At 52.4% G+C, this 278,645-nt stretch overlaps 6 protein-coding genes across 35 annotated transcripts; 3 read left to right on the plus strand and 3 right to left on the minus strand.

The window, feature by feature from the left end:
- Positions 1-11,104: 11,104 nt before the first annotated feature.
- Positions 11,105-38,992, minus strand: TMCC2 (transmembrane and coiled-coil domain family 2). Of its 2 annotated transcripts, XM_087762269.1 has the most exons (5): positions 38,634-38,992; positions 29,758-30,264; positions 13,510-14,444; positions 13,055-13,190; positions 11,105-12,476 (listed from the first exon to the last, which is right to left on the minus strand). In XM_087762269.1, the coding sequence occupies exons 1-5, from the start codon at positions 38,796-38,798 to the stop codon at positions 12,165-12,167; spliced, it is 2,055 nt and encodes a 684-aa protein (XP_087618395.1). In that variant the 5' UTR covers positions 38,799-38,992; the 3' UTR covers positions 11,105-12,164. The 2 variants fall into 2 exon arrangements, with proteins under 2 accessions (XP_087618395.1, XP_087618396.1); XM_087762270.1 differs by lacking the exons at positions 29,758-30,264; positions 38,634-38,992 and adding an exon at positions 18,090-18,462.
- Positions 38,993-39,812: 820 nt separating this feature from the next.
- On the plus strand, positions 39,813-66,496 carry DSTYK (dual serine/threonine and tyrosine protein kinase). Its single transcript, XM_087762268.1, has 13 exons — positions 39,813-40,198; positions 47,768-48,153; positions 54,318-54,981; positions 57,476-57,750; positions 58,129-58,212; positions 59,388-59,564; positions 59,849-59,978; positions 60,233-60,389; positions 61,130-61,262; positions 61,451-61,564; positions 62,053-62,167; positions 63,072-63,206; positions 64,242-66,496. Exons 1-13 carry the CDS (start codon positions 39,958-39,960, stop codon positions 64,427-64,429), a joined length of 2,799 nt encoding a protein of 932 aa, XP_087618394.1. The 5' UTR covers positions 39,813-39,957; the 3' UTR covers positions 64,430-66,496.
- A 1,819-nt stretch (positions 66,497-68,315) lies between these two features.
- On the plus strand, positions 68,316-110,664 carry RBBP5 (RB binding protein 5, histone lysine methyltransferase complex subunit). 6 transcript variants are annotated; one of them, XM_087762277.1, is made up of 14 exons: positions 68,316-68,424; positions 68,550-68,575; positions 68,701-68,873; positions 69,682-69,822; positions 70,310-70,472; positions 71,519-71,628; positions 71,804-71,923; positions 72,214-72,367; positions 72,478-72,549; positions 73,119-73,236; positions 74,039-74,108; positions 74,227-74,456; positions 74,727-74,804; positions 108,868-110,664. In XM_087762277.1, the coding sequence occupies exons 1-14, from the start codon at positions 68,406-68,408 to the stop codon at positions 108,873-108,875; spliced, it is 1,482 nt and encodes a 493-aa protein (XP_087618403.1). In that variant the 5' UTR covers positions 68,316-68,405; the 3' UTR covers positions 108,876-110,664. The 6 variants fall into 6 exon arrangements, with proteins under 6 accessions (XP_087618403.1, XP_087618399.1, XP_087618397.1 ...); XM_087762273.1 differs by having other exon boundaries at positions 74,727-74,921; positions 108,868-110,663; XM_087762271.1 differs by lacking the exon at positions 108,868-110,664 and adding an exon at positions 78,106-79,959 and having other exon boundaries at positions 74,727-74,921.
- TMEM81 (transmembrane protein 81) lies at positions 80,100-82,387 on the plus strand. The gene has a single exon (XM_009465686.2). It carries the CDS (start codon positions 81,580-81,582, stop codon positions 82,384-82,386), a length of 807 nt encoding a protein of 268 aa, XP_009463961.2. The 5' UTR covers positions 80,100-81,579; the 3' UTR covers position 82,387.
- Positions 91,922-126,107, minus strand: CNTN2 (contactin 2). Its single transcript, XM_009465597.2, has 23 exons — positions 125,981-126,107; positions 113,298-113,418; positions 108,661-108,805; positions 108,204-108,379; positions 107,783-107,878; positions 107,247-107,456; positions 106,545-106,644; positions 106,097-106,272; positions 105,256-105,392; positions 104,616-104,745; positions 103,583-103,733; positions 103,173-103,300; positions 102,625-102,800; positions 102,366-102,486; positions 101,920-102,078; positions 101,628-101,777; positions 100,811-100,881; positions 100,384-100,618; positions 99,830-99,945; positions 99,280-99,466; positions 98,810-98,922; positions 98,553-98,721; positions 91,922-97,839 (listed from the first exon to the last, which is right to left on the minus strand). The coding sequence occupies exons 2-23, from the start codon at positions 113,350-113,352 to the stop codon at positions 97,730-97,732; spliced, it is 3,111 nt and encodes a 1,036-aa protein (XP_009463872.1). The 5' UTR covers positions 113,353-113,418; positions 125,981-126,107; the 3' UTR covers positions 91,922-97,729.
- A 4,258-nt stretch (positions 126,108-130,365) lies between these two features.
- NFASC (neurofascin) lies at positions 130,366-227,247 on the minus strand. 24 transcript variants are annotated; one of them, XM_087761655.1, is made up of 32 exons: positions 227,148-227,247; positions 189,171-189,346; positions 186,164-186,181; positions 185,039-185,144; positions 184,644-184,840; positions 184,159-184,281; positions 183,792-183,962; positions 180,844-180,894; positions 175,717-175,828; positions 174,859-175,043; positions 174,307-174,438; positions 173,850-173,993; positions 173,336-173,447; positions 173,071-173,237; positions 172,373-172,520; positions 171,615-171,739; positions 170,655-170,690; positions 169,752-169,853; positions 169,441-169,638; positions 168,400-168,470; positions 167,553-167,775; positions 165,349-165,464; positions 163,932-164,136; positions 161,883-162,005; positions 161,062-161,235; positions 159,030-159,044; positions 152,033-152,260; positions 149,620-149,736; positions 147,476-147,631; positions 142,473-142,604; positions 141,849-141,918; positions 130,366-135,995 (listed from the first exon to the last, which is right to left on the minus strand). In XM_087761655.1, the coding sequence occupies exons 2-32, from the start codon at positions 189,262-189,264 to the stop codon at positions 135,764-135,766; spliced, it is 4,083 nt and encodes a 1,360-aa protein (XP_087617781.1). In that variant the 5' UTR covers positions 189,265-189,346; positions 227,148-227,247; the 3' UTR covers positions 130,366-135,763. The 24 variants fall into 24 exon arrangements, 23 of the variants coding, with proteins under 23 accessions (XP_087617781.1, XP_087617782.1, XP_087617784.1 ...); XM_087761656.1 differs by lacking the exon at positions 227,148-227,247 and adding an exon at positions 226,569-226,828; XM_087761658.1 differs by lacking the exon at positions 227,148-227,247 and adding an exon at positions 226,327-226,380.
- Positions 227,248-278,645: the final 51,398 nt, after the last annotated feature.

The raw sequence follows: 278,645 nt of genomic DNA on the forward strand, positions 1-278,645 counted from the left end.
CCCGTGCTGTGTCTCAACCCAGAGGGGAACGAACAAGCAGAGCCCAAAGGTTGGGGGAAGCTGCGCTGGAGGCGGGTGGCTGCTGAGGATGATGCCCCCCGGCTTGCCCCCTCCCCACCGCGGGCAGCCCTGCTGTCCCAGCTCTGCTCCCAAACCGCTTTCACAACGCTAGTGGTGTGTGGGTTTAGATTTGTGAAATACCTGCGGGTCTTGGTGGCAGGCACTCCCTCCTGGGGGGAGCCGCCGTCTCCTCTCGCAGTGCCTGCAGGTGCCTCCGCCGGAGGAAGGACCAAGGGAGGCTGAGCCCCAGCAGCCAGCGCTCGGCCGTGGCACGTACCATGGGGCTGTGTCCTCTCCGGCCCTTTCCCCGGCTTCCTTTATCTTCTCCTGCTGTGGCATTGAAACCAGTTTTATTGCTCTATAAAGCACTGTAATGATTTCCCGTTTCCAGTTGGGTTAATAGGAGACATTTCGGGTCTCCTCCGCCCGCTGCAGAGAGGCTGAGCTGCAGGGGCAGGACACAGGGCTGCCTGCCAGGAATGCTGCCCCTCGTCCACGCAGCCGAAGCCTCAGCCCTGGGGGGCCGCTCACGCTCTGCCCCCCGCCGTGCATTCCCCGCATGCTTCCCGCGCCATTAAGAAACGCTGGAACGCTTAAAGCCGCTCCAAGGGCATCCAGCTTAGCCAGGGCAAAGTCCCGGTGCCCTGTGGGCCGCCGAGGTGGGATGGGGCGAGCTGGGGGCTACAGCACCCATGGGTCCGGGGCATGGCGCGTCCCAAGGCGGAGATCAGGTCGGGCTGAGCTTTTAGCAGCCGCTGAGGGACAGAGCCTCCTTTTTGGAAAGCGTCTGTGGGTTTGGTTCCGGAGCATCCTGGGGTGCTGCGGTCCTGTTTCATTAATGATTTGCAAGAAAATGTTTTTGCGTGCTGGCTTCAGCGCTGGGCTGAGCTGCGGCAGCTCCAGGCGGGCACCACATGGGTGCGAGGCACACGCTGACCACCCCATCCCGCGTGCCCCAGCCGGCAGCAGCTGCTGTTTGCACTGGTTTAGGAGCGGTGTCTTTATCGGCTCAGCCCAGCCCTGGCTTGTGGCAGCTCCCTGGGGCTGTGGCGGCGAGTGGAGCCCCTGCCCACCCTGTCCTGGGCCGCAGCAATGTGCAAGGGTGAGAAACACCGTCGGAGACTCCCAGGGCTGGATGAGCAGGTGAAAGAGGCAGTCCCAGCCCGAAGGCACCTCGGAGGCAGTGGGAGGGGGTCGCAGGGACTGTCCCCATCCCTGCTGGTGCCCCCTCCCCACGCTGTGCCTGTGCTCCTGGCATTCCCCCGCCAGCCCTTGGAAACAGCCTTTTCATCCCAGCCCTGTTTTCCGCTGCCTCTGCCCCCTGGATGGCGGCTGCCCCCCACAGCCAGGGGCTGAGCCCCCCTTTCAGGCCACGACTATTATTAACGGCTCTCTTTTATTCAGCCCTTTCATCCCGAGGATTTGCAAACCCTCTGCTTCCCTCCTGCCTCCCCAGCTCCCGGGACCCGCTTGGCGCAGCCCCAGCCCCCCCGTGGGTGTTTGAAGTGGGTGAAAATGACCTCAGCATCATTTTGCTGAGAAAATGCCATTTTTGGGGGGTGACTTCAGCCGACCTGCTGTGTCTGCTGCCAGCGCAGGCAGCGCTGCCTCGGCATGTGGGAGCAGAGCTGTGTTCCTGCCAGGCTGGCTTGGGGGAGAGGGAAACGGGGAGATACACCCAAAGATAAATTGTCCCAGATGATGAGGTGATGCTGGAGCGCTTGGAGTGCAGCACATTGCCCTGCAGATTTATACCAACCCCGTGCAAGCTTCCTTTGTCACTGTCCCGAGGGGTTATCCGGGTGAAGCCGGCTCGCAGCAAGCATCGTGCCTGCTGGGGGCCAGCCTGGCCCCTGGCCTGCTGGTCCTCAGGGTGCTGGCTTCTTACTGGGGACAGCTGGTATGTCCCCATGGGCTGCACCTCAGGGACTGGTGCTGTGGACATTGCCAGAGGGCAGGTGTAGGGACTTTCAGGTATGAAAATTGGGCATTTCCAGGGATTTTTCAGGTGGGGGGCGTTGGGGTGGATGGTGTGGCTGTGGCTTGGTGGGTCACTTGCACCCCAGGCATGCTGCAACATGCACCAGCCCAGACCTATAACCCCTGCTCATCTGGGGGCTCTTTTGGGAGCCACGTCCCCATGCAACATCCATGAGCAGCCCCAGGGCCCGTGTGCCCTGAAAAAGGGGAGAAAAGGGTATTTTGGGGCCGGGGCGGCTGGCTGGAAGAGGGGAAGTGAGCAGCTCCGCCGCCACTCCCAGCAGCTCCTGCCCGGGCCGGGCTGGGTTTCCCGGCGGAGGGGAGCAGCCGGCGCTCCCCTGGCCCCAGGGAGCTGCCGGGGCCCTGAGTCACCCCGCGGTGCCGTGCTCCTGTCCGGGCTTGTGCCGGGGAGCCCGGATGCACTGAGCCCATATTTGGGGCTCGGAGCGGGGCAGGTGGAGCAGGCTCGGGGGGATGCGGCGTGGGAAGGGAGACATGTGCCCTCCCGGGGGACGGATGCCTGTCACCCCCAGGGACAGCCTGCAGCAAAAGCCACCTGCACATAACTGTTGTGAAAGCGGCTGCAAGCAGCACAGGAGTGCAGCTGGCATCTCCACTGGCGCTTGCAAGAACCATTCTTGTATCGGTGGAAAGGAGATGGTGGCAGGGCCACAGGCTGCTCTCGTTAGCAGCCGGCTCCTAACGATGCCCAGGGCACAGAACGGCTCAAGGAAACGTGGGTGGATGCCCCAGGTGCTCTGGGGTTTTCCTATCAGCTGCCCGCCGGCTGCCCTCTCCCCGCCGGCCGTGACTGAGCCGTGCCGCTGTTCCTTCCTGTAGAAAGCTCCTGTTGTTGGTTTGCTTTTCCTCAGGTTTTCTGCTTGAGCATTTTTTTGTCTGTTTGACACATCGCGGGCCCAGAGCCAAAAATATTGCTAAGACATTTTGTCGTAACTTTGAGTGCCAGAACAATTAAGACAACAAAGTTTAGATGTTTCTTTTGCATGTGATGCTTTCAAAGTAGGGCTTTTTTGTCAAGGTGCCTCCACAACTACCTGTTTGATTGCTGGATTTCTTTGAAGATCTGAAGAAGAGAAATCCCCACATGAAAGTCCTCCCATCTTCAATGGCACTTTGCTGCAGCCTGGAGCAGCTGAAAAAGGGGAGAAAGCGGCACCCAGAAACTTTGATCCCATTTCCCTGGAGCATGAGGAATGGCTGCATCACATCTGAGCCTGAGACCTAAAAATGTAATCCCGGATCCTGCTGAGGACCCAGATAACCAGGCGCTGGTAACCACCCTGAAGACCCGGTGCCCTCGCGAAGCCATGGCGGTGCTGCTCGGGCTGCTGGGTCTCTGCCGGAGGAGGCAGCCCGCGGGATTTCTCCGAGCAGGACGACTCTGCCCAGCTACCCAGACCAGCAGCTCCGCAGCCCTGGGGTGTGCAGCGCTGGGGCTGTGGTCCTCTCTGCAGCAGGATGGGGCAGAGGGGATCGGGGAGAGGGTGCTGTTCTCTGTCAGCACTGCTGGAGCGCGGTTTGCAGTGGAGGGACCGTCCGGCCATCTCCTGTCCTGCCCTGCCCGTCATTTGCAGGGCCATCCACCCCACCGGGCCTGCCATGAGCTGATGGGACGTGAAAGCCGCGCTTGCATCGCGGGACCCACAAATGCTCCCTGGACAACCGTCTGCCCGAGCAGCCTGCCCAGCACAGCCCATCCCTTGCCGAGCTCCTGCGGGGGCCGGGCACGGCTGCATGGACAGCTGCCATATGGCAATAAAACCCCATATGCTTCTCAAGTACTTCATATATGTGCAAAGCAGGCATGGGAGGCACAAAGCTGGCGGGGCTCCCGCGGAGACACGGCGAACCAGCCACGCTGGCTCGACCGCCCAGCCAGGCGCGCCGTCACCGGCTGCCTGCGCCGGGGGCTGCCGGCTGCTATCGCCCAGGGAGAGCAGGGCTGCGATCGGGCGCTGCAGGGACGTGGCACACCCAGATGCTGTCTCCTTGCCAGGCTGCCAGCTCGGCCCTCCCTGCTGGAGCCGGATGAACTGCTTTCTCTGGGTGCAGGCTTGGCTTCTTACAAAAGCAGGTGAGGCAAGAAAGGACCACATTTTTCCAGAGGCAGCGGCTGGGGGGGTCGGGGCTCAGCACCGCTCGCATGCAGGGCAGTGCCGCTGCAGGAAGTTCCCAGCCGGGATGCAAACCTGCTCCTGACATGGCCATGGTGTCCCAATCTATGCAAACATGGTGAGCAAGAAGCAGGCCTCCTGGCAACTCTGCGGTAGGTCTTGTGGGTAGATGGGTATTGGCGTTCCCATTTTACACCTGAAGAAACTGGAGCCACACAGTTACTTGGGTGCCTAAAGATGCAAAGTGTTGCCTCACTGGATCGTCAGAACTGCCTTGGTTGGCTGGGTACCAGCCTCCCAAAATCGGGACCCGCCAGCTTCAGCCCTCCGAAAAAACCCGTCTGGGTGCTTCTTTGCATTCACAGGCAACCAGATACGCTGGGAAAATCACCCTCCCCTGCACCTCCCAGCGGTCCTGCGCTCCCTTCCCATGTGAGACACAGGACAAGCTCCCTCGTGGTGCCAGGCTGGGGATGGAGGCTTCGCGAGGGCACCGGGTCTTCAGGGTGGTTACCAGCGCCTGGTTATCTGGGTCCTCAGCAGGATCCGGGATTACATTTTTAGGTCTCAGTTGTCTCAGTTGTCTCTCATCCTGTCCCCGAGGGACAACTGCCAGTGGCTTGTGCAAACCCACAGTGCTCCACAGGCAGCCCAAGGGCCGGGATGAGGGTGCCTGTAGCCAGGGAGCTGCCCACAGTGCAGCCCCGCACCTCTGTGCCCTGCCTGCTTCTGCCCACAACACCCTGCCCTCAGCAGCCAGGAGGGCACCAACCCATGTGCACAGGGCACGGGGACGGCAGAGCCATCTCAGAGCCTCCAGGAGGCCTGGGAGGGTAGCAGGACCCTGAGCCTTTGGCCAGTGCCTTTGGCCATTTGGTGCCTGGCATGGGGTGCCGAACATTTAATTTGATTTACGCTGGGACCTGTGCATCGCTCCTTGCTCAGCCCCGCGAGGGTGACTGGGGATCAGCACAACCAAGCCATGGTCTCAGCTGAGGGGTGCCCAGCTGGTGCTCGGCTGGGTCGGTACCGTGAGATACGGCAGTCCGAAAGGGAGGGATGGTGCTGCCCCTTCCCTCTGCTCCTGCCCGGTGGCTCTTGCCAGGCAGGAGGCAGCCGGGGGCGGTGGGCAGCCAGGGAGACAGCGCAGACCCCCCCAGCCTCCACCGTGCTCTGCTCTGATCGACCCGCGAGTCCGGGCAGCCCTCGGGGAGCTACGCGATCAATTATTTTTCTAATCTCATCTAGCTGTCTTTCTCCTGCTTTCTCTTGTGTGCCTTTCTCTCCCTGCCTTCCCCTCCCTCCCCTGCGCTTTGTAGCCGCCCGACAGCCCCGCTTCCCCCCTCCACCCCTTCGCTTTGATCCTAGGAAGAAGCAATTGATCCTCCTTATCTTTATTGTGGTAGAGACATTCCCAGCACTGCCCTTAATTAAATTCCTCTTCATTTTCTTCCATAAGCCCTTCTTTCCCCCAACCCCAGACAAGTATTTATTTTTAAACGTGCAATTAAATTATTAGATTGGCCATGAGTATAACAGCAGCCAGACCGACTGGGGCTCTGCTCCGCACAGTTTAGGGGGTAACCCTAAACTGCTGCAGGGCCTGGGACCAGCCTGTGGCAGAGGGACAGCATGTTTCTAGCAGCCAGCACACACAGGCGTTGGCCTTTCCAAAGCCCAGTGTCACCAGGAGCTGCTCCACAGCGTGGCCTATGTGCCTCTGATGGCTGCAGACGATGTGCCTGTGTGCCCCGGACCCCCGCCTCACCGGCAGCAGACCCAGAGAGGGAGAAAGTTGCAGCCCACGGGGTGATGGTGTTCACCGCTGGGCGCCGAGCTTGCCGAGAGCAACTCCTGGGAGGGCTCCGCACGCCCCCGGGGGCAGCTGAAGCGCCTGTGTTGGCCAAGAGCGTGAGGGCATACGGCAGCAGAAAGCAGGTGGTTCCTAAACCACGTCACCGGTACGGTGCAGGCAGGCGGCATCTGAGACCGCCCGTGCCGACCTACCTGTCCCTGTCTCTGTCTCCAGCCAGGACTTGCCCTCCCGGAGCGGCTGCAGGAGCTCACGGCAGGAGGCTGGGCTCACGAGCCGTGGTTTTAACTGCGGTGGCTCGGAGGAAAGGGGCTGCGCGGGGCGTTTTCGGCTCCCAGCACTGGCTCCCTCCCCGCCTTTCCCTGGCCGCAGGAAAGAAAAGTGAAGCTGCCCACGGGGGCAGGCAGACACCCCCGGCCCCGATGGGGATGAGGGAGGCAGGACGGGCTCACAGGATGGCAGCAGCAGCCTCCTGCACCCTGCCGTGCCCTGGCGAGGGCCACGGTGCCATTGGCACCAGTCACAGTGGCACAGGCACTGCCCGCGGTAGCACAGGCACTGGCCATGGTGGTATTGGCACCAGCCATGGTGGCACAGGCACTGGCCGCTGCTGCTCGCGCCAGGTGAGACCCAAGCACCCCGGAGCCAGCCGCTGGCTGTGGCTCTGCACTGCTTTAAGCTTTTCCGCTCGGAAATTTTTCTTCCAGACACTTTGACCTCGGGGGCAGCGAGTATTTTTCATGTAGATCAGTCGAAATTCCCCCAGAGACAGCACAGGAATGTGAAGCATGTTATCCTTGGTACCAGCTCTTTCTTTTTACGGCCTAAGCTTGGCCACGACGGCGGGGGGGAGGGGACGTCTGGGGTCCCGCCGTCTTTCCCATTGATGATTGCCAACATCCCCCCCCAAACCCCCTTCCTCCTCCTCCTCCTCCTCCTCCTCCTCCTTGGGAAAACTCCCCCTCTGTGTTGCACCCCCACGGTGTGCGTGGGTCAGCCGTCCCAGCGGGTGCTTGGGTGAGGGTCTCTGTGCCGGGGTTTGCAGCGGGGTGAGCAGGGGTGAACCAGGGTGAGGCAATGCCAGCAGCACCCCAAAAAGGAGGGGTCCCTGCATGAGGGAGCAGCCTCCAGCTCTTGGGGCTCCTCTCTTTGGGCACGCATGGAGGTCCCTGGAGCAATGGGGATGCTGCGGGGATATTTGGGAGATCCACCAGCAGAGCGGAGGGCAGCAAATACATTATTTTATCATCCGAGGCTCGTGCAGCTGGAAACCTGACAGCGTAATGCTAGCGAGATAAATCACTGCCTCGTTCGTCTCCATTAAGTGCAATTACCCCTTAGATACCAAAACAATTTATTATTATTACTTCTTCCAAGCTCACTGCAGTGACAGGGGATCACGCACACGAGGCAGGGGAAGGGGGCCAGTGCTGCCTGGCCACCCCTCGCCCCACGCCATGGGGCCTGGGCACCCTGGGGTGCCTTTGGGTAGCACCGGTGGTGTGGTTGCAATGCTGCAAACCAGCCCCAAACAGGGAGCGAAGGGAAACGCTCCCCCAGCTGTGCCGGCCGGCGAGGTCCCACCTGCGTTGGTGCCCCTTGCCCCTGCAGAAACCCCCCAGCCCATCTCCAGCTTTCCCCACTGGGCTCCCAGTGCCGGCCCTCCCTGCCTGCCGCGGGCACCAGCCTCTGCATGCACCCATGCCAGCCCCACGCGATGCCTCTGGCAGTGGGTGCGAGCGGCTCCCCACGCTGGGGAAGGGGTGGCTGAGCCCCGGGACCCCAGGGTGCGGGCCCATGAGGGGCCCATGCCCGGTGGCACCAGCTTGGCATGCCTTGCAGCCACTGGCGCTGCCCGGGCCCCCACCGCCCCTGTCACTCTGTCTTATCCCACTCTCAATAGCGGACTGGGAGCCCAGCTGCAGCTATTACATAAAATGCAATTAGCAACGCGGGCGAGGGAGGCCTGAATGGCATTAAGGAATTCCTCCCGGGCTGACGTCAAAGCTTCACCTCTCCTCCCGCCACCCACACAAAGGGGGCCGTTATGAGCCCCCCTGGCCCCGCTGTGCCGGTGCCCACTGGGAGAATGCGAGTCCTCAGGGAGCCCCGGGCTGCACATGCCATGCGGGAATTGTCCCTGCGACCAGCACGAATGTCACCAGCAGCTCCCTGGCTCCCTGCGCGGGATTTTCTGGCTCCTGCCTCCCTCATGCTGGGCATGGGAAGATGCCGGCAGGCCCCGTCTGCCAGCTGCTTGCCCACGAGAGGGGGGCTCGGCCGGGTGCCCAGGCCCGGGGAGCGGGAGGATGCTGGATGCTGGAGGGGCAGCAGGGATGGCACTCCTGGCTGGCTGGCACAAGCCAGCCCACGGGCTCTGCTCTCCCCGGGGCACAATGGAGTGGAAGTGGGGACCAGCCCGGGCAGCTGGGCGGGGGGACAGGCAGGTCCGGGAACAGGAGGTATCAGAGGTCCTGAAATTCCTGCTGAGATGGCAGTCACCCAGCAGGCTGGAGGAGCTCTGCTCACTGCCCCAGCACCGGGGCCTCCTCCGGCCGCTGCCAAGGCGGCCGTGGGCGCTGGCCGGTGCCAGGACATGAGCATTTTGATGTGAATGCCCCAAAGTGTCACAGGCTGCTCCTCCGCCTTCAGCCAGCTGCCGCCCTGCCTCTGCTGCCAGGGGCTGCCCAGCTTTGCAGCGCTCTCTGGAGCCAGGGGAGGGAGCAGGGCTCACGCACGGTGCTCCTACCCCAAAACCTCCTCTGCTTTGCAGAGGACACAGCGATTGCTGGTGCTGAGCTGTGGCACACAGCCTCTCCATGCTTGGACACCCTATTGCACCCATGTCCTGCTGCAATGGGGGCCTGCAGCCTCCTGAGACAAGGTGCTTGCTGTCTCCAGCAGAAGTCCGCTCCTTTCCAGCGAGCTCAGGGACCCCAGCCCTCCCCCTCCACACCCTGGGCATCCCCTCCAGCCCCTCCGTGCCCTGGATATCCCCTCCAGCCCCTCCATGTGCTGGGCATCCCCTCCAGCCCCTCTGTGCCCTGGGCATCCCCTCCTCGCCCTGGGCATCCCCTCCAGCCCCTCCTCGCCCTGGGCATCCCCTCCAGCCCCTCCGCACCCTGGGCATCCCCTCCATGCCCTGGGCATCCCTTCCATGCCCTAGGCATCCCCTCCAGCCTCTCCGCACCCTGGGCAGCCCCTCCAGCCCCTCCATGCCCTGGGCAGCCCCTCCAGCCCCTCCTCGCTGCTCCAGACCCTCAGGGCAGGGAAGATGGGGCCGTGCCGCGGTGCAGGCAGGAAGGGGTTAAAGCGCTCACTGGGGTGAGGGCCCCCACCCTGCCCCTGACGGCATTTAGGGAGGATGCTCCGGGGCGGCTCCCGGGCCGCCGCCCACCGCCGCGCTCCCTGTGGCGGAGGACCGGGGGTCCGGCCCCTGCCCCTGCCCCTGCCCCTGCCCCTGCCCCTGCCCCTGCCCCTGCCCCTGCCCCTGCCCCTGCCCCTGCCCCTGCCCCTGCCCCTGCCCCTGCCTGGTGGGACGCTGAGACGGGCAGGAAAGAGGCTTTTTCCCGTCCTCCTCCTCCTCCTCCTCCTCCTCCTCTTCCTCCTGCCTGCGGGCACGGGGCTCGCAGCGTTGGGCAGCTGCCCCCCCCTGCCCCGGGCTCTCAGGGTCTGGGGTCGGGCAGGGCCAAGCAGCAAAGGGAGCTGGGTTTAGGGAGCTCAGACTTTGAAAATTAATTCCTCACTGTTTTGTTCTTACAGGTATTTAATGGCATAAAAGCTGAGCGGGTGCTGGCGCAGCCTGTGCGGCACGCCGCTCGGCGGGGTGCAGCAGGGCGGGTAGCTCTGCTGAACCTGAGGATGTGGCAGGTTCCCCAGCCCTGCGCCCGAAAATCGGTGCAGCTCCGGGCAAGCCCACCTTGCTCAAATGAAGTTCACGACCATTCGCTCCGGAGAGGATCTGCCCTGGGTGTCACCTGCAGCAACGGGCCAGGCTTCAGGGAGCCCCCACGAAGGTCTGTACTGTCCCTGCCTGCCGGTCTGGGCACGGCCACTGCTCCTGCCGTGTCCTGTGCACTGGGGCTCGGCTGCCTTGTCTCGATATTAAACCTCTGTCACCTCCTGGATGCCCTTTCCAGTAAGTACAGGGGATGCCTGGGAGCGGGGTCCATCCTTGTGCCCCCAGTCCATCACCAGCCAGAGGTACTGCTAGGCCTTCAAGCCCCACCACCGCTGCCTTCTCCCCACTCGTATCTGCTCAGCAGCCAGTTCAGATCTATTTGCCACCTTCCCAGGTCAAAGCAGCAGAAACCCAGCCTGCTGCTGTGCTTCAGAAACAGTGCAGTCTTATCTCCCGGCTGTCCCCCTGCTCCCCTGTGCTGAGCTTGCTTGCAGCACGCGTGGTGTAACGTCGGTGCAAACCCACGGGCTGGGATGCAGCTGGTACCTGCTGGCCCTGCTGCCAGGTCTCCGCACGGACAGTGGGGCCACCTCTTGCTGTGGTCCCCCTCCACAAGCCATGGCTCTTCTCCATCCTCGGTCTCCTCCACCACTTCTCTCCTTGCTGATGCATCAGACCCAGCACCCTGGCGTCAGGGCTCTCAGCTGCGGGCCCAGGGTACAAGCTGGGGTCTCCAGCCCAGTGCCCCCCAGCCCTCCTCTGTGCAGCCCCCCACCCTTGTGTTGCTGGTTCCTTTGGCAGAGTGCAGGGCTCCTGCAGGCACCCACTGCCCCGTGCAGAGCTCCTGCACCGAGCCCCAGCTGCTGGGATGCACTGGGAGCTGTGCCAGCGTGAGAGGTGATGCTCAAGTGCCAAGGGGATGCAGAGAGCCCAATGCGGGGCCACAGGTGGGCTTGGCTTGGCCCCTGGAGCACGGAGAAGGTGGGAGAGGACACGCACCTTCCCCTCCACATGCTGGAACTGCCTCTGCCCCTTCTGCAGGCCCCCCCGCCCCTCCCCAGCACCCCGTGCCCTGCACCGGCCCTGCGCATCGGGCTGGGAAGGGACACAGAAAATGTTAAGGGCCAAATTCTCAGCTGAAGCAAACTGGTTCAGGGCCTCCAAAGGTGGTGGAGTGGCACCCATTTGCACCAGAGGAGGATCTGACTGTGCATATACTTTTATATATATTTATATATATGTGTGTGTGTGTATAGATATATTACATAAATATATATGTATGAAATAATTTAAGAAACATCCGAGACAGCATGCTGTGCTCTTGTGTAGGGCCAGGGAGGCTGGGAAGGCAGCTGCTTGCCTCCCCCCGCTCTACCAGCTTTGATTCACAAATGGAAACAGAGTCTTGAATTAAATTAAAAACCGCACACACGCGCACACACACACACACACACGACACAGTGCAGAGGCTGTAAAACTCAGAGGCGTGATGCTGGAACGTCCAGGTGTCCCTGAAGAGATCAGATCAACTAAAGCCGGAGGAGGGGGAAATAAATAAATGAAGGGAACCCAGCGGAGGGGATCTTGCTTGTGCCAGTGCTGTCTCCGGCATCGGGTCCCCTGTGTCTTGCCAGGCCCCTGTGGGGACACAGGGACAATGTCACAGCCCCGCTCTGCCCTGGCCAGGCTGTGGTGGGGTTGGGAGAGGCTGGTGGGGTGTGCATGTCCTGCTGCATTTGCCTTGGACCCGCTTTCTCCTTCGCCACGTGCTTCGCTTTCGCTCCATCCCGGGACTGAGCTTTTTGCCATCTTGGTCTTCAAGGATGAAAGGGAAAACCCAGCCCCAGCTTAACCACTCTCCTCTCTCTGCAGGAAGTTCTCCGGGAGCTGGGTTTGGTCCAGCTCAATCCTTCCCACCGACAGAAGAGCTCTGCAGAAGACCTCCTTCCCATGGACTTTCAGAACAGACTGACATTTAAAAAATAACCCCAAAACCCTAGAAAACCCAGCGCCCCATAAATTACCAGTTTCTTCCAAAAACAACTCCTCATTCCCCATCCCGCCCTCCCCAAACATCCCAGAGGACTGACGGATCCTGTCTCCGACATGCCACGCTCCGAGCAATCGCCGCTGGCTGCAGCGAGGATGGAGGGCCAGGAAAGCAACCAAACCGAGCGTGTGAAGAAACAACCCGAAGGCTTTGGACCACCGTCCCCCGGCCCTCTCCTCTGCGGGAAATGGAAAGCCCCCGGGGCCACAGCAGCTGGACTGCGGATCAGCTGGGGAGCAGGACGTGCTCCAGAAAGTAGGTGATGGAGTCCCAGTGCTTCCAGAGGAAGAAGAGGAAGAGGACGAGCAGGGCGGTGCTGAGGATGCGCATGCGGGTCTTCATGAGCGGGGTGATGAAGTTGGCGATGGTGGAGACGAAGACAAGCAGCACGGCCATCAGGGCCAGGATGACGTTGATGAACTTGCCCAGCAATGCCCGGGCATTGGCGTTCTCCACCCCTTCCAGCTGCACCACTTGCTGCTGCTGCTGCTGCAGCTCCAGCTTGGTCACCCGTGTCAGGCAGGACTCCACCGCCTCCTGCGAGGGACAGCAAGTCAGGGCCGGCCAGCATCTCTGGGGATGCCCCACGAGGGCTTTCGGTACTTGCCCCATGCTCTGAGACCTTGCTGCTGGAAGGTTTTGCTTGCACGGCTCCAATGGGTGCACGACCTTGTGACACCCCAGCTGGAAAGGGGTTTCCCCCTGCAAACCCTTGGCCCATGCGATGTGCAGTGCATGCCCATCCCGCTCTGCCTGTGCTGGGGAAGGTCTCGGTGCCAGCAGTACCTACTGCAGCAGGGGAGACGACCCAAACTGGGACAGCAGGGACTATGTGTTGGCCCACATGTGGCTCGTAACAGCCCAGCACTGCAGCCATCCATCCGGAGCCTTGCCCTGCCTTGAGCACCCGGGGACTCGCTGGGGCACAGACAGGGATTTTGGGGACATGGCTTAGTTACCTGCTTCTTGTTGTGACAGCATCACAGTGAGGACCTCGTCTGGAGGGTGCTAGAAAAAGGGATCCCCCTTGCCCACCCTCTTTCCCAGCCCAGGGTCCCTCCCTTGCCTTGTGGATGGAGGGCGCAGCGGGGGGCTGAGCCCTCACGCTCCCCTACCTGGATGTCCCGTGCCCTCTCGTAGGACTGGTAGGCCACCTTCTCCTCCATGCTGGCCAGCTCCTGCTTCAGGTTGGTCATTTCGTTCTGGTGCAGCTCCGTGAGGTCGTTCAGCTGCTCCTCTAGACGCTCGTACCTGTGCACAGGAGGTGGAGGGGCGCTGGGACGGGCAGGTCCCCCCACGGACCTTCCTGCCCTCCTGACGCTGGGGAAACCGCCCGGCCCCTCCGACCCGCCCCGCTCCTGGCTGTAGCTGGTTACGGCTGCCGAAGGGAAAGCATTGCATGATCCTCCATGGGAGTGGTGCTGCCAGGGGTCTGGCAGTGGGGACTGCAGCTCCCCATGTCTCTGGCATGCAGGGCTTAGCTGGACAAGCCCAGGATGGTGGCCTCGTGGTCCCCAAAGAGCCCCCCTGGGTGACACGTGCTGCCACCCTGGCACCCACCCATCCCTACCTGTACCGCTCCTCTTGCAAGCACTGTGTCATGTAGGTGTAATCCCGCTGCAGCTGGGCCTTGAGGTCCTCCATGGAGTCCTCCAGGTGCGACTGGCTGTCCTTGATCTCCCGGAGCTCCTCCAGGATGGTGTCGAAGTTATTGTGGTGGCTGTCCAGCGTGTTGGACTTGGGGCTTCCCAAGCCGCCGGGTCCTGCCCCCGAGTTGCTGCCGCCAGCTGAGCCAGAGGTGGCACTGGAGCACTCGTCATCACTGCCGTACTTGGGGCTGGAGACCAGGGTGGCACTGCCGCTGAGAGCCCGCGAAGCCTCCTCCGGGTGCCCGTCGTCCAGTGTGTCCTTCAGGTGGGCGATGTTGTCCGCGCTGCCAAACTTGTTCCGGATGAGGCTGGCGAACTCCCGGGGCTTGGAGACCACAGCGGTGTGGGTGGCCTGGGACAGACCCGACAGCCCTCCCTTGACGCCCTCCACCACGCCGCCGCCGAAGCCGCTGATGCTGGAGCGAACGTTGGCGCCCACGTCCTTGAGACCCTGGTGCATGTCCCGGAAGACATCCTTGGGCTGCCGGGAAGGGCCGTTCTGCTCGATCTCCTTCAGCTTCTTGTGGTAGTGCTCCAGCTTCTTGTGCAGCTGCGCGATGGTCTGCGCCGACTTCTGGTTCTTCTTCTCGAAAACCTGCTTGATGCGGGAGGCTTGCTGCTTGTCCGCGTTGTTGGCCAGCTTCAGGTACTCGGCCACGTTGTCATCCCGAGCCTCCTGCTCGATCTTGATCTGCTCGGTGATCTTGAGGATCTTCTGGTGCAGGTGCTCGATGGCGGCTTTTGTCCTGTGAGGGTCAGGGGTGCCATCGGGAACGTCCAGGCAGACGGTGCCATCGGCGTCACCGTGCCCAGCGGTGGAGGGCAGGCTGAGCGCGCTCACGTCCCCCTTGTCCAGCTGCAAGCAAAGAGAGAGGAGGGTGATGCTCAATGGAGGGAGCGAAGGCCCAGGCAGCCCCCGGGGAGGGGGCAGGAGAAGAACGGGGTGCAGGGCAGAGGAGGGAGAGGGAGGCAAGAGAAGAGTTAACCAGAGCAATAGCGAGAAGTTGTTTCTTTTTCTGGCTGGTTAAGCACTTCCCAGCCATACCACTACTGCTGGCATCCTGGGAATAAGCCACTTAGAGGCTGCAGCAACAAAATCATTAGGGTTTTGGGGCTGGTTTTGGCCAATTGCTTTCAGCAAGGGGCATCCGCTGCTGGGAGCTCGACTCTGACTTTCCGCCCTCGCTTTGTGCAGAGACGGGCACCCATGTTTCTGGGCTGCTGGACACCCAGCGCCAGCCAGGGAAAAAGGAGCTATAACTGGAACCCATCAGCAAATCTCCCACCAAACCAGCAGTGAGAGCAGGGATTAAGCAAGCTGGAGGTATTTTAGTCTCATTTTCAGACTTGGGCTTTTATCCTAGATACACACAGGAGTTGTTCAGCTGAGGAGAAACTCTGCCGTAACCCCCGTTTGCAGGTTACTCAGGAGCAGCTCCTGCTCCCCAGAGAGCTGCTGGCTGCAGGTGCAGGGGCTCCTTTGCTTTCTTTTGCAAGGTTTCTCACCTGGCAATGCCAGACCCCTCTGCAAACACAAGCTGCCACCTAGAAAGTTTGGCCATGTGCTGATTTCCATTTTACAGATGGAAAAATTGGAGCATTGGGAGAGGAAATCACTTGCCTGAGGCCACACTTAAAATCACTGGCAGAGCCTGGACTGCAACCCAGGGTCCTGCCTCACGCTCTCCGACCCAGGCACGCCACTTTGCCACTTGAAAAAAAAAATCACTAAATCTTTCCAGTTGCTGGGTTTTACATGCAGATTCTTATGCAAATATCAGTGGTTGTATAAATGGCTCCTGGCTTCTAATTAAGAGCTGCTTGAAAGTTAAATACTGTTGGCAGACCTGAATAATTTCTAATTTCCATCACACTTTCCCCGAATGACCCTTTAATAGGGATAACGCTGCGAGATCATTACTTAGGAGTGTGTGATCACCAGGAAATGCCTTGCGCGGGAGGGAGGAATGTCCTCAAGATGCTGCTTATAAACACTCCCGCCTGCAGCAGGTCCCGCGTGGGGCTTGGAAAAGCAGGGCCAAAGGCTGCCCTCCTGCTGCCTACTTGCATCTCCTCTTTCCCCAGCGCTGCTGTCCTGCTGGGAGCCCGGGGTGTCGGTGCCTCATGCTGGGGTCTCCTTGCAGGGGTGTCAGCCTCCTCGGGAGGCAGAAGCAGACAACCACGAGCTCGGTGGGAGCGTCCCCAGCCCCCTCCCCGAGGTTTCCCTTCTCTCTCCGTTGCAGCAGCGCTACTGTGATATGGGGCAGGGGCTGGAGGATGAGAGCAAAGGGGCAACCCAGCAGCCCTCAGCCCGCAGGCGGACACGGGGCAGAGCTGGGAGCTGGATCAGCATTTAAAAAAAAAAAATAATAATGCCCAATGATCCTGTGGAGTTTTCAGACCCCGCTGCCAGGCTATTCTTAGCTGCTTGGGCAGGCTGGGCCCTCCAGCCGCCCTGCAAAGGGTTTTGCTTTGGTTCCTTATCGAGGGGCAGAAATTAGAAGCAGCAGGAAACAGACTTTTTGCCCTGATGCCCAATTCTCTGCACAGTAAGGGACAAACCGGCCGTGGAGAAGGAAATGGCAGCCCCAGAGATGCCGAAATGGGAAATTCCAACTGGGTCAGTAAAGGGAAAAAGTTGCCCAAACTTTGTTTCCAAACAGGGAAAGGTTTGGGAATCACCCAAACCTTTGCCCCTGCAAAGCCAGTCTTTTGGATTTATTTGTGGGAGTATATTTGGGAGCACGGGGGGGAGGGAGGGCAGGATGGGTGGTGAACGGCGTGGATCCAATGCTGCCCATCTGTGCTGACGTGGCTGGGGTGAAATCCTTTCCCCAAGCACCACTGAAAGCTCTGCTCTCTCTCAGACACAGGGCACATCATATGAAAGCCACATCAGGTTATTGCTTTGAAAACAACCAAAAGACAATACCGATCTCTGCAGTATTAACAGTGTGTGCTAAATCCCAGCAAGCCTAAATGACTGCGCAGAGGATTTAACAGGGGGATTAGTAAAAGCCACACTTTCCCTACATGCAGAAGACCTTCTGGCAGGCACATCAAAATGAAAACGCTGTTTTCCAGCACTTGTTTTCTAGGCGGGCTCGGAGGGGAGAGCAGGGGCTGATGTGGGATGCGGGAGGAATGCTGGACGCAGGAAGAAAAATTATTCTTATCAACAGAGTTCAACCCAGGAGAGCTGAGATACGCAAAAGGCTCAAGCTAATAAGCTGAGCGAACAGTACTTAGAGGGCCTTGGCCAGGCACAATTATGCAATGCTGGTTTATTTGCTGCTGCAGGGGTGATGGAAGAAAGCCCGGGTGGCAGGTGAGGAGCTCGGGGCCCAGCAGCTCGCTCGTGGCCGTGTCCCCAGCGCAGGGCTGTGGGTCTCCCGGCACACCCACCACTGGAAGGGATTTAAACCCATTCTTAAGAAATTGCACAATTATTGCAAAGTTCAGAACAAAACTCTGAAGACACTTACTCATGCCCTGAACTATTCTGTTTTCCATGCCCTATAGCCTACTAGGAAGCGCAGTGGATGAGCTAACACCGTGGCTTCTGCTGCATTGACCCCGAGCGAGGACTTTCACTACAGAGGGCGACCATGGTTCTCAGCTGAAATACAACCTGGGGATGAAACAGCCATGGGAAGGACCATATGCACCTTCGAGCATGGAAAAAATAAGTGCCACCGAGCTGTCGAGGTATGCTGGCAGGCAGGGCGGACACTGATCCGGCAGCTCTGCAGTGCGCGTGTCACCATGCCCTGGGCCCTTGGTGTCCGTGGAAAGCCACAGGGGAGAGGCCACGGCCAGCAGAGAAATGCAGGTGGGCACTGGATGTGGGGAGGTTGATTTTGGGGCAGTCATTAAATGTGGGTGCTTCCATGGCCCCTCTTCCCCAGAGCACTTTATCAGCATAATTTAGGACAGCATCTGTCCTGTGAGTTGGTGATTGCAATTAGCCCAGCATTACAGGGGACGCTCTGGGTGTCCCCAGTCCCATCCCCGTCCCCACGTGCGTTTGCAGCCCCATGCCTCCCAGAGCGGAGCTGCTATTCCCACCGGACTGCATTACCCACCCCAGGCATTGAAAATAGAAGCAGGAGCCCTGACTCACACTTCCCACCCTCCTTTCAAGCCTGCAGCAGAGAGCGAAGCAGGCAGCCCTGTGTGTCCCTCCGCGCCCTGCCTGCCCTGCCTGCCCTGCCTGCTCCCGTGCCGCCCCTGGACAGACACAACGGGCCGGCAGCAGCTGCCTCCGCTAATTTATCAGCCTGAGAATAATTTTTCTTATATAATGTAGGGAGGCACGTTAAGGGTTTCAGCTCGCAGCGGAGCTTCCCACCCCATCTTTGCTGCACGGGCACGGATCATGCCAGTGGGTTTCATTCACAGAGCGCCAGAAACAGAGGTACCGAAAGCCCCTGTGGGTCTCTCTGCCCATCGCCATCCTCCCCGCGGTCTTATTCCAACCCCAACGGCTGCCGGCACCTACCTCCATCGCGGGCAGGGCTCAGGTCCCCCAGGGCTAGTCGGCGTGGGCTGCTCGGCCGCGTCCCCACGGCGGCACGGAGCCCGGCAGCGATGCGCGGGCAGCGCTGGCTGCCATGGCAGGGTGCCTGGCCCGGGGAAAGTGGCAGCTGACGGCAGCAAAGTTTCGGGGGAGCAGCAGGGAGGGAGGGAGGAGGAAAGCCCCCCTGCAGACCCCCGTCAGAGCTGGCCTCGCGTCGCCGGGCGCTTCCCGAACGCGCAGGGACTGAGCCGATGGCTGCAGCGGGATTGCCGACTCAGGAAATCTGCTGGAGCTGTTTACAGCGCTCAGCGACTGGAGCTTTCAGGGCTGTAATGCAACCCCCCCTCGTCCCTGTGGCGGGATGTTCACACGCCTCCAGCCCCATACACTGCCTGTGCCCTGACGCAGGGGGTCGGGACGGGCCGTTGCCATCTGCTCTGTCACATACCAGGACCTAAAGCCCGGGAGAGGCAGGGGGAGGCGCGCATAAAGCAAAACACCGGGTGGGACCGACATGCGGGAAAAACACAGTCGCCAGCAAGGAGCTGGGCAGCCTGAGGGAGCTAAAAGCACCAGGACCAGGCGGTGTCTTGGCTCACGCCGTGCTCTGGGATAGACCCCGATCCGGCCCGCTCACGCCACGGAGAGCGATGGGGAAGGTTGCACCGACCCAATTCTGCCACAGGAGAACACGCAATGCAAAGAAACCACATCCAGCCGACTGACCAGATACAAGTGTTTGAGACTTCATGTGCAATTAAAAAGATACTAAATGGGATGTCTGAAAAGCAAGCAGGGACGACAGCAGGCTCTGGTTCTGCAGAAGCCAGTGGCAGTCTGGAGTCACCCCCCAGGCGCTGCATTTATGCCAGGACCAGTGGAGATGGTGAGGGGCCAAAGCAAAAGTCCTGGCCGAGAAAGGAGACCCTGAGCTTGTGCATTTGACTCAGCCCAAACCCATGGGGTTGCACAGAGCAGGGTTTATGCAGCCAGCACTGCAGGATCAGGCCTGGATAAAAGCGATTGAGGGAAGCAGAATTCAAGCCCGCAGCCTTACTCTGTGCCAGACCAAAGCTCTGAACGTGCCCTGCTGATGCTGAAACCTCAAACCAACTGTGGCTGCAGACCAGAGCATCTGTGCAGCCGCAGACAACGGGCTAAATAAGAAAGGTTCATTTGCAGCTCTCTGGTTTGGTTATTTCTCAAAAAAGGCAACAAGACAACAACAGCTTAGGAAGTATCTTCAGCCACACATTGAATTGTACAGGCCGGACCGATGAGCTGATCGTGACCTAGATGCATGTTTAATGGGGAAGACCGTGCTGCTCCCACAGCTGAGACAAGCCGAGCACTGCTCAGCCTCGCGCTTCCCAGCGTCTCTCAGGCTGTCCCTATGTCCGGCCGTGCCCTGGAAGCGTAACCTGCCGTCTCGGAGAGGCTCTGGGTGCAACACTGCGCCTCTGAGCTACCCTGCGGTGCACAGCCAGCACAGCACAGCCAGTGCTGCCCGCGCTGGAGCTGGCTCTGCCCAGGTTTAGCAGCTGGGGTGGGCAGCACAAAAATCAACCTGACCTGGCATGGATGGATTTGAAAGGTTCGGTTCGACAGCTCCATAAAAGCACCATCTCCAGGTCTCAGTCTCTCCATATCCTCCAAATGTGAACTCCCTTAAACCTCACCACAGGCACCGCAACAGTGGCAAAGCCTCCCTGCGGGAGCTCTTTCCTTCCAGGAGACTTCAGGTCTGACAGGTCTGGGGCAGGGGCTGCCACGGGCTGCCTGCACTGCCGGCCACGGGCTGCCTGCACTGCCGGCCACGGGCACACGCAGCTGCAGATGAGCTGACCAGTGTGATGGGAGGAAAGGGGCACAGAAGCAACAGCCTCTGCTTGGGCTGCTCTGAGCTGGGAATGGATTTCCTTGAATCACCCCATCCTTTAGCCCAGCGCTGCCGGACCCTCCTGGACCAATTCTGGTGCTGGTGCCCATGCTCGCAGCTCTCCATGCCCCACTGGGTGCCGGGAGCGGGGAGGAGGCAGAGCCGGAGCAGCCCATCATGGACCGATCTGTGAGGCAAAGCTGCCAAAGCACAGTTAAACACCAATAACTAAAATCCTTGGCCCCTTCTAGCCCAAACTCCCGCTGCTGCAGCACCGGCACTGTGCATGGCACCCTGCCCGGGGCATCCCCAGCCGTGCCGCCGTGCCTGGCAGGTGTTCATAGGAGAGCAAGGGACAGGCCGAATTGACCGCGTGGCAGCACAGCTCGCCAGTGCCGTCTTCCCAAACCGGGCTTGGCTGCAGGCCCTGTGCTGGGGAAGCAGCGCTGGAGGGACCCGGCTGGTCCCTGCACCCCAGCCTGGGGACAGCACAGCCCCGTGCTGACCTGAGCATCCCTGCAGGCCACGTAACCCTGACAGGAGTTGCTTCTACACATGGAGCTGTCGGCAGCTCCCGTGTTTCTCTGTCTGTCCTCTTGGGAGGACAGGATCTCGTAAGCAAAAGCCTCCTGTCCCCATTGGGCTGCAAGTTTGCATGAGCAACCTTTGTGCATGCCAGCGCTGAGGCCTTTCCTCACCCACCGTTTGCAGGCACTGGCAGCGGGCTGTGGTACCATCTGTACCGAAAGGCACAGAGAAGAGCAGATTCCCCAGTAAGTTAAACCCGCCAGGAGCAGCAACCAGCTGTGCCTACCGTACAGGGCTCAGCCGCGCCGGGGAAGGGCGAGGAAGGAGCAGAGTTTCCTCCCGGTGCCGCACCAACACTGCAGAGACGTGGGGTACGGCCAGACCCTGCGGGCAACGCTGCAATGCTGCCCACGGGGACCGGTGCTGGCAGCAGACGCGGCTCCTTGCCGGCGTGGGTAGGAGCAGTGTGTCTCCCATGGGCAGGCGCCGCTTCTCGTCCGTCCCTCCGATCCCACCGAGCAGCCCCAGCGAGGGTGGATTTTGCAGCCTGGCCAAGCCCCAGGCTGTGGATGCCTCCGGGCATGACGCAGGGCAGATTACCGAGGGACATTCATCTTTGGTTTAACATCTCTCATAGCATCACTTCTCGTTTTAGCATGGGAGCCAGAGGTCACTTCCCATCACTCTTCCGTCGCCTCAGCAGGGCACGAAAAATCCCCAGCTGCACGTGGCGCTCTGGAAAACACCCTCCCTGCTCCGAGCTCTGCTTTCCATTTCCCTCGTTTAAAGCGCTGGGGCCGGCCCCGAAGCCCATCTGGTCCCCAGCAGCCGCTTGCAGCCATGCTGCAGGCAGGGAAGCGCTTTTCGGGGCTGCCAGGCACAGCCCCGCTTCTGTGCTGCGACTCGGTCCTCCCAGCCTGGGGTTAACTGTAATGGCCCCCCACCCCTCCTGCCAGCTCCTAGCCCCCTGCAAACCCTGCCTGACCTGCCCGGCTGGCCCTGGCCTCGGGGAAGGATGGAGGAGCACAAATTTCCCCAGAGGAGGCTGAAGAAGTGACGATTTGATAAATGCCAGGATGCTCGGGATGAGACTTTGCAGGCAGCCTGTTGCAACGAGACCTGGAGAGCATTTTTTTACTTATTGGGGACCTCAGATAGCTTGATTCATAGGAAACAACCTGTTCTCAGCTCCCCAGCGCAAGGGGAAGGTTAGGGTTAGCAAACAATTGCAGAAGCAAGAATTAAAGCACCTATTAATGCTCTTGCAAAGCAAGGTGGAGAAGTGGTGCAGCATCTCCCCTCCCAAGGGCACAGCCTCCCTTCCACACGATGCAAAAACCCCGCCGGCATGGGAACGGTGGGGGTTTTGCAAGGAAATTACCCAAGAGGTTGGTGGCGGACTCCCCTTCATCCTTAGCCCCAGCTCTGCTTTAGATTTAGTCCACTGCTTATAAAGCGGCAGGTATGTTTTTCAGGCCTGCCTGTAAGAGGCAAATTTAAAAATAAGTAAACCCCAGCTCCCATGCAAAGAAAATCCCTGGGTGGCCACAAAATCACAGCACATTCAGTGTGTGCCAGTGCTGAGTCGTGCAGAATCCAGCCCTGACCGCCTACAATGTCCTGGTCCGAGCATCTCAACCAAGAGACAGGTCACCTAGCGATGCAACACAAACATGCGGCAAATTTTGGGCTTGGGCTCTGCCTTTGCTGGCCAGCACAGGCGGCAGCTGGGGCTGGGCTTAGCAGGAACGTGCAGGGCCTGAGCTTAGCACAGAGAAGCAGGTTCTAAAAGAAGGAGGAAGACTGGCCGAGCTGCACTAGAGTGTCCTCGACCGGGCTGGGAAAGCTGCGTACAGATTATCAGGAGCCAGGACGCTGATACAGGTGCAAATCTGCAAAGTCCACTGCTCCTTAGCCTCGCGTTCCCAAGGGAATTTGGTGTCTAAAGCAAGTGGCTTCTTGGCTAAGACCTCAACCCTTGCAAGCAGCAGCCACACAGAGCCCAGCAGCAGCCTGACCTTCGCCTGCAGGTACCACCTTGCTCCTCACCCCTTATTCTGGGACATCTCGAGTCCTTGCCTTGCTGGTGCCTAGGAGCAGAAGGAGAGCGGAGCAGGGTACTTACAAAGACACCCAGCAGAGAATTTAAGAGCAATATCCTTTTCCCGGGACAGGATTCAGGAGGATGCTGTTCCGGCATCAGGATGCCCTGGTCACTCCTGCAAAGCGCCAGGCCGGTGCTCCGCAAGACGGCCGGATCCTCTCCCTCTGTCATGGCTGCAGTTAAGGAGTCCAAGGGGCAGAGGATCGTAGGACGTGCATTTGCAGAGAGGCACTACGAGGCTCTGAGGCAGTCAAGAACAAGCAGCACAGGCTGGCGAGCTTGGAGGGAGCCCGGGGGAGCGGGAACAGGCTGGGTGCCGCAGGGGCTGGTCCTGTTCCTCCAACTGTGCTGGGAGAACAAACAGCACCGCCAAGAGCTGCCTGGCCAGGCTGCCTTCCGAATGATGCAGAGAATAAACAAACGAGCTGCCGCGACGCAGCGGTTCCCCGGTCCCCAGTCTGAGCTGGGATGATGCCACCATCCCACGGGGCTCTCAGTGGCAGCAGGCGGGGAGCCTGCTCCTGCACAGCACCCGGCGCAGAGCCCCGTGGGGAAGGCGGCTGCGTGGGTACAGACAGGCAGATCCCCGGGGTGGCAGGGATGTGTCTCTGCTGCCTGCCCCGGGCTCAGGGAGTCCCTGTGCCTCTGTGCCCAGCCACACCATGCGGACCCCAGCGTTTCCTAATTTGACACCACGTCCTCTGGGTTGGGGACTGTCCTTCGTGCCCTGGGCTCACAGGTCACCGGGAGGAACACTTCTGCAGAGATGATTCAATGACCATCCCTCACGGGTGAAGCTATTCAGGGCCCTGCCTACGCTTGGAGAATCTTTGGAAAAATTCCCATTGTTGTTTTTATGGGAGGGAGTAACCCTGGGTGCTCCAGCAATGGTGCTGCTATTTCGCTTGCTGGGTGAGGCAGCATTAAAACCACCAGCAGCACCCCCAGCCCATGCTGCAGCTGGGTTTCGCGCCTCTAACAGGGTGCTTGTGCAGCTGGGGGGGATTTTTGGCAGCTGATGTAGGAAGGGTTTGAGGGGGAAGGCAGGCAGAGGCAGAGCTGCAGCCGCAGCGGGGCGAGGAGTCATAAGGCAGGACCCTGCTTTGCTCATCCTGACTCAGGAGCCAAATCCTGCTCAGCTACAACCCAGCCGCCTGCCCGCGGCAGCAGGGGATGGGCAGGACAGACTGCAGGATGGACACAAACCCTTGCTCCCCCAGTCCTGCCCTGTCCGCTCTGGCCATCCACCCCGCACACCAGCCCGACCCGAATCGCCCGGGGGCAGGCGGCAAGGCGCGTTTGGTGCCTGCCTGTCGGAGCGGGAGCTGCTGGTGGGCTGGAAACAACAGCCATATGTCAGCGAAGGCTGAGGAACACGATGTCTTTTGCTAGGGGGTGAATCAGTACCACAGTCTGATATTCTTCTTCTGAATTAATTAAGCAGCAATCTCGGGTATCTTTGTCTTCACAGCTATTATCTGCTTTTCCCAAACTGCTCCTTGAAGTACCATCCCGATGGGAGTGAGGGAACGAGTTCCCACCACCACCCCGCACTCACAGACTCTCGTTCCCCTGTGACACGCGAGGAAACAGAGGCAGAGAAGTGGAAGCCAACCTGGACACGAGTACCCTCGCACCTCCAGTTTCGTGATGCCCGGTCTGCAGCAGAGGTCAGCAGTTCCCCCCCCAGACCGTGGGCACTTGTAGGGTCTCCGCACATGGGTGCTCCCCAGCTCACCCCCTTGGGACCCCTCCCGGGCACCACGGGGTGCCCGGCCGTGGGGCTGCAGGGAGGGCAGCTTTACCCCACCGGTCCATCTATTCACTTTTGCAGTCACAGCTGGCCTATTTCAGCTCCTTCCTCTGGGATTTTAACACCAGAACTTGCCCGGAGTTTGGCTGGGAGGGGAGGATGTGCTTTCCTTTTGTCAGCAAATCCTCCTAAAGAGATGCAAGAGACTTCACACAACGCAGGGAAATGTTGGCCCTGGTTCCCAGCTGGGGAAACTGAGGCAGGGAGTGAGGGGAAACCCCTGCCTGGGTTAGACATGTGGGGACAGCAATCAAAGCAGTGAGACCTGAAGGTCCTGCATCCCTTTAGCTCCTGCCAGCTCCTCAGGGATCCTTAGGTGCTCAGCACCTCCAGGAAGCAGGCTACCTGCTCAGGAGCTCAGCTTCAAGCTCCTGGTTTTAGGATTGCTGGCTCCAGCGCCACGAAATTTCCACTGAACGTGAGTTTTAGGGACAGCAAAGCGCTCACCAGCATCCCACCACCCGAGCCACCCCAGCGCGCCCGGCCGACCTCCCTTGCCACCACCACGTCCTCACCCACCGCAGGGAGAAAGGATACTCAAGAAGCACCGTGGAGCAAACCCGGCTTGCTCCCAGCACGTCCCCGGCCCTGGGGCATCTCCCCTCCGAGCTGGAGCCAGGCTGGGGCTGCTCAGCCCCCTGACGGGCCACGCTGGCCCCGGGGGTCACAGCTGGGTTGTGCAGAGTCCCTGTCGTTGTCCCCGTCCCAGTTGTCGACTGAGACCAGTTCTGGGTAACCGGAGCCGTAGGAGGCAAGAAACCACGTCCCCGCCCTGAAACCGAAGGCGGTCGGATGCCGGTGGAGCCAGAGGGAGCCAGGGCTGAGCTGGACACGCTGCAGCCAGAAAGCAGATGCCCGAGCAGGGGAGATGAACTTTGCCTGATGGCCCCAAGCTGCTGGGGCGAAGGCTGAGCCGTCCCGGGGCGAGGGCTGAGCCGTCCCGCAGCCTCCCAGCCACCGCTCGCCCAAACCCCTCCATGCCCGTGGGCCACAGCCACCCCGGGGGCGGATGCTCAGAAGCTGTGGGTTTCTCCCTGCTGACTGTAATCCGTCTCGCCCTGATATAGCCACTGACCCAGCGGCATCTAAATTTAGTGGGATGAATCCTGCCCTGTGTTCGCAGCGCTGGTGCCCTTGAGGCAGCAGGACAGCGGGGATAGGGCCGTAAGGACAGGTCCCCCCGGCAAGGCAGAGCCCCGGGACCGCAGACCACCCATCTCCTGCAGAGACTGGGCAGGCAGCAGGGGAGCGGAGGGAGGAGACCGGAGCAGGGAGCTGGCACACTCAGGCTATGAGCCCATAAATAAGCACGGCTCGTAGCCGCTCAGCAGCCGGCCTGGCCCACAAGCCCAAAGCTGAGACGTGGCACGAAGCCCCCCCTGCTCCCCCTGTCCCTCCCCCGTGTCTCATGGGAGAAGCATCCGCATTGGGGGGCCAAGGCGGCCGCGGGAGGGACACGGGGGGGCCGCGGGCAGCGGTGGCAGCTGGTGCTGTCACTTGCCGAGGGAGGCCGAGGGCAGGCGAGCAGGGAGCCGGGCCAGGGTCCGGCCCTCGCCTCCCTCGGGCGATGCTCCGAGCCCTGCTGCCGGCCCGGGCTGAGCACTTGCACTCGTGACACTTGTGAACGGATTCCTCTGGGATGCCGGGCAGAAGCCGGCTGGGGTTGCGCACAGACGGACGGACGGAGAGCCACCCGTGCACGCCGGTGCGGTAACGCTGCCCTCTAACGGCCACCGGCCCCGCATCCAGCCCGCTCGCCCCGGCTCCCTCCCGCTCGCCCCCCGCCGCTGCTCGGTGTGGCTTGCAGGGGCTCGGAGGGACCCCGAGGCCTCGGCGCACGGCGGGGGCTCACCTGGACGTGGACCATGCCGCAGTCCCCGCAGGCGTCCGCGCAGCCCCCTGGCAGCACCAGGCACAAAACGCCGCGGCCGCCCCCGTCCGGCTCCGGCCGCCCCAAGGGGGACGGGGACAAGGGTCCCCCCGGGGTGCTCTGCCCCGCCAGCACCGACGCTCGGTGACCCCACTGCCGCGGGAGAGCGGGGTCTGCGGGGAGACCCCACAGCCGCTGCTGCCGGTGCCAGGGCCTCGGCGGCCGTCCCAGCCGGTCTGCCCGCCTCTCCGACAAGGCGCTGGCGGGTCACCAGGAGGAGATTAGTGAGATAAGGAGAAAGCTCTCCAGAACACTCCCATCGCCACGCGTGGTCCCTCTCTGCAGACTCCCCCTGCTCCAACCAGGCCACTGCCACCACTGCTGTCACACGTGCCACCATGTCTGCAAGCCGGCACGTCCTTGTGTGAAACACCAACACCGGCCACGTGCTCCCCCGGACACACCGGCACCAACGTACGCCCCAAATACACCACCTCGCTTTGGCTAAGCAGGCGAGCCACGCACGATGGGATGCGTGGGAGAGCAGCTGCTTGCAATCCGGCGGTGCTCCTGGCCGTGGGCACCCGCAGCCCCGGAGAAGCGGCTCCCCCAGCCCACCCGACGGGCTCACCGGCGAGCGGAGATCCATGCTAGGGCAAAGCAGGGAGCACGCACTCTACGGGCACACATCGATCGGCTGTGGTTCTCAGAGCAGAGTGGATGTACAAAACCTTGGTCCCAAACTGCGTTCAATTGCCAGCGGGAGGCAGGGGACGTCCGGGCCATCGCGCTGTCATCCCACCCTCCTCAGGAGCTGCTCTTTGCACGCACAAGGTGAGCAGAGCACGGCGGGGAAGGCCGGCGGGGGGGGGAAGCCACGAACATGTGTGCTGGAGCATGGGCATCACCTGGGGATCACGAGGGCATCACCCCGTAAAGCAAAGCCTTGTCCCCAGCTCGGTCCCCGACGTGCAGTGCTGGTGACAGACCCCCAGCCCCAGTTGGGGGTTACGGCTCGGGGACGGTCCCCACGACAGGCAGCTGTGCCAGGGCATGGGGCAGCTGCAGGTGCAGGCAGCGTGCAGGCAGCACAGGGGCATGCGAGGCATCTCTCTGATTACACCGCGAGCCCCAGGCAGAACTGGCGCTCGGCGCTGAATGCCCAGACTGTGCCGTAGTCCCGCTCACCGCCTCCAGCCGCCCCGTCTGCTCCCCAGGGCCGCAGCACCCCGGCAGCTGCCTCCTGGGGGGACTTAGGGGTGCAGGGGGAGGAACTGTGTGTGCCCGGCCCCAGCAGGGCTGAGGGTGGCCCTGTGCCGGCGGGGACCACAGGGCGAGGAACCGGTCCAGGTGAAGGTAGGGAAGGGAAAATTGCGGGAACCTAATTAAGAAAAAAAAAAGGAAAACAAAATGTCAATAGCTGTTCAGAAAGCACTTGCTGAGGCTGAGCGATCCCATGAGGGATTAATCCAGCGTGCGCTCAGGCCCTTACGCAACAGATGGAAAATTCAGCATGAAATTTCTGGGGGAAAAAATGGCTCTTTCACAGGGGCCCTGTGCATCCCCGGGGCAGCGGCTTCCAAACTGCGGGGGAAGCGGGGAGGAGGCAGAGGCGGCTGACCCCAGCGGGACAGGGCAGAGGCGATGTAAAGCGCTTGCTGGCCCAAAGCCTGGGTGCAAACCCGCCTGCCGGGCTCCGGCGGAGCTGTGCCGGGTGTACTCGTGCCCAGGGCACGGCAGCACCCTCCGTCCCTGCGGGAGAGGAGCCGGTTTGCTGCCGGCAGGAGGCTGGGTTTCCTGAGGGCTATGGAAAAATAATACGGCATGAGAATATCACATAGCTCTTGTTTCTCTAAATAGGTTATTTTTCCACTGCCCCACAAAGGCCCCAGTATCATCTCTCTTCTTATTACTCTTTGTGTCATATGCAGTTAATTATTCATCTCCTTTTCATGCTCTTTGTGCTGCTCCGCGAGCGGACGCAGACCTGCTCTGCTCTCGCCTTCCTCCGGGTGCTTCTGTCCTGAGCCGCTTCGGCTCGAAGCTTCGGCCGTAACCCCAGAGGGCTCAGCAGGACCGGGCTCCTTGCAAGGCCGATGCCACGGGCCAGATGGATGAAATTTTGGCTGCAGGTGCTCAAGTTAACAACCTGAACGGCCCCTGGCCCTGCTCGGGCACTTGGTCCGGGTGCGGCGCAGAGATTGCCAGGGAAGGGTTGGGGTGCCCCGATTTGCACACAGTAAAGAGGGGAGAGGACCTGGGCAGCTGTTTCTTGCAAATACAATGATGTGTTTATCCTCTGGGACCAGATTCCCACGTCCCGGTGGTGGCCCCGTCCCTGCACGGCTGTGGCAGGGGAGCCGCGCTGGCACCTGCTGCAAGCCGTGAGCGTCAGCTGCAGCTTGGCACTGAAACAGGCGAGTGAAAACAGAAAGAAAAAGTATCTGGTTGATCCTCTTTCCATTAGCTCAGAGGGCAACAGAAGTCTCCAGGTCAGATTTCCCTCTGAGAGAGTCGGTGCCAAGGAGAGAGGAGCGGCTGGGGGGGCGTGTGGGACACATCGCCCCCAGCCCCTGCGCCCGCTGGGTCCCACTGCTCAGGAGGAGCGCATGGACCCGACCCCCTGCCGCTGTCCCACCCCGCAGCTCTGCCCAGCCACTGCCACCCCATTACACAGCTATTCCTGCAAAAGCCACCCACCCACGAGCCCCCACGGGGTGCCGGAGCCTGCCTGGCCAGCTCCCCACCCCAAGCCCTACTGCTTTGCGAACTCACTGCTGGCGTTTTCAGGTAAATTAAGAAAAAAGAGGATGCATCTAGGGCTGCAGAGAGTGGTTTTAGAGTGTGACACCCCCCTGAGCTCCACAGGCCAAGCAGAGGAGCCAACATGGAGAATCCTACTGGCACCTGGAGCACCTCTCACCACTCTCACCATGTCCTCAGCGTGCCGTGCTGCTGCGCTAATCTCAGCTGTTTCATAATTAACAGGGCTAAACGCTAGATGGAAATACCATCCTCTCTATGAGCTCTGCACAGAGTGGTTTAAAAATCACTTCAGGTGGGACCACTTTGCAGCCGCCTGGCCAAGCCCCTGGGCTGGGCTGCCCAGGATCTCCTCCGAGCCCGCGCCGGGGGTCCCACCCCACTGGCACAGAGCTCTGGTCAGGTCCCTTTCTCTCTCCCTCAAATCGCGCTCTGGGAACCAGACCAGTGCACGTCCCTGCTTTCGCCTCCCCGCGAGAGGAGCATCAACCCAGGCAGCCTCTGGACCCAATTCGCTCCTAGGCAGGGGCTGCCGTCCACCATCCTGCACACCCAGTGCCACCAGCGCTGCCTGGAGGGACAGTCTCCTCCTGACAGCATTTTGGGGTGCTCTGCACCCAGTCCTGCCCTGGCCCCCCGGCGTGGGCTCGTGCCCCCCAGCTGCCCAAGGATGCCCCCACGGCGCAGCCCTACCTTATCGGCCAGGCACTCGGTGTCCTCGGTGAGCAGGTAGACGGTCCCGCTCTCAGCCAGGAGGATGGCAGTGTCGGTGGTGGAGGAGGACCTGGGGCGGCCCTGGTGCTGATGCAGGATGGCGGTGAGGCTGCTGTCCTGGGGGGCCTTGCGGACGAGGTGGGGGCTCCCTTTCTGGGGCTCCAGCGAGCTGCTCTTGGCCCGCCGGCTACCGCTGTGCAGGCTGGTGCCGCGCTTGATGGAGGGGCGAGAGCGGATCTGCTGCAGCACCCGGTTGAAGGCGGTGGGACGCGCTGGGAGGTCGTGCAGGGACATGGCATAGGAGACACGGTGCATCTCCGGGGACCGCTCCTTCTCGTCGGGGGAGTCGTGGTCGGACATGCCGTAGTGCGGCGGCAGCGAGTCCTGCGAGTTCTGGTGCTCCCGCTCCCTCGACCGCCGGCGGCTGTGGAAAAGGTGCTTCAGGCCATGGCCAAACATGGACCCTTCGGACAGCTGCTGGATTTTCTGCAGGAGAGGAGAGAAAACAACCCCTGTTACTGTCAGGAAGGGACAGCATCACCCCACTTTGGCACACACAGCTCTGACGGACAGTGCCCACTCTAACGCCGAACCAAAATGTGAAGCTCAAGGGATGAAAGAGCTTCTGGCGGGCTCTGGGGACCCCAGATCAGCCCAAAGGAATCTGTGAAAGGGAACAAGCCTTGTTGCTTGTTCCTGGCACTGCACTTGTTGCTGGCACTGCACTTTACACCCATGAAAAAGTATTAAACATTAGTGGCCACTTGAGGGCTGAGCAGGGTGGCTCAGGACAGCTCAGGTATGCAGCTCCAACAGCATTACCCACGCCAGGGGAAGGTCTCCGATGACCGCTGGCTACCCCTCAAAGTAGCAAGAGGAGCACAAAGACCCTTCAGAGCAATGGAGGGAGGAGGGTGCCTGCTGCAGCCAACGCCACGTGCTGCGCAGAGACCCCGACTCTGCAGGCGGCAGGGACCGAGAAGCCTTGTCCTTAGCTCGAAAAGCCCTGGTTACTCCAAGCCTTGGAGCCTCGGCCACCGACACGCTGCCGGGAGCCACCTGCTCTCCGAAACGTGCTCCAGGATGGATCGGGGAGGGCTTTTTCCCAGGGGATTTTCCATGGCCTCTGAGCACAGCACGGACCAGGCTGGCCTTGCTTACAGGGGTGAAATTGCAGCTTGTGGCCCAGTGCCCCCAAATCCAGTCCCCACTGGGCAGCAACTGGTTTCCAGCAGGAGATGGGGGCACACTGCTCCCCTGGGTACCCCCAGGTCTTCCTCTCCCAGGGGGTTGAGACCTGAGACTCACGTTCCCACAGAGCACACGGCGTTTCTCATGCCGGCTCCTGGGAATTGGGGTGGAACCACGGCAAAGTCATGCAATATGGATGGTGGAACAGGTCATGCTCTTGATTACAGCCAGGTCAGCCTGGAGCGGTTTCCCTGCAGACACTGGAACACCCAGATTTGCATCCACAGGAGATTTTGGCTGGGTGCCCTCCGCAATCCCCTGCGTGTGGTCAACCGGGAGGCAGCGGCGTGGGCAGCAACTTCCAGCATCTGCAAAGGGCTCAGCAGATCCCAGATCCCAGATCCCTGGTCCATCCCAGCTCCCAGACAGCAAGTAAATGATCTTGGGATGTTGAAAGCTCCTCTCGACTCCCAGAGCAGCCTCAGCTACCAGGAACCCAGCCGATCACAAGGCACAAGTCTGCCCTGTTGCTCTCTGTCTCGATTTTGGAGTTGAGCCGAGCACCCTACCTTTGCGGACGCCAGTCCTGACCCTGCTGACGTTCAGGGGCATTTCACCACTGATTCACTGCGGCTGGGACTCTCCCCAGGGATGCTGGTTCCCCTAACTGCGGCGCTGCCATTTACTAATGCTTGAAAACCAGCGTGAAGCGGGCTCCAAACTGGGAGCTACTTATAGCCCCAGAGGACTCTTGGCAAAAGCCCCGGCTTCTGGAAAAGCAGTGATGTTTGAGACACGACCTCCAGGAGCTGCAGACTGTGGAGGATTTCATGGGCATACGGAAAGGACTCCTTCTCCTAAAAATCCCAGGCATTAAAGCCACAAGGTCCAAATCCACAAGGACCTAATTCTCATCACACCAGTAATATTGACAAGGAATCAGCAATTAGATCCTGTGTCACTAAACACTACAGGCAAACCCTTTAATCCTTCTGTTATCCATTCATAATGAAAATTTCTATCCTTTTGCTTTTTCCTAGGAAATATATAATAAATCTACGGTGCTGAATTGCTACTTCAGGAAATAGTGATTTAAATTTTATTCTATTTATAGAGTCTCTATGGAAACAGAGAGAGCATTAGATAGGTAATAACTATAAACCCACTGATTTCTACCATCAAGGGTACGGCATACCCGCGGATGCACAGTTAGCCCTTTAGAAGGTCCAAGTGAAAAGAAACAACCAACTCCCTTCCTTGAGGGTAATGAAAACAAAATAAAAGCAAAGCCGGCAATAAAGGAGAGGACTGTTTTCCAGCACCAGCGTGGAGCTGGAAGCCAGTCTCCCCCCAGGTGTTCTTGGCCCAACAGCTCAATCTGACAGAAATTCACCTTTTAAAATAAACTTTCCTCAGGCCCTTTCCAAGTTTTCCTGAAAGAACCTTTCCCGGCCTCTGCAGGTAGGGCTCCCGGCGGGACGGTAAGAGATTGCATGGGAAAAAGGGGTAGGAAAGCAAAAAGTGGAATCCCAGCCCTGCTGTCCTGGGCTTGAACCCCCACCAGATCGACGGCTTGTCAAGCTAAAGGCTTGTCTGCATTACAGAGTGGTCGGGAGCGGTCACCACAAATAAGCCGTTCTGCAATGGTTATTTCAGAGAATTTGCTGATGTAAAAACTCTGTTTTCATTTGTTACTCCGGGATATGACTGCACTTCCAATGCAGAGGCATTTTTCTGGCACGAAACTGCTCGTGGCTCAGAACAGAGCGTCTGCACGGGCTATTTTGGAACAGCCGTTGCTTAATAACTGATGCAATGGATACAGAGATTAATTTCTCAGTGTAGACAGCTGTGAAACACTACGATAAATACAAAAATATCTTTGTTTCTTCCGTCTTTTTCATTAATGCAGCCAGGGTCTCCTGCTCGGTGGCGGGGACTTGTTGCCGTGGACTTCAAAGGAGCGGCTCCTGCTTCACGGCCCGGGTAAGTGGATCGGTTCTTGCTGGCTGCGGCAGGGTCAAGCCCCGGGCACACGGCTTGGCTGAGCATGGCTCTGGGCTGACCACAGTCACACTCTCTGCCTCCTTCTTACGTGTTTATCCACTGACGGAAACTAATTGCTAAAATGTGAGATGCTAGGAGGCAGCTGCACAAGCCTCCCCTTGTACCCATCCCACCGCCCTGCCTGCACCGAGAGCAGAGTCCCGGCCCTGCAGGGACACCGTGGGGACAAGGCACACCTGGCCAAGAGCTGAAAAAAAACCTATTTTAACCCAAACCAACATATACTGCAGGAAGGCAGTGACTTGGATGACTCTTTTGCCTGGGATGCTGCTCTTTGGCAATGTCCTGTGGGAGAGCCGGGTGCTGCCCTTGCTCGCCATGGCGGGGACGTGCGTCCCTCCCTGCCTCTCGGGCCGTGCCGGGCTCTCCGGGGCCAGTGTTCCTCCCGCTGCCAAACGGCCACACAGCCTGAAGCCTCCCAGCTTCTCGATAAATGGTTTTCCAGCTCTGCCCTGACATCCAAACCTCTTATTGGGCTTTCAGACGCACAAGGAGGGGATCTTGTTGCCATGACCTTATAGCACAGCCACATGCTGCAAAGTCCCACTCTGTTGTTGTTGTTGTTATTATTATTATTATTTTATTTATTTATTTGTATCCCTGGCCCACCCAGAGGCTCCAGCCAAGACTCTGCAGCCCTTTGGAGGCATTGCACATACACGGTGGAAGACCATCCCATCCCATCCCATCCCATCCCATCCCATCCCATCCCATCCCATCCCATCCCATCCCATCCCCTCCCATCCCCTCCCATTCTGTTCAGTCCCATTCCATTCCCTCCCATTCTGTTCCGTCCTGTCCCATCCCGTTTGGTTCCGTCCCATCCCATCCCGTCCCATCCCACAGCACTCCATATTTTAAGGTGTGGGGGGAGCCATTCCCCCCAGCAGGCAGAGACAGGGAATGAGGCACTGAGCAGCTCGCAGCCCTGCAAACAGCAGCAGGACCCCGGGAGGTCCTGCTCGCCCCGGCACAGGGTTTCTAGTCCTCCTGCCGCTTCTCCAGCTGATCCTCCTACGGGTCCCCAGCAAGGGGGTCCTGCCACCATCCTGCACCCCACTGCCAGCAGCCAGGCTGGGGGCTGGGGGCAGAGTTGTCCCAGCGGGGTGGCAGCCAGCCCAGCTGCCCCTTGCATCCCTATCGCACACCAGCATCTCGAGCCCCCATTCTGCCGCTCTTCCCGCTGTCACAAATGCCAAGGAAAACGTATAGATGTTCTAAAATGGAAAATAAAGCACTCCCCCACACACGCTTCTCCTCCCGGGGACAGGATGAGAGAACAAACATGTGACAAACGTTAGTCATGTTGTTTAATGCACTACCAAAACGCTATAGTGACACGCAGCTCCTTGAATGCTCTCCAGAATAACATCTGCGGGGCCGGCACCGACTGCCCAGGTGTGGCTCCAGCTGCGGGGGCTGCGGACCCCCGCGAGCTCCCAGCCTCGGGGGGCGTTTGCAGGGTGAGATCTCTGCTGCTGGTGCTGAGAGCAGCCAGATGTGCTCCCAGGCGAATAACACAGCGAGCGGCATCCCACGACCACTTCTCCCACGGCTGTCACCTCTGCATCTCCTGAATTGACTGCGGGGATGCTGAGCACTGAAATTCGGTGGGAAGCAAGGATGGGGACCCTGGGGGGTCAGATCTGGGGGGGGCTGGGCCCGTAGGCAGCTGGGCACAGGGTGCTTGGCCTCAGCCGAGCACCCCATACCAACGTGAGCGTGTGTCTGCTGGGACGCACCGTGCAGCTCCCGGGAGGGCAGCGCGCCCTGGCCTCGGCTCTCGCCCTCCACCGCGCCTGGCACAAACCCCAGGGAAACACGCTGTCCTTCTGGCTGCACCCTGCCCAGAGGATGCTCTCCTCTCCCTGTGGGGCAGGGGGTCCCGGCGTGCAGCTCTGCAGCGGTGAGAGCGGGGACCCATCAGGGTCCCTGCCAGCAGCCCGAGAGCTTTTGACGAGCGATGCCCCAGGGAGATGATGGATGCGGCCGCTCCAGGGACCGCGCTGCTCCTGCTCGAGCTGCTTGACAACAGCTCCATCCCGCTAACCGCAGGGGAGCCGGCTCACCTTGGCGGTGTCCTTTCAAGACCAAAATATGCCTGGAAAATTGTTCGTGCGAGGGATTAAATATAAATGTACCTGAGGGTTTAGAATAGGGGCTGGTGACCTTTACGGAGAGGAGTCGTCCTCCGCATCCTCCCTGCAGCGAGCAGCCTGCACAGGCACCACCATGGGGGGGCCTCTGAACCACGTCAGGGGGTCTCCACCCCCAGACCCATCCCCTAGTAGCGAGGGACCTTCGAAAAAAATAAACTAGCTGAGGGGTTTGACCTGCTATGAGGAGGTTAACACTTCACCCTGTCCCCTCCAGCCACCCCTGTCCCAACCCCATTGCTCAGGGCAGGACCCATGCTGGGGACTGCACGTCCTGTGGTGGGACCTCTCCTTGTCCTTCATCTCCCTCCTCCCCAGGAGAGGCTCCCCACCTCCAGGAAGCCCAGGGGAAGATTTTGCCCATGGATGTGGGGTTTCAATCAGGCCCTGGGAAGAGGGAACAGCTTAGGCCAGTGCCTCTGGACTCCTCCTGATCTTGGCTTTCAGGTTCAAAGGAGGGAAAGGCAGGAGCCACGAAGACCAAGATCGTGAAACTGCAGATGGAAATGATGTCAGGCTTCAATTTTCTGCCCTTGGCCAGATCAGCCCATTTGGGAAACCAGAGAGAGACCTAGGGAAAACACTCAGCTCAGAGATGCTCGGGGAAAGTGGGAGCAGGACCAAGCAGTGAACTCCTTGGTGATGGGACGCCCTGGACACCCTGGCAGCTGGAAGAGGCTGAATGTCTCCTTCTGCAGCGTTTTGTATGGATCCAGTCACTCTGCTGCAGAGCGCAGAAATCCCTGCCACCCAACGTATTTTTGAGCAGAACTATGTGTCATGCATCTGCTTTGCTCCTTGCCAGAACTTTTTTTTTTTCACTCTTTTCCCCTAATGGAGCCCTTGCTCTCGGCAAAGGAGCCGGAGTCGGGACTGGGGAATGGAGAGCTGCCGCGGATCCGCCGGGGTTAGGGGATGGAGATGACACGAGGCAGCCTGTTGTTTCCAGGTTGCCAGCTCAAATTCATCTTTGGCTGGCAGCAAACAAAAGTTTACATCTGATGCTTGTTCAGTGTCCCCGGGGAGATGAATCTGTGGGTCTTGGTGTGTGGCACCATGCCAGCCTGGGGACAGCAGAGGGGCCACGGACCAGCTTGTCCCAACCCGCTCCCCCATGGCGAATGCAGTGCAGCTCCAGAGGGGGTTTGAGGCAGGAAAACTTTAAGATTATATTAACGATGGCACTATTCGTAGCAACAGGAGGCAGAGTGGCTGAATCGGTGGTGTCTGTGGCGGGGCCAGGCAGAGCGCCCAGCTCTGCCGTGGAAGTTGTGGGCAGCACCGAGATGCAATTTTTCATGCGTTCTGCCTGGCGAAGCAAATTTGAGGATTCACTCCATGTGGGCAATTAATTGCTGAGCTACAAATGCGTTAAAGGTGAGCATCGCAAAGCAAACCTGCATTAGGGTATCATACTCACATCGATAAAATCAATGGGCATTTGGCCACTGCTGCTGTTGCGAATTGGACTGGGCTGCAGACCAGGCTGAGCTCCAGCTCAGAGCTGGACGCGCCGACCAAGGAACGCTTGGTCTGGTGGCCATTCCCATCGTCAGCCACAGCTCATTCTGCCCCACGCTCCCACCCCTTTCTGGAAAGGGATGAAAAGGACCCCAGGTGGGATGGAGAGAGGCTGGGGGATGATGCGGATGAGAAGCATCACCTTGGCCAAGCCAAGTCGAGCCTCCTGAAGATAAGGGTGTCCCACCCCACCAAGCCTTGGGTGGCCCTGAGCACCACATCCCCATGGATGTGCCTTCCCCTGGCACGGGGTTCTCCCCTCCAGCTCTTTTTAGGGCAGCAGCAGCAGCTGGACATCACATCAGCAAAGCCAAAACAGCCTCAGGAGCCAGAGCTGCTGCTCGGACATCAAGGAAAAGGCACCACGTGTTGCAGCAAGCAGCGCCCTGCAACCACAGGGCTTCTTGTGCTTAAAGCAGCTGAGTTCTCCTACAAGAATGGGAGTTTTTATTTCTTGGCTGCCTTTCTGGAAGGGAGGCATGCAGGCATGGCAGCAGCCTGGCAGTCCTGGCTGTGCTTCCCTGCTCCCACGTGACCTTGACCGTGCTGGTAAGACCTTCTAGGCCGAGCGGCAGGCTGGGGTGCTCCACAAGGGTCTCTGTCCTGGATGCCAGGCTGCCCCTGGGTGACCAGGGACATTTTCCACTTTTGTCTAGGTCTTTTTGAAACCAAAGAGTGGAAGCGGCACCTCCGCACCACCGCAGCGCGACTGCCACATCACCTTTGACAGCGCTGCCACGAGTGCGCTCTGCCCGCGGCCACAACGTGCTGCAGCGCCTGAAAACACCAAAGTTACAAGCATGGAATTCATCTCTGCAACAAAAAACCCCACCGCATCCACGCCAGCAGGACCCTGTTGAACGGCCGGGGGTGAGAGCTGCTCCGCTTTCAAACCCACAGGAAATTTCTGCCCAATTCCACCCGGGACCGCCCCGTCCTGCCTGCCCACAGCTCTGCCCGCACCCTGCCGCCGGGGACCGGCTCCCTTCCCTCCCGCAGCGCTGCAGTGCCGCGTAACTTGTTTTCCTCATTAACTGGACACAGCCCGAAGGCACAGGAGGAGCAGCCTCAGGGCCATTTATACACCATTTATACACCGGTGCTTCCCGGCTGCCGCAGCACTAATCCCATCAGCGCAGCTGGCGGTCCCCCGAGCATCTCCCCCACGCTCAGCGCTGGGCTGACTCGGGCAGTTATTTACCGGGGTCTGCTCAGCCCCTCTGCAGGGGGACAGCTCTGTTACCCCAAAAAAGCCTGCTCGGGTGATGGCAGCCCACTCCAGACCTGCCCTGGGGTGCGACCCTCGTGCCCGCAGCCCCCTTGCCGAGTGGTGTCACCAGGGTCCTCCTGCCTCTCCCACCGCCGCCCTATTGTTGTCGCTGCTCTTGGTGGCCAGGCTGCAGCAGGGCCACGGCCTCGGCGGTGCCCAGCCCCGTGCGTGCCTGTGCAAGCCCACCATGAGGCATCTTGGCCCTGGGAGGTGGCCCACTGCAGGGGCACCCACACCCCAGGGCCATACCCTCCCCTGGGAGCATCCCCGTGCAGGAGCATCCCCAGTCTGGGAGCATCCCAACCTGGGACCTCTTCATCCCAGGAGTGTCCTCATCACAGGAGCATCCCTATCCCAGGACCATCCTCATCCCGGGACCATCCCCATCCCAGGAGCATCCCCATGCCGGGGCCATCCCACATCCTCCAAGGTCACACCTGTAGCAGAGCGGGGACCAGGGTGTGGGGACGGTGGTACCCACCAAGGCGTACATCCCACCGGTAACCCCAGCGGTAACGCCATAGGGTGCTTGCCCGATTGGTAACCCCGCTGGCGACCCTAAGGGGTCCTCACGCCTCCGCTGACCCCACCGGCTTCTCGCCCCATTGCCAGCCCCCCGGTGCCCGCCGGCCGGTGCCGCCGCCGCTCACCTTCAGGTCGGGGGGCTTGGTGCGCGGCGGCGGGACAGCGCCCGCCTCCGGGGCCGCCGCCGCCTCCCCGGGCTTGGCCTCCATGGCGGCGGGTCCGGGCGGCTCCCCCGCGGCGCCGGGGTCCTCCTCGGGCTGCCGCAGCTCGTCCGACCGGCACCGCTTCATACCGGTGCGCCGTGCCCCCGGGAGGCGGGGGCGCCTACGGCCGCGGCGGCAGCGGCGGGCGGCGTCCGGGCGGCCGCTGCGGGGCCCGCGGGCTGCGCGCCCCCGCCCCGCCCGCCCCTGCCCCGCCGTGCCCGGGCCGGGCGGCGGCTCCGCGCCGCGGCGGCTCCGCGCCCGCCGGCATCGGCATCGGCATCGCCGCCGCCGCCGCCGCCGCCGCCGGCGGGGCCTGAGTGGCGGCGGGGCTGGCCAATGGCGAGGGGCGGTGGGCGGGGCCGGCGGCGGCGATTGGCGGCGGCGGCGCGGAGCTGTCGCGGCGCTCGGTGCTGTCGCGGCGCTCGGTGCTGCCGGGCCCGCCGCCCCCGGCCGAGCCGGTCCGCGCAGCGCGGAGACGGAGCGAGAGCCCGGCGGGCCGCTGCCCTGCCGCCGGGGCGCTGCCTTGCCTCTTGCTTCCCCTTTTTAAATATGTCTTTTTTTTTGTAATTAATTTTTTTATTATTATTTTTTCCTCGCCCGCCGCAGCTCCGCGGGCCCGGTGGTGCTGACCGGGCAGCGGGGCCGTCCCGCCGCGGCCGAGTCTCCGCCGCCGCTCTGCCTCGGTGCGGGCGTGGCTCCGGGCGAGGGCTGCGCCGGCCGCTGGCATCCGCCTGCTGCTCCCCATCTCCACCCGCCGCGCCTCCCTGCCGGCCCCCGCCTGCCCCCCAGGCTGCCCGGGGGTGGCGGAGGCCCCGGGGAGGGGCCGGCAGCGGCGGGAGGGCGGACCGAGGCGCTGGCCCCCCCCGGAGCACCGGCGGCCTCACGGGACTACAGCTCCCGGCGCCCCCCGCGCGGCGCGCAGGCTCCCTGCGCGGATGAACTACAGTTCCCGGCATGCCGCGCGTCGGGGGTCCGCCCGGCCTCCTCCCCCTTTGCCCCGCGGCGCACCGATAAAGGTTCCGCGCCGCACGCAGCGCGGCTTTGCTGAGGCGCTGCCCGTGAGAAGGAAGGCGGCGGCGGCGGCGGGGGTAGGGGAGGCGGGAGGGGTGGGGGGGGAGGCGAGGAAAGCCCGGCCGCGGGGACGCGCCGTTCCCTCCGGGAGGGCGGAGAGAGCGGGAGCGGCAGCCTGGCAGGGGCCGAGTGTCCCCCGGGGTGGGGAGAGGATAGCGGAACGGACCCGGAGGACATGGAGGGAGAAGGGGCCCCTTCGTGGCGGGGTCCCGGCGGGCTGATCCGCGAACTGTGCCGCTCCTTCGGCCACTACAACCGGCACCTGGCTCGGCTGCAGCACAACCTTCGAGAGACCAAGAAGTTCTTCCGCGACGTCAAGTACTCCCAGGGGCACCCCTTCGCTTCGGCGGCGGCTGGCGAGGGCCTCCCCACCGGGGCTGGGGATGGGGCCCCCCGGGACGGCCCCGCACCCGGCGGTGAGAGAGGGACGGGGGAGGTCGGGCAGGGCCTGCGGCGGGCGGGGAGGCCTGTGTTTAGGGGGTGTGGGGGGGAAATAGGAGCGGGCTGTGGGGATAAACGGGGGTGCGGGGGGCTGTGGGGTGAGCTGTGGGCAGCGAGGGGTGGGCCGGGGGCTTGGGAGGCGGGGGGGGCTGTGGGGAGGGAAGGGGGGCTGCTGGGGGGCTGGAGGGTCTGTAATGGGGGGCTGAGGGTGCATATGGAGAGCTGGGGCGCCTTGGGGGCTTTTTGTGAAGTGAAGGGAGCAGGCCAGGGGGTGATGGGGGCTGTTGGGGAGATGGACTCCTCTACCTGTTTTCTCCAGGTGGGCTGGGAGCTGCAGGGTGGGGATTAGGAAGATGCAGCACCTGGGGAGTGGGTGTTTTTTGGGGTTGGTGTGCCTCGTGTGTGTCGTGGGAATAGTGCCGGGCTTCATTCATCACTTTTATCCTCATACGTCACTGTTGACAAACATCGCTGCTGGTGGGAGCTCTCCTGCCACGTGCAGAACTTCGTCTTTCCATGACTGTCTTGTGAGAAGAGTTTAGCATGACATTAAATATATATAAAGACCTTCTTTATTCATGTCCAAATGGCTCATGAGTCATCTGTTGGATACTTGTCCGAGATGCTTGTCCGCGCTTGTCTTATGGTTATGATTCCGATTTGAAAATTGAAGTGTTGTTGAGGTCTTCTGTTGGTCTATGTAAAAAAAGTAGTGTTCCATGTAAACTGTCAGAATAGAAGTGAATAGTTTTGTAAAAATGTGGTGTCTCTGTTTGTTTACATCTTTCTGTGACTTCCAAGAAGTAGGAAGTGGTTGGTTTCTCTTATTTTCTGTGGATCTGAATGCTGTTTGAATGGTAGCACTCCACTGGAGTTGCTCTTCTGTTTGGTTACTTCTTGTAAAACATTGCTAGCATTTAATTGCATCTCTGAAAGTCTCCTTATAGGGCTTTGTAGATGTGGATACATCGTTAGTTAAATATTACCGACACAGGGTACAGATTTCACCAAATACCCTGCCTGTTGTTTCTAATACAGAGCGCTTAGAACCTCCTTTTGTTTTTGTTTTTTTTTTTTTAAATACCTACCTTGACCCAGTTTGACTTTACTGCCAAATGTGTTACCAACTGGCCCTTAAGTATCAGGGCTTCAAGGAGAGGCTGACTGCTTTAGAGCTTGTTCATGCGAACAGTAATGACAGTGTGGGCTCTTGGTTCAGGATTTCAGGCTGCAGAGGTTGTATAACATTTACTGTTCTTAAAAATAAAACTTACATCATTAGTTTTCAAACTGGTGAAGTGGTGACATGTCTCAGGTGGGGCACAGATCGGGTTAATAAACCTGCTCCATGTTAGAGGGTGGGAAGTCTTGAGGGGAGTGTGGAAAGAGGAAGGGGAGAGGATGAAGAGCAGGACTTAGTAAAATAATGGAGGCTGGCAGTTTTCTTAAATGAGTCAACTGCAAAATAACTGTGAACCAATGATGATTATTTTTTTAAGCAATGGGAAGATACAAGGCTTTGCCCGAAACCCAGACCTTGGTGTTGCTTATTACCTTTGTGCCTGAATAATCACCTTTGGACAGAGCTTCTTGTTTCTGTAAAATTTTAGTTGTATTGTACATTTCCAGTGCTCTCTGAAACTTAGTGGCTGGTAATGAAGCTTTTCCCCTGTCTAATGTGGGGAGATTATTTTAAGTGTCACAGGGTTTAAGGAGCACAGTTCTTGCTGACTTCAGAACCACTTTTTCCTGGAATCTGCCTTACGGATGGTGTCAAAGTGAGAGGAATTTTAACCAAAGTGTTCTGCAGACTTTTTGCAGTGCTCTGCAGTGTGCTGAGGCGTGAATGCGAAGGTGTTGTGAAATACAAAGGAACTAGGAAGCGAAATGGACAGAATGCTTACTGCCTGTGGTTGAAGTGGAAAAATAAACCCTGAAAGTAAATTTAGATGTCTTGGAAACAAAACAAATGTGAAGGGGTTTGCTTTTGAGACACTTGTGAAGCTAGTGTAACAACACAGAAAGGTAACTGCCCTTCGAATCGACACAACTCAAGCAACCTAAAGCACAGCCTGGGTTACCCTGTCCAAAACCAGACCTAAGGATCTGCTAAGCTGAGTAGTAGCCACTGACCTTTCAGGTAAGCTGGGTCAGTCAGGGCTGGGTACTTGAAGGGGCAAATGTGTACTGACTTTTACATTCCACGCTCCTCTGCTTAGGAGGATGACAGGCAATATTCATCAATAAAGGATTGTCATTGTCCAAATGTTCCCTCTGTGGCCTTAGTACCAGGGCTGACTTGCTCCTCATAGTAAGAGAAGTAAAATAAATTCAAGGGAAAAAATAATTGCCTTCCAGCTACTGTTTATGAGGGGAGGGAGAAAGTCTGGTTTGCACTGTCTGCATTTCTGAAGCATTCAACAAAATATTGTCTGTTCTCTGGGTCTGCTTTGTCATGAATAGGCTTTTAAGAATGATCTGTTAAAGTGCTATGTGTGCTGCTGTTGGCTGGGATAGGTCATTTTCTTCACAGTAGCCAGCATGGGGCTCTGATTTGGCTTTGTGCTGGAAAGGGTGCTGAGGACACGGGGATGCTGCAGTTCCTGCTGAGCAGGGCTGACACAGAGCCAAGGCCTTTTCTGCTCCTCACCCACCCCAGCAGCGAGCAGGCTGGGGGCCGCAAGAGGCTGGGACAGCCGAGCCCGTCTGGCCACAGGGCTATCCCATGCCGTATGGCGTCACGCTCAGCATAGAAAGCCGGGGGAAGGAGAAGGAAGGGGGGGGACGTTCAGAGCGATGGCGTTGGTCTTCCCAAGTCCCCGTTACACGCAATGGAGCCCTGCTTTCCTGGCGATGGCTGAGCACCTGCCTGCCCATGGGAAGCAGTGAATGAATTCCTTGGTTTGCTTTGCTGGCGTGCATGGCTTTTGCGTTCCCTATTAACCTGTCTTTCTCTCAACCCACAAGTTTTCTCACTTTTACCCTTCTGATTCTCTCCCCCATCCCAGCAAGCGGCTGGTGGGGCTGTTGCTGGCTGGAGTTAAACCAGACACTGTGACAATCCTGTAGCTTTAGCCTGCACAGGTCTGACAGCTTTTTATTCTTGGTGCTGTTAGCTAGTGTGTTTTGTACTGACTTTCTGTAAAAAGAAAATCTTAATTAGGGACTCAGTAGCAGATTTTACTAAAATATGTAAAGGTACTAAGAAAAAAAACCAGCAACCCTGCTTTCTATTAATTGTAGTTTTCTTCATTCTGTGCTTGAAATAACTTGAGCCCTTTGACCTCGGAACTTAATTTTTTTCTGCTATTTCTTTTGCCTTATTTCAGAAATTTCTGTAAACTGAGCTGTTCTTGTGCAAGAAGACACAAGCTGCTCTTGTGCAGACATCCACAGCATCTCCAGAGTTGGGTCAGCAGCTGTGGTGTTATCTTAATGAGTGTGTGCTGGGGGAAAGCCCTGGGCTTGGTAGCCTAATGACTCCGTATGTAAGTGGATTTCGTAGGGGGTGAATGTATTAACCAGGGAGTTTGGAAGAGCTTTTGTCTCAATGCTATATTGACCAAGGGTGTGTATCCTGGTTAAAATGTGACTGCTCTGCCTGTGTTGCTGTGATCCTCAAAAGGCTAGGACTCCTCTTGTGCTGTTAGGTATGTCAACATAAGATGGGGTTTAAGACTAGATAATGTGTGGAGAGGTGGTTGGGGAGGGTACTTGTGAAATAACTCCTCAAATAGATGGGAGGAGGCACTTGCTAACAAGCTTCAAGTTAAGCAGAAGACGAAGCTTGGCTCTGCAGACCATGGGGGCTGCTGATGTTATAACAGCTGCGCCGGTAGGAACTGCTTATGTTGGTATATAGTTGCATGTGTTCTCCTGGAATTAACACCACCGTGCTGACAGATGTGTGGTGGGGTGGAACTAAAACTTGGTTTGTATAACTGAGTGTGTTAATCGTAAGTCTTATAGTAGTCAAAGCACGCTGCAAGTCCTCGCCAGCACCACAGAAATGTAAGGATTTCTATGAAAGGCATCAGTATTTGCAAGAAGTATGAGGGTCTGGCCTTATTTAGGCACTGTTGTCTGCATGTATTATTGAAAATGGAAGAGAAAGACAAGTGAGACTGGCAGTCTAGTTGGCCTTCCTTGAAAAGGGGATGAGTAAATGCTCAGGGCTTCTATAGATATCATAAATTCATCCTAAGATTCTTGTGCCAAGTGTTTGACTGAATTTTGAGATGAGTCTTGGTGAGAGACGTCCTTGTTCTTGGACAGGCCTCCTTTCATCAAAAGGAGCTTAATAGGATGCACGCACTTAAGGACTCCCCCTGCAGCCATTTTTTTTTTTAAGTATTTATCACATGTCTCCCAATGATACGGTATATGGATACAGTATGTAGCACCCCCTAAAATCTTTGGCAAAAGTACTTTCACGAACAGGAGCTGCTCACATAGAATATTGCTACATCCCTTCAGTAAGCAAGTTCTAAATCTGCTTTTTGTTAGGTACCACAGGAGGTCATATTCTTCCCGACTTGAATTCATGTTCAGATTAGTGGCATCACCTATGAAGTGCTGTATGAGTGTTCTTACCCAGGGTCTTATTCTGATGTGCAGAAATAGTAATACTTTTTCTGCAATGCAGAATACGAGCAATAGCTCCATCGCTGTGCAATTTGCTTCAGGTTTGAGACCTCGAGGTCACCGTAAGATACCCCGTGACAGATATGCGCAGGGTTGAAACCACTGCCACGACTTGGGCGCCTTGATGGTGCGCTGGGTTAGTTGTGATATGGCTGAATCTTGCTTTTGGTGCTGGTTCCGGGTTTGTACTTGACATATGTAGAATATCACCGTGTGACATAATGTTAAATGTAATGGCTTCGTTACTGATACCGCTTGTAGTAAACTTGTTGAATAAGTGCTGATCACAGGGAGGTTGTGTGCATGAAAAGAGGAAAGGTGTTTTAAAGATGTAGTATTTATATAGCTGTTCCATGCTTCAATAATTTCAGCTAAGTTGCTGTATTTCAATCATTTGTGCTGGCATTAAGTACTCGTAAATACAGAGGCCGCCCAGAATGAGGAGAGGATGCAATCTGCCCCTTCTTTTCTTTCCAAAAGCCTGTGCAGAGAAGGCTTCACGGCCTGTACAATGCCTTCTGAATTGCTTTTTTCATGCTTGGTAGCTGAAGAGTGAGCCTGAATTTCAGTTGAAGTTTCAATAGGTGTAACCAGATCAAAGAAATTCTTTATTTTGTAGATGAAGGCTTAAATGTGCTGTTTCTGGGGTTTTGCTGATTTTTATCTTTTGTGAGCTGCTAGCCAGATTCTGCCCTTCAGTCGCTTGATGTGGCCACTCGCTATGGTTGTGGAGCTTGAAAGGCTTGTTTAAGAAACAGTTACGAAGAGTCATACTTCAAGAAGTGATATCTCCCATAACGTTTTCCAGACTGTTGGTTTCTGGGGGTCAGTGTCTGGGGCCGCGTGGGCCAGAGGTGCAGGAGAGGGGCTTGCTGAGGCATGGGGAGGGCTCCCCCGTAGTGTTGTGGGGGATGGAAGGCCGCCTCCGATGGTGAGAACTCCTCCAGCAGTCCTATTTCCAGACTGTGGATTTGAAGGAAAGGTAAATCTTAGGCAGGATATTAAAGAAGCCTTAAACTGGGTCTAAGACACAACCAACTACATGTGGTGTTGCTCCCCATTTGAATGATTTTAATTAAAATAGAGTAATGGAATGCTATCGGAATGAGGACTAGAATAGCTGTTGTATGTTATGTTTAATTTGGTTAGTAGTGTTGAGGAATATCTTGGTATAGGAGAGTATCTTGTTTTCTTGGGACTTGAGATGCTGAAACAATTTTGGATGCCAGAACATGACTCATTAAAAGAATTTTAATAGCCCTGGTGAAACAGGACCTTCCCCTACAAAATCCCTGCTGGTTCTTCTCTGCTGTATTGTGTTTGAGTCTATCTTTAAATGGTTGTTCTTGTCAGTTTGCCTGATATCGGGGCAATCATACTGGCTTATAGCTTTCAGGTTTGGCAGTTCTTTTGGGGACCGGTGTCTCCATTTGCTATTTCATTCTTGGGTGCCATCTGCCTTCAGCGCTGGGAACACGGGCTAGCTCCCTGGCTGCGGTGGAACACTAGCTGTTTTGTACTCGCGGGGCTTGTGCTGAAGTGCAGCAGATGGGGAATTTGTTTGTATCTAGTTTTTGTACTACCAGAATTCTTCTGTTGCTATGCATAAGGTAACGCAAAGCTTCTTAGACTTCAGCTTAGATGACTGAGCGTGGGAAAAGCTGTATTTAGGACTTGTAAAAGAATACAGAAGCTAAATTCAGTACTGAGACTGAGAATTAATGTAGTAAGGCAAATGCAAGGAGTTGCAGCATCGTGGACTAAGAATTCAAACCAGGGTTAGTGGGATGGTACAACTGATGCTTCAGGTGGAAGATGGGTAAGGAGAGTAATTACAGGGAGTCCTGCTACTCTGAAGAAGATACAGATGTTGAGTAATTTCCTTTTGCAGCTTAAATGTTGTTCTTAAAATTGATAAGGATATCTGGCAAACTGTGCCTATTTAGCTCAACTGTATAGGTTAGGAAAGATGTGTACTGTTAGCACGGTCAAAGGAGTGAAGCTGTTTCTTATTGTCTCTTAGACTGCACTAGGAATCGTCTGGCTGCTCGCAAAGAGTGCCTTCCCTTGGGCTCATCTCTACCCAGGCTGGTGAAAGCGTGACAGTTTCTTTAGATGCTGTGATTGTATTTCTGTCATAGGGACTTGCTGGCAGAGGCTCTTAGTTCTGCTACCATGTCTCAAGCAAACTTGGTCTTGTCATCTGCTTCGTGTAGAGAAGCAATTTTGCAAGAATGCCTTTCCCTGAGGCTAGAAAGGAGGTTTTGCTGCTTTAACGTCAATGATCCTAGGCTTTGGTCAACAAGCTTGTGCAATAATACTCTTGGGATTTGGTAGATGCAAAGTATTTGACATTTTTAAGTGTGTGGGTGGAACTGTCACCGATTCATAGTTGATTGAATTTATTTCTGATATGCGACAGGAATGTTCTGTACCGCCAAGCCATCAAAACTTGGGAATAGTTAGCCTTAGTGACCCATTGGGCCTCCTTGAACTCTGGAGCAAGGCAAAACACTGTTCCAACCCAAGGCAAAATTAGCCCTTGGGCTGTTTCAACCTTGACAACTATTTCCTCTTGACTTTCAGGGCCTACCATTAGTCTTCCACTAACCTGCTGAAGAGAGCTCTGTGTAAACACTTTCCAGTGAAATAGGTGGGGAGAGCAGTAACAAATTGTCTTAATGGCTTTGGGAGGATCAACCTGCTGTGGACCTCTGTTGGTGCAGTAGAAATGCTGAATTGCTGACACTAGTTTCAAGATACATAAGCAAATTCTTGGTGCTGTGTGGGTTTCTTGGCAGGCTGTGGGGCAGCGGTCTGAACTTTTGTGTTCCGCTGACTTAAATACAAGACTTATTGTTCAGCCAACCTGTTCTAACGCAGTCTTTCCTCAATTTTAGGGCAGAACTTCATTTCCTTCCCTCGCCATGAGGAAGAGCATCTCCAGCGGACTGTGAGCTGGCACCCTTGCCTTCTGATTCTTGGCCAGAACTGTAATGCCAAATGCCAGTTACTCAACATACTGCTGGGTGAGAAGCTGCTCCCTACCACCAAAATCAGCAACGAGGAGAATTGTAAGAGGCGACGGATCCGTTTCACACATGGGACGCAAACACGGATTAGCCTAGCGCTGCCTGAGCAGTATGAACTGGTCCATATGATGGCAGCCCACCGAGGGCACTGGGACACGATACCAGAGGAGGACTTAGAAATTCATGGGGACAGCGAAGATCCTGCTCACCGGATAGCGGAGCTGGAGGTCATGCTGCCATACTCACTACTAAAGGTAACTAGGCGTCCATGTATCATTGTTATAGTGATATAGTTATATATTGTTATATATTGGCTAATAAAGCTAATGGTGTAAACTCTCAAGCATAGGATTTTTTTTTTATTAAACAGAAGCTGGAAGTCTGGTGTTAGGATTTTAATTGAACATCGCTGTCTATGCTTGTGTGCTTTTGTTTCAATGTTGACTCTTAGCGTTATGATTCCTCTGTAATGTTTCCGTTCACCTCAGAAGCCAACCTGACTCAGACGTAACTCCAAGTGTCTTCTAAAATTTGACTCCAGTTTCAAGGTCATTCAGTCTTAGCTTTGCTGTCTGATAGTAGCTAGAAGCTATCGTACAAGGATATGTACTGTTTTATCTCTTTCCTGAAGAGCTCGTTGTCAGGAAAGAAGCTTCTTAATTCCAACATCTGATAAAGTGACCTGACTTCATTTGAGAGGGTGGCTTTTTACATTTCTGTGGTGCCAATGGAAATCGAAGGTGTTAAGAACAAGAAGGTGGGAGTCTGTTCTCAGTGCCGTTTCTAACGTTGTCAGTATCTTCCTTTGACTTCCTTTTTACTTTTCCATAAAACGCGTTCCTGTCCTGTGACTGTTGCAGTTTGGTGTTTAGCATATATCTGTAAAGGTGAGGGTTGTATTTCATAGCTTTTTATAGCTTCCCTAAGCTTTCATTGCATTTTCATATCTTACATCGAGCCTTTGTTATTGCACTATAATGCTTCTGAAGCATTGTGTTTGGCAGTTGAATATCTGGAATAGATAGTTAATTCTTAAATATAAATTGCTTAAGTGCAAAGAACATGACCTGTTGTCGCTTGAGTAAGAGTGAACTTCATAGTTGAACAATAAAATAGCAAGGTAATTTTTTTCTGGACATATGAATCAAGACATGATTGTAAATAGGCAGAAAATGAAGGCCTAGTCTATCTTCATCAGTTGGAAATAATGTTTTACAAACCTGGTCTGTAGCTATATTTAAGCCTATCTTAACGAGATCAGCCGAGGCAATGCTATGTTGTAGTGCGGTCGTGGCATCCAGTATCTGCTGAAAGAGAACAGAAGTGTCATGTTTGTATAAACTGTATGTGAGGCATCCAGTCCTTTCCCAAAGAGCACCAGATCAGCTGCTGGCGCTGCAAAGTAAATGCCTGTTGTGCATCTTCTGCCTGTGAAATCCTGCCTTGCTATGCATAAAAGAGTATTTAGCTTTACATTTATTTTACTTGGTTACGTTTTTATATGGGCCAGTTTAGACACACTGCAGTTTACAGCCCTCTTTCAGATTTCTCGTGTGAGCGACAAAGCTCTCTCTGTCTGGCTTTGGTTATATTTAGGACACTTAGATGAAAACAGCTACTCAGATTAATTTGAAAAGGGTTGGTGCAATAAAAAGCTCTTCCAATAGAAGGAGAGGGAGGGTGAATCACAGCTAGCTTCAGATTGAGTCGAAGGACTCCTTACATGAATTCAAGGGGCTAAAGGAAGAACAAAATTTTTTTTTAACGCTGACAGGAGAACATAATGTATTTTAGCAGGTAATTGGGCTGGGGATAGCGCTCTGTTAAATGACAGGAGCCTGACCTCCTGGTGAGAGACCTGTGTTTTTTTCCATCCTCCTAGCTAATGTCTGTTCTCCAGCTCTGCTCAGCATACAGCAAGACAATAAAGTTTCTTAAGTAAATAGCTGCTAGTCATGGACGCTACTTCTCTAACTAGGGGAATATGTATCTGGAGCAATAATGGATGAGGTTTTTTGGACACTATCCAGAGTTGCATGTCTGCAGAACTACTCTGAAGGAACTTCTGCTTTTTCTTAACTTGTGAAGCAAAACTAGGAGTGTAATAATTGCGTGCTTGATGATGACATGATATTCAGTACGGATCTTAAGGATTTAGATTTGCCTGGGAACCAAATAATTTGGAAGAGCTCAGCACCTTTTGGGCAGAGGGGGAGGGAAATCAATCTGAATTTCACCCTGTCTGTTACCTAGAATCCCTGAATTTTCATCTGTTTGTTTTTCTCCCAATAGCAGAGTGCTTTTAAGTAGTACTGTGTTCCATGATAACCTTACATTCTAGATATTCAAACACCTTAACTAACGTTTGAAGAAACATTCGCGGGTCCTTATCGCGAACTTGAACTGTTACAGGAGCTGAGACTTTGGTTTGTGGATTTCTGTTTGAAATCCTTCGTTCCCCTCGGCGAGGACACTTCCCTGCCGTCAAAGGAGCTGTCAGCCACTTCAGGGCCTGGGCAACGCTGTGCAGCTTTTCAGGGCTAAGCACCTCTTGCCAAGAGACTTAATTGCACAGGCTGGCTTGGGCACCTAGATTACATGCTGCTGTTTTGTGCAGGCACTTAATGCTGAATCATGCTTCTTGGTGCAGATACTTGTTTGCTAAATCCAAACTCATTAGCCATTACTCCAGTAAAGAAAGGCTAAGTTATTTGTAAGTTAACAGTATCCAGATATTAACTAAACTGCTTTTTTTACTTGGAGATAAATTCACCACAAGTGTAGAACATACCACTTTTTAATGTCGAACGGCCAGTGGAGCACCCTGAGGTTTTTTTTCTTTAGCCTGATATCCAGGATGGGACCCTGCTTGCTTTTCTGTGGTACTTCAGGCGGTCTTAATCAAAACTTGTTTCACAGAAAAGGGGGTGAGGAGGAGGGAGCCAAAAACTTCATTTGCATGGGTCGGCTGCGGTGAGAACACTACCTTGTGCTAATAGGTATGTGAACTTAGTTATTTTTAAACGTAAAATGTCGGGGAAGGAAAAACTTCGGCAAAGCTGCTCTATTCCTTGGGGATCGCTGTGCACAGGAATGCATCTAGGTCATGGGGAATAATCCATCTAGCCAGACAGATTATTAGATTTATAGTGGGAGTAAACAGTTGGCTCTTTCCCTAAATCTTATCAGTTATGCCTGGAAGCTGAAATGGACTTCTCTGAAGTATTGGTTTTCGTCTGGGCGGTACAGCTGACTGGGAGGAGGGTAACAGGGCTGAAAGCTTCCTTTTTCATGCCGTTGTCTCGCTGTGTGCTTCATGCGACTTTGAGTCTCGGGCTGAAAAGTTTTAGCTAGGGCTTGTAGGGAAAGAAAAACTTTCAGCTGCTCTGACAAAGCTGGAAAATGAATGAAGAAATACAAGATGGTTCTATGAGCTCTAACAGAAGAATTTAATTAGTTTGGGTCTATTGTTGCAGTTCTTCAGGTACTATAGCAGTGATTCAGGTCGTATGAATTAGTAGTTGTTACAAGTAGTACAGAATGTAGTTAAGTAACTATTGGGTGGTTATTTTTGTGTACATCCTGCTTAAAACTTGGAAGAGCGTGCCCTGTTCTCCTTCTTGAGAGTATTTGTAATGTGTTTGGTTGTGGTGTCCATACAGAAAACTGAAAAGCTTTCACGTTGGCTGAGCCGCTCTTCCTTCCACGTAGCATCAGTTTACTTTGGGCTGTGCTGAGGTGTTCCTGCTGTGTACCAGCACCAAATACCCAAAGTCTTCTTCCTCTCTCCCTTTACGCTGGCATAACTGAGGGTAGAAGATACTGAAAATGCCAGCACCATGAAATTATTCTTCCACCCATGTGAAACCTGTTCTCTATTTCTAGTTTTGCTGGCTTAGGGATATATCTTCTACAGGGAGGAAGAGTTCATGATCAGAAAAAGAGCATTGCTTCTCAGACTGTTTCGTGAGTGTGTACACCTCGCGGGCTTTCTTGGGCTGGCCCGTCCAGCAAAAGTAAAACGAAATTCCTTGATGAAGTGGGGTTCAGAGTCATTGCACAAACCCAAAGCAATTATGGTCTGTAAAGGACAGCAGTGTTTGCTGGAGACCAGAGGTATAGTTCAGTTTTCTTACCTGGGATTCTCTCTAGATTAGAGTTACTGAACTTCTGACTCAGATCCCCATGGAAACAGAATAAACTGGCAAGATTTCAGAAAAATTGGGAGGAAATGTGTGTAAAAAAAAAAAAAGTTCTAAGTAGAATCTAGGGGTATATATGTGCCTCAGATTAATAGGGAGGCAATGAAAGTAGATCACATATGTAATAAACGGAGTAACTGTCAGACTTCAGTGATTCACAGACTATTCTTGGAAGGCAGAGTATTCAAATTGGCTTAGAAAAAGACTGAGCTGGGCCTTCAAGCATAATCTGCTTGGTAGGAGTTTGGGTAAAAATCTGACTAAATTGGGTTAGCTTCTCAGCATCTCAGTTAACTAAACAAACAGTGATTAAACTGCCCGAAGCTTAGCAAAATAGGACAAGGCCCTCTTGGGATGTAGCAAATGAACGCTTAACTGATTGGGAAATGAAGAATTACCTGTGGACTTAGTAAAATGGCACACTTCAGTGGTCCCTGAATGCATTTAGTGAGACTTCACTTGTCTTATTGTAGGTCAAGACCTACTTGATCCTTGATTTTAATTTTTGTTCTGGGATATGGGATGCAGTGGTCATCCTGGCCTTGCAGGTCTGAATCCATAGATGGGTACGTAGTGTGTCTGCATGGTATTCTCTTTAAACTGTATTTTTTGTATTACTGTTGACAGTACCTGTGCATCATATTTTGAGTGGAAGAGCTGTAACTCTGATACTTGCGTACCTGATGTTCAGATTGCTAAGTGGGAAGCTTTGATATTTTAAAAAGGGCTGTTTAGTTACGGAAAACATGAATGAAGTTACTTGACAGCAATTTCATGCTTACAGCTCTGTCGGAAGTCTTCGAGTGTGTTCATAGCGGTGTGGCCTTGTGAGAACCAGCTTAAACATTTCAGGAATCCAGTGTGAGTCATAGGCATTCCCCATATAGGAAGAATTGATCCCTAATAGTATGAAGCTGCATAGACAGTGCTTAAACTTCTGTAGGACATCTGAAGAAAAAAAAAGGAGGGGGATCAAGAAATGTTGGTAATGCTCCTTGGAAAAACCTGAGAGGCCTCTCTGGAAACAGAAGGAGCAGTTGCTCATGCTGTATTGGGTTGTCTGTGCTGGTTTTCTCCCTGTCTCCTAGAGACAGCACTGGCTTCCTCCTTTGTTTACAGTCGCTGGCGTGAGTCACCCGTCCTGGTGAGTATTGCGGCACTGCGCATCCCATTCTGCTCAGCCTCCTGTGCATCAGGCAGGTCCGAGTTCAGCGCCGGGGAGCCCCGTGGCAGTAATGACTTCCTCTTAGCTCCAAGAGCAGCTGGGAGAGGTGGTCAAGTCTTTAATTTTTCTGGCGGAGAAAAATGAAGAATTCTTAATTATCACCCCCTGTTACGAGTTGGGAAGATGGCACTTAAATTATGTCTTCAGTTCAAAGCCTTTGACATTTTCTTTCCTTATTTTAGTAGAACGATATATGCAATTCTAACGCTGTTCCCTCATATCCAAAGTCAGCCTTGTCTTCCTTGGAAGGGAAGGAAGCAGGTTTCAGAACTGGCCCTTTTTAGTAGGGTTAGTAAGAAGTGGTGTCAGCAGGAGCGTATGACCAAAGCAGTGAAACTCTGTGCAGTAAGAAAATAAGTAAATAAAATACATCTCTTGGGTTTTGGTTGGATTTGAAGAAAGTCATAACTAAGCTTGCCACAGCCATCTGTTCCTCCTTGCCTGTTTTTTGGCTGTGAACTCTTTGGAATTGGTTATCGTGCTGCCTTTGTCTTGGCAGTCGTGGCTGGTGTAGTGCTTTCTGCTGTTGGAAGCTACGCTGAAAACTGACAGCATGAACATCTCAAATTGCTGCAGATCTGGTAAACATCAATGGGAGGTTGAGAGTGTCTCTACTGGGAGAGGTTGTTGCAAAATGGGGCAGCTATAAGCTAAAGAATAACAGCTATTCTGCGATAGCACTTACGTTCTAAGTTTTGTTTTGAACTAGGCTAAAACTCAAAGGCACTTGGTACAAAATAAGAGTTTTGGAGTCAGTGGGCACTAATCCGTGTCTGGCTGCATCCCTGCGAGAGGGCTGTCATCAGCCCTGCCGGTAGGCTGTGTACTAAAGCATGATGCGCTATGGGAGGCTCCAAAACTCTTCTAAAGGGTTTGAATGTTTCTGGCTTTGCACTGTGTGAATGAATTACAGTGCGTTTTTGCATGTGTCGGTTCTTAAAAGGATCTGTACAAACCTATATATTTTTTTTTTTACTTCCTCACTTGCTAGGAAGTGGATGTTGTGGTAGCACCATGTCGTGGATTCCAGTCTGCTGAAGCCACCTTGGGAGAGTATGTGAACCAAGTCTTGCCTGTTGTCATCTTTGCCATCAGCGAGGCTGAACTGTCTTCATCAGATGAGAATGAACTGCGTGAAATCAAAGAGAAATTCTCTTTGCCCATTTTCTTCTTCAAAGTGCCAGAGTCGGGGGTTGAGCTGATCTCTCCCAAAAAAACTGATCATGAAAAGTCCTCCCTTTACTGCCAGCTGATGGACTTGGAGTACCTGAGTACCAACCACTGCAGCTGCGGGGCGCCCGGTCCTGACGCTGATGCCCAAAGCATGCTGGTGGAGCAGTTTGAGAAGCTCCGTCTCCTAAGCACTTTTTCCAGGCAGGTGCTTCAGAAGCATCTTGTGGAAGCAGCTACCAGTTTAAATGAGGTGCACTGTCGCTGCCTGAACATCTTCATCAATCAGGCTTTCGACATGCAGCGGGACCTGCAAATCACTCCCAAGAGGCTGGAGTATACCCGCAAGAAGGAGAATGAGCTGTATGAGTCTCTGATGAACATTGCCAACCGCAAACAAGAGGAGATGAAGGACATGATCATAGAGACTCTTAGCAATATGAAAGAGGAGCTCTTGGAGGATGCTGCTAATATGGAATTCAAAGGTAACTACTGGTGGGAGAGTAATGGGAACGAAGAGGTTCGGGGCTTTAAAGGAGAGTGGCAGAGTAATATTTGCCATCTGCTAAGGGACGGTTGAATGGCAGTTCTATACAGGTGACTTTGCAAGAAAATTCAGAACTAATACACAAAGGATTTTTCTGTAGTCTCTCCTGGGTGAAAAGCACCGTCCTTAAATGAGAAGCCTGAACATATTAAGTCTTGATTTCTTCAGAATAAGACATTTTCCTCCAGAGCTTGGTGGACAGTTCAGGGTTAGGGTATTTTACTTCTCTGCTGTAATTCCTGATTCTGCCAAAGAAGAAAAGAACTCTCTCAACTTTGCCTCAGTGGTTGTGTTGAGACTTGGGAATAAATCTGTCCTACGAAAAAAAAGCTGTTTGAGTTTTAGCAGTGAAGGCTTGATTTGTACTTTCTGCTTGGTTTCTTTGAGAGAGGTTTGCATAAGACTTCTGGGTATAGAACCTCCTAAAATGAAATCCTTCTGGGTAGGTAAGGTTTTCATTTAAAAAAAAAATCAACACAACATATTGTGCTCCTGAGGCCTACGCTTGGCATTTAGTGTGTGTTTTGGGGAAATGTGAGACTTCTATATCTTCTAGTACCAGGACTTCCAGGAACACACAAGCTGGAAGCATACAGCATGATGTGTAAACTGCGAAGGGTGAGCGGCTGTCCAGATTTCGTCTGCAGAAATATGTGGTCTGTCATAAACATGAAAGTGAAATTTGCAGGCTGATACTCCACAGCTCTCTTCTCCTCTGCTTGCGAAGCAGAGGTTTACCATAATAATCATTTCTGTTCTAAGGAAATGCAGTTCACTGAGCTGATGGGGAAAGATTTTTCTATTTAAAATAAAATCAGAAATAACTCTATAGGTTTAGAAGAAAGTATTTTTTGTGAATTGAGTGCTCTTCTGAGGCATGAGAGAGGCAAAAACTCTTGATGTTTTGTTTGTCTTGACTTCCTCCCCAGTTTCAAATGGGAGTGTTATCTCCTGGGACAAAGAGGAGAAATGATGGATTATGTTTAATCCTGCAGGTTAGGATCTGGATCTTTTTGCTTCTGCAGGTGGGAAATGGATAAGATCTTTTCTGTTTCTTGAAATGTTTGCTTTGGTGTGCCCATGCAAAATGTTGTCCTCATAAAGAGCTTGTTATAATTGCAACATTCACCTATTTGCATGCTGCAAAAAAACCCAACAAACTAGCATATGCTAAGGGTATAGTGAGTGTGTTAATTCCACCCGTTTAGGGCTGCTATTGCTCCATTATCAGGACGGGTAATAATTCCTGTGCTCTGTCTGTCCCACTCTTTACAGAGTTGGAGCACTGTAGTGCCCGAGTTCAGGATTCTGTATGTGCAGGAGTACAGTTTAGGGGCAGCACAAGCTAAAACATCTGCAGTAAATGTGCGTATATGTTTATATAATTTACAAATATCACTTATGAGTACTTAAAGTGTAGAATCTTGTTGGCTATCATTATTTGAAGTAATATCCTAAAAGGAGGAAGATGTTATTTTGAGGAGCTAATGCCATCTGCCGATCACTGGATTTGTTTTAAGTAGGCTAGATTGTTGTTGGCCAAACTCCAGAGACAAGGTCTTCAGCTCCTGGTAGTAATGTAGAACTGCTCAGAGTGGTTACAGTGCGTGAGCAGTGATTGCTCACTGTTTGTTTAAAAATACCATGTGGTAATCAACCTCTTCAAGGTACCAGGAAAAAAATTTCACATAACCAGCGTGTCTGTTAAATCACTTTCCTCATAACATTCAACATCCAGCAGTGCTTACGGATTGCAGCGTGGCCTGGAAGAATTTCCTGATCTGTACTACTTCAGATAGAAAGACAGCTTTGTGCTTCTGCCCTGTAATTTTTGAGATGATAGTTGACTTGTCATCACTGTACGACTGTAAACCTGTAGTAGCTGCAGAATGCTTGTACAGAGTCTATCAGGTGTTAGAATTGAGTATCCTGTGAATTCAAGCGCCAGTGAATGGAAGAGAATATTTTCCACCTTGGTCAGATGTGATTTTTAGCTTCCCTGAAACTGGAGTACCAGATGCACATTCCTGGAGCTGCTCTAATGCTTTAGTACTTCCTATCACAGAATGCCAAATTACTCAACATCTGTGGGATTGGTTTGGGGACCTCTGTAAAAACTGGCGTTGTAGCATTAGACACAGACTGGCAAAAATCTAATCCTTTGCACTAGCCAGTATATGTGTTCTTCTGTTGCTCATGGGTTTCTTTGTATGACTTAGAAACACTGTTGGCCTCAGATTATGTCATCCGGGTCTAAAGTAATGAAGCTCGGAAGGAGCAAAATAGCAAAAGAGCGTTTGGAGCAGAAGCTGGCCGGACTGGGGCTGCGCTGTGGCTCCTTTGCAAGACACGACACTCAAAGCAGCTCGCAGTAGCGCTTGGTGCAGCAGTGATATGTTGAGTACAAAAGATGTCTCTCTTCTTTCCTGCAGATATCATCATTCCTGAGAATGGGGAACCTGTTAGTTCCAAGGACATAAAATGTTGCATTAAGCAAATTCAGGAACTGATTATTTCTCGTTTAAACCAAGCAGTTGCCAACAAGTTAATTAGTTCAGTGGACTATCTGCGAGAGAGCTTTGTAGGGACTCTGGAGAGATGTCTGAAGAGCCTGGAGGAGTCTTGGGAGGTTTCAGTACATCCTGCACGGAGTTTGGAGAAGTCAAAGGATGTTTCTGTACACATCACAAGCAATTATCTCAAACAGGTATGGTGGCTTAAATGGCTGTCTAGAATATTCTTAATTGTCTTTATCCTGATCCAGCCAGGGTGGCAGGAGACTGAGGTGCTCGGTGAAATTAGAGGAGCACAGCTCTGGAGTATGTGGGTCTGGTGTCACTAAGGGAGCTGCTAAAACTGGGGAACAGTTCACTTAAAGGCCTAGTACCTTTCCTAAATCTGTATATAGCGGTCAGATTAGAGCCTAGAAACACCTGTGAGCTTAATACAATAAATGAATTGAACCAAGTGAATCATGGAGTATCCCATATAGTGTCCATTTCCTCATTTTCAGAGGGTCTAGCAAATTTTATAGTGACTATAGCTTCCACAGTTCCCATACTTCCATCTTTCCCCTGCTTTCCAGATACTAAATGCAGCCTATCATGTTGAAGTCACTTTCCACTCTGGCTCAACAGTAACCAGGATGCTGTGGGAACAGATCAAACAGGTATGAGCGTCTTTGTCATTTATTTCTAGTACGTGTCACTGGATAGCGAAATGTTTTTGGAGCAAAGAATAGTGTGAATACTCACAGCTGCTCTCTAAATTTTGACTCTGGGCACATGCATTGGAAAGCTCATGCTTCCCCACTTAGTACTAAGGCTCTGTGTGTAGTTTATTCCTGGGAATGCTAATATTTAATTTAAAGCAAATACCTCTTTAGTGTTTTCTTTCTCTTCTGAAACAGCAAAGGAAACGATGATCAGCATTTTGAAACTCTCGGTGTTTATGTTTTGGGTAACTGGTTGTTTATTTGGGTTTGGGGGTTTCTTGTGGTTTTTTTTTTATTTGCTTGTTTTGCAATGTATCTTGATTCAGGTCAATTCACTCTGCTCCCTCCAGAGCAGACCAGATTTCCTCAGGTCTTTGTTTTAAATGTCTGTCTGTTAAGGCATCCGTCTTTCTGAAGTTCCTGCTCTGAGCTGTTGATGACCTTTACTGCCTTCTCCCTCTTGAGATTCCTTGTATAGATGGGTGAGAGGAATATGAGTTTTTCCCAAATAGGTGTAGTGCAGACTGCGTGGTAACAAACCTTCAGATTCTTCCTTCAGCCTGGGTGAAGGAGCCAGACTGGGTGTGCAGCCGCTGGATTTCTGTGGCTTCTAATAAAGGGTAGGGCAGGGCATCTTAATCACCCAGCAATTTAAGGGAAGTGGTGCGTACCGACACCCAGATTTCCGCACCTTGACAGCCTGTCCGTCCAGCAAAAGCTGCTTCACTGCAGCTTTCACCAGTTTAGGAAGATCTCTCTTCCTGAGTCCCTGGGTTACTGCTTACGCTGCCCGTTCGTTCAGCCTACAAGCTGCACCACAACTGTGTGGTTTGCCAAGTGGTGGCTGTCCAGCTACGTATGCTCTTGGTCAGACACGAAAGGATGGTTGGCTCGTAGGAATGAGCTGAGCAGATATTCAGAAAAATCAAATCTCTTATTTAGTGTGCGTGTACAACAATATTGTGATCGATACCTCTAAATCATTAGTAGTTACTGTAAGGTAATTATTTCGCCCAGTTCTACGTGCAGATGACTGTGCATTATTACAAGATATTGAAGCAGTCCGAGTAAATTGACTGACCCTTTGCTTTTTTGTGCTAGTGCCTTAATTCTGTTTCCTGTTTCACTAGATAATCCAGCGGATTACATGGGTTAGCCCCCCTGCCATCACCAGTGACTGGAAGAGGAAAGTTGCTCAGGATGCTATCGAGAGCCTCAGTGCGTCCAAGTTAGCCAAGAGCATTTGCAGCCAGTTCCGGACCAGGCTAAACAGTTCCCATGAGGCTTTTGCAGCTTCTCTGCGGCAGGTGAGTGTGCAGAGCTGTTAAGAAGGGGGTCTTGTTTTGTACGTTGCCACTTATGGAAAGAGGATTTTTAATTGCAGAGATAGCTAAAAGAGCAGCTCGTGCAGTTCATGCTGCCGTTCTGTAGGTAGAGGGGGCAGAGCTGATGCGAGTGCCCTAATACAAGGTCCTGTTTTTAAACTAGGCTTGCTTTAAGTAAGACTACTCAGTTGTGCGAGGACCCTCAACCTCATGACACTAGGGCTTCAAACCAGGCAGGATCACAGCGTATATGTGATCTCTTGTAGTTAGAAGATGGCCATTCTGGCAGGCTGGAGAAAACAGAAGACCTGTGGCTGAAGGTGCGGAAGGATCATGCTCCTCGGCTAGCACGACTCTCGCTGGAGAGCAGGTCCCTCCAGGATGTGCTATTACATGGTGAGCACTGCGCTTGATGTTCTCTGTATTATCTTCTGCTCCCTCCTTCCGAAGCAGTCAGTGGGTGTAAAGGAGTAGGAGGCGTGTTTTGCTTTTCACTCAACCACTTCAGCGAGCCTCCATCTGACACATACAGAGTACCTTGAATTGTGCAGCTGTTGGCCCATGAAAAGCTCTGGGCTGCCAGCCTGATAGCGTATGGGAAGAAATAAACATGTTTTAATGTCTAACTAAGTGGCTGTTGTGCCTTACAGGCAAACCAAAGTTGGGCCGTGAGCTGGGCCGAGGACAGTATGGCGTGGTCTATCTGTGTGACAGCTGGGGAGGGCATTTCCCATGTGCACTGAAATCTGTTGTTCCTCCAGATGAGAAGCACTGGAATGACCTTGCACTTGAGTTTCACTATATGAGGTGCGTATCGTAAGCCCTTCTCTCATTCCACATGGATCTCCTTGACTTCACTGCTGCAAACAAACGCTATTTGCATTTGCATAGGCAGAACCTTGCTTGCTCTAGTTCTGCTCTGCGATCAGTGACTTGACCTCCTGAAATGCTAAGCTGCCATTTCTAGCAAAGGCAAGACAGCGTGCCAGTGCCACTGCAAAAATGTAACGGGCACAGAACGGTAGGCAGACATGCTCCTTCTTGTCTTAATCTGATTCTCTGGTGTCTGTGCTGTTCAAATGCTTGCTATTTTGCAGAGTAAATTAGAATTAATAGATTATGATAGCAAACAGTTCTCCCCTGATTTGTGGTGTTGAATCATCCCTCCTTTCCCAATCTGTCTTTGTCCTGTCTGAATTCACACAAGAAAATGATGGGTCTGCACTGCAGAAAACAGCTTGTTTTCAGTAAACAGCTGCAGGCAGGTGCTGCAGTACAGACAGCTGAAATAATACAGTGTTTCTTTGGTACTATAACCTTTTATAAGCTTTCTTGAGTTTAATTGGATCAGACAGCTGTATATTGCTATGGTCCTTAGAACTGTGGGGTGCTGTGAATTTTTACTGTGCGGCACGTGGTATAGGTGTATCGTACTGTTGTGCTCAAGCTGCAGCCTTTGGGCATTTTTTCTTTACAAGGTGAGGCTTGGCCTGGGGTGGAGGGAAGGATCTAAAAATAACCAGCTTTCTCTGCTGAACTTTCTCTAGGTCTCTGCAGACACACGAGCGGCTTGTCCATCTCCATGGTTCTGTGATAGATTATGGCTACGGAGGAGGCTCCAGCATTGCCGTCTTGCTGATAATGGAACGGTTGCACAGAGACCTCTATACAGGACTAAAGGTAACAACCATCTGTGTGTATGTATGTACATTTTTTTTATATACACATTAAAAAATCCATACCTAAATATCTATTAATAATGTAAAACAAAGCTAGAATTGCTTAATTTTCAGTGTCTTTGGCAAATAAGAGTAAGAAAAAGTAACTTCCACTTGTAGAAATTAAATCTGTGTTTGTTTATTCTTCAGGCTGGGCTGGAATTAGAAACACGATTACAGATTGCCTTGGATGTAGTTGAAGGAATCCGTTATCTTCACAGTCAGGGACTTGTGCACCGGGATATCAAACTTAAAAATGTCTTGGTAAGGAAAACTTTTATATCTGGCTAATCCTGAAGTTTCATGAGGCCCTTTTAGTGGGAGGGAGAAGCATAATGTAAGTGAAGTAATAGCTTTCTTCATACAGGATCTTTTAACTTGTGGTGGTGTTAGCCACAACAAGCCTTGCAGTGAGGTTTCCCTAACTCATTTTCAGGCAGAAAGCCTAGGGAAAAGGGAGCAGTAGAGCGACTTCTCTTGAAGGCAGAGAGCTTGAGCTACAAGTAGGACTTCCAGTTCCCAGTTCCATGAAACCCCAGCCACACCCTCTATGTAGAAGACCAGTGAAGGCGTGTCTTGTTACTGAGCTTAACTAGGTAAATGTCCAGGAGCAGCCAAGTAATCAGAGAAGCTTACTTAAGAACAAATGCCCAACCCTTCAAACATAAACAGAGTTTAAAACCTTAATATTAATGCAATACTAACACTGAGAAGTATGGTTATCAGCTGCCTATGTATGAATTCTCCCACAGCTTGACAAAAAGAATCGAGCCAAAATCACTGACTTGGGGTTCTGCAAACCAGAAGCCATGATGTCTGGCAGTATTGTAGGCACACCCATTCATATGGCTCCTGAGCTCTTTACAGGTATGCTTCTTGATCGAATCCACTGCTGTCTCTGGCTTGAATTTTGAAGGCCATTACTTTGAATTAATATCTCAACTTGATTATGAGGGAAAAATAATTAAAATAGATCAAAGACTACCTGCTTACAATGCATGGTATGTATTTTTTTCCTTTATTTTAAGTCTCAGTCTTAAATCTTTGTTTACATGAAAGAGAACTGTGGGATTCATAAGCTTTGAAGAGATTAATACTCTTGCAACTGGGAAGTTTAAAATATTAGTTATTAGGAAGCTGGAAATATTTGGCTTTCATAGGCAAATACTTCAGAAAGGATCCCCTGGTTTTGGTATAGATAGCAAGTAAGGAATTTCCAAGCTGTTACATGTGGAGTGTGTTCAAATTCACGATGCGTTGTGCTTCTGGCAGGTGCGCTCTCAACTTTTTTCCCTGTGCAAGCATCTTACAGTAGCACTTAGAGGCCCATACCACACTTAGCAGAATCCTTTTGGTCTGAGACGCTGTCCCTGCTTTGACAAAATCACAATCAAATTGAAGCACCCTATCTGAGTCCATCAGACTCCTGGGCTAGCAGCAGAGCCAAACGGAGCTGACAGTCTTACAGATGTGGTGGTGAAGTCTGAAATACACCTGAGCACCTGTATCTGCAGTGGTCCATGAGCCTCAGCTTGGGAACTGCTGGTACAGGTTAGGTGTATAAATCCTCTGAGAATGGAAGGTCTTAACTTCTGTCCCTCCACCTTTGGCAATGACTCCTGATGTTCTCCCAGGCTTCATACAAGTCTTGCCTTCTGGCAATGACGTTGTGATTTTAATTGGAGGAAGTGGAACACTGGCATTAGTTCTCAGACTGCTCGGTTTCCAGTGAAGATGTTTGCCCTGCTGATCAAATGTATTTTTGTCACAGGAAAGTACGATAACTCAGTGGATGTTTACGCATTTGGCATTCTGTTTTGGTACATTTGTTCGGGACATGTGAAGTTACCAGAGGCTTTCGAGAGATGTGCAAGCAAAGATCACCTTTGGAACAATGTTAGAAGAGGTATGAACGGCTTATTTTGAACTCTGTTGGCTGATAACTTATGCTTGAGTAAAATTTGAGAGGAGATTAGGAAATGCGTTTTTATCCTCTTGGAACTGAAAGGTAAAAATACAAGTTGTCTTGCTTCATCGACAGTCTTATACTTACAGAGAGTAACACTTATCTAGTTAAACTTGGACGTATTCTACTGAAAGCCTAAAATAGCAGGGAGTGAAAAAAAAGGCTTTTGGTTAACTGCCTCCTTGCCATAGTGTCATAGGAGCTGTGCTAGCACACAGCTTAAACCATGCAAAGTTGTACAACAGTTAGGACGTAAACCAGATCGCAGAACCAGCCAAGCATGATCCCCTAAAGAATGTTTAATCCCTTGCAATTTCTGGAGGCTGTGGGGATCTGTACATTCAAGTGCTTAATATGCAGCATGCTGGGGAAGCTGTCACTGGATGTTGAGTAAAACACACTGATAGTTTTTCCCCCAAATATAAACTTATTCTTATGCCTGTGTAGGTTTAGTGCAGTTCTGTGTTTAGTGGTAGCTTAATCCTTCATGCTGCGTCATGGTATCAGAATGCTTTACTACTTTGCGTCCTTAGTTCCTCTCCACATAATCTCTCCCCTTCTCATGTGAAAAAGATTAACTCAGATGAGTGAGTCTTGTATTTGGTCAGAAGGCTGCACTCGCTGCTTGTTCTCATGTTGAACTTGCTCCCAAAGGCACTGTTGTGAGTGGATGGGGGGGGACTTGTTTTCTTACAGAAGAGGGTACTCATTTTGCTCCCAAATAGTTGTAAAGAGGAGGCTCTTTCACTTTAGTGGTGAAACTAAAGGTGTTGGCCATCCTCTGGAAGTGTGCACGATCTCCTGAGCGACTTCAGCAATGTTCCCAAGGATGTCTCAGCGGCGTTGCTGAAATGTGAGCTTTCATCAAGAGCGTTAGACCCCAGACAGTCCACTCTGGTCACTTCAGCCTGCACCAAAGTAACGAGCATCAGACAAAGTGTACTGATGGTAACCGGGTCCCTCTCCATTTTCCAGGAGTTCGGCCGGAGCGTCTGCCGGTGTTTGATGAGGAATGCTGGCAGCTGATGGAAGCCTGCTGGGACGGAGACTCCTCCCAGCGCCCTCTCTTGGGGATTGTTCAACCTATGCTGCAGGGGATCATGGACAGGCTCTGCAAGTCAAGCTCTGAGCACCCAAATAAAGGGTTGGATGACTCTACTTGAAAAGGAAACACAGAAGAATTTTTAATTGTGAGAGAATTCTGAACCCCTAACTCTGCAGATGGCTTCTTCAGATGTAGCTCTTTGTGGCTAACATGAGTGAGACAGGTAATAGCAACCAGAAGATTGCTCATAGAGGTGAGACCTTGGGGATGTTCCATCTTGAATACCGGCCAGAGAAATCTCCCCGGTACACCCCATTGATGCTAGTTACCCCGCTGCAGCTTTTATTATGGAGTTGTGCAAATAAGATAGAAAATCCACGCCCTTGAACTGAAAGGGATTTTTGCCAATCCCACACAAATACCAATCAAAGAAAGGCATCTTGTGTGTTCCAGGTAGCGTCTGTGTTGCTAGGAGTTGGTCATGACAGTCTTTACTCAGTAAAGTAAAAACGCTTCCCATTAACTGATGGTCCTAGGTGGCCTTCGGTCCACACGTAACTATCCCAATCACTTATCGATTGGCACCAACTACAGTGCAGTCGGAGAGGAAAGAGAAAGCAGAGGCTCTAGGCTAGAAAGTGTTTAGAAGCTGAGAGCATCTCTCTGTATTAGGTTCTTGCAACACTCAAAATGTTTACATTGACAGGAGCGAAGCTTCCATGTTTTACCTAAGGGGGTTTATCTACTGTTCCACTGCAGTGCAAATACCCCAAGTTATAAGCTATTTCTCTCTCTTACGTACCCTTCACCTCTTACTTATGTAAACAAGCTCTTTTCTGGTAATTTTGCTTCATAATAGTTATTTGAATGTCTGAAGAAACCTGACCTTTCTTTTACAGTCTTCTGGTAAAATGGAAGACTGCTCAGAGATTACTTATTGCAATACCGAAACAAAGTCATTACAACTAATGACTGTCCATGGGGAAGATGCCAATTAATTTTAATTAAATTTGGTTTTTGAATTGGTTGTAAAGGCAATGACAGTTTTAAATTGTGCTAACTGTGACAGACATTTTTTTAAAAATAAGGTTTCTTCAGCTTTTTTAAAGTCACATGCTTGGTGAGAGCATACTTGAGGGAAAACAGGTCATTCTTCTTCAGTAGCTGTGTGTTGTGGCTGTGTCCGTTCATCTGATCGTTTCACTCTGGGCTATCTAATTTGGCTCTGTTGGAAAGAATAAAAAACGGGGGGGAGGGGAATCCTTCGCAAGGAAGGTGTGGGCTGGGCTGGTCCTGCTGCCCTTCCCAAGAGGGCTGCTGTTGAAAATCACAGCCTTGCCCTTTGCCTTTTGCATTTCTTGGGCAAGACTGGTTCATCTTAATGTAACATACCTGCGGGGTGGAGGCTTGACTAGAAAATGCGCCTCGTTGGCCACATGAGGAAATACTGAGTTGAGTTGGCAAGTTCTCCCTGGGCTTACTGTTCCTCCCAGCTGCAGGGGATGAGCACGCAATGGCTTTGTTTCCCAGGAAAGCTAGCATGCTGCATCCCAAGTAGTGTAGGCATGTGGAATTACTGCATCTTGTTGCTGGAATTTATCGGCTAGTATACAGCAAAATTACAACCGGTAGTCTGCCTGTTAAACAGCTTGAACAAAGGAAAGGGATACATAACCCTGCAGTATTAGTTTAGTTTAAATCTTCCCTTCTTTGTGCAATAAACAGAATTAATGCTTTTTTATATATATAAAAAAAGACTTTTTTTTACTTACCTGCACATGTGGGCATTTTCCTGGTCTGCGATGGCATTGACAGCATGGTTCTGCACAGATACGGCCTCGCCAGCTGCGCCAGCTGGGAGCGCAGCAGCCAAGAACCCCATGCGCAGAAGAACAAATACTTTTTCCGAAGTAGAATTGTTAGGCGTTTCACTGCCTTGGTGCACACTCATGCCACCGATGACACTAACAGTATTAACTCTGTTCTACTGTGCGTGGTGGTTATAACCTTATTTAAAACTAGGAGAGTCAAGGTCAGTCTCTGGCAATTAATAGAGGTAGCTTGTGTAAATAATAAATGTATGAATAAAATTTAAACCACTGTATATGCAATTCCAGAAATGTCTTGTATAGCTTCTCCTGTGTAGCCATCTCCAGACACTTATCTGATGCCTTTTTATTGTTGTTTGTAGCTGCCTTGACGTCGTTTCCATTTGGTTTGTCTTTTTGCATGTGCGGCATTGTAGATCTGCAGGTTTTCCCAAACTCGGTACAGCTGCTTCTCTGCATTTTTTTCTTTCCGTTGGGTATAAAGTCTGCCTGACTGAACTTGTTTGGAGAGATTTCACACACCCTGTTTATCTTTAAAACTAGTGTTCTCCTCCCCCGCCCCATTAGAGAAAGGAAAACAAGGTGAATAATTACTTTATTTATTACTTTATTTAAATTGAAAGTGGTACCGAACTCAAACACCTCTGAGCCTGGTGCAGCGAGGCTAAGCTGAGCGCGTACTCGTCTCCCAGATAAGGCTACCTTTATCACCTCCATCTCCTGAAGGCATTTGTTACAGTATGTTTTAATGTTGTGGTCTAAAAGGGTACTTGGAACTTGTGCGTTGTACAATGTGCCACATGTAACCAGGTGGTGGACTGGCTTCTGCTGCGTACGGACACACACCAGCACCGGTCCAGTAACGGGATCATTGCCGCTTAAAACCAGTTAAATCCCTGAGGCTGACTTCTGCGAATGGCGAGGGGTAAACCTCCCCTCTCCCTTCCCCTAGCTCTGGAGATCAGGCCTCAAATGATTTTTGGACAAAAGCTTTGTTTACAAAGGCGTGAGGTTTACACACTGCTGTGGCCAAGGTGGCTCTGCGAGAGGAGTCCCTAGGTCATTGCGAGGTTCAAGTACAGCCCCAGAGGTGCCAGGAGCTCGCTCTGCCCAGTTATAAGCCTTTCCTTCACACTACACTTAATGGGATGAACTGGGAGAAACTGCACTTGCACTATGCGGGCTGAGGAACGGTCCGGAGCGATGCTGCTGTCGCTGGATCTCGCTGGCGGAGCAGAGGGCTGCAGGGCATCCACTGCGTGTCTTGAAGCACCAGATATTCTGCTTCATTCGGAGGGTTCTTACACCAAAAGCCTTGTTTGGGGACTGAAAAGCAGATGTGCTCACCTGGCCGGGGCTGGCTGGGCTCTGGTGTGGGACCTGGGGAAGGGGAGAGCAGCCCCCACCCTCCCTGGCCCTGCTCATTTGAGCTTAAATAAGTTACACAAGGAATTCCCCTTTTCCCCTTTTCCCCTTTTCCCCTTTTCCCCTTTTCCCCTTTTCCCCTTTTCCCCTTTTCCCCTTTTCCCCTTTTCCCCTTTTCCCCTTTTCCCCTTTTCCCCTTTTCCCCTTCCCCCCCCCCCTTTTTTTTTTTTCCTAAAGCAGAACTGACCTTTTCAGGAGAAAGCGGCCCTTTATCTGCTTCAAACTCCCTCGGGGCTTAGAAATAAAATAGCACTAAATGTTCTTGCAGCGGCCACGGCCTTATAGGACCATGATAGGAGCTTTACCGAGCGCGTACGAGACAGTGCAATAACCGGAACGACCGAGCTCTGCCGTTGTATTTTATTATTGTTGTTGTTTGTATCCGCCCGCGCGGTACGAACCCCCCGCGCTCCGCGTGTTGTACAGCCGCGATCGTCAGCCCGGCGCCGCACAATAAAGCTGCTCTGAACGGCCGCTCCCCGCCGCTCGCCCTGCTTCTTCCGCCGCCCCCGGAACCCCGGGCCCGCGGCCGCGGGGCCCGCCCGGATCCCTCCGTGCGCAGGCGCCGGGGCTGCCCGCCACGCTGCCTGCGCCCCGCCGCGCTGCCTGCGCCCCGCCGCCGCCCGGGGAGGGGGGCGGGCAGCGCCGGGCGCGGCCACCGCGGGTCGAGGCGAAGCGGGCCGTGAGGCGCCGGTGGGCCGCGGGGCCGGAGGAAGGAGCGGGGCGGGGGGGGGGGGGGGGAAGCGGGGATTCGTCAGGCGAACGGCGGGAGCGGCGCGGCGCAGGCCCCCGGCGGGGTCCTTCGGCGACGGGGACGGAGGGAGCGGGACGGCGGCCGCGATGAACCTGGAGCTGCTCGGTGGGTCCGGGGCGCGGCGGGGCGGGCCGGGGGCCGCGCGGGGGCGGGCATCCAGCCGCCGCCCCGCCGGCGGGGAGGGCGCCGGCCGCGCCCGACTCAAGCGCTGTCTTTGCCTTTCGTTGCAGAGTCCTTCGGCCAGAACTACCCCGAGGTAAACGCCCTCCCCGCCCCGCGGGGCTGCCCCCGGCCCGCCGGCTGTGCCAGCGGCTCGGCGGCCGGGCGGGGCGGCGGCGGCGGCCGCCTGACCCCCCCCGCTCGGCTGCCCTCTCCCCGCAGGAGGCCGACGGGACGCTGGACTGCATCAGCATGGCCCTGACCTGCACCTTCAACCGCTGGGGCACGCTGCTCGCCGTGGGCTGCAACGACGGGCGCATCGTCATCTGGGACTTCCTCACCAGGGGCATCGCCAAAATCATCAGCGCTCACATCCACCCCGTCTGCTCCCTGTGGTGAGAAAAGCCTCGTGGGTTTTTTTCTCCCAACAGCTGAACTCAATGTTCAGTTGTATTCAGTTCGGATGTATTCAGCTGAATTCAACGTTCACTTGTAATTGAGCTCGCAGCCTACACGCTCGGTGCGAAAGGCTGTTCTCGTTTTTCTTAGAATTTATTCGTGCCTGTGTTGGCTGAGCATCAGGTGCTCCGATACCCTGGCAGCTCTCAACACCTGGGCGTGTTGGTGACTGAAATGCCAGCCCGTCGTGGGACACTCGGTTATGTTCATAGAGTGTCCTGAGCTGGGAGGGACCCACAGGGATCACCGAGTCCAACTCCTGTCCCTGCACAGGACAACCCCAAAATTCCACCATGTGTCTGAGGGCGTCGTCCAAATGCTTCTTAAATATTGGCAGGCTCTGCGCCGTGACTGCCTGCCGGGGGAGCCTGTTCCAGTGCTCTACCACCCTCTGGGTGAAGAACCTTTTCCTAATGGCCAGCCTAACCATCCCCTGGCAGATCTTCCTGCCGTTCCCTCGGTCCTGTCCTTGGTCGTCAGGGAGAAGAGATCAGCGCCTGCCCCTCCTCCTTCCCTTGTGAGGAGCTGTAGGCCGCGATGAGGTCTCCCCTCAGCCTCCTCCTGTGTTTTAGGGTCGTTTCCTTTAAGAGAGTTTGGAAATGTGTTACGCTGACGTTAGGTTATTTTTCAGGCTCACAGGTTTATATCTGAGCCTGATAAGTTGGTCTGATAAGTTTAAACTATAGGGTGTGTTTTATACATCTAAGGAGTAACTTTTACTTGAACTGCCTCTCGTTACTGTAGCTGGAGTCGAGACGGTCACAAACTGGTGAGTGCTTCGACCGATAACATTGTGTCGCAGTGGGATGTGCTCTCGGGAGACTGCGACCAGAGATTTCGATTTCCTTCGCCTATCTTGAAAGTTCAGTACCACCCTCGAGACCAGTAAGTCCTGTGAAAAAAGAGTCAAGTGCTCTCATTTTGGTAGAACTGCTCTCACTTCGGTAGAACAAATGGTTATTAAAATGTTTGTGTTGCAGTTTGCAAAGTGATTTTTTCCAAACCTAGTAGATGCCGTCAGTGTGTCTTCTTTTTGTGATTAGAACCCTAACTGGATTTGTTGTGGCTCTTTTTATTATGAAAATATCAGGAAGGGAGGAGAGTAAACAAAAGAATAATTCTTAGAAATGTCTTGTTGAGTTTACAAGTTACCGCATAAACTTGTAGAAGCGTCCAGAGCAAGAAAGGAAATGAAAGCAGACACCAGCTGAATGTCATGTTGCAACTGAAGTAACAAAAATGAAATAAGATAATAAAAATATAGAGGTATTCTGTATTTCTTGCTACAGGTTGAGATTTTTTTCTTACTTCTAAATGTGGAAGCTTCTTTTCCAGAGAAGAAACTATTAACTCTTCTTTTTCTGCTTTCTAGAAACAGAGTTTTGGTTTGTCCCATGAAGTCGGCGCCGGTGATGCTAACGCTGTCAGACTCCAAACACGTTGTCCTGCCCGTGGATGATGATTCTGATCTCAATGTTGTGGCCTCCTTTGACAGGCGAGGGGAATACATTTACACGGGCAACGCCAAGGGGAAGGTGAGACTTTAGCAGGCGGCACTGGACGCAATAGCTTAGATTCCTTCCTGTCTTTATCAAGACGCTTAACGTTTCTGGGTTGCGTTCTTTGTTTTAATACACAAGGAAGGCTTCCTGAATGTCTCTTGAATAATTGATATTGCACTGATGTGATTTTCTGAATGAAGCGTCACACTTTATCTTTGAAGGTCTCTAGACTATAAGACTTTGTCTGAGTCAGGTCTTTGTGTTGCTGTTGTCTTTGACCCTATTTGTTGGATCCTTTTCCAGTGTAAATAAACCAATGTTTATGTCACAGAAACTGTAGTAGAGGAGAATCCCAGCTCTTCCTGTGTAGATTGCTGAGGCTTCTGGTGCCGGGGTTAGTAGCTGATGTGAAAGGTATCTGCCCTGGTTTTGGCTGGGATAGAGTTAATTTTCTTCCTAGTGGCTGGTGTAGTGCTGTGTTTTGGATTTACTATGAGAGTAATGTTGATAACACGCTGATGTTTTGGTTGTCGCTAAGTAGTGTTTACACTGGTCAAGGACTTTCCAGCTTCCCCTGCTCTGCCAGGTGCACAAGAGGCTGGGAGGGGGCACAGCCAGGACAGCTGGCCCAGACTGGCCCAAGGGCTATTCCATACCATATGACATCATGCCCAGTATAGAAACTGGGGGAGTTGGCTGGGGGGCAGCGATTGCTGCTCAGGGATGGGCTGGGTGTTGGTCAGTGCATGGTGAGCAGTTGCATCACTTGTTTTTCCAGGGTTTTGGTCCTCTCTTTTTTTTTTTGTTCTTGTTGTTGTTTTCCTTTTCACTACATTTTTGTTGTTGTTATTATCATCATCATCATTATTATTTTTCAATTACTAAGCTGTTCTTATCTCAACCCACAAATTTTCTTACTTTTGCCCTTCCGATTCTGTCCCCCATCCCGCTGGGGGGGGGGAGTGAGCGAGCGGCTGGGTGGGGGCCCAGCTGCTGGCTGGGGTTGAACCACGGCAGCACCGAAAGGGGAATGAGTTACCCTGAAGACACTGATTGCCTTCTGTCTCCTTAATCTTCAGATCCTGGTCTTAAAAACAGACACTCAGGATCTTGTTGCTTCCTTCAGAGTGACAACTGGAACCAGCAATACCACAGCTATTAAATCAATTGAATTTGCTCGGAAAGGAAGGTGAGGTACTTCCTCTATCGGGTGGCATCTTTAAAGATGAATTGAAAGCTATAGAGTAGATTGACAGAGCATACAAGGTCTTAAACCCCCCCACAGTTCTTTCACGGAACATACTCTAATTTTTGTTTTCTTAGTCTTCTAATGCAATGCATGTTCTGTGCCCTCCTTCCTACAGCTGTTTTTTAATAAACACAGCTGACCGGATAATCAGGGTGTACGATGGCCGTGAAATTCTAACTTGTGGACGAGATGGGGAGCCTGAACCGATGCAGAAGCTGCAGGATTTAGTGAACAGGTAAGAGGCAGCAGAATGGCTGGGCAGCCGGACTTGTAAAGGTGAGGTTTGTGTGCGCTGCACTAATGGGAGTCTCGGGATGAAGTGTAGCTCGGTATCTTATTCAGTGTAACGGACAGATGCTTTCATATGAAACCTGTCTGTCACGACTTGATTAGAAATTTAAATATTATTTGTGGATGGGAGTATGTGAGATCTCAGTCTGCAGAGCAAGCCCACTCCGCAGTCCTCCATCCTCCGTGTTGTGCTGTTGTTTAACTGTTAACTTGCGATGTTGTTTTTCCACACAGGACACCGTGGAAGAAGTGCTGTTTCTCTGGCGATGGTGAATATATAGTGGCAGGGTCAGCACGACAGCACGCCCTCTACATCTGGGAGAAGAGTATTGGAAACCTAGTGAAAATCCTCCATGGGACCAGAGGAGAGCTGCTCTTGGATGTAGCAGTAAGAAAACTGTCTGCTATTCCGATGTTTCTTGTTATTTTGAAAACTCGGCTTTCTTAATTCCATTTACCAATTAAGTTCCTCTTCTTTTCTCTTTCAAATAAATCTAGTGGCATCCTGTCCGACCGATCATAGCTTCTATTTCAAGCGGTGTTGTGTCAATATGGGCTCAGAATCAAGTGGTAAGCGTTTTTGATCATTTCCTTAAGGGGGTTCCCACTGCTCTCCATACTCGTAGACTGAATTATTGCATGTAGAAACCCTTTATTAAATCCCAATTCAACAAGCTCGGTAGGTTCACCTGTCTAACTTGAAATATGTTTGCCATCCTGTTGAATGTGAGGAGGGTGCTCGCACTTCAGTTGCTGAACTAGTCAAGCTTTGTGTTAATGACTTAAACATCATCACGGGGACGCTTTATGTGGAAATGGTGTCCTGAATGTGTCGTGTAAGTGCAGGCAATCTCTGCAAGCGAGCCAAAACTTAAGTGGCTAAACGTGAACATACAGCTTTGCTTTTAGGGGTAATTATTACATACATTGCAATATTTAAGGAATATTACAATGTCATATTTTCAGTAGGAGCTAACTTGCGCAGTTTCTAATTTGCCATGTGACTGTGAACCTGAATGAGGCTTGATTTTTGTGATCTTGCATGAGGGATTTTAATGCAGAATGAGATTGTAATTGCATGAGTCCTCAACTGCTGTTCCTTTGGATAAGGTAAAAATTGTTTTGAATTTGTGGTTTAGGAAAACTGGAGCGCCTTTGCGCCTGACTTCAAAGAGCTGGATGAAAATGTAGAATATGAAGAGAGAGAGTCAGAGTTTGACATTGAAGATGAAGATAAGAGTGAACCAGAACAGACAGGTACTGCATAAACTGTGTTTCTGTGTAGCAAATAGTTTGTAGTCTGAATACATGAGCGTGGTTAAAATTAAAACTAGTGGTCACAGTAGTATACATGGGCGTTAAGGGACAAAACAGGAGCGGAATAAATGAAGATGCATGAACTAGCACTGTTGATATGCTTCCTGCCAATTGACATGCAGCATTTTTTTTAGAAATGCTTCCCCTCTCCAATATATGTTTAAGCAAAAAGCGATAGCAAATAGACATATATCACACGGGCTTGCTCTCGACAGAAGCAGTGCTGAATTGGAATCATGAGCAGCACAGCCTGGCCACTTGGTGGTGCCAAAAAATTGTGTGCTGTGGAAGACTGTAGTTCAACTATGGAAAGAAATAAGGGTTGTTCCCAGCACACCACAGAGCTCTCCGCATGACCAGGCTTTGCAGCACTTCTCATAGTTAGATTAATTGTTGTTTAGCAGTTTTTAATACTCAGGTGTAACGTTGGCTTGTGCGAATTAAGCTTTGAAACAAACTTTATCTGATTAAGAACTATTTTAGTGAAAACAACAAAACATTTAGAAGATTTAAAATCTTCTATCTGGCTTTACTACTAGTGCTTTATAACAATAGATCTGTATTAGAACATAGGAAAAAAAAATAAAAACCTGACGGATTTAAGAGGGAATTCTTTAGGTTTGTTTTCTGCTTTAATTCTCATTTCTGCATGCTGAGACATTTAAGCACAGTCTCATTCTTTCCAAGTCATTTGGACTTTTCCTTACTGTCTTTAATTCTTCTGTTTTTCCCTGATTCTCAGGTGCTGATGCTGCAGAAGATGAAGAAGTGGATGTAACGAGTGTGGATCCCATTGCTGCCTTCTGTAGCAGGTGAACGAGTAATTGTTTTGTTTAAAGTATGAATACAAAATGTATCACTAAGATTCTCTGTATAATGTTATAATAACCGCTAATTTTAAACGAAAGCAATTTTTTTTTTCCTTCACAGCGATGAAGAACTGGAGGACTCCAAGGCTCTGCTTTACTTACCCATTGCTCCTGAAGTTGAAGATCCAGAAGAAAACCCCTACGGACCTCCACCAGACGCGGTTCAGAGCTCTTTAACTGATGAGGGAATAGGTTCTGAGAAGAAGAGGCAGTCCTCCTCTGATGGACCTCAGGCACCAAAGAAGAAGCCCAAAACCACCAACATTGAACTACAAGGAGTACCTAATGATGGTGCGTAGAAGCTGCCGTTGTTTTATTGCCTAGTCTGTATCTGAGCTGGTCTGAAGACCAGAAGTCCAGAAGATCACTCCTTAATTTTCTCCTTCCTGTGAAGTCACTTCTTACAGCAGCTATGAGTGGTCACCAACTGCAAATTTTGCTGGCATTTTGCAAACTGGGAATGAGTAAAGGCATGCTGAAACTGTAATTTTTAGCGTTGTGTGTGCTGATAGAAGCATCCCAAGAGAGAACTCCCTTTGGTAACCCATTGTCTCTCCACAGAAGTCCATCCGCTGCTGGGTGTGAAGGGAGATGGTAAATCCAAGAAGAAGCAAGCAGGCAGGCCTAAAGGATCAAAAGGTAAAGACAAAGATTCTCCATTTAAACCGAAACTCTACAAAGGGGACAGAGGTGCTTTACCTCTGGAAGGAGCAGCGAAGGGTAAAGTGCAGGCGGAGCTGGGACAGCCTTTGACAGGTAAGGAGAACCCAGCGTGAGCGTCGTTGGCTTGCTTGGTGGCCTTGCTTTGTACAGACCCTGACTTAATATAGCCGTAGCATTTTATCTTCCCGATGGCACTTGCTCACTAAACGTTTAGCTGCTGTCAAGGATAGGTAAAATTCTACATTTTTTTAAGTGGAAGTGCTTTCAGTATTTTTAATAAAACTGATATGCGTGCCTGTGTTGTTGCATGTAAAGAGCATGTAGGGTTTTTAATAGAGACTGAGCGCTATTTCAAAAGCAAAATTTCTTTCAACGACTTTAATCTTTTCAATAACTTCTATCAACTCTTACATAAACAGTAATAACGTTTGGTTTTGCTGGGTTGATTTTGAGGGGGGAAAAATGTAAATAGTGAAGGATTCTGAAGCTTAAGTTGGCATTTTGTGCCATCAATACAAGACAGAGTGATGAAGAAAAGTTCTGTAAGCAGAACTAGGAAATGGAGCCGTTTGATAAACGAACCCTGAGATAAAATTCAGGAGCTGAATTTTCTATTCCGAGCTATACAGCAGCCTCAGTTAAATTCCAGAAAGTACCGTTGCTGTAAATGAGGATAGATTTTGGTGGACTGTTCTCTTTTTTTCTTTTTGGTCATATTTTGTTGGTTGTGTCCTAAAACAGGACTGTGGCAGTCACTTTTGTTGGGACCCAGACTTAGTCTCACAGAGAGACTAAGTGTTTCCCATCTGTCTCATTGGCTACTTCAGCTTCTGATTTGGGAGAAGTTCATTCAAGTGTAGTAAAGAAAGCACACGTTTGGATTCAGTGATGTAGACTCCATTATTTTTACAGCTTGTAATGAAGGAACTCAGGGTTGATACATAAACGGTTCCAAAGACACAGTGTAATTGATGTATCAAATTTTGCGTTTCCTTGAACTCAGCAGCTGCTGCTGTGGATTTTAGGCTGTACAGAAGTGATTTGATTTTCCCCCCCCTTCCTTCCCTCACTGCTGGTCCTGTGCTACCCACCTTGCTCCTTGTCCTTCCTGCTCAGCTCCTGGTATGTTGCTTGTACTCGTACTGATAACCGCTGTTTGCAGAAAAAGGGAATGTGATAAAAGAAACTTAGTCTATACATGGAAAAACGTGGTGGATGTTTTCTGGGCTTCCAGTTAATCCTTTCACATTGCACCTTGCAAAATCCAGAGATTAAACAGAGAGCCAAGAATATCCTTAGCCCTTGTTTATACCCTGGGAGGTATTAAGTAGCTTCTAGTGTCAGATTTACCGGACAGGGTGATTCTCTTTTGACTCCTCAAGTCATTAGGAGGCATCCAGTATGTTTTAAAGTGTGATAGTAAGGAATTGTCTGGATTGTGTGGATCCTCGGATGTTTTTGCTGGCATCTGTTACGCATCCTGATGGCTCTGTTGTGCCGTGCTGGATGGACAAGATCGGTTTGAAGACCAAATGAGTATAACCGTTCGTTTCATCAGCAGGCCTGTTGATTGCTTTCTTTTATCACGCTGCTAATTAACATGACTGTATGCAAAAGGATATAAATGAGAGAGAGTCGTGCACTGGAATGATCTACACGTGTAGACAGACCTCAGGGTACTTTTCTTCCTGCAGCTTGCGATCGCCATTGCATCAGTCTGTTCTGAGAGCTGGAAAAATACTACTCCCGTTTCCTCTAACACATTTCAAATGAAGCAACGTTCTAGGCAGGCTCCTTCCTTGTTTTTTTTACACATCCTTGCAAAGCAGTATTTGGGAGGATTTTTGTGTGGTTTTGCTTGTAATGCTCCCGTGCAGTTGTTATAATCTGATCTGCTATTAAAGACAACAGTGGAGTTTTACAGGCTACTGCTGCTGAGCTTGGGATGTGCATACCTGCGCCAGTACAGTTAGCTTTGGGTCTTGGACACTGTAAAACGGAAATTTTCTTTTCTTACGAACAAATGGGTTTAGACCCAAGTTCCCTACTTACTTGACCATCTATTGGAGATGGTAGAGCTTTCTAAAATTTACTTTTAGTCTTTATTGCCTGTAAGCACTTTAAGGTATTTTTCCATGGTGGTGTTCTTTAGCTTGATTGAGCTATAGGCAAATAAATAATATCGCTATAATGGACTTCTGTCCATTAGGACCTGTTATTACGCTCCCTTCTACGGTCCTGTTGACTTAAGAGGATCTAATAGATCCGTGCAGTAGATCTCGGGACGCGGTGTTGGAAGTGTCTATATGAGTCATGTTAGGAGAAGAACAGATTGTCCACTGAAAGAAACTGTCACTTGGATCTTTCCAAACTCACAGTAGTCTTTTAGTCCGTGAAGTTCATGTCTGTCTTCCTTTGTCCTCTTTACGGCTTGCACTTACAATTCCTATTTTGGGCAGCCAGTTTTTTCTTGGGGTTGTCGGTGTTCCACTATGTGCAAATAAACGCTTCCAAATTCAAATGGCCACCTGCTTGGGATCCTGACGCCAGACTGCCTTTTCTGTCTCTCGTGCATGAAGCTGTTAATTCTGCTAGTTCCTTGTGCTGGTGCTTTCTGAAGTAACTAATCAGTGGCTAAAACAGTCACAACAAGCCTTTCTCTGGAAACTGTTTGCTGATATGCCATAATACAGTGTCTTTCCGCAAGCTGCGTGGCCGGGACTCGGAGCTGCTGCAAGTGGGTCTGTGTCGCTGTGCTGCGCAGTCTGGCACTAAATGTCTTATTCTTAAAACTGCTATGTCAAACTCAGGTTGCAGTATAAACAAACTGAGAAGCTTGATCCATTTTATAGCCGTAGAATAAAATCTTACGGCAATCTGATTTAACCCAAACTTAGGTGGAACTTGTTGTTTTCAGTTGTGCTTTTGCTCTGAGATTTTGGGATTGATGAATCAAAAAAATTTTACACCAGGTAAGTTTGCTTGCAACTTTGTGGAGTTAAAAGCTCAGAGTTCCTTAGCCACCTTGCCCATGCCTGTGCACGTGATCTCAAATACAAATGCAGAAAAATACTCGAGATCTTAATTTGTCATAGGCAGTGTCTTGTTGATTATATTTCATTCTGAAAAGAATGGCTTTATCTAGAAAATCGTTCTCTCTCTTTTTTTTTTTTTTTTTTTTTTCCTGGAAATGCTACCATGTTTGGTGGTCTCTGGTTTCTGGTAACGTCTGTTTGAGTCTGATTACTTAATTTTCGCCTGTCTTTGATCTCTTTAGCAGGTGGTGCAATCTCAGAATTGTTATGAAGACACTCTTCTTTATCTTCCTGTATTCTTTCCTCTATTGGCACCATAATGTGGAAAATAAATTAAATGCTCGGTCAGAGTGGACTGACTAATACAGTAGACTGATTGATCATGGATTCAGGGAGTGACTTTTGTAAGAAGTGAATATGGAAGAGGAAACGGCCTTCATTCCTCCTTAACTGCCTCTTCATCGAACAGTGTAAGATGCTGACTCTCAGGTCATGCGATTTGCAAAGAGAATAACTGGACTGCCTTTGTGGTGACATCTATCGCTATTTCTAACGTGAGCTGGTACCCAACGCTCTGCCACTCCACAGCTTATCAGCCATTGTCTTTTAAATATTTTTTTTTTTGTTCCTGGATTGAAGAACACCCAAAGTGTGTATTTTTATTCCCGATGCCATATGACTGTGTATCCCGGAAACTTCCCTTTCTTTGCTGTTAATTTTCATTTCAGTGAGTTGTAAGTCCTTCTATGCCAGCTGCATTACCTTGCCAGCTTTTCTGTTAGCTCAGCGCGATGTCTTCTGTGCTGACGTGCTTAGCGAAACACTATTGCTGATGATGTGCCAGGTTTGATTTCATCTCGAGTGGCTAGCGATCTAACGTGAAGAATCAAGACGCCCTCTGAAGTCTGCAAAGAATGAATCTTCATATTGTGAAGTTTTTAGACATGAAGGATGACTCTGCTTATGGGAAAAGGAACAAGTGAAAGTAGCTCTAGATAAAATACTCGGTTTATGTGCTTTCTTCTAGCCTGTGATATGAAAAGCTGTGTTGGCAGTTTCTTTCTGTCCGTGCAAGTATTTTCATTCCGTCTCTTTCCTCTGAGGTGCCCTACCAGGGACCATTGGTTTCCTTCTTTGCTGGTAGGTACTGGCAGTTACAGAAAAAACAACCAATATTTCTCCAAACTGAAACGGTAGTTTTTCAGTTTGTTTTTTTTTTTCCCCCACTTCTGGATCGAGAATGGAAGAAAGATGAATGCTAACAGCTCATTCCCAGCCATGCTTTAACTTTTCATTTCTTAGAGACGGTTGTAATGTTTTCCTTGTGGGAATGGGAAGAGACACTTTCTCTATCCAACGCCTACAGCCTGACACCTCTCTGTACTAGACCAACCACCTGTTAAAAGAAAGTTTTCATTCCTAATACCCCTTGTTTTATAGACTTTTATAGTTCCTATGCAATTACTTTCAGTTTTTCCCCAGATGTAATAATTGAGATTATCACTACATATTTAAATTTTCAAAGTATCCTGCAGACATTAAAAACCAAGAAGAGGAGTCATAAAGAGATTTATTAATTTGCAGTCGGAAGTGTGCGGTAGTTGCATGAGATACAAGCATGGGAAGAGAGGAGACATTTTAAATCAGAAGGTTTTTTAAAACTGGTATTTTCATTTCCGGCTTTGGTACAGTGGCCTGCTTCATTTAATGAAATTCATTCCCATGCGTACAGTATTAGTTTTCTTTGTTCTTTTTGCTCGTAGGATGACTCGCATCTTTCCTGGAACACTGTTACGTCAAATCCACCCGTGTGTGGTGTCGCTGACCCCCCCAAGCTTTAAAGGATGCAGAGGCAATGGTTCTCTAGATGGTTTTAAAGCATATAATTTGCCACAGACTCCAGCCTTCATTTCTGTTAAAACTTGTCTGTACAGTGTATATGTCCTTGGTTTATTTTCTTCCATCTTCTATTTTATTTTTTGGTATCTGTAGTTTTGTACAATATTTGTCAGATACTGGCTTGATGGTAGTATACAGCAGTGATGTTAGTTTTTGTGTTTGTAAATAAAGAGGTATGTTTTATTTCCTAAAGTCAATGGGTAAGTTTTGGCTTTTCCATATTTCCGTGATTGTTTATATTGTGACGATGTTTAGGAATCCTACAATACAGCTCCCCTGCAAACACAAACATATTGCGCCTTCACCACAGCTGGTGCGGTGTTGGTTGGTTGGTTGGTTTTTTAGCGTGGCATTTAGTTGCTGGCCTCTTTTCAAGAGGCAGGAGTAAATCTGTAGTCTAATAAAACCCTGTACAGCTGAGCGCAGCCTAGGCGCTCTGAGACAGACGTGCGAGAGGGGAGCTGAACACAGAGCGTGCTGGGTGTGGAGTGCACCTCCGGGGAAACCGAATGTGGAACATATCTATACTAGATCTTCAGAAGTCTTCGTTTTAATAAATTAAGGATTGTTAGGAAGAGAAATATGGATATTCATGTAGCAGAAGACCTGTTGAAGAACACAGCAATCCAAATCCTTTCTGCAATCCATAATTCAGTTGCTGGTAAGGAGACACTGATTATTGAACTGGCTTGACCCCAGTTCGATTACACCATCAACAATAAGTAACTTTGATTTTTTTCCATGAAGAACTTTTTTAGTAGTGCGTTATTCTTTTGGGACGCTCGAGCACTAAATGACTTATTCTGGGTGTACGAGTGGCTTCTGTTTTTCAGACGCATCAGTTGAACGCGGAGATTTTGGCTCAGATCGCTCTTCGGAGTCGGTGGCTGTATGTGACGCAGAGCACGGAGCTCGGACTCGTAGCTCCTCTGAGTGATGCCGTGAGGCCAGGGCTGTTGAATCCCTTCTGATAGTGGGTGTCAGGAGCCTAATACGATGCTTTTATGCTGAGTACTCAGAGGACTCGCTTTGGCTTCAGACTTAGGGGAGTTCTGTGCTCTCCCTCGGAAGGTTTGGGGCCGCGTTCTGACCCGGGCGGCCGGACTGTGACATTGGCACCGCTCCCCGGGAACGCGGGCTCGCGGAGATGTGAGTGACTGTGCTGAGCCCCGAGTAGAGATGGATATCACCAGTGATAAAATACTGTTCAGCCTCCCTTCGATGTCAGTGCCAGCAGACTATCTAGAGGTTGAAATCATGTTTTTGTGATCTTGGCAGCTTGCAGAGTACTTTAGATTTTGGGATACGCATGCATAAGACAGAACTGTACAGGCGCTGCATAAGGAATTAGGATTTCCTTATGCTCAACAGCATTATTTTAAGGGTTCCAGTAATGATTACTTATATTGCTTTATAGTTTGGTGGGAAAATTCAACTGGAACAGTACTTCTTTACAGTGGAAATTCATCTAAAATAGTATGTAAAATCTTACAGAGAAGGGAGGACTTCATCTTTTTTAAAATTGTAAAATATATCCCAATCGCTGGAATATAGTGGATTAAAACATTCTGCTGCCATGTTACAAGAACTGGAATTCACGATTCACACTGACTGACGTAGTAACGTGTTGCATCTTCTTTAGCAGTGTTGTACAAGCCTGTTTGTTGGAGGATTTTTCCTAACGGAACGATTGTGTCTTGAAGATGATGCTGGTGGGATTTCAGAAGTGCTTAGTCTGAAGGCTTACAAAGAATGATTTGTGGGTTTGGGTTTTTTTGACTACTGAATTTGCACAGCTTTAGAGAGCAGTATGTCTGATGGATAACCCTGATATGAAGACCTTGGGGAACAGCCACGTCCTTGGGATATTACTTTGTGTTTTCTATCTACCCTTGGTAGTTGCCTTTGAAAAAGTCACCATCCCAGCAGAGCTGAAGTCGGCTGTAGCGAGAGTCGCAGTCAACGCCACATCCTGCAGCGTCACCTGTGGGCCGGGCTTCAAAGTGGAGGAGATGTGCGAGATCACGCCCGCCGGGGAGAGGAGGAACTGTACCGTGCGCCGGTCCGACTGCCTGACCAGCTGGGCTTGTGGCTTAATCCACTTCACCGTCCCTGTGGGCAAGCCCTTCCAGTTCAGCTGCCTGAACTCGGACGCAGTTGGCTTTGCTAACCGAACCTATAGCTATATGTGGAGGCTTGCCCAAGGCCTTATCACCACAAACGATGCACTGTTCAAACCGTTCCAAAACCCCGATTCTGTCATCAGATTTTCCCCTACCAGGGAGTCTGATGCAGGGACTTACCGATGTGACGTGCAGATGTTGAAGACATTCCGAGTCATCAAGAGGGCCTACTTTGGGGTCAGAGTGATCCAAAATGACTTAGTGGATCTGGACTTCCAAAAATTCTTGACGTGGGAACAGAAGCTAGCAGCAAACGAGGAGGAAGGAAACACAGAAGACAGCACCCATGAAGAAGTGCAAGAGCAGCAGCACTTTTGGCAAGGAGAATTGTTTTATGAATGCTTGATAGGAGTTGGAAGTGGAGTGGTAGGGGGTGTCTTGGTGAGCATGGCTCTCTACTTCTTGCAGAAGATTATGGGAAGGAGAGCTGCGGAGAAATGAACGGAGATTTAATACAATTGCTCGTCTCTGTCTCTTTATTAGTATTGATCCAGTATTTCAGGGCGATGTTTGTCACTTTTTTTTTTCTGGCTGACAGTTTATTACCAAATATTTTCTTAAGCTTCAGAGTCCAGAAAGTTAGTACAGGACTGTAGCACCAGGGCGTGAGTCTTAATGGAGCAGTGCAGACAGTAGCTCCAGATGGGGCACGGCAGTTTGCCTCCACTTTGTGTGAAAGGATGGGCTGGAATGGTCCAGGCAGGACTTAGAGGACACTGAGCCACAGAAACTGCCCACTGCTAACTACCTGGCCATGCTCCTCTAGCTGGCCTTTATTTTACCTCTAGGTGTTTGGGGTTTTTTTTATTTAGCTAATAACTTGCAATCCTGATTCCTGTCTTATTTCCTCGAATTTCTTCTGCTTTGCACAGAACTCTGTGGTGATGTGAGCTGACAGATCACAGTTTGGTAGATGGTGTTTCTCTAGCAAGAGGTTCAAAGAAGTAAGGATGCTTTTGAGGTGGGCATACAAACCAGGTTTCCTGGCTGTCTGGTGTCCTCTCCATCAGATCCAGGTGGGCCAGCCTCAGCAGCTGTGGGGCAGTGTGGGCAGGAGGGGTGGACCACCACTGCCTGCTTCTTCCAGGGAGATTTATCTCCCTCTGCTAGAGCCCAGAAAACCATAAAGTGTCTTCAGGCGGTAGCTTGGAGCTTGCACTATTTCCTTTGTAGTGTAGAATAGTGAAGCAGGGAGCATTGGGTAGCAGAAGCAAATCTTCAATTTGAGCACTGCTGCTTAGGAGCATAACTGGGTGTTTTTAATCATGAGTCAGAGCTGAGCTCATTCCTAAAATCTTTAAAGGGGGGGGGAAGGGAAGAGTTCAGTGGGCTTGTGGATCTTTCATTTTTCTTGGCGATTAATAAGTATAAAACATGCAGCAACTCAGTAGGGAGTATTGTTTCCCCCTTGGTAGCAGAATCCACAGAGGGACCTATTAAGTGCCTTCTCTTTCTACTTTGTCTCTTATTTTACAGTAAACAACTATATTTACTAAGTCTGGTTCCTTTTTCCATCTGTGAACTAAAGTACAGGAATGCATAGCACACCCAGTTCTGGGGAAAAGAATGATACGACTCTAATATTAAAGATTGAAGCATACTATTATTTTTTTTCTTTTCACCAGAACAACAACAAAAAAGCTTTAATATAGAAAGAGATAGATCTAGAAGTAAGTACCTTATTTGCAGAGTATCCTATATAAAAAAATCGGGCTGATATGTAGTGAGCCAAATCTTTGTGTACAGTGAAGTGGGTAATCAGTATACCAGGGCAGTGATCTGTGGACCCTGGGGCTGCCTAGCTGGATTTGAGTGGAGAAGCAAGCTTGTCGTCAGGCTTGAATTCTCAGTTTGTAGTTCTACCGAGTTCCCTGTTTCTGCGGGGAGACTTTAATGGGCACAATAACCAGCAGAAGTTTGGAAACGTTGGGGGAAACCATTCTGCAGTGAGAGAAGATGCCTTCGGGAACATGCACAGTTCCTTCCTGGTGCCTGGGGTGACCGTGCCTCTCTGGGAAGGGACAGGAGGGTTGCTGCACAGTTGTGACAGCAAGGGACTGTATGTCCTTCTTCCGTCTGGCGACCTGGTCCCGTGGGTCAGAAGCTCCTGGATGGTGATCCAGTTGTCCAAGATTTTCTTGCTTCTGTTCTTCATCAGTTTCCTCCGACTCAGCTCCACAATACCGAAGTTTCCGCTGTGCTCAGTGCTGGCTTTGTCTTCGCTCGGCTGTTCCCTCTGGCTCTGCAATGCTCTTCTCTGTTTCTGTTCCTTGGCTAGGAGCATGTGCTGCTTTCTCTGAGCCTTATTCCAGTATTTCCCAGTCTTTAGCTCGCTGAGGGCATCCTCGTCTGTGGTCAGTCTGCTTCATTCTGTGATTCTCAAGGCCCTGTCCTTTAGCGGCCAGTTCTTGTGTTGCTTCTCCAAGGACCACTTTCTCCTTTCGCATGCCAGCCTCCATCTGTTCCCGTTATCCCCTGCTCTGCCCTCTGGGCTTTCATTGCATTGCCTTGGTTTTGCTGACACTCTAGCTGGGTCGCTTAGACACCCTGCAGCAGCCTTTTCCTGCAGCAAGCTCACGTAGCTCCTGGAATGACCTGCGTGGTGAGGAATCGTACGCTCTTTTGAGCCGGCAGCGATGTGTGGTGGTGGGCATACGCCTATGGCCTGTGCTGATGGTTTGTCCTCGCTGACTTTATTTCCGTCCCAGCTCGCAGCACTCTGCAGGCAGAGTTCACCCCAGTGCTGCAGCCCTTTCTCTCTAGGGGTGCTGTTTGCATGGATCTGAAGGCACTTAGGGAGCCACTGGTCCTGTTCGCATTGCTTGCAGCCCCCCTCCTGACCCGTGAGGGGTTTCTTGTTCCCTGGAAATTGGGCTGTACTGGCTGCATCTGCTTTCCAGTTCTTGAAATCTGCGCTCCTCTGCGCTTACGCCACAGAAACTGGAATTGCTTAACTCATCATAGGTAGGGAAGTCGTCCCTAAGTAGTCCTCTCCGTGCAGGTGTGCTGGTAGAGAGATCTGCGCTGGGACCCTCCTGGCCGTGGGCTGGTTCTGCTCCTGCGTCAGGCCCTGAATTCTCACCTGGCTGAGTGCTGGTGTCGGTAAAGCCCAGGCTGCTGTCCCACTCGGGATGGAGAAACGCCTGCTTTTCTTCTTTGCCTTTACTGCCTTCTTTCTGCCTAAAACCAAACACCCACAAGCTGTTAGATATCTTTGGGGCTATTCTCCCTGGCTGAGCGTGAGTCATCTCTCTAAGCATCCTCCAGCCATATGCAACGGCAGGATTTCTCTCTTGCCTTAAGCTCTCCCTGCTACTGCTGTAAACAACCGGATACGTGGCCTTACCAAGCTCCCAGAGACGCGGGGGAGAGCCACAGGGATGGAGTGACAGCTGCTGAAACTCAACTCATCTTGATGAACAAGGGCTAATGCCTGAAAGAGCAGTATAGTGAGAGCAGGGAACGTTAAATCTGGTTTAGCAAACCTGATGATGTAAGGCTGAGGTGACCGCAAAAGATTTTCAGAAGGTATGGAGGCAAAATGGGATGGGATACCTTATAGTTCAACTCTCCTTCTGTGGCACAGGGTGCAAGAAGTGGGTAATTAGATTCATTATCGCTGTTGCAATCCTGTGGCAGCAAGTAATCAAAGAAAGCCCTGCAGAGAAACCAAACAGAAACACAGGTCCCTCCCCAGCCCCGCGAGAGGGGCTGGCTCTGTGCTTTGGCATGCTGAGGGCCGTATTTTTGTTACTGTCTGAAGGGCCAAACCAAAGAACCAGGGCTGGGCAGGAGCTCAATCAGCCTGTTTTAAGGTTAGCAGATGCCACTGATTAGAAATTCAGCTTCGAGACATGTTGGCTCACCTTGTGCTTCGCGTGCTCTGCTGTTGCTGCTTTCTAGGAGACATTTCTTTACCTTGAGCAACGCGTTGTACATACCCATCTAGGCAGGGATTTAAACCCAGTTTACTGCAGGGCTCTTCCTTGTGGCATTGCTCGTTCCCTGCTCCGAAGTCCATCTGGGTTGCAGCATCAGATGTTTGGGGAGGCTCGTGGGCAGACTTCTGTCTGTGCAGTTCCAGTGTAATCTGTTCCCCTGTGCTCTGGAGTATTTCTAGGACCTCCCGTAAGCTGGCTCTGGGGATCTCTTCTCCATTGACCTGGTTAGAAGGGGAGTGGATTGCAAAATAGTCCATTCATACTAATCTTATGTTTTCTTAATGCAGAATTCCTTCGCCTTCCGAAGAGCTCCCCTGTCCCTGAAGCCAGTAGCACTGCTACAGAATTAACTGCTCAGAGGCTCAGCAGTATCTCTCCAAGTTGGGGAGAGATCCATGTAGGTAGGGCTCTTAATCACGTCCTCATTCTGCTGCAGAGATGGGAGCTTAAATCCTATTTTTGTATCTCAAGTGTGCTTATAAGATTAGTATGAAAAAAAGTTACAGTAAACTCCATGTTTTGCATTGGTTTACTGTTAATCTGCCCTGTTGATACCTGCATTAGGTTAGCTGGCTTCTTTTATCTTAAAACTTATTTCTAATCAACTTGACTAAACCCACAGTGAGCCTCTTCTAAGCCGGGTGAAGCACTTTGACTCAGCCTTTTGCCCAGATTTAAGACCACAGTGAGCGAATTCTGCGTACAACGAGCCCCAGATTTCTGTCCTGCTCTTCTCACCCGGAGGAATTTCACCTCTTTCCACAGCCTGTAAAAAGCAGCAGCAGCAGCACCGTGCAGCGTGCGCCCGTGGTTCAGCCTCCTCGGGAGCCTGCTGCCGCCTGCCTGCATTCAGCTGGGCCAGATCTCTCCTCTCCACGGGTGTCTTTGTGGCAGGTGCCTGTAGCATACATTCCAGCGTGTGCAAAGAGCAGCCACCCTTTTTAATACATACAAACAAAAATACAATAGCTAATGAAAACCGAAGTAGGCACTTTCCACACACCTGATTTACAGAGCTCTTTTTTTGCCTACTGAACACGTAGAAATGGGCAATTGAACTTTGCAAATGAGAGATACCCATCACAGGAGAGAGGAGGCTGCGTGCTGCTGCGTGCTCTCCTGTCCGTTTTGCTGCATGGGACCAGGCCTCCTCCGGTCGCCTTTGGGGCAGGCTGTGGGGTCCCCTCTGTGCTGAAGGACTCTCTGAATAGCGGGAGCAGACCTACGCTGGGTTTGGGAGCTAATGGTTAAAATCAACAAAGAGAAGCTGTCCCATCTGGAAGAGCCTCTCTGCACTTTGTAATGTAAATGCAGGGGCTTGCATCCTGTGGGCAGCTGTGTTTTAGAAATGCAGAAAGATTACATGAAAGGTCCAGGACAATCCATTTTCTCACTGCTTAGCTGAGGTCAGAGTGGGAGCCGAAAGGGTCCTTCATCTTTTTATTGTGTCCTCCCTTTTTTTTTTCCCCGAGGGGAGCCAGATGCCTGGAGCAGGAAAGATTAATACTTTTTTTTTTTTAATTCTTAATTTAAGATGGAGGGCTGTGATGGACAGTGCGGCTCCAGCTCTCAGAAAGGATGGGACTGGGGCTCTCATTGGCATAGTTGCTGTTTGAAATGGCACTTTCCTTCTATGCTTTTTGAGTTTTGCAGCAACCTAAAGTGTGTTGGTTGGTGTTTGCAGTAGCAGGTCTGCTGGGGGACGGAGGAGAAGGAAGGGAGAGCAGTCTGAGCTGAGGGAAAGGAAGGTCACCAAAAGGGAATAGGGGAGGTCAGGGGTACGGGCAGGTCAGTGGAAGCAGCTGAAGCAAGGACCCTTCGAAACAGCATACTCTCCTCATCCCTGCATTTCTTTCTTTCTCCTCCTGTAATATGCATGCTTTCTTAGTCACTGTCCCTGTTCTTCTCAGGCTAAACTGCAGAAAAAAAGTGTCTTTCTGCTCTGAATTGGTAATATGGTGCCTAAACTTCTTTTTTCCCGCACTTGGCCAGTTTGTCTGCCTCGCCTGGAGGAGAGGATGGCAGGGACTGCATGCAAACCCTGCCTGCTACCTGTTCCCAGCTGGAGGGGAGTTTTGTGGTACAAACTTCTGCCTGCTGATGGTGCTAAGTATTAGGAAGCAATTAGTGTTGTACTTACTAAAGCCAGACAGATTGTGTGAGGGAGGAAGTCAATTTGCTAATGGCATTAGCACTTGGAAAGAAGGAGGTAATAACAGAATGGTGAGGCATAGGCAGCTGTTTAAATTGCTGTTAGCTACTGAAGCTTATCTAAATTGAATAACTAGATTGCCTGAACTGCTGGAACTTGAATGGCAGCAAAGAGGAAAACAAACCCCATCTGCTGTTTTTGCATGGAGATGGGGCTGTCTGACTCTTCCATCCTCTGCACCTTGGTCTGTGTTAATTCTTTTACTTGTTCCTGCAGTTGCTTGCAGCAGTTCAGTGATCTGCAGGGATACGCTGAACAGCGCAGCTCTCGGGCTGTTGGGTTCTTGTTCCCCCCTTTCCCACTCACTGCTGCTTTTCCTCTCCCTTTGGCTCATTTATTATCTCGTTCACTGCAGGCATTCCCTAAGCCTCACACAGGATAAAGGAATTAACTGGAAATGCGGTAATTTTCTTTAATGACCGCTGGTTTTGTAAAACATCTTTCCTAGGCAGCTATTTCAGAGCATTTTGCAGAATAGCGGCTCTGGTGCTGTGGAAGCAGCAGCTGGCGAACGCAGCAGCAATGCAGTGCCCACGGGCAGCGCTCGGGCTGCTTTGGGGGCTGGTTGCAGCACAGGCATTTGCATTCCTCCCACAGAGGTTTTTAGGAGGTAAAGAGTGAAATACTTTGATTATGGCTAAGAAGCGCATGTGAGTGCGTAACTACTGGCTGCGTAATGCACCTCCCTTCCCCAGGCCAGCGCCAGATCTCTTCTGCGCTGTGCTGGGAACCGCTTTGCCAATGAACATTTTCCAAGTCCCCGGAACGATCCTTTTGAAAACCAGGGAAATTCAGAGCTCGCTCTCCCCTTTCCTTCTGCTGGCTTTCTCCCAGCACACATTGCGTAGCTATCAATGTTTTGCCTATGTTCTTCCCTGCATTTTTTCTAGGAAACTGCAGCTTTTTGGCAGTCATTTCTGCCACAGAATACTGCATAAATATCTTCATTTATTGCCTACCTCTAGCGATGCTGGGTTAGACCTGTGGAACTCGGGTACAAAGCAGGGTGTTCAGCTAAAGCATGCTGAGTCCTGTGGGCTTAATTCATGCGTCATCTTAGGCTGAGCATAGAAAAGCAAATTCACTGTTGCAGCACTAATCCTAAGCAGGAGTGTTTTAGTTAACTCTAAATTAGTGTATGCTGAGTCAGATGTAGACCATAATGAGGTTTTTTTGTGCTTAGTTCTGATGATTGTTAGTTTGATGCCATGATTTCATTTAATCGGAACCTTTAGATCAGAGTTATTTAGCAGCATAGGAAATAACTCTTCCCTTTGCTTTGACTGTTTTGAATTTTTTTCTTCTTTAGCAAAACTTTTGTCTTTGGCTTTGGTGGGGATCAATAAATCAATATTATTGAAGAGCAACTGAGTGTCAGTAAAGGACAAATTCTTTTTAGGCAATAAAATACGGTTTTATGAGTTTTCAAATATTACATGCTGAGTTCTTTTGAAATTCTGGCTTTCGTGTTAGGTAGTAACTCCCCAAAATGATAAGACAGAAGCAAATAATAGCAGGATATGATTAAACAAAACCAACTGTAGCATGGATTTGCACAAAGCTTTTAAGGTTCTGTCCCTCCGTTGTCCCTGGCAGTGTAAGCATTGCTTTATTTTTCCTCCTGTCGTCCCCAGAAGTAAAAAGATTAACTGCTTACTTTCTGAGTAGGAATTTTATGAAGACGCTGGCTATGAAGCATCTTCAGAGTGGTAAGAACCTGTTGGCTTTAAAGATTACTCATAGAGGTAATTTACTTGTACCTTGATTTGGTCCCAAAAGGAGAGAGGAAAGATCATTTTCCAAGCAGTTCCTCTTTCCTGGAGCTTTCCTTATCGGTTTCCCGGGAAGGACGCAGGCCGGGCTGATGTTACAAGCCTAGGCGGACTCCTCTCTGCCCGTCTGCCCCAGGCTTCCGAGTTCATTCCGTCCCCTGCTCTTCTCTGTCCCTTACATTTCAAAAAGCTGCTCCTGTTTCTCTTTCCGGGGCAGAGGGGTCTTCCCTTAACCCATCACCAATCCCAGGCTGGTTTGCCTTAACTTGGGTGCTCTTTGTGGAAACTGCCTGTTTCTTCCTGAAGCTTTTTCATTTCCAAGGAAGGTCTGCTTTTATTTTGTCTCTACATCTCTTTTGTGAGAGGAGGGCTGGACGGGTGTAAAGCCTTTTCTTGCCCATTCTGTATTTCAAGTGAAGTGACAGTTGTTTGGAAAGCGATGAAGGAAGCCTCCCGGGAGTGTCCAGGCTGGGGACTCGGCGAGCGGCGCCGTGTAGGCAGCGAACGTGAGACCCAGCAATGTAAGACCCAGAAACAAGAAATCCTTTAAAATGCCCGTGGGGAGATAATGAGGAGGATGTTTTCTCAGGTGGGATGCAAACCATTAGCTCTGGGGTAGATTCCTTTTAATTCTTAAAGTGTTTTGATACCAATTTTAAGGGATTTGCTTGAACTGTCTTTTTCTGTGACTTTAAACAAAGGAGCAGTAAAGCAATTCAGCCACCCTCCCCCACCAGGAAAAACCCCCAACAACTCATACGAATTTCAACCTCATGTGGAAATGCTTTAGGTTTCACGGAAAGGTATCTATTTCCCCTTGATATTTATGTGTAGAAAATCACCGCTGTTGGGACCAGGCCTGGCAAAATATCACAGCAAGGGCTGTACTCACAGTGGCTGCAGCCTTAACGCCTGAAACCTGTGCAGGAGCCTTTGCTGGGAACACACTGACGCTCCTGGATAAACCATTTTTAGTTCTTAAATGCAGCTGAGCTCTCGTGGGGTTGGCGTGATGAGCTGGTGCTGGCTGGCTGGGACTGACGGGCAGCAGTGATGCCTCACAGCATCCTTCCCCCAGTGTCCGTGCGGTGCGGCTGGCCGTGCTCTCTCCACAGGGCTGTGCTTGCGTTTCCAGTAGGACCCGCCTGTTTGCCAGCGACGATACATTTGTCTCCTTGATTTATATCATGTGCAGCGGCATTTAATGACGGCTCTTGAGAAAGCAGGAGTGCCCTTGTGGGGGATGAACTGGGGAGGGATTCATCTCAGTCTTGGCCGCTCCCTGCTGGTTTCTTTAATGATGCTGCCCTCAGCTTTACAAAGCCCCATGGCGGTGTAAATCCCTGAGCTAATTATGGCCTTGGTGATGAGCGGCCTTGCCTGCAGCTCTGCAGAGCATGGGGCAGAGGGGCAGGAGCCTGGCTGTGGTCTGAGCACAGCTCAGCCCGGCCTCCTGGGGCCCTTTGCCATCGGCACCCGGAGGCCAGGAGCTGGGCGGTGTTATATGGCAACCAAATACACTTGTCCCCTCAACCTGTGGGTGGCTGTAGCTCCTGGGAAGGGAAGGAGCCGCTGCCCTGCTGCTGCCAGGGCAGTGCTGCCCTCCATCCTTCCCTCTGTCCTTAGGGGCTCGGAGGGGGCCTTGGGAGCACATCGTGCTGCAGCCCGTGCCTGCGTCCCCCTGTGCACCCCATGTCAAGCGTGGTGTTTCTATTAGGGGCTACATAAAAGCACACGCATCCAGGATGGGCTGAGGGAAAGAGTTTGGGTGAGATTCCCCACAACCTGGTACTGCTGAGCCCAGTTTCTCGTCTGTCTGCTCTCCAGCCTGACTGCGTCTGGCTTCAGCTTAACTCCAGTGGGGACCCTCAGGCCTGTACCACATGCAGTTGCTCTAGCTGATCTCTTGACACCCTTCCCAAAGGTAGAAGGAAGCCAGTACATTTTTTTTTTTTAAGGCCAGAAGGAATGACTGTGATGAATTGATCTGACATCACATAGATGAGGTGATTTCATGCAGCGCTTCCTGCAGTGAAGGAAATTATTTTCTGTAATGTAAGTGAACCTTTGCAAGACTGCTGGCTTGTGGCTGATCTAGTGGATATCTTTCCTGGAAGACTTCCAGTCTTGGCTTAAAGGCTGTGATTGATGAAGAAGCTTTTTGGCAAGCTATTCCAACAATCAGTTACCCTTTCTGCTAATAAGGTGCATGAATTTTTTGACTTTGAGTTTTCTAGCGTTACTTCCTAGCCATGGGAATACCAGCCAGAGGGAGCACATTAGGTGAACATCTCTAACCAGACCCTCAACACCTGCAGCTCCTTGCTCCATGGACAGTTTCTCCTCTTTTGGTTAGTTATCACTGTCATGGGATAGGATTTGAGTTTACTATATCTTAATTGACCACACTTTTGCTGAGGGGCCCAGCTCCCCGCGGATGGGGTCTCACTGGGCTCCTTGGTTGTATTAGTACACGCAATTGGCAATCAGGAAAAATGCAGTCCTGGGCCGGGGGACCCCTGAGCAAGCGAGGTGCTAATTGCGTTTAAAGCTGGACAGAAGCACTTCAGGCTCCAGTAGTTGTCTAAAGTCTCTGAAGATCTTTATTTATGAACTGCGTGCTACTGTAGCCAACAAATAACCATAATTACAGTAAGTACAGTATCCTTACAATGTTTCCCATTTGGTTTTCTTAAAAAAATAGCGTACAACAAAGTTACCGAGAAGAAAACTGCCCGGTTTATGTGTAGTGAAGCTGGATTAAAATATTCACAGCGGAGGGTTTCTATGGATGGGGGATAGCTTTGCAGGTTTAGAGCAGGTGGGATTTAGACCCCCCAGGCATTAGCTGAACGCGATGCCTGCGTTATCCAGCTGATTCCTTGTGCAAAGATAGGAGTGTCTCCCATTCAGGGCACAGCGCTTAATCTGTCCCGCTGCAAATACGAGCTGTTCCTGATTTAAACTCACATAGCTGAGTGCTGACAGACAACCTGAAACCAGAAGCGCCATCTCCAGTTTGCAAGTTCAATAGTATCAGGTAGAAGATTATTTTATGTTAAATATGAATACATCAGAACTGTAAAGCTCCTCTCATTTGGGAGTCTCAAAACATTTCACCCTTGTTGCATACTCCTTACAGCACCCTTGTCAGGTCGGTTTTTACTACTGACAAGTAAGATGGACCCTGTGAAATCAGATTACTTTCCTTAACGAGCCATTACAGTGCTGAGAACAAAACCCAGGGCACTTAACTCATTCCCTGGAAGTTAATCTCTAAAGCAAATGCTCAGAGCAATTAAATGTCGGGGATTCTTAAGGGGACAGGAAATTGATTTGCGACTTCACGCAATAGTGCAAAGCCAGTAAACTCTGCTAAGGTGTTGCAATCTGAGTTTTCTCCCCGGGATGTGGACACCTTTCCTTTCAACCTCTCTGCTGTATTTTAGGAAGCTCTAACTGGCTTTACAGTAGGCTTCTTCCACATCTTTTTCTCCTGTTGGTGGCTCTGGCTAGGCTTTATATGTGATTTTTTTATAGCCTGGATAAAGTTTAACTAGGTACAAATGCTGCATTTGCACGTGCAAATCCTTTTCTGTGGGTCCCCTAACCCCCGATAAATAAAATGGCAGAACGGGCTGCCTAAGACAAGGCAGTCTTTGTCTTAACGTGGCTTGTGTCTGTGTACAAAAACTGAGCTGTCTTGCCTGGAGCAGGGTTTAGCCTGTAACCGCCTGGGCCTGACCTTGGCCTTTCTCACCTACCAGTCTTGCAAGTGGAAAATCTTTTCTGTCCCACTCCCTCCCCAGCGTGCCCTGTCCTTCACCCGAGGGGCCTCCCTGTGCTTACCTTTGGGGTTTCCTAACCTGCCACTCTCTTCTGCTCTGCAGTTTTGCAGTATCAACAAATTCCCCCAAAATTAAAAAAAAAATTCTGTGGGGGAGACGCTGCCTGTTGACCATGTGCGTTTTTCAGAGTTTCTTTATGCTAATGCTCAGGAAACACCGATGTCGGCTGAGCTGGGGCTGGCCGAGCGAGGTAAGGACTAGTTGGCAGAGAGCGCACAGGGACAAGGCCAGGTTTGCCACCAAGGACTCGGGCAGTGACGGATCAGCCCGGCTGGAGCCCGTGCTGCCGCGGGTACGCCGCTCTCGATGCCCGAGCTGGGCAGGTTGAGTCAGGTCCGATACCCTACGGGAGCTGCCGTCACGCCTTTGACAGCAGTGCCGGTGCACGGATACTTTCAAGCTGCAAAGAACTTGCAAATACACAATGACCTGCTTGTGCCTCGCTTTTCGGGAAGGGAAACTGAGGCAGCGAGTGGTGAAATAATTGCTTGGAGCCATAGATGGAGTCAGTGTCAGAACTGGGATTAGAGCAAGTGCTTGTAAGGCCGCTGTGGTTGTCACTAGCTCATACCTCTTTGCTTCTATGTTTAATCCTTAAAACGTTGCAAAAGCTCAGCAGTGTTTTGATTTAAAATGCATACTGATGAAACTGTATGTAGTGATGATTTACCTTTTCAAAAAAAGAGGCACAGCTTGAATGCAAATTGAAGACATTTAACTTTCAAGGGGATCTACTTGTCACTCGAAGGCTTTAGAAAATACTGTCCCATCAGTTTTAAAAATTAGAATATATTCAGCCCATTTGCAATGCAGAGCAGTGCTAACTGGAGCATTTGAAATCCAACTCATGTAGTTTTTTACTTCTTATATAAAATGTGCCTGTGATCTAGTTTAACAAAGTAATGTACGGAAAATGTATTAACCTTCCAGGGAAATGTTGCAGGTGGCTGCTATTTAAAACCCAGTGTCATTGCAGCATCTAGATACTGTTTTAACCATGCAATAAAGCATCTCGCTTTCCAACACTGTGAAGTTCAATAAAACAGAGAGAGCCCCTAGTGTTGCCAGACACATTTGGAAGCATCTGTTGAGACCAAGTTTCTGCAAGAGACGTTGCATAGCCTGCGTGGTCACACCCAGCCCTTGAATTTCGCCGGAGTGCCTTGCTTTGCTTTGCTCACTTTGTGAGAGCTCATCCAATATGTGGTCCATCAAAGCACGTTCTTCTGCCCTGGAGGTGTCTAATGTGCACCTCTTGAAGGGAATTAGCTGTGTCCATGGGCACGCAGGCAGAGCGGCCCCTTCGGAGAGCCGCTGTTTTGGCTGCCCGGGATGGGACTGGTGATGCACGATGGGGCGAACGCCGCTGGCCTCGCGCAGAGCCCGTGCCCGAAACCAGTCTGAACCCCGTGGCTGCAGCTGGGCTGTGCACCGAAGCAGCGCTCTCCTGCTCAGCAGTTCCTCCTCAGGAGTGCAGCAGGCTTCTTCAGTACGAGGGCTTTCTGTTCTGGTCCCCCCTGCAGAGCGCTGCCTGCTCCGCAGGATTGGACCCGGGGTGCCTCCAGCGTCCGCGTCTCCGTTTTGTGGAGGCTCTGGGCACGTCCTTTAACCTTGCTGCTTTTGTTTGGGCCTCTCCTGAGTCGGGCCATGCTTCTGCAGGACGGCGGTGGGCATCGTCCAGCAGTGCTCTGAAGCTCCATAGCTCCAGTTAGTTTATGCCTCCTAAATATTGTCATTATGGCTACAGCTAGTTCTGCGTAGCGATCAGATGATTGTTGCCCAAGCCCTAATTTGCTTTGGTTTTGAGCTAACACTGAATTCGTAATTTTCCTTTCATCCCATCTTTTGTGGGAGAAAGGTTGAAGGCCCAGCACGATGGAGGTGATAACAAAAATGCTGAATTAACAACATAAAATATTTTGCCAAAGAAAGCTTCCAAACATCAATAAAAATATTTTCAAATCTTCAAGAACATAAATCATACAAAAATATAATTTATAGTTAGCTGTTGTCCTTCTGACCGAAGCGGTTGGACCTGCTAGAGGGACCGGGGGTGATTCCTGGAGAGCTGCGGAGGGACGCGGGCGGCTCAGGACGGGCTCCGGGGGCGGCGGTTCCCTGCCTCCGTCTGCCGCGTGCCAGTGGGCGCTCATCTTCTTTTTACCGCTTTATCCCAGGGGTTATTTGTAATGGAAACAGTGAGGTACCCTTTGGTTTTGCTGCAGCTGTGCTCTAAGTGTTTAGACTCTTTCATTAAGTTTATTTTTCTTTGCCTGTTTCTTAGATCGTTTCTCTTGTTTGCTAAACACGTAGGAGCCCTTCTTCCTCAGCCCGGAGCCTTGCTGTTTGCGTTGCACGGTGTGAACCTACTGGTGCATTTACCTGCTTGCTTCCAAGGGTAGGCCTGATGCTAAAAAAATTCTGATGGGATACTATGGATATATACCATAGGCATAACTCTGGGAGGCCAGGGGTTTATGCGTGTGATCTCTCAAATGCTCACTAAGGCCTAGGACACAGTAGTTTTAAAATTATTAGCAAGGGCAAGGAATCGGCATCTAGTGTAGAAACTGCATGTCAGTGCCTTGCTATTGCGCGGTCCTGCAAGCGTAGCCCTTCGTCAGGTAATTCGGGAACTGAGGTTGCTCAGGCCAGCGGTATGGTCCGCTGGGAAGGAGAAAGGTACAGGCAGGTAGAGGGCCCTAAAAGCGTGCTTGGGATCTAACCAGCAAGCAGTGTTGTGCTGGTTTTGGCTGGGATGGAGTCAATCAGCTTCTCGCTAGCTTTGGTTAATTGCTTTACCAGGAGACAGAGATTTTAATATGCAACATCTATTCCCAACCATTTTAGTTAATGGCGCACCTCAACATCCCTGTACTTCTTTGGGTTATCCACCCTCCCGTTTGCATGAGCTGTATGAGCCTTGGACCTGAAAACCAGGCTGACTTACTGGTTGGATCTCAATCTTGCAGTCCCAAGTTGCGACTGGCATTTTGGCTGGAGGGAACCGTTTGTGTTGGGTGATGAATCTGAGTCCAGATTTTCCTTGTTGCCCCAGTGATGGCTTCCTTGAGTCTCCAGTTCTTGGTTAAATTCTGTAGAATTCCTTTTTCTTCCTCCTTTAAGGCCCTCTCTCTATTGAAATTGGATACGTTGACGTCTCCATTATTAGGCAGAACTGCCTCTCCAGATTAGTGGATGCTAGAAAAGTATCTCCTTTTCGCTTACCCCTTCTCCTCCCCAAAGAAAAAGGAAAGAAGCAAACGCTGTAACAAAAACACCCCAAAAGCATGTGGGATATGGATAACATTGAATGTTGCGCCTCACAGCATAACAGTTGATACAAACAATAGGCTGGGGTTGCAAGTTAACACCAGTGTCGTAAAAAAGCTTTTCACAATCTAAACTCTGTGTTCACCCATCTTCAGGGTGGGGCAGAGATCAATCTCTGTGGCTTTATCTCCTTGGGCTGGTAGCTGCAGGATTTGGCTCATATTATGGGGGGAAACCAAAAATTCCTGTCCCATAATTTGTTAGAGATGGCTGTGACTGGGATTGGTATGGAACATACTGATCGCTGTGAAATCCTCAGTCCCCGTCCTCCCCTTACCCCCCCCCCAAAATTCACTGTACATATTTAAAAAAAAAAAAAGTCAAGTTTAGCAGTCTGGTTATTTTAGTACATGGCTTCATAAGGCAGAAAACCTACTGGGTACAGTGTGTGGGGCAGTTGGCTGTCAGAATTCATGTAGAATTCTTCTTTGTTTTACTCATTTCTTTAAAAAATTTTTAATCGGTTAAAGACCCATGTCTTGTATGAAAGCTTATATTCTTCCAAAACAAACAAACAAAAAAAAGCTGTTCCTTCCTTCCTTAAAACAATGTTGTCAAATCCTTTCTCTGTAATGCTGCTGTCGTACAAACTTGAAGTTGCAGCAGCCAAGCGTTCAGTAGTTCCCCACTGGCTTGGGAGGAAGCGTGTGCGGGAGTCCTCTGCTGCGCTGGCCATCGTCAGAGCTCCAGGTAGCTGATCAGGGCCACCATTACTAGAGAGTTAGTTGTGATAATGACAGCGTGTGGCACTGGCCTCGTCACAGAGTCTTCCACCATCATACTTGTCCCTGAAAGAAAGGGAACAGGGAAGGAGCAACCGTCTCGTTGCACAGACATGACCCCATGTCTTGTGCAAAGTGTCAGGAAGGTTGGTAAAATGTTAATTCTGGGGTTCTGCGTGCTCGTTGCATTTATCTCTGATGAACCTCCTAGGATTTGAAACAAGAATTTGGAGGTGGGCCCTGAGTACTTACACCCTGAATCAAGGGAACCTGCTGGAGTTGGTGTTGAGGCCCCACAAACAGTGTCAGGATTTCACTCTTAGTGAATGTAAGTTGGGCTTGCGAGGGGCCTCAAGAGCTTTAGCTTCAAATAAAATAAAGCTGGGTTCAGACTAGACTGAAAGGTTGCTCGGAGTCTGGGGAAAGGCTGGCTGGGGAGGGCTGGAGAGGAATACGTCAGAAGATCCTTTGAGTGAAGGGCACAAGGGAGCCAAAGACCAATTCCAGAGATTCAGCCTAAAACACTGGGGTAGGATGTTCCCCCACGTTCCTGGAAGGGAGAGTGGGATTTTAAAACATAATAGCATTTATTGCTAATATGCCATGCTACGGCCAGGTAGGGGAGGAGGTATGACGAAGTCATTTACTCATCAAAGAACAGTGGTAGCAAACGACAGGCAAGTAGTCCTGCAAATTAACTCCTCTCTCTGAGTTTCCCAGTGGTCTGTGAAGCACCCTGTAAATGAGCCTTTGTGGATGTAGTCAGGGAGCGCACGTACCACTGTTTCGGAGGATGTGAACTTCTGCTGGGATTCCATCTCCCCCAGGGCCCGTCACCCTGATCTGTACAAAGGCATGAGTGAAGTCCTCGGGGACGGGGATGTCGATCCGGCTCTTGCTGGCCAGGTACAGTGTGGGAGCAGAGTGGGAATCCTGCCTGTAAAGCATCTGTTGGAAGAGGCAAGTTTGAGTTTACGTTCGCTGTGATTTCCTTAGGGTCACTTGTAAGAGAAGGCCAGCTACGTGCTGCCCGTACCTTGTACCCCGTAACTGCAGACTCATCTGCCTTCGCCACCACTGGGTCCCATTTGATGCTGACTGTAGACCCAGAAAAAGTCCAGGAGATGTTGCCAGGTGGCCTCTTCGGTGCTAAGAGAGAGAAAACAAGACAGAGATTCAGTTAGTCAGGGACTGATGAGAAGGCTGTGCTGGTTACAACCGTCTCCTGAGGCTCGACGACGGGGCTGATGGCACCACTGTGGGTGGTTTAAAGGGAAGTAGCCCAGCAAACATTACTCTGAGCACGGATATTCTAGGTAAGTGACACGCAGACCACAAGACTGATGTGAGGAAATTCAGGGATCTGTGTTATGGACTACTTAAAATGGCATTAGAGCACCAAGATAAAAAAGCTCATCAGTTAGCTGCTCACTGGGGATCCTCTGGGGGAAGCAGCAGCCCCGGGGTGTACACTGTGCAAAACGGAGGCGGTCAGGGCTCACTCACGTGGCTTTGTCGTCGTGACGTTGGTAGAGGGACTCGGGGGGCCAGTTCCAGCCCGGTTGTAAGCTCTGACTGACACATGGTATTTCGTGTTGGGGTTTAGGCCTGTTACATGCGCCGACGTGACCAGCCCCGCTGTTCTCACTCTGTCGGCTGCCTCCTCTTTATCACCGTCCTTCCAGTACCGGATCTGAACAGAAAAGGGTATGATGGGTTTAGTAAGGATAGAGGCATCTGCAAATACCAGGCTTAGTCCATCCACAGCCAGCGCTGGAGACCCTTTGGTATTTGTTTCTATGCATTTTGCTTAGTACGTGCCCAGGAATAAGGTTGCAGCCTGTGTGAAAAGGCAAGCAGAAAAAAAAAGGATGTTTCTTCCTTACTAATCTCTCTTGCGAGCAGTAGTACTGGCCCCGTTAGAGCCTCGTGCTGTCCATTAATCATCCTCCATCTTTGGAAACAAAATGCTCTTTCCTTTCAGCTGACTTAGCCTGGGGGAATTTTCTTTGCTGAGCTCTCTGATCTCAGTGTCTCTCATTCCCATGGCTCGTACCTCGTAGCCCAAAAGCACTCCAGTCATGTCTCCCTGCTCAACCGGCTCCCAGGACACTTCCATTTCTGAGGACAGAACTGCCTTGGCCATAACTCTGAAAGGAGCCACTTTTGGTTCTGAAAAAGAGAACAAAAGGGAATAAAATCCTTTTCCTTGCTCTGGGCAGCATAATTGCCACACTGAAACGAAGGGCTCTCCTGCAGCACCGTTACCGTGCAGGCAGACAGCTGGTATTATGTGTGCAGAGCAAAGCAAGGGGAAGGGATTTAGGGACTTGGTAGGACAAGCAGGGCCACAGCTGTGTGCTGCGAGGATCTGTGTCTGCTCTGAAGCTCTGGGTGTACAGTCACGGCTGGGCTTAGGGAAATGTCTATCTGTGTGTTTGAAGTAGAAGATAAATGTTATGCTGAAATCACTGTCAGCTGCTCTTTGACTAAAAGAAACCTCTCCTATCGTTGAGCTCCCAGGCAGACACAGCTCTGCAGGGAGCTGGCTGAGGATGCATTGGTTGGTTGGACCATGGTGAATTCAGAGCCGCCGCAGTCCCCCTTTACCTTCTTCGGCAGAGTACACGATGGCAGTGAGGCTCTCCGGTCCCTCTCCCTTCCTGTTGTAGGCTTTGATCTTCACTTCGAAGGGGGTGTAGGGACCGATGCTCTCGTTGCGGTAGACGTAGTGCAGCGATTCTGCGTGCGGCACCCTTGCTGTCAGCCACCCCTGGGTGCCTTTCTTGCGAAACGACAAGATGTAGCCAAAGCCATCCCCATTCTGATAGTCCCGCAGCGTTGGCTGTGAGGCGGGCAGAAAGAGAGAGGAGCTTTGGCCAGTTCAAACGAGCAAGACTTTGGACTAAGCACAGTGTTTGGCTCAACCACATAGGAAAATTGTAATCGTAGCACTCATTTCCCAAAAGAAATGGCATGTGCTCCTCCCCCTGGCCCTCTCCCAGCATCCACAGCTGGTGCCGTGCTGCTGACTTACCGTCCAGTTGATGATCAGCTCGTTGGGAGCCCCTCCGCCTCCGCTGAGCCCAGATGGTGCCACAGTAGGTGCTGTCGGGTCCCCGAACAAAAGCATACAGTGCAGGTTGGGTTAAGGAAGCAATAGTGATGAAGATGAGCACAGACACCGCATGGCCTGGGAGCAGCCAGGCTTTGACAGCTCATATGAAAGTGATTGTCTCTATATTTTCAGCCGTGAATATTTCAGATGCTTGTGAAAATCAGGCCTAGAATACTGGCTAGCGCCTGATGAGCTTATTTGGAGGCAGCATGTCTCCGACATGCACAAGAATCAAGCTCAAAAGCAGGGATATGGGGGAGAACTTTTATTAGAAAGGAGTTAATATGCATTTGGTATGTTGAGAGCAGCTCTGCTGTTCTTGCATCCCTTCTGCTTGCACATTCAAGCAGCAGAAGGTAGAAAGAACATTCACAGCCATTTGCTGGGAAATTTACCTTGTCTTTGCAGAGTTGTGCTCTGTGATATAATAGGGCTCCTTCCCCTTTCTAAGCATTGCTGCCAGAAGGTACAGGATTTGAAGCTCGGATTTATGATGGTTTAATATATTGTATCTAATGCTGGTGATGTTAGCTGCCGGCTCTAGTACTGCTTTGTCTTTGACGTGTAAACGGGCAAAAAGTCAGAAAATTTTGTGATGGCATCACCTCTAGGAGCACTCAAGGAGAGGACTAATTGTTTGGCACCAAGGCATGCTGCAAGCCAGCCTTCCCCCTCCAGCATGTAGGGACAGGTACCTCTGATTCCCCTTTCTACCTCTGAGTGTATCTGCACGTACCTGCTTCTTTGGTACGGATTTTGCTGGAGGGTAAACTTGGCTCCCCAACTCCAAGAATGTTACTCGCTAAGACCCGAAACTCATAATCCATCCAAGGAATGAGGTTCACCACCTGGGCTGTCTCTGCGTTGCCTTCAATATTTACAGGATCTATATAATCCAATAACACGAGAGGAGAACAAATAGAGCAAGTGGCAGCCAGCGTACGAGCACAGAGCAAGAACTTGTCAGCGAGCTGGTGCCCCGCAGCCAGCACAGGCCATGCCACCGCTGCTGCCATCAAGCCACTTACTGGTACGCATTTGCTTCCATTTATTGGAGAGGAGGGTCCGCGCCTCGATGCTGTACCTGGCAATAGGGCTGTGGTTATCAAAGCCGCGGCTCCAGCTCAGCTGGACGGTGCTGTCACTGATGTCTCTCACCACCACACCCCCGGGGGGGCCTGGAGGTCCTGGGATGATGTCAGACAGACGGACATGTTACTGAGATGAAAGATTTGGAGGCTTGTTGCTCTTTATATTGTGCAAGTCATAAATTATAATCAAGCCTTTCTTTTCTGGAGGCTAGGAAGCCTCACCTCCAGTTCCAGCCTCCAGAAAAGCTCATAAGCCTATCCCATCCCGTTCAAGTGTTAGATGGTGAGGTGGTCGCAAGGGAGGAGCGAGCTGATCCCTTGCATGGACTATGCCGTTACTTCGGGCTTGTGAGGAGCAGGGGACGTTACGACAGAGAAATTACCTCTGACAGTCAGCGTGGCTGACTCTGAAGCGCTGTCCACAACTGTCTGGGCTGTACACGTGTACCGCCCCGAGTGCTTCAGCTGGGTGTTGAAGATGCTGAGGTCGCCAATAGCTTCCTTCTGCATGGGGAAGAGAAGAGACAGTGGGGAGAGCATTTGAACACGCCTGATCACAACCCAGCATTCAAGATGTAAACAAAGAGGCTGTTATTAGTTTTCTGTCCTTTTTGACGGTACATAATTGCCCTTTCTACTCACCACACTGGCTCGCCGGTAGTGCCCCTCAGACTTGTCAAAGTCAATGGGGAAATCATCTAGTGACCAGGTGAAGGTTAGGTCCATGGTTGGATCGTGGGACGCGTGACATTGGAGAGTAAGGTTTTCACCTACATTGATATCAGCACTAGATGGTGCCAATGTGATTTTGGTGGCATCTGCAGAGAAAGAGCAAGGAGGGCTGTTAGCTGCAAATGTCAGTGTACCAGATGTATATTAATGCTGCAGAGCATCCAAACCAACTAACGCTTTCCAACTTGTCGTCCCTCTCTAACAGCTGTAGTTTTACAGGAGGAAGATGAGGGATTACAGTGGTTAGAAAACGGAAAGGCTTTTCTCAAGGACCAGTTGTTGGTAGGTATGATTTGGTGGGTCAGGCAGAAGATTTGCTGCTCCACAGGCTGAAAAATCTTTGATTCCCTGAGTATTGCATTGATTTTGGGGAGTATAAGGAGAGGAGAAATATCACATCAAGGCATTCTTAGACGTTTGTTGCTCGATTGACCCCAAACCAAGGCAAACATCTCTACCTCGAACAGAGAGGATTCCAGTACTGTTGGCTTTGCCCATGAAATTCTCAGCAAAGCAGGTATACTTTCCCTCATCAGATTTGCTGATATTCTGGAGGATCAAGGTGCCATCTGTGGTAATAGTCACCCTGGAAAGGAAGAAGAACCATACAAGAGGAAGGTTAAAATGTCTGTTCACTCTGTACACCTGACAATTTCCAGCACTTGCTGATTTTAGAGAAATTGGTGATAAAGACAGGACTGCAAAATATTACGTAGGAGTTTTCTACAGAAGAAACCAGAGGAATAACAAAGTGCTTATGTTCAGGGATGTAGCAGCACACTTGGGTCATCAAGTCCAGTCTTCTGGCAAGAAAAAAAATGTCATTTTAGCTATGGTTTCTAGGTAGAAGCTGACTCTGTGCTGCTACCTGCTACTGTTGATCAGAAGTTCAGTCCCTTTGGTCCAGAGCACAGTGGCTTTTGGTGCTGCCCTTGGTTGGCATGGGATGATGACCTTCCCACTTCGGGCTGCAGGTATCAGTCGCTTCACTGGGTTTAGTCTAAAATCTGGTGCTAAGGCTACAGGGGAAAAAAAGAGGATTAAGGAATGATTAGAAAACCCTGCTATGTGAGCATTTTAACTGCCACCTAACTAGGTATTGATTTGTTGTTAGATGACTTGCTAAGAGAAGCATGGCAATATCTGGTGAGCAAGATGGAGTGATTCCTCTGCTGCCGGGTGGTTTCTAACGCCTGCCAAGGCAGGTGTTATGTGACACGCGTGTCGTACGTAGCGATGGGATATGACCCTAACAAGTGCAAGGTCTTTGAGAGACACAAGAACAGCTGCTTTTAAAAAGGTAGAGGATATTCTCTTCGATATCCTGATCAAGTCACCAATGCAGACATCCAGCTTGCCTAAAACTCCTCCTGGAACTGCAGCGAGAGAATTGGGTTTTATCTGTTGCCCTCGTGCATTGCAGTGTGCTGATGTTGAGCAGTTGATGCTTAGGGCCTTTAATTTATCTCTGGCATCTACTGCCCATGAGGAGATAAGCTTTTAGACTAATGTGGAACAAGTTTGGTATCGGTCCAGTTCCAGTCACCATCCATCAAAGCTGGCTGAATGGATACTGAACTCTTTTTTGACCTCTCTCCTCCAAAAAAAAGGAAGGCTGTGTAGTGGAAGAGAGCTTGTGGTGCTGCTGTCTGTCCTGTACACTTTCTGTAGCTAAACAGATGTCCTTGTTCTCTTTCAGCATTACTGAATTTACACAAAATTTAAATTTTAAAGGGTTGTAGAGTGTCTTGTTGAACCAGTAGCTATATTTCAATGGTGAGTGAAGCAGTTTTTGTCTGCTCTTATCTTACTCTCAGATCACAAGCATAGGATATTAGGAAGAGATCTAAAATGCTTCAGTGTCCCATTGAAACCCAGAGCACTGGGAAATGAGAAATTACCTTGCACTGTTAATTCAGCACTTGCATATACTGTGCCATGCTTGTTCTCAGCCACACACTGATACATGCCAGAGTCCTCCAGGACTAGCTTGGAAAATCTCAGCTCTCCACCGCTCACTTCGATGCGGTTCTGTGCAAACAAGAGGATGAACCCATTAGATGAGAAAAACAAAAATGGAACTCAAGCCTCGTGTGTTCAGGGTTGAGTTTCATTACAGACTCTTTGCCAGTTTGAAGCCAGCCTGGTTTTCCATGGGAGAAAACGCAGGCCATTTTTATTGTGCGTCCGGTCACTGCCCCACATCACTGTGCTCTGTTTGCTGAGACTTTGGAGTGCCTGAGCAGCAACGTGCAGGTCATACAGAGACAGGTACGAGGTGCTATTTATCCGCCCTGATAACTGGCTGTGAGTTCCTGTAGTTGCATGAAGCAATGGCTGGGATGGCAGAGACGGGAGAAGGAACTTGCTGTCGGTAAGGACTGTGGCATTGCTTTGCAGCCTCATGGGGGCACATGGAATAGGGATGCGGGGTGATCAAACGGGGTTGAGATGCACTTGCAGCGAGGCAGTAGGGGGTCTAAGTCTGGAGTAGCAGGTTCAGTGCTGCAGGTTCTGGCTGCCAGACCTGCACGGCGGTACCTGGGAGGTCAGCGGCTGCCCGTCCCGAAGCCATCGGACTGCCGGCCTGGGTTTGCCGGCAGCCGCGCAGCTCCAGCGCAGGTCGGACCCGATGTCGGCTTCCGTGTCTGTGATCACCTTCAGCCACTCTGGCTGAGCTGCAAAGGAGCAAGAGAGGTGGCAGAGCCAAGAAGATCAGATGAGAGGTTTGTCGTGCCAGGCAGGCAGAAGGATACTCATTGTGTCATCTCTGCTGGCAGATTTATTTATCACAGTGTGTTTCACCATAGTAACAGCCTTCGCCTTTTGTGCAGCGATGCAAGACTGAGTCCTCTATGGTCTGGCTGCAGCTGTGCATGTGAACTGCACAAAATTATGGTAGAATCCAAATCTGAGGGAAGAACATTATGGTTTCTCTTAAGAATAAATGCAGTCATTCCCGAGCTTCAGGAAAGACTGGATTCAGATTAAGAGAACCAGGTTAAGTTTTGTAACGTGCCTAAATCTGATTAATAGCTCCAAGTATTAACCCTTGTGGAAGCACCCCAGGCTTGGAGAGGATCTTGGTTGACAACTAAATCTGATTGTTACCACTATGCTTCCATCCCTGGTTACCTCATTTTTGCTAGATATGTTTTAGAGCGAGTTAGGAGGTCTCTCTCTCTCTCCTTGCCGTAACCTAAATGTATCCACTGAGGAAAGATACCAGTGATCTCTGCAAGTCTTTCCTAGGGCTTTGCGATAGGTTTAATTAGGGCTGATATGAGGCAGGATTAGAGGCGATGGTTTCACTCCCAAAGGCTCGGTCCGTTGCCTGGGGCACCTTGCCGTGCTCTGGAACGGCACATGTTTAGATGCTTACCTTGAATGATGATGCGGCCCTGGTAGGTGTCTCTCCCTTTGATGTTTTCAGCCTCGCACTCGTAAGTGCCTTCATCCTCAAAGCCAACATCCTGGATCTGCAGGAGGGGCTCACTGCCGATCCACTTGGAGGACTGCGAGCCGTCCAGCTTCCTCCACTTTATTCGAGGAACAGGGCTATGTAAAAGTAAATCTGGTGAAGGCCAGCTCCCAGGTACCCCGTGCTGCGTTACAGCACAGTGTAACTCAATCCCCATTTAGCCAGACAGGTCCCATCCCATCTGGGCCGTGGCCAGCAGGACAGACGGCTTTAGCCAGTTCCTCCCTCCTCCTGTTCTCCCCCCATCTCTGGTCTACAGTGGACCCGTTGAAGAGAGGGGCTGTGGAAGCTGCAGGTTCTGCGATGCCCTCCCCATCCCGAGCCTGAGCGACACAGACGCTGCACTCACTTTCCAAAGGCAAAACACTCCAAAGTCACCATCTGCCCAGCCAGAGCGTAGGTGTCTGCAGGAAACCTGGCTTTTATGCTGGGTGCGTACTGCCTGGCATCTGTTAAAAGGAAAGCACTGTTGAGGAGTTCTGGATGACTTTAAAATGGCACATGTGAGGTCTTAAAGGGCAGAGGTACCCGCAAGGTTACACTACTTTCCAAACCTTTGTGCGTTTGGATAAGGCAACAGAGGCTAAGTTTCATTTTCTTTTTAAAACAGTTCTTACTAAAGTCTCTAAAAATCTCTTTACATCATCTCGGGACTATTTCTCCTTAATTTCCTACCTGCTTAACTCCCTTTTCCCTGCCCAAGAAGTATCTTTAGCTGCACCTCTGCGAGGTCACCAAAGGCAGAGGAGAGTGGTTTCAGGGATGTGAGCCCGCACAGGCTGCACCGTGTGCCACGTCTCTTTCACGAACAGAGGAACCCCGTGGATGGGGTTTCTAGCTGCACAAGCGGCGAAGCCTGGAGAGAGGGCTGCTTCCCCCAGGTTCCAGCCAATTAATATTTTTGTAAGCTCTTAAGCTGCCCTGAGAGGGCTGGTGGGTGATTTGTGCACTGCTGGAGCCCTGTGGAGCCCTATGGAGCCCGAGTGCTTTGCAGTGGCTTGTTAATTTTGCATTTTGCCCAGTCCCCTTCTGGTAATCCAAGAGCACTGACCCTCTGCAGCGAGGCTGAGCCGGGAGAACTTGCTGAAAACACTCTTGGTGATGAAGTCGATGTGGCTGGTGGCAAAGCATGAATAGTTCCCCAGGTCGGCAGCCTCTGTCTTGGCAATGTAAAGGTTTCCCGTGGTCTGAGAGACGAAACGCCTTCCATCCGCTGGGATGAAATTGGGAAACTCATTCAGGAGCCATCGATAGGATAAGCCTGTGGGGAAAAGTAAAAGGAACAAACTGCACAAGTTGCCTGTGTCCTCCCAGGTGGGACCAAACCCAGCAGGCTGTCTTCTAGACCAGTCTAAGCTGAAGCTGGTCCTTGGATGGTACTTGTTTTCTCCACGTGCTAAGTCCCACCTCTGTTTTGTTACTTTACAGAGTCTGAATTAAAATGAAATTTGCTTCCCTAAAACTCCCAAAGAAAAGCAAGGAGCGATTCACATGTCTGGGAATCCCTTGCTCTGTTGCATCTCTCCCCCTGGCACCAGCAGTGCTGCCAGTCCCTGCTAGAGGCGATGCTGAAACGCGAACCCTTACCTGGGTAATGGGGAGGAGGGCTGCAGGCGAACATCACTCCCCAGCCTTCTGTAATCTTCACAGGGTCTCGCTCTTCTGCAGAGAATTCCTGCAAAACTAAACATGCAAAGCGAAACCTGTCCGTGGACGAAGAAAACAGCTGGAGCAATCACTGTGTTTTATCTCCCCCTCCACAGGCTGGTCTTTGCAGTGGTTGTACAGGGGGAGATCCAAAAATATTACTGACTTTCTCCATAGTGCATCAGATTTCTGCTGCACCTCCATGTTAATGGAAAGCACCGGGGGATTTCTCCAAGTGATAACGCTGGGTACCATGCACTGGAGAGCTTCTCTCCAACCTTTATTAATGCAAGCAGGGGGGCTCAGTTTACCCCAGCATAACTGTGGCCGTGTTTCGTTTACCTTGTGGAGACAAACTTACAGCCAAAGCGGAGGGAGGCTTCCCTGCTGACGACCGTGCCCCTGGAATTAGATGCCACGCATTGGTAGGAGCCAGCATCCTTGGCTTTCACTGGGTTGCTTATCACTAGGTCGCCTGCAACCAGCCTGTAACGGGAATCTGGCTCCATCTTTATCTCTGTGCCATTCATCTTCCACCTGCCAAGAGCAAGTGTGAAGAAGTGAGAGGGGTAAATGCTCATTGCGAGTGCGTGCTTGCGTGGTGCCTTGTAGGAGGCCGTGCCTGGCTTTTTTCTAGCTGTGGTGTGTCGGGATTTGAGTTAGATTATGTCTGGTTGTGCCCTGGGTGGGATTGTACGTCACGTGTAGACGAGGAGGCTGATTCTCATGTTAGTGATTTTCTTTATATAAAAGTGGAGAACAGAAAGCAAAATTCTCAATTGTGTCCCAGTCCTGGTACAGAGAGAGCAGGAGCTCACCTGTAGGTCGCAGGAGGGCTGGCTCTTGCTCGGCAAGCCAGCGTGACCTTCTCTTCTGCTGAGCCTTCAGGGAAGAGGGTGTGGACGGGCTGCTCTTCAAACACGGGCCCGTAGTTCCTTGTGCTACTCTGTGCTTGGCACCAAACTGCAAGGGAGGGAAAACCTGCTCAGTTCAATTTAGCCTTTTCTAAAATTTCTCGTTTTTAGTTTTGTAGGGTGTCCCTGGCAGCGCCAGAACTGCATCTAGAATAAAAGAAGGAGCAATGTGAAAATCGCAACCCATCTGTCACCACAGCCCAGCCCGAGCCATGGCTTAGGGCAGACGATAGCGTGTGCTTCCCACTGAGCATCTCGCACCATCTCTGCCATACCAGCGGGACCAGACATGTTTAAAGACATGCAGATGAAGGACTACTGACACAAGCCTCTTGGAAAGCCATGCATAGACAAGACGGGAGCTGGGAACCCATGGATGCCCTCCTTGTCCCTGGCAGTGAGGATGTGCTGGTTCCTCCTCTGTCTGTACAAACTTTGGCTGGTTGGTTCCTCCTAAGTCCTCTCCAGGACAAGGGAGGAGAGAGGAGAACCTGGATCTTCGCAGTAAGTTCTCAGCTCTGCCACTGCCTCCCGCACACGCCTGGCAGATCCCCTCCATCCCTGCTTCTGCAACATCATCGGCTCTTGACAGCTCAAACCTGCTGCTTGCTGGCGTGCAAACCAACGCTGCAGGTATCAGTTCTGCTTTTGAACTAACAGGATGAGCTTGAAGCTTCCTCTGTAGTGTTCAGACACGGGTTTGATTCTGATCTTGCTGTCATGAGTATGGCTCAGGCACAGGCACAAGAGGAACATGAGAACCTGCCTGCCTTCTCCTCCGCTGTGCCTGGGCCACCCTTTGGCGTGGTGATGATGTTTCACTGGAAAGTGCCAGCTGTCCGCAGTGAGTGACTCTGTGTCTCAGGTAAATGGCAAATGCTAGCAGACCCCCTTCCACGCAGGCTTTATGGAAATGGCAGTGCAAATAGGCAAGAACAAAGCTGAAGCTGCCTGGAAATCTCTTAACTGCAGAAGCGGCTAGTGGGATAACGATCGCCAGCAAGTCTGTTCCCTCCCTGGCACCCTGAGAAATGGCTGTCCCTTAGCAGGGATGGAGCCACCTCAAGGCAGCGTGCTCCCGGCACAGTCCCCTCTGCCTCTGCAGTGATACGCTCAGAGATGCTTAGCTAGCCCCAGGATCCTTCCATGCTTTGTAATTGAATTAATAACTGTCTTAAAACTGCCATGCCAACCAGCAATCTGTTTCCTTCCCTACAGTACCCAGCATGGTCACTAGTTAAATTAAGTGACTCCAGTAAGTGTGATGTTTTATGCAAGAGTAACTTCCAGCAGGGAACGGGCAGCTCGGCTCTCCTGGGCTCGGGGGAAGCAGCCCTTTACCTGTAGCTCCTGGGGTTCCTCTCATGTTCCGGCTGCTCTCGCATGCGGAGATGAGGGGGAGACGGGAGAGGGGCTCCGCTAATTGGCTCGGGGGGGTTCAAAGCAGCTGTCGGCTGCTCCTTGTGTCCAAGCATCAGCCAATTACCCGGGCCCTCGGCTCCGGCAGCGGGGATGTGCTGCTGCGAGGGAGCCGCACGCAGGCAGGAGCCTGATGGTCCCTGGTATCACCCAGGGGAGAGGGACTGAAGCCTGTGTCTAATACTTTGGAATAAGAGAAAAGCAGCATTTTGAGGGTTGTATTCCCTCCAAATCAGCGTAGGTGCCATTTTCCTTCTAGAATAGAAGCTTGTGTAAGCTGGAAGTCATCTCTCAGTTGGGTCAGCAGCGGCCGTGCTGAGCAAGTCGCGGCTGGAAATAACTCGGGTGACCAGCAGGTAGAATAATCATGAGTTAATGAGTATTAATAAGAAAGTAGTAGATTAATTGTGTTCTGATAGATGGTAATGAATGGATTAAGGTTTAACAGCTTTACATTTTGAGATTAGTAGGTAGCATATGGCAAATAATTTCTATTTATTTAACAAATAAAATATATATTATTAACACTCACATGCATGCCTTTTCTCATGGGATGCTCCTTCCCAATCAAGCCAAATTACACTAATCATCCCTTCTGATTCCACCCAGAGTCTGCACCCCGTTGCTATCCGCTGCTGTCCCTTTTTCTCTGCCAAGGTTATGGACTACAACTGTCAGGCATTGATTTTCTCAGATGTAATCAATGCCAGAAGTTTGGATGAGTTTTTATCTACTGTTCCAAGGTGTCTGGTTGGTGTTGGGGGTGAAATGCCTGGATCTCACTCATGAAGCAAAACAACACTTAGGTTAAAGCAATAATGAAACAGTTACGAGATGGGGATAGGGTTAGAACTAAGAATTGAGAGCAAAGCGGAGTGGTAAACGTCAGCACCTCTGAGGCTGATCGTCTGGGCTACTTCGGTCACCCCAGAACTCTCATGTTTAATGTTGCCAGAACAGGTACCTGCCTTGGGCTCTAACGTTTGGATAGTGGGGGGAAGACAAACACAAAATAAAGGTCTGCAAGCCTGCAAGCCAAATTCGCAAGAAGCAGAGTGACCTGCTCAGAGTTGAGCATGCCTTATGCAGCCCTACTTTCTGTGTTAAAATCCAGTTAGGAGAGGAGAAATTATGGTAAATATGCTGCTACGCCTCTCTAGAACAACACTCGTTATTAGGAAAAATAAATACTAACACAGGAATAAATAGGAATAGGTGAAAGTGGAACATCTGAAAATTAAGGTTTGGAAAAACAGCTGCAGAAATGCTTGAAGATTTTACAAGAGTGACTTGTGCTACTGTTTGGAAGGGAAAAATACCGTATCGTGAAATACACCCCCAAGGACATAGCAGTCTTTGTGCATATAAAAAAATCCCAAACTTTATACCAGACATTGCTGGAACAGACAAAACTCAAACCTTATCTCCTTTGCCACTGGGGTGAGCAGGGAGGTGACTGTCAGTGCCCGCCTCGTGCAGCGGCGCTGGCCCGTTTCTGGCAGGGTGGGTTTGCGTTATTATTAGCGTTTGGAATATGCTGGAAGTCAGACCTGGAAAGCCCGGGTGTCCGGGAGTGTCCACAACGCTCTCCCTTTGTGCTGAGCCCCGCACTAGCTTTGGAGACCGGGAAATGATGTATATCTCAGTTGAACGTTTTCCAAGACGCGTTCCAGTTTATGAGGACATCAGCAGCAATCCTTTTATTGAGCACAGGCAGCATAGCCATAGCTGCGGAGCACTGACCGCAGCCCGAAGCCTTGGCACATGAGGGAGCTGGGCAATTAATTGGTTTTATAGGAAATCTGAACACACACATGTGCACAAAATCAAAGTGGTTATTTTTAAAGAGCAGCTCTCTGAGGAACAGAGAGTTATTTTTAACGAGATGCTTTCTGAGGAACAAAGGGACAGCACTTTGGCTAGCCTTAGACTTCAAGATTTTCCATGGCTTTTACTGAATGAAGAAAGGCCAGAGAGATTTTTAGACTTTCCTGTCAGCCTTGTTCATTAGAGTCTCCTCTGTGCGCTTCATAAGCTTTAAACCTTCGCATACTGCTGGGAAGTCATCCTTTTGGCGGTACGGCCGAGGGAGGGGTGACGTTGCCAACCCAGCTTCCCAGGGCTGGAGCCGACAGCCCAGAGCTGGAGGCTTTGGGTCTTCACCCACCCCGGAGTGTTTCCTTGAGCCTCATCTACAGCTGGCATCGTTTTCTCCCTGGTCCCTCGCTCATGTTCCCGGTGAGGATTTGTCTCTGTCCCAGCTGGTTCCTGAGATCCATTGCATCATCAGCCAAAGGTCAAGAGGAAATAACCCTCCCAGGCTTCACAGTGAGTCATTTTTTGTGGGCTCAGCTTGGACGGGGAGCAAGTTGCACGAACTCAGCTGGTTAATGGGAGAGCCCAACTCCATCTTGCTGCCTCTATCAGATTTGGGTCAGACCAATTTCCAAACAGGCTAATTGCCTCCCAATCTAGGGCAGCCACCCTCCCTCTGCCTCCTCGGGGATCCAGAGAACATTAAAAGGTAATTAGATATTTATAAGGACAGGCGAGCAGTGTCTGCCTGGGATGATGAATTAGCTTGAAGACATTATCGAATTCTCAGTTGTCTGAAATGAAATGTCTCCCTGCTGAAAAGGGACCTTCAGAGTGCAGCCTGAGACTCCCCGAGATCCAGAAACGGTCCCCAATGAACGGGGGAATGTTTGCAGTCAGGGTATGGCCAAAAAGGCATCCCTAGAAAAACCGGGAGGCGAAGTGGCTTTGCCATGAGCGAGTCCTGCTGGCAGGAGGAAATTCCTCCTTGTGCCGAGGCCAGGATAAGCCTGGGCAGCACGGGCTGCAGAGGGGCACGGGTCCCGCCAAGGATCTGCATCTCCCACATTTCACCCAAATTTCAATTTAGAAAGGGGGAGACTTGTGTGTCAACCATTCCTGTCCTCTTTCTTGAGCGGTACAAAGGGAAGTTGGGCATAGCCCAGTTGGACACATCCCCCGGCTGCATAAACCACCCGGGAGAAGCGGGCTTCAGCATCGCTGCAGCCACAAAAGCCCTGTGCAGAGCACGGAGGGGTGCGTCCCACCGAAACCTCCGGGCCGGAGGGGCGAGGGGCTGCTCTTACCCAGAAAGGTGACGACAGCTAGGGATGTGCGGACAAATCCAGCGGCGCCTGCCATCCTGCGCCTCCGGCCGGGTTATGGCCTCCGCGGCTGAGCCTCTGTGGGCGAGTGGGGACAGCAGCCCTGCGACAGACAGAGAACGGAGTTATCTGCAGCGCTTCTGTGGCTCTGCCCGGGGGCTCAGCGTCCAGCTGGGTGTCCCCGCTGGCCGCGGGCCGAGGTGAGAGTCACTCAGGAGCAAACATCCAGCTGCCCGCAGAGGAGCACACAGGGGTTTGAAGGAGCTCTTTTTCTTTCCGAGATGACAGATCTCTTTGGGAAATTGTTATTCCTCCGCCCTTACTATCTGCTATTCTTCCTCCCTCCTCCGAAAATAATGCTTCGTTCCTAGCATTTTTAATTAAAAAACCACAAAGCCAGAAGCACACAGGATATTGGTGGGGGGAAGGAGGAAGAAATAATTTGTTCTTGTTATTTCGTGAAAAAGGCATCTTTAACTCTTCAGGCAGGCAGTGACGTCTCTGGGTGTCGTGCCAGCCCCGAGCCTCTTGTTCTGGCGAGGCTGGGGGGGCCCAGCCCATCACCGTGCGCTGCACCCCAGCTGCGGAGCATCTGCACGGCGCGCTCGCGCTCGCGGGGCGGCGCGGAGGGCGAGCGGCACAAAGCGGCTGCTCGGGGGGTCTCCGGGGGGCTGCGCTGCAGCCTGCTGGGTCATCTCCTGCTTTTCTTCCAGGTTTAATGCATTTGAACGGTTTATCAAGAGGTAACGGAGTGCCGAGGCATCTCCTGATGCTGTGAGACACATTAGTAGGTGGATCCGTGTTTTCCAGTCCCCTCCACAGACTCCTGTCTCCCAAGATCTCTCAAAAAGAAAAAAACGCAAACAAAACAGGGAGCTGTTTGTGCAGGCGCTGGTCCCTGCGCTCTCCTGGCTGCACCCACCGCAGGAGCAGCTTCAGCACGGGCACCGCTTTCCTTGTAACTCGGAGGGGGATGTTGGGCTCCGTTTTTTTTCCCCTCTTTGTTTACAAACGCTTTTGAAATAATGCATTGAGGAGCCCCACAGCCCGGCGGAGCCTCGCGTTCCCCAGTGCCCTCCCAAACGCGCACCCCGGTGAGCTGCTGCTGAAGGCGCTGCCAAGAGCCAGGCTGCTCGTGGGCTGCGAGTGCTGCTTATCCCTCTGCTCCAGCTGGTGCCGCTTCCACTCCTCTCCCTGCCCATCTGTCTGCCCGAGCAGGCAGTGCTGCTCCTAAGCTCCTCCGAGCAGGGATTAGCTTTCTATCCCATGGGATGCAGCCCCCGGTGCATCGCTGCTTTAAAAAATCCGCTGCCCCGTTCATTAACAGCAGCCCTTGAAACGCACCTGAGCAAACAGCGATAGTCCCGTGTTTGCTTCGCGTCCTGCCTGCGGCTGGGTGGAAAAGCCACCTGGCCTCTGTGTCCTCGCCCAGAAAATAAGATTTTGCTACCCACACTTGAAAGGGAGGGGACTCCATCCCAAGCCCTCCTCGATTTTTATCTTGCTTGGGTCCGAAGGCTGCATCCCAGCCTCCCACTCCAGCGCCAAGAGAGCTTGCTTGTACCCTGGTTAAATATTTTTTTATGTGACAGGCCCCTACATAAGGGTGGTGCGTAATTGTACTGCGCGGCCGGGGAAGGAGGACCCCGCCACAACGAAACGGCAGCGCCCGGCGGGAGAGGGCCGAGCTGGTTACCGACGGGCGATTCGGGGACAGCGGGGAAGGCGTCAGCCGCATTTACATGAGCGCTGCTCCCCGCAGTTTGTTCCAGCAGCCCTGAAGTGAGTCAGTCACATGAAATCACTTGATGTCAACGAGAATCATGCCCCAAATGGTGTCCTGAACCCACGGCCTTTCAGCTAACACTGCCTCATTGTTCCCCTGCCTTCACCCTCTGCCTGCTTCTCTCTCATGTGTCTTGTGCTCACGTCGTAAGCACTTCGGGACAAGGACCAGCTTTTTGCTCGATCTGTTTTGCAGGCAGCGCTGCGATGTGGGCTTGCAGGCGATGCCAGCGCTGCACTAATTAATAAGTTGACTTTTCCAAGTTTGGTTTCTTCACCGCTGTGTTACAATGCCCAGGGTGTGTGAAAGGCAGCGAGCATCGAAGCTTTCCCTACACCCAGCGGCAGCAAATTAAAGTACGAGCGCTGTGCTCCGTTGCTGCCAGCCCCCTTTTCTGAGGCCGAGTCCTCTGCCTGCGCCCTGGGAGCTGCCCGCGAAGGCGCTGCCTGGGTGCAGCTTTGCTCCCTTCTATTCATTTTTCCTCTCACTTTTAAAACAAATAGGAAAGAGTTGGGGAAAGCTGGATTTCGTCATTTTAACAAGGAGCAGGTGGCGTGAGGAGGTCGGGGAGCGCGGCGTTGGCCGCCTGCTCTCCTTCGGGGCTGGAGGCTCCTCTGGGCTGCCCCTGTCCCTCTGCCGCCTTTCTGGTTTTATCAGCACTTTGCACTTTCTGCTGTCTGAAATGGAGATGCTTCGTTTGAGCAAGAGCAAATTGCATCCTGCCTCTCCTGGGTGCTTTCGCGGAAGCAAGCAGTGGTCCCAGGGGCCGAGCTGAGACCTGGTCAGGAGGGAGAGGAGGGTGAGCTGCGATGCCCTTCTGCGGGAATACTCTGCCAGCATCCCCCTTCGGCTTCCTTCCCTGCGGCCGAGCAAAGCTGGTATCTCGTAAAAATTAAGCTGGTTTGAATTATTTAATTAGTGATCGATTCATTATTTATGGTGTAAACTACAGGTTTGATCCCTAGTTCCGCTGCTGGCTCCGGCTCTGCAGCTTCCCCCTTTCCACCCCAATCTCCACATCTGCTCTGATCCTTAATGTTCGCAGCATTTTATCATCTCAATTCCTTGTGTCCATCCCTCCATTGCTCCAAAATCCCCCTCACGCACACAGACACGTATTTGCTCCCAAAACACCTGGGGCCCTTTCCACGGACGAGACGCGCGGTGCTGCTGCTCTGCGGGCCGAGGGGGGACACGGGGAGGCTCTTGCGGAGGGGGCACGGGGAGATGCTGCTGTTTTGCTCTTTTGGATCCAGCCTCAGCCCAGCCCATGCTTTAACTCCTTTGTAAAAAATTAGGAATGTGACAGCCAGGGAGAGCTCCAGGTAAAATCCGCAGGAAACGAACACGTAAGAGAGTAACAGAGTAATTTCTACAAGTGCTGATGCTGTATTTGTTCGCAATTAGAGCCTGGATGAAATAATCCTCTCAGATACTGTTTTGTGTGTTCCTGATTGTCTCATCACCTAAGTGCCATGATCAAATTGTGCCCCAGGGCTTGATGCTGCGCGATCGCACCTGGGGCTGCACTGGGACCCGGGGGGCGTCCTAAAGCCGCAGCCCTGAGCCGTGGACCCTGCATCTGACTCTGAACTTCTCCAAAGCGTGGGTGTGCGCTTTGCATCTGATGGTTAGGCCTGCTCTCCGTCCTTAATTAGAAGAGTGCCCACAGGGACCTGTTCTTTCCCCTCTTCATAGGGTATTTTGACAGTCACTCGAGAGCCTTCTGTTGTATGGAAAGGGGATCTGTCATCCCTGCTAATGGATGCTGTCATTAATACTTCCAGTAGCAAGGGAGGCATGGGCACACTTCAAACTATGTGCATTAGCCCTTTCTGCTGGAGCCCCTGGGACCTGGGAGCGATCCATTATCGTGGAGGCAGAGTTAGAGAGCTACAGGGAGATTTTGAGTCCTCCCGAGCCTCCGGGAGAAGCGGTGCTGCCCGGCCCGCTGCCCGCAGCGCCGCTTCTGACTGTGGAGCAGCATCGCTGGAGGAGGCGACTCCAGCAGGAGTCCGGGCGTGGGGGCCAGCAACGGCTTTTGGTAGGAGATGGGCTTCAACAAGAGATGACACGGCCAGCGCGGGCAAAGTGCTATCTGTTACCAGGATAAACGAGTGTAATTCAGTCTCCTGTGGTCGGGTGAGGAGATGAGCATTTGTGTGCGAGTGGGGCAGCTCCGCCTGCTGCAGCATTCCCTGGGGAAGGACTGCTCCTGAGGGCGGGTGATGCAGGAATTTGTCCTGTGCTGTGAGCGTCCCTTTTACTAAGGATCAGTGCTAAGGCTGGAAAGGGCATGCTTTTGATCTTTGCTGGATTTTGGCTTGCAAAACCTGTTCAAGGTTAGGTACATTTTGTCTGTCTCCAGAACAGCATGTTTCACTGAGTTGCAAGTGGTTTTATTGTAATGTATCTGTCCTCTTGTAAAACTGCCTGTGCTCAGGAGAGGTTGATTTAGATGCAAACTCTGGATTCAGCCTTTCCTGAGCTTCTTTGGTTTCAGATCTGTTGGTGGCCCCAGAACTTGCAGCAGAAATCCTGGGACCACCCAAAAGCCATCCTAAGCAGTGAGGTCTGCAAGGTCCAAGTGAGGACCAAAAGCACCCTCAGAGGGGTTCAGAGCCCTGCGGCGGCGTTCAGCCCTCCCTAGGCCCATCAGTCATCCCCTAACGGGCACCAAACCCTGTCTGCAGTTACTGGGGGATCCTTGCTCCCCCACCCAGGTCAGGACCTGATGTAGAGCAGTGCTGCAGGCACTGCTTGCTCGCTTTGATGCTTGTCCCCTGCTGCAGCAGAGATGTGTCCCAGAAACACTTCCAGCCACAGCTCAGGGTCCTGTGTGCCCTCTCTCCTGCCCAGGTGGGTTTGGATTGCTCTTGGCATGTTAGAAAAGTCCCAAAGGCTCTGCCCCCGCACAGCTTTTGAAGGCAGAGCCCTTCTCCTCTGCTGTGCAGGCTGAGAGAGGAGCAGCATCGGCTGTCCCTGTCCCACCCTGTCACCCTTGCCCGGGGCAGAGCCTGCACAACGGCTGCTGTCACCGCTGCAGGGACTGCGCAATGGGCGTATTCACCTGCCCTGGGCTTGGTGCTCCCCGTCTGCTCCCTGGCATCGCCCCAAGGAGCTGGGCAGCGGGGTCAGAGGAGGGGAGAGAGCGGGGACCTGCAGGAGGAGAGCTCTCCCCCCGGCTGTGCTTGCACAGGAGGAGCAGAGACTGGTTGCAGGAGGCTCAGAGCCTCCAGCCTGGGGCTGCAGGAGCAGATGGTGCTCACAGCCTGGCCTCCTTCCCTGCCGGCAGCTCCCTGCCGGGCCGCGGCGATGCCACCCGCAGCCGGGGCTGGAGCCGGGGCTCTGCTGTCTGGATGCATTTGTTATTGCCCGATGGGCCGAGGCGTTAGCACGAAGCGGGGGACGTGCTCTGCACACTGCAGTGCCCGGCACAGTGCATCCTGCCTGCGGGGGGGCTTTGCTGCGGTGAAGGGGGCACCTGGGGACCGGGAGCTCACCCCCAGGTGGGGTGGGTTAAAGCTGGTGTTCTCAGTCTGTCTGTCCGTCTGTCTGCCTGCCCTCGCTGCTGCTTTTGGACCCGGGCCAGGCAGGCGGCAGGCAGGGGAGGCGAGGTGCGATGCTGTGGCCCTGAAGTTCAATAGCCAACTCGGGGAGAAGGGAGACGGTCTGGGGTAGAGGGTCTGAGCCCCGGAACGGGAGCAGAGCCACCAAGCAGGGAGCAAGGGGCTTTCGCAGCCCAGGCTGACCCGGAGCCCAGCACCGCTGCCCTGGCCCCATGCCCCAGGTGTGAGCAATTACAATGAGCCTCGTTAATATAATTGCAGGCAGGGGTAGGCTCTGCCCTCCCAGCTCAGTGCAGAGACCAGCGAGCGTGATGGAGAGAGGTAAGGGGGGAAAGAAGAGGTAAATGTTTAATTTGGGGGCATTTGAGCACCCAGAGGAGGAGGGTGGGGAGCTGCAGCATGGCAGGGCTGTGTCAGGAGGGGATGGGTGCAGGGGTTTGCCCCTTAGCGTGGCTGGGAAGGGTGGCCTGAGCTCCGTCGGGGCTGGTATCGCTGGGTGCTGGCACTGTGTGTTTGCTCTGGTTCTCTGTGTGGTCTGTAGCCATGACTGGTTTCTGCTGCAGGGTGACTGCTGCCAGTTTGGGGTGCCCTGCCCTGCCTGTGCTGTGGTCGTAACCCCCAGCATGGCCTCTGTGTCCCTGGCCCTTCCCTAGCAAGAGCTGCCAGCATCGTGCCTGCCTCTGCGAGCTGTTGGCTGAAAGGAATTGTACTTTTAGACATGAAGTCAAGCAGCAAAATCCCCATTGAGGGGTAGTGCGCCATGCAAACCTGCTTTGCTTGCTGCTGGAAGAGAAGTTAGTTGTGTTTGCTGGACACCTCTGAAGTTGGGGTGGGAGTTTGTTTGGTTTGGATCTGGCTCTGGTCCTGTTGCTTTGAGTTGAAGGGGCTCGGTGCTGCCGTCCTGCCTTGCGGGGCTGGGCAGGAATGCTGCAGGCCTCCTCCCAGTGCGCTGCAAACCAATTTACATCTGCAACAATTCTGAATCACCATATCCATGGAAACTAACGTGCTTCTCTGACACGGAGCATCCAGAGCGATGCCACTCCTGCTCCCTGTGCAGAGCAGACCTTGTAGGGCCGGGCCCGAGGTGCGCGGGCCCTAGGGAAGTGTTTTGGAGAGCGCAGCAGGCTGTGGGATTTGGTGTGTGAAATGGGTGCAGGAGCAGAGCCTCCCGTGTGAAGGATGGTGCCTAAACCAGCCCCTGGCTGTGCCGTGAATCCGCCGGCTGGTACCTGTGTGTCTCAGTGCGCGGGGTACCCGTGCGTGGGCTCGTGCACAGACACGTGTGCGTGGGCTAACGTGGCACGGGGGCATGGTCAGCGGTGACTCCAGCGTGGCTGGGTTTATTTCGTGTCGCTGGTGCCTTGGTGTGCTGGGTGCTGCCTGCCCGCGGGAGGAAAGCCCTGGGCACCCCTTCCCAGGGCTGAGGGACCAGCTGGGGAGGGGACGTGCTGGGACGGGTGCTCACACCCTGCGCCTTGGCTGTGCTGCTGCATCTTATCAATCACTGATTAACTTAATTGTAATGGAACTGGCTTGATAGGATCAATATTGGATCAGTGGCGGGTGAAAGGAGGGCAGCAGCAGAGGGTGCAGTGAGGGGGGCAGCCCAGATTATCCAACATCTGGAAAAGATGGGAGAAAAATCTCTGTGAGGGGAGGGAAAGCCCTGCCCGTGGGACATGAGGAAGCTCTGCTTCAACAGATGGATCGCTGGCATGGCTGGGGAGGGCCCTGCGCTACTGGGAGGGGGCTGAGGCTGCCGCGCTCGTGCCTTTTGCGTCAATTTTTTTAATGTTAGATGGACCCGTGTTTGAGCAAAGCGGCGGGAGCTGGAGCCTCTCGCTGGAGAAGAGCTGCTGCTCCGAGTGGATGATATGGTGTGCTACGGGACGAGCGTGCAGCGTGCCACAGGCAGGGCGGTCCTGCTGCCCAAGAGCAACTCCTGCTAACGGCGGGGAGAGGTTGAGCTGCACCTGGGGACAAAGCAGGCCTGTCTGGTCCTTCCCATCCTGGCACAAGGAGCAGGCAGGGCTCCCTGGTGCGATCCCCGCAGCACAGCTGCGTTAAGGCACGGTCTTCAAGCACTTTCTGTTTTCTCTGTGTCTTTTAAGTGCTTTTTTCCTAATAATCGGTTGGTGCATTCATGTACATCGCAGGTCTCGGTGGGAGTTTTCTTTTGGTGTCCCAGCCCCAGGCAGGCAAACCCCCATCCCTGCGCACAGCTCGGCGCCTCTTTGTGCGGGAGACAAAGCCGGGATCTGCGTTCAGTCCGGAGACGCGGACTGGGAGCGTGCGGAGACACGGGCTGGGGGTGCGCAGCACGGGGGCCTGGTGGGTTTGGGACTGGAGTCGCTGTAGTGGTAAAACCTAATTGTAATAAAAGAGGTGATGTTATGAGTGGGCCTTTACTGCTCCTCTGTTGTGCCAGGCAGTTTGAATTTCAGATCTGAGCTTTGCCATTAGTGTTTTTGCACCCTTTTTTTTTTCTTTCCCTGAACTGGCCGGATCCCATCTCTGGCTGCAATCACCTTAGTGCCTCAGAGTGGTGGAGATCCAGCTGGAGCTGTGTGATCCTCAGCTCTGCTGCAATAAGCCCTTGGTAAATGCCCAGGGTTTTGGGACTGAAGCGCTCGGTGCGACCTGGAGGCTTCGCCGCAGCTGGACCAGGCTTGTGCCACCTCCGGGCGAGACCTTGGGGTCCACGGGCAGCGCTGCCGGGGCGGCTGCCGCAGCTCAGCCCCGAGGAAATGCCACGGGGACCAGCACAGCGCGTTGGAAAGCAAAGGAGACCAACAGAAACAGGCAGGAGACCTTCCCACGCGGGCCCCGGACCCCAGGGCGGGGGGGATGGAGGAAGCTTTGCTCGGGGGGGGTCCCCACCAGCTGCCTGCTGCCTCGTGGGCCGGGCACTGGCGTGGTGTTTGACCGAGGCTGCCAGCATGCAGCTCTTAAGCTCTCCCTGAAGACTTGTATTTCAATCGATAACCTGGGTCGATAGCACCTGGAAGGATGCTCAAAGTCTTTGAAAACAAGGCCACAAGTGAGTCCAGTTTAGCACATGGATGTTTGAGAGATGGTGTCTGCCTGAAATCCTTGTTAACGCCCTGATTACAGCTGTGAAAGTTGCAAATATTGGGCCCTTCTTACAGACACTCCTGCAAATTCACTGTATTGCAAACCACTCTCAGTATAGCCGAGCACAACCTTGCAACCTCCTTGCTAGGAAATGCAGGTTATTAAGCTGGGGTTGCACGGGAGGGGATGCTGACACAGGCTGAATGTCAGGCAGAATGCTGGCAGAAGGGACGGGAAGGGAGTCAAGGTCTGGCTGGACACGCTGCTATCGTCTCCCCAAAATAAAGCTTCCCATTGCAGGTTTTCCTTTCCTCTTGCAGCACAGCACCACACATCGAGCACGCACAGCTCGGCGCGGGGAGCTCTGCCTAAACCCTGGGATATCCACAGCGCTGCCAGCCTCGCAAACCCACCCACTTTCTGCTATTAGTGCTACCGTGGCGTCAGCAGCAGAAACTCTTTGATGTGGCACGGGTATAAATAGCTCCCTACCTGCGGCGGAGCCTGGCTCCGTCCCCTCCCCTCCGCCGCCTGGTAAATCGCTTGGCAGGAGCTGGTCCTGGGGAGAGGCTGCAGCGAGGAAAAACAAGTGCAGAACTTGGGAAACCTTCTGGCTAACGCAGCCCCGGGAAGGTGATGTGTTGTCTGGGGAAGCCCCAACGCCTCCCAGCCCGTCAGACCAGCACTGGCTGCCCTGTTTGTGTCGCTGGGTAAGGTCAGGCCAGCAGTAAGAGCCTTCCCAGCGCGGTGGGGGTCCATGCGTGGCACCAGGCGTCCTCCTCAGCCCTCGCCTTGGCCCTGCTGCCTACTGGGGGCTTGTGCTGGCCATGCTGGGGCGGCAATGGGCACTGGGATGCTGGGGGGTGCAGCATCCCCAGGCAGAGAGGACCTTGGTGAAGCAATGCTAAAATCCTCTCCCTCCTAGGAGGAGGGTAGGGTGTCCCCTGCAAGGGTGTCATATTTATTTTGCTCCTTGGCAGGCATCGTCCCAGTGTCCAACCTTCTCGACTGCCTTTGTTAAAGTGGTTTTAGTATTCAGTGTCCAAATACTGCTAAGCTGCTCTCTTCTTTATAAAAACAAGCAAGAACCAGCACAAAACATATATCCCTCTTCCTTGCTCCCTGTTTTATGGCTCTCTGGTGCAGGACTGACAGCTCTACAGGCTATACAATAAATAATATGTGTAATAATTTAGGACCTAGGCTGCTGGGGGGGCTGGGTTCAGTATTTCACAACCGGCTGTGGGTGGGAATACCTCTCATGCTGCCTGAGGTTTCGGGCCATCTCCCTTGCGGTGATGTTGAACATCCCCGCGGTGAGATCCTGGACCCTACAGCTGCGTTGTGGCAATGGGACCAAGGGGGTTTGTCACGGAGAAGAAAACATTTTGGGTTCAAGGGAAGAGCTTTTCCATTGCTGGGGAGTCTACTTTTCTCCTTGTCTGCTGAGACCTGTTCCTTCTCTGCAGCTCCACAAGCACCCAAAGACATGTTGTGTCAGGAAAGACAGTGAAAGAGCCTGATACAGCCTATCACAGCAGATTTTAATAATGTTTCTTCCCTTCCATCTATGTGTTTTGACTCTTAAAGGACTCTCTAAGGAAGCCTCTCTTGCCTTGTTCTGCGTGTCTGCGCTTTAACAGCATCCCTGAAGGCCCCTGGGCAGTGCCAGGGTTTCCCACGTGGCATTTTTGTTTATGTGGCAATGCTGCAAGCTGACCTGGCGCGAAGGGGGTGCGTGCAGCGATGTGGTCCCGTTGCTGCGGAGCCCGGGGCTCACAGGGTGGCCATCAGCCCATCCCAAAATCTTCCTGGCCATCTGTGGTTCCTCATCCCTGGAAAGCAGGGCTGATCGTGCACGACGCTGATGTAGGAAGGAGAGAAATGTGCCTCCAGCTGCTGAGAACTACAGGCAGTGCTGTGTTAAGCCAATCCCCATGAGACAGAGGAAAACCCATCCCTGTTTTGAGCAGAAGGGCAACGCTCGGGCTGGCCAGCATGGGCGAGCCCAGTGCTGGGAGCCAGCCCTGCGGCCACTGAGCCCGGGGCTCGCTGGCTCCCGCAGCTCTGCTCCGCTGAGCAGGGAGCCCTGCGCTTCTCGACTGGGGAGCTGTCGGGAGGCTCCCTCGGGATGGGGTGGGATGGGATGTGTTCCAGGTGACTGCGTGGGTTTGCTTCATGCCCAGCACCTTCAAGGAAAAGTCTCGAAGACTGGGGTGTGCTTGTGGCATGGTCATTGCAAACAGGCAACATGCTATGGGGGATCTCGGGGGTTGCTGAAGGGAGGAGGCACTGAGCAACATGGGGAGGCGTCTGCCTCTCTTTGAGGTCGATGACTCTTCATGGATAATTTGGACTGTGGACATACATAAAGCATGCAGGATGGCAAACAGCCGGGCCGTGCTTTAGTGCATGTGAGCTCAGGCTCCACGTGGGCTCCCAGCTCCATGGGCCAGATCCTCCGTGCACCGTGTTTAGGCACGTCTGGTGCGTGTGTGAGAAATACCTCCCTAATGACACGGTGGGGTTTTCTGCCTCCTTTGATTTGCTTGTGGTAAATCTGCAGAGAAAATAATAACACAGGCCATTAAATTCTCTGCAGATGTATTTTGAGTGACAAAAGTCAAGGTTGCTCTGTTTGCTTGTAATTGATCGGGTGATGGAGAAGAGCGTTAGCATCCCTTTGTCTTGGTCTACCCTAATCGTGCTCCAGGGAGAGCGCGCAGCTGGGCTTGACATGACCCTCTCGTTTTCTGTTTTCTTTAGTCTTGGGTAATTCTAATCTACCCCTGGAAAGTACAGCTATTTCTGGAAAGTCTGGGACCTGATGCTTTCCTCTATTAACAAAGCAAGCGGCTTTCAGGGTTGGTGTTGTTGCTGTCGGGTGCGCTCAGTACCAAATACACAGCCTTGAGAGGTTCATCCGCGGATGCAAACCTGCTCCTAAATCTCATGCAAGAGCCTGTGCTTCAGCTTTGTACCCTCGGAGCTTGTTGTGGACGTGCCTGGGGATGGCCTGGGAGGAGCAGGAGCCGTTCTGGGGGTCTGGCTAAAGCCTCGGGCCGGGGTTGCTGCTCGGGAGGGCTTGGGTTGTTCCCAGCTCTTGGATGTAGAGGCTGCTGCCTCCCATCCTCAAAGCAACTAGTGTTTCCGTAGAGAGATGACAATCTCCTGTGAATACTCCCCAGTCCAGCCAGAAAAGGAATGCTGCGGCTCGTGGGAGTGGTGCGAGCCTGGGGGAGTCGGTGGGTCGGCGTGGGAGAGGTGCAACGGGAGGAGGGAGCTCAGGAAGTTTGAGGCGTGGGACCGGAGCCCCGCGAAGCGCACCCCAGCCTGCCCGGCCACCGGCTGCTCCCCGTCCGAGCGTCTGTCCCGCTGCAAGCGGGAAAGAGCGCAGCAGTGCCCTGCCTGCCGGCGCCCACCGTGGCGCAGGCCTGGGACGGGCAAGTTCTAGTTCATGGCTTTGCACTGAGCCCCTCTGGCTCCCCGCTGCCCTGAGCTTCCCTGACACGCTGCAAAACCCCGACCAGCCTCGGACACAGAAATACCCCCGTGTGCCCGGCGCAGCCCAACCTCCCGCCGCTCACCCGGGATCTGCCCTCACTGGGGGTGCATAGGGACGGGACTTGGGACACTGTGGTCTCCCTTGTCCTCCCTCCCCGGAGAGGAAACTTGGGTCCCTTGGGCTGCTCTTGGCTCTGCCAGCCCATGCTGGAGATGCTTGAAGTAGTTTTGTGCAGTAAAAACTGTATGAGCCCCCCCTGCCCCTCCCAGGCACCGCGTCGAGATGCCTGGCCCCGCGAGCGGGCTCTAAGTGCCCCCAGCCAGAATGCACCAGGAAAAGCATAACAGTAATAATTATAAAAAAAAATATTCCCAGACTTATTCCGTAAGGAACGTTTCTGCTGACAGCCGTGTCGACCTCAGCTCAGCCCCTGCCACAAGTGACACAGCCGTGGCCCCCCCTTCCTCCCAACTCCACCCCCGGCTCCTCTCCAGCGCAGGCAGAGCCCGCATCGCCTGCAAAGCCATCGCCCGCCGAGAAATGCCCAAGCCGACCCTCTGCTCTTGCCTCCCTCTTCCCGCCGGAGGCGAGCGGGATCTGGCAGGCTTCCTCTCGCCAGAGCGAAGCCGAACGCGCCTGCAAGTTGGCTCTGACGGGGAATGGTGCCCTGAAACCCGGAGCCTCTTTCCTCCCTCTTGGATGGAGGAAGGAGGGAGAAGGCACTTACCTTGTGCCGGGTGGATGCTCGTGCGTGAGCCGGGGGCCCGCGGGGCCCCGCTGCTGCCGGAGGCTCGGCTGCGAGGCAGTGCTTGGCTGGTGCCTGCCCGAGTGTGGATGTGTGTGCCCAAAGCCACTGCAGCATCTCTGCATTAGGATGTGCTCCTCCCTCTCCTCCCTCCTTGCGTGCGCGCTCCCTCGCTCGCTGCCAACCACCACGCTGGTCCCTGGAGAGGGTATTTTTTTCCTCTGCCTTTACCTCACTTGCCACAGTCCAAGGACCAGTCAGGGAAGCAGAGCGACTTGCAGCATCATGCATAATTCATGCCTTTCCTCAGCCTCCCTGGCTGCTGCTCCCACCAGTCCCCAGCAGAAGCCCCTCGTCTGCCCCGATCGCCGCCAGCTCGCCCCGTCCCTGGGGCTGGAGCAGGTGTAGGCTGGGGGGGAACTGGGGGAATGGGGGGGGTCCGCGCCTGAGCCCATGTCTGTGGGGTGGAAGCAGGGAAGGGATTAGCCCCAGCTGGAGGGGTGTCTCGACAGGGACACCCACCACTGTGCAGTGTGTGCATGTTTCTGTATACATGCACACCCCCGTGCCTAAATATCTATATGTGTATCTGTATATATACACATATAACCAGGCTTATATGCACGCTGGGGAGACTGCTGTACAGCAAAATTTTGGGAAGCTTCATCGAGCTGAGTGCAGCCATCGTACGTGGTACCCGACCTGCGCCGCGCCGGGGAGGACGGCGTTTCCTCGCGGCAGGGTTAGCGGTGCGTGACCAAGCGGGTGGCTCTGCGTGCTGCTGGCGTTTGGCCTGGGGGGACGGGGTGGCAGCCGGGGTCAGCTTTGGATTTTTGGGTGTGCAGGAGCCGCCTCTGGCTGTTGCTGTGGTCCAAGGGGCTTAGGGCTGAGCTTGCCCATGTTGGGAGTGCTCTGCAAACAGTAGCTGTGCCCCCCACGAGGCTGCACCCGGAGCCCTTCCCGGTGAATATCTGCAGCCATGAGATCTTTGCTGTTTTCTGGCTGCTGGGGGAGGTCTGTCCGGGTGGAGCGATGCTATGAGATGTGACAGGGATGCTCCAGAACCTCCTCCATGATACCCCGCAGGCACTGAGGTTTGGGGGAAAGAGATGCTGCCGATCCTGTCGCTGCTGAGCGTGCTACTGTGCGAAGGACCCCCGCCGCGGGTTTTGCTGGTGCGCAGGTCACTGCCGGACTGTGCACAGCGAGGTGGGAAGCGGAGGATTCGGGAGTGTGGCAGGGACCACCCTGCACACTGCAGCCCTCCCAGCTCCAGCCCAGACCTGTTAATGATGTAAGGAGATCAATGGGCGCTGGGGCTGTCTGCAGGTTAATAGCCTGCAATTACAGAGGAGTAATTAAGGCATTAGTATCTCTATTGATTGGCAAAGCTCCAGTGGCCCTGACTCCTCCAGCAAATGGGTGCAGGCAGGAGAGTGCCTGTGATGGAGTGGAGCGTGTGGCTGGTCCCATCTCCCGTCCCCTTGCCCAGCTTGCCCCGTTCTCTGCTCCCCGCTGCCGTTTTGGGGTGAGACTGGGAGAAACTGGCCACAGCCCTTCCCACAGACCTCACCTGGGATAGCTGGTGCTTTTGCTGGACAGAAAGGAAGAACAGGGTTGGATCCTGACCCCCAGCAAAAGGACTAATGGAGGGAAACCTGAGAGGTGACGAGCCCTGTCCCCAGTGGAGGGAGGGGGACCTGCCCTCTGCCCCGTCTCCTCTGTGTCTCTGCTATCAGCAGCTCTCCCAGGGTCTCTGCAGGTGACAGGGGCATCGGTGACCTCTTGGGTGTGCGTCCTAGCGCAGATGTACCGAGACCGCAGCAACAGCAGCTGGGGGAGGAAGCAGCTCTGTAAGGGCTCCCTTGGATACTCCCAGTGCTGACAGTGGATGGCTCTTAGCTACGGTAATGGGCAAGAGGCTGGAGCTGCTGCTCCGAGGAGGAGGAGGAGGGTAATTGGAGGCAGTCTGTCGGCATCGATCCAGCCCCACTGCCCCACCGGGCGGGCAGAGGTCAGGGAAGAAGTGGGTGTCATTATCATGCCATACAAAGGGATGAGTGCTAATGCGTGCGTGTCTCCCCTTGTATCGATTGCGAGGATGAGGATGGGTCCATCGTTGCTTGCTCCTGGATGATAAAAATGCCGTGTGTCCTCTGGGAATGATGGAAGCAGCCGCCTGCACAGCCCTTTGCAAGGCTGAGACCTTGGGCCCCGCTGGTCCCCATGGCTGTGGGCAGTGGGAAGCAGCGGCTTTGAGGTATTGGGGGGTCCCTGGGTTCCAGTTAGCTTGGATATCGGCATCAAGAGCCAAGTGCAATTCCTTCTTCATCCTTCCTTGGGGCAGGGACCGCAGGTGGCTGGTGCCTCCATCGCCCCGGTCTGCACCGGGAGGTCTCCTACGCTGAGTAAAAGGTGCTTTTTTCCTCACCGCTGTTCAAGTGAGCGGTGGGGAGGGGGCGGATAAAGCCCCTGCAGTAGGAAGCACTAAGACTTTCATCCTATTAGCGAGGGCTGCAGCAATTACATCTTCATTAGCCAAATAGGCTCTGCTGTTTTTCCCCCTTCCTTCAGCCCATTCTCGTCAAGGCTTTGCACCTGGGAGCCTCGGTTAAGAGCACTTCAGGGCCTCAGGGCAGGAAAGGCTGGGGACGGCAGGATTGGCCCCGCGGGGAGGCATCGCTCAGGGCTCCTCCGCCAGGATGCAGGCGGGGGGAGCTGGGTTAAACCCTCACGCTCCCATATGTTTGCTGGGCCATGGGGGCTTCTTCCTCCAGCTTGTATCGTGTGCTTCCAAAGGGAGTTTGTGCTGCAGCCGCCACCGGCGAGGATGCAGAGCTGCTGTTTGCCAGCACACTGTCTCAAACATGCCAGGTATGCCCAGGTAACTGTCAGCTGTTGCTCCTTTGTGCCTCAGTTTCCCCACCTCGAAAGGAAGCCATTGCCTGCACCAAGGCCTCGTTGGCCTCCGAGACGGTCATTGAGGGCTTTACGAGGAGCGATGTGCTCCTGCCCAAGTCATTGGGAGCAGATACTGCTGCTCGTTGAGTGGTTCCCCTAATGCTGCTTCTGGGCTGGCAGCCACGTGCAATTATTTAAAACCCTGTTGACAGCTAGGAGAGAAGTTAAACTCTCCGGCTTTCACAACGCTCACCCAGCAGACAGACAGACATCAGACAGGGCATCGGTTGAAATCCCAGTAGCGTGCTCTGTCCTCTTGGAGGACGGGCTCTCCTGCCTGTGCCGGGTGCCCCGTGTGGTGCTGCCCGGCCCAGCCGCTGCCAGCCCACCCACCCACCCACCCGTGGGGCAGCGGCGTTGCACTGGCCGGGCTCCTCGCCTCGAAAGGCGACGTGCGGCGAGACGGGCCAGCACCGCACCTCCCCGCCTGTGCAGCCGCTCGCGTCCCATTCACCTGGGGTACTTCTGATGGGCTTGTCCCGGGGCTTTGGGCTGTTCCCGCCTTTCAGCCTCTACCAGGTTTTAATGAAGGAAGCATCTCCTGCTGGCTAATGTGGCTGAGCAGATCGGGCTGTGGGTGGGAGATGTCAGAGCACCCAGAGCAGGGGGGCTGTAAAAATACTAGTGGGGAGAGCTGCCCTGCCTGTGCCACCACCCCTGCAGCCTGCTTGGGTGCAACAGGAGTGAAGACCTGCCGCTCCCCAGGCCCTTTCTGCAACCTCGTGTGAGCCTCTCGTGCTGCGTTGCCGCAGCAGAAGCACAGGAGCTGCTGCACTGAGCTTGCACGGGCTCTGGGAACCGTCCCCTCTGCCCTGAGCCCGCAGAACGGCCACGCTGCGACAAGCTGGTGGGCGGAGGGCCGTGCTGGAGGGTTTTCTCCTATCCCGCCACCCTGGCTGCTGCTTTCACATCTCGGCACGGTCCTGTGCTGTGCTGAGCTCTGCGCCTGGCTGTTGGGAGATGCTGCCGAAAACAAAGTATCCACAGTGTCTTACTGCTGCCAGGCTTGGCCCAGGGCTTGTGCTGCTTTGCCTAGATAAACCAAGAACTACCAGAACGGTCTGGCAGGGTGCCAAAGGAGACGCTGAGGTTTTTAAACCACTTGGTCAAATTTTCTTCAGCAGAAGCAGGGACCTGCTGGAAGGACGCGCTGCGTCGCCGCAGCGGTGCTCAGGCTGGGCGATGCTTCCCCTTCGGGTGGTTGCAGGGGAGCGTCCTTTCGAGCAGCCTCCCCCTCCTGGGGAAGGGCTGGCGCAGGGGGAGGCGCTGGGGGCCGCTGGGGACCACGGGGTCCCGCAGGCTGCGAAGGGCCACGTGCCCGGTGGGCGCTCGCCGTGGGTGAGCGGCGGCAGCGGCGCCGGCTTTTGCCTTTTGAAAGCTGATGGAAATGGATTGCGGGCTTAGCATGAGTTTTGAACAATGTTTTATTATATGTTTAGTGTTTTCTATACAAAAAAATTCAGTCTTTTCTTTTTACAGTGATTCAAAAAAATGATATCTGAGTATTTTGGCCTTCTTTCATCTCTCATGCAGTCAGTTTATAAGTCCTTATAGTAAACTTTTTTCTGTAGTCCATAAATCTTCTCACTGTAAACTGTTAATTTTACAGTTTCAGCTATACATTTCTCATTGGAACAAGTGGGTTAACGCAAAGGTGTTGTTTTTTGCTTTTAAAAAAAGGCAAATAAATACATAGAATACTTTAGAACAACCAGGAGGTTTTACAGAGAGGATGGATGGATGGCAATATATTTACAAATTAAAGCAAAACAAAACAGTCCAATGCTTTCTTTCTGATGTGAGCGGGAGGAACGAACATTTAAAACTCGGTACTGCGAAGGAAGGAGTCTGTTCTGTGGGTCTGACGCGGGGTTTAGACTGCGCTCGACAACCAAAGCCCGGTGCCCGCTTGCGGAGGACGTGGAGAGACAGGCGCTGCTGGGAAGGGGGAGCTGCTGATGCGGCGGGTTATTTTGTTAGGACCAAAAAAGCATTGTTATTCTCGTTAATAAAACAGGTCTTAGTGCAAGAAATAGAACTTTGTTTCTTTTTAGGTTTGTTTATTGCTTAACTGAAATAATTTGCTGCTAGTACACAATTAAGCCTGGTACGACGGATGCTGTGTTGCAGGTTGAACTCGCAGCTTTGCTGGGACCTGCAGAGCGAGGAGAGGCGTTGGGGCTTGCCAGGGCAGCCGCTGGCACGGACGGAGCGAGCGCTGCGTGCCAGGTAAGGCACGGCGAGGGGCACGGCTCTGGTGACGGACGATGCTGCGCGGCTCTGCCCTCGCACCCAGCCCGCTCCCCCGGGCGCAATGGCGGCAGGAGCTGCGGCTCCTCGTCGACAGGTCGATCTCTCCTGTCGGAAGCGACCGTAATACATGGACTCGGGGTCTGTCATCTGCGAGAAGGCAATGCTGGCGGGGGGGGTGTCACGGGGATGTCGTGACCTGGTGTCCAGACAGGACAGACAGCTGGGGTTTCTGTGAGCAGGATTTTGGGGCTCGTACCAAAACTTGTTTTTTCCCCGCTGCTTTTCTGTCTCTTACTGCAACATCACTTCAGGGAGAATAGGAGCAGCCTCAAGATCACATAAACACAGCAAGTGCCCCCTCGTATCCCGCACTTGCGCTCCTGCGGTTCGTATTGGCAGCTGTACGCATGCAGGGCTCCAAACAGCAAAGGCTGCGTGCTGGGGAGCGGCGGCTGTGTCCCTGGGCTTGGGTGCAGCTGGCAGAGTCTGGATCCGTGTCCCGGACATGGATGAGGTTTTGGGTCAGACCGTTTTAGAACCAGGCTTAAGTTTGCAAGTTGGGAGTTGGACCCAAACTGCTTTTTCCCCAGCTTCTGAGAGCAATTGATTTTGGGTCTGGCTCTTCTTTCTCTTTTTATTTATTTATCTATCTATTAAGTGTTGCCCCCTAATTTAAACCCTTTATGAAGATGGATCTTCTGCAAAAGAAAAGATGAAAGTGTGCCCTGCTCCGGAGAGGCTGTGCAGATCCCAGAGAGGGACGGTGCCCCCTGCGATGGAGACTGACCCCTTCGGAGGGGTCCTGCCCTCCGAGCAGAGCGTGGCTGATGCAGGGCTCCCCCAAGCCCCGCTGCCTGTCCTGGGGGCTACGCTATGGGTAGTGGGAGCCGAGGCGACTGGCCCGTCCCCTCCGGAGAGGGACAGCCAGGGATGGAGAAGAGCAGCTCCCGCAGGGTGACACTAGGGACAGGCAGACACAACCACCGGCACGGCGCACACCCGAACAGGCAGAGACGGGTGGGCAAGACCCGTCAGCACCGCTGGGCCGCGTGTGGGGTCTCCGTCCATCTCCTAGTGCTCAAGGGACACTTGCTCAGCAGAAGCGTGGCCGCGGTGCTGGTGTGGGCGCAGCCTGGTCCCCGCTGTTTCTGGGGAGCAAATGCATTTTGGGGCGGCGTCACCCTGTCAGAGCTGCGGTGGTTTTGGTGGTTGGAGCGTGGGCTCTGTTCCCCGCCACGCAGTAACTGCACGTGCAAACATCTACTGAATCTTTATTAAAGGGAGTAAAAAATGTTAAGCTCACGATGAGTTTTGAACTTAGTGAGAATTTTCTTTGGGCTCCAAAACTCTAGGGGAAGTTTCACAAAAAAGTTATAATTTTGACTTAACCTTAGAATATTTGCGTAATTTTTACACCAAGCCAATACAAGACTCCAAGTAACTTACACCGAGCCGTTTGTCCACCGGGCCCTCTGCGGACATCACCTTCCTTTTCTGGTTACTGAAAGTGATGTGGTGGTAGGACTCTAATTGCTTTTGCGAGACTTTTGGGGGTTAGGACAGGACTAGCTGGGCTGGGTCCAGCTCCTTCCCTGTCCGCTTGCTGCGGCATGCTGTAGGGCACAGACTGCAAAGCTACAGGGAGAAACACTTCTCCATTTCCAAATGGATGCTAAGAGGTTTTCTCAGTAAGATGGTGGTTAATGACAGGACAGAAATACAGGCTTTAATATAAACGGCATGTAATACAGATACGTGACACAGACCGCCCTGCTTCCAGTAATGCCTGACCAACTTTCTTGAGGTTTGGAGGTGTTGCATGGCAGCCAAGGGTCTCGTGGTCCCCGTTAGCGGTTGGTCCACAAAGCAGCGAGGATCTGGTGTGCTGGGTGTGAATGAAGATGCTCAGCTCTGGCAGCAGAGCCTTTTCAGCAGCAGAGGCTGTAGTTTCTTACTCTCCTCATTTCCACCAGTGCTTGGGCAAGAAGTTATGCAAACTCAACGTTGTAAGGACAGCTGTAGGCTTGGGAAGTGATTATCCCCGTGACCAAGGGCTGTGTTATGTTTGGCCTGGTGCGTTTGCTTAAAAACCGAATACAATTGCTGCGTGTCCTGGGAACGGGCTGGGAGATGCTCTCCTTAAACCGGAGCAGTGGCAGCACTAGAAATAGGTTTGTTGCATGAATGCATTTACACTGACAGTAAGAGAGCAAGGCGTACGGCTCCTGCTCCGTACGATGACACGGATGGAGGACCCTGGCAGATGGGTTCCTGCGCGGTGGCGAGGGGACGTCCCTGCGCTGCCCTGGGTCGCAGGAGCTCCCCCAGCTCTAGGAGGGGGCTCTGCCTGTTAACGCCGGCCTAAGCCCTCCTTGGCTTATACGGTGCGTGTAACTGCTTTGCTGTTCGGTTTGCATCCAGCGCTCTCCTGTTTTTGCTGTGTGATCCAGCAGTAGGTGCTGCGCGGGTGCTGACCGGGCCCGGGCTCTTCCCGAAGCGCAGGATAGTTGTGCCATTAGCAGCTTAAAGAATGTGGCAAAGTCCATCTCAACAATCCATATTAGTAGAAGTATTCTTGTTAGCAATATGTCTTCATAGCAAACCAGCTCGAAAGCTAAAAGAATAATTGCATTAATCCTATTGCATTTAATCCATTATGCTGAACAAAACCATCCTCCTTAGAAAAAGAAATGAAAGAAAAATCCATCCTAACATCGTTCGCCGTCTGTGAAACGGTCTGAAGAAGCCCGATCTCTTTCAGCGAAGGTACCTTTGGTTTCAAAAGTGCAGGGAGTGGGAGAATACAGATGGCATTGGCCGCTAAGGACTGTCTAGTATAAAACTCTACCTTCTACAGTGACCCATGCTGTCGCAGCTGGCAGAGCTGCCCAGGCATCCTACTCCTACTGGTCTGGCGGATCGAAGACCATCGCGTTAGGGGCGTGTAAGCGGTGGGGGAATAGTGTCAGTTTATTAAACTTCATGGGAAGTTCGAAGCTGTGTAAGGCATGTGAAGGAGCACTCCTATCCGAGACGCTTTGTTTACAGTGTGTTAACGGGTTAACTTAAATCGCGTGTTGTCTTGATATGTAAATAAGACAGCGGAGGGGAGTCCCACGGTGCAGGCGCTCGCTCGTGGAAGGGTCTCGCTCAGGCTGATTGATGGAGGGGAGAAGGCCACTCTCGGAAATGAGGAGGAGCGTTTAGTGGAAAACACGGTCGATCTGGCTCATCCCCGGTGCCCGGGGAGGACGTGGAGCTCGGGTCCTGCGCTGCTGCCATGTGCCTTCCTCCCCGTCTCCCGAGGGATGCGCGTCCCTGAACCGGTCAAGCTGCTGATGGGGGGCTGCGGTGCAGGTCAGCAGCAGGGGATCCTCCACCCCATCCTGGTGGGTGCTTCTCATCCTGACTGGGGGGCTTTGATTTTTAAAAATAAGTGATTTCTAGTCCCCTCATCCTGTGTTAATACTGGTCCGGCTTCCACTCCCTCTTTGCTACATAAGATTTATGGAGTTGCCTTTAAAAGAAAGCAGGCATGGTCTGGGGGCAGTTTCCCCCCAAATTCTTGCAAAGCAAAGACTGAACCAAAATGGTTTGCCTACAGTTACCCAGGCAAGCAATGCTGTTATCCTGGGCTGAGGGTGAGCAGCACCTGACTGTCCTTCCCCGAATCCCACAAGTTCTTCTGCAACCTCTTGTCCTCTGAGGATGCTCCGGAGCCCCGCAGGGGTGGCGGGTGACCTCCCCGTGGGCTTTGCAGGGGGGATGGACTGTGGAGCCTCAGCACCGATGGCAGTTACGGTGCCAAGGGAAGCTGTAGGGGACCCGCTCTGCCCTGTGTAGCTGCTGCTCGATCTTTCGGGAAGGAGGTTGTGGCGCTGGCTAGTTTGGGAAAGGCTATGGGCAAGATGCTGCCGTGAGGATGGACATCTTGGTAATACAGTGCCATGGTGTCGTTACCCAAAGATCCACCGCTTTGCTCCTTTCGTGCATTTATGTTGCGTTTGCTACTCTGCCCAGGCCCCGCTCACCCCTCTTCCCTTCCCACAACTATTTTTTTTTTTTTTTTTTTCCTTCCCCCTTCCTCTCTTATCTGGAACCTTCCTGTAAAGATTAAAAAGAAGAATTTTTAACTCCCTCCCAAAACAACAAAAAGGGCCTCGGGGAGCCTGGGCGGCTGAGCCCATCGTGGCCCCTGCCGGGCTGGCTCTGGGCGCTGGGGCCAGCCCCGAAGCTGGGGTGCAGCTCGAGCATCCCGCTCCTCCTCCAGCCCCTCTGGCTCAGCCCAGATTTCAGCTACAGCTACAACCCATCCGCGCCCCGGGAGTCCTTGCCGTTCGCTCGTTTGCTAAGGATAAGATGGCATCGGCAGCCACCCGGTCTGCCTGTTTGCTTGGATTTTTTCTTTTTTTTTTCTTTTTTTTTTTTTTTTTTGTCATTGTTGGTTGGTTTCATTCACACGTTTCTGTTGGAGGTAGTGGCGGCGGGGCTGTTGGTTAACCCCCATCCACTACAAACACCTCAGGCTGTTTGTGGTTTCAGTGCATTGCGCTATGCCAACGAGTAGATAGCATTGACTGGGGAGGTGGCTTCCGAGCTCTCGTTGCCTTCGGTCTCCTCTTTGTCCTTCTTCACCGTGTACTGGCCGATAAAGGAGCCGTCCTCGTTAAACTGCCCTTCGCCCCCCTCTCCATAGTCCACCAAGCTATCATCGCTCTCCTGCTGCTTTATCGTGCCGTCCAGGGAGGTCTGGCTGTTTGGCAGGGGTTTGTTGTCTTCATCGCTGGGTAGCAGAAGACAGACAGACACAGTAAGGGTTGAGAATGGGGCTTACAACCTTCACCCAAGGTCTGGATATTCAAAAATAAATCCAGTGTGCAAATATACTGACCAGAGACCACAAATGCGGGGTGCTCTGACTGCAGAGAGCAAGTCACGACGTGTCTGGCACGTACGTGAAGGTGGGGAGGCAGCCTCCGCGCAGGAGGCCCACAGCTGCCTGTGCAGTTGGTGCTGTGGTTGGTATTTCTGCGAGCCCAACCTTTGTGCTTTTTCTTTTTAGAAAGCAATTTTTTTAACCTATGTTGCATACGATGCTTAGATCAGTCCAACTGGATGTACGTTATAAATATCCTTTCCTTGTCAGTGCTTATATTCTTTCTTTCTCTCAGCATTTTAGCCAACCTTGGCGTAACCTGGTTTTGTGAGATTTGTTTCCAGATATCCTTGCAAAAACCACGCTCGGCTCTTTAGATAGCTACATGCAATGGGAAGCACTCTCAAAGCACTGCAAGGGGGCATGTATAGGATGCCAAGTTCTGTGCAGCTTCCAAAACTCATGGGAATTTACCTTTCCAAGCTTGTTTCTGAGGATCTAAGCTTGTTTGCTCAAGTCTTTATCCTTTTCTCTTTTTCACTAGAAAGATTAAGTCAGGTCACTGAAAAATAAATCGTCTGACACGCAGGAAAAAACAACCCTTCAAAGAAACCCTTTTAACCAAAAACCAGGGAAAAGCTGTTTTCTCTCTGGAGGGCAAGGGCTGGTATCTCATAAATACAGATAACATTGTGTGGAGGATGAGAGTGGATTGCTGTATATGAAAATTAATTTTCATATCAACTAGTCCTTAGTTCATGTTTGATCTTATGTCCAGCATGCAAATTCTGTAATATTACTAAAGGTATCACATATGTCCCTTAAACATTTGTCCTCCCACCTCCATTCCTGTCCCTTTATTGTTGTTGTTTTAGCTTGGGACTCATCAGGCTCGCTCCCCAGCACGGCACTCTACTCTGGTCCTTTATTTTTCTTAAAATCGGTAAAAGTGCTGGGCTTTGACTGCAGCCCTCGACAGTCTGTGTCCACACAAAGGTGTTTGCCTCCCGCAAAGGCACAAGAAACGCTTTGCTTGGGCCAGGGAGCAAAATGCTCTTCAGCTTGGGGAAGGCATTAAATCTCTCTCATGCCATTTAATTAATGGCATCAGCTCCCTACAGTGGGAGAGGAATTTGGTATCCCACAGTACGACACGAGCTTTCTAATGTATTTCCTCATATCAGCACTTTGTGAATTAAGCAATAATACAAAACCAATATTTGAGGCCTTGTGTTAACTTGGCATCACAATAAAAAATAACTTGTTAGCTTTGAAAGCAGCTGCTTTCTGAGGGGAGGAGGAAGAGAATTCAGCCTGCAAGCAGGACTGCCAGTTAGAAAGCCCAATAAATGCCAAGTAGAGAGTGGCAAAACCCAGATCCCTTTATTTGCAATATCCTTTCCCAAGGTTTAGGGTTCAGTTAAAGCTGAATCTAGAGCCAGATTTTCCCTAATGGGGGGGTTTGCAGCACCAAACACCCCGGCAATGCGTTTCCCGAACCTGCCCCCTGGTTTTACCTCTCTCCAGTACTATTTATCCTGTTAGTGCATTAGGAGGGCGAAGCAGATATTCATCAGCATCTTGATGCAATATAACCCTGTTAAAATGGATTTCTATGGGGTTTGCTGATGTGTGCATTAGAGAACCAGAGCACCCTGATGAAAACCATTTGGGAAACGCTGTCCTGAGTTGCATAAATCATTGAGAAGAAGGGGAGGCTTGAGCCGGAGGGAGGATTTTCAGGACTGAGACAAAGAGCGGGCAGATTGTTTAGGATCTAGCGTTTTTTTTTTGTTCGTATCCCTTGCCAGCATCCCCTGGGTGTCTGGCATCAGGGTGCTGAATGCACCGAGGGCATGGTCCCCAGGTCCAACCCGTGGCCAGGAGGGCTCAGCCGCTGGAGCGCAGGGCTGGGGGCCTGGCTGCGCTCAGGGGTGCCCCCAGCCCACAGGGCAGTGCCAGGCAAGATGCAGCTCGCTGGAGATGGGGGTACCCCTGATGCCAGCAGGAGTTAGAGGGATCTTGTTTAATGTGTTAGGTGGAGGCAGGTACATGGGAATAGGGAGGGGAAGGTATAGTTTCAGCTATAAAGAAATAAATAGCTAGAAGGAAGGAAAATATAAAAAAAAAAAAGCTAAATGTGCCGGACTTCTGGCAGCACGTGGTCCTACCTTTCAAGAGACCTTCATGGTCCATGTGGATAGACCAGGTGAAAAGGAGAAGAAAGAATGGGAATAAAACAGAGAGAAGCAGAAAGAGCCTGATCAGAGAGAGATATGATGAGGTCTGCATTTACAGGGGCAGTGCTAAAAACCAAAAAGAAACTCTGCATTCCTCATGGAGCTAATTGCCTCGTTATACCAAATGGAGCCAGTATAATTGTTCGGAGCTGGATGAGCCTCATCGGCTTCCCTGAGAAAGCGAATCCAGAGCAGCAGTGGGTGGTGCAGGTGGGAAGCGGGCTGTTTGCCATCAGGCTGTTCAAAAAGGGCTTGTGGTTGAAGTCCATCAGCGAGCGGCTGTAGGGAACAGCAGTCGCTGCTGGGGACTGACATGCAGCAGGACAAGGGCCAAGTGAATGGGTCGCTCCGTTTCCCCTCCAGCCTTCTGCTGGGTTTCCACGCTATAGTCATGCACCCGTATCACGTTATCTATTGACAAGCCTACACCTCCCCAGGCTGCTTCGCCAGACCTCTCCTCCCCTTGCTAGGCTCGGAGGATGGCTGTGTGTCCTCCTGTCTTGATGTCTGCCGAGATGGTCCCTTCGGGGCAAGCTGGCACTGCCTGCAGCGTGTAACCTGTGCCACAGGACGCTATCCTGAATCTGAACGGGAACCCAGAAGCTAAAACCACTCAACTTTCCCTTCCCAGCGGCCAGGGTTTCCAGCCAACTCCCCCACATGCAGCTTAAACATTTGGTATAATGAGGCACAGTCACTGGCACAGAACATTGTCCAAGGATAATGGTCTCCTGCTTTGAAAATAAGCTTCTCAGCTTAGCCTCTGCTCAGGAAAACCATTATTCTGTTAGTGGAACAGAAAGATGTGACAGTATCTCTTAATTATAGGCTGCAGAGATTTGAAAGTTGCATGCACAGGGCATTAAGGACGTGAGATATGATGAGAGCATATCAGACATGCTATGTGGAGGGAGGGGGGAACCAATGAAGAACTCACGTCAGCTCAATTCCTGTCCTTACTTGAAATACTAATTGCTACCCTCCTTGCGCCTAACATCGCAATCATTTTGAATCTTAATCAGCCAACAGCGTTTCATATCAATCCTTCAGGTTCACCTTCCTTTCTGCCTCCTTGAGGGAAGCCTCCTATTACTTCTCCCAGGAAACCTGTTGTTCCTGAGAAGGAGGGGGCAAAGTTTATGGGTTGCTGGTTTGTTGTTGTTCTTGTTTGATTGGGTTTTCTCCCCCATCTAGTCACGGGACAGTGTGATTGAAAACGTGGGAGCATCTTGGAGCTTGGTCATTGCCCTTCTACTGACCTCTGCCTTTAGCTTGCAAACTTTTGGGAACGGGGCTGTCAATAAAAGTTTGAGCTTCAGCTAAGCAGAAGCTGCTGTGTGATAGGATGAAGGGTTTACCCCGTTCCTTCCCATTGCCTGGAAGGCAATGCCCCTTGGATGGTGCTTGGGCAGTAAAAGCAACATTGCTGACTGTCGCAATGCTGCCAGCCATGCCAAGAGCTCGGTTTTCCTTCTGTGCAAGGCAAGCGGTCCCTGGTAATGCAGTTGCCTTGGGAGCGATGGGGGTGAGGAAGTCTTGACTGCAACCACCTCAGCGGACTCTTGAGAAGCAGATCTCTGAAATCAGTGCGTACTGCCAGAAGCTCGGCTGTGGAGACCTTGTCCGAGATCCAGGTGATGGAGCTGAGCCTGTAGGATTGTGTGTGGGTAGCTCCTGGGTGATGAGGTGTTTCAGGCTTGCTACGTGCTATTTACACCATCCCACAAATCTGGGAACCAAGAGGATCTCGGAGCATTAAGGGGACCTGTTTTGGTCAAAGCATGGATGCTACCTGTGCAGTATGCAGTTATGTTTGTGGATGTATCCTATCTGTACAAGGAACACCGCCTGCGCTCGTGAAATCCTGCTTGGGAAGAGATGCGTTTGATCTGGGGCAAGCCTGCAGCAGGACCAGGCTGCGCTAATTTCTTCTCTGCCGTTCTCTGTCCCGGCCAGGAATCTGAAGGGAACATCCCCAGACTGCAATTTGTATCTGCACTCAATGGAACTGCCCCGGTCTGGCTTGCCACCACTAGAAACGATAACACAAATCTCGCAGGGAGGCGAGGAAGGTGTTGCCCCCGGGTGGTGTTTTGGGCAATAAAGAATGGCGACCTTTTCCTACAACGTGCCGCTTCTGCTGGTTCCTGCTGGGGTGTGTTTGCGTTCTGTCTCGTGCTGTCAGAAGACTGGGGGGTTTTGGGCTTACAGCATCCTTTGGAGAAAGAGTCGCTACTGAAATAGAGCTACCATGCTACTAACAATATAGATGTGATCGTATTGAGGGCTGCAGTTGTTCTGCTTGCAGTTGTGTTGTGTGCAGGCAGATATATTCATTTTGCTTCTCTACAGTCTTTGGTGGAACACGTGTGTCTTGTTATATTCCTTATTGAATCGGAAATAAATTCTTCCTGTCTTTGCTACCTCAGTTTGTAATGCTAGGAGTATCAGTAATGACATGGGCTTTAATTAACCCCTTTTTTGAAGTCAGGAGAAAAATTCCTGCTAGCCTAATTGGGCTTTGGATCCAGCTCGGGTGGAAAGGTGCATTTTAATTCTTCTTTAAAGAAAAGCAAAGCCCACTGTAGGTGCTCAAAGGGCAAGGTGGGTGTGCTGTAATACATCCCTGTCACCAGTCAAGTGTGGGCAATCCAATGAGACCTGACATCGTTACCTGCTCCTGCTCCGTGGGGGCAACCATTAACGGCAGCGGAGCTGTGAATGCTGCGTTGCACGTGAGCAGGCTTGGGAGAGCGCCTGTCCCTTTGAGATATCCTGGGAGTTTTCCTGGAGTGAAAAGGGGTGCTGCTGCTCTTCAAAGGATGCCACTTTGCGTGGAAGCAGCTGAGCGGCGCTGGGGGGAACCAGAGCAGTTATAGCAGCACCGCTGCTAGGCTGTGCTGCAGCCCTCGAAGGGCGGCTCCGCGGGGTTTGCCTGGGGACCTTACAGAAACGCCTTGGTGGGAATGCAGGCAGGCCCCTCAGTCAGTACTTCTGCATGCTCTCAGGGCTGAGCCAAGCATAACTTTGGGCATTTCTCTCCTGGATACTCTCTTATGGATAAGAGAGAGGCTGAGCTACAGGGTGATGTACCTGAAATAGCCTCAGGCTGCTTCAGAGTTTAATTTTTTTTTTTTTTTTTTCTGTATGTGTTAGGAGTGTCATTAAAGTTGATCTGCACCTGATGAGAGCTGTGTCCTGGGTAGCTGATGCCAGAGTCCCAGCTCTCTGCCTGGACCGATCCTCCCAGGCTGGGACAGGGGAAGGAGGAGACCTTAGCAGCACCCTCGCAGCCTGGTTACTCTTCCAGGGTTTTAGGTGGGAAATGTTTCCTTTGGTAGAGGACTTGCGGAGGGAAGGAGGCAGGAGGAGGAAGGTGGGAGAAATAATTTCAGAGGCTGTGTGGCACCGCGGTGCTGCGGTTATGTGGAGGGGTAGCACGGTGAGGTCTGTGATGGCTGGGAGCGGGGCTGATGGGGAGACGTGGTCCGTGGGTACACACATGCCAATGGAAGCATACCTGTAGTCAAACGACCCGTCTTCTACGTTCTTGTCTTCGGGATTTAGATGCTCATCTTTATTGTCTCGTACTGTAAACAAGCACATCCCCAGCATTCACGTTAGAAAGCAGTACAGAAGATAAAAGCTTTACAAGACAGTAACAGCAGCTGGCGTTGAGGCTGTCTTTGTGAAATCCCTGCGGGGTGAAGTACAGCTTTTCATCGACTTGGTAAAAAAACTGCACCCGGGAGGGCTTGCAAAGGGCTTGCAAAGGGTGCCAAGAGAGGATGTATTAACTGGTGAATTTTCTTAAGCCTTATCTTTGCTTTGCAAAAATTTAATGAGATTTTTGCCTGGCAAGATTTTTTTCTAGATGAAGAAAAGGAAATTTGCAGAGTAGAGGTTGGGTCATGCCTAGCAGGAGTGTCCAGCTCCGCAGCCGAAAGCCTGCACAGCACAGAGCCCTTACCCGACCTTTAATTAACTGAAATGCTTCCCACTACTAATCGTGTTCCCACTACAGAGAAAGAAAAGCCCTTGTAATCACGAGCACCTATCTGAGAGCAATACAATTTGATTAGCCCCCAGAAGCCTGCAGATGTTTAAACCATGAGCACAAACGATTGCCGTGCAATGCTCTTACCTGGATACTTCCCGCCCCTGCTCCTCTTAATGAAGCAGACGATCAACAGAATCAGGACCAGGAGAGCTATGGCACACATCAGCCCGATGAACCAGCCCTGCGTGGCGATGTCCACGTGATTCTTGGTATAAGCTGGGGGGAAAAGTGAAAGGAAAAAAAGCTATGAGGGACAGACTAGAACCACAGAGGGAAACAGATGAATAGTAAGACATAGTCCACTGGTTTAGAAATTATCTTTAGCGCTGCATTTGTGTGTCTGTGTGTGTATTGACCGGGTTATCTGAGACTGTCGCACAGGAATCTGTGGCTTTTTGTTTTTTTCTTTTGCGGCGGTAGGTCAACTCAACATTTTAGCAGGAGCTACAAACAGCGAAGGGTCACAACATAAAGTAAAACCTAGCACAGACCAGTGAGAAAGGTGCATTGCAAATAATGGCAAAAGAAGCTGGGTAACAGATTTGATCTTTCATTTACTGTGTGTCTGAAAACCGCCCTGGAAGCGACAAGGTCTGAAAGAAAGGTGCTTAAGTGGATCCAGTCCCTGGTGTCCAGTGAGGCTGAGCGGCACCACTGGATCCGGAGGGTTGCTGAGCCCTGAAGGGCTCGTGAGCAGCCTCGAGCTGGGAGAAACCCGAATCCTGCGGGGCAGCCTTGCCCCAGCTGCAGAGGCGATGGGCAGTGGCTCTGCTGCCGCCAGCGCCGAGGTCCTGCTGCCTTTGGGTGGCCACGGGGGTCTCCGGGGCTGAGAGGGGACTTGTGGAAGGCCACCAAGTCTTGGCCAATGCACGAGAGGGGAGGCAGCAGTGGGAACAGCTCTTCAAGGAATGACTGCTGGGTCCCAGGTGGTTGAGAGGTGGTCTGATAGCACTGGAAAGTCTCTTCTTCTGGGGCAAACTCTTTTATACTACTGCTTCCAGCACCCTCACGAGGCTATTGAGTATTAATATGATTAATACCAGGCAAGGAGGTGTCTTGCTCCCCACACAACGCTCCAGCTCCTAACTGCCGTGTCCTCCCTCACATACTCTGACTTCTTGTTTGCAGCTCCCATACGCGGTCAGACAGACAAATCTGTGTCCTATAAATAGCAACAAGCTGCCATTTTCTGGCTCTCATTGACATGCACTTCATATTCAGCAAGACAGAGCAGAGGAGAAAATAACCTTCAGCGCAGCAGGGGGGCTAAATTTAACCAGACTGCAGTGCAAACAGAGATAGGTATTCCTGGCAGGAACACGGGAGATCTGAGCTGGATGGGATTGAACTGGGATTTAGCGGGGGTGTGCCTGAAGTGGGCAGGGCAGTGCAGCGAGCATCCTTTTGTGGTGCCTGTGTGACGAAAACCAAGGTGGTGCTTGCAAAGAAAGCATAAAAGATAGCCCTCTGTTAACGTATGCTGACTGAAAGGCTCGCGTAAAAGAGACGACTACTGTAAAAATGGGTTGAATTGGCAGACTTTCCTAAGCCACACCATTTTAGGGCTGTAAGTGAGTACTTATTCCATCAAAATTGAACCCAAGAGAAGAGGTGGTTTCCTTAGGATGAAGTCTAAGCCGCGTTGTCAGTAGATAAGCGCAGCCAAACTGTGCCAAGGAAATTCACAGATAAAAGAGGAGAACGATGAGGAAGACTACCGTTTGCTAAAGAAATCACGTTGGACCCTGAACGCCCTGGGTTTGTGAGCAGCACCGAGCTCCTGGGGAAGCCGGGTGGAAGTAGCTGCCAAATGGTGCCTTGGCTCTCGTTCGCTGCTTTTCCCTCTAATGCTGCCCACATTTAATATTTTCTTTTTGTATAACCTGAGCTTCGTAGTCCTTGAAGATGCACTTTTTGTAATGGAGAGAATAAGATTATAACAGAGTGGAGCTGAGAACTGGATTCAATTAGCTGAGTGCTTGGGGAGGAAAGGGGAAGAGAGCGCTTTGAAATGGAAAACTATTGCATTAGCAGTCCTGATGAGATGGGATTTCTACAGAAACCAACGCTAAGGGAGAAATAAGGGGGTCTTCAAAGTACGAAATGCCAAAGCAGCCCGAGAGGTGGGTTTGATGCCACCCGTGCGGTTGGGGGCTGAGGAAGGAGGATTTTGAGTACAAAGGCACCAGGGGATCTTGCAGTAGGATTGTGGCACTGCCTATCGCCAAGGTAGAGGTATAATTGCCATCCTTCCCAAAAAAGCAACACATGACGACAAAATTATAGCCACAGCAATCTTGCATTTAGAGTAAACGAGTGACTGTCATTGCAGCATTCAGAAAGAGAAGATTAAGTACATGGCTGTCAGAGAGGATGTTTTGATTTGCTTTAATGTAAGGCCAATGTCAAGGGGAAATAGTGGAAAGCAGCTGTGTAATCGAACAGGTATTGATTTGAAATGCAACTGCAGTGACTTTTTTTTTTTAAATTAATTACAATTTTGTGGCAGAAACGTGTTACCTAACAGTCATAGTTTATATGCCAATAGCAAAGCTGTTCCACCAACAGAAGAGCAGCAGGATTTTTGTCTGTCTTTGTAAAGCAGAGCGTTGGGTACGTAAAGTCTCACTAGCTCCAGCCTTGCATGATCTTCTTCCCAGTGTTTGTACAGGCTGGGGCATTTTTTTTTTTTTTTTTCCTTCTTCAAATTTAGCAGACCTCTTTGTATTAAGCTATGGTTGTGGTTTTGAGGTGTCCTTTACTACTAGAAGGAACTCTATTGGGTTATTGAGCTGGCAGTTAATCGGAAGCAAAGTCGGAAGGCAGTGTCCTGCAGCCACAGTGCAGGTGGACTACTTCTTATTTACCTACACTCAAACTGAAGAAACTTTTAGAATAGCTGTTTGCGAAACATTAAAAAAACATAATCCACAAAAAAAACTGAACAGTGCTTTTTTGTCAAAAGCATTCCTGATGGCATATGATTGTCAGCGGGGGCTGAACGCTCGTGTCAGCAGTATCCAGCCAGCGAAGAGATGGATCTGCAGCATTTATGCATGCGGGGACGGCAATAGCTCCGTGCATCCCGCAGCGGGAGGGCTCGGGTCACCAGTCAGCCTCTGTCAAGGGACAGAGGTGGCCCCATCCTTTAGTCTCAATGACGATATCAGTAGGAACCCCTCAATTACAGAAAATAGATATGCCGAGACTGCCAGCATCAATCAGCCAAGGATGTTGCTGGTTTTTTTCCCCCCCTTTCTCACGATTCCCTACCCCTCGGTGTCTGTTGGGCAGGGGGCTGCCCCCTCTCCCTCCGCATCCCAAAGTGGGTGAAAAGCAAGCGAGAAAAGAAAAGAGACGGGTCCAGACTGGGAAAGAGTTATCCAGAAAGACGTGTTGGGTGGTATGGGTGGGGGCTGCCGAGCTGGCGGTGATTTCTGAGTCAGGGGAGGGTCCAGAAGCAGAAAGAAAATTGGGGATGCAACATTGCAGCTGGAGCTGTTCTGGAGAGAGTCCGAGTTGAAAAATCGGCTCTTTTATTGCCTGGGGTCAGAATCAGCCTCTGCAACGGGAGCCCAGGGACTTGAAACCTGCAGACAGTTTGCGTGTCTGCGAGCCGAGCCCTGCCAAAGGAAAGCTGCGAGAGCTCCCGAGGTCGGGCAGCCGCGCCGCGCGGCATGCACAGCAGCGGAGCGATGGGGGAAAAAACCCTGGTGAAAATAAATCCTTTTTGAAAACACTGCTCTCTACAAAGCCGCGCGTGTTCCAGGGGCTGCTGTGCTGTGGATTTGACCATGTCACAGGGTGAGGGAGCAGTTTGAGGAGGCCCATCAGAGCTCAGTGCAGGACAGAGCCAAGGTCAGCGCTCGCTGGTTATTTCTCAGTGTTGGGCAGCATTAGACATGCAGAAATACCAGCAACTGCCATCTGTCCCTGTGTCATCTTAGCACATCAGAGAATTACTCGGCGGCATTATGGCTTGCCAAATTTTTGGACATCAAATAAGACGTGCACAGGGGTGTGGGGCGAGCTGCTGCTCCCCGCCTGCCCCTGCAGCACTCCCTTGCTGCGAATTCTATTTTCCTTTTGCACTTCTCAGCAAAGAGGCTGGAAAGTGCTTGAGCTTTCCATTACACGGCTGGATCTGAGCAAAATAATTTTAGTTCTTTAAAAATCACAGCCTCTGCCTACTACATCTGTCAGTGTGGGCTGCTCCAGTGTTGCTTGCTCCTTGGTTTTTTCAGCCAAGTGTTTAAACCCGCGCTTTGACAGGCGTTGTGCACAGATTCCTACGGCAAAACCCCCGGGTGAATACAAAGGAAGTTACGGCTGTTTTGATTTACTGAAACTCATCAAGTGTGAATGGTGAAGGTTTATAAATGCATAAAGCCCCATTCAGTGCCTGCGGAAGTCAATAAGGGTATTTCTCTGGCATTCAGTGGGCAGTGTAGGAAGCCCGTAATTAGAAAGTTTTAAAAGTCACTCAGGTGCAAAACCTGGAAAATTGCTCGTGCAATTAAATACAAAGTTCCCAGAAGAAACCTAGCTGGAGGATGAAAAGCCCTATGCGCTTCACGTGACTCTGAGGTCTTCTGCAAACACCACGTTCTGCCTCCTCCCAGTCCTGCCCGCAGCAGCATCCCATCACCAACATCCCTCCGCCTGCCCCTCTGCTTCCGTAACTGTGCCATAACCTGGAGCCAGACGCGTGCACGCTCTCTGGGACCAAAGCAACCGCCACGAGCAGCAACGCGCATGTGAAAGTGCAAACACGGTGGCAGGGCTTCAAGCAAGCCGCATGACGTCATGAGCATGTTCTCTACCCTCCTTAAAGACCCTTTCCTTCAAAGGGATCCCCGTCCCCTCCTGGGGGTCTCCTTCTCCGTGCAATGTGGAGCAACCTCCCGGCGATGCTGGGGGTGGCTCTTTAATAAGGGCAGAGATGGGGGGGCTGCCGGGGGTGGATGAGGGCTGTTCCATGCAGTCATGGTCAAACAACCTCCCGCCACCACGCGCATGACGTTGGTGGTGATGGATGTGACATGCCTGGGAAACGTACCCCGCGGCAGGGCTGACGCCCGTCTCACCTGAGCTGGTGGTAAAGGTTATGTACGAGTGTTCGCTGGGGCTAGACCATATGGGGAACACCCACAGCTTGTACATCATTCCCGGCGTCAGATTCGCCAGCTGCACAGAGGAAGGGGTCTGAGCTTTAACAGGGATAGATTTCTCTGTCTTGTTACCTGAGAAACAGAAACCGCACATCAAACCCAGCCGCAGGAGGCTCGGAGAGATTACCGTGTTGACACTGCAGGCAATGCCTTATGCTATCCCTAGCCGCTGAGCAGAAATAATACAGCTTGATGGTCAAGGAGCTATTAACGGCTTCGTGATTATTACTCACTGAGAGTAGAAGAAAAATCAGTGATGCAGGAATACGGTGTAGGTTTTGCTGCATCCCTGCTTGCCATACTGGAAAAAATACCGGTGCTGTTCAGATCTCTCCCTACTGTTAAGACCCGATAGGTCCTTTATCTGCCCAGCCTCAGGTCTGGATATTTGGGTATTTACCGCAAAATGTCTGGAATTTGCCTGGTCCCGCTCAGCTGGGTGAGGGTGCTACAGGACTCAGTAAAGGAGTCACTTCTTGTGCTTTTGGGAGTGTAATCTGTGTACTCGTTTTGCTGGTAGCTTAAGGAGGCTTTGAACGAAATGGATGTTGCATTAAACATGCCGCAAGACTGCTCGCCCCACCTGGCAGATTGCTGCTTTTGGGGGTGAGAGGGATCTGGCCCTTCAGCTCAGGGGATGCTTGTGGGCTGATTGCTCCCAGGGTCTATCCGAGGACGACCTGTTCTTTGTACTGTGCCGGGAATCGTTTGCTGATGAGCTTAATGCCGAGCATTAAACCGTTGAATTCTAAGAAAGCCTGCAGTGGGGCTTTGATTTGTGGCTCCGGAGGTGTGCACCTCCCGGTTCAGCAGTGCTGCAGGAAGGAGAAGTGTGGCGTTGAGGCCAAAAGCATGCTGCTTGCTTCAAACGCCACCAGAAAGGGAGGAGAGCCACGGCTGTTTGGGAAGGGCTGCAATCTCCAAGATTTCCTCCCTCTCGGCCGGGTCCCGGTGAGGGTCTCCCCAGGCATCGCTGCTGTGGCAGCCCGTCCCCGGCACGGACTCGGTGCGTGGGCTCGGGAAGGGCATCACCTGCTCCTTGTGCTTCCCGGCGATGGGGAAAAAACAGGGCTGGTGGCAGGTGGGTTGGGAGCTGGGATACTGGGCATTTAGGGCTTGGAAAGCTGATGCGTATCCTGAATTATGGAAATCATTTAAAAAAGGGGAAGGCTGAGCCGAGCCCAGCCCGTGCTGCCTAACGAAGCCCCGCAGGCTGCGGAGCGAGACCAGGCACTGGCTGCGCGTTAGAAATTGTTTCAAGGAGAAAGCAAGGTTATCTCTTAAACAATGTTGTAAATGACCAAAAGCGGTTTGCCGTTAATGATTACACCTAGCTGGTTTATTTTAAATGCCGATATAAGACCAGCGTACCAGATGATGTGAGGGCTGAAATGGCTGGGAAATAAAGTCAGAGATAAGCAGTAGTCATCACTGCCTATCTATAAAAAAAAAAAACAAACCACAAACCAACCAACCAACAACACGTAAACATCTTTTCTAAAAAAGTACTAAAACCAGAGATACTGGCTTTGAGTTTCCAGACTAAGTATGTAGCCTTACAATTTTAAGAGACAACAATATCCGATACGACAGGAGGTTTGGGATCATAGATGATTCTGCCAACTCCAGGTTCAAGAAGCCCACTTTCAAAGGCATTTAAAACTGCTCTCCAATTTACATACGTTTCACTCGTTTTCCCTTAAAGTCTTGCACCTGTTCATATATATATATTTTAAGGCTCTTTACGTTGTGACCACGTACAGCCCGGCTCAATGAACAGTTCACAAATGAACAGCCTTGCCCATCTGTTTCATAAACATCTCGTGACGGTCAGTGCAAGGAGGGGGAATCACTTGCGAATCACCAGGATTGGGCTCTGGTGGACTCTCAACAGCCGTGACCGTGACCTGCCTTCTCCTCTCCCGTCCTCCGCCTGGCCACAGAGCATCGTTCTGCACACACAGTAATTAAGACTGAGTAATAGCTTGCAACCGTGGGAGCTGGCAGGATCTCTAATGGCATCACCACCCTATAGAGTCCCCACGCGGTCTGATGCTTACTGGTGATATACTTAACCACAAAGTCAGTTCCTGCCGAGTAATTGTGGCTCCAGGTGATGTTTGCCCAGTTACTATTAGCCATAGCTCTTATGTCCCATATGGACGATCCATTGGTGGCTGGTGGACAGGTTAGAACAGGAGTTAGTATTTTGGATTATACACGAATGAGACCTCATCTAGCATCTGGTGTTGGTAAAACCTTACAAAATCATTCCTGAAGTTAACGCTTTGATCTTAACCTACGAGCGTGCCTAAGGACGTATTTGTTCCGGCCAAGATCCGTAACTTTAAACTTTTGGGGCAAGTCTGGTAGCAGAAGCTCATCGCCTATTGGTGTTTAAGTCCAGCTGCACTCAGCTTATCTCTGGAGTCTGAAGACTTCTGTGGCACATCCCTGAGGGTTTCGGTCAGCAGGGAAATCTCCTGGCTAAACTCGTGCCCAAATGGACGCGGGAGACGCGTGCATGAGCGCACATGGACTCACTGCCACAACCGAGAAGGAAAGACCGGGAGAGAACATTGTCACGTTACTGGGCCTAGAGACAGCCAGTGGGGCAATGAAGTCACTCGTTTCTGATTTTGAAGTTAAGGATTGTCGACGTTGCTTTGGAGAGCGGATGAACTTCATTTCTAGTGAAGCAGAGCTAGAGTTTAGTGTGTAAGTGATGTCAGATAAGTTACACCTTGATTTTATTATAATGGTTATTATTATTATTTACTTCAGGGTGCAGGTCGGGTTTTGGTTTGACAAAATGCAGATTACTAACTCTAGTCCCTGGGATGAGGCCAGCTGTGCGACTTTTAGGAAATTGCAAGGACCCGAGGCTGCGGGGTCGGGGACGTGACCTAGAATCCCTCTCACGAATACAACCTGGGCTGCCACAGCGCTGCCCTGTCTGCCCGCATTACAGCTCAGCCTCTCCCCTCGTGTCCCCAGGGTGGTTCGGGACACGCACGGGTCCTCTTGCAGCTCCTCCTTTCCTCCCGTCTCCTCTCCCTGCTCTGTGGCAGTGCGTGCCTCGCCGCTTAATTGCCTATTTTCAATTAGCAATGTTTCCCTACATAGTCACTTAATAGCGACTGGGTTGCGGTAGCGATCTCGCTTCATTACTAAGACCTCGTAGGTAGCGATGAAGCTGCATCTGCGCATCTTGCACCAGTTTTTCAGCAGGTTTTGGGTTGGCAGTGCGGCTCCCTGGGTGCTTTCCCTTGACTCGCAGTTAGCGGCTTTGCACAGCCTAAGGCTTCCCTGGCTGGGGAGGTGTGTGGTGCCAAAGGCTGGAACGCAAATTCACAGTTCTCAGTTCAGGTCTGCATCTTTAATAAGCAAATTAATGCAGAGCGGGAAATGTGCTGCTGGCTCGCACATCGATTTTACTGCGGCGTGTCGGGCGGAGGCTGGTCCTCTCAGCGTATGCTTTTGGTGGGTTTTTTTAAGCCATCCTGAGCTGATCTTATGCAAGAATATAAAGAAAGGGGTCTGAATTGCTTTAATCAAATGCCTTGAGTTAAATGGGTGTCGACTTTGATATTCATTGCTATCATCTCCTTTCCCTCTTTATGAAGAGTTCACAAGGATTTCTGTAGCTTTTGCACTTGCATTTTTGAGTGTATCCTATCCAGCTACGTAACTGAATTCTTTTCATTGCGTTCCCTTTTGCTACTAGTTTGAGTTATTTTTTAATAACCTGAATATAACTATCCATAATTATTTATTAACTGTAGATACTACTATAGCCGTGTTTTAAAAACAAGGCTCAGCGAGATTCATCTCTCTGTATCTAGCATTAAAACGCATATAGTAGAGAATATTCCTCCACCAAAAGAGACACTGATCATCCCCTTTCAGCTGGTCGCCTGAGTTTATCTTGACCTGATAAATACCTGGCACACGCCTGCGTGTTGTAACTGAAATGCTTCCCCAGCTCTCCGGTGGGCTATGGCGAGGTTACAGCGCAAAGAGCAGCAGCATAAACCAAAAGACTCATATAAATGATGACAGGTCTCTTAGCTAACAGTTGATGTGCTAAATTTGAAGCGACGTCTTCTAGAATAGTAACAGAACCCCTTTTTAATGGCAAGAAGATATGAGATAATGCTTTTGTAGGGTCTTCCACCTCCTTCCCAACCACTGAAGCTAACTCAGCATCATGACACCCCGGGGAGGGCTGGGTTATCCCCAAGACTGAGACCAGGAGGGTGGCACAGAGACCACCAGACCCCCAGGCTGCTGGGAGCCACTTGTGCTCCTCGATTCCTCAGCCCCTGCCGCCTCCGGCTCCTCGCCAAGCCGTTCCCAGGGCGTGGGATGCCTTAAATTTTGCCTCTGCCCATTATTAATCCTTGCTCTGAGCAAGACACGGGGAAGGTCCCAGTAGGGTTAGGGGGTTAGAGGAAAAGGAAAGTGCAGTACCCAACTCCTGCTTTGTGGTGGCTGCCGGAGCCCTCTCTGTAGCTGCTGTAGTGCTTGCGACGGTGGTGGCGGGTAGAGTGGTGGCGGCTGTGGTGGTGGTGGTGGTAGTTGTGTCGGTAGTTGTGGTAGTTGTGTCGGTAGTTGTGGTAGTTGTGTCGGTAGTTGTGGTAGTTGGGGTTGTTGTAGTACTGGTTAGACCGATTGTAGTTGGAGGCAACCCAGTTGCAGCTGGGAGAGGGAAACACTGGCTTTTTAGACGAGGTGACGTCCCCTCGGGGCTTGCGCTCGCCATCCCCAACGGCTGGCCGCGCAGGCACGCGAGAGCAAGCGGAGCAGCACAGCACAGAGGCAGGGGTGCTGGGGAGGGAGGCAGCAAACAGCACCAGCAAACACGAGGCTGAACCGCTCTTCCCATCCCCATCCTCGTGCAGGGACGGCCACGTGCCCGGCCGAGGGGCAGGGAGCGATGCTCGGGGCGAAGAGGGGCAGCAAGCGGGGGGCTGCCCCTGGCAAGCTGCTCCTGCGCACCCACCGCCTGCACCCACGCCTGGATCCCTTTCCCAGGGCCGAACGACCTGCTTCTCTTTTGCCTTTGCTCTACCACCGGTGCCCTCCACCACCCTGGGCTTAAATCGCATGGAGGGTGTGGACGGAGGAAGGTGAGGGGTGTTTGGGGGATGCACAGGGCTGCCCTTGCCCCGTCGTCCCCCCGCGCAGAACTGCGCCGAGAGCACTCGGGGCTCCCTGAAATAAGAAACAGGATTTATCTCTTAGGAAAACATAATGATCCCATTTGTCGTGGGCTAGGCAAGCCACAATTACATTAATTCAGCAGCCCTGGACTACACCTCCAGCATTTCTGAGCTGCCAAGTCAGCCTGCAGCTTCGCAGTTGTTTCCTTCCCGGCTCGGCTCCGTACTGATACTGCAGTCTGGTGACGGAGCGGCTTCAGCATTAACATGGATTTTAGCCTCGGTGAGTGATGGATGGTACTTTGCCATCACTGCCACTCACAATTTACATTTAAATTAGGACAAAGGGGTTGGCACACCCCAAGCTGTCCAGGGGGAAAGTCTGAGCAATTTGTTTTCTAAATAGTCCCCGTCCACCTCTCACCTGTGCTACGTTTCCAGAGCAAAGGGGTAAATGTGCACTTTATGCACACACCCCGCAGCGTGGTTGAGAGGGTCCTGAACACCACCAAAGGGGAGTGCATTGGCTTGGGCCTGAAAACCTGCCAGCAGAAAATGCAGCTGAAATGCTGCTTAAGCTACCTAAGGTAAATGAGCGGAGATTTACCCTGTGATGCTTGCATTAGATTATATTTACTTGTTCCTACTGTAGATCAAGGGATTACAAATCGCCCTGTTAGGCAAATGAAACCGGCTATTTTAAATATCACCCACAAACAAGAATAGCTCTAGGAAAGTACTTTAAAAGGTGTCCCAGAACCAAGCCAGGGCTTGCTTTTTCACCAAGCCCATCCCCAAGGAGGGCCAACCCCTAAACCCTCAGCCCTTCCAGAGATCCAAAAGCAGAGTAGAGCAGTAGGTCACTCAGTCCATCTCCCTACCGACCGCGGCTGCAATAAAACCACAGTTACCAGCACGTCCCGAAAACACCAGCCCGCCCCAACGCGTGCCCGGAGAGCGGCGCGTCCTCTCCGCGGTGGTACCAACACAGCATCGCAGCCAGCCTCATGCAGCAGTGCAGCCACCGAAATGAAGCACCCGCCTGGCGCAGCCCGCCGCTGCCCCGCGGCCGGGCGAGGGGCTGGGGGCAGCGGAGGCGGTGGCGATGGGGAGGGGACCCGGCCTGGGGGGGAAATGGCCCGGCTTTGTCCTCGGGTGGCTGTAGTGTAGCAAAGCCCTCTCCACCCTGACCCAGCCGCGGCGATGGGGGTGTTGGGGGTTTTGCTGTTCTGCATTCCTTTCACCCGGTTGCTGATGGAGGGCTTTGCTGTGTCCTGAGGCTGTAAGTTACAAAAGCCTTTCTTGGGTTGTGAAGTGTTAACATCCATCTTTGCTGATTCACAGCAGTTTTTTTGGAAGGTTAAGAGATTAGTGTCACTAGGTTAATATCACCATTAACCCGATTAAGCTGCAGCTCCTGAATAGGTTTGCGATGTACACAGCCAAACAGCACCGTAGACACTAGTTATTAGCTAATGCAGTCTCAGGGTTTCCCCTGTGAATCCCTGGCTCCTCTCTGAGGAAAACAGGACCCAAAGTACCTTGCTGAAAGGCAGGAGCTGGTGGGAAGCCTAGCACAACCCCCAGCTCCCAGGCCTGCCACACATCTCGGCATCATGCCTCTCCCACACAGCACCTTCGAGGACTGTCTGCATCGCCTAGCACTAACGGCTTTAGCAGGAGAGATCCAGCTTTAATGCTCCTCTGGACCCTAGATAGGCAGAGATTATCTGGGATAAGTCACAGCTTCGCTATCCCTCGTGTAGGGTATCATCTCTATGTAATGCATGCAGATACACCCTCCTGGATGCTGCACTGACCGAGGCGATTCAGCGTCGGTCGGAGCTGTGCTGCTCAGCTCTGGCTGACAGTGATGCCAGGCAGGATTTGCCCACACCGCTCCAGCACTCCAGTGGAAGCGATCCCCGGGAGCAGGGCTATTGCACTGCATCGGGATAACGCGGGCTCGCTCCCGAGCAGGTCCCTGCGTGAGATTGAGGAGGGGGTGTTGGCACCGGGGATAAAAATGACCCTGGCAGGACTAGGAACAGGTAAAAAGTGGGATCGGGTGAGTCCAGAAAGCAGTAGTTCAGAGAGGGGAGGATGGGGAGAGCATCCGTGGGCAGCACCGTGCTGCAGGATGGGACCGGGCGGTGGGAAGGCGGCCAGGGCTCCCGCAGCCATGGCGGGATTTAGTCCTAAGCTGCCCCGGGAGTCAAAGCTATAGCCTCATTTGTGTTTGAATATGAAACGTATGCAGGAGAAAAGCTCAGCTGGGAGATTTGGGGGACAGAAGATAAGGGGCATTTTCTAGGCTTTGAAATCCATCCCCTAATGAGAGCTGACTTCAGGCTGGGGGGATAAAGGCGGGCTGTGACTGAGATCAGAGCGCTCCGGCGTCCCCGAAGAAAAGGGCACCCCGCCATGGGGGAGCAGCCCTGCCCTGGGGTACGGGGGACCCCGCTCGCTGCCCGCCACGCCGAGGCTAACGAAGGAGTGACAGATCGCTGCTCCTGGCAGCAGAAGGGCCCGGACTGCTCATTTTGAAAAATCTAGAAGTCACACACATCCTTCTAAAAATGCGGTTGCAATACTTCATCAAGTATAACGTTTCTGAGCTTTGCAGAGTAGCTGAATTTATTTTTCTGCGTTCCCAACGTGAGGTTCGCTCAAGGGCCTTGACAACAGTTCCTCAAGTTCAGGTACAGGACCGAGCGTCTGGCATTTGTGGGATCGGGAAAAGATTCCCCCCCCCCCCCGCCCCCCAAGCCGGAGGCGGTGCAGGGCAGGGGCTGCCGCGTTCCCCACTGCAGCACCCTGACGACCGGTGTTTCGAGCAGGCTTGAAATTGCCCCAGTACCCCCGGGAAACCGAGTAAAAGCCAGCAACAGCAATTCCCATTCTCTCGCTCCCACCGTAGCCTAGCCCATCTTCCTGGAAACATCTAAACGACCTCAGCTCATTAACAGGCCCCATCTTTGCAAGGCAGAGATTGCTTTTGCTGTCTGCAAGATGCATTACCCTTTCAGGTAATGGAGACGGAGGGGCACGGTGGGGAGGAGATACGCTGTTATAATGGACGGGGGATGCAGCAGTCTGGCTGTAGCAATTAATAGGCTAAGTAATGAGAGCGGTGCTTGCAGCAGGGCGGCCGGGCCCTTTGCTGCAGCTTGGCTCCTACGGCCACGAATGGACAGGAAAAAGGAGCCCAAATCTTACACAAAAACTGTGTGAGGCTCAGATTAGGAAAAAACCAAGAGGAAGAATCATAAAAGCAAAAGGGGGATATTTAAAGAGGGAGCCTCTTAAGAGAGGGACTGAGTCCTGTTCCGAGTAGTGTAGCAGTTCAGGGAGTAGTTGCATGGTTTTTTGCAAAATACAGGAAACAATACCCATCCATACTGCTCTTCAATTATTTAAAGCTGCTTTTAATGTGTTGTTAGGCTGTAGTAACAGCTTTCCCTTGGGTGTGTCTACAAAATAATTGGGCTTGGAGAAATTTGATTAATTTTTCATGAATTTTGATGATTAGCCAAATACATTTTCAGAGATTTTTTTTTTTTCTTCTCGCCCTCTCCCAGTTTTTAGCAACAGAAGGAAATTGTAAAGTCTTTACCATAAAGATAAAGTGTTCCAAATCTGATGATAGCGATATGAAATTCAAGAATAGAAAGGAGCATTTGAGCAGCCTCGAAATGAGAGGGGTCAGCAGTTCTCTCTGTTTCTGCTGCGTCCGTTTCTAAAACGAACAATAGGATCTTTCTCCTCCAATTCCTAATTATGCAGAGAAAAGAAGGGAAGAGAGAAAAGTCACTTTTTTTTTCCTTAAAGTCTAAGACCAATATTCTTTGTGGTCCGTGATGAAGTTTTTCCATACACACGGGTGGTAGAGGATCCCGTTTTGATTTTCTCATTCATAGCATAAATGAGGGCCCTTTTTAGATGTCCTCTCTTTTCCCCTATCGCCTCTCCCTTTGTCCAGGTCTGGCTTAGGAAAGGTAAAGCCTTTCCTAAGGGAAAGTCCCTGCACTTCACTTTGATTTCATCAAGCTGGTCCAGTTTCTCATCACATACAAACCAGCTCTGGCCCTGTATATGTAAAGCTACCCCCGGAAAAAAAAGACCTTTTCATTCTTTTAGTGCCAGCCGCCCATGGCAAAGAGTGTTTACTGCAATTTAAGACAACTTTCACTGTGAATCCATAAAAATCTACAAAATCTAGGTCACTGAGCGGAGAGGAAAGGTCAAGCAGTATTCACTCGAACCCCGTACTTGGTAGGAAGAGAAACAGCCTCTCGGGACAAACGCGGCCCGCCTTGTGTAACGGCTCCTGCGCCCGCCCCGTGTCCTAACGAGAAATGACATCCAGCTCAAGAGCGAGGCGAAGATGTGTGCTGGACCTTGCTATGGCTTACGCTGCCTTGATTTCTCTTGCTGAAGTGTAGCACGGTGAGGGAGCCGTGGATGCGGCTGGCTTACCACGTAACGACCTACTACTCCAGTTACTAATTCTTAGATGTCTTTCAGCTCTGGCAGATCTCTTCACTTTACTGTTTCGCCTAGCAGAAGGTAAAAAACAGAGGGGTGGGGGACCAGTGGGCTCTGTTCTCGTAGAATTCTCCTTTAAAAGGCAATTCATTCATCTAGCTTCCAGTGGCATAAGAAATTATGCCTGAAATTATATGATGCTGGAAGGATAAAGAGATCGCATTGTGTTTTCAAAGTTCAGCAATATCCACTGCAAGTAGAAAAGTACTTTAAGAAGGTGATCCTGATCCACAAAGAAAATCCAGATTCTCATGGATAAGCTAAACCCTGGCCGAAGTACGAGCTATAGCAGCAGAACAGCCCTCCTGGACTTGGAGGGATGAGCTCCTCTAAGCTAAAAGGTTACGTCCATTTTCAGTTTCCCACCACCCGAAGCAGACCAATCTGTTACCTCCTTTTTCTTTTTTTTTTTTTTAGGAAGAGAAAACAGGTAAGAAAAAGATTGGCATCTATTCAGAAAGGAAAAAAAAACCCACAAAATAATATCAGCTAGAGAGACATCACTGCAACAAAATAAAAGGAGGAGAAACGTCTATGAGGTAGGAAAGCAAAACCTACAGGTGCAGAGAGCAGGTCCTGCGCTTGGATCACTTGGGAAGAGTCTTCCCTAAGAAGCTGTTCCTCCTTGGGAGGAGCGAAGGCAAAGCACGACCTCTTACAGAGCCCTGGGTGCAGGGCAGACGAGGGCTGTTGCTCCAGACCAAAAGCTTTCCTGCAGCATTCGGGGGCCGTTTTGGCCGGCCGCACTCCCCAGCGCTGCCGCTTGCCCCCTTCTGAGCTCGGTCGCAGGGCTGTCCCCGCCGCTGAAACAGTGGCTCAAAGGGGGCGAGGGGGAAAGTCACGTCTGCGGCTTTCGTAAGAGGCGGGTGTCCTTCTTTGGGCAACCAGAAGTTGTGCTTATGCTTTGGACTTTGCAGGGTTGACACTGGGTAACTGAGGATTTGGGTTTCCTCGAAAGCAGGTAGAGATGCTGCCCCCGCCCCGTTACAAGGAAAGGTTTCTCTCTGCTTCAACGCTGCTGTAGAAATTCGCAATCCAGGGCAAAGCCAGCAATAGCCTCGCATGCAGACATGCACAGCTGTGGCACAAACATTGTCCTTAACCCTTTCAATGGGCACGTGGAAACAAAAGGATTCTGCTGTACGAAAGCCCTGGCAGCCCTGAAAGAGCGGGGGGGTGCGTGGCTCGTGGTGCCCGTACGCTGCAACGCCGACCTGCGCGGCCGAGGGAGGCGGCCGCTCCAGCAGCAAGAGCGCAGGCTCCGGGGTGCAAAAATGCAGCTTCAATACTGCAGGGCAGAGCACAGGCAGGCACTGTGGAGTCGGGGAGGGCTGGTAAATGTTCTGTATTTCGCAGGGCAGGGATGTTGAGCCTTAATAAGGGAGAGGGCTTTGTGCAGACCTGGGATTAAAAACCTCTTTAATAGGGCGACTTGACTCTCATTTCTGCTTGTACAGTCTGCGGCAGCTGCAGTGTTTGCTGGGTTTGGCTATCATTAGGCATCTGGGAGACTGTTAAGCCCCACTCAGAGATATTTTAATCTTTGCAGACCCCCCCTACAGAGCCTGCCCTAGTCCCTGCTGCCTGTGGGGCTTCGTTTTTACCTGCTGCCGTTTCATATGTCCAATTTAGACTCCCGACACTTCACCTTCCCATTGAAAGGGTTAATGGAGTGCATGCTTAATTGCCAGCACACCCAAGCGAGCGTGGAGTGAGCCTTGCCCCATGCCTGTTACCTCCTCCGGCTGGTACGGTACCTGGGGTTGGCGTGGCTTCAGAGGGCAGCGCCAAGGATAGAGAGGGGAATACGAAGAGAGCATAGAAGAGAAGGGAAAAGAAAACAGAGGAATATATAAAACAGCCAGAACACACCAACAGGAGACTCGGGACCACTTGCACACGGTCAGCAGCGACTTGAGAGAGAGGGAATAAATGCATTAGCTGCAACCCGTCACCCTCCTGTGCATCAGAGCCACTTGCACAGGGCAGAGAGAGCAGGGACAGCCCTGGGAGATGGAGATCACCGGTTAAACACACCCCAGCTCCGCAGCAGAGATGCCAGTGGTATCGATTAAGCAAAGTCCTTAAGCAGGTGCTTATATCTAATCCCAGCAAGGACTGGTTTTGACACTCTGAATTTCTCCTTATTTTTTTTCTAGTGTAATTCTAACATCAGTGCTCGTCCTGCCTTGCGTGGGTTGGAGTCTGCGGTGCAGAACATCAGGGAGATGTATTTTAGTTAAACGTCTCAGGTGAATGAGTCTGGCAAGCAGAAAACAACCTCTGAATGCATTAATGGGTTTAATTTTCTTAATCTGCTTTTTTTCATTCCAAACTCATCTTTCGCATAGCTTTGCAGCAGGTACCTTCATATCAACGTGGGCGTTTAGAGCTGCTAATTGTACTTACGTGCCTGTCATTGGCAGAACCCGCCTATGTCGTGTTGTACCTCAGGGTCTCATGTTTTGAGATCAAACTTTGCCATATTTCTGTAACTTCAGACTGGGATTTGACTCTTTAATTTTTCTTGCTGCTTAACGGGCATCGCTTTGTCCTCTGGCTAAGCGGCAGCAGCTCGTCCCCTCGGCAGGGGCGGCCGGGGAGCGCTGGGTGCCACCGCCCGTCCGCATCCCCGGCCCAACGGCCGGGGAACCTTTCCTCGTCGCGCCGGCGTACGCCGTACCTGCTGTGCCCTGATGCAAAGCAGTGAAGCAGTAGACAACAGCCGTTGGTTATGGCTATTATTTACCTGTGCTCTCCTAACAGTCACTGTTCTCAGCATGTAGAAACAAACGTATATGAAACAACTAGAACTATTGACTGTCAGCACCGACAACTTCAATCCGATCCCTGTGCTCTGTTTGTTCAGCAAGGCTCCTTTTTAAAGCAATGACATGCCCCCTCTCCTCTTTGCCAGGGTGTAACTTAGCTGATTTTTTTGCCATAGCATATGCAGCCCCGTCTCCCACCCTGTCACGCCAATTAGAGATGCTGGAGCCCACCTAAGAGGTGTCAGGAGGCATTTCATTTCCACTGGATCATCGGTAGGAATTACTTTTCCTACTCAGAGCCATTAGTTGGGAAGGAGTAGATGGAGGAAAGGAGACAAAAACCCCATTAAACCAGAGCGCTAACCAAATCATAGGTCTTTTAGCAAATGCTAAAGAAAGGAAAGAGCCAGCTTTTGTCTCCCCGTGTTCCCTCAGGGCTCCTGAACTTTCACTTAGTTTGATGAATGGCCCACAATGGGCATTTTATCTTATTATGAATCTGGGAGCCGGGGCTTTGCTTTGAGGGTCAGGTCAGCTGCTGGTTATGGGGTGACTGGGAAGTGGCACCGTAGCCCCTGCCTGGGGTTCACTGCCCCAAGGATGCAGCTGCTGCACCCCCTTCGAGCCGCGTAAAAATCACCCCCATCTGCCCCTTATTTAGCTCATACGGAGACTGCGGAGGGGCGGGTTAGAGCTTCACCTTTGCAAGATGAGAGCAAGATGCTCTCCTGCTCCAGGGGCACGTGAGGAACGCGAACTACTAGGGGGTCAGCAAGACGGTTCCCGAGAGCACAGGACGGTCCCCCCCGTCACCTCTGTAGCATTTCTGCTGCAGTACTCGGTCCTGGTCAGGCACCTGTCTCTCTCTCTGCAGTAGATAGCAGCTGTACACCAGTTACTGTCTTGTACTGGTTGCTCTGGGGACCAACTGATTCTCTGACCTGCAGTTTTTGGCTGATACATGTACCGTCACCCCCAACCCCTCAGCAAAGCCAGAAGCTGTTGCTGCTACACATACCTTCGTTCAGCAGGGCTGGCGACTCCTCCACTATGGTTTCTCCTTCTCCCACCTGGGTCCGTGCGCGCAGGAAGAAGCGATAGCGCGAGATGGGGTCTGTCCTCTGCAGGGTGAACCTTGTCTGGTTGGGAGAGAAGTTCTCTACCAGGGTTCGGCCTGTTTTGGATCCGTTAACTGGGGAGGAAAGGCAGGTCGTGGTGGCTTCAGCCTTGTTTCAGAAACACACCATGCCATCTAGCTCATCACCTCGGCCCCGGGACCGGACCTGCAGTCCGCGTGGGGCCACATGTGCTCAGAGCTATAGCTGCTGTTAAATATACTTTATCTAGGGCAGCTGGTGACTTACTGGCTGGGGGACCTGCTAGCGGGGACATTCAGGGCTGGATAGGTGGTCAAGGAAGGGCATGGCACAAGTGCCAGGGTCTCAGAGAAGGCTGCGCTGCTCCAGGCATCGTGCTGCGCTCTGCAGGGTGTGCTGCGCTCCAGGCAGCAGGTCTTACGCAGCCGGGAGCTTGCATTTGAGTGAGCACATAAACTACTCAGACTGTGCTTAAAGGTCTTTTAGAATCAGCGATCAAACTTCTTTCCCTTCAATGGTCGAGTCTGGAGAACTGCTGAGCATCCACAACCCTGCCTGGTTAACTGCAGCTGCCCAGCCCTGCTCCAGGACTCCTCTCTGACACCAGCATGTCTCATCTTGTGATTAAAGCCTCCAGCTCCTTACGGAGAGCTTTCTGTGCTAGGTGAGGAGGTAATTAGCAGCAAGGAAAATATCTAATGACATAATTATTGTCACTAAGAAGATAAGATGTAGAACGTACAGGCTTGATATCTAAGGTTGTATCCTGTGAGGACTCCATTGGGATGCTCTGGGTGATCCCACTCCAGATTGATGCTTTCCAGATTTGGCTGTCGGATTCTTAAATACCTGGGGGAGCTGGGCACTTGGGAGGAGGACGGGACCAGGAAGGAGAGGGAAAGAAGAGAAAACATACAAGATAACATACCTTACAACACTGTATACATCACAGGCTGATACACTCAAGGCACTCATAAATGCACACGCACGCAGATACCACACACACGCTAAAGGTCAGAAACCAATTGAACAAGAATCTGTGCCAGAAACCATGCGCCAGCCCAGGGTTTTCAGCAGCGTGTATGCAGGGAGCAGAAACCAGAGCAGCTCTGCATGCAAGCCCAGCCCCGGCAGCCCCGTGCATGCTGCGCTCGTGGGCACCGCTGCTCTCCAGCGCAGCGCTTGCTGCGGCCCCCGCAGAAGATGCTACGGCCGTGAAGCGGAGCTGTCACACAGCTCAAGTCCCACGTCTCTATGTTGTACACATACTTTACTGGTCTTGTTTACAGCCCCCATCCAGCCCAACATTTACATCTCATCTATTTGTCTGTTGGAACGGTGAAAAACAGTAGAGCAGCTTCTCTTACTGCAAAGCGTCTTTGCGTTATTAATGCCTAGAGACCTGTAACAGGGAGCTGGTGCACGTATACAGTGGTCCTTACCCCGAGGAATGGCTGCTTTTGTGACTGCTTATTCAAAGCTAGTAAAGGAAGGAAAGCATTCTTGAATTAAATCATTCTCCTGGTTTACTCATAATTGCGGTGTCTTGTCTGGGGAAAGAACTTGGCTCTCTGATCTGAGAGATCAGCGATTTTTTTTCTTTTTAAACAGTTTTTCAGAATATCATTCAATCTCCTAAACATCACTGTATAGTCAATAAAATTGCTTAGTGGTACAGGAAAATACAAACCAGCAGTTTGCTTACGACAAGAGTCTAACCTGCTATAATTGTGCCAGTCAGTGCCACCGGCGTACGCGCAGAGCCACCCCGAGAGCTCCGTGCCTCCGGCGCCCAGGTAAGCACCCCCACCAGAATGCGCTGGCTGCAACACCGCCCTACCGGAACCCAGTCCCTCCGTCGTAAACAAGCTTACTTATGGCTGGTCAACGGAAAATCCTTAGAAAATGGTGACAGCATCCAAGAAAATGTTAAGGAAGAGACAGGACCGAGAGATGCTCTTCCTGTACAGCAGGAATAGGATGAACAGAGCGAGGAAGACCCCATCCTATTTTGTGTTAGTGGAGACAGGATTTGCTTCCAGCCTCTGTTTTCTCCTCTTGTATTTTTGTAACATGCTGTGCCAAAAACATCTGTGCTATAGGAAGATTCATTGCCAGCCACTGAAAGTGCAGCTCCAACAAAAAGTTACTGGTGTGTCTATAAATAGCTCCTGTGACAGCAAGAAAATTAAAATCTCAAGTTCATCCTTGACACAAGCTCTTTAAACAGAAGAATGAGGCACTCTCGCCTTAAAAGCCTGACAGGGGTGTTGGTGACATCCTTTTAGAACAGAAGTACTTAGGTCTTACAGAGATTTTACTGCCTTTTACCGAGCAAGATGAATATATTGACTCCCGTTTCACCGACCCGCGGCACGGTGACATTTGCAGGTCAGGCAGCAAATCAAGGGCGCGGTGCTGTGCCTCTGAAGAGGCTTTGCAAACGTTTCCCTTGTTCAGCCTAAGAGCTACTTGCTGATGTGTTCAAAGCACCTGACGGGGATTTTTCGATTGATGAGACAGTGCCAGTAGTTCGCTCTAGGTGTAGCTGCAGAGATGTCACCTACCCCGCGGTGACGAAGGCGTGCAGCAGTGCCGTGTGACAGTGATGCTGCCCGGAAGATGCTGCCCAGGCTCAGCTAAAAATTGTCCCTAGCGCATCTCCCCAGCAGCATCGCGGCTCTGCCGCAGAGCGGTGCAGCTCCCGCTCCGCCCTGCAGAGCCCAGCCGCCCAAACCTCTCCCAGCGCGCGCCCGAGGGACGGGTGCCTGCAGAGCCCCCGGGAACGTACCTCCTTCTGGTGTGGGGAACTCCTTAACTTCACTGCGTGGCCCATCTCCTCTCCCGTTGGTTACAACCATCTCAAGCTTGTAGTTGCTGTAAGGAAACAGCCGGGACACTATGCCCCGGTTTCGGTCTCCAGGAAAACTCACATACTGCCGTTTTTTGGAGACCCACAGGTTCTTCAGCAAACTACTGTCTCTCCAGAAATAGGCCTTCAAGAAACATGCATGGCAAGTGAAGCTTTTCCCATTTAAGTGCAATTGATTTTTCATTAACAAAGCATAGCAAAACTTTGCCTTTCCAAAGAGCAGCCCTCAGCTGCAGAAGCCTTTTAGAGCAATTACTGAAGCTCCACATCCCCCCAGCGAGGCAGGTCAGCGGTGTTACCCGAGGAAGAGGCTGAGCGTGGGGTTAGGTGCCTACCAGAGGTCACAGAGCAAAACCAGCTAAGCTCAGACTACAAAGAGCCGTTTCTGGCTGCCGAGCGCTAGGCAGCGAGCGACTCTCCCTTTCCACCCAGATTAGCACCGTAGCGGTGGACAAGGAAAGGTGGGACGCGTCCAGGCACAAAGGAAAGTCTGAACTTGGAACGTCTCCCATTTGAAGTCCCGACTGTAAATCTTATTTCATGCAGAAATAAGATTCATTCAGAAAATAGACCAGAATGACAGAGCAGAGGCAGAAAAAAATGAAAGCAGTACCCAGGGAGCTTTCTTTATGCCCAGCGGATTATCGGATTTGAAATGTTATAACTGCCTGCAGGACACGCGCTTTTGGTAACCTCTTAAACTCTGATAGAAGGGGCTCTGTCCAGACTTTTACTTGTTTTGAACAGGGTCTATCCTCTGTACAGAAACACTGGTATTTTACCTTAGCAGTAAACAAACAAACAGGATCCATGCCGTCTTTAGTTGCCAGTTAGTACGAACCGCTGGGTTTAGGCTTTGCAGGGGTTGGTGTTCATGAAAAGACAGTGTAGGTACTTTGGGGATGACAAAAACTGGCCTGTTTGTACCTATCTGAGGTCATTCCCCCCAGAGCCAGCCAGCCGGTGGGTCTGGGCAGCTCTAGAGCCCGGAGACATCTCGCTGCATGGGCAGGACCACCCCAAGCCCCTCTCTGGGTGCACAAGGGCAGCCCCACTCGCTTTGTCTGGGCACCCCAGATCCTGCGGGCAGGCACTGGGAAAGGCCAGCCCAGCACCAAGCCCTGGGGGAGCAACAGGAGATGTCCCCAGCCCCGTCCAGGCACCACAAAGAGCAAACCAAGGCCCTTCATTTCTGGTGCTGCTCCAAAAGGGTCCCGATGGCCGGAGGAGAGTTTTCTGTCATCCCCATCGCAGGCAGCTCCATCACCGGGGCCACCCCGGCTTGTGAGGTTAGCTGTATTAATGGTCAGTGCGGAAGGGAGTTGGTTTTGCTCACTCTGTACTCCTTGAGCTGTCCCTGGATGGTGTCCAGGTGCACCCGGGTCCAGGTCAGAGCAATGGCAGTGCTGTTTAACACTCTTATCCTAACATCTGTAGGCGCAGCCTTGGGATCTGAGCGTTCAGGGATAAAGCAGAGTGTACGTTAGGCACCCAGCAGTGCCCTGGAGGTCAGACAGACAGACGGACGGACGCCCCTCTGCCCCCCTCGCCCTTGCCGTGGTTCTGCTGCTGCTGCAAAGCGGGCGAGCAGCGGCCCTGCGTGCTGGCTCTGCCGCCTGCTGGCATCCCGGCCGGCCCTGTCTGCCGGCAGCACTTTCATGGGAAGAATCATCTCCTTTTCTCCCTCCTTAAATTCAATTTCTGAGGATTTCCAAACTTGAGAACAGAAAACAGGAGCATCAGGCCAACTCTCAGCTTTCTGGCTGCTCTCGTTTGGGGTGAGCAGACCCTACAACCCTGCAAATACACGGAACAGCATCACTTACCTCCGTCCCCCTCACTTTCTCCCTGACATGCATGCTTTAAAAGCTGACTATTGTTTTTTTAGCAGTGCTTCCACAGGAAAGAGGGAAAAAAACCCCATATTTCACTCAGCCAGCCAGCACGAGAATATTCGTGATCCAGTTAATAGCAGGGCTTCCTACACGCTGCTGCAAGAGATGACGTTAGCAGCGAGGACGGGGTCTGGCCCCGCTCCGTCTCCGAGCGCAGGGTAGCACAGCGTGACTCTGCCGAGGGCAAACCCAGCTCGCTCCGGCTGCAGCTGGCTGGCCACGGCTAGACCCGAGAGTTACAAAACTGCCTGTTATTTCCACATCTGTTAATCTGAATTTGGCCAGAACCTGCTGTTGATCCAGGTAGGTTTTTTACCTCCTCTTTACAAGTCACCTGCTTGTATGTAGAAACCTGCAGTTATTTGTGAAGCAATTCAGACATGGCAAGGGTTTTTGGTTTGTTTTGTTTTTTAACTTGTCCCACCCCTTGGGATACAGGCAGGAACACATTTGTGTCTGGGGTGTGATGCGAGAGCTTTGGTCTCCCTGGTTTACCTCCCTGTAAAGCACACATGTGCAGGTTCATTCAGATCCTCCCAAAACTCAAAATTATTGCCCAAGTTTTCAACTGAAACTAGAAAAAAAACCCCACCCTGGCAGTGCACAGACAGGTAATGCAGAGATGACGGTGGTCAGGTGTTTGGGGAGCTTTCCCAGTAACAGCCTCTCAGCTAGCTCCAGCTTTGCTTCCAGCGCTCAGCTCTTACCCTTGCTCCCACCGTTTCTGCCCGTTTTCCTTCCCGTTGCCCTGTCTCCTCTGGGAGAAGTGCCCAGGCGGAGGATGTGTCGTGCGTGCTCTCTCAGCACCAAGATTGCAGATTTTCTTGAAATTGCTGTGCCCTGTTTGTGCCCCCTTGACTTCAAGCCTAGAGTGATGGGTGGTTAGCTGGCTTATCTACCTTACTTCTTGGTGAGCCTTAAGTCCCACAGCCAGGGACCCCCACCGATGCTGCAATGCAAGGAACTAATATATATTTCTTTAAAACAAAAGCTGTTGGCAGCAAACCACATTATCCTAACAGGAGAAGGATAATCGTAGTTCAGAGTCTTGGATGCAACAGGCACAGGAGGTGATACCAGTACCCCAGAAAGAAGGTGAAAAGAGAGGTAAAGCAGCTGGCCGCTGTTCTGCATGACCAGGTGGAGAGTTTTAAAGAAAGATAAGCTGAGCCAATGGTGTGTTGCAAACAGGAGCCCAAGCTGGGGCTTAGCTGGGGCCTTATCAGAGAGGCCCAAGAATCCAGTTCAGGACGAACCAGGGCCCTTTTGGCCATTCGCAGCACCTCTCATCTGAGATGAACTTGGTGCTCTGCAGATGTCAGGGGCAAAAAATTTAATGTGGTTTATTGGAATAGAGCCAGAGCTCACCTGAAATGAAATCTTGCTGTCCTCCACACTCAAGAGTGTTATCAGGGTATTACAGAGAGCAAGGGAGAGGCCGAGTGACTTTTGGGTCATGCAGGCAACTGCAGGCAGAAGAGAATCTAATGGCCAAGCCTCTTTCTTCCAACGCTTGGAACTGGATTTTTGTGCCAAATCAAGCAGCGCTATGAACATGTCCTGGGCACAGGTGCCAACCCACGGACCTTGGGTGGGATCCTGCCCTTCTGAAACACTTACGATCTCTGGCTGAGAAAATACTCACAATCTTCCCCTGAATAGCCGATGACGGTGTCAGGCTCCGGTGCTCTACCAAAGTCGTTCTCTGCCTGCACTTTGATCTCGTAGGGGACGTAGATGGGCGTGTTCCAGACGACATGCCTCGGTGCCTTCACCGTCTCATTGTACCAGCTCCCTCGGGGGTCCCTTCGCCTCCATCTCACGATGTACCTGAGGTTGGGCCCATAAGCTTGAGTTGCATTCAGAGGCTTAATGGACCAAAACAGAAAAAGGAAGTGAGAAGGAGAAAGAGCAACTCTATTTCTCTGCCGTGGAGCTCTCAAAAGTTCTGTTCGGCAGCTGGTTCTTATTTCATGCTCCATCAGCGAATCTCAAAGGAGGTCAATACTTTTGTTCCCAGAGAGAGACATACCCAGTCCTTGCCCTCCAGATCCAAGGCAGGACCAAGAACCATATCCTTATATTCCAGTCCATACTCCCACTGCAATTGCTATCCTCCTTACAGATGCTGGCTTATTTGTGGATGACACCTGCTGGTCCACGAAGAAAAAAGCAAGAGCTGGTCTGTAAGCCCTATATATCAGACTCTCTGAGCATCCTCCCTAACCTGTATCTGTGATCCAGCATCTTTTCTTTGGCTTACGTAGTTGCAAATTATTGTTTTTATCACAAACCTTCTTCTAGGCACTAACAATGGCCTCCCTTGTAGATGCATCTTCTGCTTTTTATTTCCTTCAGGATCGATTATTAAGGTTATGGTATTCTGTGTGGTGCATCACACACGCTAGAGGTGCCGAGTTCTCTGCATCTTAGCATCTGTGACCGTAATGGTAAGATGCCGGGTGGCTGTCAAGCATCAAAGAAGAACTCACCGTCCAGGTGATCTCCATGTTGTTTTTTTGGGTCCCTGCACCTTGAACTCCTGTTGGGTTAATTTCAGGACCTGAAATTCACATTGGAAAAAAAAAAGGCAGTTTATAATGTTGAAAAATGACCATTTGAGTGGTTAAAAACCCTTTACTGTGCAAGCCAAAAGTACTTCCAAGACAGAAGTTAATGCCCTGATTTTTCCAGAAGTTCCCATTCAGGTTAATGGAACATGAGACTCTCAGCACTCTTGAAAACCAGGCCATTTATTTAGGAGCCTCTTTTTTTTTTTTCCAAAATGTCCTAAATCTTTGAAAGGCAGCCATTGTGAAGCAACCCCAGGAGCCCAGCCTGACACTTTTGAAATCTGAAACAAGAAGAGTAATGCCGAAAGCCAACACTAGATGCCAGTAGATATTGCAAAAGTATCTCTGCAATGGTTAAACTAAGAAATGCAGCAAAACTACTAAGCTGCTTATGAATTCCTCCTATGAATTTTCCCAAGTATTCTACAAGGTACAAAGCACTGGGCACACAAACTGAAGACCCGAGTCTTGGTCGCGGACTGGAGCACACTTTACTCCTGCATCGATCTGGGCTCCTGGCCAGCCCTAGCAGTGGACAATGAATTAGCAATTTTGGAACAAAATGCCTTTTGCTCGTGGCCTGTTTACACTTGAGTCTAATTTTCCAAGAGACTTCTGAGCTTCCTGTGGTCAGAAGGGATGAAAGACTTTCTTTAGAAAGCTTCTTTGTAAGGTGAACCCGGGCTTTCCTTCAGCAGATTCTGCTGGAGGGACCTTTGCGTAAATCTTTCCATTTGAGTTTTGCTGCTCTGCAGAATCTCAGTCATAGGCCTGAGGATGTGCTATATAAAGTTACACCCCAGCACATACATGGACCAGCTCATTCCCTCACCTGTGTAAATCTGTTTCTGCTTTAGGAGCTGTGATCATACGTCACGAGTCTACATGGAGAGCGGTGCCCAGATGCTAAGAACAATGTCAAGTCACCGCAGCAAGATGGAGCGGGTGGACGGTACTCACGTGCCCCGTTGGTCTGGTATCGTTCGGAGGGCACGCTGGGCAGGCTGCTGCCCACGTCGTTCACCGCAATCACCCGAAACTGGTAGTTGACGTAAGGAGAGAGGCTCAGGACGGCCGAGTTGACGCTCCCAGGGTACCGGGAGTGGTTATGCCACATGCCAGGTTGGAACCGGTCCTCCTCAAACTGGACAATGTAGTCTGGGGGAGAGGACGGAGAGGTGGGGTTAAGGGCTCAGCTCACAAGGAAAGCTTTCCCTCCACCGTGCAGAAGAAAGCAGGAGGGATACGGGGCAGCGGGTCCGGCAGCTGACCTGTGATGGGGCTGTTATTGTCATCTCCGGGAATCCACGTCAGCCGCACGCTCCTCTCGGCCAGGTCTGTCAGCTCCAAGTCACGGGGCCGGTCGGGGCGTTCTGTTGGCCAAGTAACGAAACAAATTAGGCTGGGATCGTCCAAGGAGCTGGGAGTCCCAGTTCCCATCCCTTCTCCCGGGAGGGGAAGCCCTGACTGGGTCTTAGTCCAGACCCGTGGGAGGACACGTGCTCTGTGGCACGATTCACGTCCTGCAGCTCTTGGTGGACCAGTGCAGTTTTTTAAATACAAATGTGCTCACACACTAATTGTGCCTTGCCTTGAAACGCTACCTGCTCCCTGTACAACTGATGTTATCTGGTGGTGGAAGCACGATGTAGTGGCTTGGCAGGGGGCTACATGATCTTACAACAAACTACACGCAGGTGTCCGAAAAATAAATGCAAACAAATAGAATAGAAAGGACACAAAGCCTCAATGAAAATACAGACTTGTTAGAAACGCTCTGGGCACAATTCTGGTTTCTTTCTCTGGTCACAGCCCACATGGTCGCACAGAACCAGCTCATGCAATAACCGTAACGGTAATAACTTAATCCAGGTAAAGGTCAAGGGATTCGGTGTGATTTTTTTCCTCCCATCAGAGCTCCCCATTTCCAGGTATGGGTAAGGGGATTCTTGCACTCAAGAACTGGCGCTGTGGGACACGAAATGCTGTGACACAGGACCTTTCTACCCACGGCCATCTGGATGGGCTTTCAAGGACAACGTGGACAGGACTTGGAAGCATCAGCTCCCAGCTTTTTCAACCGCTACGCCTAGATTTTCTGTTGGCGTTATTGGCAAGGCAAAACAAAAGCAATTTACAAAATAAAATAAACCCAATGAATTAGTGATGATTACCTTTCGGTAAGTCCCTCAAACGGTTAGCAGGGACAGCTGCAAGGTAAGACATTGGTTGTTAACGATGTTAGTTTAGTCATTAAGCTTGGGTGGCCAAAGGAGCACCTGGCAAATATAAAGTTACACACACAGTTACAGATTTCAGAAGGATCTGATCCTGCCTGGGGACCAGAGGAGGTACGTCCTTCCCCCAGGGACCTCCAGGCACGCCCTGCACACCTTTATTCATCCTTCTAGTGCATGGCAAAGGGGAAACATCAGCCTGCTATAGAGTTAATTAGCTATTAGGGGAAAAGGAAGGGAAATAAATCAAGCCTAGTCAAATTATTAGGGATACGAGATTCCTATTGCACTCTGACTTTTGCAGGGCATTGCGGGTCTACGCCAGCGGCGCTGGCAGGTTGGGGCACTCCCGTGAACGCAGCAAGATCTGAGGTGGCCAAGAGCAGGGACCGATAAATCTGTGTTTTGCCAGTAGATCTCTCAGTGTACGTAAATGGGAATGGGGAATGGGTTTAGGTTTGTCACTCCCCACATTGAAAAGGGGACCTGCAAGGCTGGGAGTGGCTCGCTCACCCCCTGGTTTCCAGTGTTGCTCAGCAGCCTGACATTCAGTTAAATTCACTTGCAAATTTAGGAGTGTTCTCACAGAGCTTCAACATCCACATTTGGATATTTTTAGCTGTGTGTAATAACTAGTCTTTTTTTTTTGGTCTCAAATGCAAGTTCCCTTCGACTCAAATTCAATGCCATTGTCTGAGACTGAGATTAGGCAGCACGTCCTTGCCGAGTCCTGCAGCAACGGAACAACCGCCCTGCCAGCATCTCCCAGAGCATCTCTGCTTCAGAGGACGGTTCTGTGATCGCAGATCACCCTTTCAGTTTGACCTTGCAGTCAGTCTGTTGTATTAAAAATAAAGCACTTAGCTCTGCGTCGGTAGGTTGGGAGGACAGCTTTACCTAGGACGGTGAGGTACGCTTTAGCTGAGTCCTTGTCCAGCTCCGTGCTAGCTACGCAGGTGTAATCCCCTTGGTCCTTTTCAGCCACGCCATATATTGTCAGACCATCATCTTCTTTCTTCATCCTTAAAGGGATAAGAGCAATAATCACACAACTCTGCCTAAGCACACTGGGCACCAGGATGGAGGCCTAACGGTTCTCTGATGAAATACATAAAAAAGCCCAAACCGAACAGGAGTACGTCTCTGGTCTGAAGATTTTATCAGCTAAGGATGTGTTGAGTTATTCTTGGAAACCTCATTTCCTGAGGAATCAGCGAATGCGCTCTGGTTTATATCTGGAATAATCACACTTTTAGGAAAACAGGCTGACCTCCGGCTGGCTCGCGTCCCGTGATCAGATCTCACTCCACGAGAAGGGACTCAGCTATGGAAAGGAAAGGACAACTGTACTGCTCACAGCAGATAAGCATTAATTGTGAAGCAGCTTGTTATTGACCCACTCGCTTTATCAAGATGTCCTAAAATATCTGTAAATAAAACCTATAGTCAAAGTCTTGATTTACTGATAAGTCAATTTTAATTGCTAGGCAATGTCTGTTGGAAGGAGCTGGTAACATTGAAAGTATCCAGAACAGCAAATGTTGCCTAGATGGGAACTCGGCGTTTGTCCATATTACCCCTGGTGACTCCTGAAACGTTCTTTAGAAGTCCGACAATCCTGGAAGAGAAGACCCACGAAACTGTTAAACCCAGACCTGTTTCCAATGTACAGGGGTGCATCATCTTTCAGCCAGGTGACCGTGAGCTTCAGCGTGGGGTCGTGCTTTACGCGGCAGTGGAGGCGAGGCATGGAGCCCCTCTTCACCACCTGATCTTCTGGGCCTCTCACGATCCGGGTTGGGTCTGCACGAAGTCAGAACGAAAGCGTTAAGCACCAGACTGCTGGGTCTTAGCTCAGGAGCTCAATGAAGAGCGGTGTTACTTGGAAAGGACAGCTTGCTATAGTGAACTGTCTCTGATACAAATGCTTGCAAATAAATTCATTTAACAAGCCATTAATTTATGCTGACTCTTTAAAAAATGCCCAGTTTTCTGAGTCAGCAATCAGTTTTGCTGAACAGTGGAAATTTGATTCAGAAGATGTTTTATTGCCATCAGTTAACCCCGAGGAACACTTTGTATTTCTTTTTGCGTTGCTTATGGCATCTCACAGCTCAATACCCACACCAAGCCCTTCTACAGCTTCAGTGTATCCACAGCCTTGGTGTTTTCCGACATTAAAAGGGAATCTCTACCATTTTCTGGATTCCAGCTCCAAATTCTGTAGTGCCTGTCCTGCTGACAGACTGCTGGAGCGCACAACCAACCCTCCCTTAACCTAAATTATTATTTCTTCTGCAAGATTGAGAAGATCCAAGAGACCATTTTGACCTAAAGCCCTTCGTGCCCCTACCTTTGACCTCCAGGCGAACCTGGGCCTCCGCTTTACCCAGGATGTTGGTAGCGACACAAGTGTAGATGCCCTGGTCCTCCTTCCGAGCCATGTTCATCTCCAAGCTCCCATTCTCATGTGCCTTGTAGTTTCCTCCGTCCAGCGTGTTCCCCTGGCCGTTCTTAAACCTCACAACACCACAAAGTGCTGTTGTAAGGGAAGAAAGAGGAGGAAACCTCCCCTTCCCACCCCTCCGGACTGGCAGGGGACGCGCTGCAGCTCTTACCATCTCAGGGTGGGGATCGGCGAGCCAAAGAAGGGGCAGTCGAGTCGGGTCCTGTTGTTTTGAATCACCTTGATGAGCTGATTGCGGGGGGCCAGTATCCGCGGAGGCACGTCTGCAAACAGCAAAAATCACAGCTATTGAGAAAGAAAAGAAACCAGTTTCCAGACTGCGTGCTCCCTTTTCCAGTCTTCATCCACCTTCCCTTGTCTTTTGTTCACTCTTCCTTGTTGGCACTTTCAAGACTCAGTAGAGCTTCTCCATTCCCTCTCATCCCTCCTTCCCTTTCTAGCCTCGCTACATGAATCAGCTTACATCTTAGCGCCAACAGGACTTGCTCAGCCTTGCCTGGCTTTGCAGGTCCATGGCAATGGACTTCTGCTCCAAAGCCCTGTTGCAGACGTCACGTACCTCTGTGCATTAGCCTCAGAGTAGCTAACAACAAAGAGGAATGCAAATAGAGAACTCCTGCAGGGAAAACTTGAGTATAGGGTGTTCACCTTCCATAAGGACTTACCCAGGACGCTGACAAAGGCATTGGCGAGAAGGTAGCCGTGCTCATTGGATGCGTTGCATTGGTACACAGCACTGCTGCCGATCTGGGTATCTCGAAATACAATGGTGTCTCCAGACACCTCTCGGCTCGGGTTGGGGGGAGAAGCTTCAAAACAGAGAGCACTCTTTAAACTAAATTTTAAATTAAAATTCACAAGACTCTCAATATCATTACGCATCTTTCCGTCTCAGCCCAGATAACACCAGACGATAGTACGTGACCTCCCCAGCCTACAAAGACACAGTTCAGCTGGCCTTGTCTCAGACAAGCAGGTGGTTTACGTGCTGCGATGCCGGAGCCCACGCACACCGCTCAGCGGGGTGCCTGGCACCCCGACAGCAGCTCTGGCTCTCATGGTCAGCCACGAGATCCTTGGCGAGGCTTTTTGTAAAGGAGGTACAGATTCTGCCTTGCTCACCTTCTATAGGCTCGCCGTTCACCAGCCACTGTATCGCAGGCTTGGGGTTCCCGTTGGCTCGACACACCAGCCTGCCATCCTCACCAGGGGCCAGAATGAGGTTTTGGGGTTCATCCAACCAGTATGGAGCAGCTTTAAAATACACCGATGCACCAGTTATAAACGCAGCAGTATTCTTCGAAACCCCGCTCCCTGCCTGCACGCCGCTGAACTAAGACATGAAAACACCGTCCTCTCGAGTGGGCTTTTTGGGTGCAGTGAGAGTGAAGAGCCCTCGTCCCCCCTCTTTGGCCACGATCCTCCTGTTTTGCACAAAACTGCAACCATTTAGGTCAGTGAAGCTCTGCTGAGTTACACCAGCTGAGATCACACCTCGCACTGCTTTTAGGTCAGTTTGGACAAGAAGCAAGTATGGCTGGATACAGCACAGCAACAGCCCCTGCGGAAAGCCCCCGCTCCCCCTTTCAACGACCCAGAGCATCCCCTCCCGCGCGCGTCCCCTCAGCTGCTGGTTGCGAAGGTAGAAAAGATGGCAAGGTAAAGATGACGTACCCTTCACTCTCACCGAGATCGTGTGGCGGATGCTGCCCATCTTGTTCGATGCCAAGCAGAAATACTCCCCAGAGTCTTCCTCGGAGACGTTGGAGATACGAAGAGCCTTGTTAAAGTTTTCCAGCTTGGTTTTGCCTGCTGGGAGCTCTCCTCCTTTCTTGTACCACATGATGTCTGGTGCTGGTCTAAGGAGAGGGGAGGAGATAAATGCTTTTGCAAGACAAGAAAATTACTCCTAAAAACCAGCTGATAATCCTGCACTCGGAACCACTCGCGTCCAGGGAGAAGGGCTGATCCAGCTGCTGGGCCGTCCTCCTTCCTACCACAGCCCCTAAACCAGCACCCCGAGCATCACCAGCTGATCAGGAGCGGGGTCCATCTCACGCCTGGTGCTGGGGCTGCAGAGCCCCGATCTGGCAGCGTGTGCAGGCAGCACCAGGCAGCATGCCCTGGGAGCGCTGCCGAAGTCTGACCCTGAGCCCAGGACGCTTCTGCAGGCACATGGACCACAAATGTCCTCACCCGCAGTTTATACAGGGTGGTGAGGAGCATCCAGGAGATTTGCAAATAGCTCTAAGGACAAGCCAGTGGGGAATTATCCTCGGGCAGCAAGCATCTGAAGAGACCTGCTTCTCTGACAATGCCGCAAAACTCAGCTCTCCTGTTTGCTCGATGCTCTTATGCTTCAAGCAGGTTATGAGAGTATTGTCAGCAGCTAAAAGGAAGGGAACAATCCCTTTTCCTAGCCAGAGGTATTTCCACTGGTGATTCAGCATCTCGGTCCCGGGCCATCCCAGCGGGGACGGCTGGGGACCCCCCTGCTCTCCCCGTCTCCGCCAGCCGGGAAGCGGTACGTACACTCCTGAAGCAATGCACTCCAGCAAGAGGTCCACCCCTCTGAGCACCATCTGACTGCTTGAGGTCCCGTAGGGATACATGAAGCTGGGGGTTGTTTCCGTAATCCCTCGGGCTGAAATCAGCAGGAGAGAAAAAACAAACACACAAAACAAAGTGCTTTTAAACTCTCCTTTGCCACAGCAACTGGGAGGGCACATACAGGGCCAGAAATACATGGGGGGAAGCTGTCAAGTTCCCGGCGAAGCCTGGGGTACTGAACTCACCCAGAAATGTACCTGGAAAGTAGAGAAGGGCTCAAGGTAATTTTTAAAGTGAAAAAAAAAGGGGGAGAGAGAGGATGCTTGGCAGGCAGGGGGGTAAAGAAGCAGCAGAGGATGGGCAGAGGGAGCCGAGCCGCGGGGATGGTGCATCAGGAGAGTCCCTGTACCATCGGCTCCCGCCAGGGCAGCGCCTTTCCTGCCCACCGCTGCCTCTGGCACGAAGAAATGGGCTGAAATCAGATGAGATGTAGAAATACTGATGGACAGAACATGTAATGAGGGACAAAAGGAACAAATGGGCACAGGAAGGGTTTACTTGGGCAACTGAGCTGCTTGGCCACAGAGACCTGCGGGATACGGAGGAGCCCGGCGCTGCCTGGGGCTCTAGCAGCACAAGGAGGTTTCCCGTCCTTACGAGGAGCTGCGGGCCTGGAAGGACAGTGCCCTTTGGAAAGGAACAACTTAGCGACCAAAATGACAAATTTCAGGACTGGACAGGAAAGTTTAACAGGAGAAAACCAGGGGAAGACACAAGACAACTCTCTACAGATACACACAGCGAAGGTCTCTTTGTAGGGGAAAAAATTAATTATTAATGGAATAAATTCCATTAATAAGTGGAATTATTAAACTAGATCTAGATCAGTGAGGACAAAACAGGATGAGATGGGCTTGAAAGCAGCAGTAGCAGAGATGGAGGTTATGAGATTAGGAAAGGGGACAGAATGGCCTTGTAAGGCCATTGTGTGTCTACAAATACCGAAGCGATCCGTGGGGAGAGCCCGCCCCAGTGCAGGAGCAGGATCTCAGGGTGCAGACCAAGCCCTCTCCTGCTGCCCCGACAGCTTCGTTCGCTCAGCGCGCAGGAGGCAGCCAGGCGTGCCCGGCGCCGTGGGGCTTTCGGGGATGCCCCCGTCTATTTGGGAAGCCTCCACCCGAGCTCTGGTAAGGGAAAAGGGCTGGGAAGAAGGAGAGGAGAGAGGGCAGGGGCTGCTCTGGGAGCTCCCGTCAGCCTGCCTTAGGGAAAACCTGGGACCAGGCTCACAAGGGAAAAAAAAAAACCACGCCAGGAATTAAACCGTGCCTTTGAAATGACTCCACATCTGCCGGAGCACGGCCACACACGCATCCCCCCGCTCCCCCGCACCCGCAGGTTACCGGCCCGCATGTGCTCGTCAGCGGGTTAGTCAATTATTTGATTAATGGATTACCAGGGCAGGCAAATCTTGACCTTATCCTGAAGGGCCGGTTCTCTGGGCAGGCACACGCCGCTGGTCGCTTGCCTGCTCCTGGAGAGGATCCCGTTCCTGGTTAAAACCAGCCAGCCCATGCCGGGGCTCTGCGGGGCGATGGCAGAGCCAGGGCTGGGTTTAAAGCCAGTGCTTATCAACAGCTCCCACACCTCCGGCCAGACTCGAGAACTTCTCTCTTCTCATGTGATGAGGAGAGTGGGATATTATTTTATAAGCCAATGTTGGCTTTTATTAGCCAACAGTCTGCAGCCTGTTTGAACAGGCTGTACGTTTCACTCCCACAGTGAACCCATTTGCTCAGGAGCCCAGGGCATAACTAGAAGAGATAAGCAGCAGTGCAAGCCAAATTTTACGAGCCATATATTAATGATGAAAATTAAAAATAAGGGAGATAAATTAGTATCCTATCCACTTGTTTAATAAACCTAACAACAATACTGCATAGCTGATAAGCTTTTTGCCTTAGTACAGCACTACTAATAAATATTTTGCTATTTATAATAGGGAGCAGCCAGAAATTCTCCCAGGCAGAGGTACCGTTCCAGCTCTGAACTTGCGGCAGCTACAGCTGGAAGCTGTCAGACAAATAGCAACGTCTCACTCATCTGTTTGGATGGAACAGAACTGGAAAAATAAATCCTATGGCTATTTATTTCTGCTCAAACATAGACTCTGCTTCCAATATATTGCTGCTGTTGTCCCCACCTCTGTGAAACTGGACCCGCTCAGCTGTGAGCGGGATACCCCAGGAGCAGGCACCGCTCACCCCGGAGCAGCCGAGTGCCCCCTCCCCACAGCCCTGACCTGACGGCATTTCAAAACTGTACATCAACTTGCATTTCTACTGAGAGGCGATAATAGGAATATGCACATCCAGACACATCCCATCTGTTCGCCTCCTGCACAGCTAGCCAGCTTTAAAACATCCCGCAGGTTTGCCAAAATAAAAAAAAAAAAAAAAAGAAAACAAAAAAAGAACAAAACAGACTTTCATTTCCATTTTAAAAAAAGGTGAGAAACTTCTGCTAATAAAATACTCAATTAATTCTTTTAGATCATTTCTCCTTCATAGCTACAGACAGTTTGCCTCGGCAATCAAGCAAGGCAATCATTGCACCCGCTACGAGCTGCGGGGAGAAGGGCTTGGCTGCACCTCCCGCGATCAGCCCGGCCCTCGAGTGCAGTTTGGGCCAAGTGTCCCACAAACCGCTCGCGCCCCAGGTCCACGCCAGCAGGTCCCACGTCCCCGCGGGGAGCTCGGGGACATCCATCGCAGACCGCCAGGGAAGGGGGCTCGCAGCCTCCCGCTGCTCCGCCGCGCACCCCCGGCCCGGCCCCGTGCCGCCCGGCCCATCGAGCTGCCCTGCAAGCTCTGCAGAGCCCTTTGCCAGCTGGCTCTGGAGCTGAGCCCGTACCGTAGGGACCAGCACCCCAAGATGCAGGGGCTGAGAGCCTCAAGTCTCCCAAACACCTAAAATACTTGGGAGACAGATGTCCCTCTTCCCCACTCCCCTGCCCCTAAGACTCCTTGCTTTGCTGCAGCTGGCTCCAGCGGCCAGCACAGCCAGACAGGTCATTCCAGCGAGAAACATGGGGTTAGCAGAAAGAAAAAAAAGGCCGAGGGTAAGAATTTGTTTACCAGTTCATTAACTATCAAGAAATTGTTGGTTTGGAGCTCAGATTTGCACAGGGGCGTGAGTGGGTGATTTGAATCCACCAGACCCATAAAACCTTCCAGGAGACATTAAGTGCAAATAATCCATAGAGTGTGAATAGCAGGCAGTTTATCCTATGCACCTATGACTAGAAATCTGGAGAAATCTGTAAGACTCTGCAGGTAAGATCTCATTTTCCTAACCAAGTGACTATTAAGCATCCCTTCTCCCTGAACGAAGAGGTGCAGCGGGAGATCGAGAAGCCCACGACCACCACGGTGACTTTCCCTCCTGATCCGGCGAGGGCTGCGAACACAGAAATGGTGCCCAGCCAGTGTGAAGGCATTCTCTTTGAAATGCAAACAACATTTATGCTGCTGAGGTCCAAGATATATTTACACTGGATTTCTCTTTGGTCCCTGGCCCTGTGTGCCTGCGACGGAGACATCTCCTCCCGCTCACCCCTACTTGAGGCGTGATGCAGTTTACGCAGTTCCCATTGAAGCTAATTTTGCTGGCAATCCCCTTTCACAGCCATTTCTACAAATATTTCCAGACTACGCCCAGCCCATTTGCTGCCACCAGTGCTTCCTCCAAGGGTCGCTCTTCTGTGCAGCCTTCCCCAGCTCTCCGGCATCCCCCAAAACCTCCCACTCCCGGCTGCCGGTGAGATGCCAGCACCCCGGCTCCCTCGGTGGGGAAGGGCTGCCCGCCGGCACGAGAGGGCTCTCGCCAGGGACGCCCAACCCCGTGCCCTCGCCTGGCACATCCTCCTCTTCTCACACTCCAACCCTCTCTGCTCTTAGCTGGCAAAAGCACTCCTTGTCCCCAAAAGTCCCCGTGGAAGAAGAAAACGTGCCCTGGGTTGTGCAAGGCACAAAGCGAGCTGTGGCTCTGGGTTGGAAGCTGAGCAGGATTTCGCTGCAGGGCACAGCCGGGGACCAGCACGGGGCATCGCCGGGGCTGTCCCCACCCCGCTGCCGCACAGCCCCGGTCCCCGTCAGCAGCAAGAGGGGCAGAAAGCAAATCCTGCCCAGGACAGTGCCTGGCCTTGGAGCAATCAGACTCCGCGGTGGTCTTTGGCGAGCAGTTTGCATCCCTGGCAGTGCCTGCGCTCAGCATTGCCCGCAAACAGCCCCCTCTCCCCGCTCCCCTACAAACCCCTGCTGCTGCCCAGCTCTGCCCGCATTATCCCATCACGTCCCTGACGCTTCCAATCTATTCTCAGGGCGCCGATCGTGCCCCAGGGAGCCGCGCGGTTTTCTGTCTGAAGCATAATTTATGAGTTTGGGACAGGCTTCTCCGCGCAAACGCAGGCTCCGGAGGTAATCTCCCTGCCCAGACAAAGGGCAAGAGCCTCCCAAAAGCACCCAACACATGTACAACCTCACCACAAAGAAACAAAGCACCCAGCTTTTGAGAAAACCAGATACTCCTTTTTTTTTTTCTTTTTTTTTTTTTTTCCTCCCAGTCGCTGCCTGTGTTTAGCCGCAAATACAATAGATGCTCTTTCTGAAGACAGAGAGAAGAGGGGTGGTGGGTCTTATCTGTAAATCATGAGCCTTTGCTGCGGCCCAGCCACCTCTTTGGCGAGGAAGCAAGCTGGGCTCACTCAGCCACGCAGACTTTTCACGTGGGCCAGATCCTATTAATCCAAATGCCTCTCAAGCTGAGCTCCGCATATCAAGTTAATTAGCTTAAAACTCAATAATTTTAAATTGTGAAAACTTTGAGGGGATTTTGTCGCTGTTTGGCTCTTTCGTCACACCCAGTTTTGCAAAGTTGCGTCTGTAACCCACGAACGGGGATGCGGGCACACAGAGGGGTGCATGGGCACAGACGAGGGGCAGGCGACGCTGCGAACGCGGCCGCTCGCTGCCCGGTTAGCGCGGGAGGTAAGTCAGGTTAGGCAGAAGGGGGTTAAATCGTGAGGGTCTCCAGAAGCCAGCGTTGACTCACCACTGTACATGTCAGTGTGATTTCGTAAAGACGTTTCGTTATGGGGTTTCTCTGCAATAAACAAAAGACCGTGAGCGTACCGAGTGCCACAAAGCGGGCGGGGGGACAGGCGGAGCGGGGGCACGGGGGACAGAAATCAAAATAACTTCCCGAAACACAAGAGCGATGCGGACAGGCAACAGCAGGGATACAAAAGCACTCTGAGCACAGCTGCCTTCCAGGACAAACAACATAACACAGCAATAAAGGAGAGGGAAAGAGGGCTGTTTTCCTCCTACAAGATGAGAAGACAAATAAAGGTATGAAAATTGTATCATAAACATTTCCTTGAAGTGTTTTTCTTTTCGGTATAAAGACATTTGCATCTTTGGGGAAAAAAAAGATCAGTTCAATTTGGAGAAGAAAATGTTTTTTCTCTGAGTTTCTTGGCTCTGAGGGAAACATATTCCAGCTACTTCTTCCCAGCATAAAGCATAGGTCGGACACAGCTAGGCAGCAGCGTAACGATGCAGAAAGGCATGGAGAAGATGAACAAATAAAAAAAATAATAATAATTAGGCTCTAAAAGCATAATCTGCTATAAATCCCTTTAATTAAGGTAATTAAAGTAGATTGTGTGACATGCAAAATACCAGCTCTTCAACAACAGGCTGCTCTCCTTTATTGACAGCCACCGCCAGCCATCGCCTGCACTCGAAGAAGAACGCTAAGAGCGCCCGCGCTCCGCGAGGCCGGGGATGCGGCACCCAAAACACTGCTCCGGCCTGTGGGAACGCCCTGCCTTCCACCAGGATGCGGCACGGCCGTGCTACGGCATCGTCTGCCCAACAGCAGATGTGAGAGCCCGTGCTGGCTACCATATAGTCGTTGCCCTGAGCCGTAAGTCACCAGCCACAGGCCGTGACTTTGTGCAAGGGGGTTAAGAGAGCCCAGCAGATGCCCGAGAGCTACCTGAACCTGGATACACCAGAGAAACGCTCTGCAGGGAAAAGCACGGGTGTATCGCTCCCCAAGCCTTTGCATTTTTCTCTTTTTGCATCCAAGGGCACGGCAACCCCACGCCATGATCTTTCAGCAGCTGGTGAACTTTTTTTTAAGGACAGCCAGTGCTCATGGCTTAAGGCTGAGATGATTGAACAGCTTGAGACAAATACAAGCTCGTCTCCTTTGAACACTGTAGGTATAAAGAATTTTTTGTATCGTAACAGCTGAGAAATTAGAGCCTCAGTTCTTTAAATTATAAGGGCCTCTGGGGAGCTCATGGGGTGGCATTTGCATCTGATAATGCAGCAGGCATTTCTAAAGGAAAACTTAAAGAGTGGGGGTCCAGTGTAACTGGGAGCCAATTCTACACAGCCTGGGAGCAAAATGTGCCGGTGGCATCTGAGTGCAGCAGGAGAGGGAGCTTGCATCTGTCTGCACAGAAATCTTCCAGGATTTCTTCACATTTTTTCTACAGACTGACAAATATGTCAGACTAAAGCCTTTGAAGGCTCAAATGACCACAGATCTTTCTTTGCCAGAATTTCTCCAGCTCACAGTGATTTAGGACTCGGTCCTTTCCTGACAGGTAAACGTTGGCATTGTTTGGCCAGCTGTGTAAACAGACAAATAATATTCAGACTGAATTACCTACACACATAATCACCATTAGCAAAGAGCCTGTTTATAGTATTTATATTGCTGATTCTCCACTCATGCTTTGCACCGAGGAGAAGCTGTTACAATAAAAGCGCAAAACCTCCAGGGCCTGTCTGCTTCTCACATCGCTTTTAGGTCACTGGTATCAGAACACTTTAATAGCGCTACTTCTAATTTAAGCTGCTGCGAGACCAGGTTAAGCTCCTAACGCTGGGATTCAGGATTGCCTCGTGCCTGCTTTGGACAAGAGCCTGCTCCCCAAAACACAGCCTTGTATCTGCCAGCACACACTCCCCCTTCCTCCCAGTCTGACCTTACTGGGAACGGGAGATGGCTCCTGTCTGATGACTGGGGCCCATAGATGCTGTTTCTGTGTCAGCTGCTGATTGTGCCGGCACTCAGCACACGCACCCCAAAAGAGAGCCCGCGCCCTGCAGGACCTGCATCGACTCCAGAGCTGCGCGTCCTGCGGCGCTCAGCTCACGTCCCCTCTGCCGGCGTCCCCGCCAGCCGGCTGCCGTGAAACGCGTTAGCGCCAGGAACTCGCCTTCCTTCAAGCAGCCCCGTTTCTAGAGAAGAGACTGCTGGAGGCTGGACCTGCCCACAGAAAGGCTCTTCACATGCCTGGAGAGAGCCACCCTCCTGTCCCCCAAGACGATGCTCTTCACCAAGGTGAAACCGAGATCTCTGGCCATCCTAAGCGTGTCCCACGTGTACACGCTCAGAGCCCAAAGGCTCAAGCCCTCCTGTCGGCACGTCCCAGAGCCGTGGAGCTAAACAGCAACTCCTGGTCAGGAGGTAAATCCGGAGCTGGCCAAGGCTGACACGCACTCAGTCCCCCCGTGCAGCACCAGCACGGCCGGTGGTTCCCTGTAAACCTAAGCCTGGAGCAAACCAAGGCTATTTCCAGCTTTTCAAACTAGGGAAAGATTACTTGATACTATTCATTTCCCTAAAGATGGGGGGAAGGCCCCATCTGTGTTGAAATGGTTTCCAGTTTATCCCAGACACACAGACGTAGCAATACCTGCACCAAGCTGCCTCTGCAGCCCTTGACCCATGGAGCTGGAAAGCTCTGAGGTGCTGGAGGGAAACCAGCCCCCCCTCCCTGCCAGGTTAGCCATCCCAGGACTATCAGTCCTCATCCAAACAGGTTCCTGCACTATCCTAAACACAATGAAGGAAGCCACTCTTCTCCCTAGTAGGGCTCAGTGCTGTCAAGAACAGAAGCAAAGGTGTCTGGAAGGAAAACCCTGCCTGAGAGAGGCTAGGGAAGACCCATCCTGAGTGATCGCTGTGACACTTACTGGTTTTCACCTTGAGGGTGTAGGGGTTTTTCTGCTGAATGGTGTGGGTGAAGTGGAAGCGCGCGTTGCAGCTGTAGTCGGTCTGGGCGTCCTGCAGCATGACGTTGGAGAAGTACAGGTCGCCGTTCTGGCCCTGGGAGACGCGCTTGTCCTGGTGGATGGGCTCCATGGCTGCAGGAGAACAGGCATTCGGAGCAAGTCAGCTCCTCCCGCGGGAGGAGAAACCCCTGACCCAGGCCACATGTGGCTGCCTCCCAGCTCTGAACTAGCAGTAATGACCCTAAACTTGGTTATTCGAAATAAAGACTGGAGGTGACGGAAAGGCTGCCCACAGGGTTCAGGGTGGGAAGGGGTTCCCCCGACTCACAGCTGCTCATCCAGAAGATGACGGGAGAGGGCAGGCCAGGCGGCGGGTTGCACTGCAGGCTGAGCGGGGCGCCTTCATCCACCTCTATCACATCCACCTTCTCCTTGGGCCACAGGGGAGACTCTGCCATAAGAAGTAAAGACACCGCATGAGGAAGGGAGGGCAGTAACTTTGCAGATCTCTTCCTGCTGGACCTGGCCTGGTTTCAATGGAGCGGCCTCAATGCAAACTTCATTTCCACGTGTGCAAGATTCCCTTAAATCTATACCGAGTGTTTCCCTGTTAGCTACAGCCATAACCCCCACGCCTTCATCTCAGTCCTGTGGCTGGATACATCCCGACACAGGTAACAGATGAAGCAGGCTGAGATGTTTGAGCACTGGATATTCTCCGTGCCTCTTTGACAAAATCTCATACGATACAAATATCCCTGCTCTCCTCGGGGCACGGCCGGCTGCTTGCCCTGCACCACTGCCATTACTTACTAGAAACCTGGAGGTGGATTTTGCTGGAGAGAGCAGTGCCATAGTCATTCCGGGCGAAGCACTGGTACTCGCCCTCGTAGTCCTCTGGCCGTCCCCCGCTGTGGAAATCGATGACCAGCGTCCCTGACCGCCGCCGCATGGACACCTTGGGGTCCTTCGCCACGTTGAAGAACTTCCCGTTCCGCGTCCAGGAAAAACTGCAAGCACGGGGGAGCGGTTGGGGTTGTGACCATGGGCCACATTTACCTGGTGAGATCCTTACCTGTGCTGTGCCAGCCAACAGCTGGGTTAGCTGATGGTGTAAATGGCGCAGCTCGAGCGGAGGGGAGCTCCTCCGGAGCCAGCTCGAGCGAACAGCAGAGCTTCAGCGTAACAAGGGCAGCAGAGGCACTTACGTGGGAACGGGGTTCCCTTTGGCTTCACATTCAATGAAGATGTTATCCCTCGGGTCGACGATGTAGTCCTTCACGGACTGCTTGGTGATTGTGGGGGGCTGAGGCACTGCAAGACAAATGAAAAGCCGTGAGGAGGGTGGTGCAAAGAGGGTAAATGCCCTCTCTGCCATCCTGCAGCACATCCTGATGGGATTTCAGCATCTTCCTCAGGCTGGGCATGCAATTTGTGGTTTAAAGCCCTTCAACACCTGAGGAAATGACCATGAGCACTGGTGGGGGTGTGCTACTCGTCACTTCTTGGACCATCAGCACTGACTCCCGTTCGTTTTCTCACGTGGTATCTTGGTCTCATTAAGAAATTTCACAGGTACATCTTCCTGCTACCGCAGGTTGTCTGAATCAGACATCATCCTGGCTGTGCACCCCAAAGACAGGGGCTGCAGCTGGGACGGGGAGCCAGATAGCCACGGCAAGACGTTCACAGGCTCTCCCTGTGCAAGACAGAGGCTCAAAACCTCCCAGGTTCACCCCGACGGAGCGCAGCACTGGTGTTTAGAAGGGCAGGGCTTGTGAAAAGGGGCGCATGAGCCCAGCAGCCAGTGTAGGACCTGGCTCTGGTCCTGAACTCTGAATTCAAAAGCTCAGTCCCATGGCTGTCCTGGAACAAAGCCGCTCAGGTCCGAGGCTGTTTGCTCTCCCCCTGAGAGCTACCAATGCGGCAAACGTGTCAGTACGTGGAGCTGGGCATGGCACATGCGCTCGTGCAAGGCAGAGGAGCCTGCTCTCCTCTGAAATGTGGCGTTAGCAACAACAAGCCCCTGCAGAAACAATATTTGCATCGCAAAGACAGTCTGGTTCCTGCTCCAGGGAAAGCAGCAGAGCCTAAGCACTCCTCCCAAGCTGCTCCAGCACCTCCCGTGTCTCTCCCGGCCATGCCTGGCTGTGCAGAAGTGGCTCGTCCTGACTCTGGCCAGCCCTGCCACAGGAGCGGGCAATGCACCCATGTACACCAGTGCCCAGCAACAACCGCCACCGGCCCCCTGCTCGGTACGGACCCCTCGGGCCCTGTTTCAGCCATGCAGAGGAGAGGGACACGTACGCACAGAGGGAGAGGGGAACACTTACATTCACTCTGAATATTTGCTGTTATTCCCAAAGTGCAAGCATAATGAAAAAAAGAAAAAAGGTTAATTGAAGAACAAACCTATATACGTCATGCAAGAAATCATAAACGTGTATAGTTATTGCAGGGCTTACAAATATTACACACAAATCATTTTACAATTCAAGCACCTTCTAATCTACCTACCTATGTGTCCACGTGGGAGAAGCTGCTGCTGAGCGGCCCTGTTAGTGGTCGGCTGCCTCTGCAGCAGGGTTTGGGGGGCCAAACGGCGGCACAGGCACACGTGCATTGGCGGCCCCGTGGTCCAGCGGGTCGCCCGCAGGAGTTAGCGACATTCCCCCCTTCCCTATGGCTGGGCTTACCCTGAGCCCCCCCAGTTTCATCCCCCTGTGCCAGAGGCCTGATAAACCCTTCGCTGGCTTTTTAGGTGATAGGCAAACTCAGAGAAGGTGCCTGTAATATAGAGAGATATACATATCCCGTCCCCCGGACAGGGGCAGGCAAGATTTTATCCAAAGAAGAAAACTTGTAAGGGTTGAGGCAGGGAAAAAACCACCTAGGCAAGCTTAAAAGAAAGAGCAAATAGTGCAGCTGCCCCTGACACAGGGTGAGCGAGGGCCGTTCCCTCTGCCCTGAGGGGACCCTGAGGCTTTGCCCACGCATCTGCCCTCTCCCGAGCTGCTTCTGTCCTTAAAACATAAGGTCCGGGGAGCAAAACGCCTCCCTGGGGAGATCTCCCACTCCGGAGTGGGTCCGCAAGGGCAGCCGGGTGCCCACCAGCACCTCGATGCCCCGGGGATGGCGGGGGGCTTCCCAGCCCCCTCCTGCCATGGGGACGGGGCAGAGCCCACACCCCGGCACCTGGACGAAGGAGCTGATCTCGGCGGAGCAGGGAGGGCTTCCGCAGCTGGTGGTACGTGGGGGATAGAGCTCGTGCACTCACAGAGCCTGAGCTTTGCAGGTTTATCAGCCCCTGCACAAAGCCGGAGCGGCTGGGGATTTTTACACACCTCCTGGGCAGACCTGCAGCCGTTCGAGCGCAGGCGATGCTTTCATTAGCTCAGTCTCGCAGACGAGCAGTGGGTAAGGGAGCCCCGATCACCAGGTGGCCTAAAGAGGAGCTGAAAGCAAACCCCTGATGGCTCTGAAGGTCAGGATAGAAGTAAAACAAAGCTGAGGTTCCGTGTGTCCAAAAGAGCTAAGGGTGGCTGGGAAGCGTCGGCTGGTGGGGACAGGCGTCGGCGGGATCCCTGGCCCTCGCCCGGGGCTGGGAGATGCTCCTCACCCGCCTGCCCTTGGCACTGCTCTGCACAACAGCCCCCGTGCACGTTATTTACAAATATCTGTCACGCAAGGGATCCGGTCAGGACAGGGTGACAAAAGGCAGCTCTTCGTTACGATCCCAGTTTCCCACTAGAACTGGAGGGGACGATGCTCTCCTGCGGCCCAGTGCTGTGCAGCAGGGAGGAGGAGGAGGAGGCTCGAGAAACGGTGAGCTGCTGGGAAATGGTGAGCTGCTGCAGGCTGCCTTGAGCATTTCTCCACCAGCTGTCAGCATTTCTCTTACTTTTCTAAGGTCACGTTGCATTTAAGTACCAAAATTACTCCTTTCCTGATGCAAAGCACAAGAAATGGCAGAGGGCAGCTGTTTGCAGACCCATTCAGTTTTCCCCAGCTGCAGTGGCCATGCTGGCTCCCTGCATTTCTGGAATATTACAGATGCTAACAAATCCAGGCCTGAAGGAATCACCGAGCTTTGTGCATCAAATAAAATTCTCATTTCTGGGAACACGAGCGCCCTGTGCATGTTACAGCGCTGACGCCAGGGGAACAGATATTTTCATCCACAATCATCTGGAATGGAGCTGAGCAGGGACTCAAACTCGAGTCTAGGACCCTCTCCTTTTCAAGTAACTTAAGTATTTATTCCGCTCTGCAAATCAGAGCTTTCTCATCCTTTCTCTTCCGTTATTTCCAAATTACAGCCAAAAGCCGCTGCCTCAAATGTTTCCTTCCCATTTTGCTGCCCAGAGTCAGGGATCAGCCGAGGCAGCACAGCCACAGCCAGCACACTCGGGACTCCAAAGAGCAACAACCCACAGGGTACAAATTTCTCCTATGAAGAGCAACCCTGGCACTGCAGCCTGAATTTTCAGACCCCAGCAAAAAGCTGTGCTTTTTCTACTAATGCACCGCTCGCTGGAGGATTTCTGTGCATTGCACTGTTGGACGAGATTCCCTGCAGCGACAGGCTGATTATTATTAACAGCCGCTACAGGAGTAAGCTGGGACACAAAGAAATGATGAAGCTGGTTTCCAGAACAGTGGCTGAGCAGCTCTCAGCACGAACCCCTGTCTCCAGCACATTCAAACAAGTCATGCATTTCCCATGCGCTGGCCTGAAGATACCCATTCAGCAGAAACATCAGCCCATGTCCCCCGTCCTCCTCCCTCCGTATCTCCCAGCTCTTCTGAATAAAACATATCTCCCATCCCATAATTAACTGAAAAGTCCCAACAGAGAGAGAGAGAAATCACATCGCTGTGCAGGACCTGCCCGGGTCCCCACTCCCCTCGGGGTCCTGGGTGTCAGATTGTGGCAGCATCTGCCCGAGTGGATAAGCAACGAGCTCACGTCCTCCACCAAGGAGCATCCCGGAGCCTGCCCGCGTTCTGCGGGAACACCAGGAGTCCCAGGATGCTCCACTGAAATCAACAGGCTGAAGACTTGCCAGGACCCGATTTCCTCGCCAGCTTGGCTCAGATGCTCTGTCCCATTTTGATATGTGGTTTCGAGTCCTCTGCTCAGCTTTTGAGATAGATTGACTAAGTCAGAGAGTGATTTAGGTGACTTTCTGGAGGGCATGTGGTTTAAAAAGAAAAATATTCCACAACAAACAACAGCAAAAAACCTTAGGCTGGACCAGGAAAGCTGCCTGGGCCACGCACATCTTCACTCCTCAACCATTTCAGTGGGAGTTTTTAGAGGGCTAAACCGTAACTTACAATCCAGAGGGACTTCGATGGTGCTGACGAGGTGATGAAGGTAGAGAGCGAATGCTATTCCTGCGCAGGTGAGGTGGTGTCTTTGCATGACCATTTTGGATGCCCGGGCAGCTTTAGGACCTCAGTTGCGTCCCCCGAGGCGAGCAGACCAGCGGCAAGCGCAGGCGGATCCTCAGCTGCAAAAGGAACACAAACCCAGCGGTCACTGAGCCGTTTGCAGCTCTGTTTCTGTCATCTTCCTTTTGGCAACTCTAGAGAGAGCGTTCCCAATCCAAAAATATTTGTGCGGAGGGATGGGGGTGTGAATAGTGCCAGAAATAGTTTCCAGGCTCTGGTGACCCAGGTACAAGCCCGTGGTCACCGTCCTCCCACCCCCTGGGTGGCTCTGCTGGCAGAAAATCGGCCTTACGGGGTCATTTGTGCTCAAGCCCTGGAGAGGCCTCTTGGATGGAAGGACCATGCTGTCCCCTGGGACTGATGGAAAGTTACTCGGAGCAAGTGGATACAAAAGCAGTGAACAGCCCCCATAGGACAAAATGAAAAGGATGATTTGCTGTTTAAAAGAAAATAATAACAATTGTATTTTATGCACAAGAAATACCCACATAGCAAACATCCGCTCCCTCCGGCGGAGCACTGGGATAAGCTCTGCCGCCATGTGCAGCCTGTGAATAGCAGAGGGACCGGCTCCAGAGACCCCTCGTGTACCACAGAGCCCGGCACCGGCCCGGCACAGCCCTACCAGGAGTCGGGGCATGGCGGGACCTTTCCCAACCGGTCTCTGAACAAGCCCTTTTCCAATCGGGCTCCAGCTGCCTCCCTCCCCGGACGGTCCCCGGGGCCAGATGCACAGCACGCCGCTGCCGGGCTCCCACAGGCACCCAGCCAGACCTCCTGCGGACTGCCAGGTCATCACCTGCACTTTCCATAGACATACCTTTTATTTTGCTGTTAATAAACCCGTAGGCTAAATGCAGATTAAAAAAGAGCGAAAAGGAGGATAAGTTATCCCGTCTGTACAATAAAACTCCCCTTAGAAAGGCGGCTGTGGGGCAGAGGTTGCATCACGGCTGAGTTACAACTCTCTGTAATAGAGTTATAAAAAGGGCATCAGCCGCACAGACAGCTCTCTCGGCTAAGAACAAAAATAACGCCGGGGCAGCAAACAGTGGAAAATCCCCAGCCTTGCTCCGCACCGCTCCTGCCTGGCCCTCGCGCAGGCTTTCGCCGGGGCGGGATGTCGCCAGGCAGGGGAGCCGCACAGAGGCCATTTGGCAAGCAAGGAGAGCCCGTCTTCATGAAAGATAAATAACCGGCTGCAGCTTTGGATGCTGCTGCCCCTTCAGCTGTTCCCGAGCCCGGTACGAAGCGGTTGTGGGAGGGAGGGGGGGACTCAGCACAACAGACAAAACCCGGCGAGCGCGGGGCTGCCGGGGGGCTCCGGGAACTGCAGGGAACGCTGCTGGGAGCCAGCGCGGAGCAGATGTCGCGGCAAATAAACAGCCCTGACACATGGTCGGGGAAGCTCTCCTGACCTCCAGATAGGATCAAAGCCAGCGCAAGACAACTTTTAAGGACGCTTTTCCCCATCACCCTTATGGGGAACAAGATGTGCTTAATGGCCTCTCCATCCAGCCCTCCCCACTGCGCTGCTTGGGTGCGATCGGGGTCTCCGTGTCCCCGCTCTTGGACTGAAGCCCAAAGGAACTCGCCGTCCCAGCGTGTCCCAGTTACACCAGATGACAGATTGTAGGTTGTGAAGGGGCTTGGAGGGGAGTGTTGCTTTGATCTTTTCTGCTCGTTCTAAGGATTTTCCAATCCAGCTGTTGCAATAAAAATAATTGAAGGACAGAATAATTATAGGACTGGGCCAGTAATTAAAGTCATGTCCAGGCCTTCCGCAGTCCTGTGATCAGGTCATGCTGAACAAAGCTTTCCAAATCATTTCTTTAGCTTTCTGTCTAAGGGAAGATATAATAATTTTGATCTGTAGCCTTCATTTTTTAAAGTGGTTCATTTCTCCGGTTACAGCTTAAAATGAGTAATGGATCAGCTGGGTTTATGCCTTTCTGCTACTAAGCACAAGTCTGACTTATGAACTGAATCAGCCAATACTGCAACCAGAGATTTAGCAAGGCCAAGATTTCTAGGGTCCTTACTGCGCTCATATACCGATGCTTCACATTGCTATCACAAAATGCTTTAAACCCCTCTGCATTCACAGATGTCGTATGGGAGGGGAGGTGCAAGACAGCAGGGATTTAAATAGCGCACATCTCTACGTGCTGCTTGGAGCCTGAAAAGCGAAGAATATGTTGTTTTCTTCAGACTGGGTACTGGTGAGCGTGAAAGAAACGGCCGTGACGCTAAGGAGTAGGCTCCTGGCATAGATGCTTGGGAGATATTTGTACATACATGCATATGTGGGTGATTTTGCATTAAATGGGAATACAGAAAGGACTGAGCCCAAACACCAACACATACAGTATACACAGGAGGCATCGCACTGATGCAAACAAGTATATCCTACCCATCATCACACGCACGGGGACTAGAAAAGTAAGAGCTGTGCGTATCAGGAAGAGAGAAATTTGCAGGTAACTTTTGAGCTGAAAAGGGCACAGGCACACGGCAGCTCTGGACTGAAACCGTAGGCAGAGCTACACGGGAATGACCCAGGCGCTTCCAGGGCCAGTGGACTGGCCAGGGAGGACGGCCCGTACGGCACGGGTGACCACACGTCCACGCGGAGCAGCACCGACCGAGAGCAAATAATAAAATCCACGACAGGGCACACACAAAACGCATCCCCGGCTTTAGAAGAGCGAATGCCGGGCTGCTCCAGGGCCCCTTTGTCTCGGGGCAGATGTGGGTGCGACTCGCTGCACATCAGGAACAATCTGCCGCCGTGCTTGTGCGTGTAGGTGGGTCCTGGGGACAGGCAGTGCCACGAGCCCCCGGCCGCGCAGAACACAGCCCACATTGTCAGGGCTGCTCCTCGCCCGGGGACAGGGACATCTCCCCAGCACAGAGGGCTGGAGCTGCGGCAGCGGCACGGACGTGCTTATCTGGGGATACTGCGAGCTGTGAAGCTGCGTGATGTCTTCATCTGCTTCCGAGACTGACTCAACGCGAAACGGCCCATGCAAAGGGGCAGGTGAGACCTCTTCTTCCCAGACTTAGCATTTCTTAATCGTTGCTCCTGGCCCCATTGTGCAACACAGAAAATTGCGATTGCTACCCAAAGAGCTGAACAAGCCCTGCAACCTCACATCTGCAGCCGTGTCCGGGGACAGCCAGAGCCGTGGAGGCTGGAGGGCCGAGTCTGGCGATGCTCGGGAAGCCTCTGAGCTGGCTGGACCCAACACCGATCCAAAATCTGGGCCCGTAATATTCAGTATAAACACAACACAGAACAAAATCTCACACAAATAGTTGTGATGCCATCAAATAGGAATTTAACTGCTTAAATACATTTCTCATCCAGCGTTTAGCCTGCACCCAAGCACCAATAAAAGCCACGTCGCTGCTCCGCCTCCCTCCAGCTCCAGGCCAGGCACAGCAGTGAGACGGACCAGACGCCTTTTTCCCCAAATACTTACCCAGAGTTCAGAAGTGTTTTTCAGACTTGTTGGTGCTTTCCATTTCCCCAATGACCGACCAGTTCTCACAAACTGTTCGTCTGGGTTGAGAAATACATCCCAGACCTTGGCCCAGACCTCTCTCCAGATGCATCAGATGCTTTTGTAAATACATTTTTCTCTGGACAAACGCACGAGTAACCCCAGGACAGGACTTTTAAAACTAGAGACTCTTCACAAAATCCAAACCAAACATCCACACGACATGGGGCACAGCTGAAATCAAGAGGTGGATGTGCAACCTTAACTCTGCTCAGTTTGGAGCCTCCCTCCTCTCTCCGAACAGGCACTGGAGGGAAAAAATTAAATGCAAGAAAGACAAAAAAGGGATGGACACCTGGGGATGAGGGAGACACCACGATGGGGCTGAAAATACAGATGCTGGGACTCAACGGCAGCAGTGCCTGCCCCAGCTGAGGGCTGGGTGACCAGGATGGGAACTGGAGGGTTTGCAGAGGATTTGTACTTTCCATAGAAAAATTAGCCACCGTTTTTATTCTTCTGCAGCAGTCAGGACAAATCAGCTTGAAAGAAAAAGAAGTTTCCAGAAGGAAACATCTTGCTGTGCGTAGGCCATCCTGCACTGCAGAGCACACGGGCAGAGGACCGTATCCTGGCACTGTGGGGTTTGTGCCCTATTTTAAAGGCAGAAGGTGATTTTGCTGCATTGTCAAATGTTCTCCAAACCAATCTGGATTTTCAAATAATAGTGCAGCAGGGAAGCAACTGCCCCAAGGGTTGGTGGAGTCAAGGGGAGGTACGAAGAGTCAAGGGGTATTGGATGCTCCTGTGGCCTGGCAGAGCCCAGCCTGGCCCTGGGGAGCCCCATGTGCCCCTGCCTGCAGGGACGAGCCCCCCCCAGCACCCTCTCCCAAGAGGTGCTGAGAGTCCCAGCACCCACCAGGCAAACGTGCCTTGGTTATCCGAACAGCCAGGTGGTGAACGGGATGCTGCTGAAATTGTACCTGGCCCATATGCTGTGACAGGGTCATTGCCCTGCGAGTTTCACACTCTCAGGTTTCTCCTTATGTAAAGGCAACGCTTACATACCAATAATTAAACCAGAAAACATATCCAAGCACTTGGCCTGTAAGCCACTCAAAATCTGCAGTGAAAGGTAAAAAAACCAGCTTTTAAAATTCTTTTAGGTCCTTCTGCATCCCTGAAGAGCTCCAGCATCAGGAGTGCTGCGGATGGCACCGCTAGAGAAGGGTTTCTCTGCAGGCTCTGCCTCCTCGCTTCTCAGCTCCTCGGGGATGCCAAGCCGCACAGCGGGCTGCGTACCAGCCTGGCAGAGCTGCAAACCCTCACAGCCACCTAGAAGAAACTTTGATTCTCTATTTCTCCACGCACACGTCGATTTAACATGTGCATTGCTTCCTCCCTGCCTTGAGATGGGGGAAATCTCTCCTTTTCACAGACGGTGGTGAGCTGAGCTAGCGCAGCCTCACATCCCAGCCCCGGAGCATCCCTGCTTCCCCCCGCGCCGGCGAGCCACAGCTCCCATCTGCTCGGCACCAACAAATTTCCCGCTGGCTTCGACTGGCGTGGCCAGGAGAGGCAGGAGGGGGACTTTGCCTATCGCAGGCTCCCTCCACCAGCAGAAAGCAGCCGGCCAAGGCTGCCGCCGTGCTCCGCTCATTAGCGGAACATGAACCACGTGCCACGTAATCTGCTCGCTTCTTCTCCAGCCAAGCTCCGGGCTCCCCCTTCAGAGCTCCACGGCTTCGCAGCGCCGGAGGGCAAACGATATGTGAAAATACCTCCTCTTGCTGCAGAGATGCAACCATCAGAGGGAACCCGCCCTGCGCCAGGGCGGCAGGAGCCAGCACCCCGATCCCCCAGGCTGATTTGGCCAAAACTTGGCTCTTTGTCACAATTCCCAAAACCACATCCCTGCAAACCGCAACACGCGTGATGTCCTGCCCCAGGGAAGCTGGACACACTGAGCAGAGCCCAGGACTTCCCCTGGGTGCACAAATAACACCAGGGAAGGGCTGAAATTCATTTCCTTCTCACCAGCTTAATGAAATCAGACCTTCCGGAATAACGATGGAAACAAATCCCTTCCCTGTAGCCCCACTCCTGCAAAACGACCGCGGGCACGAACTCTGCGAGGCAGAGAGGGGGGCTGCAGAGCAGACACAGAAATGGTAAGCAAGGGAAATCTCTGGTTGAAGTTAAATAAAATTAAATAATTCCACAATGAAGGATTGTTTTTAATCAGCTTGTTAGGTCCAGCAGGACGCTTTCAGTAGCAATTAGGCATTTATCCTTATTTACGGTTGTAAGAGGAACAGTAAAGCTCGAGCAGCTAGTGTTCCCAAGAAGATTCCTACAGCAGCATTTAATGCATTTCAGCCACTTAATTAATACTGATTAAATAGCACAGAGCAACATTTCCACAAAGAGAGAACCCTTTTGGTTTCAGATAATGAAAAACATTGATTTAGAGGGAATATATGTATGTGATTCCCTAACAGTGACTAAAGGCTTCATTTTGCTCCTGCTCCGTTCAGGTTCTCCGTAGCCCCCGCCGCCCCCACACGTAACACATCGGATGGGTTTCTGGGTTGCCGGCTTCCAGGCCATGAATCTGCACCCCCCCTTTTGTTTGGCAGTGACGGGACCTCCTGCCACACGTGGCAAAAGCCAGCACACGGGTGCCAGCCGACCCTGACGGCCCATCAGAGGAATCCCCATCGGGAACCACGCAGGGAGCCAGGACCCACCCTGCAACGCGAACCCTGTGCGAGATGGACGGACACATCCACACGCCTTTCCGTGTCCCCGCTCGTACGCAGGCACGCACCAGTAAACGACGCACGTACAGCCGCATCCCTACAACGTGCGTAAGAAGCCATTCAAAGCACATGTTGCATTACAGCGCAGAAGTCAGTGGAAAGAAGGAAAGAAATGATCACGAAGAAGCAAAGAAATAATCACGAAGGCAAGACATGATCATTCCCAAGGGACGGACCGTGCCCTTTCCCCGGGAAAAGGGGAGGGCAGCGCTTCCCGCTTGCCTCTGTTTGGAGAGAGAAGCGCTTTGTGTCTGTTCCTGAGGTTGGGTACGGCTTTCACAATTGTTCTGCCAAACAACCGTCAGAGCAAACACCAGCAAATTCATTTACATCTCATCTGTCTCCCCCTTAAAAAATAATCGTACCCATCCCTTCAGCAGCAAACGCTGCAGACCTACGTGCCCTCTAATCACAGGCAAGAAGGAAAGTCAGGCTTGTAATGGGAAACAGCTCCTAGGCTAAGACTACTGATGGCCCAGTGTCCATCAACAATCATTTTCTGTACCCACCATAACCCCAAAGGAGGCCCCAAACACATCTTTCCTCCTGTCCTCTGAGCAAAAGGACGTTTCTCAAAGCACGCCTGCGGCAGCAGAGGTTTGCAGAGACAGGCACTTTCGACACTGCCAGCCCCCCGTAAAAACTCCAGGCAGACCCCTGTGTTCAGGATAACCGCCCGTGCACTCCACCCGTTACGTTTTCAGCACATCTTTAAGAAACACATCTTTAAGAAACGCACGCACAGGCTGTTTCTCACAGCCCTGGTTTCTTGTCTCACTCCTCCACGGGATTTTTGCCGTATGCTGCATTTTCCTTTCACTCCCTGTAACTCTCCTGCCTCGCACGTGGGTGAGTTTTCAATCCCAAGCCCTGCAGGCTGTATGCATTTTAAAAGAACCGAGCAAACAAACAAGCATTGAGAGAAAGCGCCGTGCTATCCCCAGGAACAAGGATGGCTTCCTAAAGTCACCCACCAGCACATGCCGGGAAGAGCCGCGGCAGCATCCCTCCGACTCCGCATAGGGCAACACGTGGGAAGTGGGAACGAATCCGTCAGTCCCCTGAACTTTAGAGCTGATGCCAGCAGTAAGGAGATTTATCCTTTAGCTTGGCTCAGTAGCTCTCAGCCAGCCAGAGCTCACCCGACCTTCCCCCTGCAGCACGCTCGAGTCGGGACCAGCTGCACCCGGGCTCCAATTTCGGAAATATTTAAAAAATGCAGGAGGAAGGGGAAAATTGCACTTGCTGCTATTCAGAGCTGTGGCTGCGTTTTGCAGCATCCGAGCGCAGACAGCGGTTGCGCTTTCAGGAGGTAATCCATTCCCTTGCAGAGCTGCGTATCGCTACCGAGAGCACGGATAACTCTGGGGACAGACCCTTAATCTGTGACGGTCGTATCTCGGCACTACATAAACGTGAATTCATTTATCATCCTGTCCTTCTGGTAATGTAAGGAAATATTGTCATTCTATTACACAGAGGGACTCTAGTCCGGAGAGGTTAAGTGTTACCCCAAGGTCAGACAAAAGATATGGCACGAGTGGGAAATGAGCTGAGATCACTGGAGTACTCAGTTTAATCAGAAAATACCATTTAACCTTTAGAAACCGGTCACGGTCAGGGGAGGGAAAAAAAAAAAAAAAAGGTAAAAACATGAAACTTTCCACAGAAGACAACGCCGTGGCCTTCGCATCACCCACAAGCCCGTGCCATGGCCCCGCGGCAGCTGGGAATTGGCCCCGCGGCAGCTGAGCTGCTGGGGCCGCCCCGGGGACTGGGTCACGCCGGCCCCGCTAATCAGCTTCCCACCCTCCCGGGGAGCCGCTCGTTCCCACATCTTTTCCTTTCATCAGCAAGAGTGAGACGCGAGTAGGAAAAAAACCCCAATTCATCCGAGTTATCCTTGGTAGAAAACAAAGGGGCTGCGGCACATCCTTTCTGCACGGGCCGCATCTTGGCCATGACGTGACATTTAAGGAACACGGGGTGGGTTACAGCTAAGATGAAAAAGCAATCATTTTGACTTGTTTTTTTTGGGGGAAAAATATTTAACAACTCTCCTTATATTGCAAACTATTTGGAAAAACACATGGTCATTTACTTAATCGGGATGTTGCTTTGTTTAAGAGCAACAATGAAGGGAACGGTGTGCAAAAAATGGATTAAAAAGGGAAAAATACAGGTGGGAAAGTTTCTCAATGAGAAGCTTTAAGGGGCAGTTTTAGGGCACAGGACACACCGATGGCCCTGGCATCGGCAGCCCGGTTTAGTGCTGCACAGGACCCTGCCTGTGAGCACTTCACCCGGCAGCGGCTGATACTGGGACTGGTCCTGGAGCTTCTCAATCACCATTTCCACACCAAAGCAGGAGTCCCCACAGCCAAACCCCAACGTGGCTGCTGGGTGGTGCCCCTGAGAAACAGTCTGGGCATCTTGTCCCATCCCTGATGGAGCAGCACCCACCTGCAAACCCAAGCCCCACAGCAGCGCTGCCGAACCCCCCGGCAGCCTCAGGAGAGGTGGAAACAAGAGGGTACCAGTCCCCCACCCTCACAGCAAAGCTCCTTTCCAAGGCCATCCATCCCGCGCTGCTCGGGGCAAGCGTCCCCGAGCTAACAGCAAGGGGGGGACGCCCAGCCCGCGAGCGGTTAATGTCTGCCCCCGCTGTGTCCCTCGGCCACCCCTCCCAGGGACGGCAGCATCTGGCCCCTGGTGATTAGCCAACGCTAATCACTCAGAGCAATCGCTATAAACAGCAACTGTTGGACAGTTCGTGCAGCGATTGCTCTGGAAAAGCTGCCTGTCCCCTTCTGGCTCCCACGCGAGTCTGCTCTGCCTCCTCTGCGGGGTACGACCCCAGGAGGAGCACGCAGACCTGGGGGTTTGCAGCGGGCTGAGCCTCTCTAGTAAAGACGATGGATACAACACCCAGAGAGAGGCAAGAACGTGTACTTTTCTAATCGTACGGGGCCAGGAGAGGGTCTGGCTTGAATTCATTAAGGTCACCAACCCTTGCTTCCCTGCTTGTACGTTGGTAACCTGCACCTTGTCCACACGGGTGCCGTGCCTTGAGATGCTCAGGGGGGTGGTTGTGGCGATGCGCACAGCCACTGCGGGCAGAGCACCCCAGCGCCGGCCTCCCACGGCCCGAGGAGCCACCAGACGCGGGAGCAAGCCGACGCTGATCCCCGCGCCTTGCACCACAGACCCGGCTCTGCAAGGCAGCCTGCAGCTCTCGACCCTGCAAAGAGCATCAGGCGTGACTTATCCCAGCAGCAATTTCCTCCTGCGGCCGCTTCTCCTTCGTGACAGCAAATATCAGCGACCCAGGCAGGAGCTGTGTCTCAGCTCACGTCTCGGCAGTGCTCCGGACGAGACTGCAGCGAGGTTCAATAGCTGTGAACTGGCCAAGCCTCCCAGACACACGCTGCTGGCCGCAGTCAATCCCCGTGGCCAGAGGAGACCGCAAGATGTGGCAGGGGACATGCTGTCCGGGCAGGGTCCCCTCCCTCTGTGCTTTCTTTCAGTTAAAAAGCTGAGAAGGTCAGCAAGATGGTGAGCCTGCAGTTGGTCGCACGGAGGTCCTGGAAGGAGAAGGGTCCTGCAGGGTCCCATGAGCTCAGAGAGCTGCCCTGCCTCTCCCCTTCCCATGCCAAGGGCTTTCCCAGAGCCCACAGCATCTCTCCCACCCTCAAGTCGTAAATAAATGGTGACTTATTCAACTGTGCCACCAAAGCCCCTCTTTGGTACGTGCCACGGGAGCTGCCTATGTTCTCCCGCCCGCGGTGCCAGGCAGGGCAAGCCGCTCCGTTCAGCTGCATCCAGGGACACGACGCACCTTGCCAGAGACGCGGACACCCTGACACCGCGAGAAGGGTTTTCCCTTTGCACAGAGGGAAAAGGTTAATGAAGCGAAAGGGCCTGACCTGCAGCGTGCGGGTGCCCAGGGGTTAAAAGGCCCTTGGCTGCTCCTACACCGGGAAGCCCCTTTGGTACTAAATGAATTGGAGTATTTGTGTTTCTGTCTCACATTACTGAGGTCCCGGTCACTTGTGATCACTAAAGAGCCTGGAAAAAAAAAAACCATGTTATGATTCTACAATTCCCCTCCAATTCCCTTCCAGGGACCCCAGATGAGCCCTTTGACGGGCAGGAGAGGTTGCTTTCAGCCTCAGCAGGGCCCATACCGCAGCCCAGAGCGGTCCCCAGCATCGATGAGCTGCTGTGCCCCTGCATCCCCAGTGTGGCTGGGCAGGGGCAGCGCTGCCACAAGCGAACCCGGGGACAAGGGTGAGCAGCGCGGGAGCATCCCCGGGCAAACACGGCGGCTGAGGGACCCGGGAGAGCCCTGGTCCTGCCTGCGCCTCTGCAAACAGAGGCTGTTTATTCCATGGGTTTTCCTTTCAAAACCATTCACTAAGATTTTTTATGTAGCAGATGGAAAACAATTGCATTAGTACAGACTATCCTTGATTTTATTAAGCCGAACACTCCCTCCATCAGGGAAATGAAGTTATTGCAGTAGCACAGCCAGAAGGAAGGTGAGTACTTCTGGGTTTTAGGGTTGAAAAGCAGAAGCACCCGCTCTCGGGCAGCCGTCCTGAAGCTGTGCAGGCAGCGAGGCCAGGCTGGGGGCAGAGCTGGGCTCTGTCAGACCTGCTCGCAGTCGTGGGTGCTGTTCAGGGCACGCTGAATGGGTGCAATTATTCAAGTGCTGAACATTCCTCACTGGAAATTATAGTATTCAAGGGTGAAGAAGGATTTGAGCACAAAAGCTTTAATTTTCATGGGGTGGTGTAAGCCCAGAAGAAGAGCTGGGACAAGAGCTGCCAGGAGGAGCAAGGAGGGTTTTGCCCGCGAGAACAGGAGGCAGAAACGGCACCGAGGGCTGCGACCAGCTCCGAGGAGCCGATGGGCAGCGTCACGGGGCAAATCCTCCTGCGCCTCCTCAGAGGGCTCGGGGAACAAAGCGGGACTGTGCAGCCGCCCGCCCATGCAGGAATGCACCTTCCGAGAGGCTGGAAATGCCACGTTCCCAGTGGGAAGGCAGCACGGCACGGGCTGGCCGTACCCAGCAGAGATGCCAAGGTCCATGGGGCCCCGCCTGCCGCAGCCCCACGGCCGCTTCCCCAGGTACGCAGGCTCTGCTCCTCCTTCGCACTCTCCCTCATCCTTTCGGCACCGCTCCTGACCCGTCCCCTCCAAGCGCGGCTCCCCTCCAGCGCAGGTCCCCAGACACCATCTCCCCCCTGGTCTGTAACCGGACCAAACCCGCAGGTGTCACCAACAAGGCAGGAACACGCCGGCTGCTGATTAATCCCGTAAGTGAGCTGTATTTACAGACACCGGCTCTTCCCCAGAGCCCGGCCGAGGGCCCTCAAGCTGTTGTATCACCTTACAGCTAGTTGCGATGTGCAGACAGCTGCCAGACACCGTGTCCTCCATCCACCACCCTGAGACCTGCTGCATGGAGCACGGCCCTCCAGGACCACATCCTTACGTTGGGCATCAGCCCAAATCCAGAGATAAACCTCCCAAGAAGTGTCCGTGTAGGCAATTAAGCTGCTCTGCTCTTCCCAGACACAGTCTTGGAGCACATCTGGTTCCCATGTTCTACGAAATGCCTTTGACATTTAATTTCAAACCCCAGGCGCTTCAACAGCGGTGACGGAGCAAAGCAGCAGCAAATCTGACATTTCGTCCCTGAGCCATCTGATGTACAACCTTTAGACAGGACTACAGCACAGAACCGTTTGGAGAAATGGGAGGGGAATCAAGAAAGATAGGGCAATTCATTAAAACCTTATATAAAAATGCAAACAACAAGGCTATCTGGAAGTCTGCCTCTCCCAGTAGCACCGGATTTGCTTTTGCAAAAATGCTGTGTAATGGGTTTTCCTTGCCCTGTGCAGACTTAGATCCTAATTACACATGGGGAATCGCAGGAAGGAGATCATTACCTCTACGCTCCCTTCACAAGTCACATTACTACAGTATAATTGAGCTCATGTCTGGGAAATCTGATTTTCAACGACTGCCCACCTGCCACACCTTCACAAACCTTCACAAAAAATTATCTTTTACTGAACTATTCTGCAGGCGTGAAGCGTGTCTTGTAATGAGTTTCCAAAAAGGGCGATCCAAGTGTCACAAATCCCCATTCTCAGCCAGTTTTCCAAAGGAGAAGCCCTCCCCGCGCTGCCTGGCTTTCCGCTGGTCACAGCCAGTAACTCCTCGACCTGTTGGCTCATTTCAAATCCAGCTGGGGACCTCTCCGCCTCTGCTACAGACGTTCAATTCCTGCAAATTTCATGAAAATGGCTTGTTGGGGGGGCTTTCATTTTATGGGACAAACATTTGTCCAGGAGACTTAGATGCACGGACTTCATTAGTTACGCAGTTAGAATCAAGCCAGCCCCGCAGCTCCCGCTGCGTCCCCCCGGGCAGGCGGGGTGCCTTCACTCCCCCTTCCTCCCCCAGACCCCACCAACAACACTTTAAAGTAGTTTCTTTCGCAACAGCAGCAGTTGGCGACCCAAATTTAATGGTCTCCGTGTCTCCCACCACCCGCCTGTAACATTTTGGTGGCCCTGTTCTCACTGCCTGTCCTCAGCCGTGAAATATTGACAGCCTTTAATGACAGACAGCGCATTTTAGCCTGATATAGCAGAGATGCTGTGAAATCACACGTTATTTATTACCCTGAGCTCAGAACTAGAAGGAAAACACCATTCTCCAGTATTTCTCAGCAATGCCTTCGCAAGTTTGCCAGCACGTTTTCACATTACTCTGCATAAAATTCTCGCCCTTTGCAACACGGGCCTTAATACCGCCGGCACAGTTGCTCCATCTGCCTTTTGAGCCCCCTCCAAAACAGTAATCAGTTAATTGGTAGAAGCATTTGGCTTCTACATAATGAAGTTGGCACAAAACCAGCTTTTAACCTTCAGGACTGAGTACAGGATGCAGGAGAGGGATTACTTGTTCACTGTGTTTAAAAGAAAACATAAAAAAGGGATGTGTATGCATAGTGAAAGACCAGGCTGGCGCTTAGTATTTCTTTTAAAAGAGCCAAAACCGAAGGCAAAGGCAGCGAGGCTGCGCCCGGCGCTGGGCACGGCGTCCTCCCCCGGCGCTTCTCCCACAACGTCGCTGGAGAGGAGCTGCTCCGGGCACCGCGGCTCCCGAGCTGCCGCGCAAACCCACCGGCACCGGGCGCGACGCCCACGCCGAGCCGGCAGCGTTTCTGGCACCAGCTGTGAAAGTGGGAAGGCAAAAGCAACCGGTTTGTGCCCTGAGAAGGTGCAGCAGGGGACGGGAAGAGTGTAGGTGTTAGCGATAAATGATAGGGAAGCACCAGGAGAAAAAACCAGCCAGCTGCAGGAGTAACCACGGCTTTGTGGTCTCCAGCTGTGCAAGATCAATCCTGAGACTACAAGCAGCGTTTAGCTGGGAGGCTGGTTTGAGCCGAGGGATCCACGGGCTCAGGACCTTTATCTGCCTTCTCTGGGTTGCAAAACATTTCCAGCATCCCACAGGCTGGAAGACGTGAAACCCGTGTCCTACAAACCCTGCAAATACAAATCTCCTCTTGCTGACAAGGACTGGAAGCAGGGGAAAACTTCACTGGATAAACAATGGAGTTTAAAGGCAAGAAGAAAACAAAGGAAAGGAAAACTTCAATATTCAACTGCTCCACTGCCTCTCACCTCATCTCAAATTCACCCAGCCAAGCTCTGCATCATGGAGGTGAAATGCTGCAAATGTTAAATGCCAAATATCTTTGTAAACCACTGCAGCTGACAAGAAACAAGGCATCATGAGAAGGGGTTGGGCACCGAGGGCTGAATCGGCAATTTTCTTGAATGCTGTATGCCAAAGTTTGAACTGAAATCTGCCTTTGGTTTTCTAGCAAAATACTGAAATGCTTTTTTCCCCCCCAACAGTACTTGAGGAGAGGAGAGGAGAGATGGTCACAGAGTAGCACCCGAGATCACCGCTGGCAGGGGCCGCGGAGGGAGCGTCAGGGCGGCTGGTGCTCAGCACCGCTCAGCCAAAGCATCCCAACGCGCCCCGGCCCCTGGCCAGGCTCCAGCTGGGCGGGCTGCCTGCGCTGCCTGCACTCCTGCCTGAATAGGGCTCGGGAGGACCCCGCGCTCAGCCAGGCACCGGGCTCTGGGCACGACCCGTCCCAGGGCTTTTCAAAAAAACCTGTTCCCAAGCTCCTTCCCTGGACTTCCCCCGGGACAGAAGATAATATAGAAATGCAGAGCATGTTCCACGTTGGCTAAAGCGATATGGAAAATAGTAAATGTTTGTCACATGGTTTTTGAAAGAGTTTCTTTCCCTTTTTTTCTAGCACAAACTGCTGACATTTTCCAAGCAACGTTACTCTTACACTGAAGGAACCATGCGAGCTTGGGTTTTGTGTAGTGGCTTTAAGAGGGAAACAGAATCCAAAGGAAAGCTACACACTAACTTTGGTTTTTAAAATAGAGTAAATTTGAGTTTCTTGACCAAAATACACACAGAGAACCATGTGGAGCTGGATCACTGTAAAAGGAAAAAAAAATATGCCATACACCGATTCCAGATTTTCCAATATTCAGTGTAGTGCTGACGGCAAGGTCCCCAGCCCGCAGTGTTTGCTGTCCCTCGGGAGCCAGCACCGCGACGTGCGTGCTGGCACCACTGCTGGCGGCTGCCGGGCTTGAAGGTTAAGGCTGGTTTCCTCCATGCTACCATGGAGTTACACACTCAAATCCCCTTGAGAGCTAACGGCACTGAGGAGCCTAACCCATTTAGACATTTCTCCACTTTAAGACTTTGTTAGAAATGCTGATAAGGCAAGCATACGCTTAAAAGATCGCTACATTAAAAAATCATCTCTCCCCAGAGATATTTTCACAGCTCATTTATTAAACCCCCTCAAAGAACGGAGGGGAAAAGCCAGCTTCAATTGTTTTTAAGCTATAACAAGCGATGAGAAAGTTCAGCTTTGCCTGCCAGCCTTGCTGCTAGTTTCATTCCTAACAAGCTGCACTTCAAGGCAATGCACTTATCACACAAGTAGCTTTATTTCAAACCCAGCGTGAACAAAGGGAGAGCTAGCCACAAGTCTGATCACTTCTGGGCTGATCCTCTATCCCCCCAGCTGCATCTTTATACCCGATTCAACCAGGCTGCTGGCTCGAGAGTTACGCTCTAATTTAAGGATGGGATTTTCACGCTCATTTGCAGGCAAGCCCATGCTCGGTACTACAAAACGGTAAAGCAACCTCGTCCCCATCGCAAGGTACCAAGGGGCTTCTGTTAATGAGCTTTGGCTTGGTCCCAAGCAGGACCACTTGTTTTTTCTTGCCTGAATGTGTATAAAGGCAGCAACAGCATGTCCCAGGTGCTCTTGGCAGAGGAAGAGCGTTGCTGCCTGGCTGCAGGAGGCGGCGGGCGGCTGCAAAGGCAGCCACTACCCGGAGAGCAGGCAGGGCTGGGAAAGTGTTTATCACCATCTGTGAAGGAAATGCATTTGTAAAAACTCGACTGAAACATTCCTTTTACAAAGGCAGATAGAGGAATTGGGTCTGTACTGTTTCGGACACGGGAAGATGCCCAAACCCTATTCCCCTGAGCCCGCTCTCACTTGGCAAACGCTTCCCGAAGGAACTCGGGAAATCACAAGCCTGTCAGAACCCAGCCCATTGAAGCAGCTCGATAAAGCTAGAAATTTTTTTCACTGCTCAGAAAACACTCCTTTTTATGATCTTACGATCACAAACAGCTGTTTATTTTGCTAGTTAGCTCTTTTAAAGCATTCTTTCCAATGCATAATGAAAAGTGCCAGGCATTTTCCAGGAATTTTCGGAGCAAAGTTTGTCACTCTATTATTTGAGAATCACTGGAAGGGTGCAATTAGCTTAAGAACAAGCATCTATTCTGGGTGGCAACCTCAGGATCCTTCCTCTGGCATCCAAACAGGCACCATGTGACAAGCGGACGCCAAGCAGCCGAGCCTCCCTCCCGCTCAGGCATGCATACAATTCCCACAATATCTGCCTCCCAGCCCTGCTCAGAGCTCAGAAAGCTGCCCAAAACCTGCGCGGGCATCTGTAACCCTTTGTATGCTTTGCATCGCTTGAGAAAGCTGCAGAGCTTCAGGAGGCACGAGCAAACCCAGTGCCACAGCCCCCATGCAAGGTGCAGCCGGATCCTCCCTGCCTGCTGCAGGCAGGGCACAGGCAGGAATCGGTGAGCCTCTGCTGCCCACAGTGTTTTCTACAGCAGTAAGAAGAGGATTAAATTATAGCGGCATTAAATCAAATCAGTCCCTCATCCACCCCAACTAACAGGTTTCCACCATCAAAATCTCAAGGAATGCATGAGAGGTGAGCTACGAGTTTTAGAAAAATGAGGATTTCTATGAAGGAGGAATGAAGCCTGCAGGATCGGACCCTGCCGGAGAGCACACAGGCAGGCACGAAAGCCGTTTAGGCTTTGGAGTGCCACTGAATCACCCATCGAGACCAGAGCAGGCTGGTTTGGAGCAGCAGGCACCCTCGCAGGACGTCAGACCCCTTTTTGGGGGTCACGAGCCCGCAGTGCTCCCCAGCCGCTCGCTCGCATCCCCCGGGAGCGCAGCCCTTGCGCGTGGCCATAGCAACCCGCATTCATGCGCAGAAACGCCAGACGGAGCAAAAAAGGGGGGGAATTGGCTCCCCAGCTCAAAAATTATTCATGAGAAATTAGTGAGAGCTACACCAAGGCCTCTGAAGCGTGCTCCCCCCCAGCCCTGCCCGGGAGCAGGCAGGCAGAGCACCTCCCTCTCCCTTCCCCTTGGCAAAAGGCTGTTAATTTAGTATTAAAAAAGGAAAAGAGCCCTTTCGTGCGATGTCGGTTCTGAAGCACCAGTCTGAGTGCCTTTTTTTTGTTGTTGTTGTTCTTAATTAGAAGAAAAACCTTCTTGAAGGGAGTCTCTGAGCAGCTGGCAGGGAGGCCAGTCACCCCATCACTGCTTTCAGACCCCCTCTCCTACCCCTCTGGTCCAGCTCCCGTTGCAGCCTAAGCCAGCACGAGTTGCTCGCATCAGAGATTTCTGACCCCATTTGGATTTTTTTTTATTTTTTTATATTTTTTTTTACTCCAAATGCCAAACCTGATCTTGCACCCAAAGGTGACTTGAGGCTGCGGACAGACTCGGAGGGATGCAGCGGTGCTGTGGGGAGAGGGGCAGCCCTGAGCCACCCCTTTCCCCACCCCTCTGCCCCCAGACGCCCACAGCCTTTTGCTTGCTTCTTCTCATCTTAGCCCTTGCCTGCGCCCACGTGCAGTCCAGCCGGCGAGGGGCAAAGAAATCCCATTACTTACTGCAGTAAATAAACTGACATGGAAAAGAAAACACTCCGTCAGGATATATAAGAAGTTGATTCAATTAAAGGACCATGTTCTGCCACAATTACACAATAGTTGAGAAACCAGAAACCCCCTTACCATTCCCAGCCCACCAGAGCTCAATAAGCATTTCCCACTGGGAACCGCAGCTGGCTACCCCTGGTTTGCTGGAGCCGTGCCGGGAGCAGCGTGCGTGCAGAGGGGACAGCACTGCCCAGGGTCCCCGCTGCACCCCCGGGAGTCTCTTGCCCATCCAACAGCCTCGTTTCAGCCATTTTATGCTAATTATTTTCTGTACAGTTTTATGCAAATTCTTCCTACAGAGAGAGATGCGTGGAAATGTATTTGCCCTACTCCGAGTGCCGGCGGTGCAATCAGCTCGTCACATCAGCCCCCCGACACGCCTGGTCCCGCTCCGTTTGGGGATGCTAGCACCATCCTGCTGGGTCATTGCTGGGATGCAGGCGAGCTTGCCACGCATTACACCCTCTTCACCAGCTCCCAGCAAACTGGCTGCTAGATCTTACGTGGTGACTAATGGCTCTTGTTGCATCTCCACCACCGCAGCCCAGCGTGGAGCCCGGCGGGGTATAATTTTGACCTGCCTTTCAACGCTGGGACTGTAGCACGCAATTATGGGTATGGAAGGAAAGATGCCAGGGCAACGGGAGGAGGAACACAAAAGGCAGCAAAACTGAGCTTATCCAGAGACTTCGGTTTCTGCTTTCCCAAACTCAGATGCTTCACAGGCAGGAGACAGGCAGAGACTCGAGCTACGTGCAGGGGATGGAGCACGTTCTGAAAACAAACCAGCAACACCGAAACACGGCTGTTGCTATCAGGGCTTTTAGGATAGGTTTCCCAGTCAATCTTTCGAGAGGTTTTCATTTTAATCAGATCAAATTACAGCAACAGACAGGTACGACTGATGCATATAACTCGACACAGCATCTCCAGAGCAACGCGGCTGCAATTACACCCAGACCATCTGACCATGCAGCCTGTGTCAAAACCTGGAGCAGCTCGGAGAGCAGCTTTCCTCCCCGCAGCACGGGCAGGGCTGGGGGGAAAGGCTGAATTTGTGTGCGAGGAAGGGCTGGCCGTTGCTGGGGGCAATGAAGGTGTAATATCCTCCTTGTGCCACACAGCTCCCAAGTCCGCCTGGACGGAGGGAGGGGAGCAGCGAGGCAGATTTCCAGGTCGCCACCTCATACGTGCCTTTTGCATTCCTCCAAAGTGCAAAGCCAGGCCAGCGGCTGCGCTCTCCTCCGTGCACAGCGCTTTCCAGGGCCTCAAGAGCCAAAGCATCTCAATGCAAGGAGGGCTTGGGCAAAGCGAGCAGACAAAGCCTGCCATTAAATAGTAATGAAAATGCCCAGCACAGTTTGTTGGAGGAAGTCGACACTAATCACCTCCCCAAGGAGTTCACCTCCATCATCTCCATCTCCTCATGCCCAGAGGCTGCAGGGTGCTTTAATGCCTCCTGCCACCGCCATGGGGCTGCTCGCAGAGCAGGGATGCACAGGCAGACCCCTGCTCCCACCGCTTGATGTCTCTACCCTGGGGGGACATCTATAGGTGCTCTGCAATAACCTCCTTCCCACACCCGCCCAGACCGAAGCAAACCCGCAGTGCAAGGGAGCAGGAGGCTACAATCAGTTTACACCCAGATGACTGCAGAGCCACCAACTCCTTTTGCAAGAAAAAGCTTATTAGTAACCCAAGCAGTCAGGGCAGCACTTTTACGTCTTGGCCTAAAGCTCTCTGGATTAAGAGAGAAGCATCCTATTTAAATCAAAAGGTACATATGTTTCTGATGGGCGCTGGTATTTACACCACCGCCTCCCCCTGCAGAGGAACGGGCTGTTTCCATCCAGGCACAGTGGCAGTGTTATTCAGCTCCGTCGCGGTGACAAGCAGCCCTGAGAGCAGGAATTAAGGGGTTAGATGCACACGTCATCCCTGCCTGACTTGGAAAAGAACGGAAAGCAAGAAAGTCAAAAGACACACTGTGATAATAGAGATCAAAACCCAATTAGCTTGCCCCAGGCAGCACCCAGCCATGGCAAAACGAGGCAATCGAAGAGCAAAAGGGGGGGCCGGGTGCAGGCGGCCATGGGGTGTTCTCAGCACCCCGCTGCCGCAGCAGGACAGACGCACACGGACGGAGCCGCCGGCAGGTCTCACCCCCAAGGTGACTCAGGCCCTGCCCTTGGGACGCGCCGGTCAGCCCTCAAGCAGGACGCAGTAGCAGACTTTCCTGCCCATCCTACTGCAAATGTCTCAACACCCCAGGCTTTTACAGAAAATCACCTCCACCACCACCTCCTCACAAGTTACTCTAAAGGCAGAGAGCCTCCTACCTTTGTCTTTCCCATTTAAGACATGGTTTTTCCCCTCCAGAGCTCGGGTTAAGGCTCTCCATCTCCTCTATCCCAAACACAGTGTGTCTCCATGTGCCGGGGAGGATGCGCAGAGCTGCGAGCCCCACAGCTCCGCCAGCATCCCCCAGCCCTGGAGCAGACCCGACCTGTCCAGGAGCGAGCCCAGAAATCCCTGGGCTGCTGCCCAAGACCCTTTCCCCGTCCTCCCTACACCCCCCCGACACAGAGCTGTGTTATCTCCAGCCCACCCATCCCCATGGGCCAGTGAAGGGGAGAAGGCACAATAGCTGTTATTAATAACTCCGACTTTCTTCACCCTTCCCTCCCTGCTCTTGCTGGATTTTCCTTCATGAATAATGCAGGAGCTGTGGTGCAGGACACTGCCCACTCTGTCCCGCGATGGTCCCTGAGCCAGCGGGGAACGGGCTCGAGTGCCAGCCAGGGCCTGTCCCTGCGTCCCGGGTGCCAGCACCGCCGGTACGATGGGGTTTTGTTCCCAGATGCAGCTTCCTTTTGTTCCAGCCCCGGCGTCTGCGGCGGCGAGACAGACCCGCACATCATGCGGCAAAGCTGCCGAGGCAGAGCAGAGATCTGACCCACACCGGAGCCAGCCCACGGACAGAGACTTCCTAGCCAGGGATTTCTAAGTATCTCACCAATATTTCAGCACAATTTCTCCCCTCTCCAACAGCAGCATCTCCATTTTAGAGCTACGGAAACTGAGGCAATAAAAGCGAGGAGTCACAGGGAGCCTCATCTTCTAAGGCACTCATTTGAGCGACTCTCAGATTGCTCAGGTACCAACTCTGCTGGCACCAACTTGAAGTGCAAGAGAATGAATTAATGAACGCACACACCCCTCCGCCCCGTAGCCACAGTCCTGACGTGCCCCAAACACAGGCTCTGCTGAGAATGGTATTTATTGCAAGGTAGGAGATGCAGCCCGAGAAGCGCGGACCCCTCCAGTTCAAGCAAGAGAAGCCGCGGGGGAGGCCGGCCCACACGTGAGGGGACATGCTTCGGACAGCAGGCGCTTTTCTGCCCTTCTACCAGCTGGGATGGGGGAAAAAAAAAAAAAAGAAAAGAAAACACACTGAGCTCCCAGATCCTGGTCTTGCAATGCAGAAAGCACAAAGTGCACCGCAGAACCGAGCTCCAAACGTCTCTTAAACCTTGCCTGCTCCCAAACTGTCCTTGAGACTCTGCGCCCAGCGCGAGGTGTCCTACCTCGAGCTGCTGTGCGCCGGGAGGTGCGTGGCCTTCCCACCCCCCAGACACCCACCGGACTGCGATGCATCCATCCTCTACCACCACAACGGTCTAACGACACCGGGCTCAAGCAGGGCTACGCAGCGAAGCACGAGCAAAGACAGCAAAGCAGCTGCCTCCTCCCAAACCCGCTTCGCTCCAGCCGTTCTGCTGAATCACTTACTGCATTGCTGGCACCGCCGGTGGGACCTTCCCCGAGCCTTGCGAGGCTCACGCCCGAGACAGCAGCAGCAGCGGGTTTAACTCCCGGAGCATCGCAGCGCACCAAAGGCATTCAGAGCCAAGGAGAGGATAATTACCCCCTAGCAGGTTTCAGCAGAGCCCAAACTGTCCTGCCCTGCATATAATTAACTGCATCCCTAACAGTTAAATGCTTTTCTGCCAAGCAGACTCTAGCTGTCAGGAAAGAAGCACTCTCCCCATGGGGGTGGCTGGGGCGCAGAGGTGCCCGGGCACGGCTGAGAAGCGGGGTGACTCCCAGCATGGGGGAGAGGCAGTCGCGTCTCAGCTCGTTCCCACGCGCCGGCAGCGTGGGCCGAGCAGTCAGACGTGAGCAGGTTTTCCTCATCGTGTCCCCCACGGTGCAGACAAGATGACTCAGAGCACAGGGGAGGGCAAGGCAGGGTAAAACAGAGGGCGAGGAGAAGGGCAGAGGGTGGACAGGAGGAGGGCAGGGAGCAGGGGGAGAAGGGAGCGAAGATGCCAGCAGGGTCCCGGAGCAGGAGGGAGCGCGGCCGCTTGCAGCTCTGCAACGAGAGCCAAAGGCTGCAGCAAACCCTGCACCAAGTGGGCATTAGTTCCCATACAAATCCCGAGTCCCCATTGCAGGGCGCTTCTCCTCCCAGTAACACCAGTATGGATGCACCGGCCCCGCCATCATCACATGGGGCCTTTAATAGCCCTGCGCTTGCGGGAAGGGAGAGCTCGCTGGCATGGCACGGGCCACGGCACCCCCGGAGCTCTCTGATGGAAGCGGGATAGGGCAGGCAGGACAGCCCGTACAAGGACAGAGGGACACGGGGATTTTTCCTTCCTGAACAGAGAAACAGGAGATTGCTCTCCTCCCAAAAACGCTTCCCTGGTCCAAAGACAGCTTATCCCAGAGCTGCTCCGGGTTAAGCAGAGGGATGAGACCTCCTCTGGGGTCCCGGCTCACTCAGCCTTCCCCTCCAGATGACTCGACACTTTCTGATCCATGCGAAGGACTGAAGTGATTCTGCATTCCAGCTCTGATATGAAAAAATCCCCAAAATCTGAATCTTGGACCCTTTTCAGGCTCATTCACCCTCGTGGTACATCCTGTGTTTTACTATTTCCCCAGTAGCGAGGCACAGCTTTTAAAGAGCCAACACAGAACATCGAAGAGAGGTGATTTAATTAAAAAATGGGCACACTCTGCATATATATCCCAGTTCCACTGGTAATTAGGAAACAGATGGGGGAAGGAGGGGAGACAGAGGAATCTTTGTTAGGTTAATTGTTTGAAGTCACTAAATGAAATATAGGTGGCCTGATTTCCCTGGAGGATCGCACACAAACTTAAGGATAGACTTTTGCAGAGAATAAAAGAGGGAGTCTCCCAGTGAAGGGCAGCAGAAGATTATGACTAATCAGGCAAGAACAGAAGTGATAAACCAAGGGAAAAACAAAGCTCCCCTTTGTAGCTTCAAATGAGGAATCCACCGATCTGATCCACAACTTCATTACCATCTTATTAAAATGCTATTTCCATTTTCTGATTAAACGAGTGCGAGTAGAGAAGTCTTTGTGGTCTTGGCTGTCCTCCAGGGAGGAGGTGCCGTGGTGCCGAGAGGTCTAAGCCCTGGGGACAGGTTGGGTGACACCTTTTTGAGCAAGCACTTCACTTCTCCTGCTTCCCAAGGTGCCCTCCAAGGACGCACCTTCCTCCCAGCTCAGATGTACCCAGAACCTGATATTTCAGAGCAAACGCAGCAGCATCTCCCTTGTTTTCCGGCTCCTGTCTCCCAAGCCTTCGGTATTAATGCTCACTGGATGCTGTATGCCAAGGGGTATGTTCTTATCTCTGCCAACAAGAGCACACAGTTCCCCCCCACAGTCCTGCAAAATTTACCCTTTAGTAGCAATTACCGTTCTAATAACTTTAAGCCTCAAACAACTGATCAGAAGGTTATTTGTGACAGCTAATTTAATCACCAGCACAATGCACCTCAGTCTCCATAAACCCCCCAATCCTTCCTCCCCCACGAAAGGGCACGGTAACCACCACAAACTGATTTCAGTTCGACTCTGCTGCCTGCATTTCTCATTAACCCAGAGTAGCTGCCGAGATAATTACAGAGTCAGCCTTGCTGATCCGGATTATTGAGATTGGGCAATGCCCAACGGGCAAGCCAGCAAGCCCAAACAGATTTCAAACCACTGGAAAATTAGAGTGGGGCTGGAAGGGAGAAGGATAAGGGGTCCAATGCAATGGGACAACGAGAGCAGGACCGAGCCTCGGGATTTGAAACCATAAGCCACATTCCTACCAATTGACTGGTTACTTCCCTCTGGTTTCCCCTGTATTCAGGCAATGCCTTCCTGCTATCTGGTGAAATTAAAACATGATCCAGCCTCTTGAAGAATAAACATTAGAGAGAGATAAATAAGATCTGAGTTTAAAAACCGAATTACTGTTAATCTGCAAAGACTGCCTAATGCAGATCCTCAGCTGAACCATCACGATACCAAAGAGACTAAACGTGATGCTGAGCTACACTTGAGAAACGGCGACCGGAGCAGACGGCTGTGGAAACCAGCATCGCTCCCGCCGCGGCCGCTCGGGTGGCTCGGCCCGCTCCGGCACCGCAGAGGTAGAGGATGAGGCAGATCAGCCACGCCTGGAGGGGAGGCAAAGGCAGCCGCTGCAAAAGGCCGGCCACAGCGGCACGTTCTCCCTGCCGGCCGTGCCGCTCGCCCCAGACCCTCCGCGTTTCACACTGCCTTAAGGGCTTGTCATTGCAGAACTGGTCCTCCTGCAAGGATGGCAGACTTAACAGTGCGCAGAGCCACGAAATCCTGCCAGCTGCCCTGAATTGCTAGGTCTGGTCCTGCCACCGTGCCCAGCCTGGCGAGGCCACAGCATCTTCATTTCCCCGTGCGGGTGTGGCTCTGTCTGCACCTCTGTGGGGCTGGGACGGCCGGAGGCTGCAGTGTCTGTGTGGCACCTCCGAACGCTGCCCCAGGACATCACCCTGGCCCTGGAGAGCGAGCCACCAAACCTTTGCTGATAATCCTTGATCCTGACCTTTACAACACAGCGTACTCCCACGAGACAGACTGATGCCTAGCGCACATTGGCACCATCATCCTCCCGGTACAAAAGCAGCCTGAGAGATCTGCTCTCCGCATGACTCCAGACAGCAGCAGGACACTGCCAGCACTGCAGTCTGAAAAATTTCCCATCGTAGTGGATGCTGTCTGCCTGGTGATGGACAGGCCAGACGGCGCGTTACAGAGGTGCGGAGGAAGAGATGCAAAGCCTGGCAGGAGGTGACGGCCTCAGTCACGCCACAGAAAGCGGTGGTAGGTGGCCAGAAGCAGGGCTGGCTCCCAGCAAAAATTCATCCCTGCTCGAAGATGAATTAAGTCACTGGGGATTAACTCAGTCCAATATCTCTATTGCTTTAAGTTGGGGACAGCACAAGCTGCAGGCCTGGGAGATAAGGAATAATGAGGATGAATAAGGGCTCCCCAGGGAAGATGAGCCATGTTCTCTTTTCAGGACCCTTGAAATCCCATTGATTGCTTACAGGCTTACACTGAGCAAGAAGGGTCTGCTGGAGCTGGTTCTTCTTTCCCCCCAGAGAAGGCCGAAGAGGCTTTTAGAACTGGTCATGTTTCAGGGCTAATTAGCTGCTGGGGAGGGGACGAGTTTTTTCATGGGGTGGAGGCCCACAAGTCAGCAGCGATGGCAGGGAAAGTCCTCAGCTCCTTCTGCAGCTCAGGCTCGGTGCTTTATCGGGGACTAAACATGCCCAGGGCAGCAGCTGGGAAACAACTCTAACTTAGCATAAAGCTACTAAACAAGATGCATTTCTTGTTCCTTGAAACAGCAACATGCAAAAGCGAACATAGCCCTGCCTTCTGCTTGATGAGCCCCGCAAACCTCCTGCACAGTCACACGGAATGGGTCTGACAACCCTGCAAAGTTTCTGGCCAGAATAAACTAACCATAGTGCTCTTCTGCCTTTGTGCCGAAGGAAACTGCAGGGGAAAAGCAGTTGTTTCTTTTACTCTTTGTACTTCGTGCTTCTCTTCCTCTTGCAAGCTCAAAGATTGCCATAACTCGGAGTGAGAAGGAAGCACGAGGAAGGGATGGGAATGTAGTGTGAAATCCAGGAATTCGCATTCATGTCTAAAGGCAAATCACCTCCTCTCCTGCCTCAGCTCCTCTCCAGGAGGAAGATGCCTTTTATCTGCCTGATTAACACTTGAGGCTCTGTTCTAAAAACCCCACAGAAGTCCCAATTAACGGTTTACTGCATCAATAACTTGCTCTTAAAACATTGCTCCTCTGCTACCAGGATCCCAGCTGTAGCTGTATTCTCACTTCAACCATCTTTTCTAGCTTATAAACTCATTGCAAAACCTCTGACCACATCCCACACACCCCCTGGCTCCCACCCAGATGCTCAGCTGCAGAGCAGGACCCTCTGGGTCCTTTGCACCCAAAAGGCACCTGAGAACGGGGCTTCAGCCCCTGGCCACAGCCCAGCTGTGCACAGAGATGCCAAGGATGTGGTCAGAGCAGCAGGACGAAGCCCACGCTGTCGTCCCGGGAGGGCTCCGGTCCACGCCGCTCCATCCGGCAGCGGTGGTCCCTGCTGCTCCCTCCCTCCCTCCGCTGGAGCCACAGCTGCTGGCACAGGGCTGTAATTAGCCACGAGCACACGCTGATGGCAACCCAACTCCAAAAGCCTTTCTTTTGCCCTCTAGAGCCCAATGCTGAAGACGACGATGGATCTGTCACAGATTGCGATTCAGAAATAGAAAGACGGTGGCACACATCGCTCCGAGCGGCGCGGGGTCCCTCGGCACCGGGACAATTAGGATTTTAGTCAGGTGTCAGATTCGCTTGCCCAAGACCAGGACTGTGTTTATCTCAAAGGCACGTCCCCCTCCGCAGCCCCGCGGGGAAGGGCTCGCCGCAGCCCAGGCTGAACCCGAACCCTCGCACCACCGCCACGCGGCATCTGGCCAACGCTGCCCGCCCCATCGCGGGAGGTAGCTGCGCTGCGGGGTTCCATCTGCCTTCCCACATCTCAGCATCTGTTCAGAATCAATACCAGCAGCGTCGCCAGCGCAGCTCAACAAACCCCTTTTTGCTGGACAATAGGCAGCATCAGGCAGAAACTGCATTCCCATTGCAGAGGAGCATTTTTTTGCTTTCTGGCATGCAACTTCCATGGCCGTGCATGTACCACATCCCTGCTGTTTGCCTGCACTATTTTATTTTGCAAGAGCTCCTTCTGATTGAGAACCAGGATTTATTGCAAATTGATTGACTTATGTTGACTTGAACCAGGCAAAGGCAGTGATTTAATGCATTCAACAGCCCACAGAATAAATATTTGGTGTTCACCCAGGGCCTCAAGGTTTCATAGACCTGAGGAGAAAACACCTATCAGTCCCTGCAACGCGGACAGTCCTCCTTATCTACCTATGGGGAAACTGAGGCAGGGTATCTAAATGGCTGGTTCAGGTCACAGCCTCCTGGTAGCAGAGCTGGAATTAGAATAAGGACCTCTGGTTTTGTCCTACAGAATATTTTCAATAACTTTTAACTGCGTTTTAGGGAATAATCCTGCAATAACAAACAGAGGATGGAACTGGGCCTTGAAATGTGGAGAAAGCAAAGCAAAAACTGAAAAATTCCCTTTTCAGTTGTTTTATCTTCAAGACTGTGGCCACAAGAGGGTTAAAGCAGGTGCCTGTGGTTGGCTCAGCACTCACCCTGCAGCCCCCTCACTCTGACTCCATCAACTCACTCACTCCACCAACAGAAGTCAGGAAGGCAAAATCCTCCCCTACACCGAGCTGGAGACGATGGGTCTCACGGGGCATCGCTGGCAGGGATGGCTGGGAGGTTGGGAAGGGGCACAAATACGCAGTGACCCTGACCTCCGTGCTCAGGGCCAGCAGCTACGAGGGCTTCCACAACCCCAGAGGCCAGCTCGAGTCTCTCCTGCAGGTCTGAGCATGGAGCTGGGACTTGTGCTTTATAACCAGCCCCCTTCTCTCCCGCGTCGTGCTGCTCCGAGGCTGTACCCAGAGTTTGTCACTGCGGTAAAGCGGGGAGCACTGTGCAGAGGAGGTCTGATTTTGAGGGATTAAGAGGAACTGGAAGTTTCGCTGCTCTCCTGCCGGTTCACCCACCTCGTCCCTCGGCCGGGCTGTGTCTGGAGCCCAGCCCTCGTATGCCCACAGCCAGCCGCGGGGCAGGGAGGGCAGCACTCGTCCCCCACAAGCCACCCCCAGCGTGACTACACACATTAATGCAAAGCACTTTCCAGCCTCCAAGCCTTAAGTAGGTAGCATTAGCTCCACAGGTGCTCTCTGCCACCACAGGCAGTCCAAAGCCATCCTTAAGTCAAGTCATACCACCCCTGCCTAAGCATGTCAGGGATTAGATGCTGAAAAGTTCATTAGTGCCATTTCCCTACTGATCACGGGCCAAGGCGGGCGCAGGGGGGCCGGCGCTGGCGTTACGCGCTGGTCAGCTGCGAGGGCACCGTCCCCGGCTGCGCTGAGTGGAAGCGACACGCTGCTGCTCGCTGTGCGCCGCTGCGACGCGCGGCTGGAGCCGACACCGCGTCTGTGCTGTCTGCTTCACGCGGGAGGGTGATGCTAATCTCTGCCCGTGATACGGCCGCACTGGGCAGTGAGGGTTAAACACCCTCCCACGAGAGCAACCTGCTGCACGGCTTCCTACAGCGCGTCCGCTGATGGAAACCAGAAACACAGCGACGCTGACTCACTGGCATGGGAGGCTGTTGAGGGGCCGGGGAGATGACTCCTCACCTCCCTGGAAGGACTGTGGAGCTGGGGTGTCCCCGTGCTCCTTTCCCAACTCCTGCCTATGGTCGCACATCAGCCTTCTCCACAGAGGCCGAGTTTTGGCTGCCAACGTACCCTCACATCTGGGATGACATGCTGTACCCACAGACCAAAAACTTAGAGGGAACCTTGGGGTTTCTGCTTCTTATCCACTCGTTCTGCTCGAGGAGGCTTTCTCCAAAGGGCTCCTGCCTGGCTGGTTCAATCCTGGTGCACATCAATGCTCCAACAAAGCAGCTCAAAATACTTCATCGTCATTTACATTACATTACTGTAGTTTTAAAAGCACGTGCTGGTACTCAGAGGACCGGCAGTGGAGCAAAGAACTTTTCAGCCGTCTATCAGCAGCAGAGTCAGCAAGTTGCAAGCATGACACAATTTTCTCCCCACCCAAGGAATCTCCTGTTGTCCACACGCTGCCAGCACCCACCTTGACATCAGCAAACAGAAGCCTACGTCATAAAGCACGCGTACCAGCAGTCCTGATGAAGCCATCTCCATTGGTCGCACCTAGATCCAGGTAGCCAGCTAGGCTGTGGAGCGCGGGGCAGCTACAGACACCTCGCATCGTGATAATATCGCTTGTAGCAAGAGGAAAGTGCTTGCAAGACTTTCTCAGACAGCTGATGTACTGCCGGCCCTTGCAGGCTGCAGGACAGTCTCCTACTGTTTGCGGTTTAATTTTTTCTACCCCTGCAAGGATTTTTTTTTTTTTTTTAATCTAACCCAGTGGACAAATATCACATTCTAACAACCAAAACCACATCTAAGGTGAAGCAAATCAGAAGCTGGGCTAGCAGAGATTTCTGAGGACAAGGAAGGAGAAGATCCTGCCACGGTGCCAGGAGGGGAAATGCCATTTAAAACCAGACACTGCTCTGACAAAGCCCAGATTGAATGAAGACTAAATAAGAGCTGACAAGCTGACATTTGAAAATGCAATTAGCTGCCTTGTAGAGCCACCCTGTTATCTTATTGTTAATTATATGTTTGCTCAGTCTAAGAGGCAATACACTTATTTAAAATTCATTCTCCAGCTCTCCTGCTTTGACTAGTCCCTTCAGCCAAGAGCTCCTGTCCTTCCCCCCAGCCCAACCCTACCTCACAGGGTTACGGTGCATTTGATTTCCACAAAAGGACCGTGCTACTGTGTATTACACAACTGCCATTATAAACCTGCTCCTTGGGAAGCATCTAGAGCAGCAGTTAATTCCCAAGACAAGAGGTGCTTGGGAACAACTGGATGCCAAGGAGAGAGCCGAGACTCACGGCATTAACTCTCCATTTACGTAGTTCCAGGAAAGTGCCATCCCTCGCAGAAGCGACAATCCCAGTCACCGCACTGAACTTAACTAACCTGTTTCTGTAGCCTCTTGATCCAAGCTCTGCAATCAGAGATGTATTTATTCTTATACAAGTCCCTAACTCCTCTCTTAATTGTGATAAAGTTGTCTTTTAAACATATTAGCATGCGCCACGGAGCAGGGCCATTTTATGGACATAAACATAATTCACATTTGTTTGTCTTGCAAGGCAAGTTAGGGGGAAGGCAGAAGCATTACAGCTGAGCAAACACAGCGATCTCCTGGGTAAAAAGCCTGCTAGGAACATTTAGAAAGCACAGGCTCCCCAGCTCATCCCCTGGCCCTCACTGGAACCAGTCCCACCTCCATTCCGAAACCAAGACTCTCTAGAAAGCTTGGTCTATTTGGAGAGGAAGGTAAGAGTAGCAAGGCAGACAAGGAAACCGGAGTCCACGAAAGACAACGTTAGAGAGAAGCCTGCTATCCTGGGCTCGAGCCAGATTAGCCTCACAGCTGTCACCATGGCCAGGAGAATTCAGACGAGGTCAACCAAAAATACATAGCCATGGACCCAGCTGCTGATATTGCTGGAAAATAAAACCCTGTGGGCCCTGGCATCTGGATACCAGAGCTGTCAATAAGAGATGTCAGGCTGTGACATGCAACATAATATTTTGAAGGACACGTCTATTGTACACATATTTGTCTTCCACTAAGCGCAGCCCCTGTATTTTGTATAAACTAACACGTGTATGAATTAACCCTAACTTCAGCCTTTCTGGGGAGAAGGGAAGCAGCACTTAGTTTTGACAGGAAGTTCAGTCTTAGGACATTTTACATTAGAATCCAAATTTTCTAGACATAGAGGAAGAAGGAAATAGGATTATCAATTTATTAAGTTGATTTGATATGGTTTTCAAGAGGTTGTTCTCAGTGGACGCTCATATATGTAGCTTCACTGCAGAGCGCAGCAAATCCTACCTAGCTACACTCTCTTGAATTTGCAATGGGAGAAGTGAAAATCCGCCAAGGTTTAAGTCCCCAGACGTGCTGCAAGACTTGCAATTCAACTACAGACAGACTGCTCCAAGCGACAGTGCCAAAACATGGTCTGGGGCATGCCAGACGTATCATGAAAGGAGGGCTGGCCTGAGAGGAGCTTCAGGGTCCCATACATGCTGCCACACGTGCGTGGCTACAAAGCCTCAGTTCTCTCCTTCCCCCCTGCCTCCCACTTGCCTGCACACATCTGTGAACACGTCACAGGGATTCGAACAGAAGCCAATGAGCTTGCAACAAGCAGTCTTTGTTGCTGGGTCTGGTAGGAATCTGAAAGCAAGATTTCACGAATCCTGACACCATTTAAGCGACAGCAAGAAAGAGAGCTTTTTCTATGCCCTTAACTCAATAAGGGTACAGCTCAGCGTACAGATGTGTCTTTATCAACCGCAGAGCCATGCTGTGCTGTTAGGCATATTAGTAACTCTCCCAGCTATCACAAACAGGGCTGTGTAATTAAATGGGAGGCGGCTGGTGGTACCATACCCTACTGTGGATCTGTTAAGAGCCTGTGGAACAAGATGTGGGCTGGCTCCAAGTACCAATCATCTAAATTGCTTGAGGAAGAGTGACATTTACCACCACTCGCACACCAGAGCACAGGCAGCTCCTCATTAACTGAGCAGACTACGTGTAAACCTTCCAGGAGCAAGTCGAGAGTCAGGGCTGGTCTTCACCTTTTCAGTTTGCTGGGTGAGAAGGGACGGCTGTAATTTCTTTCCCTCCCTCCTGCCCCCAGGCTGTGCGAATATCCAATAAAAGCTGCTTCACCGTGATATGAGGATGGACAGTCAGTCTTTGTGCAGGAGGAAAGGTTCTCAAAGCGATGCAGAGAGGGAGCAGATTGTTTTGTTTCCTGCAGGTGAAAACCCTCAAGGTAAAAGAATCACAAAGCAATTCTGTTTGGAAGGGACCACAGCAGGCCAGCTAGTCCAACCATCAACTGAAAGCAGGATCAGCTATAAGATTGGACCAGGTTGTTCAGGGCTTTATCCAGATGGGTCTTTAAAACACCCGTCCAAGAAGAATCACAGAATCATTAAGGTTGGAAAAGACCTCTGAGATCATCGAGTCCAACCGTTAACCTAACTGCCAGGTCCACCTCTAAACCGTGTTCCTAAGCACCACATCCACACGTTTTTTGAACACTTCCAGGGACTGTGATTGCACCCCTGCCCTGGGCAGCCTGTGCCAGGGCCTGACCGCTCTCTCTGTGAAGAAGTTTTTCCTAATATCTAAATCTCCCCTGGCACAACTTGAGGCCATTTCATCTCATCCGGTTGCTTGCCACCTGGGAGAAGAGACCAACCCCCACCTCGCTACAACCCCCTTTCAGGTCGTTGCAGAGAGCGATACAGCCTCCCCGGTGCGGAGACCACCCAGCCTCTCTGCGGAGCCTATGCTACTGCTTGCCAGCCGCGCTGGAGGGGGGGACTTTTTTGCATCCATTTGCAACCTCTTGTTCCAACCTACGCCTGTTATCCCTTCCCCTTAGGAAGGGCAGGAGGGGCCACAGGGAGATGATCAAGGCCGGGGCGAGGCGGGGGGCCGGGAAGCCCCCTCCCTGCGGGCGGGCGGCGGTTCAGCACCCTGGAGAGCGGCCGGGCGCCCGGGGCCGGGCCCGCCCCGCTCGGTCCTTCGCCCCCCCACCCACACTCGCTTCCTTATAACGCCCTAAACCACGGCGATTTTCATTCTTCCTTGCTAACTACAAGTAAATCATCCTTTCAGCATCGTTCCCTGTTGAAATTTGGGGATGGGATACTCTCAAGCTCCCACCATCATCTATGCTTTTGTTTGCATCTCCTGTGTAAATATACATAAAGTCATAGAGTCACTGAGGTTGGAAAAGACCTTTAAGATCATCAAATCCAACCGTAAACCTAACACTGTCAAGTCCACCACTAAACCATGTCCCTGAGTCTTACGCGGAATGAAAAATCTTAAAAAAGCAGGGAGCATACGTCCTACTTGTGCACCCGACGTATGCAGGACACCAAGCAAATTAAACGGAGAGCCTAAATGCTTGTTCAAGAGCACTGCTCTCTGAGTACCCTCTAGAACACAGAAGCCGCTTTTCCTCCTCAAGGAGCGACTATTTAATACAAATGAAAAACATGAGCAACGGGTCAGTGCCCTAGGTGGTCTCCTTAATTTTAGAGGCAGTGCATTCTCTTTTTAACTTGGAGCTCCTTGAGGTTACTCGGATAACTGGGAAAGTAAACATTTCACAGCAGAGAGGGGATTTCACTACATTTTCTGCAGATTCAAGGAGAGTCTTATCCTCCTCACAGCTCACACTGCAATTGCCAGCCCTGCCCATCCGTGCCAGGGCATTTCAGGAGGAATAAAATACGCAGGCTGACAGTGAGACAGTATCATGCTTGCTGTGAGTTAGAAGATCTGTAGGAACCCATCAGTCCCCATGCTGGAAGACAGCAAAATCTACTGTCAAGGAGGCATAAAGCAGGAGAAAAACTGCCAGGAATTCAAATGAACCTCCAGGTTCACCTTGGACCAAGGCTCTGGGTTATGCTCCCTTTAAGCAGCCATCTGGAAGGACCAACCTTTGCTTCCAAAGGTGGGAAAGCAGCAGCTAGGACAGCCCGTGCTAGGTATTTATCAGCTGTACCTACGTCATGCTTTGAACATGAGATTATTTGTTGCCCGCGACAAGGAACAGCAGTGCCCATTGGAGCAGGGCCTGGCAGGAGATGGGTCCACCCCGCACTGCACAGGCCTTTGTGTACGAAGTCGTCAAACCCTCCCAGGTTCCACTGGAGTCACTGGGACCGGGAGGTGCTCAATACCATACCAGATTGAACCTTGACTGTACAAAGCACCCTCTTTCCAGCGCTGATGCTTCCCTGGCAGCCTCAGAAGCCCTCAGTTCAGATTTAATTGAGTAGCAGAGGCAGAGTGATGCTAGCAAAGGACTTCCAGATGCTGCTTTTTGAAGCAGTCTCCATTCCTCATTCCCAAGGCCTGTACCCTGCCTTTTGTCCAGGTCTGCCTGCAGCCAGGGCGCGATGCTTTGCTCTCCTGTGCCCTTGGGCTGTTCTCTCTGAGCCGCATTCCTACAGCGAGAATAACAGGACCCGGTTATCACCAGCAGCAAGAGGATAGGATGAGATCCAAAGGACTCTGAACTAAGGGGAGCTAAAGAGGCAAGGCAAAGACTTGTCCCTGCATAGCATCCTGGGGAACTTCTACCTAGTTTAGCCATGCAGAACCATCTCTATTTGTTCAGTTGTTAATCCTTCTCCTCCTATCTCATTAACTAGGAATGGTGATCCCTATAAGCAGGGCTGAGGTCTAAATCCTCCTCTATTTTAATCCATAATAACACAGCACGGTTTCTTTCAGATCTGGATTAAAAAAAAGAAAAGGAAGGGGGATTACTTAGCATAACAACAACTTCAGGCAAGTCCATTCTGAGCTGGATCTCTAAAATTATGCAACAATTATTCTGGGAAGCAAAGGTAAAGGAACGAAGGTACAGCCTGCTTCAGCAGGAGGAAAGAAAAAAAAAAAAAAGAGAGAGCAGAAGTCATCCAACAACACTTAAAATAAAGAAAACTATTTTTGAAAGGAGGTACCCACAGGGCAGGGAGACAAGCTAGACCTCTCTGACAAGATTTGCTAGAGCCTTTCAAAAATGGTAACCGAATACAATCCTTGGTTAGAGCTGCCTGCTCGGTTTTAAGATACCAGGGAACGTTTTGATAAGGGCAAACTAAACCCAAGGAATGATAAAGATTCAAAGGGGAAACTCTAGAGTTTAGGTTTCTTTCTTGGATTTTTAAGAGTGTCCTCCCAGGTTTTGCTTTTGTTCAAGTAAAAACTGATTTTCTATACGTGACTCAGAGATATTCAATGCAAACAACTGTAACGGATTTCAGTCCTCACAGTTCAGCTGCATTCTTATTTCACCTAAGCAAGCAGAGCTTTGCAACTGTGCGAAAACCAGATTTCACATCTCCCTCAAGTCCTGTAACAACACAAGTGACAGAGCTCTGCCTTACCATTCCAGTTTATCTACATAAAAGGTTAAGTGCTGATGAGATTCGAGAGCCTGACGCTGCACAGACAACTAAATTAAAACCCCATAAAAGTCAACACGCACACGCCACTTCTGTACAGAGGAAGAACTTCAGCAACTCGCAGCTTAATGCCAGAAGGGCAGCAGTGTCCTAGGAATCTGGCTGTTCACTTTCCCCAGATTTCTTAAGCAATCTCAAGTGCAAACCTTTTACTTGCGGTCTCCTCCTTACCAGAGCACACCAAGAACGAGACAGAGCTGCAGTGCTCTGAAGATCCGAGTAACCTGTACGAACCTTCGCTCTGCCCAGGTAGGCTCCGTTTCTAGAAACACTGACCATCTATCCAGCCAGTGTTTTGTTAGAGACACCCCACAGCGACCACATTGCCATTAAGTGGGGTTAAACAGATGACAGGAATGGAGATAGGATTCAAGTCTGGCAAAGTACGTGGTACCTATGAATAATTCACCCAGCGAGCCTCCTCCCAAGGACACTGGGTCACCCGACCAGGCCTGAAACAGGGCATCGGAAGTAAAAATCGTTTCAGTGGAAAGGTAAACTACTTTAAAAGCCATCTATTTACCCTTTCCCATCAGCCTGAACCAAGCACCAGGCAAGGTCCCTTTGCCTCCTGGCCACGTCCATTCTTCCTTTCCTCATGATCGCAGGCAACACCAGCAGCTGCCCGGGTTTACAGCTTTTCGTTAATATTCCCACGCGGTCCCCGACACACAATATTGACGTGTTACTGTTCACACCTGATCTCAACACCTTCCCCACCCACCCAGCAGCTCACCCATGAGACTCAGTGCCCTCCTTCACAGGAGGGATGCAACCACGCCAAGACCTACGGACAGGGCTCTCATGCGAGCAGCCCCCTCGCAGGGTCTCGGGCAGCTGGCAGGAACAGGGATAGGAAGAATTAGACCTCATTTCTTGCTGTTAGTCAAGAGATATTACCAAAAGATATTTGACCATCTTTGATGCTTGTGCACTGCAGAAAGCCTTTGAGGTGGCACTTTGCCAGCAGCAGCATCGATTTTATCCACAAGACCCATGAAGACGAAGACAATTAGATCACAGCTAGGCAAATAATTCATTATGAATTAATACCATTTGAGAGCTTGGGATATTTTCCATTTAATCATTAGCTGGGAGAAGAGATGATTGGATTGACTGACTTAGTTTAAATCAGATCCCCAGCCACAGCCAAGGCAACACAACTCGGGAAACGCTGCGGCCTGCAGTAACCCCCAGCGAGACACCGAGGACGATGCTGGAGCTTTGTTATTCCAATAGCCAGCACCATCCTACAGCTCTATCTCAAGCAAGACAAAGCCAGTCCCCAGATCTCAACCCCTGTAAACAAAGTCCATTTTCAAATTTAACAACTTCAGCCCGTCCTCCGTCAGCTGAGAAGACTGCCGTGCATTATTTATGCTGTACTCACATTACAGCTACACAAAAAAGGAAAGTCAGCAAGGGCCCAGCCTGAAGCCGTTAAATAGAAAGAACGCGATGCTGAATTTGAGCAGTTATCTTTCAAGGTAGGCCATACAAAGAAGTTTTCTGGAAACAAAGCAGCCGTTCTGACGATCAATTTAGCTGCCTGCCAAAGGGTAGATATTTTACAGAATCGCGGTCAACAATAAAGGAGTCGGCATCTCAATAAAAGTCACTGGATTCTTGCTTTTGTCCTCAGCATCCGAGAGGAGCACCCCGGAAACACAGACAGCGCCACAGTATCCATCTTAAAACGGGCAGGCGCCTGGTCTGCGTTTCAGTATTCCGGTTTTCCTGCAATATACGGGCCCCCCTGCCCCTGTACGCTGCCTCTCGCTCAAAAAGCAGACAGAAACACCCCCGTTTGACTTTCAGAAGTGCTCCGTAGCCCACATGCCATTCCAAGGACCTGACCTTGAAAAAGAATCTCAAAGACAGTGTTCAAAAGGAAAAAGGAAAACCTATCCAAGCAGCAAGCCCCACATGCCTTTTCCAGTTTTAGAAGGGACACGATTTTCTAGAGAAAACCTCCCCCAGCCTCCCTATTACCCCCCTGCATCCCCGCAAGACCGTGCCAGAGGCCTCACCGCGGTGCAAGCGTGCATCTTCCCTTGTGCCCCGTCCTCCAAGGAGCAACTGAGGCCACGGAAGAAGGTATTACACTGTGCTCAAGCCAAACAGTACCTCTTCCAGGCCCACCGGTCTCCCAGCTCAGACACGGCCACGCACATGCAGCAGAGTTTCCTTCAGCCTCTGCAGCCCATTTCTGAGCACTTGCTGGGGATCGGGAACAGCTGAACCGCCCGTACAGCCGGGAGTACAAATGATTCAGCACTTTCCCCACCTCCAGGAGCCTGATCGATAGCAGCGAGCTGCTCTGCAGGCACAGCCAGAGCATGCAGATTAAAAACACAGCAGTCACTAACCACTGCTCTCCAGCGAGGCCTGGCTCCATCGAACGCAGCATCGCAACCCAGGTGTTGGCAGAGAGGCCTCGCCAGCGAGGCCGGTGGATGTATTTTGCCGGCACAGGATGTTTCAGAGGGAGAACGCGAATCCACCCCCAAACACGAGCGGGGAGACGCAGGGTGCAGCCTCCCCCCAGAGCCAGCCTTCCTCCCCAGGAGCTTTCGGGGACCCAAACATGCCCTGACACGCAAAGGTCTCTGCCCGGGCTGCGTTTGCCTTCCTGCACCCCGTCCCCCCGGACTGGCACACCGGGATTTTATCACACGCATAGACACGATGTCATGACGTAAGAGCAAAAATCCCATCACATGCTCGAGACCGGTTCCCAGCTCCCCCCGCATGCGGCTCCAGCCCAGGGAGGGAAAAATGGGGGGGGGGGGGGGGGACACGACACGGGGACCCCCGCAGGCAGCGGCGTCCCGAACCCCGCAATAAGGGCGCGGGGCCAATCCCCCCCCAGCCCCAGCCGCGCCCCGGGGCTGCCGCGGCCGGCCCGGCCCGACCCGAGCACCCCGGGCCCCCGCCGCCCCGCTTACCTGGCCCAGCAGCGCCGGGGCTCGCCGCAGCCGGGGCTCGCCGCGCCGCACTGCGCGCTCCCGGGCGCGGCCGCGCCGCACTGCGCGCTCCCGAGCGGGCGAGCGCGCCCCGGGAGGAGGCAGGGAGGAAGGCAGGGAGGAAGGCAGGGTCTGGCGGGGGGGTGCAAGGCAGGGGGAGGGATCCGTTAGCAGGGCCGTTAACGAGCAGCTGCAGCCCCTTAGCGCGCTGCGGGCCCGCACCGGCGCTGCCCCCCCGGCCGAGCAGCCCCCAAAAGTTCCCCGCAGGCGCTAAAAGCACAACCCGGGGTCACAAACCAGGCGGCGCCCAGGCTCTGAAGCCCATCTCCGGCTTTTTCGGGCGGGAAAGGCCAAGGCTTTTCCGAGCAGAGGGAGCCCCGCAGGTGAAGAGCGCCGGGGGAGCCCGGGTGGCGGCGAGCTTTGCCCCCCCCGCAGGGCGCTGCTGGAGGGGAGCAGAAGCATCCCAGCTCGGCGCCGGGGAAGCGGTCGGCTGGCGGCTATCTGCAACCGGGCGCTCTCCCCCGCCGAGGGAGCCAGCAGTTAACATCCCAGCCCAGACATCTCTCCAGCGACTTGGTTATCAGAAATGTCAGTTTAATTAAAGCCTCCCCCACCTAGGAAACGCTCACAGCGAGAGCTGCCGCTTCCCTCGCCATACATTTTATTACATTACAAAATATTCTGCTGAGGTTGCAAAACTTAAACTAATATAGACACTTTCTCTAGAAGCAACACACCGCTCCTTATTGATTTAGCATATCTGCCAGACAACATATATCGAACACGCTGATGCACAGCCTGTATTCAAGCCCTTTAGGGGTTTACCACAAAAAGTACTGCGGTGCCTGGCTTAGCCCCAAAGATACATGGGCCTTTACATGTGCTGCCATCCCATGAAAGTCGGTGAAGTATTCATGTGCCAGAAGTTAAATGTGTGTCCTGCAGGGCCTGCCAGACCACCAGAGAAAAGAACCTTCCTCAGGGAAACTGGGAAAGCAGCTGGAAACTGCAATTTTACTATTGAGTAGTAGATGCAGTAACACATAAACGGATTCAGAGAGCAGGTGCTGCAGGACAGCAGTGGCCCAGCTGCTGTAAATGAAGGAGGATAAATCAATTAAGAATAGCTGAGACAGTGCAGAACCCAGTGCCGAACAGAGCTCCAGCCACCCATCCCCAGCTGCCAGGGTGCTGCTGGATGCAGAGGCAAAAGCCAAACCATGTGCGGGAGCAAAGAGGCATCAGTAGCAAAGTGCAAGGAAACCTGGTGTCTAAAGCTGAGGACCTGTTACTGTTAATGTCACCGAGGCAGAGCCTTGCCTCCCTCACCCCGGAGCTGCTCAGCACCTTTGGAAACATTGGACTTCATCAGGCTTTGCCAGTTCTGCAGGGATCCCGTTGTACAGCTGGATTTAGGGCAGGAGTGTGTAAAGGCACTCAAGAGCTCCCTCTTAAACAGCGTTGAGTGCTCCTCCAAGATGCCGATTCCTGTCAACTCCAGAGGGATCCGAGGGCGCGCTGTACTTCGTGAGCTGCTCGGCACCTTGCAAAATTCACCTCTCCTCCTTGTTCCTGCAGGTGTCTATCCCTTCTCTCCTGTTAGCGGTGGTGGCTGCAAAACCCTGCTGGGAAGAAATGGAACCATCCCTTCTTGCTTTTGGAAGTCTCTTTGCAGAAAATGCTGTCTGGAGGAGGATGCTGCCTGCCTGCAGCGCACAAATACTGATTTGCAGCATACAGTGCTGATCTGTTTGTGCTACTAACAAAAATTTGCTTACTCTTCTTTGTAGCTACCTCTGCGAGATGTACTGGAAGAAATGGCGAGCGGAGCTCTGATGCTTGGAGACTGTTCAAGCACGTGTACGTGGGGGAAATGAAACCGAGCCACGTCTCCTAGCCCGCGTCTCTGGCTAGGGATAACCCAGACTGGTGCAGCAAGGGTCAAAATGGCCAAGAGAAACAGTTTGTTGCAAGCCATTGGCAACTTCAGATGAATCATATAAGTGCCATAGAAATTGCACCCCGCACTTGCAAGAAACATTTCTGACAGTTAACCGTTAAAATTAGCGTGAAGCCAGGCCCGGGTGCTTGGTGTTTCCCAGCAAGCCTGCGGGTGAGCGGGGAGGGCATCCCATACCAACAGAGAGAGGCACCTGGGCGCTGGGTATTGAGCCAGGCCTCCGGCGCGGCAGAGCCCAGTCGCGGGAGGCGAGGGGCTGACTCCTGGCACGGCCGGGATCTGCTCCCTCCTTGGCTCTGATCCCTTGCCGGATCCACTCTGGGTATTTGTCCTCGCTCAAGAGCTCACGGAGGGTCTCTTCCTTTGCTTTCTCCCTGGGGATCCACTGCAATCAAATTAACATGGTTAACCAGGGAACGGGCAATGAGGAGAAATTAGATGAGTTCCTCTCCTCCAACCAATCTCTTTGAAAAAAAGTATTGATTACCCTTAAAGCATTTGCACTTGGAAAGATGAATTCATGGGCACCCTGCTATGACACTCGGGCCTTTCAGGAAAAGCTAGTGATGGATGCACATCCCAGGCACTTTGTTTTAATGGAGCAGCCGCTTTGCTTGCCCCTACAACATAAATCATTGCGCTGCTGCAGCCGGTCCCTACTTCCCTGGTTGAGAGCACAGGGCACGAAGAAGCCCTTCCCGTCCGTAGCTCTGAGGTGTCTTGCCCCATGGATGCACCTGCAGTTTTCTTCAGTATCGGTGCAGAGGATTTAAAACCTGGACTGGCGTTTAAACACACTCATCCCGTATTTGCCAAGCCACTGCAAGCATGCAACGCAGCACAGACTTCTGTTCCTTTGGAACAATTTAAAAGGGGAAAGGATCCTTCAGTTCTTGAGCATCCAGCTCCTGGGATCTCACTTGCCAGCGATACCAGCCCTCTGGCAACTGCAGAAGGATGCAAAAGCCACCCACGGCTCCCAAAGCACCCGTGAGGCTGCGGCGGGCGGTGGGTGCCCAGGTCTGCCCGCAGCCCTGCCCGTTCCTTGGCCGGTGCTGCCATCTGCTGCTGCACCAAAACCGGGGGTCCCTGCTAAGGGCGGCTATTTTTAGCGTGCACAAAACCCAGCCCACAAAACGCAGCCGTAGTACCGCTGTTGTAAACCTCTCCCAGTGCTCGGCTGCAAAGCTCAGCGGCCCGGGAGAATCTGCAGGCGGTTTGCAGCAAACGGGGGGAGCAGCTATTTCATTTCCCTACGAATGCTCACCAACGAGGATGAGCTCCTTGGCGCTGGGAGCGAAGCTTTCTCTGTGTGCATATTGCAGGCACAGAAGCGAAGGAAAAGAATTGCAGTCGGCCGGGTGGGTGCTCTGCACCCCATGGGGAGATTTACTTGGTGTCAGCGGGGCACGCTCCAGCCTTCCTTCCAGGAAAGGTTTCCTTCAACTTTCAGATCCAGAAAAAAGATGTTTATTTGCCTGCTTGTGACAATCAAGACTGCACCCACCCCAAAACAGAGGTGGGTGAAGTCCTGAGATGTGTCATCAGATAGGGCCACAACAAAATACTGACATTTCTGCTCCCGAACCAGCAGGGACACCAGCTAAACTTGCCCTAAGCAGTTCTTGCAAAACAGCATCCCAAAGCAGCTGTTTCCCTAAAAATTGCCTCTAACAATCCCCTCGCTACCTGGCTCAAATTCCTCTGCACAGTTTGCAGCCCCAGGCTCCCGGCTCCGCACCTGGCCCGGGGAACTGCTCGGGGGGCGCTGGCTGCGGGGAGGCTGCTCTGGGGGCCCAGGGGTGCTGCCAGCCCGGAGGGGATCCCGCTAGCGCCGGCACAGCCGAGAGCAAAGCCTGCCCCGGACCACGGCAGGCAGGCAGCCGCCCGGGCCATCGAGACCTCTCCGTTGCACAGCTCCAGGCATTCCTGCAGACTCCTGTGTCTAACACCAGCGTACCATGAAATATTGAGCAGCTCAATGTGAACAAAGCTTTGCTCTGATACTGCTCGTTCCAGACAGATTTCAAGATCACAGGTACAAGAGTCCAGGCAGCTTTGCCCAGCATCCTTCCCCCCCTTTCCCCCTGCCAGGCAGATTTGCATCGCATCCCTGTGCTCACCAGCACTTGCCGTCTCAAGCCTCCCATTTTGCATGAGGGGATGGGAAAAAGATGAAGGCAAAGAAGATATTTTTCAAGGGAAAGCTGAATTATGTCATTCCCTTACAGCTCCTCCGGGTCACAAGGAGGGGCTGAGGGGAAGTGAAGGAGGAAAAAAACCCCAAAACAAACCCCTTTACCTTTCCCTTGCACATCTCCATCTCTCTCTCATCACACCCTGCAGGCACTTCTACTGACTTGAGGGGCACTGAGTGCCTCCATTTACTTATTTATTGCCAGAGGGTTAGGAGCTTGCTGTGCTTATATCACCTTGATTTGTAACGTGAGTCAGCTGCTCATTAGGCAAGGAGTCAGTAACATGGCCCCATCATACAGCCTGAGATTTCCAGCACTCTCCAGATGGCACTTTTAGAAGGTTATGCTTCCTGAAACACCTTTCTGCATCGTCTATCTTGTGCAGTATCCATCTTCTCTATTGCTTAATACGAAGAATAACGTACATTGCTTTTGTTTTCTTTCATTTGATGAAGGAATTGTTAGTATAGAGCACATACACACAAGCATCACTTAGCTCAGAGCCTGGGAAAACCTGCTCGGGAGCCTGCCTTCCGCCTGAAGCGAATACCATGAACCTGTTCCATGTGCTACACCACTAGATTGCAGCAAAACACCGATTTCTGCTGCCAGCGCACTTGCTGGACAAGAGAAAAGAGCAAACAGAAGAGTGCACAGCACTGGAACATCTTGCAACCACTCTAGCAAAAATCTAGGTGAGAAATCCTGCAGAAAGTGAGCCGCAGCAGAGAAACCCACTGCCTTTAGGATGCACGCAACCCACAAGAATATCTTACTGGCCCACTCAGCTGGGCTGAAAGCGCATCCCAGAGGCGTGGCCGTCAGCGTCCTGCTGCTGCTCAGCCAGTTTGCCCGAGGCTTTGCATTGCCATGGAGGTAAACGTTACAAGCCAGTCCCAGTGAAACCGGACCGTTATTTTTTACTGAGGTTGCACAAACATTGAAAACTTGAAACTTGGCTGTGAATCCTACAAGGAAAAGAAGAAGAAGAAGAAACCAATGAGCTGACAAAGACAACGTGTGCCTGGAGCCGGAGGGACTGACAAGCAGCAGTGGCTGTCACCAAACCGCTCCTCTGTAGCTCTCTTTGTAGAGCAAAGTCAGGACTGTTACACGCTAAGCGCTCTTGAACTTCAACCCACCAAGTCTTTGAGCTGGGATCAGTGTTTTAGAGCTGAACTTTAGGCTCTTGACTTGGCCGTGTTGGTCTCAAACTCCAAAGGTTCGGTTCTCCCTTCTGTTGCTGCGTGCCTTCGAGCCCACCTCCGGCAGCCCCCGCACCGTTGCCCTGCGCAGGGGGATGTCTGCAGCCCCTCCGCTTCCAGTTCTGTCCCTGGGGGTGATCCAGGCGGCCTCCTTCAGACAGCAGAAGCCAAACCGAGTTGCTAGAGCAGGCAGATGTAACCAAGCACACCCAAAGAGCAAACCCATTAGCCACCAAAGGCACCCTCCCTGGTGACAAATTCGGCCACAAGATCTGCTGCACTTCCACTGGAGCCCCAGAAGGACCTGGGACTTTCACTGCTGCCACTAGCCTAGCAGGTTTCTCACAATTATAGCAAATGATTTTACAGGGTTGTCTGGAAGGAAGACATTTAGATGTGCAAAGCATTCATTAATCATGAATAATTAACAATTATTATTTAAAATACCAGGGCAGGAAAAATCCTGGTGTGGATATTTTTGATTTGTAAATGCCAGGCTTTTAATTAAAAGAGGGGGAACATAATCATCAGTCAACTGTTTTTAACAAGTAGCATTCTGGGGTTTGGCTGCTAGACGCCCAAGACACGAAAGGGCAGCGGCTTTGCCGGAACAGCAAGAAGTTTTGAGTCTGAAGGACACGGCCGGACAGACACCACCAGTCCCGGGGCTGGGAGCCCTGCAGGATTTCTCAGCATTTGGGCCATCGCTCAGATAACTGCTGCCTCCTCCCTAACGCCTTCCCTGGGGCTTTAGTGCCAGGAGGGGAAACGTCCAGCTGGTTGCACCGTGTCGGGCCCATGTCGGTCCTAAAGCAATCTCTTTCCCGGGAATCGGTGGGAAACTCTGGGGCTGTATAAACCACAGATGACTTAAAGGGTCCAGAAGCAAGGGACAACAGGGAAAGCCCGGGTTACAGTCGCACAGCCAGTTAATTCCAGGAAAAGCAAGGAAGAAGGGAGGTAGGCATGGTAATTCTGCTGGGTCATACAAAGTATTTGGCTTCCTTCTTTAAATGGCCATGTCTGAACAAAAATAAAGCGCATGGGACTTGATCAACACTCAGCAATGTTTTTGCTTGACTCGAAAACACCACTCTTGCTGAATATCCTATTTATATGAAACAGGAAAAAATAACAGACGGACTTCCCCCAGCCCTCCTTCGCCAGGCAGCGAGCTGAAAAAGCCCCCCCTGCAGAAAGCCTTTGCTGCCAGGACGGATGAATGCCCCTTCACAGCCACCCCCTTTAAAAAAGTGAAGCCCTCACTGACCAACAGCAGGATGCGCGGAACTGCAGCGGCACAGAGCTGCCGTGTCCCGGAGTCAGCTTGTGGGGTGGGGAGAAGAGCCCAGAGAAGACATAGCAGGTCTTTACACCGACTTACACCCTCGTGAGCTGGTGCAGTCCATCCACGACACAAGGATTCCTATACCCTGCCTTTCAGAGCTGTCTCACTGGTAGCACTCTCTTTCTGGATGCTTCATGGGCCGCTCACCACCATATTGGAGACCCTGATGAATTTGTTAACACCTACCATTCATCAGCCCTATAACATTAGCCCTATTCAATAATCAAAGATCAAATTTTTATCCACAACATCCATCTCCCTCCATCGCCACTGATCCACCTCCAAGCTCTTTGTCATGCCTTGGTACAGACATTTTGCAGTCTTTCAAACAGCCTCTTCAGGCAGGAGGCTGATAAAGCCAACCCTGAGGGTTCTCGACACCATTTTGTGTGACTGAAGGCAGCAGACACAAGCACGCAGCTGTGGAGCTTCCACCAAAGCCTGTATATAGGTTATTGGTTAATTAATCAATAGGCTTGATCCTTTTCAGACACTTAGAGAAACCTGCCTAAGCCAAGCAGTTAGCATTAGGTGGGTTTCTGGTACCTATATTCCCACTTAAATTATCCATGATTGAGAAGCAGCTGCAGGCTGGGTCTCTTCAGCGTGAAATAGCCTGTAAAAGAAAGGTGGCAGATCCATAACGCTTGTTTTGCAGATGAACAGCAGCCTCCTATACTGAAAGGTAGCAGAGGTCTTTTATACAAAGAATTCCCACCTGAAATCCTGGAAATCATATAAGTAGACTGCATTAGCTACACATCATAAATATTGATGCTGTTGCTAAGGGGAAGGAGGGCTGGGTTCAATGTTAATGGACTGATGTTGGTATGCTGAAAACACTCTGGGGAGCAAAAGGGACAAAATACCGCTGTCAGAGAGAGAGCTGAGTGTCTCCTGTCGGGCAGGACTCGTACGGCTGGCCCTGGGAACGTGCATGGGTCCTTCCTCTACTCCTTCTCCAAATGTGGGGTTAATCATGCGACCTTGTGAAGACAGCAGCTGGTCTTGCATCTGATCTTAGGCAGAGCACACGCCACAGGCATGGGCCGTGTGTCTTCACGCCCGGATCTTGTGTGTGAAGCACCGGCGTATGGCTGTGGTCGTATCCCCCGGGGATCTGCAAGGCTTTGGGTGCACCCGGCAAAAGCTGCCTTCTGCCTGGGTTGTTGCTGAAGGTATGTGATGAGCTTGCACGGTTGCTTAAGGAGGACACAGCTCTTGCATTTTCATCACTGGGCTTGCTGGCACAGGCAGCGTTAGCCGGGTGACTGGGTCTGGTGGAGAATAACACACTTCTCAGTGACTCAAGGCTGGGCTGTGCATGGGGAGAAAGACGGCCAGAGCTAAGCCCCATACAGCTGCAGGTGGACTGATGGAGCAAGATGGCTTTGGAGACAGCCCCAAGAGATCTGTCCTTGGGAGGTCATTCTTGTTCCGCAGAGCTGCAGGGATGGAGACGTCCTGTCCCGTGCCGCCCAGCTGCTCAGCAGCCCCTGCCCTGTGCGTGCCCTGAGGGGCAAGAGGAGGACTAATTAAAAAAGGAAGCTTTTAAGGAGAGAGGCTCCACACAAAATAAGATGATGACTGACCACTGAAGCAACCCAAGCCTCCCCACAGCCCCGGCAGTGACCCGTGCTCCTCACGCCGGTTGCGGGTGGCAGGCAGCCGGCAGGCAGAGCCGGCGCTGCCGAGGCATCTTCACACCCCGCTGGATTAGTGCCCTGTTTGCCTGCAGCACTCGAGAGCCTGAAGAGCCCTTAATGGATTAGGTATCTGCGAAGACGATGCTGACAATCAGTGGCTGAAATTCCCCTCCCTCCTCCCCCCCCCCCCCCCCCCGCCGTGTTTTTCCACTCCCTGCCTTCACTGCCTAATGCTGTCCCTGATGGTTTCCAAATTCCAAGTGCACAAGGTGTTACATAGGCCAGGCTTCCGTGGCTGCTTATTATTCACAACAGAACAAGACCTAGACAGCAAATTGCTTTGTTGATCCTGTGAAGGGAATCGATCCTTGCAAGCTTAGTGCCTCTGACATGTTTATCGCTGGCCGGGCGCAGGGAAGGACGCTGACGGCGAGGCCGGGAGGGGTGGCCCAACCTGTGCCGCCCCGGTGCTCCCAGGCTTCCCGAGCTCCGGTGCGGAGCAAGCATGAAGGCTGGGATTAACTGATGAGCTTTTGAGACCAGAAGGCACGGTTCTGGTTGTCTCATCGCCTGCACTGGTATTAACTCTGGTACCCCGTCTGCAGACAGTGAGCACCGTGGGTGTGAGTGTGAATTGAAAGGCAGGGGATCCAACTGAGGGCAAGAGGGGTGATCCTGAGGAACGAAGGGTTTCTTGCATCAAGAATTTAGTAGGACCTCTGAAAAGGATTTAGGTGTTAATGCTTTTCATTGCGCCTTAGTCACGACATCTTGGGCTTTATGCTGCTACAGAACTGCCCGCCCTGGAGTAGGTGTCCCTGCTTGCATCCTCCAAGGACCAAGTCCTCTGCTCACCCCCTCACCCGTCCCGGGGCCGCGCGAGGCTGAGCGAGAGGAAACCCCTTCGGTTCGGAGAAACCGAACCGGCAGCGGGACAGGAGAGGGGCGGGATGGTCTTTACTCATGATTCCCGGCACTGCACGACACAGTTCAAAGCTCACTCTGAGCTAAAGAAAACGAGATAAGAAGCAAACACAATTTGAATCTGGGCTGGAGAGAAAGTGATTACTTGTTAATGGACCAGACCGAGATGAGGCTGTCCCAACCCTGCAATTCAGGCAGTAAAACCCACCCTCTGGGAGCCTCTGCCACAAACTTGTAAGAAAACCGAGTTCTTCAGAGAGAATAACAGATCATAAAGCTGCAGGACACACACGGATCATTAACGAGATGGCAGCGGCTGAGCCTACGCAGACAACAGGCATCAAACCCGGGCAGTGCGGGAGCAGCAGCGGCGGCCGGGGCAGGCTGGGGCTCCCCAGCACGAGCGGCCCCGGAGGAGGACACGGAGGTGGGGAACGCGTGCATTAAAGCAACGCGAGTAATCGGCAAAAGATGCAAAGCGTAAGCAAATATCGCAGGAAAAGAGCTACTCGTGGATTCCAGTACCGCACATAAATCTCACCGACTGCGAACAGGACGCGGTGGGGAGGTTGTGCCAGTATTTAGTCAGCTTCAGGTGAAGTCAGTAAATCAAATCATTTTCCAGCCTGCGCGTGTCTCAAAGGCAACTGCAAGCACGTGATGGTGCCTGATTTGACTTTTCCTTTCGCTGATACAGAGCCAGTGCTTTGCCACTCCAGCATCTTTCTCCTGACAGTTCATTGATTATCAAGCTAGAAGGGACAACAGTCATAAATTCATTTGATCTTGTTTATAGTATACGTCCGTCAGACTTCCCTGCATCGATTCCCATTTAAACCAGAATATTTCTTGCAGAAAAAAAAAGAAAATTCTGTGCACGGCAGAAAACTCTCCTAAAGCCCCCTCGCCTTCGCTCCAGCCCTCGGTGCCTGGGGCAGACGCCTCGGTCACAGCCAGCCACCCACCAGCACGGCTGCGGCGCGGGGAGCACCCAGGGCTCCCGTTTGCCTTCGCTGGCGCAGGCAGGGATTTGACCCATCAGCCGGTGGGAAGGCAGCAGAGCCAAAAATAAACTGGTGGATGGGGAGCAATGGCCCCGGAGTCGCGGCAGGCTGGGATTTGGGGTTGCTGCTTTGGTTCAGCATCGCTGGGGGCTCCTGTTGCTCCAACACAAGCCACTGTTTTCACTCCCACGCTCCCCACCTGTGATAGAGCAGAAATAATTGGGTCTTTTTCTAATTTTGGTGTGTACAGCATGAGATCGCCGGGGCAGGGGCTGTCTCCTAACGCGGGCTCCTACAACTGCAGAGCTTGGCTCTTCGGCGCGGTCTCTGCCTTCCCCATACAACAAATAACAGATCGGAACCCCCGGGGACCCTGCCCGCGACCCCCCGCAGCGCTCCCGGGGCTCGGCCCCCGGCGGCAATGCCTTCCCTTCCCTACGGGGTTCAGCCAACTAACGGTGCACCCATCGTGCTGCTGTAATTGCGCGCTATATTGCTCTAAACATTAACAAAAAAATAAAAAATGGTTGCTGGGACTAGAGACTTGAAAATCCATTAAAGGATTTATTTTTTATTTTCTATTTTACCCAATACCTTGGGGGTTTGAAAGCTCATCTGGGTGTTACTGCTGCAAATGGAAAACCAGAATGAATGCATATTTGAAGTAATAAAAGCCTTTTCGTACTAAATCTGAGTACAAATTAACAATTACTAGTGCTGTCTAATGCCTTTCTGCCTCAACATTTTCATTTAACAGCCGTTCTTTTATCTTCAATGCTCCAGTTAGTTTTTTTCCTCCAAGATACTTATTGTTAGGCTGGGGAGGGGAAAGTTGTTTTGTTTTGGGTTTTTTTCCTTTCTTTCCGATTTAGCAGCAGGAGGAAAGGATTATATTTGCTGCTTAGGCAAAAAAAAGAAGAGATAAGAGAAAGAAGGGAGGCGCCGCTCTGGCTGCTGGCACAGAGCCCTCGCCATGCTTCGGTGCCAGAGAGGGATGGGCTGGGAGCTGCGGGGTGCTGCTGCGCCTCGCACCACGGCTCTGCTGCCGGGGCTGGGACCAGCACCCTCCTGAGCGCTGCTTGGGGAGGAGGGGATGCTGGCGGGCCCCACAGGCGTGCTGCTGCCGGCATCCCGGCCCGCCCCGGGCATCGCGCCGGCGGCTTGCAGAGACGTGCGAGCAGGTGAAATGCTGCGCGGGTGGCACTGGTGCGTGGTTGTCACCTTGACGCGTGCAAGTGTTGCACACCGATGGCCCACGGCCTCCTCTTGCCGGCAGGTGGCAAAGGGAGCTTGGGAACAACCCAGCCAGAGATTTGGGATGGCTTTGCTCATGAACGGAGAGGTGGAAGGGTCTCCTAGGAGAAGGAAAACCCCGGCACAGAGCATCCACCCATCAGCAGCATCGCAGCATGGATACGCTGGGGGAAAAGAAGGCGCTCAGGTAAAGTCCGTTGCCTCTCTCGAGGGCTGAGGATCTCAAAGCACCCATGGAAAATGAGCGAAGGGATTAGCAGTGGAGCGAACTGAGGGCATGAAAACAGAAGGTTACCCCCAAGCCCTGCTCGAGCGCTGCGCGTGCTTCCTCTTCACACACCATTAAGTTTATGGGGAAGCACACGACACAGCTGGGATCCGCGTAACTGCTCTTGATTAGCGCTCTGCAAACAAGCAGGGCTGATGGATCTGAGCACAGTGGCTTCGGCAGAGAAGGAAGGATAGTCCATGGGAAACCTCTCAAAATACTGAAAGGGATGCTATCCGATTTCCAGCTGTCCCCCCAGACAGCCTACGGATCTCTGCAGGCCACAGGAGGGTTTTGGGCTGTAATGCTGGGAAAGAGCCGCGATGCAAACCTCATCCTGCACGGGGGCACAGCAAGGAACGGGCTGCTGTCACCAGCATCGGCACTGACGTGCATGAGCATCATCCTTGTGTGTAAAGAGAGAAAAAGAGGGATACTGAAGAAAACTCAATTTCTAAATACTTTCACTTGTCTCAAACTTTTGAAGAAGGGCATGAAACATATCTTTAAAAAAAAGAAACCTATTTGCATATTTTGCATAACTTATCAGGAGACACCGTGCTTTTGCTCTCCCCGAAGAGCTGTATCTGGCTTCTCTTTGATCTGTTCCTCACACCACCGATAAGGCACAGCATCGGGGAAGCACCACCAGGGATGTCTCGCCCAGAGGAGCGGGGAGCACCACGGGCTCTTACCGTTGCTTGCGACCACCCTGGGATCCCTCACGCTCCTCCATGGCGGGGTTCTGCCACAACAGCTGGAGTCAGAGCAAACTCCAGCTCAGACAGGGTCAAGCAAGGAAGTTTTGGGGCATTTCTTTGGCAATGGAGAGTTGTCCAAATGGTTGAAAACACCGAGCCCCTTTGGGATGCCTGGGTCCTCTCCTGAGACGCAGTGGGACCCAGTGGCCAGGACGCCAGCCGGTATCTCAGGAGACCCAAGGGCCTCTCCTAGCTCTGCTGCTGGTTCATTAAATGACCTTGTGATTGCCCTTTCTGGCCTGCACCCATGAGATAGGGACAGTGGGATACTCGCCCACTCCTGTAAAGCACTATAAAGCCCTTCTCCTTCCCTCCGAGATCTCCACAGCCCCATGCTGGGGGGTTTCCATCTGGTTATCTGGCCTGTTTTGAATGCAGTTCCTATTAGTTGCCTCTGTTTCTCACTAGGGAGCACGACGTGCTCTTAGCGAGGCTGTATCATGCTTTGAAATGCAATTTATTGCAATCAGCAGCAGCGGCTCCGAGGGCAAATGGAGAAAGCCAAGAACGTCATCTCAGTTAATAAGATAACAATTTAACGTGGCGGGGTTTCTTCCCCTCTTCCTCTAGCTCCGTTCAAACAGACCAGCAGACATTTGGAGTTGCCTCTAAGTAATTTAGTAGAAAGGCTACTATGATTTCAATCCCCCATCCACCTTGTTACCATCCAGCAATGCTTCTTGTCACCACCTAACGGCATTTAAAATATTTACAGCCCTGTCTTTTCCCTAGGGAAGGATCAGAATAAATCATTGTAGCCGACAATAAATCAAAAATTAATCTCCCGATAGTGCGAGGCCTGTCCGATCCCTCAAATAACAAGCAGCGGAATTTATCAAGTAAATTGGTACCGGTGTCTGCATGGCATTGCCGTGGGGCGTAATGGATGGGGTGGAAGGGCAGGCAGCTCAGCCAGCCCAGACACTGGGGAAAAAAGTCAGGGTATGGCTCTGGGGTCATTAAACGCCACCTTCCCGTGTCCCCCGCTGCCACCTGGAAGCGAGAGCTCCTGCTCCCACGCGTCCCCGAGACCAAGCCCTCTGCCCCAGCAGCGTTGGCTTTCCCACCGCCGGAGCCAGGAGCGCTGCTGCTCGGATGGAGCCACGGGAGTGAAGTCCTACAGCCTTGCTTTCAGCGTGCATCCCTGGGCAGCCCTCACGGAGCTCGCAGGGGCCAGCAGCTTGGACTGAGCACAGAAAAGGGCATGGGGAGGCAAGTTATAAGGTCCTTTACATGGTAATGGTCATTTTTTTTGCCTTTTCTAAGATATAAAACCTAAATATACTCATCCTATTGACATATCCTAATAATGACTAATTTATACTGTCAGTGTTTTGTAGGATATTATTCTTTTAAATCTCCGTTGCACTCTATCTGTGCGCACACACACTCGCTGCGGTTTTCTGCTGGGCCCCCCCAACCCAAGGGCACCGCAGCTGCTGTGGGGAGGGCTCAGCCCACAGCCAGGGAGCAGCACCCTGAGGAGGAGCCCTCAGGGAAGAGGAGGAGAGGGCGAGGAGTTCAGGAACCGTGGGGTCCTTGCCAGGAAGGGGGAGCAGCTCTCTAGATTTCTGCTTTGGGTGGAAGCAACTCACTCTGCAGTTAGTGGAGCTCCAAATAGTTCTTGGATGCTTTGATGTCGATCACGTGTGAAAGCAGTGTGAGGCAGGGAGCAAAGAGTTTTGATGAAATTCTCTCTTACAGTCTCCCGAGAATTTTTTTTTCCGTGGTAGGGAGCCCACGCAGAAGCGATGCTGCCCAGCCACGCGGCCGCAGGCCCAGCTGTAAAACGCTGCTGCTGCAAGCAACGGGTAAAAGCGCAGCCGGAGCTGCCAGCATCCGCGCTCCGCCGCTGCGCTCTCGCAAAGCTACTCCAACCCGCTGCCCTGCTATCGCAATATGATCAGTCTGCAGCTCCGGCGATTACTGGTCTTGAAAAAGCTGATTTATCGGAATACCAAAATAGCTCTTTCCCCGCTGGTTTGCAGACATTATATCTGCTATTCCTGCAGCGGAGGAAAAATTTCCTTTTGATCTCCCCCCCCCCGCCCCCAAATTAAGACTAAACTCATCTGTAGTAATTGCTCCCAACAGACTGACTGCGGTCCCCTCCTCTCTTTCTGCTACAGCTCAGGATCTAGATGTTTAGTCAATCTTACAAAAGAAAGAGACAGATGAAGAGATTCGAGGAATTTATAGATGACCCCAACTGGGCACAGACAGTGCAAATATTTAACTGGAGATCATTGCCGGGCTGTGTGCTGGAGTCGCCTGATGCACAGGGGGACAGCTCTGGCATTTCTTTTAAACTTGCTTTTTGTTAAAGCTTCTCATCACGTTTGGAGTCTCTGAACTGCAGAGAGCGTGCAGATTTTTTGTGATGTTACTAATACGTGTACGCAAACATTAGTTTTTAAGAAACATGATTTATAAGGTGTCATAGCTGTAAGGCTGGCTAACCTAGGCAGCAAATTAACTTGGGAAGCGCCAGGGTGCATTAGTTTGACTGACAAGCAAATAGCCTGGATCGGGTCAGCAAATTTGTTAGGTGCCTTAGCATTTCCCTTAATGGAATCAGAGAGATCTCTTTAACAATAAATTAATCTCTGTCAATAGCACACATAATAGGGTTTGCCTGACAGACAGCTTCCCAGGATGAGTCTCCTTCCTCTCCTGCAGCTCCCCTCCAGCACAGGACCGTTTGCAGCGGAGCGCGCTCGCTCGGGTGGCAGCGGAGGCCCGGGTCCCCTCTGGAGCACAGCACTCAGCATCGCGCATTTTTTGGGGTTGTATTATTGCATTTTGCCCATAAACATGGCACTCTAAGTTTTCTCTTCATTCCATTTTCTCTTCACTTTGCCAGAATAAGCTAGACCTGTTATTTCTCCAGCTGTGCCCAGCAACGAGCCCCCAGCTCGGCTCCATGCCAGGAGCCCCACGTTCCCCAGAGCACTGCACCTACCTGCCAGGGAGACGGAGGCTGCCGGGGTCCCTCCTGCTGAAGCACCATCCATCCCTGGCCCTCAGCTGCAGTGACCAGTTTGCAAGGTGCAAGCTCAAAAACGGAGGCTGCACGGGGGGTGTGTGTGTGTGTGATGGCGATGGGCTCCTCCCTGGGTGAATCCCACATCGCTGCAATCCCCAAACCACACTGTTTTAAGCAAAAGCCTTGGGCATGTCCCTGTTGCCTTGTAAACTGCTGCATAAGGTGGTAGGCTTCACAACTCCCGTTTTCTTCCTCAGTGCTAAACATCAAGACAGCAAAGTCTTTATTTATAAAGTTATTCTGAGGTTTTAACAGGATTTTACAAAATTTGTCAACTGCGTACACCCGTGGGTGTGTGTCGACTTGAGCGTTTTTCTTCTTGTCGTGAGTTACACAGACGAGAGACTACTCCGTTCAAAAAAGTCTCCTTCCATCTCCTCACATCCGTTTCTCCATCCACTCATCTCTCTATCCAGCTATCAATCATTTCTGTGGCACATCTAGCTACCATGTAATTATCTACATATATTTTATGGCTTGGCTATCCACCTGTATTTCTATTTATCTTTCTCGACATAAACACGAGCACCCATCTGCCTAGTCTAATTGCTCTTTCAAGTCATCCCTACTCCCCTTCCCCTGGAGGTACTGGTTTGCCCAGGGGCCACTTAGCTCAGCTGTGGTCACCCCCTGAGTCTCAGCAGACCAGGAGCTAAACCCGAGTTTAAACCCAGCTCCAGGTCTCTCAGGGAGCATTTCTCAGTCACCCTGGGCGTTACAAACGCCAGGTACCCATGAACGCACGTAGCATCCAGGACTGACTACATTTGCAGTGGCTCAGGAGCAGACGTGCCCCCCTACGCTGCAGAGCAAGCTCCAGCAAGGACAGGGGTACACACGGCCTTTGCACACACAGATTAACTGGTTTTCACCTGTTCTTCATTGGAAACCGGTCCAGGTCCTCCCCCAGTGGTGCATGTAGCCTGCCAGCAATACTGTATTTATGGTATTACTTTTGATTTACACTTGTTGGATTTTATTCTCACCGCATCCTTGTTTTATGTGGCATTTCCCCCACTCCTATTTGTCTGTTCTTTACAGATGGACGTGCCAGAGGGGGCAGATTGGACTTCGGAGCTGGTTGCAGAAACATCTCAGTACATGTAACCTGGATCTCCATCAGCCCTGCCCAATGCCCTCACCAGGCTTTCTCCTCACAACAGCAGCAAGTTGTTTACAATTATACAAAAAGGCTCTTTATTTACCACAATTACCACCAAGAATGTATAGAAAAAAATTATGAAATGAAAAAATTGCTAGACTGCATTTTCCTGCCAAAATCAAGGCTGCTTTTGGCTCAGGCTTTGGTCTTATCCTGCAGACCAATTTGCTTCTTCCCTAGAGGAAGAGGGAAACTCTGGCCCCAATGGGGATGTCACTCGCATTTACGGGGATGGTGCTTTATGGTCACCTGAGGAGAGGACAGGCTGGGGGAGGATTGCGCTCACTGGCTGTCACTGGAGATGGAGGCAGAGACAGGAGAACGGAGCACGCTCCCTCGGAGCATCTGAGCTTGTCAAGGCGTGAGGAGCTAAAATTGGTGCCTACCTGACACAGTGAAAGGAACCCGAGGCTGCCGCACAATTACTCTTCCAAATACAGTGATATTTACCCTGCAGCAATGTTCCGTAATTACACTGACGGTACCTGACAGCCCCACATCAGCCGCCGCAGGAGCAGTCCCTGGCAGCTGATGTTCTCGGTTCGTTCCCGCTGCCATGCTCCTTTTCCCCCCTTGGTGCTACTCTCCAGCTTTCTCATTATTTCGATGACTTTTGACAAGAGATCCCAGGTCAGGAAAGTTGAATCTGGATACATCTTGGCTTCACCAGAGATGAGGAGCTCAGCCACTGGCTACGGGGGGGCAGAGACGCCTCCAGCCACCCTGGGATGGGTGCGAGCACCAAGCAGCAGCACCTGCAGTTAGCAGCCCTGTTTGTTTTCCAGCAGCCATGCAAGCTGGAAGGTGATCAGATCAGGTTTATCCTGGCTCTCAGCTCTGGGGCTGAGCTGCATAAATCACTGCCAGCCCACTGGCTCCAAGGAAAAACAGTATATTATCCCACCTGGGGTCCATCTCCCTGTGGCACAAGGATGTTCTAGGCCACAAGGCACATTCCTCCCCGCTCAGCAACTCTTTCAGAGCTCACAAACATCACCTACAGCTTTTACATTTTGTATGTCTGGTGACACAAGTGTTTCTTCTGGAAGGAAGCTCACAGCCTGAGCCGGAGGCGAGAGCTGGATGCGGTACAGCTCCTCTCAGCTCTCCGCACCAGAAAGATGGAGAGCCGGGGAGGCATCTCCCTTCCTGCAGCCGTCCCTTCCCCACGCTTCCCCGTGCAGGCACAAAGATCCAGGCACATCACATCCACTAGAACTCAGTTTTCTCTGCTGGCTCTGGTTGGATTCAATTTTAAATTGCCTTGCTTCCTTTGAAACCTCACTGGGGACTTTCCCATAAGGCTCATCTAAAATTTTCCATCTCGACATTCAACTCAATGAAAATTTTCATGGAATTTGCCCTCTTTGGGAAAAAGAAAAAGCCTGTTTTTCATTAGAACAACAAACAAAATAATAAAAGTTTGAATTTCCAGATGAAATGTTTCATTTTTCAGGTGTCAATCAGCCTCTGGCTTTTCATTTTTTCAGGCTGTTGATGAAAGCACTGTGTATAAAGTGAAAACCCAAGCCCTCAAATCACGCAGTCACCCTGGGGATCTTGCCTGTGCAACCTGCCCGGGCCTTTCCCTGGGCTCTGCTTGGCCCAGCTCTCCATGCAATGATGCAGAAATCCTCTCCTGCAGCCCCATGGATCAGTGACAGTTCTCCTGCAGCCCAACCTTCCCTCCTGCACTTCAAACCTCTGCTGAAAACATCGCACATGGCTTTTCCCTTCTCCTTGCATCCATTATTGATGGCATGGCCACGTTAGACCTCTGCGGAGCATCCTGCCGTGCAGGGCAGGCACCGTGTGCGCAGCACGGCTCCAGGGCTTGCTTTTCAGAGGCGAGGAAGTCCTAACAATTTCCAGTGGTGCTGCCAAGTCATCTGTTCTCCTCATTCTTAATTGGAAAGCTGGGCTCCCCCCTCTTCCTCCAGGGAAGCCATCTGGAGAAGTCTGGTGAGAGACGAAGAAATGCAGGGGACAGATGTGATCTTGTCTTGAACACACTGCCAGAGAGGCTGCTCCATGCGTATTCTCGATCAGGACAGTGGGTAGCGAGACAGCAGGTTGGGGAATGTAAATAACCTTCAGCCAAGTTTTTAAATTAACTCACTTTGCTGAATTTCACTCTTTGCTCCATGCCTGTAAGCCTGGGATGGGGCGCATTCCCAGGAGCAGCAGGCCAGGTCCTCACCACACCGCTGTCTCCAGTACCCCAGTCCCAGTTTGCACTAGCCAAAAATAAGGACCCCCAAGGGGCTCGGTGCCACTGGTGATATAGGGCTGCCCAGGTGGTTTGTGCAGGGAGGTGATTTAGGAGGACACTTCCAGGCTTTTGTCCAGCATTTAAAGTGCAGATCAGCAGGAATTTCAGCATCCAGCTCCCTGTTGTCTGCATGACTTTGGCTGCCTTCAACAGGAGCCATGTGGGCAGCAGAGCCTCTGAGCCCTGGGTCCGGAGGGAAAGGGGGAGCACAGGGTGTTCCCAAAAAGCCGGTCCCTTGCCCTCGCCATCCTGGGATGCTCAGCAGGGAAAGCTGTGGTACTCGGGGGAGGAGGAACCAGCCCAGGGCTCCTGTGCTGGGCCTGATGTTTCTGGATGGATGGACCCAAAGCAATCATCCCAAACACACCCAACACATGCCGTCCAGTTCACCGACTGTTAACCAGCCTCAGTCCTGCAGGGACCATTTAGGACAATGGGGCCACATGCTTTCTCAGGCAATGGGTTCTGACAGTGTGACATAATGGAAGAAAATAATATGCCTAAGCCTGGGGGATGTGGTAATGGAAGTTTTATCACCCTAACTCCCTCTTCTTCTGACCCCAGCAGCTGGGCAGACAATTGGGTTTCCACAGTTAAGGAAATAATTGGGATCAGGATGCTGAGGACAGCTTGCCCTGGGTACAGAGCCATGCCCACACCGTGGTATTGGTGTTCAGTGGCAGCCCTCGCCGAGCGGAGCCGCACCTGGGCAGCGGGTGGAGGAATCAGCCCTTTGGTTTAGACACTGCTACACGATTTGCACAGTGGCAGCTTCTCCATTTGCTTAGAGGACTTGGGGCCTGTTTGCACAGGTTTCTTGACTGAAAAGAAAAAAGTCTTGCATGGTGAGCAAACGGTAGAAGGAAATCTAAAAGTTCATGGTCCTTCGGGGCTTAACACGGAGCAAAACACTGTGGGTCATTGCAAAGGCTGGGGGAAGCAGCAGCACCCACGGGCACGTCTCAGGTGGGGAGGAGAGCTGTGCTCTGCCCAAGCTGATGGAGAGCTGCTGATTTACACCAGGGAGGGACTAACCCAGCTCCTGCTGCTGATAAATTGCCCAGCAGTCAGAGCCGCCGGCCCTGTGCATGGCATTAATTCATGCCTCCCCAGCCAGGTGCGGGGAGCTGCAGAGCACGCAGGGTCTCGGGGAGAGGGACCAGGCTAGCAGTAATTACTATTCATGCAGGAGAGGATACTTTATTCCCATGTCAATGGCAAAGACGCTGAGCAAGTTGTACAGAACATACATATATAACTAACTGCCTCATTATTTATAATAACCCAGTTTATTCTGCACTCAGTCCCATATACAAAATGATTTGAGGCAGTTGTCGGATGAGGATTAAGAGCAAGTTCTTGGGCTGAATCAGGAAGCAAGCCCCGTTAGAAACTTCTTCCTAAACACATACATCTGACCCGGCTATTTTGATCAAATTGTGCAAATATCCACATTGTCTCTTTTGCTGCCCTTTTTTTTACGGTAGCAACCACTAACCCACCCACCCCAGATCTCTCAGGACCTCTCTACAGGTGGATACATGCATACATCCAAACCCATTCTTGGACAGCACTCAGACACACACGAGCTTTGAGCTTGTACCTAATGGTGTTTACAAGATGCATGCCGTTTGCAGGCTCCCACGTGTAGTGAACTCACATTGCCCAGAGCGCACCCACAACCTGCTGCCAACCCATTGCATAGCCACTGCAGGTCCTGCCCGCGCGTGCAACGCTGCACACCCAACACTAACACACCTTCACGTGCATCGCGCTCTCGCACCTATTCACATAGGCAGCTTCTTGTGCCCTGGATTTAAATGACAACATATCTAATATTTAGCACTCATATAGCATGGCATATTCATTTGCTGTATGCACAAACACGAACTAATTAGTAGACTTAATTAGCGTGATGCTGAAAGTGAAGAAAAATGAAGGAGAGACAGAGAAGAAAAGACAGACCAGAGGGGGAGGGATAGGGAAGAAAAAGGGAATACAAAAGACCAAGGCAGTTGGGAAAGACAGCTAGATAAAAGGTCTATATAAAAATAGAAGCCAACTTGTTCTCCCTTATTTATGCACAGCACAGCTCTGCATATCAACAGCTAAAGAAAGGATACCCACCTAGGGCTCCGAGGCAGCTCTCCAGGGGAATATCCATTGCCAGCAAGGAGCGACAGATGAATCCTTCCCCTCCCTCCTTCCCCACAAAGGAAGCGTGTGTCCCCAGGGCCGTCCCCGCACCCTGCGGGCACTGCTCCTGCCAGCCCTGGCCTTTGGCCCGTACACCCCAGCCCCCGTGTTTCTGGCTGAACCAGTTTGACTGAAAGCAGGCTGGAGGACCAACCCGCTCATGGAGAGGCTGAAAGGGAGGAGATCTGAAAAGCAAAGAGGGGCTGAAAATATTTGCAAGAAAGACTGATGTGCCAGACAGCGCAGGAGCCCCACCATCTCTTTCAGCAGCTCGGGTTTGAGACCCTTCTTGAGCAACGCTTCAGCCATTGAGTCCTGGCCACATGGTAGGAATACGCACAGGCTGAACGGGCATTAAGACTCACATACAAAAGCCCACAGTACGAACACGCTGACACGCGTCCATCCTTCGCTCACAAGCACACCTCCTCGCCGTCCAAAGCTTAGTTACAAAGCACTCGGGGTCCCTGGTCCTCCTCGGTGCCACTCCACTTCTCACTGGGAAAGCAGAGCACGTCGAGGAGAATAGCAGCACTCAAAACCTTACTTCTCTCCCCCAGGGAGAAGTCATTCACTTTTCTAACCAGCAGCACAGCTTGGGTTTTCATCCTCCCCACTACTCGTCCAGAAGATGAAAGAGTTTGAGGATTTCTCTCTGCCTCCCGGTCTGTGTTGGCCTATACCACACACTGCGGATAAGGCATTAAGGCTCTCAACTAGAGAATTTCTCAAGGCAATATTGACTAAAAGGTTTCCTTAAATGTCCCCTGATAGGCAGCATTTGATGGGGTTTAAAGGCAGTGGCGAGCTGAGGCTGGATTTAGGAGATCTGCTCTCAGTGTCCCCCAGGCAGCCAGCTTGCAGACACCCCTTTAATTGCAAGTACCCCCCCGACCAAAGCACAATGACATTTTAAAAAAGTGAGTTTGTCCCTGCATTCCTTAACAAGCCGGGGGGGAAAAAAAAAAGATACCATGGGGGTACAAGGAGCCTGCTACTTGGAGCACCGGGTGGTTGCAATGTCAGGATGCTCCTGCTATCATCCCTTAGCATAGTCCAGAGTTAACCGACTGACTGTATCTCGAGCTTTTAGGCTAAGCTGAAACTAATGTGGTGACTTGCATCTAAATCCAGCCCAATTTGTATGGGAAGAGGTGAAGGGCCAGACCCCAGATCACACCTGCAGCCTGGGGCAGGGGAAGGAGCTGAGCTCCCCAGTCCCTCTCCTTTTCTCAGTGCTGGGTACGCAGAAGGGAAGCGGGGCTGGCGCCCATCTCCCTTCGTGGGCAGCAACCCCACGGCTGCAAGGGCAGCCCACGAAGGGAGACGTGGCTTAACCCCAGCCAGCAACTAAGCCCCATGCAGCCGCTGGCTCACTCCCCCCCCGGTGGGATGGGGGAGAGAATCGGAAGGGTGAAAGGGAGAAAACTCATGGGTTGAGATAAGAACAGTTTAATAATTGAAGTAAAATAAATTAGAACAGTTAAATAGGCAAAGCGAAAACCGTGCACGCAAACAAAGCAAACCAAGGAATTCATTCCCTCCTTCCCACGGGCGGGCAGGCGCTCAGCCACCCCCAGGAGAGCAGGGCTCCATCACGCGTAACGGGGACTTGGGAAGACCAATGCCATCACTCCCAGTGTCCCCCCTTCCTCCTTCTTCCCCAGTTTATATACTGGGCATGGCGCCACACGGTATGGCATAGCCCCGGGGCCGGTCGGGGTCAGCCCCCCCAGATGTGCCCCCTCCCAGCCCCCCGTGCCCCCGCGGAGCCGGGGAAGCTGAGAAGCCCCTGACCGGTTGAGCGCCGCTTAGCGCCTATTGAGCAACAGCTCAGCACTGCTTAGCAAGAACCGAAGCATCAGTGTGTCATCGACACTGTTCTCGTCCTAAACCCAAACCGCAGCCCCATACCGGCTACCAAGAAGAAAATTAACTCTATCCCAGCTGAAAGCAGGACACGGTTTTAGGAAAGCAGAGCTGTAGACGGATATCCCCAGACTGTCTCACCATGCAGTCAGGGCTTGGAGCTGCCTATTGTCAGTCCTGCTCCACTAAACCCAACGCTGATGTGTTTTAAATGTTATCTATCCTGCACAGGAAGAGAGGCCCCTCGTGTAGCAATAACAACTTCCACACATCCCTCCCAGACCCCCTTTTCAGTAAATCTTCAGCTGAAATTGCTCCTGGTGCCCAGCCCCATTGATTAGCTGAGGGCTGCTGCTGGAAGCGAGGAGCCCCGGGAGACTCAGCCCTCTCTTGCTGGGCTGCCTTCCCACAGAATTGCATCTGATGGCTTTTTGTTATTGCTTGCTGCTGAGTACCTGGGCTACAGCTTTAACCTCCCTCTGAATAACAGCCTACACCCCCAGCCTGCGCAGGCCCAGCCACAGGGCTCGGCAAACTTCACAATGAGTTTTCATGGGGGGGGGGAATTATATACATATACACAGATTGAGCTATAAAGCCAGAGCAGAATAATGATACTGAATTGGAAACAGTGCCAACAGGTCCAGTCCCCAGAAGGATGCACACAAGTGCCAGAGCCACTGGCCACAAAGCCCCTGGAGCCTGGGTTACAAAAGACGGGCACAGCCTGCCCTAGGTTACAAGGCACGTGAACACAAAGTCACTCAAAGAGAAAGCAAAGCGGATCAGTGATCTGTTAAGCTTCAGTGTCGCAGCTCAAAAAAAGACAAAAAAATAAGAAGAAACAACCACATTAATAATGCAGCCTGGAAACAAACTGTAGAGCTGGGACTATATATAGGTGCTGGATAAATTCCTGCCCGTTGTCAGACAGCACAGTGCAGCTGCTTTACTCCAGGTGAGGCTCTGCGAGCTGTTCTGAGTGCCTGTGTGATATTTTGGTACATCATCATGCTGGGCTTTCATCTGAAAATGCAGCTACAGGTGCTTGTGCTGCTTGGAGTCTGCATGGGTGAAAGCAGCACTTCAAACTGGGGACCCAGCTTTAGCATCTGAACCCAGGGCCTCCTGACAAAGCCTAATTAGCTCTAGCATCAGCGGCTCCTGGCAGGACGGATCTCGGAGGAAGATGGCTGTTATCACAAGCAGGCTGCTACCCAGGGAGCTGGTTTCATCTCTCCCTGGTCTGGCACATTTGGGAAGCCGAAAACACTGCTCAGCTGGAGCCAGCACATCAGCCTTCGAGCACCTCAGCAGGCATGCCCCATCCTGCCCAGCTGAACCGCCTGGCCCAGGGCAGGAGCTCCTTAGGAGAGCAAGGTTATTCAATGCTCAGTTTTCACTAGGAGGTGTTGGCATGGGAGTGGATCCGTCCTTTGCAAGCAAGAGCTGTGCTCGAGGAGGGCAGAGCTCTCGGGAAGGGGACTGCTGTGGAGAAGAAGAGCCTGCCAGCGAGCCCAGTTCACCGACAGGAAACTCCATTTGGACCCAGTCCTACTCAAAAAGGATAAACACAAATGCTGGAAGCTTTACCCAGCTTCCAAAGTGCTTCACAGGCGTTAATTAATTTTCAGCCTTGTGTGGGAGAGGATAGGAGCCGTGACTCCTCGCAAGGCAGCACTGGCTCCCTGCAGCTCGGGGTGGCGGTGGTGGGAGCGAGGCGGGTGGCACAGATGGGCTGGATGGACCAAACCCAACACTCGGCACCAACCCGCACCAGATGTGGCCCCAGCACCACGAGGGCTTCAGTGGCAAATCCAGGTCCACAGGGAGTCAGAAACTAAACTGTTCCTTCTTCCTTGTGTTAACAGTTCTGGATCCCAATGATTTACATGAAAACAGGGACCTGAAATGTTTATTTTTGCTGTTTCTCCCTTAAAATTCAAGCACCCAGTTCTCCAGTACAAAGAAGAGCCTGTCTTGCCCTCCAAGTATTACACTGAACAGAAGCTGACCATTAAACTCTGTGCAAAGCATTTGAGTTTTACAATCCAGTGTCACTATAATGTTTAAACCTCAGTAAGGAGAGCTTTGTTCGCCGAGCATGCATGCCTCCTAGCAGATATCCAAGGAGCAATGCGTGATACAGCTGCATACAGCATCATTTTACTGCCTTCCCTTCCACTTACTGAAGAAAGCCGTGCAACTGTCCAAGGGGAAATTTGCCAAAGTAAATGTGGGGCTGAAGAGGTGTTCCTGGTGGGTCTGACCTCTTCTAAGTGCACAAGCTGCCAAGAAATGGGCCCTGCCATTTGGACAGGAGATCATCCACTACCTCTCCCCTTGCTATTGCACTATAAGGGCAACGGGCTGCTTAAGATGATGGGGTGAAACACAGCACAGCTTGCATTATTCTGGCTAAACGCAGTTGCTGTCAGCAGCCCAAGCACAGTTACAGACTGTCCTTTCCCTCGGTTATAGTTTATCTGCTCACCCTACTACAGCCTCCGCTATCCCCCCAGGCTTGGAGATTGGCCAACCCTTCAAGTCCCCCGGCTGGGAAGGCGGCTGCACGAGGCCGATCAGAGAGGGTCTCAGAGCAGTGCCCTCACCACGAGAAGGTCTAAGAGGGCAAGTGTGAGACAGGGGCAGCAGCAGTGACTTCTAACTAATGGCTGGCTGCTGGCAGAGCTGAGCTCTTACATCCTTCAGCAGCGACGCTTTGCCGTGGCAGGCAGCCGCGCTTTCATGCAAAGCACCTTTGTCACCAGAAGACCCGAGCGCAGGCTGCGGAGCAAGTCCCTCCACGTGGCAGCAGCCCGAGCTCTCCTTGCCTCAGGATTACAACATCTTCCCAAATCCCACATTTACTCATTTCCCACCTTGCCTCCTCCTATCAGCCCCCCTTATCTGATAAGTTTGCTGGGGCAGTCAGAAACAGCTGATTAGCACTCACAGGAGAGAGCTGACACCTCACCAGAGACATTACAAGGAACAGAAGATAGCGAGGACCCTGGGTACACCAAGATAACATGGGTCCACGTTTCACCACGCTCGCCCTGCCTAGGTAGCACAGATGTGAGCAGGGACACCCTCGCGTGGTAACATCGGCACACTCACCAGAACCTGAAGACAAATATTTATCCTGACAGATGAATACATAAGATTCAGTGGAAGAAGCAACGTCAGTCAGCAGTGCTTTCTTCTCCACAAATTACAGGAGACAGGGAAGTCTATAAGTAAAACCCCTTTAAACTCCCTCGGAGGCATCTAGCCAGACCCCCTGCCGCAGAGGCGATTACCCATCCCGGAGGCACTCCGGGGAGCCCCGAGGCCCCAGCTCAGACCTCCCACATGAGGGAAGAGCAACTGGGTTTTACATGAGTGTGGTGGACCTGCTGGCACCCCCCAAAAGCCGAGGAACCATGGGAGCACCTCTGGTTTTGCCCAGTAGACCTGGTGCCTACAGCACCAAACACCCAGTGCTGGATGAAGCCCTCTCCAGAGGGGGCAAGACTTAGCGCCCGCATGCCATGTGCCAGTTCATTTGTGCTGCAGGGAGATGCGGAGCTTGACTGATCCATGGCTTCTGCAGCAAATCCTAAACCTGTGGACCACAAGACAAATCTAAGACTCTCAGGCCATAGAGTTTTGTGGCTGCAGTTAATGCGCTTCCCTATCTGTGTGCAAGAATGGCTCAGACAAAGGCATAGAAATGACAAATTACACACCCTCCTGCAATTACAGTCACAACATATAGGATGTATTTTTGACCTGGCAGCTCTAGCAGGGCCCCCTTTGAACACATAAAAATCTTTCTCTTTGTTTATTATGCGACACATCTGATGCCACCACACACATCAGAGGGGCTAATTGCCTGGAGTATTCCAATGGGTGCTACTCGGCCGATCATAAACTGTCAGTGAAGGAAAATTACTGATAAGCACACTATCTTGCCTCATCATATAAATAATGGGTAGTATTATGAATGCACGAGCCAGCACAATTAGGACCTGAAGGTTGTGCCATATGTCACAGCAAAGCTAATTTCTCCTAGATTTGCAGTGAGGCTTATTACTCAATGTCACAAGCTTATTTAGAAGCGGATTCTGGCTTGATGTAAATCAGTATAGCTATGTTGGAGAACAGGGCAGCTCTGATTTATGTCAGGTGATGAACTAGTCCATAACATCCATATGGGTCTATAATTACCCATATGGACACAGATAGGGACATTCTCCACAAAATCACTACTGTGCCTGTTACAGTTATGATTCAAGATAATAAAAAAAGGCTAACGATGTGTTATATGCCCATCAGAAGTCCCAGGCTAGTCCCAGGCCAATTACTACAGGCCCTAAGTAGACAAAATAATGCCCATTTTGTTTTGTAGGTTGGTTGAAGCTGAATTAGTGGCAGAGATTAACTTAATAGATATAACACTCCAACACTGGAAATGTCATGTGCTGACAGCAGATATGGACACCTTAGTTTCAGGTTAGAACAGGCATTGCAAAGCAGGACTTTGCCACGTGGGAAACACGTGGCAGAGCAAAAGACCTGAATCCAGACCTCCCAAAAGCTACTCTGCTGCCTGGACCGGCTTCGTACTGGTGCTGCAAAGCACTGATCGCCAGGAGCTGGGAGGGGGCTCGGAGCAGGGGAGGCTGGCAGGAGATGACTCAGCCTCCTCCATACTTCACTGGAGACACAGCACAAGCAAGCAGGGGATGTTGTGCCTACCTGCGTGCGTGCAGCCTCCTCCGAGGGAATCCTGGGGAGCTCAGGATGCTAAGAATGAGCACACACACACTGATGCAAGTGTGGACCTTCAGAAATCCCAGGGCTCAGACTATATGGAGTAGGTTTAAGACAGGTTTACAGTAAACTCTAAGCACGGAGAGATAGGTACAGGGCAATTCTGTCTGTATTACACAGACTAGCAAGCAAAGGAGCTGTGCTGGGCTTGATCTACTCAGGGATGTCATCGGAAGTCAGCTGTGATGCTCCCGTCCCTGCTGCTCACAGGGCTTTGCAAGACACCCAGTCCTGGTTATCCCCCACCCGTCCGTCAGGGGAGGAGAGCATCACCGGTTTGCGTCACTGACAGATTTGTGTGGCAGGAATTTTAATCTCAAGCCCAAGGACTACTTGCTTTAGCCAGCAAGGCAGCCCCCCCCAGTCGGTGACTGTCCTGGGCAGCAGCAGGAGGACCACAGAGGCCACCCTCTCCCTTGCTCTAGACTCAGCAAGGGGCTGCCACCCCCGAGGGCTGCACAGAGGCTGCAGAAAGCCGTGCCAGGGACTCAGCTCCCTGCATCCTTACAGAGGCAGGGCCTGGCTCACAGCTTCTGGAGCAGGACACTTGCCAAATTTCATCTGAGACAAAATGGAGGTCTGGACCATTCCTGAGGACTGATCTTCCTACAGGAGTGAGTTATTAAAATAGTAACAGCCCACCTCCTTTGCTGGCAGCCTTTTCACGTGCTCAGCACTCCTGACGTCCCCATGGTGGGCTCAGCCCTGCATCATTCCCCAGCCCCTCTTGAGCCCGGGGATCGCTTGCACTCACCCCAGGTCTGACTGCATGAGGTGATGAACAGACGGGTGCCTGTTACAGCTGATTTATCACATCACATTGCGTCTCGAGATTCTTGATGGCTCGCAGGCTGTGCCATAGAAACAGGGCTCTCTTCCTGCCTCTTCTAAAGCCATGTGAAGCACCAACAAGACCAGATAGCTTATTTTATTCAGAACAGGATAGCAGAGCTAATAAGCACCAGCAAAGCAAGCATTAATAAGGTACTATAAATATCAGCGTCCCTCTCAGAAGCAGCCAGGGGGGCTCAGCTTTCAGTTATATGCCTTGCAGCAAACCTAAGGCTTGAACCTACACAGAAATCCCCTCTGATCAGTTATGGGCTCACATTATCCACAGCACTAGCTCTTTTAATTTGACATTTTCCTCCAGCTTTCCCAGCCGGATTCAAACTCCAGCCACCGAAAGAGAGAATTTACATTTCCAATTCATAGGCAATACAGTCCATTAGGTTTAACAAGTGAATGAACTTCACATGTAACCTACAGCAAGCATCAGCTCTGTGGCTATTCATTTTAACTGATTACCTCCTCTGCTATATCTAGGAGCCCCTGGCGTGGCCATGGCAACTGGTTTTGCTTAAATGCAGCTGAACAGTGAAGTTAATTTTAGATTAGGTGAGGAGGAAGCTGGTGCACCAAGGGAAGCTCAGTGCTAGATTTCTCTTCTCAGCTTCTCTAATGGAAGCAGCTCTGGCTGCCAGGTCCCTTGCGGTTGGCTGTACCCTTGCAGTCACGCACCAGGCTCCCAGTGCTTGCACGTCCCTGCTGGGGATGCCAGGCTTCAGGCATCCCTGCACCAGACCAACCACATGCAAGCTCCTTAGTCATCCATAAGCCCTCCAAGCCACCAGCTCGTCCGCTTAGACTCTGCTGGTGGGCTCCCCGTCCTGTAACCAGCCCTCTTCAGAGCTTCTCTGCTCGGCTTCCTATACAGTCAGTAGAAAAAAAGCAGATGGTGTGGTTTCTCACATCCCGGGGTAGGTCTCTAACCCAGGTGGGCTGGCTTGCCCTCTCCCTTCCAGCACTGCGTATACCACTGAGATGATTTCCTCTTGGTATATTATAAGGTGTCAAAAATGTCTTTAAAAACCCAGGCCTGGGGATAGTCATGTTCCAGCTCAGTACACTCATCTATATACATTAACACGAATATTCATACCTTAGCCAGAAAAACCCATAAATAAGCCAGAAGTGACCTTAAACATAATTAGTACTTTGGACCTAAGAGGTATGTTTTGGTTGTTCTCATGAGAATGTGAAGTAGGTGGTAAATGGGCATTTCTTTGAAGCAAACCTGCTTATTACTCAAGTCCTTCCTCCAGGCCTGCAGGAAGCAAGCAATGCAAGGCAGCTTCAGAGCCCAGTTTCCCCAGGTCTCTTATTCCAGCCAACACTCACCCTGGAAAGCTTTCTCGGGGCCAGGTTAGCAGGGCTTCCTTCGCTCTTTTGGGTTTTCTGCCTTCTTCACTGCCTGCTCCTGTGATGTTGCTGCCTCCCTGGGCTCACCCAGACTGTGCCACCCAAGGAGCACCCGTTCAGCCCTGGGTCCCTGCCACATACACATCTCTCTCCCCTGCCAGCTTGGGCTTCTCCTTTCATCATTTCAGCTATTTTACCCCAGCAGGAGCTTAACCACCTTTTACACACAACCTGAAGCAAAGGCAGCTACTACAGCCACCAGACTGCGTTCAATCTCAGCCCAACAGCGTGCTCTGAACTCATACACCACCCAACGCGCGCGGGCACTCGCCGCAGCCGTGCACCCAGCGGCACGCGCTCCACAGCCTGCCTTACTGATAAAGAGCAGGTTAACTCCCCTGGCAGGCACACTGCAAACCCACAGGCGGGCAAACGGGTCAAACACATCCGCATCAACCCAGTGGCGTGCAGTATATAGCTATATATGCATATATATAGGCATGTGTTAGCATTTTTGTTATATATCCATACACTGTATGCAAACCATCACTGACTATTAATACATATATATACATAGGCTCACACAAGAAAGCAATACTGAAATAAAAACAAGACCAAAGCATGCCTTGCTTTGGCTCCAAACTATTGCCTAGCATAAAAAAATATGCCTGCCTGCATTTAAAGCGTATGTTTACCTATAAAATTTTATATTTACTTGGGCAGCCACTCTGCTGGTTGACTGCAACCCTGAGTCCCTGCAATGCCCGTTGCCCACCATGGCTGGGCCACCCACCCCAGCCCGAGGGTGCTGGGGGACTTTGGTTTGGTGCCCAGCCTTGCACAGCTCCAGGGCTCCCAGACGGGGCTGGACCGAGCCCTGGTTCCCACTGCTTGCACAAGGCTTGGTGCCGAGATGAGCACGCTGCAGAAGCTCTTGTATTTATGTCTTTTTGGTTTGTATGCAGGCCTCTATCCAGCCAGCCCAGGGCTTCAGAAGAGACAAAAATAACCAGGATCTCTCTAGCAATTCCAGCTAATGCCAAAAACTGGGAGAAAAGCATCAGCTGCTACAGTCTTTTCCAGGAGACAGTTAAAAAAAAAAACTTTATTCAGAGAAACCTATCAAGATTGATTAACCAACGTTGTGATTTGTAATTTTGCTTAATGCTATTAAAGAAAAGCATTGACCATTTGTTCAAGAGAAAGACTGGCAGGGCGCCAAGTTTTTGCATAATGAATTCAGAGGATTAATCTTATTAGTCTTCCTCCCTTCCCCAGCCCCTTAACTTCCCTGAAGATAATCGCAGATGCAAAAAACCAACCAAACAGCCAGATATTGGCTGAGCTGTGTCTGATATCTCCGAGACCTTTGTGCTCGCCCTGCGAGACAGCAGAATGACTCAGAAGAGCGGCAGTAGGTGAGGAGAACAATGGTGATGTTATCAGAGGGGCTGGGAGACCATTTCAAAGCCTCCAGCAGCTGAAATATGCAGAACAATAAAAGAGAAAAAAAATATATATGGTTGAGGAGTAGGCACAGGGCTATTATTAGCAGATTACAAGTGGCATGCGTGAGGGGGGCTGTGTGGGAGAGGGGCTGCACCCCATTGCACGGCACAGTAACACCCTCGATGGCTCACACGTCGGCATGGTGCGGGGGTTCAGCCTCGCTGCAGAGGGGCACCTGCAGCCCCGTGCTTTCAGCAGAGGGTGTCGTTGTCCAGAGGTCACCCTGACCCCCGAGCCAGGCTTGCAAGTCCTAATGGCAGGGGATGCACAGGAGGAGAGCTGGAGGGCCCCCCGCTCCTTCTCACCTCCGAGCAGCGCCCAGGGCTGTCTCCCTTCCGCTCACAGGACAGGTGTGCTCACCACTGCTGCTGGTCCTGCAGCCAGGGATGCTCACGGGGGGGATTTCACATCAACTCCCACCTTAGAGCCATCAGAAAGGCTAAACTAGTTTTCCGAGCTTCCCCTCCTTTATCTTTAAGTATCACACTGGGGAGGAAATCTTTCTTCCACACCCAGTTCCCTGGTCCTCTAGCTACATGTAAAGCATTGCTAATGCACTTTCCCCTGAAGCCGAGGAGGACATTAGCTGCTTTCCTTTGGTGCAGCATGTCACCTGTAGACAACATCACGTTAGCTTCACGCCATTACGTGTGACAAACCTCTGCATTAGGAGCCATAAATATTTATATAGCATGAACGCAGACAACGGAGCCGGCACCTCGCACTGCGAAGGGATTCAAGCGTGGAATATTATTTACAACTTCTTCTTCAGTAACACTTGAGCGTCACCCATGGAGTGCCTCCCTCCCCACTCTGCATTATTCCTTCCAGGAAAGGAGGAATATACATCGCCAGGCACTGGGGGTGACATTTCTCAGCTAGAACTGACTGTACAGTCCTTTCCTTCTCCACCGAAGGCATCCCACACAGCCAGCCAGCTCTAACCAAGCGATCAGAGAGAGCTGAGGACACCAGGGCTACCTGATACAGAGACACACAGCAGAACCCAGCTGCAGTAACAGCCTGCCAAGCAGACATTGATTTACTGGCTGTTTTTAACCACCAGGATGATAATCTGCTCATTGCTTCACTTTCCTTCGGAGTCTCTCAAAGCCAGACCTGATAACCCCAAACTCTGCCAGTCAGCACCTCATTTTGGGGTGGGTGCAGCAGGTTCAACCATTTCAGCAGTACCTGATGGCTGCCGTGCCCTCCCAAAGCCAGCCACGCACCACAAGCTGGGCACTAGTGAGATGAACGCTTTGGGAGCTGCTGCTCCCCAAAAGCTCCTGCCTGCACAGGGGCAATGGCACTGCACCCCTTCCTCCCACCCAAAAGGTGTCCTTCCTTACCTTATCGCCCATGCCCACAGCAGCCCAGGATCACTCCCGCACCTCCCATCCTCAGTCTTCTGCAGGAGCCGGGAGCAAGCAACACCACGAGTTTCTGGTTGCAGCCGTATCTCCTAGCAGCCATGGCCACCTCCGCTGGCACCAAGGCTTTCCCATCAGCTGTGGCATACTCAGGAGGAGGGACACGCCACCCCGAGACCTCACCAGTGCTGCACCGAGGCCCCAAAGGTCCAGCAGCACCCAAGGGAAGCAGCCCCTCCCGTTTAGCGGTTTTATTTGCAGAGCAGCTCCAACACAGGTGCTCAGGGTCTCAAATTTCCAATACTTTTCAGGTGTTGGACGTCAATCTTGATGAAAGCAGCCAACTGCCAAGTGTCTCCTTTGTGAGCTCGTTGACGAGCACTCTGACTTTGTGTTCTTTTCCATTAATAGTTTACTAATGAATTTCTTGGCACGTGTATTTGAGCAAACAGCCAAATTCAAAGCAACTTTTAGAGATATTTCCAGAAAGTACATTCAGAGCCTCGCTACCACAAGCATTCAAAGAGCCATCCCGCTGGGCAGCAGAGTCGCGGGGGGAATAACTGATCCAGAGCTCACCGAGGCAGTTCATACTGAAAATCTCCTGTCTGCTGCTTGTGCATTAGCCACCGTTTGAGCAGCTGGTGCAGAAGTTATTCCACGATTGATTTTTAAAAGAAGATCTGGCCAGGAAACTCATAAGCTGCTCACAAGCAAGTTTCAAGCCAAGATTTGTCCAGAAAATTATTTTCTGGGAGGCATTTACTCAGTTCTAGCCTTGCCCTAACAAATCCGATACGGTGCCTGCAACGTTCCAGCCCAAAGAGACTGTTGCAGTCACCCAGCCTGTGCTCCAGCATCGCCAGCCATGAAATCCCTGCATCTTATGCTTATGGTTTGTGACTGAACTGGAGCATCTCCCCGAACCTCCTGCACGGAGAGGAGCAAAGGGAAGGTGGGCAGCCTCACGGGCCCCATCCACGAGTCCTGAGCTTCCCGGACACCCCGGAGCAGCGTTGCACGTGTGGGGTCATCTCCGTGCAAGCAATGCTCTGCAGAATTAACTCCCATTAATCCTCATACACTGCCAGTTGACCGCAGCATTAAATTAGCATCTGGTTAAGCATGCACAGGAGCTGCAGGAGATCGATCAGCGGGAATGAGTCTCTGGTGGCCATAAATCAGCTGCAGAGCATTGGGGACACCAGGGGAGCAGGGAGGTCCCACCACTGCAGTGAGGGCATCCACAGGGCAGTGCCCAGCTCCCCCTCTGCAGGAGACATGCGGGACCGTGGCAGGGGGTCCCAGCGCTGGTGGGACCTCACAGGCACCCACCAGTCCATGTGCCCAGGTTTCCCAGAGGGCGGAGGGGAATCGAGCAGCTCAGTCCCACCGGAGGCACAGGGCTCAAGGAGGAGCTGCCACCCCACATCTCGCAGGGGTGGCTCCCCAGGGTGATGACAGCCACTGGAGGTGGGACAATCCTGTGAAAGGCAGAGTGAGATGGACCTGAGATGGGCCCGATAAGCCCTACGTGTGTCACCTGCCAGGAGTCACAGCAGCGCACTAGTCCAGGCAGCAGTTGCTGCAAGGGGAAGACCAGACTGTGCCCTTGTCCACGCTCCTGCTCCAGAAACCTGCCCTGGATGGGTCTACAGCACCATACATTCAACCAGAAACCCCATCAGATCCACCTCCGTGGCTGCTGCAGCGCAGCAGGGCAGGGGAACACCTGGATGCTGCTGGCCGCTAATGCGCAGCACTGATATTCATCGGGGTTTCTGGCTGCAAAAGAAACACCCTAGAAAATTGTTCCTGTCTTGTTTCCTCAAAATGTTTTGTAATGAGGCTTGCAAGCCATAAAATTTTCACTACTACGACGGTTTTGCCCTCTCATTTCAAGCAGCGTGTCTCTAAGAATTAGCTGCCTGACTACCTAAAGACAGCCTGTGCTACGAGAGGCTTATGAATGCATGGTGGGGCATCCTTCGAGCACCCCGGGCTCCCGCAGGCTTCTGCCCAAAGTCTGCGCCCAGGGCCCCTCATCTGCTTCCCAGGATTATACAGGAGCAACCATCAGACCCTCCCCTCCAAAATTCCCCAGCTTCTTCGGGATGAAGCCTGAAGCCGCAGCCTTGGCTTCCAGTGACGGCAGGTTTCAACGTTTGCTATCTGGAAGAATTTGCATTGGGTCTGCATTTAGCAGGAGCGGTGCAAACCCGGCTGGGATCTTGCACAAGGAGCGCTCCCCACCGCAGGCAGCCTGGGCTCGCGATGGCCTGACGGCCCCCAGCCTGCATGACCCAGGGTTGATCCACTGGATCCTTTTGTCCCAGCTCCCGGCACGGGAGGGCATCACTGGGGGGATGACGGTTTGCGGTGCCCGGGGAGCCCTTGCCGCCGGTCCATCCCGTCACCGAGCCGTGGCGGCTGCCGAGGCGTCGGGGGAAGCGAGCGAGCACTGAGCATGTTAAGCAATGAACATTGTGTCTTATGCCTGCCTGAAGGCTATTTACACAGTTCCAATTGATTTGTTGTAACCTGTAATTATTTTAGTTGATTTTTTTTTATTTCATGCTCTGTTTGTTTTCACTCTCAGGGAGACAAACAATATTTCTCGCTGCTGAAGTGACGCTGAATAGGCTGGGGGGGCGGGGGTGTAGCAGAATAGCCTGTCGCAGGAATGCTGGTCACTCCCGTGCTTTCCAGCACCCTGCGAGCAGTGGCTGCTCGCTCCCCCACCCTTAGAGTGGGGTAGCAGAAGCATGGCTTCGACGGCTAGCCTGATTCCTTCTTCCTATTTATCTCACACCTATTTTTATTCTGGTGATTTTTTCTTTTTCTCCTTCTTTCTCCCATGCCACCCTTACAGCAAGAAAATGGCATCTTTGCATGTGAAATCAGTGCTTTCTGCCCATACCAGAAAAGAGATCACGTAAAGCCAGGACAGCCCAAAGCAAGGCCCACACTCTCGAGATGGAGTCTGAAGGCATCCCCACCAGCAGTCCCAGTTGGTTATTATTCAAGCTCCATTAGCAGCCAGAGACACTTCTGTGCTCAGACAGCCCGTGCTGGAGCCGCTCGCTCTCACCTGAGAGCTGTGGGGAAATCCTGGCCGGGACCGATCTTCTCGTCCTGGTTTGGGGATAGGTAAACATCAGATTTATTCATTTCCCTGATCCATTTGTGGGTCACCTTTCTAATTTTCCTTGCCTTTCACCTCTTGGTTTCCTGGGAATGCTCTGCTGGTATTGCAAAGGAAAGGCATTATTATTCAGAAAAGTGGGAGAGATGCTATAAATGTAAAGCGCAAGAGCAATCCTTAATCATCCTCATCATTAGTTAATTGCCGTAGCCTGAGTCCATTCCAAGGAGAACACAGAGTGTTAAATATAGATGTAGAAATTGGATCTATTTTTGTGATTTTGTGCTCTCTGTGAAGCGGATTCTGCCTGCTGCTCTTCCCGGGGACGTCAACACCAGGACTGTCAGAAGAGCGTCAGCCTCAGTCAGTGGGACGTGGGCTCCTACCCAGCGCATTTGGGAATCTGTTTAGCCAGAGTGATGCCTGACAAATGAATGCAATTAGGATCCTGCTATATTTTGCACTTGGCTTTTGGGGAAAACCTGTTAAATACCTGCTTCCAACAGTTCCTTGTCCAAAGTCACGTCAGGAAACCGGTGGCAGAGCCAGGAGCTGAGTCAAGATCGGCTGAATCCTGCTCAATGCTTCAACCACGAGGCCGTTGGTTTCCTCCACATGAGGAACCATTTGCATCTATTTCTTGGGCCTCAGACTAGCAGAAGTCCTTGCTCTCCTCATTGCAAGCTCCCCATTTTCAGAGCCCTTTTTTTCTCCTGTGTCTACCTTTGTTCCATGTCCTCTCTGCGTTTTCTCTCTCCCTCCTTCCTTCCTCCCGTTCAATCCACTCCAGTAAACATTTCCTTCTCAATTAGGGTAGTGGCACCCATGGAGAGCAGCTGGCCATGGAGTGGAGAGGGTTTGAAACGCGTGGAGTGGCTCTGTCCTCAATTACCTGTCCAGAGATTTCTCCAGTCCAGCACTCGTAAAAATGCTTTGTAGTTAACTCCTCCTTTGCAGGAGGCTTTGCAGCAGCGCTGAGGATGGAGCGAGAAGCTTTTGCTCCAGCCCAGGCACAAGGCAGGGGAGAGCAGAGACCCGTGCCACCCTCCAGCCACCCAGATTAGAGGAGCTAAATCCCTTGGCAGCGCTGGCAGCAGGGACGGTGGCTCTGAGAGATAAGGCCCCAGCTAATGCTGGCAGGGAGGCGGGTGCCAGGCTCCCCGTATCTCACCGCCTTAGAGATGGCAGCATTACCCTTCCCCTGCCATCCTGCTCGGCTCGGAGCCTTGGATGCTTCGGCGTTCGGCCACATTTGGGGACAGAGTTGGGGCGGAGAAGCAAGCGCTGCCTGCGTTTCAGTGTAAGGGAGGGGGAGAAGGCAGGAGTTAGGGGACATGCCCGTCCTGGGGTGGGACCCTCTGCGGGGTCCCTGGGGCCCAGGGTGGGTGTGTGAGTCCCTGAGCATCCAGGCATGTCCCCGGCAGTGCTTGAATCCGTGTGCTCATCCCGGTTATAAAACACGTGTGACCGATGCGTGTCCGCGTGGCCCTGTGTGCACGTCACAGCGGGGGGCACAAGCCGCGATCACACTGCGGCACAGCTGGAGCCAGGGGATGTGCACGTTCGTCCCCGTGCAAAGGTGCTGCTGAGCGAGAGTGGCTGGACAAGCAGGAGTGTGCAAGTGGGTGGGTGTCTGAGCATGTCCAAGCAGGCACGTCCTTGAGCAGAGGCTCGGGAAGGGAGGATTAAATGCCAAGTGCTCCGTGGAGCTCTGCTGAGGGCTAATGCCTGATGTATTGAACCTGCTGGCCTGGTGACAGATATCTGGGCTTAGTGGCTTTTCTGCTCTCTAGCAACACTCGTACAGCATCTCATCACTAAAAATTCTGCTGCACTGAGCTTAATTGTGTCCAGGGGCTGAGACCGCAGGGACGCTGTGTGTGCATGTTTGCACACCTGGGCAGAGTGCGTCGGTGTGCACGTGTGCTCCTGTCTGCCTGCTGCCCGTCCAGTCGAGGCTGCACACACGTGTTCATGCGTGTGCACGTCCCCCTGCTGCGGGCGCGTGCACACCTGGGCGCTGGAGCCTGCCGGTGCTGTGTTCCTGGGGCATACACTTACGTTATATATGTGTGCCGTTCACCCTCTGCAGGGCCATGTCTTCGTGTACGTGTGTGGCCCAAATTAAGGAGAATTAGGGGCTTAATTACCTACCCATCCCCTGGCCCACGGGACTGGTACGATGAGGAGAGACGGCCGAATGTGACTCCCCAGCAGACATTCAGACTGAGCTTCAGCAGCAGAGGCTGGGGCTGACCTCCAACACTGATCTCTGATACCCTGGGGCCACCTTTGCCCTCCCTGCTCCTCCGTCCAAGGGCTGTGCATCACTTCAAGCCGTTCCACCCATGGGTAGTCATTTCCCGGGGCGACTCTGCAGCAGGCGCTGCGTCAGCACGTGCTCTTGCAGCCCATCTCCAGAGGGCAGCTAGCCATGCCAGGAGGGTGTTTTCTGCTTTTCATGCTATGGATTAATGAATTCACTTGGTTTTGGTTCCTCTGTTCTGCATCTTTCTTGATGCCAGGTGCTGGGGAAAGGTGCTTTTCTCCAGCGTTGTCCTTCACCCTGCCATCTCCAGCAGCAAAGCAGGAGAGGCAGGGGCAGAGGGGCTCCCGCAGGGCTGGGGGCCGCAGGGACGAGGAGCAAGCATGGCACTGCCAGCAGCAGCACCTCACCAAGCTGTGGGGCTGCAGTTGCTCCATCTCCTCAGCCAGCGTTTCTCCACCGTAATCCATGTGTTCCCTTTTTCTGGGAGACCGGGGCTCTGTCCCCTGCAGGCAGGAGCCGTGCCACCCCTCTGCTCCTCTCAGCTGGATCTGGCCCTTCGCAGAAAGGAGGGGAGCCGTCCTCACGCCTCCCGGCAAAGCCTCGGTCCTTTCGTTTGGATGCCGATGCTCCCAGGAAAATGGCTGGCAGTGGCCGGGAGATTGGGCAGAGGATCTCGAAGGGGACAGAAAGGCAAAGTCAAAACTTAATAAGACATTAAGACAACAGATTCATTAAAAAGTCATTAGTCTCTGTCAGGAGTGGCTTCAATTAACAAATGCCAGGAACTGCAGTACTGTCTTGTTGCTGCCACTGCCTCAACAGTATTGTGACCACCTGAATGCCGCTAATTAAATGCCATTTAAAGCTCCCCCAAACCTGGCAGCAAATTTTCAACACTCTGCCAGTTTTTTTCCGCAGCCTCCAAATTCACCTCGTTTGTCATTGTCCTCCCCACACGGGGGGTGGCACTGCTTGGAAAACCTTCCCTCCCCTCCTCCCCTCCCAAGAAGTGCTTTCTAAAGGTTGTTTCCATCTTCCAGTTGTTTAGCCAAATCCCACACTTCTCCTGTACTTTTTTAAGCTGTGGGAGCATTGACACTGCTGTGTGGCAGCTTGGAGAGCTGAGCTTTCTATGAAACATGGACCTGCTGGCTCTTGGACAGGTCTAGCTGAGGATGTCCCTGCTCATCGCAGGGGGGTTGGACCAGATGACCTTTAAAGGTCCCTTCCAACCCAAACCATTCTATGAAGGTGTTCCTCATCTAAGGCTCCTTCAGCATCACCAGCTCACACCCATCCTTCGCAAGGGAAGGTCCCCATTCCTCCTCCCACCTGCAGGTGACAGCTCCAGCTGGGACCCTTGCTCCTGTGCATGCCCCAACACCAGGCAGCCTGAAGCCTGCAGATGCTCCTTGGCCATCTCAAGGCATCTGTTGATAAGGGATGGGGTTGCTGCTTGGGGGCAAGCTCTGTCAGCTTAATTTATTCCTCTGCGTTGCAGTTTTACAGAGGCTTCACTGTCAGAGCCACACCAGTGGAAAATAAACCAAGGTGCCCGTCTGGCAGCCGCCCCCCATCCCAGCGCCTTCTGTAGACGGGCTCTGAGTGCAGCTGCTTTCGTTTCGAGCAGAGACCCTGGGGCCGTCAGCCATGGGCAGGGCAAGTCCAGTCAAGCTGATGGCCTGAAATAGCTGAGCGGGTTGCCATCTGGAGCAGCACGACTCGCCCGGGAACACCCAGGAAAACAAAAGCTGCTCGAAGCAATAAAAGAAGGGCAGCAAAGCCCTTTGGAGATGAGGTCAAAGCAGGAGAACTTGTGTCCAAGAGCTGAGGAAGGGGGCTTCACTGGGATGTCCTCTCCGCCCTTTCCCTGTAACCAGCTGCATCCACACCCCAGCTCTCCTGTCCCTCTTGTCCCTGGGAAGCCCTGGGGCTGGGGAGAAGGAAGGCATTGCCACGGCCCTTCCTTGACTTCTCATCGTCCGGGGATACCGGTGATGGTCTGACCATGAGCCGCCTCGTGGGAGGTACAGGGCCCTTGCGCAGAGCACTGCTCGGCTCCCAGCTCAGCCAGCGTGGAGCTGGTACCCAGAACATTTCCATTTATAAGTACAACATCTCCTCCTAAACCACCTTGAGCTCCTTGGCTCTGGCCACCTTTCCCTCGCTCGCTGCCTCCCATCATTGCCTCTCTGAAAATAGCCCATCTGTTCCTTGAGTAATGGGATTTCTTTGTACAATTTCAGGAGCCTTAATACTTCATACTGACCTCTATTGGCAAAATCAAATCAAATCAATTTAACCACAGGCTCCCGATTTCCTTGAGTTTTGCTTTGCTCGTATTGTCCTTAACGTTTCTCGTGATCCTTTGATCTGGCAATCAAAGGTAGCCCTTTAGCTGGACACACACTCGGGGACGTCGGCAAATGCACGATCCATAAAACACACAGCATCCTCACACTGGGATTTACATAACAGCGGCACTGAAGGCATCAAAAAGAATCATTTATTAGACTTAGGAGCAATTACGGCAGTGGCTCCTATAAAGGGGGAGGAGGCTGGAAGCTGACAGCGGGTGACACGGGCAGGTAAATGCGCGGGTCTCTCCCAGCTCCAGAAGTGACACTCGTTCTGTTTTACACCTCGCTGAGAAGTTCCCAGCTACCGGCAACTCCAAACTTCCCCACAGCCTCCTTGTTTTCCATAGCCTGAGTGACAGCAGATTTGCAGAGAGGCGTCTGGAACGAGCTCGGGCTCTGCATCAAGCATCTTTGCTTTCTGCAAACGCCGTCAGCCCGGCTGCGGTGGGCTGAGCCCCTGAGCCAGACACCGACGGAGCCTTTGCAAAGGAACTTGCAGCTGGGTAGGGCTCAGAGCGTGTGCGACGCTCGGGTGCCCCAGCAAGGGAGTGAAGTAGGTGGCATGAAATGCCATAAATCAGAATATCATTCAATCACCTCTCTTGAATTTCGGAAATTGCTTTGGAAAGCAGACAGCCATCCAGCAGCAATTCAGGCCCCGCAAGCAAGTCTAGGGCCCAGTCCAAATCTATCTGGACATCAATATTAACTAATTAAAGAAGCCCAGACCTGTATTGCACGTGCCAGATTTAACAACGTGGCCTCATGGTGCCAGGTAATTGTAGATTTGTGGGAGATGTGGGGCTATAGAGTATCTGAGAAGGCAAACAGCAAATAAAGCAGCCAAAACTCAACATTTTTTGTTAGAGTTCATATTTGTGAACTCTTCTTTTTGGTAAAGGTCTCCTTGTTGGAGCTGAGCAGGTGACTTGCAGACATGGCTTTAATTTTATCTTATCTTCTATGATGTGCAGTCCCGTGCTACCGAGCGAAGGGCTGAGCCCCCACACTCCTTCGCCTTGCGCCCGCAGCCCGCTGACAGCCCTTAGCCCAGAAGCAAGGCTTACTTCCACTCAGCCAAAACAAAACCGAAGATAAATAACCCGAGAATTTGTAGATGCTTGATTGTCATGGCAACCCCGCAGCCCTCCTCCTCCTGAGCTGCCTGCCAGCCGCGGGGAGCTGGCTGCAGCTCCAGCGGGAGCGTTTCCCCCAGCTCCCATCTGCTTTGCAGGGCTGCAATCCCACCCATTTCCCTGGATTAGCGCTGGCTCCATGTCCAGCTCACGCTGCCACTGGGTTTTGTCCCCGTTGTCTGGCACTGGGCACTGCCATGCCCAGGCCTGATGGCACTAGAGCAGCCCTGGGGTGGCTCTAAGGCAGCTGTGACTGTCACCAGCACCCCACGCTCCACCCGTGCTCAGCCCAGCTGCCTCCGCTGCCAAGAGCTGGGAGCAGAGCGGGGGCAAAGGGCTCATTCTGCCTGATCTGGGTATATATGTGGTGCTTAGGGCCATGGTTTAGAGGCGGACCAGGCAGTCAGGTTAACGGTTGGACTCGATGATCTCAGAGGCCCTTTCCAACCTGAATGATTCTATATCAGCCCCCCCGAGATACAGCGAAGCAGCATGAATATGTCTTCATGCACCAAAAAAAAACCAGGTCCCAGGTTTTCTCTCCCCACTTTGCACATGCAGAATGTGCATTATTCCCCCTGCTCAGTCCTCTTAATTCTGATGGGTTTTGCCTTCCAGCAGTGCAGCGCTTAAGTCAGCTCACAACATGCGGGGAGAGCGATTACTCCCACCCCAGTTCACTGGCATTAATGGGAATTGAGATCAAAGAAATTAGGGGGGGGAGCCCTGGTCCTGGGGGAGCCGGGGTGCAGCTCCAAGGTGATGCACGGGTCCAATCCTGTCTCCAGCGAGGGTATCCCGGGCTGTGCCCGGGCTCTGGAGGCAGCTGAAGCAGGGTCAGGCCCTGCTAAGCGCTCCTGCTCCTCTGTGAGGGTCTGAGCCAACGGCGGCTTTGCTGTGGCATCGCCGCCTCCGGGAAGAGATGCTTCAAAGCCTCCGCAAAGGCAGCGCTGGCGCTCGGGGATTTAATTGCACGCTTGGTATTCTGTTCAGTTCGAGACCAGGTATTATTTATAAAAATAGAAAGCAGGAGAAACAGGGAGAGAGGAAAAATATCAAAGGGCTCTTGAATTTTCATGCTGCGTGTGAGCAAGCAGTCTTTTGGATCAGATCACAGCCCTGTGCCCCTGGGAAGACGCAGAGCGCTGGTGCGGGGAGCTGAGCCCCATCGGCACCGCACCAATGTGGGTCCGCGGGCCAAATCCTGCGCATGGAGCAGCCCAGGCTCTTGAGCAGGACTTATTGCACTTTGCAAAGCAGCTGAGGCTTAAACTGCCCCCCGAATCCCTGCATGCAGGGCTGCAGCCGGCAAGCTGGGGGGAGAGGGGCTGAGTGCTGGCCGCAGCGGGCAGAGGGGACAACGTGGTGGCTTTTGGCTGCGCTGCCGGGTGCCTGCTCGTGCGGCCGCGCTGGGTGGCCCCATCCTGCCAGGGCTCAGCCCCCGGGGTGCTGGAGGAACCGGCAGGGTAGGCAGGGCTCACCACCTGCCCGTGCTGCTCCCTCGCACGCCGGAGCCGCGGCGAGGCAGAGGACGAGGACGAGGGCTGCTCATAGATGAGTCATTCGCCGTGATTAAAAAGGGCTCTTCTTTTTTTTATAAAGGAGCCATGGAAGGATGCCAGCAAACATAACCTCTGTGACTGCTGGAGGAATCATTCTGGGGAGGAATTAACAGCACAATATTAGTTGCAGGCAAAGAACTTAATTAGCAGATTCAGCAGAGATTCCAATTAAAAAAAATAAGAAGGGAAGAAAGCCCTGCGCTTGCCTCCCGGCTCTTCTGGGGACGAGGCGGTGCGGAGGGGATGGCACCCCTGCACCGGGCTCCTGGAAAGCCTCTGATAAGAGGCCCTGGAGGAGCTGGGAGGGAGAGGATTAGGGAGGCTGGGGAGCCGTGGCCAGAGCCTGGGGCGATGCCTGATGAGGGATCTGTTTCGGTGCAGGAGGCAGCGCTGCAGGGTCACAACGCGGCAAGGCCGGGGCAGCCCGGCGAGCTCTCCTTGCTGCAAGGCAGCCGGCGCAGGGTCTGCCAGGGGTCCTGTCTGCGAGGGCGCAGGTGATGGGATTTCCAGCCCCAGCACCTCCCAGCTTCAGCATCCCCACACATGCTGGGCCTTTCGGAGGCAGCCCCAGCTCCCCCCGTGCTCCCGTTCCCCTCGGCTCAGCATCGCTGCCCCATTCTCGCCCCTGCCTCAGATACACGGCAGCAAACCCCGGGGGCCAAATATTCATCTTCCACCACGTGCCGCTCGCCCCAGCAGGACGCCGGTCCCAGCCACAACGTCAGCCAGAGCTACCCCGAATAATTAGTTCCTTTGACGGAACCTGGGCTGGGGAAAAAAACAGGATGGTTTTTCTTTTTTTTTTCTGAAATGCCAGTAATGAGCCTTTCCCTGGTGACCTGGGGCGGTGACAGCCCTGGCGAGCATCCGAACAGCAGCGATGGAGAGCGCGTGTGCGAACGGTCCGACAACAGAGAAACAAATAAATGCTACATCTCGTAACAGCAGCCCTCGCCTCTGTAGTTTCATTTTATCAGTGTTCAGCCGCCAGTGCAGACACTAAGAGCAGCCTGCTGTTAGTGCTTGTCAGGAGCAAGCAAAGCCTGGAGGCCTGCGGAACCTGCCCTCGAATGGAAAGGGGCGGCAGAGGGAGAAAAGCTCCGTGCGTGTGTGCTCCTGTGCGTGCATCTGCGTGTGCGTGCATCTGCGTGTGAGCATGCGCACGTGCACATGAGCACACGCGTGTGTGCACGTGCATGTGCATGCATGCACGCAGGCACGTGAGTGCATGAGCGTATGTGCGTGCAGGTGAGCACGTGTGCGTTTGTGCACGCACGCGTGGGCTCACCGGGTGCGCGCGCGCGTGCGCCCGCGTGCGAGCCCGTGCGTGAGCCTGCAGCGGCAGCGCCCCTGCGCGTGTGCGTGTGCGCGCACGAGGGGAGAGAAGGGGGCTCACGTTGCCATGGAAACGCTGACAAATACAAATACGCCGGTACACACCGCTCGCTCTGCCTCACGCCAAAATTCTCTCTGAGCAGCGGCTCTGGGGCAAAAAGCATCAAAACGCACCCGGGGCGGTGGGGTCCCCTGCGACAGTGACATCCGCGGTCCCCCGCCCGGCCCGGATGCCCACGTGGCTTTCCAGCCCCTCTTGCTCGCCGCCAGGCCAGCTGGGATGGTGGGTGCTGGGGGACCCCAGCCCCAGGGTGGCAGTGGGACACGGGTTCAGCAGCTGCCCCATTGCCCCGAGCGTCGGGAGGGGATGCCACCACGCCAGCACCGCTCGAGCCCTCCCTCCCAGGCCGTCCCGTTCGTCCTCCCCCTTGCCCCTCTCCTCACAGGTCCGCAGCGTTTCTCTCTCCTCTGCGTGTGATCTGTCGCCAGGTCGGGCTGGTGTCCCCGCGCAGGGTCCCTGAGGGGCTGCAGCCTGAGCCGGTGTGGGGTGGGAGCCCGGGGATGGGGAAGGGGCAGGTGGCCCCCCCTTGGGAACGCCACTTTTATATCCCTGCAGAATCTCGGAGAAACGAAATAAAAGCGCAGCGTTAATTTTTCAGTCCAGGAGATGGGAAGGGAGGCAGCGCCTGAAGCCTGCACGGCGCCATTCGCCCGGTACCCTTGCTACCTCGCAAGACTGGTTATACATCTGCGAGGAGGCAGCGGAAGAGATAACTGGTCCTCGGAGATTAAAATACCCAGACACAAAAGGTTTTAATGGTCCTGTCTGCTAACAAATGCAACAAGTTCAGTTGCAACCGGCTGACGCTGCAGCCTTTTAATTACATTTTCATCTGGCAATAAAAGAAACAAATTTGACTCTTAAAGCAGCACGTAATACATGAGGTATCGTTACCATTTTCTTCACTGGTTTTTCCCTTCTTTATCAGCGAACGCTGTGCTCTTTAGGAAGTTTATTTCCCCCTGGACCAATCTCCTGCCTGTAAATTTGAGAGCGGGTGGGGGCGAAGACAGCAAGAGAGAATGGAAGAGAGAGCAATATAAAATTTCTGCAATGCAAAGCGCATTCCATAAAAAAGGCCACATTATTCAGCACGCCTTGCCGGCGTGTTCGTATAATGGGGGACTCCATCAGGTTCACTTCACCCCTCTAACTTGCTTCCCAGGGTGGCCGTAAAGACAACTGGGAGGGGGAAAGATAAACTGAGCTGCTCCTCCTGCCTTTCTGGGGCTGGCAGAGAGAGTCGGTCTCTTTTGGGCTCTAACTATGGTTGTTCCTGCATTTTATAATATCGCCCCTGATTTATTATCAGCTTTTATGGTAGCTGTAAACCAGCCCCAAAGCAGAGAAATAAAGGAACCAGAAGAACATGTCCCCTTCCCACCCAGCGCTTGCAGTCTGTGCAGTAGCGCCAGAGCGGCGGCGGATGCCGGGCCGAGCTGCCCTGGAGCAGCCTGGCGCGGTCCCTCCGTCGCTGCCGCCGCGGCCGAGCGAGCAGCCGAGCGAGCAGCCGAGAGATGGCACGCTGGGGATGTTGCTTTGGTCTGAAATGGCGTGAGCGGGGTTAATCAGGCTCCACGCTCCTGCCTGTATGAAAAGACGGGGTTTGGCATTGATCTCCCGCAGGCGGCGTGAGGCTGGGGGCGAGCGCTCTTTAATCAGCTTGAAATCAGCTCCTGTGGGCAGGGAGAAGGACAGCCCCGTAATTCAGGACACTCGCCTCTGACTTGGGAAGGAGTCCTGAGTCCAATTCCCTTTGCTGCTCCAGACTTCTGGTGTGACCTTGGCTCAGCCGCATAGACCCAGCTCTCCGAGTGTGTTTAGATACCGAAATCAATGGGGGCTCGGAGGTGGATGCTTAAGCGTCTGTATTGATCTGGCCCTTAGCCTCGCTGTGCCTCGCTTCCCTAGTTCCAGTGCAAGCTCGGACTCGTGTCCATGGCCGAGTGGTGCAGGGCTTTGCCGTGCCCCAGAGCCAGCACCCCGACACCGACTGCTTCCGTGGGCTTGGGCTTGTCACCTCGCCCACTGCATCGTCGCTCCCCCTTTTCGGGAGGGGACCGGGAGTGTCTCTGGGCAGCGTTCGACATGCATGGGCTGACCTTCAGGGATTTGGAAATTATCCCAAAACAAGTACTAAAAGACACTATAAAAATATCTAAAAATATGATTACGAACATCATCATAATAGCATGTTGATAGTGCCTGATACCTACAGTGGAAGGGAGGATTTACTGATAGCCCTGCAAAAGCTTGGTGTCAGTACCTGGCAGTTTCAGACGACACGAAGCCTCCCCAAGACTCCTGCCTCCTAAACTCGAATATATGTTACTCCTCCAAAATGGCAATTATTCAAACGTTCATCCTAGGTGCAAAGCCTGTGTCACCGTCAGCTCCGGGGCCCCGCGCTGTGCAAAACCTCCCCTGGGTTTGCAGCCGCAGCCCCCGGGCTCTGCGCTGCTCCGCGGAGGAGTCACGGATCCAGATCAAGGCTGGAGGAAGCACAGGGCAAGCGAGGTCGGTGTTTACCTTTGCAGCAGAGAGAGGGAAAGCGGCAGTAGGAGGAAAACACACTGAAAATCTCTTTTTCTAAGGCAGATCAGGGAAGCTTTGGGGCTCAGGCTGCGCTAGCTGCTTTGTGTTTTACCCAGCTGGTTTTTCTTGGTTGCTGAAGGAAGAAGGCTTATTGATCCCTGCTTCCAGCAATGCACAACGGGAGAGTCCTAGGTGCCGAGGGTAACGTATAGCTGCCCTGCCACGGGCAGCAGAGATGCCGTAACTCAGGAGCAGCCGGAGCCCGCCTGAGTTACGGCTCTGTCCTGCACCAGCGATAGGCCTGCGATAACTTACTGCCTGCTGCTAGGATGTGATTTGGTTTATTCTGCACAGGGGAGATGCGGGAGGGGAAGGGGTGTCTCCTCTTTGGCTCCGGAGAAAGGGCTGCAGGCGGCTTTTCCGAACACCTCCGGGGTTTATGACTCCATCATGCTGCCTGAGGGAGCTGCTGTTATGTCCTTAAATCATTAAAGAATAATAATAACTGTGACACCAAAAACAATTCCCACAGATGAATAACGCCGACGTGAGCCTCCGGGAGGTGTGGGTACTTCTTGCCCAGCAGCTCCCATCCCCGCTGGGAGGTAGTGAAGTCAGGCTTGGCTCAGCTGATGCCTGGGAGGAAGGAGAGGAGAAAACTGCTGCTGGGAATGGATCCTGTCTAAAGCAATCCTGTGATCACGCACCGGGGACTGGGGGCATCACCTTCTGCCCTCCAAGCATTCCCAAGCGAGTGTGGGACCTGCCTGACCCCAGCACAGTGGGCTGTGGAGAGGCTGGGATGCTGCTTTTGGCCCCAGGAGGTGCTGCAGATGGCAAACCTCATCCCTCCTGAGCCCGGCTTGTTGCTCCAGGTGCAGGGGATGAGAGCTGGAGGGATGGGATGGGAGCGGCCCAGCTAGGTGGGCTTCAGCTGGGGGAAAAACCAGGCAGCAACAGCCGGGGGACCCGTGGCACCCGTGGCAGAGCAGTGTTGTTACACAAGGAGCTATGGTCAGTGTGATGTTTCTTGCTGTATTTTAGCTATTCTTTATGCTGGTGAGTTCTTGATCAGATCTCATGTGCTTTCTGTCCCCTATGGATGGAAAATTGAAGGCCGGTGCTGTGATGTTGGACCCTGGAGGCATAGGTGGCAAGGAAAGGCACCTACTGTGCGTTGTTCTTCTGTGGCTTTCTGGTGGCATCTGCCCCTTGCTGGAATGGGAGGTACAGTGAAGCGGAGCCACGTGCCTTGTGCCCTCCAATGCTTGCACAGAGTCTTTGCAAGGAGTGTCCTCCATGAACGAGGCTCGGCAGGTTCATACTGGTCCAGAGGGGAAGCAGAGACCCCAGGGCCGTTGTTCATCCAGGTCCGTTGGAGCTAAGGCTTGGCTGAGTATGGCTTGCCCAAGCTTGGCCCTCCCAACCTACTGCTTCTCTATGACTGCCTCAGCGCCGCTCCCCAAGGAGCTAATGTTGTGTCTTAAGGGATAAGAAGGGGGATGTGAAGCTCCTTACAACCCTACAGTGTAACTGGCTGTAGGTAAAAAAAAAAATCATCCTGAGACTGCAAGCTGCTTCTCCAGCAAGAAAAGTTTTTAACCCCTTGCACCAGGGGAATATGTTCCAGGTGACTTCAAGTGCAGAAGAGGCATGAGAACTGCTGAAGCAGCAGAGAAAATAAATTAGTGCCATCTCGGCTAAAATCCTACACAATTAAAACCTGGATCAGGCTGTACTCATCTGCCTGAAGATAGCATCTTGAGAGTGACATGCATTAGTCATCAGCTGCAGCAAGCTGGCTTAGCGCACGGGAGGAGCCAGTTCACGAGCAAGGTGTTAGACAGAGAGGGCTCCGGGCCACCCGGGGCCAGCTTCTCCCTCCCCGGCGGCGTGCCGCCTGTGCCTGCAGCAGGGGGAACTGCCTGTCTCCATCTCCTTCCCTTGCTTGCAGCGGAGGCAGCTCAGGCTGACTGTAAATGTTTACAGAAATGCTTCTCCTCCTGCACCTAAAGCACGTGGGGGAACGCTGCCAACACGGGCCAGCATCTCTCCCCTCTGCAAGGCAGTAAACGTCACCAGGAGTGAGGTGACACTAGTGTCCCCATCCAGCAAATGGGAAGGGGGTCACTGAGTTAGAGACCTGCCTGAGGCCACGCAGGGAGTCTGCAGCAGAGGAGGAGAAACTCAATTAGTCTTAAGACCAAACAAGCACCTTTAACCCCCCATAGTTGGAATGAGAAGTCATTAAATGACCTGGGCTTAACGGTGCTGTACAAGCCTCCACCAAGCCTTGGATGAAAGCCCTGTGCAGTTCATCTGGGTTCAGCTGTTTCTATGGCGTTTGCTTGTCGGTCCAGCCCCGAGCGAGGTCTCTGCAGCGCCGGCTGCTCCAATCGATGGAGCTCTGGCAGCTGGGGAGGGAGCTGCTGCCACTCCACCTCCCCCAGGCCCATGTTTTGGGGCAGTGGGTGCCCTGAAAACAGTCCCCAGGAGCTGCAGGGTGTTGCAGAGAGACCCAGCCAAGCGCAGGAGCATCCACCCACGGCCACGTGGCCAGGGCAGGCAAAGCTCTCCCTGTTCCTCCCCGAGCTGAAGCCAGCCTGCCAGCCTCTCCAGCAGCATTATGTGGCTGAGCCACAAGATTGAGCCCTGGGGCAGACAGGTCAAGAGCCACCATCAAGTACTGAGTGATTCCTGTGCCCTTGGGAGCCGCGGACTGCTCCGTGCAGCAGCCTGGGGTGGGCTTGAGACATCTCCTGCACCACGGAAAGCCCCAGGCAGCTCTTCCCCCTTGCTCGCAGCGATCTGTGCGTGCTGTGTTGCAGGCACACGAGGCTGCAGCACTGGGGATGGGTGCTGAGCGGTTTGCAGTGGCTTGGTGTGGCTGGCTGCCTGCTCAGCCGCTGCGCCCTGAGTTCAGTGGGATGGGAGGGTGCGAGGTGCTTGCCCTGCCAGCCCCACAGCACGGGGGGGCTGCAAACCAGAAGCAATTCCAGCCCCTGTTCCCTCTAAGTACCCATGGTCCTGGCAGCAGCAGCAGGACGTGGGCACCGGCACAAAGACCATCTGGAAGGGCTTCTCCAGCTGACTGGGGGCTCCATAGTCTCATGAGAGAAATGGCTTTCATAGGATGCTTATGGGGTTTTTGCAAAATGAAGGGGCATGGCCCTGCATGCCCCAGGATTTGGATAAAGCCTCGCATTTCACCCCTTGCTATTTGAAAAGCCATGAGGAGGCCTTCCAGCTGAGACCCCTCTTTGCCTCTCAGTTTATGCCGCGCAGCATTTAAGTGAGGCTAACGTTAAGCATGTGTTCCCATTAAGTATCTGCATAAATGCTTTGCTGAATGGAGGCCAACATGCCAGAACATCACCCATTTGGTTTGGGCACATGGGCAGGGATTTTATGTTATTGAAGTCCTGCCAATTAAATCAGGTCACTCCAATCTCTCCTCTTCTGCCTCTCTGGCTTTCTCACGTGTGTGCACGTCTGTTCTCCATCCCTGTGGTCCAGCCCACCGCCCCAGGCAAATGCTCTGGGAATGAGCCAGACCCCCAGCTTGGCTCATGCTCCTGAGCATGAAATGGGGATTCAATGGCCACTGTCACTCCCGGGGCGTGTGGCATCCGCAGGGCTCTGACAGCCGCTGGATGGGGCTGGGAAAAGCATTTCTGGGGAGCGACTGCTGGAAAGCAAACAAAAGCTGGGGCTGCTCTGCTGCACCCTCCCGAATCCTGCCTTTGTCAGAGCCCCACCACTGTGCCCGACTGTGGCGCTTCCCCTGCGTCGCGTTGGGCGCGAAGGTGGATGGGGTCTCCGTCCCTCACCTCTTAAGATGGGTGACGGGCAACTGGGACCCCAGCTCTCTCCGTCTGAGACACAGCAAAGCAGAAGGCAGCTTTTCCCCAGTGTTTTTCAAGGTAAAGAGTCTCCGAGCGTCCCTTTCCAAGGGAGGGGAGCCACCGGCAGCGTGTCCTGCCTGGGGACTCAGCCAGCGCCTAGCAAGAGGGGCAGGGGGAGGTGCTGCAAAACCCGTGGGGCATCTGCGGTGTCACCCTG

Source organism: Nipponia nippon, unplaced genomic scaffold, assembly GCF_047370975.1.
Source record: "Nipponia nippon isolate SJK-2023a ecotype South Korea unplaced genomic scaffold, ASM4737097v1 scaffold_25, whole genome shotgun sequence".
Taxonomy (NCBI): Eukaryota; Metazoa; Chordata; class Aves; order Pelecaniformes; family Threskiornithidae; genus Nipponia; species Nipponia nippon.

Bases quoted from the DNA above. Each gene is read 5' to 3' on its own strand.
- DSTYK (XM_087762268.1), top strand. From the start codon at position 39,958: ATGGAGGGAGAAGGGGCCCCTTCGTGGCGGGGTCCCGGCGGGCTGATC. The intron at 54,982-57,475 runs GTAACTACTGGT...TCTTTCCTGCAG, and splicing joins TGCTAATATGGAATTCAAAG to ATATCATCATTCCTGAGAAT. The intron at 60,390-61,129 runs GTGCGTATCGTA...AACTTTCTCTAG, and splicing joins CTTGAGTTTCACTATATGAG to GTCTCTGCAGACACACGAGC.
- CNTN2 (XM_009465597.2), bottom strand. From the start codon at position 113,352: ATGGCAGGCGCCGCTGGATTTGTCCGCACATCCCTAGCTGTCGTCACC. The intron at 106,645-107,246 runs GTCAGTGCTCTT...TCCTTTTAACAG, and splicing joins GCTCAGCCTCGCTGCAGAGG to ATGCCAGGCAGTACGCACCC. The intron at 98,923-99,279 runs GTGAGTGAGCCC...TCTCTCTCTTAG, and splicing joins CGTCACGACGACAAAGCCAC to CACCGAAGAGGCCACCTGGC.
- RBBP5 (XM_087762271.1), top strand. The intron at 71,629-71,803 runs GTGAGGTACTTC...TCCTTCCTACAG, and splicing joins GAATTTGCTCGGAAAGGAAG to CTGTTTTTTAATAAACACAG. The intron at 73,237-74,038 runs GTACTGCATAAA...CCTGATTCTCAG, and splicing joins GAGTGAACCAGAACAGACAG to GTGCTGATGCTGCAGAAGAT.
- TMCC2 (XM_087762269.1), bottom strand. From the start codon at position 38,798: ATGAAGCGGTGCCGGTCGGACGAGCTGCGGCAGCCCGAGGAGGACCCC. The intron at 30,265-38,633 runs GTGAGCGGCGGC...CCTCTCCTGCAG, and splicing joins CCAAGCCCCCCGACCTGAAG to AAAATCCAGCAGCTGTCCGA. The intron at 13,191-13,509 runs GTAGGGATGGGT...TCCTGTGCACAG, and splicing joins TTGCAAGAGGAGCGGTACAG to GTACGAGCGTCTAGAGGAGC.
- NFASC (XM_087761655.1), bottom strand. From the start codon at position 189,264: ATGGTCATGCAAAGACACCACCTCACCTGCGCAGGAATAGCATTCGCT. The intron at 171,740-172,372 runs GTCTGGGTTTAA...TATCCCTTTAAG, and splicing joins CCCCTGTACATTGGAAACAG to GATGAAGAAAGAAGATGATG. The intron at 162,006-163,931 runs GTACGTTCCCGG...CCTCCTCCCAAG, and splicing joins GTTCCCCACACCAGAAGGAG to TGCCCAGCTCCCCCAGGTAT.
- TMEM81 (XM_009465686.2), top strand. From the start codon at position 81,580: ATGGATAACCCTGATATGAAGACCTTGGGGAACAGCCACGTCCTTGGG.